Source organism: Ornithorhynchus anatinus, chromosome 6 (genome assembly GCF_004115215.2).
Source record: "Ornithorhynchus anatinus isolate Pmale09 chromosome 6, mOrnAna1.pri.v4, whole genome shotgun sequence".
NCBI lineage: Eukaryota > Metazoa > Chordata > Mammalia > Monotremata > Ornithorhynchidae > Ornithorhynchus > Ornithorhynchus anatinus.
The window spans coordinates 13,687,695-13,974,580 of record NC_041733.1 but is presented as its reverse complement, the minus strand read 5'-3'; the positions used below and the strand labels follow the sequence as shown (position 1 = coordinate 13,974,580).

General features: G+C 46.9%; 7 protein-coding genes, 6 non-coding genes and 1 pseudogene across 13 annotated transcripts; 9 read left to right on the top strand and 5 right to left on the bottom strand.

Annotated features, from left to right (window-relative positions):
- The first annotated feature begins 22,122 nt into the window (after nt 1–22,122).
- On the top strand, nt 22,123–55,868 carry TMLHE (trimethyllysine hydroxylase, epsilon). Its single transcript, XM_029067863.2, has 10 exons — nt 22,123–22,208; nt 24,007–24,134; nt 34,771–34,860; nt 36,531–36,712; nt 39,049–39,225; nt 43,048–43,327; nt 45,839–45,958; nt 50,217–50,453; nt 51,058–51,196; nt 54,243–55,868. The coding sequence occupies exons 4-10, from the start codon at nt 36,532–36,534 to the stop codon at nt 54,372–54,374; spliced, it is 1,266 nt and encodes a 421-aa protein (XP_028923696.1). The 5' UTR covers nt 22,123–22,208; nt 24,007–24,134; nt 34,771–34,860; nt 36,531; the 3' UTR covers nt 54,375–55,868.
- Nucleotides 55,869–71,754: 15,886 nt separating this feature from the next.
- On the bottom strand, nt 71,755–82,826 carry LOC114812897 (probable G-protein coupled receptor 34). Its single transcript, XM_029067754.2, has 3 exons — nt 82,621–82,826; nt 77,576–77,664; nt 71,755–73,421 (listed from the first exon to the last, which is right to left on the bottom strand). Exons 1-3 carry the CDS (start codon nt 82,768–82,770, stop codon nt 72,422–72,424), a joined length of 1,239 nt encoding a protein of 412 aa, XP_028923587.1. The 5' UTR covers nt 82,771–82,826; the 3' UTR covers nt 71,755–72,421.
- A 15,292-nt stretch (nt 82,827–98,118) lies between these two features.
- F8A1 (coagulation factor VIII associated 1) lies at nt 98,119–101,542 on the top strand. The gene has a single exon (XM_007658320.2). It carries the CDS (start codon nt 98,131–98,133, stop codon nt 99,181–99,183), a length of 1,053 nt encoding a protein of 350 aa, XP_007656510.2. The 5' UTR covers nt 98,119–98,130; the 3' UTR covers nt 99,184–101,542.
- Nucleotides 101,543–107,670: 6,128 nt separating this feature from the next.
- DKC1 (dyskerin pseudouridine synthase 1) lies at nt 107,671–121,605 on the top strand. The gene is made up of 15 exons (XM_029067714.2): nt 107,671–107,742; nt 111,551–111,615; nt 112,664–112,750; nt 113,052–113,143; nt 113,406–113,590; nt 113,950–114,014; nt 114,889–115,015; nt 115,266–115,396; nt 115,785–115,928; nt 116,420–116,540; nt 117,267–117,385; nt 118,606–118,709; nt 119,409–119,481; nt 120,106–120,261; nt 120,533–121,605. The coding sequence occupies exons 1-15, from the start codon at nt 107,727–107,729 to the stop codon at nt 120,596–120,598; spliced, it is 1,551 nt and encodes a 516-aa protein (XP_028923547.1). The 5' UTR covers nt 107,671–107,726; the 3' UTR covers nt 120,599–121,605.
- LOC114813072 lies at nt 114,391–114,634 on the top strand. Its single transcript, XR_003760684.1, has one exon. It is a non-coding gene; the product is annotated as a small nucleolar RNA SNORD17 (small nucleolar RNA).
- Nucleotides 115,100–115,176, top strand: LOC114812985. Its single transcript, XR_003760598.1, has one exon. It is a non-coding gene; the product is annotated as a small nucleolar RNA SNORD83 (small nucleolar RNA).
- On the top strand, nt 115,491–115,624 carry LOC114813041. Its single transcript, XR_003760652.1, has one exon. It is a non-coding gene; the product is annotated as a small nucleolar RNA SNORA36 family (small nucleolar RNA).
- Nucleotides 116,823–117,065, top strand: LOC114813073. The gene has a single exon (XR_003760685.1). It is a non-coding gene; the product is annotated as a small nucleolar RNA SNORD17 (small nucleolar RNA).
- LOC114813070 lies at nt 117,575–117,707 on the top strand. Its single transcript, XR_003760682.1, has one exon. It is a non-coding gene; the product is annotated as a small nucleolar RNA SNORA56 (small nucleolar RNA).
- On the top strand, nt 119,197–119,328 carry LOC114813071. Its single transcript, XR_003760683.1, has one exon. It is a non-coding gene; the product is annotated as a small nucleolar RNA SNORA56 (small nucleolar RNA).
- A 1,176-nt stretch (nt 121,606–122,781) lies between the features above and the next one.
- MPP1 (membrane palmitoylated protein 1) lies at nt 122,782–177,513 on the bottom strand. Its single transcript, XM_001513172.4, has 12 exons — nt 177,321–177,513; nt 153,334–153,477; nt 152,542–152,620; nt 151,160–151,245; nt 149,524–149,592; nt 140,579–140,781; nt 139,360–139,466; nt 131,829–131,909; nt 131,388–131,468; nt 129,063–129,265; nt 125,504–125,578; nt 122,782–123,848 (listed from the first exon to the last, which is right to left on the bottom strand). Exons 1-12 carry the CDS (start codon nt 177,420–177,422, stop codon nt 123,672–123,674), a joined length of 1,407 nt encoding a protein of 468 aa, XP_001513222.1. The 5' UTR covers nt 177,423–177,513; the 3' UTR covers nt 122,782–123,671.
- On the bottom strand, nt 149,254–149,410 carry LOC114812999 (annotated as a pseudogene).
- A 4,679-nt stretch (nt 177,514–182,192) lies between the features above and the next one.
- SMIM9 (small integral membrane protein 9) lies at nt 182,193–194,177 on the bottom strand. Its single transcript, XM_016228229.3, has 4 exons — nt 193,497–194,177; nt 189,259–189,574; nt 186,035–186,164; nt 182,193–182,419 (listed from the first exon to the last, which is right to left on the bottom strand). The coding sequence occupies exons 2-4, from the start codon at nt 189,488–189,490 to the stop codon at nt 182,392–182,394; spliced, it is 390 nt and encodes a 129-aa protein (XP_016083715.1). The 5' UTR covers nt 189,491–189,574; nt 193,497–194,177; the 3' UTR covers nt 182,193–182,391.
- Nucleotides 194,178–198,626: 4,449 nt separating this feature from the next.
- Nucleotides 198,627–254,261, bottom strand: F8 (coagulation factor VIII). The gene is made up of 26 exons (XM_007671570.4): nt 253,941–254,261; nt 248,578–248,699; nt 247,546–247,668; nt 245,017–245,229; nt 243,274–243,342; nt 241,520–241,636; nt 239,520–239,741; nt 238,727–238,991; nt 237,278–237,449; nt 236,483–236,576; nt 230,221–230,441; nt 226,849–226,999; nt 224,897–225,106; nt 220,297–223,294; nt 218,928–219,081; nt 216,948–217,160; nt 215,442–215,670; nt 214,174–214,356; nt 213,613–213,729; nt 212,463–212,534; nt 209,867–209,952; nt 205,235–205,390; nt 204,251–204,395; nt 203,528–203,676; nt 202,769–202,945; nt 198,627–199,129 (listed from the first exon to the last, which is right to left on the bottom strand). Exons 1-26 carry the CDS (start codon nt 254,096–254,098, stop codon nt 198,974–198,976), a joined length of 6,972 nt encoding a protein of 2,323 aa, XP_007669760.3. The 5' UTR covers nt 254,099–254,261; the 3' UTR covers nt 198,627–198,973.
- Nucleotides 254,262–286,886: the final 32,625 nt, after the last annotated feature.

The following is a 286,886-nucleotide window of genomic DNA, read 5'->3' as shown; positions in this document are numbered from 1 at the left end:
TATAGAAAATATGAGAAAGAAAGTTAGCTATTGTTTTTATTCTAGTATCTGCATGCATCCCATTCATTGGCTTTTAGGCCACACTGCAAATTAATTTACTATTCACTAGAGGAATTACAGGATTAAGGGACCAAAATGATGGCCTTTTCCCATGTGCCCCAGATCTCACACTGACCATTTGAAAAAAGATCTATTGCACGAATTTGTAAATATCCCAACCCAGGCATAAACAGAGTGGCCAATAAAAAGCAAAGACAAATAAACGAGAATCACCCCACTTGGTCTGCAATGCGCCCAGATGGCATTACATCATGATGTCATGATACCATATTATTCATTCAATCATATTTATTGGGCACTTACTGTGTGCCGAGCACTGTATTAAGTGCTTGGGAGAGTACGATATAACACTCAACAGATACATTCCCTGCCACACAATGAGTTCGGGTGCCTTAAGCTTTATAGCTGTTGGTGTAAAGAGACCCTGGGGAGTCCCCCCTTTTTTAGCAAGACCTGGACCCCGAACTCCACCTCTTGTGCAGAAAAAGGACCTAGAGATTCCACCAGTCAAGCAATCATAATTATTGGGCACTTACTGTGTGCAGAGCACTGTATTAAGCTCTTGGCAGAGTACGATATACATTCCCTGCCACACAGTGAGCTCAGGTGCCTTAGGCTTTATAGCTGTTGGTGTAAAGAGAGCCTTGGGAGTGCCCCCATTTTAGCAAGCCCTGGGCCCCCAACTCCATCTCTTGTGCTTTAAGGGGACCTAGAGATTCCACCAATCCATCAATCGTATTTATTAAGCACTTACTGTGTGCAGAGCACTGTACTAACACTTGACCACCACTCCCTAGCAGAGGGATTCGAGTTAAAAATACATACCGGACCTATGAAAGATAGATGACATCGTTATTGAGGCATATAAGAAATGGGTTGTCACTTAAGATCCAGAAGACCAAATCGAAACACTTACATGATGCGTGTTTCGACCTCGACAATTCCGATCCATGGGGAGGAGCTGAATAATGTAGGGTATTTTCTAAACCTAAGACGTCACGTCTCACAGAAAGCTGACAGCAGTAAAGACATTCAACCTAGCCTAAATGCGCAAAAGCCGCTATTGGATGCTTGAAAAAAAAAAAACAGATGTTTGAGACTGCGACACGATACCTGCTTCTTGCTTCTTTACGGTTTATCAGACAGCTGGGATCCACATGAGATAAAGACAACTCACAGAAGACATCTTAATGTGATGGTTAGATAGACAGTGTCAATGCTGCCTGTAGAAGATCCTTTGAGTCAAATGTTAGGATAAAACACTGACGAGCATTGACTTAAGCTCGTCGTGGGCAGGGAACGTGTCTTCCAACCCTGTTGTGATGTACACTCCCAAGGACTTAGTCGAACGCTCTGCACACAGTCAGCGGCCGATAAATACCATTAATAATGATGATGATGTTGACTGCATTCTCTCTTAGACAAAGAGCTGCATATGTCAAGTCCTTGATTATTAAAATCGAACTTCACAGCACTGGATGTGTGATGAGAATGTCCCAAGGCTCCCAAAGTAAATGAGCGCCTACTTCCTTCCTCCTTAGACTATGAGCCCCATGTGGGACAGGGACTCTGTCCATTCAGATATTCATTCAATCACATTTATTGAGCGCTTGGTGTGTGTTGAGCCTTGAATTAGCACTTGGGAGAGTACAACACAACCATAAACAGACAGATCCCCTGCCCACAATGAGCTTACAGTCTAGATGTGGGGAGACAGACATCAATAGAAATATATGAATTACAGATATGTCCATAAGTGCTGTGGGACTGGGAGGGGGGAAGAACAAAAGGAACAAGTCAGGGTGACACAGAAGGGAGTTGGAGAAGAGGAGAGGCGGGGGTTAATCAGGGAAGGCCTCTTGGAGGAGATGTGCCTTCAATAAGGCTATGAAAGGGGGAGACTAGTTGTCAGATTTGAGGGGGGAGGGCATGCCAGGCCAGCGACAGGACGTGGGCTTGGGGTCGGTGGCGAGATAGGCGAGATAGAGACACCACAGTGAGGAGGTTAGCACTAGAGGAGTGAAGTGTGTGAGCTGGGTCATCTTCTATCTACACCAGCATTTAATAAATAATAATAATTGAGCTAATCGCATTTAAATAAGTGAAGATCCCAAAGAGGACAGAGGACATATTTCAAAACAGTCCTTAGGTCTGACTTTAAAAATTGCAAAATTAATAGAGAAACTTGGGAGACACTGGCCAAAGATCACTCCTCCTAGAGGAGTAGTGTAACACAAAAAAAATCCCGCATTTTGAAGCCTCACCCTGACAGCTGGAAAGAGGGGAAGAAAAAGTGTTGCCTAATGGATAGAGCAACGGATCCGGAAGTCAGACTCAGTCAGTCATATTTACTGAACCTTTACTGAACCCTTATTGTGTGCAGAACACTGTACTAAGCGCTTGGGAGAGTACAACATAATATAACAATATGCTTCAAGTCAGAGAATCTGAGTTCTAATCCTGGATCTGCCACTAGTCTGCTCTGTGACCTTGGGCAAGTCGCTTACTTCTCTGTGCCTCAGTTACCTCTTATATAAAATGGGTATTAAGACTGTGAGCCCCATGTGGGACATGGACTGTGTCCAACCTGACTAGTTTGTATCTGCCCCAGAGCTTAGTACAGTGCCTGGTACATAGTAAGTGCTTAGCAAATACCATAACAACAAAAAAAATCCTCTTACTGTATTACCTCCCCTATTCATAATTTATTTTAATATATGTCTCCCCCTGTAGACTGTAAACTCCTTGTGGGCAGGGATTACATCTATCAACTCCGTTGGGTTGCACTTTCCCCAGAGCTTAGAAGAATGCACTGCACACACAAAGTGCTCAATAAATACCACTGATAGATTGAGTGAGATAGAAGTAGAAAATTGAGAGCCTTAAACCCTGCTCTTTCCTGGATCTGTTTCTAATCTTAGGTCGGTCTTATTTGTTTAATAAAAAGACATAAATAGTCCACAAATAACAAAAAAATAATTCCCACCCATAAGAGATTGGACACAATGTAGAAGGTCGAATTCTCCAACTAAGCAGTTCAAATAATAACAAAGGAAAAACAAAAAAAAGACCATCACCATTTCCTTGGAGTGTTACTGGAGATCTGGGAATTAGAAAGAGGATGCATCTGTAGGATATAGAATGGCATGTCTACAGACAGACAGAAGTGATCTCATAAATCTATAGGAAGAGCTGTCACGTAGTTTGTCCTGCAAGAGGCTAATTCTGTTTCCTAAAAGCTGATTGCCCTTTTGGAAATGAATGCTCAAGGTAAGTCAACCTGTAGGCAAATCCAGTGCTATCTGCATCCGGGCAGCTGCAATGAAATTAACCTGCTCCCAAAAGTACAAACTTCAATCTACCTACTGCCTCAGTTACTCACCTGTCTTGTTCTCAACCTTCAGGAAATGGGGTGGATTGGGAATGGAGATTAGGTCGAGGGGAGTAAAGAGTTGGATGTGTTCTCTTTGCTTTCACCTCCTGAGGAGAACCTGGAGCTGTAGAATCCAGGGGAACTCGGTGAGAAAAAGCCCAAATATCTGCTCAAACCTGATCTAAGTATTTAGAGGTCTTTGCCTTTGGAAAGCCGGTTGAAATGTCTGTCCCTCCTTCTGCTGGGAAAGTAAAGCAAACTTTTGGAGACCTGATGGATTTTTTCGAAACAAAGTGTAGGGATCAGCCTTGTCTTGCCTTGTCTTATGCTGTCGAGTCGTTACCGACCCATAGCGACTCCTTGGATGCATCTCTCCCAGAACTCCCCACCTTCATCTGCACTTATTCCAGTAGTGCATCCAAAGAGTTTTCTTGGTAAAAGTATGGAAGTGGGTTACCATTGCCTTCTTCTGCACAGAAAACTCAACTCTCTCCCGTGTCGCTACTGCCCAACACAGGTGAGTTTTGACTTGTAGCAGATTGCCTTCCACTCGCTAGCCACTGCCCAAGCTAGGAATGGAATGGTTAGGCCTCTGCTTGACTCTGTCTCTCCTGTAGCTGAGACAGGTAGAGTAATGGAAACGCCTCAGGTACCATCCTGAGAGGGAAGAAATAGGTCTTAGAAGACTCTAATACCTGTCTCTGCTCTATAACTTACGGTTTACAGCATTAAGCGGAACAACAGAGCAAGCCTATTGACTTGATAACAATAATGCCTTGTATTTAATAACTGAGGTATTTGTTAAGCGCTCACTATGTCTCAGGCACTGTTCTAAGCGCTGGAGTGGATACAAGCAAATCAGGTTAGACACAGTCCCTATCCCACTTGGGGCTCACAGTCTTAATCCTCACTTTACCGCTGAGGCAACTGAGGGCCAGAGAAGTGAAGTGCCTTGCCCAAGGTCACATACAGCAGACAAGTAGCGGAGACGAGATATGAACCCAGATTCTGACTCTGCTCTGTCCACAAACCCACGCTGCTTCTCGTGGATTGTCTCTATCTGTTGCTGAATCGTACTTTCCAAGTGCTTAGTACAGTCCTCTGCACACAGTAAGTGCTCAATAAATGTGATCGAATGAATTCACACGGTACCTGTTGTCCAGGAGCCGTAAACAACTAACATCATTCTTACAGCACATGGAGAAGATTTCACCTGAGGAAACTGAGATTCAGAAAAATAAATGACAGCCCCAAGCTCACCCAGAAAGTCAGGGCTGAGGCTGATAATAATCAACCAATCAATCAGTGGTATTTATAGAGCACTTACTGTGGGCGGAGCACTGTACTGACCACTTGGGAGATTACAGTACAACAGAGTGGGTAGACATGTTCCCTGCCCACAGCTAGCTTACAGTCTAGAGAATAGAGCTCAATCTCCTGACTCTCAGGGCAACGATCCAGTTACAATAAAAGCCACTTACTTTCTGTATGACCTCGGGAAAGTCACTTCATTCTTCATGCCTCAGTTCCTTTATCTGCAAAATGGGGATTCAATACCTATTCTCCCTCCTAGACTGTGAGTCCCAAATGGGGCTGATGATCTTATATCTACCCCAGAACTTAGCATAACACTTTACCCTATATCTAACCCAGGGATTGGAACAGTGATTGGCACATAGCGCTTAGCAAATTCCATCATCATTATTATTATTATGGCACATAGTAAGCACTTAATAAATGCTATAATTATTGTTGTTATTTAGGCCCCACCTGCCTCCCTCTAAGAGTAAAGGTTGAAACACCAAGTGGGATTCTCTTTCCTTCTTTCAGACCTGTTGGAATCAGCGAACATTGCAGTGGGTTGTTGCCATTAACTGACGTAAAGAGGACTAAGTGAAAATAGAAAATGATAGTGAGTACAGTGAAAGATACAGCAGAGGTTAATGAGTCTCCAGTTCCTCTCCTCCAGTTCTCTCCTTGAACCCTTTCAGTCCGGCTTCGTCCCCTTCACTCCACAAAAACCGCCTTCTCAAAGGTCGCAAGTGATCTCCTTCTTGCCAAATCCAATGGCTTCTATTCCATCCTAATCCTCCTCGACCTCTCAGCTTTCTTCGACACTGTCACCCATTCTCTTTTTCTAGAAGTATTATCCAAACTTGACTTCACTGGCACTCTCCTCTCCTGGTTCTCCTCCTATCTCTCTGGCTGCTTATTCTCAGTCTCTTTCACGGGCTCCTTCTCTGCTTCCCACTCCTTTATCGTGGGAGACCCTCAAGGTTAAGTTCTGGGTCCCCTTCTATTCTCCATCTACACCCACTCCTTCAGAGAAATTCACTCCCGTAGCTTCAACTGCCACCTTTAATAATAATAATGATGATGGTGATGGCATTTGTTAAGCGCTTACTATGTGCAACACACTGTTCTAAGCGCTGGGGAGGATCCAAGATGATCAGGTTGTCCCACGTGGGGCTCACAGTCTTAATCCCCATTTTACAGATGGGGTAACTGAGGCCCAGAGAAGTTAAGTGACTTGCCCAAAGCTGGGATTTGAACCCATGACCTCTGACTCCCAAGCCCGGGCTCTTTCCAATGAGCCACGCTGCTTCTCTATGCAGATGATTTCCAGATCCCAAATCCCCAATCTCTAGTCCTGATTCCTCACCCTCTCTGCAGTCTCACATTTCCTCCCGCCCAACAACATCTCCATTTGGATAATACCGCAGACTTAATATGTCCCGAGCAGAACTCCTTATCTTCCCACCCAAGCCTCGACTTCCCCCTGACATGCCCGTCACTGTAGATGGCACCATCATCCTTCCTGTCTCACAAGCCTGTAAACTTGGTGTTATCCTTGACTCATTGCTCTCATCCAACCCACATATTCAATCTGTCACCAAACCCTGCCTATTCAACCTTCATAACTGCATTAAAATCTGTCCATTCCTCTCACCCCAAATTACTACCACATTAATCTCCCCTCTCAGGGTCACACCTGGAGAGTTTCCGGTCCTCTACCAGTCTCGACTACCGGAGGGAGAGTCAAGCAGAGGCCTGTCCGTTCCTTTCTGAGCTTGGGCAGTGGCTAGCGAGTGGAAGGCAATCTGCTGCAAGTCAAAACTCCACTGTGCTTGGCAGCAGTGGCAAGGAAGAGAATCAAGGATGGAGACTCAAGTTTACTGTGCGGAAGGAGGAATGGTAAGCCACTTCCATATTTTTACCAAGAAAACACTACCGGAACAATTGCAAATGGAGGTGGGATGTTCTGGGAGAGATGTGTCCTTGATGTCGCTATGGGTCAGAGACGACTCAGCAGCATAAGATGACCGCGTTAATCAAAGCACTTATCGTCTTCTGCCTGGATTACTGAATCAGCCTCTTTCCTGACCTCCTCGCCTCCTGTCACTCCCCACTCCAATCCATACTTCACTATGCTGCCCAGATCCTTTTTCTACAAAAACATTCAGTCCATGTTTCTCCATTCCTCAAGAGTCTCCAGTGGTTGCCCATCCACCCCCACATGAAACAGAAACACCTCACCATTGGCTTTAAATAATAATAATAATGACGGCTTTTGTTAAGCGCTTACTATGTGCAAAGCACTCCAACACCTCGCCCCCTCCTACCTTACCTCCCTGCTCTCCTGCTTCAACCCAGTCTAATGCTAACTTTCTTACTGTACCTCAATCTCATTTGTCTATCTGCTGACCTCTCGCCCACTTTGGGCTTCTGGCCTGGAATGCCCTCCCTCTTTTTATCAGACAGACAATCACTCTCCTCTCAAAGCTTCATTGAAGGCACACCTCCTCCAAGAGGCCTTCCCTGACTAAGCCTTCCTTTCCTGTTTTCCCACTCCCTTCTGCATTGCCCTGATTTGCTTCCTTTTCTCACCCTTCCCTTAGCCCCTCTATACTTACGTATGTATCCGTATTTTTATTCACTTATATCTATGTCTTTCTCCTCCTCTAGACTATAAGCTCACTGTGGGCATGGAATGTGTCTATTACATTGTTGTGTTGTACGCTCCCAAGTGCTCACTACTGTGCTGTATAATAAGCCCTCAATAAATATGACTGATTGAATCAGACACAGAGTCATCCCATTGTCCTTAGCATAGATCAAATGGTATTGCACTGTGATATCTGGTATAAAAATCACGATCGATCGTATTTATTCAGCACCTACTGTGTTCAGAGCACTGAACTAAGCACTTGGGAGAGTACAATATGACAGAGTTGGTAGACGTGTTCCCTGGCCACAATGTGTTTACAATCTTTTTATAATCATTTCTGCTCATTTTTGCCGTTTAAGCGCTTACAGTTATGTTATTTTTATATTGCATACCATATAGGACCTTGTCTTATCATCGTCACATTGTCATGAGAGAAGCGGCGTGACCTGGGTGAAAAGAGGTTGGGTCGGGGAGTCAGGGGACGGTTCTAATCCTGACTCCACCACTTGCCTGCTGTGTGAATTTGAGCAAGTCACTTCATTTCACTGTGGATCAGTTTCTTCACCTGCAAAATGAAAAGGAAATATCTGTCCTCCCTCCCCCTTAGATTGTGATCCCCATGTGGGATGAGGATGGTCTGATCTGCTTATGTTACATCAACTCTAACATTTAGTTGCAATGTTTGGCACGTAATAACTACTTAAGTATCACAGTTGCTGTTATTAGACCACGGGGTTTCATCTTGACATTAAAGGTAGATTTGGGCCCTGGAGTCGTATGTGAAGCTGTTTGTCGAATTAAGATCATTGTCCAAAAGAGATTTAAACTGCCTCTTGGGATATATATGGTGGAAGAGACAGGAGCTATGGTGAGACACCAGTCTACTAAAATCAATTCATCGCTCCTGTTGAGTGCTTACTCTGTGCAGAGCACTCTGTTAAGTTCTTGGGAGTGTACAGTATAACAAAACTGGTAGCCGCGTTCCCTGCCCACAGAGAACTTACAGTCCAGTGGAGTTATCTTGAGCTAAGAAAAGGATTATCTGAAAATTGATGAAGTACGGTTCCTTTACAGATGTGAAAATAGTCGCCATGGAGACCCATTCTCATATACATTCCCATGTATACATGCACACACACAAGCACGCACACGCACACCCACACCCCTATACTCTGTGAAATCCCAGGAAAAGACTGCAACAGATTCTCATGGAGTCTGAAATACCTCGCCTCTGAGCTCACTGAGTGACTAACTTGTTTATCTCCGATGGGAACTGCTCTATTATAATCAAGCATTTGGGAAGCATTAGATCTCAGTTTGCTCTTTACACAGTTCCAATCATTCCCTTCCACCCCCCCTCCCCACCTCGAAGCTCTCCCCCCACTCTAAGAATACTCTCTAAAAATACAAGACCAAATGGCACATTGTGTTTCTAACCCATAAGTAACTTATTACTAATCTGTTGCTTTCCTGCAGTCTGCGGCACATGGAGCGCTTTTAGCAAATTACAGTCTTTGCAAAAATATTTACATTGCATTTGACATAAAATAATTTCTTACTAATTTTGTAGCTCTCGATTTTTTTCTTGCTGCTAATTACCGCTTCACTGTAAAATATTTTTTAAAATAGGTAGTAAATATCTCACAATAATAATTACGGTACTTGTTAAGAACCTACTATGTGCCAAGCGCTATTCTAAGTACTGGGGTAGAAACAAGGTGGTCAGGTTGGACACAGTCTCTGTCCCACTTAGGGCTCACACTCTTAATCCCCATTTTACAGATGAGGTAACTGAGGCACAGAAGTGAAGCGACTTGGCTAAAGTCACACAGCAGACATGTGACTCCCAGACCCGTGCTCTAACCACTAAACCACGCTGCTTCTTAGAAGTCGGTATAAATATCCAAAAGATGAAAAAAGAACTTGCCATCCTATTCTTCGTATCTTAAATAATTACTCTGAATAAAGGGACAAGGTAGGGGTCCTTCGATTTCCCACAGAAATGTGTCCGATATGCCTCCCGATTGGATGTTCGGCTTGTAATTCTGTGTTCTCCTCCCTGAAATATCTTCTCTCCAAGCTGTTCAGTAAATCATTCTCAGCAGACTGAGTTGTTCGTTCATGCAATTCATGTGACTCCAGTGTAACCGGGGGTTTTTCTCTGTGTCGTTCTACACTGCTACATTTCATGTGTTTTCATTCACCTATTAAAAAGTTATTCCTAAATGTGTCATTCCACGAGTGCGGTGAGATTGCTGGTGGCTGCCTATTTATACTGGTCCTCAAATCCAAAATTCAGCTTGTCGCTTTCAATCAGTCAATCAATCGATAGAAGCGGCGTGGCTTGGTGGAAAGAGCACGGGCTTGGGAGTCAGAGGTCGTGGGTTCTAATCCCGGCTCCGCCACTTGTCTGCTGTGTGACCTTGGGCAAGTCACTTAACTTCTCTGTGCCTCAGTTACCTCATCTGTAAAAATGGGGATTCAAAAATATGAGCCCCATGTGGGACAATCCGATTGCCCTGTATCTACCCCAGCGCTTAGAACAGTGCTCTGCACATAGTAAGCGCTTAACAGATACCATAATCATTATTATTATTAATCAATAGCATTTATTAAGTGCTTACTGTGTGCGGAGCACGGTACGAAAAGTTTAGGAGAGTACAGATGATTTAGAAAACGTACTCCCTGCCTTCAGGGAGTTTGCCATCTAGCCAGGAACGGTGTTGCTGTTGTCTTATGACGTCGAGTCGAGTCCGACCCGTAGCGACGCCATGGACATAGCTCTCCCGGAACGCCCCACCTCCATCTGCAATCGTTCCGGTAGTGGATCCATAGAGTTTTCTTGATAAAAATCCAAAAGTGGATTACCATGACCTCCTTCGCCGCAGTAAACTTGAGTGTTTACTCTCCCTCCACTCTCTCCCATGCCACTGCTGTCCAGCACAGGTGAATTTGGGCTTGTAATAGACTGCCTTCCACTCACTAGCCACTGCCCATGCTTGACTCTCCCTCCCATAGTCGAGCCTGGAATCTACTGCTCGAGAGGGGAACAAGGAATACGGACATTTAAATAAATTACAGGTAGAGATGGTTAGATAGGTATGGAAGATATCTATTAACAAACGTACCAGAGTTAGGTGGATCAGGAGGACTGAAGTAAGGGATGGGAGATAGAAAATGGATCGCTTGAGGGCCAGAGACTGTAACTAATTCATATTCATATGTCCACTCTCAGTACTTGGTACAGTGCTTTGCACTTAATAAGAAAATGGATCCCTTGAGGGCCAGGGACTGTAATTAATTCACATCCATATGTCCATTCTCAGTGCTTGGTACAGCATTTTGCACATAATAAGCCCATAATAAATCCTATTCTAATAAATGGGGAGATTATTCTATTAACAGTAATAATAATAGTATTTATTAAACGCTTACTACATGCCCTGGCACTGTACTAAACGCTGGGGTGGATACAAAGCAAATTGGGTTGGACACAGTGCCTGTCCTACATGAGGCTCACAGTCTCAATTCCCATTTTACAGATGAGGTAACTGAGGCCCAGAGAAGTGAAGTCACTCGCTCCAGGTCACCCAGCAGACAAGTGGCAGAGCGGGGATTAGAACCCATGACCTTCAGACTCAGGTTCGTGCTCTATCCTTTATGCCATGCATTTTGCCCCAAGAGCACCCAATATTGAAAGAAAAATATGTAGCATGAGTGCGATACTGTAATGATTTAATTCGGAAAAGTTGCTGATTGTTTAGCAGAAGTTTTCCACCCTGATGTTCTTGGGGAGAGAATCCATCTGCGGAAGCTTCAAGCAAGAGGAGAACCAGGGTGGGTTTGGAGGGGGATGGGGAGAAATCCAGCTGCACCCCCTGCCTCCCCTTTTCCTCTCCTTTTCTATGCTCCCCTGAAGTAACTCTCTATAGCCTTGGGCAAGCCACTGACCTAGGGCAAGTCACTTAACTTCTCTGTGCCTCAGTTCCCTCATCTATAAAATGGGGATGAAAGCGGTGAGCTCGTATGTGGGACGTGGACTGCGTCCAACCTGACTAGCTTGTATCTATCCCAGCGCTTAGGGATTGTCTCTATCTGTTCCCGAATTGTACTTTCCAAGTGCTTAGTACGGTGCTCTGCTCCCAGTAAGTGCTCAATAAATACGATTGAATGAATGAATCCATGAATCTATTGAGCGCTTACCACGTACACAGCACTGTACTACGCACTTGGGAGAGTGCCATACAACAGATTAGCGGATAAATTCCCAGCCCATAACGAGCTTACAGTTTAGAGGACATAGTAAGCGCTCAACAAATACCGTAAAAATAAATTCAGCCCACTACTTCCTCAGCGACTCTCAATACCATGGTTCCAGTTTCCTTCACCCCCACGGGGTCCTGTAGCAGTCTTCTAGACTGTAAACTCACTGTGGGCTGTTTATCGTTGTACTGTACCCTCCTAAGCGCTTAGTACAGCGCTCCGCACACAGTAAGCCCTCGAATGTGTCCGTTTATTGTTGTATTGCACTCTCCCAAGTGCTTAGTACACGGTAAGCGCTCCCTCGATAAGATTGACGGTCTGACGGATCGACGGGCTCCTTCAGGTAATAATAATAATAATTGCGGTATTTGTTAAGCGCCTACCGTGTGCCAGGCACTGTACTAAACGTGGGGGTGGACACGAGCTAATCAGTTGGACACAGTCCCTGTCCCACATGGGGCTCACAGTCTCAATCCCCATTTTACAGATGAGGTAACTGAGGTAATAACGTAAGGGAGACAACTCCGAGGAATCAAGACTGGAAAACCGGAGGATGTCGCAGGTCAGCGTTGAGGTTCCGTGGTTGAGTGATGCAGGGGAAGCGGGTCAAGACGAAACCCATTTGTGGAGCCATTGTCAGGCACTGCAGGATGGTTGTGGAAGGAAGCAGGATACCAGGCCTGGAATAGCACTTGACCCCCTGCTAAATGCAGTGAGTCACAGGAACCGAAAATGAGAATAAAGTCTCGAGACTGCTTTATTCATTCCCAGCTTCAGGCCATCTTCCAAGTGGGGACATTCTCAGATTTTTCTCTTTCCTTCATTCATAGGCTTCAGTTTTCAAGTGAAGGAAGGAGACCCTGGAAATGGAAGTTTCTGCTCAATTCTTTGGCAATGAGGCCCTCTAGAGTTCTCTTCTGGGCGAAGTTTGCACGTGGTGCCGGCAAATTTTTATTCATCCAAAGACCCAAATCTTTGCTAAACAGTGTGAATGAAACCGTGTTCATTGTGAAAAAAATATTATCGCAAAGGGAATCCTGACATGGCTTCGCCACAGAATCAAGCCGGGTTGAATGCTCGTGGTGAAATGATTAAAGATGCCGGGCAGCTGTGAATCTTTTTGCCTTCATTCGAAAGGTCGCGACCTGGTGAAACGGTCAGATGAAAAAATTTAAAAAAAAACCACACCGTGGGTTATTTGCGGATTTTGTTTTTGCAAAAATACATTGTTTTCTTCATTTGGTATTGTTGAATTCTGGCAATGAGCTGGTCTTGTGATTCAGAATCTCTCCTCAGTCCTGGGCATCCCAGTCAAGAAGGGTGAAGCCTGAAAATTTTCACTTTCCTTCGCCTCCCTCTCCCTCACCCCGAAAACCCACAAGAGGAGGAGGTGCATCGCCTGCACCTGAGGAAGAGCAATGAGGAGCTAGCCCTCAACTGTCTATATCTTCGTTACCCTATTTATTTTGTTAATGAGATGTACATCACCCTGATTCTATTTATTTGCTATTGTTTTAATGAGATGTTCTTCCCCTCGATTCTATTTATTGCCATTGTTCTTGTCTGTCTCCCAAGATTAGACTGTAAGCCCGTCAAAGGACAGGGACTCTCTCTATCCGTTACTGATTTGTACATTCCAAGCGCTTAGTACAGTGCTCTGCACATAGTAAGCGCTCAATAAATACTATTGAATAAATGAATGCATTTTATGTATGATTCAGTTCTCAGAATTATGGAGGTTTTCAGTAGTTCTGGAGACAAAGATCTGCTATATGTTTCTCCTCCTACTTTGGATTATGAGCTCTTTGAAAGAAGAAACTATGACTCCTAATTTTCATTTTATTTTTATTCATTCAAAAGTATTTACTGAGCACTTACTATGTGCAGAGCACTGTACTAAGCGCTTGGAATGTACAATTCGGCAACAGATAGAGACCATCCCTTTTTACTAGCAGTTACACCTGGGCTTCTAATAAGGAATTTACTTCTAGTAAAGAATTGTAATGGCGTTGATGAAATTAGTGGAAATGAGCAGCATGGCATAGTGGATAGCTCGTGGGCCCAGGCGTCAGAAGGGAGACATTTGGGAATCCCCAGTTACTCTGGCTCTGAGTTCAGGGAAGACAGCCTCTCTGCTTGGGAATAGACTGGGGGACCTCTTACTCGCTGCATGAGTTGTTGCAAAATGGTTCCCAGAAGGTACGGTTACTGGTTTGAAGTTCCTCTGTACCCTTTCCTCTATTGCTTTTGCACTGTCTCCTCCAAGCGCTCAGTACTGTGCTCCGCACATAGTAAACGCTCAATAAATACCCTTGATGATGATGAGAAGGCCGTGGATTCTCATCCCGACTCCACCACTTGTCTGCTATGTGACTTTGGGCAAATCACTTCACTTCTCTGTGCCTCAGTTACCTCATCTGTAAAATGGAGATTAAGACCCTGAGCGCCATGTAGGAAAGGGACTCCGTCCAATCCGATTTGCTTGTATCCACACCAGGGCTTAGTATAGTGCCCAAGTGCTTAACAAATAACACAATTATTATTATTATTAGTTCAGTGACTGGAATTACTAAACACGAAACCTCAATTCTGCCCTCACCCATGTCTTCATTAGGATTCACGAGGACAAAGAAGAATCTTTGAAGTCAAAGTGTGGCGAGTTTATTGGTTATATCAATGCTTTTTTTTTCCAGATAAAACTTTTAGGCCCAAATCTGGGCTGAGTCTTCTTTGACCACTTGGGTTTCTGGTATCAATCAGTGATCGTAACCCAGTCACGCAAATTGCAGATCAAAGAATGCAGGCAATTAAAAACCTCAGGAAAGCTCTATTAAGTCTTTCATTGTTTGAAATACTTCACATATCTCTCCAAGGCCCTCTCCATCTTCACCGTGAATTTGGAAACTACGTAATGAGCTCGGTGCCTCTCCGGAAGACAGAATTAAATACCGATTCCATCCCAGTGGTGGAAGAAAAACATCTGATTCCAATTGGGTTCATTTGGATCGGGGCTGGACTGAGACTGAGTAGGGAGCCCAAACTGGTCTTCAACTAGCAGGAAGGAAAACAGTTCAGTTTTCAGCAGAAATGGATTCTTCCAACACTGACCCTATTATGCATGCCCTTTCTCCCGCATTCAAGTCCGTCCTTGAAATCTGCTGAATCTCATCTCACCTTGGAAGTCCACCTGAAAACCCACCTCCAGAATGCACTCCCACCTAATCACCACCACCCTGATCAAGTCATCCCATTCCTCACTCTTAGACTTAGGTGTGTATGGATTTATTAAATGTACACATTAGCTTATCTGTTGTATCTATTTTTCCCTCTCGTTCCCACTGTACTGTATGTAAATGATCTGTGTCTTCCTGTCGCTCCCATTAAATTGGATCTTCCTCCAGGGCAGAATGATGACCTGCTTCGAATACCTCGTACAGTGTTTGGTTCACAGAAGATGTGCATTATATACTGATGATGGTTTGGGGGAATCCATATTCATTCATTCATGCATTCATTCATTCATTCTTATGTATTGAGCGCTTACTGTGTGCAGAGCACTGTCCTAAGTGCTTGGGAGAGTACAGCATAACAATAAACATACCCATATGTATAGTCAGTGAACTTTGGCAATCTGAAGAGGTCTAGAACGAAGGATCCCTGAGAACCTTTGGGGTATTTATCGAACACTTACTGGGTTCAGAAAACTGTACTAAGCGTACGGAAGAGTGCCACCCGGACCACTGCATCTGTCTCTTCGCTGACCTTCCTGCCTCCTGTCTCCACTCCAGCCCAAACCTCACTCTGCTGCTTGGATGATTTTTCTAAAAAAAACCCACTCAGCCCCCATCTCCCCACCCCTCAAGAACCTCCAGTAGTTGCCCATCCACCCCCACCTCATCCAGGAACTTCTTACCATCATCTTTAAAGTATTCAATCTGTTTTCCCCCTCCTACCTTACCTCACCGAACTCCTACTCCAGCCCAACCCACTCGCTTTGCTCCTCGAGCACCGACTTGCTCGTTACCTCTTCTACCTGGCTCCTGACGCCTTTCCCATGTCTCTCTCTGTCCTGAAACTCCCTCCCCCTTCACATATGCCAGATTATCTCTCTCCCCACTTTCAAAACCTTATTAAGGTCACAGCTCCCTCAAGAGACCTTCCCCCAACTAAGTCCTCTTTTCTCCGAGCGCCTTCCACACTGTCTGTGGATCCGCATCCCTGGGGCGTTTGGTCGTCGCCCCACCCACAGGCCCACAGTGCTTATGTTCACGTCCAGACATTATTTATCATATTAATGTCTATCTCCCCCTCTGGACTCTAAGCTCATCTCAGCCAGGGAACATGTCTCCCAACTCTGTTGTTTTGTACTCTCCCCCGCGCTTAGTCCGCTGCTCTGCACCTAGTAAGCGCTCAGTAAATACCACTGATTGACCAGTCAAGGAGCTTAGGGTCTAGTGGGAATTCTGAGTCATTGTGTTGTGAACCCGGGGATTCCCCGGCTGAGCCAGAACCCCGGGTCTGTAGAATGATAACATGGGTGCCCGGTTCCCCACTAAGATATAGAAAGATGGAACTGATAAATCCTCCTCTGGCACTCAGTTCCAGAGGTCTCCCAGGCCAGACCAGGACTCCAAGCTGCACTGCATGAAGCGGGGGAGTCCAGAGAGCAACCTCAACTTCGCCAGATCGGATCAGAACCCATAAAAACCACCCTGACTTGGAAATCACAGGGAGGGAAACTGGGCCATTGGCAAATTTTGCCCCTCCCCAGGTCCATCTTGATACAATCTATTGGGCTTATGGTAAGAATAATTAGTAATGATAATAATAATTTTGGTATTTGTTAAGCACTTCCTATGTGCCAGATATTGTGGTAAGCTCTGGGATGGATATAAGCAAATTGGGTTGGACACAGTCACTGTCCCACATGGAGCTTACAGTCTTAATCCCCATTTTACAGGGGAGATAACGGAGAAATGAAATGACTTGTCCAAGGTCACACAGCAGTCAGGTGGTAGAATCGGGATTAGAGCCCAGCTCCTTGTGACTCCCAGAATCCAGCTCTACTCCTCTTTCACGTCTTCTTTCTTATCACTATTTCTTCCTGGAAAGGACATCTAGTTCCACAGAAGATAATAGCCTCTGTCTTTCTAAGTGGATGTCATCTTCTTCTGGGGTTTTTTTATGGTATTTTGTTATGAGTTTACCATGTGCCAGGCTCTGTCCTGGGGTCTGGAGTTGAGATGAGCTAGTAATATTGGACCCAGTCCATGTCCCACGTGGGGCTCCCAGTCTCGATCCCCATTTTACAGACGAGGTAACGGAGCCACAGAGAAGTGAAGTGCCTTGCCCGAGGTCACACAGCAGACACGCTGTGGTGTCAGGATTAGAACCCAGATCCTTCCAACTCCCTGGCCCCTGTTCTATCCACTAGACCAGACTGCTCTCTTTAGAGCTTCCTTAAATTCAATCCTCTCTGTCGATGTGTGCACCTCCATTCTTCTCTTTATATTCTGCTTGTCCTAAATTAGGAGTTTAGCCTACCAGTGACAGGGATCTTATCCTTCCGTGTTTTTTTCAGGGCTCCACCCACCTGCACTGCTTTTTAACTACAAAGGATGCTAAACCATTTTAGGGAAGAGAGAAGCCCAAAAATTGGTTCAGGACACTCTTCCCCTTCTCCCCCTGGATGCTTGAGAAGAGCCACTGGCCTTGGGGCGCACAAAAGCCTATTAATTTCAAATCCACCCATTCTTTCTGTGCTTGAAAAAATAACTCAGTGGAAACCGGACATAACAATCAGATGCTAATAACACAAGAATAAGATTATCTTGGGAGATGATTTATTCTTATACCCATTTTCCATTACTCTGTCAAACACCCTCTGGGGTTTTTATTTTAAAATAGCAACTCGGTTTGCATATTTAGCTAAATAAAAAATACGATAAAGTGCTCTTTCCATTGAGGTCATTGGTCAATCCATCTGCTTTTTAACAAAGCGGGTCTTTAGGGAGGTTTGGGCCCATGAAAGAATCCCTTCCCTTATAAATTGTTTTCCTTTTTTTAAAAAAAAATGGTATTTGTTAAGCACTTACTCTGTGTTAAGCACTTTTCTAAGTGCTGGGTAGATACAAGTTAATTAGGTTGGACACAGTCCCTGTCCCGCATGGGGCTCACATCCATACATTCATTCAAATGTATTTATTGAGTCATTCATTCAATCGTGTTTACTGAGTGCTTACTGTGTGCAGAGCACTCTACTAAGCGCTTGGAAAGTACATTTCAGCCACAAAGAGAGACAATCCCTGCCCACAATGGACTCACAGTCTAGAAGGGGGAGACAGGCATCAGAACAAGTAAACAGGCATCAATACCATCAAGAAAAATAGAATTAGATATATATCTAGAGAGAGAGAGAGAGAGAGAGAGAAGCAGCGTGGCTCAGTGGAAAGAGCCCAGGCTTGGGACAAGTCAGAGGTCGTGGGTTCAAATGCTGCCTCTGCCACTAGTCAGCTGTGTGACTGTGGGCAAGTCACTTCACTTCTCTGTGCCTCAGTCACCTCATCTGTAAAATGGGGATTAACCGTGAGCCCCACGGGGGTCAACCCGATTACCCTGTATCTACCCCGGCGCTTAAAACAGTGCTCTGCACATAGTAAGCGCTTAACAAATACCAGCGTTAGTATTATTATTACATCAGAACCAGTAAAACCGGCGTTAATAGAAATAAATAGAATTATAGATATGTACATATATACAGAAGTGCTGTGGGGGAGGGGGTAGAGCAAAGGGAGCGAGTCGGGGAGTGGTGTGGGGGACGGAAAGCTGAGGGAAAGGGGGACTTAGTCTGGGAAGGCCTCCTGGAGGAGGTGAGCCTTCAATAGGGCTTTGAAGGGGGCAGGTGTGACTGTTAGATGGAGTCCTTATGGTGTGCAGGGCACTGTCTAAATAGAAGGGAGAATAGGAGTACTGAGGCACAGAGAAGTTAAGTGACTTGCCCCAGGTCACCCGGCAAGCAAGTCTAGAGAAGCAGCGTGGCTCAATGGAAAGAGCCCGGGCTTTGGAGTCAGAGGTCATGGGTTCGAACCCCAGCTCTGCCATTTGTCAGCTGTGTGACTTTGGGCAAGTCACTTAACTTCTCGGTACCTCAGTTACCTCATCTGTAAAATGGGGATTAAGACTGTGAGCCCCACGTGGGCAACCTGATTCCCCTGTGTCTACCCCAGATCTTAGAACAGTGCTCGGCACATAGTAAGCGCTTAACAAATACCAACATTATTATTATTATTTTTATTGCAGAGCTGCAGTGAGTCTGATGGGAGTGACTAAGACAGGCACCCCAGATACAACGCGCGCACTGTGTCACCCGAATCGACTGCACTTTTAACACTGAAGCAAAGGAAACGTCTTGACACTTGGCTTTATTCCCAAAGTCGGTGAAAAGTTAGTGTGTCAGGATTCACTAACACACTCATCAGGGCAGAAACCTTGGAAATCTTTCCCTCAGACCCCGCGAAAAGTCTTTTTGAGGGACTCAAAGCAGCCCGCCAACGAATCTAGGTAAGAAGCTGGGTCTCATTTCTTCATCCTCCCTCATCCTTTAACTGAGAGTGTGCCACAAACCACTGCTCTCATCTTCTACTCTTTCCCCGCCTTCATTGTGTGGTTTTGAATGATAATAATAATAGCATTTTTTAAGCGCTTACTAAGTGCCAGGCACCGTTCTAAGCGCTGGGGTGGATACAAGCAAATCGGGTTGGACACAGTCCCCGTCCCCCATGGGGCTCACAATTTTAATGCCCATTTTACAGCTGAGGTAACTGAGTGATAAACTAAGCAGCGTGGCTCTGCGCTCAATAAATACTATTTTTTTTTTTTTTAGTGCTCTTTCCCCTAAATCCCACTGCTTCCTGGTTTAAAACCAGGCCGGTAATTCCTCCATCTCTCCTTTGCGTGTTGGATGTTTGCGGTAGCTATCCTGCAAGTTGTGGAGGAGATGCCATCTTCAAGGTGGTTCTGGATCAGTACAGTTTCGGGGCTCGTTTTATATGCTCCCTTTTACGCTCCCTTTTTCATAACTCTGGGGTCATTTCTCCACAGTCACAACTGCCTCCTCTACTTAAGGTCACTCAATTATAATAATAATGTTGGTATTTTTTAAGTGCTTACTATGTGCAGAGCACTGTTCTAAGCGTTGGGGAAGATACAGGGTCATCAGGTTGTCCCACGTGAGGCTCACAGTTAATCCTCATTTTACAGATGAGGTGACTGAGGCCCAGAGAAATGAAGTGACTCGCCCACGGTCACACAGCTGACAAGTGGCAGAGCCGGGATTCGAACCCATAACCTCCGACTCCCAAGCCTGGGCTCTTTCCACTGAGCCACGCTGCTTCTCTGAATTATACTGAATCGAGCACCAGTTGTGGGAATCACGAGACTTTGGTTCTAGACCTGGATCTAGCTGGTGCTACAGTTGCCTGCTGTGTGACCTCGGGCAAGTCCCTTCACTTCCCCTGCCTCAGTTACCTCATCTGCAAAATGGGGAGTAAATCCTCCTCCCTTCAACTTATTCATTCATTCAGTAGTATTTATTGAGCACTTCCTGTGTGCAGAGCACTGGACTAAGCGCTTGGGAGGTACAATTCAGCAACAGATAGAGACAATCCCTGCCCAGCGACGGGCTCACAGTCTAATCTGGGGAGACACACGGCAGAGCAAAACAGAACAAAACAACATCATCAAGATAAATAGAATCAAGGAGATGCACGCCTCATTAACAAATTAATTAGCATTTATTAATCAGTTAGCAAATTAATTAACATTAATTAGGGAAGGTGACTACCAAATCCATCCTATCGTCCTCTCCCAAGAGCTTAGTGCGGCGAGAAGCGGCCCGGCCTAGCGGGTAAAGGGTAGGCCTGGGAGTCAGAAGGTCATGGGTTCTAATTTCGTCTCTGCCACTTGTTCATTTATTCAGTAGTATTTATTGAGCGCTTACTATGTGCAGAGCACTGTACTAAGTGCTTGGAATGGACAAATCAGCCACAGATAGAGATAATCCCTGCCCACTGACGGGCTCACAGTCTAATCGGGGGAGGTTGTCTGTTGTGTGACCTCGGGCAAGTCCCTTCATTTGTTCTCGTCTGTCCGTCTCCCCCGTTTAGACCGTAAGCCGTCATAGGGCAGGGACCGTCTCTATCTGTTGCCCACTTGTTCATTCCAAGCGCTTAGTACAGTGCTCTGCACATAGTAACCGCTCAATAAATACTATTGAATGAATGAATGAATTCACTTGAGAAGCAACGTGGCTCAGTGGCAAAAGCCCGGGCTTGGGAGTCACAGGTCCTGGGTTCTAATCCCGCCTCCGCCCCATGTCAGTTGTGTGACCGTGGGCAAGTCACTTCACTTCTCTGAGCCTCAGTTCCCTCATCTGTAAAATGGGGGTGAAGACTGCGAACCCCACGTGGGACAGCCTCTTTACCTAGCATCTCCCCCAGCGCTTAGAACAGTGCTTGGCGCCCAGGAAGCGCTTAAGAAATACCGACATTATTATTATTATTATTATTCCCCGGACCTCAGTGACCTCATCTGGAAAATGGGGATGAAGTCTGTGAGGGACAACCTGATGACCTTGCATCTCTCCCCAGCGCTTAGAACAGGGCTTGGCACCTAGTAAGCGCTTAAGAAATACGGACATTATTATTATTCCTCCCCGGACCTCAGTGATCTCATCTGAAAAATGGGGATGAAGTCTGTGAAGGACCACCTGATGACCTGGTATCTCCCCCCCAACGCTTAGAACAGGGCTTAGCACCTAATAAGCGCTTAAGAAATACCGACATTTTTATTATTCTTATTCTTCTTCCCCGGACCTCAGTGATCCCATCTGAAAAATGGGGAGGAAGTCTGCGAGGGACCACGTGATGACCTGGCATTTCCCCCCCCCACCAGCGCTTAGAACACCGCTTGGCACCTAGGAAGCGCCGGAGCAGTACCATCATTGTTTACGATTGTGATTATTTATTAATAAATGAATATTTCTCTCGCAGAAGAGGAAGGGACTGCAAACTGCGTCCAATAAACCATGACAGGGAGGAGGGGTTGCTGCCATTTGTACATTCCCAGCGCTTAGTACAGTGCTCTGCACATAGTAAGCGCTCAATAAATACGATTGAATGAATGAATGCCCGGCCCCTCCCCCTCCTCCCTCTTCGTGGGCCTCGACGCTCCGGCGTCTCCATAGTGACGGAGGGGGCGGGGGCGGAGGGGTGACGTCAGCGGGGGGCCGGGGTTTGGTGACGTCAGGGGGCGGGGAGGGTGACGTCGTGGGGGGCGGGGCGAGGGGCGACGTCGGCGGGGGGCGGGGGAGCGACGCCGGGGGGCGGGGGTGACGTCAGTGGGGGCGGGGCTGGAGGGTGACGTCAGGGGTGGGCGGGGCGGAGCGTCCGGCCTTGTTGCCGGAAGGAGCGGGGCGGGGCCGGGGTTGGGGTTGGGCTCGGGCTCGCTGGGCGCCTTCCCTCCCTCCTTGTCTCTCTCCCTCAGCACCCACCGCACCCACCGCAGGTTGGACCCCTTTCCCTTCCCTTCCCTCCCCTCCCCTCTCCCCGCCAGGACCGGCCCGGGCTGCTCGGGGGGCAGGGGGGCAGGGGGGCAGGGGCAGGATGCTCAGGGGCAGGAAGGAGGGGGGAGGGGGATGCTCAGGGGCAGGAAGAGAGTTGGGGGGGGGCGCCTGGGGGAGGAGGCTCAGGGGGCAGGGAGGGAGCTGGGGGGTCTGCGGGGAGCAGGGAGAGGGATGCCAGGGGGAGGGGAGGGGGGCCGGAGGGGGGCGGGGGAGGGGGGGAGGCTCAGAGGGCAAGGAGGGGGGTGGGGGGGCAGGGGGAGGGGTGTCCGGGAGAGGGGGATGCTCAGGGGGCAGGGAGGGAGGTGGAGGAGATACCCGGGGGGAGGGGGAAAGATGCTCAGGGAGCAGGAGGAGAGGTGGAGAGGGTGCCCGGGGGAGCAGGGAGAGGGATGCCCTGGGAGTTGGGGGGGGGCCGAGGGGGCAGGGAGGGAGGTGGGGGAGCCAGAGGGGTCCTGGGAGGGGGGGGTGCTCGGGGGGCAGGGAGGGAGTGGGGGGGATGCCAGGGGGCTGCTCAGGGGGCAGGGAGGGAGTGGGGGGACGCTCCAGGGGCAGGAAGAGAGGTGGAAAGGATGCCCGGGTGGGCAGGGAGAGGGGTGCCCTGGGGGGGAGGGGGGAGGCTCAGGGGGCAGGAAAGGAGGTGAGGGGGCCTGGGGTGGGCAGGGAGAGGGGTCCCCGGGAGGGGGAGTGGGGAGGATGCTCAGGGGGCAGGAAGGAAGTAGGTAGAGGGGGTGCCCGGGGTAGGGGGATGCTCAGGGAGCAAGGAGGAAGGGGGTGGTGGGGAGAGACCGAGGGGGGAAGGGGGGAGGGGGATGGGGAGGTGCCCGGGGGGGGGGGGGCAGGAAGGGAGGAGGGGGCATGCCCGGGCTCAGGGAAGCAGGGAAGCAGCGAGCCGTAGTGGCCGGAGCACAGGCTTGGGACTCGGAGCACCTGGGTTCTCATCCTGACTCCCCCTCTTGTCTGCTGCGTGCCCTTGGGCAAGTCGTTTCACTTCTCTGGGCCTCGGTTCCCTCATCTGTAAAACGGGGATTGAGACCGGGAGCCCTCCAGGGGACAGCTCTATTACTTTGTCTGTCTAGTCCGGCGCTTCGAACGGAGCTTGGCACGTAGGAGGCACCTAACGAATGCCATCGTTATTAATCATTTAAGAGGTGCGGGGTGGGGGAGGGGGGTGCCTGGGATGGGGGGATGCTTGGGGGGCAGGGAGGGAGGTGGGGGGCCCGGGGTGGGGCAGAGAGAGGGGTCCCTGGGGGTGGGAGGGCAGGACCAGCCCCAGGCCGGTGGTAGCCGGGACAGATGGAGACCGTGGGAGAAGGGAGAGTGCAGGACCCGGGTGGAACGTGGTATAGATTTGTCTTTAAAACCGACCGGTCGTATTTAAGGAGCACTTACTAGGTGCAGAGCACTGCCCTGAGCGCTTGGGAGAGTACAGTACAGCAGAGTTGGTGGACACGTGCCCTGCCCACTATATTACGGTATCGGTTAAGCATCTACTAGGTGAGTTCATTATGCGCGGGAGGACGTGTCTGCTAATTCTGTTGTACTCTCCCGAGCGCTTAGTTCGGTGCTCTGCACTTAATAAGCGCTCAGTAAATACCACCGACCGATCGATTATGTCGCCCACACTCTGCCACGCAATGGGGTATAGACACAGGACCCTAAGATCGGACCCGATCTCTGGTCCGCCTGGGACTCCCAGACTGAGGGGGAGGAATGACGGGTATTTTTATCTCCATTTTACAGACGAAGAAACTGAGGCCCGGAGAAGTCGGGCGACTCGCCCAGAGCCACGCGGCGGAACGGGGATTAGAACCCGGATCCCCCGACTCCCTGCCCCGAGCCCTTTCCGCAGGAGGCCGCTTCTATGAGAGGTAAGTCTGATGGGGATGGGAAAGGGATCCGGCGTGTTCACGGTGGCTTGGGCGAAGAAGAGGACTTCAGACCGGCGTTTGGTATTTGAGGAACGTAGCTCAGGACCGTCGGATCCGGTTTCTCCGGCCGAGAGTAAGAGAACGCCGTGGCTTTCTTTGGGCTGGGTGTGGATCGGGCTTCGACTTGAATCCAGAGTCTGTGGCGTTGCTTCCCGGAGCGGCTTATTGTCTGGCCGGGCTCATTGTCTTCGCTGGCGTTTGCTTTCGGTTGGTGTGGAGTCAAAGAAAGCTCTCTCTGTGTTGGAGGGGATTGGGAAAAGGGTAAAATGTTGTCCGTGGCCCTTGAACCCATCCCCTTGGGGAGCTGGAATGAGGAGCGTTTAGCTCCAGGTCGGGGTGGAATAATCCAGCCCTCTACGCGGCTCGGCTCGGCCACAGTTTGATGGCAGGTCATTTGAATGTGAAACAAGAGGACGAAGAAAGCTAGAAGATAACTTCCTGCGGTCAGTTATCCTCGGATGAGAAAATCTCCGCCTCTAGAAAGTGGAGCAGTGCTTCTTAATTTCTGTCTCGTTCAAAATTGATCATTTAAATATTTTGGGGAGTTGGTTGGGTTTTTTTTATTATCGTAATAATAGTAATGTTGGTATTTGTTAAGCGCTTACTATGTGCCAAGTAGTGTTCTAAGCACTGGGGTAGATACAAGGTAATCGGGTTGTCCCCACGTAGGGCTCACAGTCTTCATCCCCATTTTACAGATGAGGTCACCGTGGCCCAGAGAAGTTAAGACTTGCCCAAGGTCATACAGCCAAGTGGCAGAGTCGGGATTCGAACCCGTGACCTCTGCCTCCCAAGCCTATGCTCTTTCCACTAAGCCACGCTGCTTGTGTGTTGGGGAGCTGGGGGTGCCTCCTCAGAAAAGATTTGATGGGACGAGCCTGAATTTTAGCAGCCCGTGTTGCATATGCGGGTTTGCTTTATCTGTTGCCGAATTGCACATTCCAAGTGTTTAGTACAGTGCTGTGCACACAGTAAGTGCTCAATGAATTCAAATGAATGAATGAACGAATTTGCCCGATCGCAGAGCTTGTTTAATTGAAAAAAAAAACAACCACCCTAGCTCTTACTGAATATTTACTTGCGTTGTTGGCACAGAGATTATAATCTGTAAACTAGTAGTTGTATTTATCAAACCCCACTTGGTGCAGTGCAGCGTGGTGTAGTGGATAGGAGCACGGGCCTGGGAGGCAGAAGGTCATGAGTTCTAATTGCAGCTCCGCCACTTGTCTACTGTGTGACCTTGGGTAAGTCACTTCACTTCCCTGGGCCTCAGTGACCTCATCTGTAAAATGGGGATTGAGACTGGAAGCCCCATGTGGGAGAGGAACTAGGTCCAACCCAATTTGCTTGTATCCACCCTAGCGCTTAGTAAAGTGCCTGGCACATAGTAAGCGCTAAACAGATGCTCAATTATTATTATTACTGTCTAACAGGGAAAGTCATGAAACTTGTAAATAGCTTCCAGTGGGGAAATGAATGCATGTTGATTTGGTGCTCTGCACTCTGCCTGTAGATCCTAGTGGTAAAATAAGCTGCCCAAGAGAGAAAAGTTTATAGGTACAACCTTAGATACATTTTTACGTTTACCTTGATCCAGTTAAAATCGTTTTGTAGGCCAGTGACATGTTTCCCAACTCTTGTTAGCTTGTATTCTCCCAAGCACTTAGTACGATGCTCCGCACATAGTAAGCGCTCAATAAATTCAGTCGATGGCTGGATCATTTCCCTCCTAAAACAAACACTTCTGGGAAATAACCTATTAAAAATGGTTGTAAAAGTTCTTCCACTTGTTAAAACAGATCCAGCGATCAGACTGATTTCTTGAGATTCCTTAAAACCAGCTGGATTCTCTTCTGGGTCCTTTCTGGCCATTTGATTTCCCTTCCAGTAGCCACAGGTCTTACGGAGAGCCGTGTCTTCCCTCATGAGATAGAAATAACGGCTTGACAAATGAATATAGGTCCCCCAGTTAGGAGCCTAGAAGCACCCTGTGGAAAAATGAGAATTTTTCATTAAAAAAAAAAATGCAAAGTTGGACCATTGCTGGTTGAAATGTATTTCAGACCTCTGTTTGCTCATTGCTGTAAAGCTGGGAAATGAGGGAAAGGCCAGGAAAAATTTTGCGGGCTGATAAATCGTGACCTAGCTGGCGATAGATGTTGGTTTCCCTGTTCCATGAGTATTTAACTCGCATTTCCATTGTGGCGGTTGAATGAGTCACTTGCAGAGTTTAGATTCCTTAGCGAAACAGCAAAACAGTTTGGTTGCTAAGAACTTCAGATGAGCAGGAGGGAGTCCTTACATTTTGAGTGTCGTCAAGGATAAATTGCCCCTCTTTACTCTTTATTTTCTGGTGTCCGAATATTGTGATGTCCAAGTTTTATAATAATCGTAATGATATTTGTTAAGCGCTTACTATGTGCCAAGCACTGTTTTAAGCTCTGGGGTAGATACGAGGTAATGAGGTTGTCCCACGCGGGGTTCACGGTCTTAATCCCCATTTTACAGATGAGGTAACTGAGGCACAGAGAAGTGAAGTGACTTGCCCAAAGTCACCCAGCTGACCAGTGGCGGATCCGGGATTAGAACCCATGACCTCTGACTCCCAAGCCCGGGCTCTTTCCATTGAGCCACGCTGCTTCTCGAAGGGCTACCGCCCTGAGGAAAGTGAAGGAGGAAGGCAAAATAACACCACCCCATCTTTATTCAGAACTCTCTGGATTTTTTTAGAATCCTCTAAAAAGAAGCGTTTCCAATTAAGACCAGGTTAAATTTTTAAAGTACATGCTTCCTTGTTTTTTATAGTAGGTTTGCTTTCCTATGTTTTGGGCAGCCTGAGTCAGAATTCCTAGAGACTATATTTGTTGAAGCTCTGGGCTGCAGCTTTTCATCAAGTGCGGGAAAATTCTGGAACCTATTTTATCTCTACTGAATTATAACAAATACCGCAATTATTATTATAAATAAAAAATAAATAAATGGTGGTATTTGTTAAGCGCTTACTATGTGCAAAGCACTGTTCTAAGCGCAAGGGGATACAAGGTGATCAGGTTGTCCCACATGGGGCTCATAGTTTAAATCCCCATTTTACAGATGAGGTAACTGAGGCACAGAGAGGTTAAGTGTCACAAAGTCACAGAGCTGGCAAGCGGTGGAGCTGGGATTAGAACCCACGACCTCTGACTCCCAAGCCCGGACTCTTTCCACTGAGCCACCCTGCTTCTCTGGTTCTCAACCATTTCAGAGAACTTCTGAAAAACTTCTGAGAAGTCCAGCACCATTAAGTGCTTACTTGGTGCCAGACACTGTCCTAAGCGCTGGGATGGATACAAGCAAATTGGGTTGGGCAGGGTCCCTGTCCCACATGGAGCTCACGGTCTTAATCCGTATTTTACAGATGAGGGAACTGAGGCATAGAGAAATGAAGTGACTTGCCCAAGGTCACACAGCAGGCAAGGGGCGGTCTGGGCTCTATCCACTAGGCCCCGCTGCTTCTCTATCTTTATAGAATTCTCGATCTTTATAGATCTCTTGAGGGGAAAGAAACAGGTGTAAAGAGTCTAGACAGTCTGTTTTCTCTAAATGATTTTCTCACCGAGATTCCCAGAATATGGTGTGACAGAACTAGACGTGAGTCTCTTTTCCCCTTTATGATTTGGAAACGCAGCGATGGTTGAGAGAGGCCTGCTCCTATTTTGGTAATATGCGGAACGCTCCTTCCCTACTTTTAGAAGCAGCTGAGAGGGACGGGAGACTGTCAGCTCCTTCTGGGTTAGAGAACTCGCCGAACAACTCGGTCACCCTCTCCCAAGCGCTTAGTTCAGTCCTCGGCACACAGTAAACGCTCAATAAATACCACTGATTGATTGACCGATTGAAGTGACTGGTCCCCATTTTCTCCAGTGGCCCAATTTTATCCCTTCCTAGCTTCCTAGCTGGGAAGGCAAAGTGGAGTTCTGAATGCCGCATCCCTGTCCCCTTTTGAACATTCCCCATGAAACGGCATTAAATGTGGGTGTCGAGGTGAATCGAATGCCCCCGGAAGCCTTTTGTGATGTTTTGCAAATATTCTTAGAATCTCAGGTTTTGGGCAGTGAGGTTGTAATGTTTCTGCTTCATTTTTTCCCATTGAAATCCTACACTGATATAGCATGGGCCTCAAGAAATATAAAAATTGCCATTTTTATGGGAACGTTCTAGCCCACATTTGGCAAACTTAGCCTGACAATCACAACGTATGCCTATAGTGATCATGGATAAGGACTTTGATATTAATATTCTCAGAAAATTCATGTTTTTTTTACATTTAAAAAGCAAAGCATGTGATCACATTTTCCCTTTCAACAGCCTTTGTAAAATTTTAAAGGCATTGGATAGTTAAAGAATCCTGGATATTTGTAGAAGATTGGGATGCACTATATCCTAATGGAATATTATAATAATGATAATAATATTTGTAGTATTTGTTAAGCACTTATGTACCGACCACTGTATTAAGTGCTATGTTAAATAGAAGATAAATAGATCAGATACAGTTCCTGTTTCACATGAAGCTTGCAGTCTAAGAATGAACATGGAATTGGGAGTCAGGAGACCTGGGTTCTAATCCTGGCTCCATCCTTTGCCTACTGCGTGACCTCGGGCAAGTCACTTAACTTTGGGGGGAGTTTCCTCATATATAAAATGAGTGCAAAATAACCATTAGATAAAATATCTCTTAGACTGTGAGCTCCATGTGGGGCAGGGACTGTGTTTGAAATGATTATCTTTACCCCAGTGCTTAGGAAATATCATTGTTTCACTCCTGGACACTAGAAGTGATGAAAGGAATGAAATTAAGTCAAGATTTGGCAAAAGTTGATGTATTTACTGTAGTTTGAATGTTCTGACTACGAATCATTCTTCGTTGGAGAATAACCACCAAATGGGCCAGTGCCACATTGGAAGAGATAATTTTCGATTTCTTCTCTCCCAAATAGTAGAAGTACTTTTTTTTTTTTACGATTGCGCAATCAGCTGTGGGAACTAGTTTTTCCTGTTGACATGAATGTGCCCCAAGGATCAGAGTGTGGAGTCCGATTCTATTTAAGTAGCTAAGTCACTGCATGGACACCATGTGTGTGGAGAACACCTAGAAAGGAGAATTTCAGAAGGAATAAGGGTCATGACTTTTTTTTGTAAGGAAACAGAATGATTGCATCCTCTCCAGAGGAATCAAATGGCAAACTTTCGGGAAGCCAACTGAAAAACACGGGACCCGGTCGACATTGTTTTTGGAGACCTTCTGATGGGCCGGCCCAAAAAATTGAAAACTGTCATCTTCTAGCGTTTCCTTTGTTAGCTACTCGGTGATCTCAAACCAGCGCTTCCGATGAGTTACGGTTGACGGAAGAGGTGGGAATCGCAGGGGGTTTGTTTAGCTGAGATCGGTTCTGGAAAACTCCCAGTGGCAGTAAAGACGTAATGAAAAGGATTAGCTCTCTCCATAAAAGTAATCTATTTTCCTGTGAGAATTGTCTGTTGTAGTTCTTGTCTCTTTTATAGCTGGCACTGGAGCCCCGCTTCTGTGCACTCTTTAGACCTCTTTAACGTGCTGATTCATTGTATTATTAGTTGCATTTTGAGCAACCCTAGTACTACAGTGTCGGAGAATTATTCACTCGGCTCGTGACAACTTTTTTGTTATAACGGTGGCTTTATGGGCCAGTGCCACCTTCCAGTAGCATCACTATCCAATGCATTTATTCCAGTAAAATATCTGTTTGTCTTAAGTGCTGCCTTCCTTTAATGGTTACATCGCAGAAGTTCTTTTTGATCATTATGACTTATTAGCGATTATATATTCAGTGTCTGATATCCCGAATTAATCACTGGTATCCACAGGAGAAGGTGGATGTATATGTGTAATCTCTGTGTGAAGGAATGAGCTTTGTACAGGGCCGTGAACGCAGTAAGTACTGAATAAATACTACTGATTTATGGATTGAATAAAGATCTGCTGGGAGAATCATATTTTTCCCCAAACTTAAAGCCCATTTGCAGTCTTTTTCTGACCAAATGAATCATAGTCTTGGAGAAAAGTTCTCCTTGACAGAATAGTTGTCCCTCAAATTTTCTGAGGAAAAGGCTGCTCGTCAAATCAATCGATCAATGGTGTTCCATTCATTTCATTCATTCAGGTGTATTTATTGAGCACTGACTGTGTGCAGAGCACTGTACTAAGCACCTAAATACAGTGCAACAATAAACAGACATATTCCCTGCCCTCAGCGAGCTTACAGTCTAGGTGGAGGGGATACAGACACCTTCCTATGTGCAGAACACGGATATCACTAGGACAATTTTGAGATTTATTTTTTTCCACGTTTCAAAGTCATTTCCAAATGTGCTCCGTTAAACAAACGGGAAAAGATCACGTGCTCTCGAGAAACAGCAAAAAATGAAATGGGAGTTTAAAGGTGACATTTAGGAGAGGTTTGGGAAGCAGCATAGGTGGATGGAAAAGGAATGTTGCGGCTGGAACAACAGAGCCGATTCTGAGGAAAAAGGACGGTCGGCCGGGTCGGTAGAGCCAGGGGTTCCCCTACTCCCGGCCCCAGGAATGTCAGGGCTTGGAATGTTGCTTTTCTTGCTACCCTCGCTCAAAATGACGATTTTCTACCAGTGTTAGCAGCTCCAGTTGTTCATCTTGCCGCTCTCTCATTGCCCTTTGGTTTGGTTTTTATGGTATTGGTTAAGCGCTTGCTATGTGTCAAACATTGTTCTAAGCGCTGGGGGAGGTGCAGGTCAATTAGGTTGGACACAGTCCCTGTCCCTCATGAGGCCACTGTCTAAATAGGAGGGAACGCTTAATGTGTGCAGAGGACTATACCAAGCACTTGGGAGATTACACTATAACAGTTAGATGGTCACTTCTTGAGGGGAATATCAACAACTGTGGTATTTTAAGTGTTTATTATGTGCCGGGCACTGTACGAAGCGCTGGGGTGGAGACAGGCAAATCAGTTTGGACACAGTACCTTTCCCCGATGGGGCTCACGGTCTTAATCCCCATTTTACAGATGAGGTAACTTGAGACACAGAGAAGGGAAGTGACTTGCCTAAGATGACACAGCAAGCTGTTGGCAGGGCTGGGTTTAGAAACCAGGTCCTCTGACTTCCAGGCCCGTGCTCTTTCCACTAGGCCACCCTGCTTGTTCTGTTAATAGCGTCCTTCTGAGGACTTTAGTGCTCCCCCAACATGAGTACAGAGCTAGAAAAAGTTCTTTAGGCACCAAAATAGAGGGCAGTTGGAAGATACTATTCTAAAGCAATATTGCCCGTTATCATTATCAGTGCCCATTGAATACAATGGCCTTTTTTGTTTAAATGGTATTTATTAAGCACTTACTATGTGCCAGGCTATGTAGTAAGCACTGGGATAGACACAAACTAAGCAGGTTGGTCACATGGGCCTCACAGTTCCCATTTTACAAATGAGGGAACTGAGGCACAGAGAAGTGAAGTGACTTGCCCAAGGTCACACAGCAGACAAGTGGCTGAGCTGAGTTTAGAACCCAGGTCCTTCTAACTCCAGGTCCATGCTCTATACCCTAGGCAACACTGCTCCAGTACAGTGCTTTGCACACAGTAAGCGCTCAATAAATACAGTTGAATGAACGAATGCTCCAATTTTACACATATATGCAAACCTGCATGTGTGTACATTAGCAGTAGTAGTAATAATATTTATTAAGTGCTTACTGTGTGCAGAGCACTGCACTAAGCACTGGGAGAATGAGAGTATTTATTGACACATTTACTGGTCACGAGGACCTTACTCTGTATCGGGGGAGACACCGGGGCCCCTAAAATCAGAATCGGCCAGTCAGTAAGTATTTCAGCCCTTCGTATGCATGTCAGAATTGGTACAGACAGCATAGTTTAGTGGATAGAGCACGAGACTGAGAGTCAGAAGGTCATGAGTTCTAATCCTGACTCCGCCGTTTGTCCACTGTGTGGGCTTGGGCAAGTCGCTTAACTTCCCTGTGCCTCAGTCACCTCGTCTGTAAAATGGGGATTAAGACTGTGAGCCCCATCTGGGAAACTGATTTGCTCATCTCCACCCCAGTGGTTAGTACAGTGCCTGGTACACAGTAGGCACTTAACAAAATACCACAGTTGTTGTTATTCCCCTCAGGAATCGACCATCTGACTGTCCTATTGTACTCTCCCAAGGGTTAGCATAGTGTTCCGCACACATTAAGTGCTCAATAAATACCATTGATTGATTGACAGATGTTCAATCCACACTAGTATTTTCATTGGCACATCAATTAATTGATGGTATTAATAATAATAATGTTGGTATTTATTAAGCGCTTACTATGTGCAGAGCACTGTTCTAAGTGCTGGGGTAGATACAGGGTCATCGGGTTGTCCCACGTGAGGCTCACAGTTAATCCCCATTTTACAGATGAGGGAACTGAGGCCCAGAGAAGTTAAGCGACTTGCCCGCAGTCACACAGCTGACAAGTGGCAGCAGCGGGGAAGCAGCGTGGCTCAGCGGAAAGAGTCTGGGCTTCGGAGTGAGAGGTCATGAGTTCGACTCCCGGGCTCTGCCACTTGTCAGCTGTGTGACTGTGGACAAGTCACTTAACTTCTCTGGGCCTCAGTTCCCTCATCTGTAAAATGGGGATTAAAAGTGTGTGAGCCCCACGTGGGACAACCTGATTACCCTGTATCTCCCCCAGCGCTTAGAACAGTGCTCGGCCCTTGTAAGCGCTTAACAAATACCAACATTATTAAGTGGCAGAGCAGGGATTCGAACCCATGACCTCCGACTCCCAAGCCCAGGCTCCTTCCACTGAGCCACGCTGCTTCTCTATGTGCAGAGCACTGCACCAAGCACTTGGGAGAGCAGTACAATTGGGTGGGAGGCACGATCCCTGCCCACAAGGAGTGGGCGGTCTAGAGGGGGTTATAGTCTGGGCGTATAGTGATCCTAAGACTGAATCGAGGGAAACAAATTACAGATGGTGCTAGCGGGTTGGAGAATAGGTTGAGAAAATAGGATATACCTTCACCCAATAGCAGAGTAATTGGAGAGTAGGGTGGGATAATAGGATATAGAGCAGCAGTTTGGCCTAGGGGAAAGAGCACAAGCCTGGGAGTTGGAAGATGTGGGTTCTAATCCTGCCTCTGCCACATACCTGCTCTGTGACAGTGGGCAAGTCACTTAACTTCTCCGAGTCCCAGTTCCCTCATCTGCAAAAGAAGCAGCGTGGCCTAGAGGAAAGGGCACGGGCCTGGGAGTCAAAGAATGTGATTTCTAAACCTGGCTCTGCCACATATCTATGTTGTGACCATGCCCAAAATGAGCTTACAGTCTAGAGGGGGAAATAGACATTAGCAAGAGTAAATCATTTATAATATATAATTTATTGATATGGACCTAAGTGCTGTGGGGTGAATAGCAAATATCCCACTCCCCCGGTGGGATTCGCTAGTCTTTGGGGAAGCACCTGCTGAAATGCTTGTTGGTCTTTTCAGCTGTATTTCCCAGGGAATTAATTCTTCACCCCACAGGCACTCTGCCCTCTTTGGCATTTTGTCCTGCATCCAGACCTCTGGATCCTTGACTGCTTCTCAAGAGGTTGAGTGTCTCAGTGGGTGTTCTTCTAAAAGGAGACACATTGGACCACTTCAGCCCACTTCATAAAGTGCTTCCGTTTATTCCTCCGGGCACCTTGGGAGCCGTATTAACTCTTTCAAAATACCAGAGTGCTATTTAGTGCATCGCAGCAATGAGCGACGTGGCCCCTGCACGCCTGATGACTGATTTAACATCGAAGGATCAATTTGGGCTCTGGGACACTTGTATTCCGCTTGTTTTCTCAGAAATGTCTCTCTCCTTGCATCCAAATGTACCTCCGGGGGATTTGGGAAAACTTGGAATGCATCGGCTCACTTGCCTTTCCTTCAGATTATTCTTAGAAACCACAAAGCAGTGAGGCCTAGTGGATAGAGCTCGGGTCTAGGAGTCGGAAGGAACCGGGTTCTAATCCCAGCTCCGCCACTTGTCTGCTGTGTGACTTTGGGCAAGTCACTTCACTTCTCTGGGCCTCAGTTCCCTCATCTATAAAATGGGAATCGAGACTGTGAGCCCCACGTGGGACATGGACCGTGTCCAACCTGTTTAGCTTGTTATCCACCTCAGCGCTTAGAACAGTGCTTGATACATAGTAAGAGCTCAACGAATACCATCATCATCATTTCAAATATAAAAATGTAGAGGACTAATCCCAACTGGACAAGGTAGAAGGAGGTTAGCCATTAAAAAAAAAATGGCCAGTTTGGCTCCTCTTCTTCTTCTTGCTGGTTCTTGGAAACCAGAATCCAGAGTGTGCGCTTTCCCTGCTAAGTGAACTTGTGTTTTCAGATCCTCAACTATTCCCTAGACTTTAATATCCATAATTGAAACTAATCCGATTTATAGTGCAGTGTTTACTGCAGGGAGTGATTCCCACTAACAGAAACACGATGTAGTTCTAGTTAATTAGATTAACCTTTATCCATTTGAATATCTTTATTCTAGGGCAATCACTGCCAGAGGAAAGTGGTGGAAGAGGAAAAAGAAAGTGTATGAAACAGAAGCCCTGAGGACTTCAGACACTTGATTTGAAAGGTATGTAAGTGCCGATAGAAGCTTTATCAAGCTTCGTCTTTGTTTAATTATTGTACTAATCTCCAAGACTCCGAAAGATGAATGGAGTCTTTGGCGTTGTGCTTCTCATGCTGTCGAGAAGTAAAGGTTTTGTAAGATGGGTGGAATAAGAGAAGCAGTGTGGCTCAGTGGAAAGAGCATGGGCTTTGGAGTCAGAGGTCATGAGTTCGAATCCCAGCTCTGCCTCTTGTCAGCTGTGTGACTGTGGGCAAGTCACTTCACTTCTCTGTGCCTCAGTTCCCTCATCTGTAAAATGGGGATTAAGACTGTGAGCCCCACGTGGGACAACCCGATCACCCTGTATCTACCCCAGCGGTTAGAACAGTGCTTGGCACATAGTAAGTGCTTAACAAATACCAACATTATTATTATTATTATTATTGTTATTATTATTAATCTCCATGTTTCTCCCAACTGTTTGTGCCTCTGTCTTTCTCTTGTCTCTTTGTCTCTGTCGTTTCTGAACTAACTCTCTTGCTTTTCTCCTTTTCCATCAGTGGGTGGTGATATTTGTTTCTTTTCAAAAGACTGGTTAGCTGGTAGTCTTTTGTCAAGTTCATCTCTCTTGGATGTAGCTGATGTTTTCAGTCTCGGAGGCCTGTTTAAATAATTGTGCGTGTGAGTGTGTGTGTTCATTCATTCAATAGTATTTATTGAGTGCTTACTGTGTGCAGAGAACTGTACTAGGTGCTTGGAATGTACAATTTGGCAACAGATAGAGACAATCCCTGCCCAATGACGGGCTTACAGTCTAATCGGGGGAGACAGACAAAAACAAGACAACATAATCACGATAAATAAATGTATTTTTGTATGATTTATGCATGAAGAGCCATCTGTTGATCTCTCCCTCTAGACTGAAAGCTCCTTGTGGGCAGTGAACATATCTACCAGGTCTGTTACATTTTACTCTTCCAAGTGCTTAGTACAGTGCTCTGCCCACAGTAAAGTGCTTAATAAATAAGGTTGATCGACTGATGGAAAGACAGTAACTTGGATAGGAGTGGGTGAAGGGAGGACTCTGAACCTTTGAAAATCCCAGCCGTCCAGAAGTGTGATTTTAAAAAAAAAGAGTCCCAATGGTACAAGTGGAAGCCATTAACCATTTAACTAGACTCTCTTCCAGAATGCTTTTAATATTTGATGTAGAGTTCTCAGTTGTCAATCCTCAGTAGACTGGGTTGGCTCCTTATCAGTCAGGTGGTCTTTGCTAGTTACTGCTCGTGAGTCCAAAGATATTAATGCATCTGGTTCTCCCTCTGCTACAGGCTTGCAGTCTTCCAAGGAGAGATGCTTCTTTCCGGGGGATTAGGGTAGTCAATCAATTAATGGTATTTACTGAGCACTTACTATGTACTGGGAGAATGCAGAACAACAAAATTAGCAGACGGGTTCCCTTTGCATAATGAGCTTACATCTCAGGTTAGGTTCATGAGTCTTGTGAGTCTTGTGTGGAATTGGGACTGTGCCCAACCTGATTAACTTGCATCCACCCCAGCGCTTAGAATGGTGCCTGGCATGTAGAAAGCACTTAACAAATACCACAGTTATTATTATTGTTGTTGTCGAAGGCTGTACTGAGCCCAGATTGAATTGTTCCTGACTGTTTCCCACTGTTGTTTGGTTCCCAGGATGTGCTCCCACAGATTTCTCCGTTGGTTTCCTGGCATCCAATGGCTACTCAAGAGGGGCATCGGACCCCAGCTCCCCCAGCGTCCCCGCTTCAGAAAACTCCTCCCAACTGCCCCCCGCCAGCATCACACCGCTCCAGAATCTCTCAACTGCTCCTGGCATTTGCACGAAGACCATTTCGGTAAGAATTTTTATGGTATTTGTCAAGCACTTATTGTGTGCCAGGCACTATTCTAAGTGCCGGGGAAGATTCAAGGTCATCAGGTTGGACACAGTCCCTGTCCCACGGGGGGCTCAGAGTCTCAATCCCCATTTTACAGATGGCATAACTGAGGCACAGAGAAGTGAAGTGGCTTGCCCAAGGTCACACGGCAGACAAGTGGTGGAGCTGGGATTAGAACCCAGTTCCTTCTGACTCCTAGACCCGAGCTCAAGCCCGGGCTCCTTCCGCTAATACCACTCTGCTAACCATGATCTAGGCTCACCAGTGGACTAGGGTGGTAAGCTAGCTGCCTCATTAGCGTGAACAGTCTGTAAACTAGACTGTAAGCTCGTTTTGGGCAGGGAACGTATCTATTAACTCTATTGTATCATACTCTTCCACGTGCTTACTAAGTGCTCAGTACATATCAGTCAATCAATGGTATTTATGGAGCGCTTGCTATGTGCAGAGCACTGTACTAGACACTTGGGAGAGTACAATACAACAGAATTAGCAGACACATTCCACAGTGCTTAGAAAGGTGCTTGGCACATAGTAAGCACTTAACAAATACCATCATCATCATCATTCCCTGCTCATAATGAGCTTACAGTCTATAGATAGGAGAAGCAGCGTGGCTCAGTGGAAAGAGCACGGGCTTTGGAGTCAGAGGTCATGGGTTTGAATCCCGGCTCGGCCATTTGTCAGCTGCGTGACTTTGGGCAAGTCACTTAACTTCTCGGTGCCTCAGTTACCTCATCTGTAAAATGGGGATTAAGACTGTGAGCCCCACGTGGGACAACCTGATTCCCTTGTGTCTACCCCAGCGCTTAGAACGGTGCTCTGCACATAGTAAGCGCTTAACAAATACCAACAAGCAGAGGAGCCGGCATTAGAACCCAGATCCCTCTGACCCCGAGGCCTGTGCTCTATTCACTAGGCCACACTGCTTCTCTACTGTGTGTCTAAGTCATTAGGGTAGGAGGCTTGTGCCCAGTGGATTTAATTGGTCAAACAATGGAATTTGTTGAGCTCCTACTCTGTGCAGTGCACTGTACTAAGGACATGGGAGAGTACACTACACTGTACACTATGTAATACACTAAGGTAGAGTTGGTAGACAGGATCCCTGCTCACAGAGAGCTCACAATCTCCCAGGCACGGGCCTGGCAGGCAGAAGGACCTGGAATCTAATCCCAGCTCCTCTACTTGTCTGCTGCGTGACCTCGGGCAGGGCGTGGATCTTCTCTGTTCCTCAGTTTCCCTCACCTGTAAAATGTCCAACCTGATTAGCTGCCCCTTGTCTGCTGGGAGACCTGGGACATCCTGATTCCCCTGTGTCTACCCCAGCGCTTAGAACAGTGCTCGGCACATAGTAAGCGCCTAACAAATACAAGTCGCGTCCCTGTGCCTCGGTTACCTGGTCTGTAAAATGGGGATGAAGACTGTGAGCCCTCTGAGGGACAGGGTCCAACCTGATAACCTCATATCTTACCCCGATGCTTAGAACAGTGCTTGATACATAGTAAGCGCTTAGCAAATACTATCATCGTCATCATCAGAGGATCTCAAACACCGAGTATTTGATGACAGGAGAGGTCAAGGGTGCCTCGCAAACCCAATAATTATAGTCCATCTGCCTTTAAAGCAAATGCAAGGGGACCAAAGAAGGAAAGAGGTGAGTGCAGATGACTGGAGCTATCCTGGAGCAGTCCTCTTCCTCCCCGACAAATTTATAGGCCGCTGAAACGAGATGCAGTGTGGACCAGTGGATAGAGCACAGACCTGAGAGTCAGAAACACTTGGATTCGAATCTCAGGCTTACCCCTGTCCGCTTTGTGACCTCGGACAAGTCACTTCCCTTCTCTGTGTCCCAGTTATCTCATCTGTAAGATGGGGATTAAGACTGGGAGCCCCACCTGGGATGTAGACCGATCAGCTTGCATCTACTCCAGCGCTTAGTACAGTGTCTGGCACAAAGTAAGCGCGTAACAAATACCATTAAAAAAAAAGCACTCACTCCAAGCAGAAGATACACTTGATCCAGTAGCAAGCAGATGCTTGAGGCTTCAACGTGTCTGCTAATTCTGTTGTATTCTGCTAAATCTGCCAAGTGCTTAGTACAGTGCTGTGCTCATAGTAAGCGCTCAATAAATGCCATTGATTGATTTCCAGTGGTGTTCTCCAAGAGATTTTACAGAGCACCGTAGTCCTTAAAACCAGGGTGCTTGTGACTTCTTGAGCAAAATATTCAGCCCGATGGTTTTACGGTTATTTAGAGAAATCTTGTCCCTTACTGCAACTCTTTTTCCCAGAACTGCGGTACACAGGCACAGTGATGCGTTTCGATTACGTCTGGTTGCGTGATCACTGCCGTTCGGCTTCCTGCTACAACTCCAAGACGAACCAGCGCAGCCTCGACACCGCCAGCGTCAACCTGGCCATTAAGCCGAAGACCGTCCGTGTAGACGAGACCACGCTCTTTCTCACATGTAAGCGAACAGAGGCTCCGATCCTCCTCTGGCCCCTGCTCTGGGAAATTGAAATGTAAGCTCCCCGAAGGCAGGGATAGCGTCTTTTGCTTCTGGCTTACCCACTGAGAAGGAGCAGTGGGAAGAGCCGGGGCCTGGGAGTCAGCGGACCTGAGTTTTAATCTCAGCTCTGCCGCTTCCCTGGTGTCACCTTGGACAAGTCACTTAACTTCTCTGTGCCTCAGATTCCTCATCTGTGAAATGGGAATTTAATATGTGCTCTCCTTTCCAGTTAGACTGAGCCTCTTGCAGGATAGGGACGGTATCCAACTGATTGAATGAGTGAATGAACTGATTGAATGAGTGAAAGAACTTTTTGAAGTGATAATCTGAAATTTAGAGGGTTTTTTTATTTGGTTTTTTTTCCTCTTTTGAAAGGAAATCGATGCAGTATTTCCACCATTGTACCATTAGGAATAATTCCCTCAAAGTCAGAGAAGGGAAATTATTTTTTTCCTATAGGTTGACATGGTCTGACTTATCCAGTAATAAGTTGGCCTTGGGGGATAGATTTAAAATAAACCAAACCTTTCCAGAAATTAAAATAAGATCAAGTTCTTGGTTGTGAGCTTTTTGGTGCTGTTAAATGGGGAGTAGCATTATTTGTTAGACTTTATACCATTAAAATCTTTAACTTCCTTTAGCTTCTCTTCTGACCCCATTAGAAGGTCACCACTGTGGGAAAAGAATTGCAAAAGGAAGCCCTAGGCAGATCATCATTTTTGTAATGTTTATACTTGTTGAGGACAAACTAATCTTTTGAAATCAAGTGTTGTTTTGGGAAGAGAAAACCAAAAAACCCAAGTTTATAATGGAATGCTGTTTGTAGGGAGCAGATTCAGTAGAGGAATCGGATTCAAGGAGAAACCTTGAGAACTATCATACTTATTTCCAGCACCAGTCAGTGGCTCTTTCAGAAATAAACCTGCAGAAGTTTTGTTTGTATTTTTCATATTCTACAAACAAGAACCAAAATGAAGCAACTGAATTGTTTTTTTACTTGGATATTTCTGAATAAACCGAAAAGGAACATGGAAATTTATTCCATCGATTCGACCTTCCCAACATCACTAAAATCCACCCTTTCCTCTGCACCCAAGTGGGCCGGGATATGTTTTTTCGTGGTCTGAGGTGGGACCCAGGGTGGACTGTGAGACTCATCTATCTCCTCCTCCCATGCAACCCTGACTCAGGGCAGAAAGTAAGTTACCATTATCTCCCCTGTTTCTCTTCTGGGGGGTCAATCCCAGGAATTCTCAAAGTTCTCTGCCACCTAGACCAGGCAGGTTCTAGTCAGGAGGCACACTAAAAGAAATCTCCCAACCACTCCCCCCAGTTCAGTGGGCAAGGAATTGAGGGGAACTCACCCCAGATACCCAAGGTTCTCCTAACTCCTCTGTAACTCAGAGTCTGAGCAGGAGGCAGACTTTATTTTCTTACGTTCCGCACTGGAGCTTGAAAATTTCTGCTTTGAGCCTGGTGTGGGTAAGTGGGCATGTGTGTGGTCATTCTTAAAGAAACTCAGAGTGCTTTCCCAATATTTTCATTCATTAAGTCATTCAGTGGATGAATTCAGTCATTCATTCAATCATATTTATTGAGCACTTGCTGTATGCAGAGCACTGTCCTAAGCGCTTTGGAGACTACAGTAGAACAGTAAACAGACCCATTCCCTGCCCACAGCGAACTTGCATTCTAGAGCTTCTGCTTTAACTCTCATCCGCCTCATTTGGCTTCATTCGCTTAGTGTACATCAAATTCATCCTCCTCTATTATTCCCGTGATGTAGACAAGGAATAAGTGACACTGTGGTTATTTTAGAATCAGGAAAATTGAGGGGCTAGAAGTCTTTAGTCACTTGGTTAAAGGTGGTACAGTAGTAGATCTCGGTACTGAGCGCCTGAGAACTCTAGACTTTTTTGGGGGGGATTGCTTATTAAAATGGTGTAGGACTGCCTATGAATTTCAATATCAATCAACCAGTGATGTTCACTGAGTGCTTAGTTGGTGCAGCACATTTTCCCAAGTGTTTCCGCCAGCCTCAGCATCACTGGCACTCTCCTGGTTCTCCTACTGTCTCTCGGGCTGCTCCTTCTCAGTCACTTTCATGGGCTCTTCCTCGGCCTCCCACCCCCTAACAACGGGTGTCCCTCACCGATCAGTTCTGGGTCCCCTTCTCATCTCCAGTGGAGAACTCACTCACCCCCATGGCTTCAACAGCCACCTCTATGCAGATGATTCCCAAATCTCCATCTCCAGCCCTGATCTTTCTCCCTCTCTGCAGTCTCACATTTCTTCCTGTCTTCAAGACATCTATATTCAGGTGTCCTGCCATCACCTCAAACCTAACGTGTCGAAAAGAGAACGCCTTATCTTCCCACCTAAACCCTGTCCTTCCCTTCACTTTCCTATCACTGTAGGCGGCACCACCATCCGGTCTCATTAGCCAAGGTGATGACCTTGGCATTATCCTTGACTTCTGTCTCTCATTCAACCCAGGTATTCAATTCCTCACTAAATCCCATCAGTTCGACCTTCACAACATCGCTAAAATCCATCCTTTCCTCTCCATCCAAACGGCTACCACATTAATCCAAGCACTTACCCTCTCTCGCCTTCATTACTCTGTCAGCCTCCTTGCTGGCTTCCCTGCCTCCTGGCTCTCCCCACTTCACTCTGCATCCCGGATCATTTTGCTACATTCCCCCACCCAAGAACCTCCAATGGTTGCCCATCCACCATCAAATTAAGCAGAAACTCCTTACCACGCTTTAAAGCGGTCCATCCCCTTGCCCCCTCCTACCTCACCTCACTACTTTCCTATTCACCCTCACACTTCACTCCTGTAATGCTAACCTTCTCCCTGTACCTCAGTCTATCTCGCCACTGACCTCTCTCCCGCATCCCCCCTTGGGCACATCTCTTCCAAGAGGCCTTCCCTGACTAAACCCTCCTTTCCTCTTCTTCCACTCCCTTCTGCATTGCCCTAATTTTCTCCCCTTATTCATCCCTGCTCTCAGCCCCACAGCACCTATGTACATCTGTAATTTTATTTATATTAATGTCTGTCTCACAGTCTAATCTGTGAGCTCGTTATGGGCAGGGAATGTGTCAGTTTATTGTACTCTTCCAAGAACGTACTACAGTGCCCTGCACACGATGCGTGCTCAGTAAATATGATTGAAATATAATTGAATGAATGCCCGATGGGCAGGAGGTCAGGGAAATACCCACTGCTTTTGCCCTCTGCCATGCTTGGGTCAGGAAGGGGATGGAAATAGGAGCGGGAAAGACCAAGGTGAGAGAGAATCGATCAAAATGCCATTGACTGATGATGAAGAAGCATTGGATCATTTTTCTTGACCCACCCCAAGGCTACCACTCTCTGCAGCATATTGAGACCCCCGGGACCTGGGGGATCTCTCCCTCTCCATCTTATCTTTTAAACTGAGAGGTAAAAGGCAAAAAAAACTGGAAACTCTTTCTCCTCCATCCTGTGTTCATTCTGACCTTAAGGTAAAGGAGATAGAGTACTGTTTATTTGTTTTACAGTGACCAGGCCAGTTTGCAAAGATAAGAGGACTTTTATCTACAGGAACCTTTGGCCACAGGCTTCTATCTTTGGCAACATTGAGAGAGCGCTGGCTTAAACGCCCCCCCCCCCCCCGCATTAATTCCACTGCAGCTTGTGGCCATTCTCAGAAATCCTGGCTTTAATCAGCAAAACTGTCTGCTTTGCTTTAAAGTGCGGTTCCTTCTGCTCTCTCTCTCTTTCTCCGGAAGGGCCCGACGGCCACGTGACCCGGTATAATTTGGAGTGGTTGGTGAAGAACAGCTACGAAGGGCAGAAACAACAAGTCATCCAGCCTAGAATCCTTTGGAATGCCGAGATCTATCAGCGAGCCCAAGTGCCATCCATTGACTGCCAGAGCTTTTTAGAAACCAACGAGGGGCTGAAGGAATTCCTGCAGAACTTCCTACTCTACGGAATTGCCTTTGTCGAAAATGTCCCCGCGACCCAAGAGGACACGGAAAAGTTAGCCGAGAGGATCAGTCTGATCAGGTGATTTATAAGTACTCCACCCTGGCTGGGCTCAGGTTAACCCCTAGAGCTTGATGTTTATTCGTGAGGCAGACTGTGGTTAAAGCACAAGCTCTAGACTGTAAGCTCGTTGTGGGCAGGGAACGTGTCCGTTGATTGTTCTGTCGTACTCTCCCAAGCGCTCAGGACAGTGCTCTGCACCCACTAAGCGCTCAATGAATACAATTGAATGAACGGAAGAGGTTACGATTGGTAGCGGATCTCGTTGGAAGAGCTTAATTAGAGATCCGGGTTTGTACTGATCTTTGAATGAGCCTGAAAGCAGCTGCAGAATGGTTTGGGCTCACAGTGGGATTTGTTGAGCATTTACTGTGTGCAGAGCACTGTGCAAAGCCCTTGGGAGAGTTCCATAGAGTAGGGAAGCACAATCTTTGCTCTCAAGGAGCCTTTGCTCTAGCAGAGGAGACAGGCATTTAAATCAGTTTCAGTTAGGGGAAACACTTGGTGAGAGAGACAGACAGATCTGCTGAACAAGGAAGAGAGAGCCCTGGATTGGGATATGGACTCCTAAAAAAGAATTCTCCATTTTTGTGGGGAGGTTTGAAGGCCCTTCTCCTCCAAGAGGCCTTCCTCATATCCTCCTCTCCCTCTCCCTTGTGTGTGTGTCACCCTTATACTTAGATTTGCATCCTTTATTCACCCTGATACCAACATTATTACCCCTCCCTCAGCCTCCAGCACTTACGTCTGTAATTTATTTATATAAATGTCTGTCTTTCCCTCTAGACTGTAGGCAGGGGTCATGCCTACCGACTCAGGTCGTATTCTCCCAAGTGCTTAGTACAGTGCTCTGCATACAGTAAGCGCTCAATAAATACGATTGATTGATCGATTGACTGAGGGCAATAGCAGCTCTTGAAGCAGGAAAAATTAAAATGGTCTTTAGTTGGGTCCTGATGGGAGGGAAAGAAAACAACCTATAAGTAAAGCAGTGCCTTCTGGTTTTAAAAAATCCTAAGCTTAATGAGAGCTTGCTTAGCCGGTCCCTGTGTTTCATCAGACCAGGAGGAGAGCAGGAACAACATGACAAGGATCCAGGAACGCTTGCTTCAGTAAAATGTATGTCCTTCTGACCCCCTCCTCACCCTTCTAAATGATGGCCTCCAAAAAGATATCTCAGTCAAGCGGAGGGAACACTATAAAGGATCCTGAGTGGGGAACTTCTAAAAGAAGGCAACCAATTAAAAGAGTCCAAGCTCTGGAGGTGGGCAAGGAGAAAGCATTTGCATCTGTTAATCAATCATTGGTATTTATTGAGCACTTACTCTGTGCCGAACCCCATACTAAGCGCTCGGGAGAGAACAGTCTAGCAGAGTTGGTAATTGATCGATCTGTCATATTTAAAATGCTGAGCGAGTGCAGAGCACCAGGGATAGTAAGTATAACGGAGTTGATAATCCTCTATAATAATAAATAATAATGTTGGTATTTGTTAAGCGCTTACTATGTGCAGAGCACCGTTCTAAGCGCTGGGGTAGACACAGGGGAATCGGGTTGTCCCACGTGGGGCTCACAGTCTTAATCCCCATTTTACAGATAAGGTAACTGAGGCACAGAGAAGTTAAGTGACTTGCCCCCAGTCACACAGCTGACAAGTGGCAGAGCTGGGATTCGAACCCATGACCTCTGACTCCAAAGCCCGTGCTCTTTCCACTGAGCCACGCTGCTTCTCCTATCTATAGACTGTAAGCTCATTATGAGCAGGGAATGATGATGATGATGGTATTTGTTAAGTGCTTACTATGTGCCAAGCACCTTTCTAAGCACTGTGGAATGTGTCTGCTAATTCTGTTGTATTGTACTCTCCCAAGTGTCTAGTACAGTGCTCTGCACATAGCAAGCGCTCCATAAATACCATTGATTGACTGATATGTACTGAGCACTTAGTAAGCACGTGGAAGAGTATGATACAATAGAGTTAATAGATACGTTCCCTGCCCAAAACGAGCTTACAGTCTAGTTTACAGACTGTTCACGCTAATGAGGCAGCTAGCTTACCACCCTAGTCCACTGGTGAGCCTAGATCATGGTTAGCAGAGTGGTATTAGCGGAAGGAGCCCGGGCTTGAGAGTCAGAGGTCATGGATTCTGATCCCGGCTCTGCCACTTACTAGCTGTGTGACTTTGGATAGGTCACTTCACTTCTCTGTGCCTCATTTATCTCTTCTGTAAATTGGGGATTAAGACTGTGAGCCCCACGTGGGACAACCTGATTACCCTGTATCTACCCCAGCACTTAGAATGGTGCCTGGCAATAGTAAGTGCTTAACAAGTACCATAATTATTATTATTAGCACAGGGTGCTAATGTCCAGTGAAAATCCCCACCTTTTTCTAGCTGGGCAGCAGGTTACGTTCCGGTTTCCTTGTTCTGAAGGACGATTGAAACTGATAAGGAGGAGGGCAAAAGAGACGATAGAAGCAAGGAACGAACGTGCCTAGTGTCTGAAAACTCTCACCTTCTCGTGTTCCAGAGAGACCATCTACGGGAGAATGTGGTGTTTCACATCGGACTTCTCCAGGGGAGACACCGCGTACACGAAGCTTGCTCTGGATCGTCATACTGACACTACCTACTTCCAGGAACCCTGTGGGTATGTGGGTCGGAGCCCTGGGCTTGGCATCTTGGCTTAGGCGAGACTTGTGTCGTAGGGTGGGCGGGTGGTGGTTGTGTATGGCAGGGTGAGAGACAGAGACAAGAGTCCTATAATGGTCCGATTTTACTCCCGTCGGTTTGTGCGCATTTTCCTAAATCTCACTATGGGTTTATCCTTACCAGGGGCAGTCGGTTGGAGATTTAATTTCTTATAGTCCCACAGACCCAAACATTTAAAGATGAGGTGAAATCCTTCCAAGCTACAGACTTGGGCTTCCATTTTATTAAGTTGATTTTTTTTTTTCCGTAAGTCATCTTAGAATGATTACATCTGAAAAAACAAGTGCTGCATTGAAGAGAGAGTCCCTCACTGTCTTCCTAAAGAAATTTTATGAATTGCACTTACAGCTAACCTGGCTCTCCTGCTTATACTTGTATTCCTGGGCTATGATTCAAGAAACCCACAATCTTTTAGATTTTTTTTATTGTACCCTTTTTGAAAAATTCCTCTCAGAGCACAAGAATAACCCTCCTCATACATTTATTCATTCATTCATTCATTCAGTTGTGTTTATTGAGCACTTTCTATGTGCAGAGCACTGTACTAAGTGCTTGGGAAAGTACAATGCAACAGTAAATAGTGGTATTCTCTGACCACAATGAGCTTACAGTCTAGAGGGAGGTAGTCAGATATCAATACAAATAAATAAAATTACAGATGTGTACTTCCTCTTACTCTCGCCTCTTCACACCTTCAAGTCGTTAGACCACCTAAAATGGAGAGGCATCTTGATTTTTTAAACGGTTTTTAAAAAAAAAAAAAGCTGGCTCTAGCGTTCGAAGGGTCACCAGCCAGGGGGCAGTTCTATTAAAAACACTTGGGAAGCAGAATGGCATAGAGCACGGGCCTGGAAGTCAGAAGGTCATGGGTTCTAATCCTGGCTCTGCCACTTGTCTGCTGTATGTGGCCTTGGGCAAGTCACTTCACTTCTCTGTGCCTCAGTTACCTCATCTGGAAAATGGGGATGAAGACTGTGAGCCCCACATGGGACAACCTGATCACCTTGTACCCTCTCCAGCGCTTAGAACGGTGCTTTGCACAGAGTAAGCGCTTAACAATTGCCATCATCATCACTCCAACCCGATTTGCTTGAATCCGCCCTAGCGCTTAGTACGTAGTAAATGCTTAACAAATACCATAATAATTATTACTGTTATTCTCCCAATCCAGCAGGGTCAGTGAACTTTCCATTACTCAAAACCCTCTAGGAAGAAAGCCCCACCCGCCAGCTCTCCATCGATGAAATTTAGGAACTCCCAGTCAGTCACGCCTGTCTTACGTGCCCGATGGTTCAGAGGAGAGATGCAGTCTTAAGACATAATTGGCCAGGACAAACTGAAACAGATAGGCATCTAGAATAGAGTCCTGGTGTAATATTGAGAAGCAGCGTGACTCAGTGGAAAGAGCACGGGCTTGGGAGTCAGAGGTCATGGGTTCAAATCCTGACTCTGCCACTTGTCAGCTGTGTGACTTTGAGCAAGTCACTTAACTTCTCTGTACCTCAGTTACCTCATCTGTAAAATAGGGATTAAGACTGTGAGCCCCACGTGGGACAATCTGATCACTGCTTAGAGCAGTGCTTTGCACATTGTAAGCGCTTAACAAATGCCATCATTATTATATCATCCCTTTACTCTGCTCAGAGTTGGGGACTGCATTTCAGCACTCTGAAAAGGAACACAAGCCCAGGGTGTAAAGGAAATGGAGCAGCAGAAGTGAATGAGATCAAATAGAGATCAGCAGACAAGAGCACGGCCCTGGAAGTCAGAGGACCTAGGTTCTAATTCCAGTTGCACCACTTGTCTCCTGTGTGACCTTGAGCAGGTCACTTCACTTCTCTGAGCCTCAGTTTCCTCATCGGTAAAATGGGGGGGAAGTACCTGTTCTCCCTCCTTAGACTGTGAGCCCCATATAGGTCAAGTACTGTCTGACCCAATTATCTTGTTTCTACTCTATCATTTAGTACAGTGCTTGGCACATAGCATTTAACATATACCACTATTATTATTATTATTATTGACCAGTCGTGTATCACTTTATTGTGGAAGCAGACCAACTCCCACATCATTTCCTTTAGGAATGAGAATTAGATTATAAAGTCCTTGAGGACAGGGATGTGTCTACCAGATCTCTGGTACTGTACTCTTCCAAGCCCATAGTTTAGTGCTCCAACATAGTAAGCACTCAATAAGTACCATTAATTAACTCACAACCACTGGGTGTCCCGATTATCTTGTTATCTACCCCAGCGCTTAATACAGTGCCTGGTGCTTAACAGATACCACAGTCATCATCATCGACATGTGTTTCAGAATCCTTAGGCCCCTTTGCAGAGTTTTTCAGTCAGTCAATCAGGGCTATTTATGGAGTGCTTACTGTGTGCAGAGCACTGTACTAAACTCTTGGAGCTTGGAACAAAACGAGCTTTCAGTCTAGAGGGGGAGACGGACATTAAAATGAATGATGGATATGGACGTGCTTCTTTGCTTTTCAATGCTTCTTTGGTCCGTGTGTGCGTGAGAGAGCAGCTGGGATATCCGGTTTAGAAAAACAAGCCTCCCTCCCAGCTGCCGTAGTCGTAGTGATGTGGTTACACATGAGACCCCCAGGTTTGACTTCCTGTGTGGGAGATTTGAGTGTGATGCCTAAAATGGTCAGCTCCTTCACTGTGGAGCTGAGAAAGTAAAGAGATCTCAGAGTCAAACACCCAGGCTGCCCATCTCAGCAATCTGGGAACATTCATTCTTTGGCCCTCATTCAAAAGATTGATGTCTGATATAATAATTGTGGTTTTTTGTTAAGCACTTTCTATTTGCCGAGCACTATACAGAACACTGGGGTACATAAAAGAGAATCAGGTCCCACATGGCGATTTCACGGTCTAAGTAGGAGGGAGAACAGATATTGAATCCCCATTTTGTAGATGAGGGAATTGGGGCATAGGGAAGTTGTGATTTGCTGAAGTTCACACAGCAGACAAGTGGCGGGGCCAGGATTAGAACTCAGATCCTCTGATCCCCCCTGCAGTGCTCTTTCCACAAGTTTGTAGGAAGAAAAAAATGAATGATAACTCTTCAGTTTTCATCAGGTTTACTGATTACCCCTTTGTTTCCAGAGAAGTGGAATAAATTAGCATCGCCCCCTGAAGACAGGATTTGCTTCATTAGGAGCAGAAGAATGTGGTTGGAGGGGCAAGTTGTTGCACATATCCCTTTTTTTTCCTGGTATTTGGGTTTTGGGAGGAGGTTTTTAATGATTTTTGTTAAGCGCTTACTATGTGCCAGTCAGTGTACTAAGTGCTGAGGTGGATACGAGCTAATCAGGTTGGACCCAATGTGTCACAGAGAGCTCACATTCTTAATCCCCATTTTAAAAACAAGATCCCCGAGGCATAGAAAAGCAACACGACCTGCCCAAGGGCACACAGCAGACAAGTGGTGGAGCCGGAATTAGAACCCAGGTCCTTTTGATTCCCAGGCCTGTTCTCTATCCATGAGGCCACATTGCTTCCCAACCTCTTCATCTGTATTGCCAGATAATAATAAAAATAATAACTGTGGCATTTGTTAAGGACTTACTATGTGCCGAACACTGTACGTAGTTCCGGGGTAGATACAGTGCAAGCAGATCAGACGTGGTCCTCTCCCTATGTGGGACTCACAGTCTAACGGAAAAGATGAACAGATATATAATCTACAATCCCCATTTTGCAGATTAGGAAGAGTGAGGCCCCAGAGAAGTGAAGAAACAGCATGGCCTAATGGATAGAGCCCAGGCCTGGGAGTCAGAAGGACTTGGGCTCTAATTCCGGCTCCACCACATGTCTGCTGTGTAACCTTGGGCAAGCCACTTCATTCTCTGGGCCTCAGTCACCTCATCTGTAAAGTGGAGATTAAGAGCGTGAGCCCCATGTGGGACGGGGACCGTGTGCGACCCGATAAACCTGCGTCTACCCCGGTGCTTAGAGCAGAGCTTGCCGCCTAGCAAACACGTAGCAAATACTAAAATTATCATTAGTATTAAGTGAAGCGACATGCCCGAAGTCACTTAGCTGGCAAGTAGGCAGAGCTGGGTTTAGAACGCAGGTCCCCTGACCCCCAGGCCCGTGCTCTTTCCACGTGACCACACGGCTTTCCCGCATTTTTCCCACGGAAGCGCTCGACCCTTGGTGACGGTGGTTCTGTCATTTTTCTAGCATCCAAGTGTTTCACTGCCTGAAGCACGAAGGGACCGGGGGCCGGACATTGCTGGTGGATGGGTTCTACGCGGCGGAGCAGGTGCTTCAGAAGGCCCCCGCCGAATTCGAACTCCTCAGCAAGGTGCCCCTGAAGCACGAGTACATCGAGAACGCGGGGGAGTGTCACAACCACATGATCGGGGTGGGGCCGGTCTTGAACATCTACCCCTGGAACAAAGAGCTCTATTTGATCAGGTGAGCACCAGAGTCCCATCACCCTCGTCGCCATTATCAGCGGTAGTTCTCGACCTCTAACTGTGTGCAGAGCACTGTACTCAGCGCTTGGGAGAGTACAGGGTTGGGAGACCTGGTCCCTGCCCGTGACATTACTGAAAGATTACCAGATAAGTCAGGCCCTAACTAAAGGGGCCTCTGGAGCCGGTGTATTTGCATGCGTCTGAAAATTTCAGACTCCTCTCAGGGTGACACCTGAAGAGTTTCCAGTCCTCTACCAGTCTCCACTCAGGAGGGAGAGTCAGCCGGAGGCCTGTCTGTTCTATTCCTAGCTTGGGCAGTGGCTAGCGAGTGGAAGGCAATCTGCTACAGATCAAAACTCACGCAAAACTCAAAACCCACTAGACAGCATTGGCATGGGAGAGAGGCGAGGGCGGAGACTCGAGTATACTGCGCGGAAGGAGGCGATGGCAAACCACTTCCATATTTTCTACCAAGACAGCCCTAAGAATGCACTACCAGAACGTTAGCAGATGGTGGGGCGTTCTGGGAGGTGTCCATGGCTCGCTACGGGTCGGAGATGACAGCGTTAGACAAGAATTTCAGTCTTGGATGTCCATTTTAGGTACAACAACTATGACCGGGCCGTCATCAATACGGTGCCTTATGACGTGGTCCATCGCTGGTACGCCGCACACCGGACTCTCACTACAGAGCTGAGGAGACCGGAGAACGAACTCTGGGTCAAACTGAAGCCGGGCAAGGTAGGCCCCGAGTCGTGGGGACTCCGACAGGAGGTCATCGGGAGGTCGTGTGGCCTCCTGGAAAGAGCCCGGGCCTGGGAGACACTCCGCCACTTGTCTGCTGGGTGACCTTGAGCAAATCACTTCATTCTGTTGCACCTCTCGTTGCTCCTCTGCAAAATGGAGATTCAATATCCATTATTCCTCATCCTCAAACTCTGAGCCCCTTATGGGACAGCGACCTGGTCCCACCTGATTATCTTGGATCTATCCCAATCCTTGGTAGACTGCTTGGGTCATAATAAGTGCCTAACAAATGCTTTTTTTATTATGATTGTCATTTCCTTAGACCAAAGGTCAGCAAGCCGTGATGTGTCTCTTGGATCAGTCAACCAGTGGTATTTATTGAGTGCTTTACCATGTGCAGAGCACTGTCCTAAGCGCTTGGGAGAGAGTACAGTTCAGTAGAGCTGGTACACCCAATCCCCGCCCAGTAGGAGCTTACAGTTTATGGGGGAATGTCGCTGGGGTGGCCCGTCCCTCTGATACCATTTCTTGCCTTTGTCACTCATGACATCTCTGTTAGCACAGGAAATAAGGTCTTTTATAAAACAGTGAAATAATATCTCTCTCCATAGATTCATTCATTCAATTGAATTTTTTGAGCGCTTACTGGGTGCAGAGCACTATACTAAGCGCTGGGAAAATACAATTCAGCATCTTTGATGAAGGACTGAAACAGTGGATTCTTAAAGAATCAACAACATGATTCAGTTCATTCATTCGATTGTATATATTGAGCCCTTACTATGTGCAGAGCAATGTACTAAGCACTTGGGAAAGTACAATATGACAATAAACAGTGACATTCCTTGCCCACAACGAATTCACGGTCTATAATGCGGGAGACAGGCAATCAATCAGTGAATCAAAATTATTTTTTTTTAACGGTGTTTAAGTGCTTACCGTGTGCCAGGCACTGTTGTAAGCACTGGAGTAGATACAAACTAATCAGATTGGACACAGTCCCTGTCCCTCATGGGGCTCGCAGTCTTAATCCCCGTTTTACCGCTGAGGTAACTGAAGCACAGAAAAGCAAAGCGACTTGCCTAAGGTCACACAGCAGACACATGATGGAGCCAGGATTGGTCCTTCTGACACCCAGGCCAGTGCTGTATCCATCGGGCCACACTGCTCCTCATTGAGTGCTTACTCTGTGCGGAGCCCTGTACTAAGTCCTTGGGAGATTGCCACAGAGTTAGTGGACGTTATCCCTGCCCTGAAGGCTTTTCCAATCTAGCAGGGGAGTCGAACACTAAAATAAATTACAGGTAAGGGGAAGCAGTAGAATGTAAAGATGTACAAAAATCCCGGGGAGGGGAAAGGATGAGTCCTAAAGTGCTTAGCGGAGGAGAACTCAAATGCATAGGGGATGCACTTACTAGGGAAACAGCATGGGAAATGAGAGATTAGTCATAGAAGTTTCCTGGAAGATGTGATTTTGATCGATCAATTGTATTCATTGAACAATTACCGTATGCAGAGCATTGTACTGAGCGCCTGGGAGAGTACAGCAAAACAGAGTTGGTAGGTGCGTTCCCTTCTCCCAATGCCTAGTGGATAGCGCAGAGGCCTGGGAGTCAGAAGAACCTGGACTCTAATCCCGACTCTGCCACTTGTCTGCTGTGCGACCTTGGGCAAGTCACTTCACTTCTCTGTGCCTCAGTTACCTCGTCTGTAAACTGAGGCTTGAGGCTGTGAGCCCTTCATGGGACGGACTTGATGGACTTCATGGGTCCAACTTGATTTGCTTGAAGCCACCTCAGTGCTTATTCAGTGCCTGGCACATAGTAAGCACTTAACAAATACCATAAATAATAATGATACAATAAAATATAATGATAAATTATCATTATGTCCAGTACTTATTTTCATTTCTGTTTCCTCATCTATAAAATGGGGATTAAGACTGTGAGCCCTGTGTGGGCCATGGACTGTGTCCCCCCTGATTTGCTGGTACCTACCCCAACACTTAGAACACTGCCTGACACGTAGTGAGTGCTTAACAAATATCATCATCATCGCGCTTACAGTCTAGAGGGGGACTTAGTAAGGCTTTGAAGATGGAGAGGGTAACAGTTTGTCCTCAGGTCTCGATCCATCAATCAGTAAGATTTATTGGGAACTTGCCGTGTGCAGAGCACTGCACTGAGTGCTTGGGGGAGTACAATACACCAGAGTCGATAAGACACATTCCCTGCCCACAAAGAGTATACAGTGTAGTGGGGGAGATAGACATTAAAATAAATACTGGACATAATAATAATTTATTTTATTTTATTGTGTTATCATTATTATTTATGGTATTTAAGTGCTCACTATGTGCCAGGCACTGAATAAGCACTGAGGTGGTTTCAAGCCAATCAAGTTGGACCCAGTCCCTATCCCATGAGGGGCTCACAGACTCGATCCTCAGTTTACAGACAAGGTAGCTGAGGCACAAAGAAGTGAAACGACTTGCCCGAGGTCACACAGCAGAGCCTGGATTAGAACCCATGACTTTATGACTCGCAGGCCTGTGCTCTATCCACTATGCCGTGCTGCTTCTCCTGGTGTAGAAAAACCATGGATATGGTTTGCCGGGTAAGCAGAGGAAGGGAGGGAGTCGATTGGGTGAGCGGGGAGGAGCTAGGACTTGGGTCAGTGGAAAGAGCACGGGCTTGGGAGTCAGAGGTCATGGGTTCGTATCCCGGCTCTGCCACTTGGCAGCTGTGTGACTGTGGGCAAGTCCCTCAACTTCTCTATGCCTCAGTTACCTCATCTGTAAAATGGGCAATAAGATTGTGAGCCTCACGTGGGACAACCTGATGACCCTGTGTCTACCCCAGCGCTTAGAACAGTGCTCTGCACATAGTAAGCGCTTAACAAATACCAACATTGTTATTGTTATTGTTATTCAGGCTCTTCCAAGATCCGGGCCGTATAGGCTGTATCCTAAAGCGATGTCTGTTGATGTCTGATTCCGGTGTCCCTCCCCCGGCTCTAACCATCTTCTCTGCCTTCGCAGGCCCTGTTCATAGACAACTGGCGAGTGCTTCACGGCCGGGAATCATTCACTGGCTACCGTCAGCTCTGTGGCTGTTACTTAACAAGAGATGATGTCCTGAACACTGCCCGCTTCCTGGGGCTTCAGGCATGAAACTGTCAGTGATGGAAAAGGGACCGGACCACCCTGACCTTCCTGACCCCAGAATTGCACCCCAGCAGAATAAGGAAATATGTCAAATACCTCAGATCTCTCCACTTCCCTCCCTCCCGCCCCCCCGCCCACTTGGTGCGGGGGAAACAATCCAGAGAAAAGTCACCCCTTTCGTCGGCCTTCTCAGATCACTTCTTTTGCCTTCCTAGTTGTTGGGATAGAGTTCTCTTTCTCCTTCCTCCTCCTTCAGCGCGACATGGCTCAGATGTCTTTAAAAAGGAAACACCCAAACTAATGGGCTGGTGCTGTTGAAAACAGGTGGAAATGTGTTCCTCTGTGTGCCTTTTGGTTAAGTGGGCCTGAGTATGTCTGTCTAGGCTTCGCTGTGGTGCACAAAGCGATGTAGTCTGAGGAGTTCTGTTTGCTCTCATTATAAGCTTGGATTTACCTAGAAATATGGTGGGGGGGGATTTTTATTTCCTCTGTTTCCAAGCAACTTCTCCCCCTACAAAAAAAAAAACCAGTATGGATGCCAAGTTGCGAAGATTAGAGTGGGTCAAGTTGACGTGACCTAACTTTTTTTCTTTCTGTTTAGGTGCCAAAAAAAAAAGCAGGGAGAGGAATGTTTTCCAGCATTTGGTTGATAAACAAATTGATGAGTTTGCTGTGAAGAACAGGAGAGATTATTTTAGAATGGGCCACTGATAAAGCATAGGAGTAACAAAAAGATTGGAGTGATGGAAGGAGTGAGTCACCCAGGAAGTAGCATCTCGCCATATTAGTAGCCCGCAGGCATCCCTTCTTTCCTTCCGTCTTTCTGCTCCTAAACTCCTGTCAGAGGGACTGGTTCTTGGACAGGACTGTGGGAATCCAAGAGGACTGCCTTTCCTCGTGCTTGCGGCCTCACTAGGAATTCTCTGATGGAGCTACCCTAAATCCAGGGTAGAGATGTTATGCAATCCTCACAGATCAGTGGTGCGTGAGCTAGATACTTAACTGCCCCTTGAGAAAAGCTGGAGATTTTCCTTCTCTGTCCTCTTCGAGCTGACCCTAATCAGAAATTGAATTGTTAAGGAAACAACATTCGAAGCCAAAATCTTTGGGCCTCTTCAAAAGTGAAGCGATGATGAGCCCCTTTAATTTTCTTCCCTTCGATGTCTAAACAATATCACTTCTTCAGAACACCACCAGCATCCTCATGCTAGCCTGAAAAAAGGATGAGACATGGCCGAGTTTTCACTTCTCACTGTGGTTTTTGGGCCTTATTCTGGATGTTTTATACCTGCTGTAATGTTGTTCAGAGTCAAGCGGCTCCCAGGAAAATCCCAAAATGCCTTTATTGCTTTTCCGTTTAGCGATTTTCCTGGGAGGTTTTAAAAAAGGCTGCATGTGAGTTTTTCATTTTTTTCTTTCAGTTTAAGATACCTTTCATCCTCTGGCCATCCAAGTCAGTATTATCATCAAACTTCAATAATAAGTCACCCTAAAGAGCCAGCAGTTTTTACTGTTTGTTTTCTTCGGGGTTTCCTTTTGTGCGATGGTGGTGGTTTGTAAATCAGCCTGTTAGGCCACTGCCGCTTCGGCCAGGCCAAGAAGGAGAAAGGTTGGTTTTTCATTATAGTGTGTGTGGTTCTTGGCTGTGAAGCTTGCGTAGCTGGGGGGAAAATGTTTGGGGCTTTTTCTGTCTCTTGGCAAAACCGAGTTAAACAGAACCAATGAGCTTTCTTCACATAGTCAACCCTCAGCCTCTTGGTATGACCCTCTAGCAGGTGTGTTGGGGCTGTTGGTACAAAATGAAAAATTGTAGAGAATTTGGAAAAAAACAAGTATTAAAAAGAAAACAATAGTGGGACAACCTTCCAAGATGCAAGCAGCAGAGCAAGGCGGGGGAGGGGAGGTCAGGTATTTCTAAAATCAGTCAGTGGTTTTTATTGAATGCTTACTGTGTGCAGAGCACTGTACTAAGCGCTTAACGTAGAATCAAGTAGAACAGTTGCTACCAGGAAAATCAGGGCCCCAGCCAGACGGGGAGGTAGCGAGGCCTAATGGAAAGACCTGGAAATCAGGAGACCTGGGTTCTAGTTCCTGCTTTGCCACTCGTCTGCTGCGTGACCTTCACTTATCTTCTCTGTGCCTCAGCGGCCTCACTCGTAAAATGGGGGTGGAGTACTGGTTCTTCCTCCCCATTAGCCCGCGAGCACCATGTGGGACAGGACATGGGTACAAACTTATCGTAGCTACCCCGGTTCTTAGAAAGTACCATAATTATGGTACTACTAATACTAATTATGGTATTGTTATTAAGTGAAGTTGATTTCTAAAGATTTCAGGAAGCTGGAGAATGCACAATCAATCCGTGGTATTTATAACGTATTTATTGGGTGCAGAGCACTCAACTAAGTGCTTGGGAGAATACAGTGTAACAGAGTTGTTAGACAAGGCTCCTACTCCGAAGGAGTTGAAGTCTACCTGTCCCTTGCCTAACAACTTCCAACTTTACAATGTGAACCTAATTACCTTTTAGAGTTACCTGCTTTCCAAGGCCAGGCGTTCAAGTGAATGCATTGGTTACTGTTCAGATTTCCGGGGAAGCAGTGTGGCGTAGCGAGATAGAGCACGGACCAGGGAATCAGAAGGTCATGCGGTCTAATCCCAGCTCCGCTACTTGTCTGCTCTGTGGCCTGGGCAAGTCACCTCACTTTTCTGGGCCTCAGTTGCCTCATCTGCAAAACGTAAACCCCATGTGGGATAGAGACCGTGTCTGATTTGTTTTTATCCACCAGAGCTTAGTAGAGTGTTAATTATTATGATTTTCTTCTAACCTGCTGAATAGAAAAACAAAAAACAAAACGCTAAGAGGAGCCCTGAAACACAATGCCACCCTGATCCAAACCTGATTTGGTTAAAATGGGTGAAAGTAATAGTAATTATGGTGTTTGTTAAATGCTTACTGTGTGCCAAGCACTGTTCTAAGTCCTAGGTAGATACAAGCTAATCACGTTGGATACAGTCCCTGTCCCACGTGGGGCTCACTGTCTTAATCCCCATTTTACAGACGTGGCAACTGAGGCCCAGAGAAGTTAAGTGACTTGCCCAGGGTCACGCAGCCGACAAGAGGTGGAGCCGGCATTAGAAGTAGCAGAGCATTAAAGGAATGGAATACGTGGTATTTCTAAAATCAATCAATCGTATTTATTGAACGTTTACTGGGTGCAGAGCACTGTACTAAGCGCTTCACTTGGAATCAAGTAGAGCAGTTTTCACCATGAGCATCAGAGCTCCATGCCAGGCAAGGAAGCAGATTGACCAAGTGGAAAGAGCACAGGCCTGGGAGTCAGGAGACCTGAGTTCTAATCCCGACCCTCCTGGATCTCTGGAAAACTGATCGAGAGACTGATTTATGTGAGGGCCTGGTCAATTTTGCCCCGGAGACTTTCACAGAAACTAGATCATCTGGGATCCTGGCATCAAGTCCATGTTTTAAAGTTGTCCGATGAAATAAGAATTTGATTATATGTTTCAAAAATGAGGTGGTTTCTTGACACCCACTCTGGCAATGAAACTGACCTTTTGTGTGGAGGATCTTTATTCGGTTGAGTAAGGCTGACTAAGTATATTTGGGGTCGGGAAAGAGAATTCGCAGCTAAATTAGGTCTCACGTGCTTTGTAAAAATCGGGACCCTCCATTATTCCAGTACAGGTTGAAGTGCTTCCCGGAACAGTCTTTGGCAAGAGAATGTTTTAGAGAGGAACTAACTTGCCAATTAAACAAAACCAATCTTTGATTCCTAACCCTTACCTGGGCCTTCATGAGGTTTATCAGTGTTTGAGATTGGTTGTTTTTACTTTATATGTGTTTTTGTGTGTGTGTGTGTTTTTGAATCGATGATCGTAAGGTATGTCAACAATTGATCTTAGTTTAGATTCGTGCAGTTTTCTCATTTTGCCCACTGCATCTTGTAGTATTTAAGCCGTGCATTTCAGTAGGTCTTTTAGAGAAGTACATTGGTTATATGGAATCGTTGCTCCTCCTAAGTACCAGTCAAACCTCAACTGCCTTTTTCTCCAAGAGGACCAATGCAAAATCAGGGTAGTGTCTCTCGGCGTTTGATACTGGCACCGGCTCACTTCAGCTCTGCTGTATTCAGTGCAGAACGCGTGCGTATTAGATTAAAAAAATCATGTAATCAATAGTATCTGTGAATTCTACTTGTTTAAGAACAGAGGAAGGAGTGTTATTTGAACTCTAGGCACTACGAAGCCCTGTACAAATAGACCACATGACAGGTATTCTAGAGTCCCTCATAAGTCACCTGTGAGAGCCCAATACCACCTTTCCACCAAACAAGCTTGTGCCCAAGTCTATCTGAGGATGAAATCGGAACTCTTACTTTCTAGCCATCCCCTTTCTGGAGAGGGAGACCTCTCCCTACAATTGTACTTCTAGGCATTCTTACTGTGCTGCTTTAATAGAGAATAAAGCGTGGGAAAGCCAGCCGACCTTTTTCAGGAATATACACTCCTCCACATAAAATGGTATCTTTTCAATCTTTCTAATCTTCTCTCCTTTCAGGAGGGATATTTCCGTTGAGCCTTTATTCTTCGCGTAAATCCTCAGGATTTTTAATTCCCCGTAACACCTACAGCCAAAGCCCCATTTGAACCACACGATCGTTAAAGTCAGTGTAGCCTCAGCCAAAGAATCTGTGCCTCTGTCATATTACATTGTGCCAAATAGTTTGTGTTACGTCTTTAGTAAATTCGAACGCATCTTTGGACTTTTTGGGTAATTAAAAAACAAAACGTGGTTTTTAAATTATTTGTGTGTGGTATAAAGTGTCAATGTCATATTGTTCCAGGGTACACTACCTATGCACAATAGTAAAATTTGGGTTTCTTTTCATACCTTTCAGCTGAAGATTTTGGTAGGTACTGAATTCATTCAAGTTGTTAGAGATCAATCTCTTTCTATCTCTCTCTCACACATACACACACTCTCTCCATTTCTATCTCTCTGTATCTCTCTTTTTCAATTGAAGGAGATATGGATGAAGAGAGAGAGAAATTCATTCATTCAAGAGTATTTATTGAGCGCTTACTATGTGCAGAGCACTGTACTAAGTGCTTGGAATGTACAATTCTGCAACAGATAGAGACAATCCTTGCCCAGTGATGAGCTTAAAGTGTATCAGCAGCATGGCTCATCTGCTGACAACTTGCACTTTCTGCAGTGAAACCTTCTTTCCAGGAGATTCAGGAGACGCCTGGCCGTCTCCCAACACCCACCAGAAAGGTAATGTTGGATGATGATGATAACGATACTAATTTTGGTATTTCTTAAGCGCCTAGTATGTGCCGTACACACTACTAAGTGCTGAGGTGAATGCAAGCAAATCGGGTTAGACACAGTCCCTATCCCACTTGGGGCTCACAGTCTCAATCCCATTTTACAACTGAGGTAACTGAGGCCCAGAGAAGTGACAGTCCCAAGGTCACAGAGGAAACAAGTGGCGGAGCCAGGATTAGAATCCATGTCCTTCTGACTCCCAGGCCCGTGTCCTCTCCACTAGGCCACACTGCTTCTCCAGCAACTTGTTTGATCTAACAAGTAAACTCCATTAGGGCCTTCATCTGTAAAATGGGGATTAACTGTGAGCCTCACGTGGGACAACCTGATTACCCTGTATCTACCCCAGCGCTTAGAACAGTGCTCTGCACATAGTAAGCGCTTAACAAACACCAACATTATTATTAGTGAGAAAAAGAAAAACATTCCCTTCCCCTGCTAGCAAGCTGCAAACACATTTCCTATTCCTTTCCCTTCTCATAGCTCCTAAAAAAGTTCTGCACCTCAGATCCCCCAAAATGCTTCCTCGCCATCACCAAGTTGAAACCTGGCTAACCTTAAAACCATTTATTTGGGGGAAACCCCTGTCTTCCAATGAAAACCCAAGTAAACTGCAGCATGAAGCGGAGCTCATCACGGTTCTGCTCCATGTGTTTTCCTCACCATCATTTCAGAGCCCTGTGAGCCAGGGAGGCCACGGCACCGCGGCAGAACTGGAACTTGGAGGTCAGCCCATCGTATTTATTGAGCGCTTATTGGGTGCAGAGCTCTGTACTGAGCACTTGGGAGGGGAAGGCTGAAGGCCCAAGGGACTTACAGCTCCCACATCCGCTGTACAGGTCCATTCTCCACTGCTTCACACAGTGTGGCTGATGATAATGATGATGGTGGTATTTGCTAAGCGCTTACTACGTGCCAAGCACTGTTCTAAGCGCTGGCCATGGACTCCTGGATTCCGACAGCAAGTTCATTGTCCCAGACTGAGCCAAGCAAGGTATGGCTGAGAATCGGGCCCGTGCAAGGGTCTATTACTAGGAGGTGAGTCCTGTACTAAGCGCTTGGGAGAGTACAATGCAACAGTTGGTCGGCATATTCCCTTACCTACAAGGAGCTTACAGTCTAGAGTTTAAACGTCCCAACCTCAAGACTGAGAGATGAATAAGATGTGAAATGAACCCACCCTGTGCCATATCCTGTTGTATTTGAGAAACTGTGAGTCTCCTCCTAGAAAAGCACACTTTCTGCTGTGGTCTCTTCGCGCTCGAGAATGTGTCTCTTTGTTGTTACGTTGTATTCTCCCAAGTGCTTAGTACAGTACTTTGCACACGGTGAGCGCTCAATAAATACGATTGAATGAGAAGCAGCGTGGCTTAGTGGATTGAGCACGGGCCTGGGCTCCACCACATACCAGCTGCGTGACCTTGAGCAAGTCACATAACTTCTCTGGGCCTCAGTTCCCTCATCTGTAAAATGGGGAGCCCAATACCTGTTCTCTCTCCTATTTAGACTGTGAACCCCATGTGCCACCTGATTATCTTGTTCCTATCCCAGCACTTAGTGCTTGGCACAGAGTGCGTAAAAAATACCATTATTATTATTGCTATTTTTATCCACCAACAAAAATTCCCAGCAACATTCCTCAGCACCACCTTTGAGGAATTTATTTTTGGAAGCAAAACTTCCCAAAAAGGATGTATATTATGATAAATGCAATATTTTCAAGAGTCTGCAGTGGGGCCTACTGGATAGGACAGGCCTGGGAATCAGAGGGACCTGAGTTTGTTCATTTATTCATTCAATCGTATTTATTGAGCACTTACTGTGTGCAGAGCACTGTACTAAGCACTTGGAACATACGATTCGGCAACAGATAGAGACAATCCCTGCCCCCAAACGGGGAGACAGCAAAACAAGTAAGTTTTAATCCTAGTTCCACCACTTGCCTGCTCCATGACTTTGGGCAAATCATTTCACTTCTCTGTGCCTCAGTTACCTCATCTGTTAAATGGGGATTAAAAGTGTGAGCCCTATCTAGAACAGGGACTATGTGTCCAACCCAATTATCTTTTATCTACCCCAGCACTTAGTACAGTGCCTGGCCCATAATAAGCACTGTTTAGACTGTGAGCCCATTGTTGGGCAGGGATTGTCTCTGTTGCCAAATTGTCCATTCCAAGGGCTTAGTACAGTGCTCTGCACATAGTAAGCATTCAATAAATTTGATTGAATGAATGAAACACCACTAGTATCATTATTGTTGTGATTAATGCTATTTCATTATTCCCTCTAAAGATGAGAGCCACCTACACCTATGAAGCCTAATGACTTTTATTCCTACCACTATCATTATTATTGTTAACATTATTATCTTTATTATCTCTAAGGATGAGAACCACTGAAACTTTTGAGGCCTAATTTCTTCTAGAGAAGCAGCGTGGATCAGTGGAAAGAGCCCGGGCTTGGGAGTCAGAGGTCATGGGTTCAAATTCCAGTTCAGCCGCTTGTCAGCTGAGTGACTTTGGGCCAGTCACTTCACTTCTCTGGGCCTCAGTTAAGTGACTTTGGGCCAGTCACTTCACTTCTCTGGGCCTCAGATAGCTCATATGGAAAATGGGGATTAAGACTGTGAGCCCCACGTGGGACAACCTAATCACCTTGTAATAATAATAATGTTGGCATTTGTTAAGCGCTTAGAGAAGCAGCGTGGCTCAGCGGAAAGAGCCCGGGCTTGGGAGTCAGAGGTCATGGGTTCGAATTCCGGCTCTGCCACTTGTCAGCTGTGTGACTGTGGGCAAGTCACTTCACTTCTCTGGGCCTCAGTTATCTCATCTGTAAAATGGGGATCAGGACTGTGAGCCTCATGTGGGACAACCTGATGACCCTGTATCTCCCCCAGCGCTTAGAACAGTGCTTTGCACATAGCCCTTAAAAAATACCAACATTATTATTACTATGTGCAGAGCATTGTTGTAAGCGCTGGGGGAGATACAGGGTCATCAGGTTGACCCACATGAGGCTCACAGTCTTCATCCCCATTTTACAGATGAGGAAACTGAGGCCCAGAGAAGTGAAGTGACTTGCCCACAGTCACACAGCTGACAAGTGATTAGACTGTAAGCCCGTCAAACGGCAGGGACTGTATCTGTTGCCGACTTGTTCATTCCAAGCGCTTAGTACAGTGCTCTGCACATAGTAAGCGCTCAATAAATACTATTGAATGAATGAAAGTGGCAGAGTGGGCACTCGAACTCATGACCTCTGACTCCCAAGCCCGGGCTCTTTCCGCTGAGCCACGCTGCTTCTCTAGCCACCCCAGCGCTTAGAACGGTGCTTTGCACATAGTAAACGCTTAACAAATGCCATTATTATTATTGTTGTTATTATTATCATTATTCTCTTATTGGACTGGCAGATAGGTAAGAGCTTTGCGCCGGCAGCGCCACAATATGAACGCTAGGTGGCACTAGTAAGCGCTCAATAAATACGTTTGAATGAATGAACTGAAACACTAATAATAATAACGTCGGTTTTTCTTAACATTGTTGGTATTTGTTAAGCGCTTACTATGTGCCAAACACTGTTCTAAGCGCTGAGGTAGATACAGGGTCATCAGGTTGTCCCACGTGAGGCTCACAGTATTAATGCCCATTTCACAGATAAGGGAACTGAGGCCCAGAGAAGTGAAGTGACTTGCCCACAGTCACACAGCTGACAAGTGGCAGTGCCGGGATTTGAACCCATGACCTCTGACTCCCAAGCCTATCTTTCCACTGAGCCACGCTGCTTCTCTAGCGCTTACTATGTGCCAAGCACTGTTCCAAGCGCTGGGACAGATAGAGGATAATCTAATTCTGTTCATTTCCTGCAACCCCAAAATGACCTCATTTTCAAGTTTGTGGACTTTTCTTTCTGACCGGAAAGTACTCCCCGACACTCTGGCCCCACATATTATAGAACTGCCCATAAACCCCACACTCTTTCATTCATTCAATCGTATTTAGTAACTGCTTACTGTGTGCAGAGCGCCCAACTAAGCGCTGGGGAAAGTACAAGAAGAAACAGTGGCATTCCCTGTCCACAACGAGCTCACAGTCTAGAGGGGGGAGACAGACATCAGTACGGATTAAATAAAATGACAGATATATACGTAAATTCTGTGGGGCGGGGAGGAAGGGAGGGAAGGGCAAAGGGAGCAAGTCAGGGAGAGGCAGAAGGGCGTGGGAGATGAGGAAAAAAGTGGGGCTTAGTCTGGGAAGGCCTCTTGGAGGAGATGGGCCTTCAATAAGACTTTGAAGAGGGGGAGAGTAATTGTCGGATTTTGTTTAACCCTAGCTCTTAGTCTTTCCGTGTATATTTAGGGAAGCAGCGTGCCCAGGTGGAAAGAGCCAAGGCCTAAGAGTCAGAGGACCTGGGTTATAATCCTGGCTCCGCCGCATAACCTGCTTAGTGGCCTTGGGTAAGTCATTTAACTTCTCTGGGCCTCAGTTTCCTCATCTGCCACACCGGTTCTCCTTCCTCAGAAGTGAGCCCCAGGTGGGACCCGTTTATCTAGTATCTACCTGAGCACTTAGTACAGTGCTTGATGCATACCAAGCACTAAAAAACACACAATATTATGATTATATTTTCCACTCAATCCTACCCTCTAATCTCCTGTTTCACCCTCTCATTTTCCATCCTTTATTCCATATTCTCTCACCTCCCTGTCTCTTGGGGCCATTCCAGAGGCCAATTTATTCGATGTCTCCACCTCGGGTAAGGTGGCACTAAGCATTAGGGTGGGTACAGGATTCATTCATTCAGTAGTATTTATTGAGCGCTTACTATGTGCAGAGCACTGCACTTAGTACGGTGCTTGAAATATACAATTTGGCAACAGTTAGAGACAATCCCTCCCCAATGACGGGCTCACAGTCTAAACGGGATAATCAGGTTGGACACAGTCCGTGTCCAACATGGGGGTCACAGTCTTTCTTCCCATTTTATAGATGAGGTAACTGAGGCACAAAGAAGTTAGTGACTTGCCCAAGGTCACACAGCAGTCAAGTGGCAGAGCCGGGGTTAGAACCCAGTTTGGACCGATTTCCAAGCCCGTGCTCTTTCGTCTAGGCCACGTTGCTTCTCATTTTGAAATACAGACACATGATTTAGGACAGAGCCTTACTCTCCCCCCACATTCTGCTGGAAGGCTCCACCTCAAGTCTCCAGAAGGAAGGGAAGCTGATTCTCCAGGAATCCTGATTGGATCAGGAAGAGACCTGGAGCAGAGAGCCTGCCTTTCTAGAGGAGGAGCCTTCAGGGAGTGCTTACTGTAACTCGACAGGATATGAGATAGAAAAGGAACTGAGGGCGTTGTTTCTTAGAAATAGAGGTATTTTGCTCAGAGACTTATTTGAGTTTTAGAGAACTGGCGTCAGCAGCAAGTATGCATCTTCCCTTTTTTTCCAATATCCTGTAGCCCTGCCTCGCTCTGCCCTGTCCTATTCACAGAGGTAAAAAATCACAACCAGTGTAACTCTGGACTTTCCTCAGACTTGCCCAGGGTAATGTCTGTTGGCCCTGTGATGCAAGCAAGTGGTGACGCTCCACAGTCTATTTTAGGGCCCAGGCCTTGGCAAATCGGAAAATCTGTTTTACAAAGAGAGGTTTGGATTCCGCTGGGGATCTGACCCTGCCATCACAGTGAAGAAGAAAAAGCGGGTGAAGTGTTTCAAGATACAGGTGATTTACTTGAGGAGTGATTTGACTGTTTTAGGGCTTATGAACTACAGAGAAGTTAAGGGTTGTGGGACACTCACCCCACATGACCTTGGTCTGTGGGAATGATTCTCAGAATATCTTTGGTCATGAGTCTAAACTGAGGGAACTAGAAAAGCAGCAAGGGATTGAAGACTCGTTGTATTTGCCTGTGAACTAATTTATAACCATAAATTAGTATATAACTATAATAATTATGGCATTTGTTAAGCACTTACTATGTGCCAGGCACCGTACTAAGCGATGGGGTGGATACAAGCAAATCAGGTTGGACACAGTCCCTGTCCCACCTGGGCCTCAGTCTCATCTCCATTTGACAGATGAAGGAACTGAGACCCAGCGAAGTGAAGTGACTTGCCCGAGGTCACAGAAGACAAGTGGCGGAGCTGGGATTAGAACGCATGACCTTCTGACTCCCAGACCCATGCTCCATCCGCTACGCTATCCTGCTTCCAGGATAGCGTAGCTCAACTCAGCTCAGCATGGCTCGGTGGAAAGAGTACGGGCTGTGGAGTCAGAGGTCATGGGTTCGATTCCCGGTTCTGCTACTTGTCTGCTGGGTGACCCCGGGCAAGTCACTTAACTACTCCATGCCTCAGTTCCCTCATCTGTAAAATGGGGATTAAGACTGTGAGCCCCACGTGGGACAACCTGATTCCCCTGTGTCTACTCCAGCGCTTAGAACAGTGCTCTGCACATAGTAAGCGCTTAACAAATACCAACATTATTATTATTATTATTCCAACCATGAGTACATAACTATAAAAATCCAGTAAAACTCAGTGATCCAGAATGTAGAGAATGTGTCTGGACCCCTGGCTATTCCAGATAAGTGAATTGATTTTTATTCCTGAGGCGGGGCAGCAGATACTACATTTATCCCAACTAAGGCTAAGATAAAGGGCCTTGCAGGGACCTTGATTCCAAAACCTAATCCTTGGAGCCCTCCAAGAAGGTCCCAGATCAATCAATCGATCCTATTAATTGAACACTTACTGTGGCAAGCATTGTACTAAGCGCTTGGGAGAGTACAGTAGAGTTGGTAGGCATGTTCCCTGCCCCAGGAGTTGACAGTCTAGAGGGGGAGCGTTTTTAACCGTAAACTAGTCTGTGCTCAGATAAAGCCTCTCAGAGAAAGGGATGCATTCATCTCCTCCGGCACAAGTTGGCAACAGACTAGAGTATTTAATATTTCCATATTTTTACCAAGAAAACCCTATGAATGCACTACCAGAACGATGGCGGATGGAGAGCGGGGGAGTTCTGGGAGAGACGTGTGTCCATGGTGTCGCTATGGGTCGGAGATGATTCGACAGCATAAGACAAGGCAAGACAGGTTGGCAGACCCTGGTGAACACAGCAGCTCCAGGTGCTTAGTACAGTGCTCTGCACATAGTAAGCGCTCAATAAATACTACTGAATCATCCTAGGCTTTTTTTGATAGCACACCACTCTCGGGCCAGACCGGGGCCACCAAGGATCTCTTCCAAATCTATATTACTTCCTTTTTGATGGACAGTATTGAGGACCAACAGGGTCCCCGCTCCACTCTGCGATTGGCTCCAACGTCCCGTGACAACCGGCATCACGGTATAATTCGGCCACTGGTGACACTGAAGAATCCCAGACACCATTCTGTGATTACTCTGGTCATATATCTCATGTAACATAAATTACTTGACCTAAGAACATCACAGACACACACATGAAGAGGTACAGAAGTCTACAGAACCTATATAGTTGCTAAGCACCTCAGTGGGTGGAACTTGATTCTATTTATTTGCTATTGTTTTAATGAGATGTTCATCCCCTTGATTCTATTTATTGCTATTGTTCTTGTCTGTCCGTCTCCCCCGATTAGACCGTAAGCCCGCCAAAGGTCAGTGACTGTCTCTGTCACCGATTTGTACATTACAAGCGCTTAGTACAGTGCTCTACACATAGTAAGCGCTCAATAAATACTATTGAATGAATGAACCCTGACCCTCCTCTCCATTGAATTCCCAAGTCCCCATAAACACTGGAGCCATTTCCAAGCCGTGGGATTCCGAAACACAGTTGAGGTGGAGGAAGACTGAACGTTTAAAAGTAAAGAGACATAAGGATATCTAGGGTTGTCCCACGTGAGGCTCACAGTCTTAATCCCCATTTTACAGATGAGGTAACTGAGGCACAGAGAAGTTAAGTGACTCGCCCACAGTCACACAGCTAAGAGGCAGAGCGGGGATTAGAACCCAGATCCTTCTGACTCCCAGGCCCGGGCTCTATCCACTAGGCCGCGCTGCTTCCACAGCATGGATTATTTGAACCATCCCGGAAATCGAAGTTCTCTCATCCAGAATACACAACCCTAAGTGACAAAATTGAGAGCTGGAAACGCAGGGCTTTCCAGGCCATTGGCCAAGTTTCTGCAGCTGTAGTTTTTGTTTGCATTTTGTTTGTTTTTTTTGTAACATTGCTCTGTCCAGTATTATTTACAATGGGATGAACAAGTTTAAAAGAAGAGTCTGCTTGATTCATTCATTCACCCATTCATTCAATTGTATTTATTGAGCGCTTACTGTGTGTAAAGCACTGTACTAAGCACTTGGGAGAGTACAATAGAACAATAAATGGACACATTCCCTGCCCAGGGACGAGCTCAGAGGTTCAGCCACCTGTTATTCTCCTCTCATTTTTCACCAGTACCTTATCAGTTCATACTAGGTAAAGCCGCATGGCCTAGTGGAAATTACGGGCCTGGGAGTCAGAGGACCTGGGTTCTAATTTCAGCTCTACCACTTCCTTGTTGCATAACCTTAGGCAAATCACTTCACTTTCTCTGAGACTGTTTCCTCATCTGTAAAATGGGAAGTAAATCCTCCTACCTCCTACTTTGGGCTGTAAATCCTTTGTGAGACAGGAACTGTGTCCAACCTGATTATCTTGATTAACCCAGGACTTAGTTCGGTGCTTGAAACACGATCAATGCTTAGGGACACTAATCATAATCATAAAACATAATAACTAATAGTAAGGTAAGATGAAACACCTTACATACTGGTTATTAGCATTCTGAAAGTAAATGAGCAATACGGTGTACAGAGCGAATGCTGGGATCATAAGAATAATCGTTGTCTTTTACTTCTGAATGTGTTGAGCTTCTGAAGAGCATAACAGTGTTTTGTACTTAGAGTGGTTACAGGAATATTCTTCTTTTCTTTGCACTAGAAATATTACTTCACTGGAAATTAGACCTTTAGACCAGAAATTCCACCTTATGCATATTCCTACCCTGCACCCTACGTATATTCCAGTTTGGGAACGTACCCCTGGCAGACAGAAATGTGGGTGAAGTTTCAGAACGATCTTTTTTTGTATTAAATGTGGGGGTGCCTTAGTGGAAAGAGCAGCGTGGCTCAGTGGAAAGAGCACGGGCTTGGGAGTCAGAGGTCAGGGGTTCGAATCCCGGCTCCGCCACTTGGCTGTGTGACTGTGGCCAAATCACTTAACTTCTCTGGGCCTCAGTTACCTCCTCTGTAAAATGGGGATTAAGACTGTGAGCCTCACGTGGGACAACCTGATGGCCCTGTATCTACCCCAGCTCTTAGAACAGTGCTCTGCACATAGTAAGCGCTTAACAAATACCAACATTATTATTATGATTAAGAGCATGGGCCTGGGAGTCAGAAGACCTGGGCTCTAATCCCAGCTCCACCACTTGTCTGCTGTGGGACCTTGGGAAAGTCACAACTTCTCTGTGCCTCACTTTCCTCGTCTGTACAATGGGGATTCAAAACCTGTTCTCCCTCCTAGTTAGACTGTGAGCCCTATGTGGGGCAGGGGCTGTGTCATTGATTCATTCAATCGTATTGATTGAGCGCTTACCGTGTGCAGAGCACTGTACTAAGTGCTTGGAATGTGTCCAATCTGATTATCTTTTATCTACCCAAGTGCTGAGTGTAGTGCTTGGCACATAGTAAGCGCTTCACAAGTAGCATCATAAACCACTCTCCCTGTTTTCCCACTGCTTCTGATATGCCTAGAATACTTAGGTCTGTAAACCATTTCCACCCCAAGATATCTGACATTTTGAAATGTGACTCTTATTTAGATTTTTGCATGAAAGTGAATATGGTTGGCCTAGTGTTCATTGCAGTGAATATCTGACTTGAGTGGAAAGAGCCCGGGCTTGGGAGTCAGAGGTCATGGGTTCTAATCCCGGCTCTGCCATTTGTCTGCTGTGTGACTTTGGGCAAATCACTTTTCTGTGCCTCAGTTACCTCATCTTCAAAATGGGGATTAAGACCGTGAGCCCCACGTGGAACAACCTGATGACCTTGTACCACCCCAGTGCTAAGAAAGGTGCTTGGCACATAGTAAGCACTTTACAGACGGCATCATAACTTATCAAGCTCCTATTCAGGGCTAGGCATTCAGCGAGGGTACCTGTTAACTGTCTGTGTTAATTGGAAGTTCTGATGAGGGGAATTTTCTGCCTTTCCCTCTACTCGATCAATTGTATTCATTGAGCACAGTACAGTGCCTGGCACATAGTAAGCGCTTAACAAATGCCATAATTCTTAGTATTATTATACTAATCTCTTGGAAGAGTACAGTAGAGTTAGCAGGAATAAGATGCCTGCCCTCAAGAAGTTTATTCAATCATTCAATCCTATCCTTACTGTGTGCAGAGCACTGGACTAAGCGCTTGAGAGAGTACAATACAATGATAAACAGTCATATTCCCTGCCCACAAGGAGCTTACAGTCTGGGGGGCGGAGGGAGCTGTCGGAGACAGGCATCAATCCAAATAAATAAAATCACAGATATGTACATAAGTGCTTATGATCTGAACAGAGCCCTTGAGAAAATAAACCATGTCATTTCTGGATTGATCCTTGTATAATGATGATGGTATTTGTTAAGCGCTTACTGTGCCAGGCACTGTACTAAGCGCTGGGGTGGATACAAGCAAATCGGGCTGGATTCAGTCCCTGTCCCACACGGGGCTCACAATCTCAATCCCCATTTTACAGACGAGGTAACTGAGGCCCAGAGAAATGAAGCAACTTGCCCAAGGTCACACAGCAGACAAGTGTGAAGACAAGTGGCTTCAAAGCTGTCCATCACTTTGCCCCCTCCTACCTCACCTTCCTTTTTTTGTTCTAAAGCCCAGCCCACACACCCCGCTCCTCTGCCGCTAACCTCCACTGTGCCTCGTTCTCACCTATCCTGCCGTCGACCCCTGACCCACATCCTATCTCTGGCCTGGAACGACCTCCCGCCTCACATCCGCCCAACTAACTCTCTTCCCCTTTTCAAAGCCCTACTGAGAGCTCACCTCCTCCAGGCGGCCTTCCCAGACTGAGCCCTCCCTTTCCCTCTGCCCCTCCTCCCCTCCCCATTCCCCCTCCTTCCTCCCTCTGCTCTACCCCTTTCCCCTCCCCACAGCACTTGTGCATATTTGTATAAATTTCTTACTCTATTTTATTAATGATGTGTATAAATCTATGATTTTATTTATCTTTTTTAATGGTATTGATGTCTGTCTACCTGTTTGGTTTTGTTGTCCGTCTCCCCCTTCTAGACTGTGAGCCCGTTGTTGGGTAGGGATTGTCTCTATCTGTTACCGAATTATACTTTCCAGGCACTCAGTACAGTGCTCTGCACACAGTAATCGCTCAGTAAATGCAACTGAATGATTGAAAGTGCAGAGCGGAGATCAGTACCCATGACCTTCTTACTCCCAGGCCCGGGCTCAATCCACCAGGCCATGCTGCTTCTTGTATGTAAATGGAGCTTTTTCAAATGTAAAATCTAACATTCCACTCAAGTGTAAACTCCTTGAGGGCAGGGACCATGGCCATCAATTATATTGTACTCACCCGAGTGCTTAAGACAGTGCTCTGCCCACAGTAAGCTCCTTATAAATACCATTAACTGTTCTTTTTTCTTTTAATGGGATTTGTTAAGCTCTTTCTATGTGCCAAGTACTGTGCAAATGACTGCAGTAGATCCAGGATAAACAGGTTGGACACTGCCTCCGCCCCACATGGGACTCACAGCCTTAACCCCCATTTTAGAGATGAGGCAACTGAGTCAGAGAGAAATCAAGTGCCCGAGGTCATAGAACAAACGAGTGATGGAGCTGGGATTAGAATCCAAATCCTCCGATTCCCAGGCCCATGCTCTTTCTACTAGGCCTTGGTGCTCGGTTGATTCACGAGCGGTAATGAATCCATTAAATTACATTGCCCATCTGGTCTCTTTGATAAAAGCAGCCTGAGTCCAGTCAACTGTTTCAAGGCTCATCTTTATTTACAGATCGTAGATCTACGGGACTGTTGCAGCCTGTCACTAAATCGTTCTGGTCCGTAGAGACAGTCAGACTGAGGATGCCTGGAAAGCGCCCCTTTATCCCCGTGTCAGATCCTAGTCAGTGAAAAGGCACCTGGACGCCTCCGGATCAGAGAGGATCCCGAGGGCAAATGCCCAGGTCTCGGAATCTCCCACGTAGGGATCTTTGTTTCTCTACATTCTGAAGAGGTCCTTGAGATCCCGGGACAAACCATCAGTTCCAGAAAGACTAGCTCTTGGAAAGTCTCAGGCCTCGTTCTTCGTTTCGCCCCAAGTAGCCCATTGTCCTGCTCCGTCCAGCCGCTCCTCAGCAGGGGCCTTTTAGTGGGAGGATCGGAGAAAGCGGAAGAAGTTGCCCTCCCCAGCCCCATCCTCCAAAGAAATACAGCCAGGGAACTTCACCCCCGCCCCTCGGCTGAGAAGAGCCCAAGCTGGGGAGAGGCGCCACGGATGAATGCCGCCTTCCTCTCAGGATCGGCTCCGTTCCGGGCCCGCGACAACCTCCCTCGACGCCTCAGCTCCCCGGGCGGCTTTCCGGGCTCTCTCGGGCGGGGCACTCCGCATACGGGGGCCTGGGAACCCGGCCGAAGGTGGAGACGGCGGTCTAGAAGTCCATGAAGGATCTGCTGTTGTTACTGAAAGACATCTGGTGCCTCAGGAAGGCCTTCTTCATCTTGCCCTGGAAGGCGTTCCCCACCGCTCGGCGGAAACTGGCGCACAGAAAGAAGTAGATCACCGGGTCGAGGCAGCTGTTGAGGGCCGAGATGCAGAGCATGAGCTCGTTGGCCAGGTGCAGCTTCTGCTTCCAAGGTTGGCTGGAGATGACGTTCACCTGGGCCAGGATGTAGGGCACCCGGACCACGTGGTAAGGGGTGAAGCACAGGATGAAGATGATCAGCACCACCAGGGTCTTGGTGATGGCCGGCCCGTTGGTCCGCCCGCTCTGGGGCTGCACCTCCCCCCGGGAGACTTGCCGGAGCTTGTCGGAGATCCTGCTGGAGAAGAAGAGGAAGAAGAGGAGCAGGACGTAGAAGATGACCACCACCGCCATGTTCAGGGCGGCCCCGGTCACGTTTTTACTCCTGAAGTGGAAACACCTGGCCCCGCAGTCGCCGGTGACCTTTTCGAAAAAGAAGGGGACGGTGAAGAGGATCGTGGCGGCCCAGACGGAGCAGACGGCCAAGGTGCTCCACCGCACGGTGTGGATCCTGAACTGCTGGTAGGGCCGGGTGATCTTCAGGAACCGGTCCAGGCTGATCAGGGCCAGGAAGGCGATGCTGACGTACATGTTGAGGTAGAAGAAGATCCCGACCAGGAGGCAGAGGGTCCGGGGACCCTCCCGGTTCTGGTAGGCCACCCGGAAGGGCAGGCAGAGGGACAGCAGGAGGTCGGCCACGGCCAGGTTCTTCATGTACACCGCCATGGAGTTCTTCCGCGAGGCGGTGCAGCAGAAGGTCCAGAGGGCCAGGGCGTTGCTCAGCAGGCTGAGGACGAAGATGAACGAGTACGCCACCGGGAGAATCACTTGGAGAATACTGTCCTCGATGGTGCAGTTGGACCCGAGAGAAGGCACGGGGTAGGAGTCCGTTTCCGTTTCCGGCATCCTGTCGAGAAGCGAAGAAGGAACTTCAGAGGGTGACCGCGCTCTGGTAGTCATATAAATAATAATAACTGTGGTATTCGTTAAGCAGCGTGGCGCAGTGGAAAGAGCACGGGCTTTGGAGTCAGGGCTCATGAGTTCGAATCCCAGCTCTGCCACTTGTCGGCTGTGTGACTGGGGGCAAGTCACTTAACTTCTCTGTGCCTCAGTTCCCTCATCTGTAAAAATGGGGATTAAGACTGTGAGCCCCACGTGGGACAACCTGATTCCCCTGTGTTTACCCCAGCGCTTAGAACAGTGCTCCGCACATAGTAAGCGCTTAACAAATACCAACATTATTATTAAGCAGTTACTACGTGCCAGGAACTGGACTAAGTGCTGGGGAAGCAGCATGGCTCACTGGAAAGAGCCCGGGCTTGGGAGTCAGAGGTCTTGGGTTTGAATCCCGGCTCTGCCACTTGTCAGCTTTGTGACTGTGGGCAAGTCACTTCTCGGTGCCTCAGTTACCTCATCTGTAAAATGGGGATGAAGACTGTGAGCCTCCCGTGGGACAACCTGATTCCCCTGTATCTACCCCAGCGCTTAGAACAGTGCTCTGCACATAGTAAGCGCTTAACAAATACCAACATTATTATTATTATACAAGCAGATTGGGTTGGACACAGTCCCTGACCCTCATGGGGCTCCTAGTCTCAATCCCCCTTTGACAGATGAGGGAACTGAGGCCCAGAGAAGTGAAGTGATTTGCCCAAGGGCACAGAGGTGACAAGCGGAGGAGCCGGGATTAGGGCGCGGGTCCCTCGGACTGCCAGGCCCGGGCTCGATCCACTAGGCCACGCTGCTTCTCTGGGCTGCTTCTCTCTCTTCGCTGTGGCGCTTAGCTCCGTCTTGGGCTGGCTGCGGCAGCGGGCTTCTCAAGGGGAGGAAGGGTTGGAGTTAGGGAGGCTGAGGAAAGTCTCTCGGATGTCGGCCATCCTGGTCTTCCCCGGGGGGGAGGCCGTCTCGATCAATCCATCAAGACCCCTGACTTCCTCACGCTCACCCCGGCAACAGCCGCAGTGGGAAGCAGCCCCTCGTAGTGGATCGAGCTCGGGCCTGGGTGTCGGAAGGTCATGGGTTCTAATCCCTGCTCCGCCACTTGCCTGCTGTGTGACCTTGGGCAAGTCACTTCACTTCTCTGGGCCTCAGTGACCTCATCTGTCAAATGGGGATCGAGACTGTGAGCCCCATGTGGGACAGGGATTTTGTCGACCCGATTTGCTTGTATCCACCCCAGCGCTTAGAACAGTGAGTGCTTAACAAATACCACAGTTATTATTATCTAGCTTGTCTGCTGTGTGACCTTGGGCAAGTCAGTTTCATTCATTCATTCAATCATATTTATTGAGCGCTTACCGTGTGTAGAGCACTGTACTAAGCGCTTGGGAAAATACAACAATAAACAGACCTTCACTTCTCTGGACCTCAGTTACCTCATCTGTAAAATGGGGCTTGAGACTATGAGCTCCATGTCGGACAGGGACTGTGTCCAACAGGATTTGTCTGTATCCAACCCAGTCCTTAGTACAATGCCTGGCACATAGGAAGCACATAACAAATACCACGATTATTATTATTGTTATTATTATTATCTGTTTCTGGGGGTTTACCACTCCAGAAATAAATTGGTATGGTGGGGTCGGGGGGAAAGTCTAAACAGTGCTGCCTAGTGAGTAGAGCACAGACCCAGGAGTCAGAAGGACGTGGATTCTAATCCCAGTCTGCCACTTGTCTGCTGTGTGATCTTGGGCAGGTCATGGAACTTTTTTGAGCCTCAGTTACCTCATCTGTAAAATGGGGATTGAGACTGTGAGTTCCATGTGGGACATGGAGTATGTCCTACCTGATTAGCTTGTATCTACCCTGGCGCTTATTTAGTATAGTGTGTGGAATGTGGTAAGTGCTTAAAAATGCCATTAAAATAAAAAAAAATGAACAACTCATACTACGAAGTAGAGGTACATAACAACTGTACAGCTTGAAATGGAGAGACTTCTCTCAAAAATGAAGCACGAGATGATCATTTCCAGGAGAAGCATTCATTCGATTGCATTTTTTAAGTGCTTACTGTGTGCAGAGCACTGTAGTAACCATTTGAGCATTGAGCAGCGTTGCCTAGTGGATAGAGCACAGACCTGGGGGACAGATGGTCCTGGGTTCTAATCCTCACTCTGCCATTTGTCTGCTATGTGACCCTGGGCAAGTCCCTTTGCTTCTCTATGCCTCAGTTACCTCATCTGTAAAATGGGGGTTAAGACTGTGCGCTCTATGTGGCACAGGGACTCTGTCCAACCCGATTAACTGGTACCTACGTCAGCGCTTAGTATAGTGCCTGGCGCATAGTAAGCTCTGAAAAATGCCATGGGAAACATAGAGAGAGAGAGAGAGTCGATTCAACTTCCCGAGACACCACAAGTAGTAGTAATTACTGAGTGCCCAGTGGCTACCAAGAAGCAGAAGCAGAGAAGCAGCGTGGCTCAGTGGAAAGAGCATGGGCTTTGAAGTCAGAGGTCATGAGTTCAAATCCCAGCTCTGCCATTTGTCAACTGTGTGACTGTGGGCAAGTCACTTAACTTCTCTGTGCCTCAGTTACCTCATCTGTAAAATGGGGACTAAGACTGTGAGCCCCACGTGGGACAACCTGATTCCCCTGTGTCTACCCCAGCGCTTAGAACAGTGCTCTGCACATAGTAAGCGCTTAACAAATACCAACATTATTATTAGTATTACCAAGAAGCAAACTAAGCGCTGGGAAAGTACGACAGATCCGTGAATTATATTGTTTGTCTGACTTTGTTTGTTATAGCTGATGAACTACATGTGGTTCAAAATTCTGGGTCCCCGCTTCTTTTTTTAATGCACCAGTTCACGGACCACCACAGGAAGAGGTCTGGCCTCATTTGCTCTCTACAGGAATCAGCAATGTTTTTCAGGGCTTTGCCGCTGAAAACCTGCGTGCTCGCTATGCATGCAACAGGTTAGTTATAAAATGTTGGTATTTGTTAAGCGCTTACTATGTGCCAGGCACTGTTCTAAGCGCTGGGGGAAGATGCAAGGTAATCAGTTTGTCCCAAGTGGGGCTCACAGTCTTAATCCCCATTGTACAGATGAGGTAACTGAGGCACAGAGGAGTTAAGTGGTTTGCCTAAGGTCACACAGCTGGCAAATGGCGGAGCTGGGATTAGAACCCACGACCTCTGACTCTTTGCACGAATCACGTGAGGGACAACCTGATTACCCTGTATCTACCCCAGTGTTTAGAACAGTGCTCAGCACATAGTAAGCGCTTAACAAATACCAATAAAAAAAAACAAACGAGCTCACAGCTTAGTTCCCAAAACAACTGCTTTAGATTCCAACGTTATGTACTAGAGGTGTGAATAAAGCAACACTATTGACTTTGCCATGTCAAACTAATAGTAGATTAATAGTAGATTATTAGGAATCGCTCTATCTAATAATAATTATTATTATTATGGTATTTGTTAAGCACTTACTACGTGCCAAGCAGCGTTCAAAGTGCCGGTAGATACAAGGAAATCAGGTTGTCCCAGGTGGGACTCACAGTCTTAATCCCCATTTTATAGATGAGGGAACTGAGGCACAGAGAAGTGAAGCGAATTGCCCAGACTCCCTTCAGAAGATACACCATAGGACACCGTATAATCTTTCGTTACTCCACAGAGATAGAAAGAACCTTCTGCCAGACGCCCTCTCCCGCCACTTGATTCTATTTATCGCCATCGTCTGTCTCCCCCGATTAGACCGTGAGCCCGTCAAAGGGCAGGGACTGTCTCTATCAGTTACCGATTTGTACATTCCAAGCATTTAGTACAGTGCTCTGCACATAGTAAGCGCTCAATAAATGCTATTGAATAAATGAATTACCCTTAGGTCTGGATTTTCCAGTGGAGGGTAGTTAGGTAGTGGGGCACTTATCCCTAGCCTCAATGTGCATCATGGGTGGAAAAGAAAAAGGGAGGTTGAGAGAGGGTGACTTAATGGAAAGAGCAAGGGACACGGGGTCAGGAGCCCTAGCTTTCAATCCTGGCTCCGTTACTTGCCTCCTGCGTGACCTTGGGCAAGTCAGTTCATTTCTCTGTGCTTCGGTTTCCTCACCTGAAAATTGGGAGTGAAACAGCTGTGGTCCATTCCTCTTCGCCTGGGAGCTCCATGTCGGTCAGTGTCCAAACTGATGATCTTGTAACCTGAAATTGTGATATTGGTTAAGCACCTACTATGTGCCAGGCACCGTACTAAGCGCTGGGGTGGATACAAGCAAGTCGGGTTGGACACAGTCCCTGTCCCACGTGGGGCTCACAGTCTCAATCCCCATTTTACAGATGAGGGAACTGAAGCCCAGAGAAATGAAGTGACCTGTCCAAAGTCACACGGCAGGCAAGCGGCGGAGCCGGGATCGGAACCCACGACCTCGTGACTCCCAGGCCCGGGCCCTATCCATTACGCCATCCCTCTTAGACGGTGGGCTCCATGTGGGTCAGGGACTGGTCCGTATAGTGAGTGCTTAATAATAGTAACAATAATGATAATGATAATCATTATTGGCCCAAGGGCCCATAGGGGTCTCTTTCCCACTTCCAGGGAAACAACCACTATTATTTCTGACAGAAGCAGGGCCAGGATCATTTGAAGCACATCGTTCTTTTGTCATCTGAGGGGAGGTAATGCTCCTCCTCAAGCCCACCTCCTGCCAAGCCGCCTTTGCTGCATACAGTGTCAGCCAGGCTCACCGTTCATCCTTTCCCGAAAAAAAATCACTCTGCATTCACAGCAGAGCCAACTGAATGACTTGAGGAGCCAAGAAGGAGGATTCACTGCCATTCAGTTTATGGATTTGGAGGGTCTCTCTTGGCTGGGGAAAATCATTGAAAAATTTGAGCTTCTGTTCTGTGTTGGCAGGAATTCTGAGTCACAGATGCGTCATCATCATCATTCATGAAGCACAAATCTCTCCCCAGTTCCTATGAGAATCCTCCATCTCACCTCCTCTCAATCACTCCTGGTCTCACCCAGCAGTTTCTGGTTATTGGTCTCAGTCCTTCCCCTCCCTTGCACTGATCTACCAGAGAAGCAGCGTGGCTTGGGAGAGCACAATACAACAGAATTAGCAGACACGTTCTCTGCCCCCAATGAGCAAGATATAGTAGGAACTCCCCCATCACACTTTTTCAAGGTATTTAAGCACTTACTATGTGCCAGACACTGTACTAAGCACTAAGGTAGATTCAAGCTAATCAGATCGGACACAGTCCCTGTCCCACAGGGGGCTCACCCCCATTTTACAGCTCCTTGAGGGCAAGGATGGAGTCTATACTTCCAAACAGTTCTACAGTGCTCTACATACACATACAGTAAGTGCTCTGCAAATGCTACCGATTGATTGGAGGGCTAAGCCTAAGAAGTTTCCTTTAATAATAATTGTGGTATTTGGGAAGTGCTTGCTATGTACCTGGCAGCGTACTAAGGGCCGGGGTGGATATAAGCAAAGCGAGTTAGAAACACTCCCTGTCCCATGTGGGGCTCAGTCTCAATTCCCCATTTTACAGATGAGGTAACAGAGTCACAGAGAAGCGAAGTGACTTGCTCAAAGTCACACAGCAGACAAGTGGCAGAGTTGAGATTAGAACCCATGACCTTCTGACTTCCAGGCCCGGGCTGTGTCCACAACACCATGCTGCTTCTACTTTAAGCACCTGACGGTTTAACTGGGAGACAATCAACAGAAAATGTTGATTGTAACTGTATCTTCTTGGCAAGAAAATAACAAAAGAGTTAGACCTACAAGGCTTAGATTTGAGCCTTGTGCTATATCCTTTTTTAAAAAAATGGTACTTGTTAAGTGCTTACTATGTTCCAGGCACTGTTTTTAGAGCTGGGGTATATGCAAGCTAATCAGATTGGACACAGTCCCTGTCACACATGGGGCTCTGCATGGCGTCCAGTGGCTAGAGCACGGGCCTGGGAGTCAGAAGATCATGGGTTCTAATCCCGGTTCTGCCAGTTGTTTGCTGTGTGACTTTGGGCAAGTTACTTCACTTCTCTGGGTCTCAGTTCCCTCATCTGTAAAATAGGGATTAAGACTTTGAGTCCCACGTGGGATGGGGAATGTGTCCAACCCAATTTGCTTGCATCCACCCCAGTACTTAGCACAGTGCCTGGCACATAGTGAGCACTTAAATACAATTATTATTATTATTATTATTATTATTAATCCCCATTTGACAGAAGAGGTAACTGAGCCCATGAAGTGACTTGCTCCAGGTCACCCAGCAAACAGTGGCAGAGTCAGAATTAGAACCCGGGTCCTTCTGACTCCCAGGCCCGTGCTCTATCCACTACAACATGCTGTGTTATATTGTTATTTTGTACTCTCCCAAGCGATTAGTAGAGTGCTCTGCACACAGTAAGTGCTCAGTATTCATTCATTCATTCATTCAATAGTATTTATTGAGCGCTTACTATGTGCAGAGCACTGTACTAAGCGCTTGGGATGAACAAGTCGGCAACAGATAGAGACAGTCCCTGCCGTTTGACGGGCTTACAGTCTAATCGGGGGAGACGGACAGACGAGAACGATGGCACTAAACAGCGTCAAGGGGAAGAACATCTCGTAAAAACCGATGGCGACTAAATAGAATCAAGGCGATGTACAATTCGTTAACAAAATAAATAGGGTAACGAAAATATATACAGTTGAGCGGACGAGTACAGTGCTGTGGGGATGGGAAGGGAGAGGTGGAGGAGCAGAGGGAAAAGGGGAAAATGAGGCTTTAGCTGCGGAGAGGTGAAGGGGGGATGGCAGAGGGAGTAGAGGGGGAAGAGGAGCTCAGTCTGGGAAGGCCTCTTGGAGGAGGTGATTTTTAAGTAAGGTTTTGAAGAGGGAAAGAGAATCAGTTTGGCGGAGGTGAGGAGGGAGGGCGTGACCCAGGGGTCGACGGCGGGATAGGCGAGACCGAGGGACGGCGAGGAGGTGGGCGGCAGAGGAGCGGAGCGTGCGGGGTGGGCGGTAGAAAGAGAGAAGGGAGGAGAGGTAGGAAGGGGCAAGGTGATGGAGAGCCTCGAAGCCTAGAGTGAGGAGTTTTTGTTTGGAGCGGAGGTCGATAGGCAACCACTGGAGTTGTTTAAGAAGGGGAGTGACAGGCCCAGATCGTTTCTGCAGGAAGATGAGCCGGGCAGCGGAGTGAAGAATAGACCGGAGCGGGGCGAGAGAGGAGGAAGGGAGGTCAGAGAGAAGGCTGACACAGTAGTCTAGCCGGGATATAACGAGAGCCCGTAACAGTAAATATGACTAAGTGGCAGAGTCTGGATTAGAACCCAAGTCCTTCCGACTGCCGGGCCCAGGCTCTATCCACTAAGCAGCGCTGCTTCTCTTTTGCTTTTTCAGGAGTCTCGGGAGACTGCACTTTTTGCTCATATTATTGCCTTTCCACTGGACCCCATGCCTGCCCCAAACTTGCATTTTTTTCCTTCACTTTCTAGCTCCACTCATAGCATTCATTAGCAGCAGCAGTGTTTTTAAATACACGATAAGCAATTAAAACTCAGTTCCCGTCCCACGGAGGGACTCAGGGTCTAAGTGGGTGAGGATAGATCCAATCGACAACAACAATAAATTACAAGGAGTAACAAGAGCAAGTTGAAAAATTCGGCAATCCAAAATTAAGAACCCCAAAGCGGGTAAGTAAAATGTGCTTTGAATATGAAGTCGTCTATATGCACGACATCTGGAGTTAAAATTAACATTCATTAAACTTGCTAAATCTAGGGTTTCCAGGCAGTAGATTATCTCTAGGCAGGGCTACGCAAGAGAGAGAATATCATTAGAAAGCCAAATGCACTTAGAATCTCTAGAGAAGGGAGCCAAGCATGTAAAATACAGATTTTGGGTAATAACGCTGATAAAATTGCTTTTGACAGCCGGTAGAAGGAAGTTTCTATATGTCTTCCAAGCCAAATCAGTGATGGTTAAAAAGGGCTTTGGACGGGATTAACAGTTTTATAGCAATCATAGTTTTGCAGGGAAATCTAGTTTTATAGGGCAGCAGCTCGGGGCAGGGGATAGACCTCGGGCCTGAGGCCGGGTTCTAGCCCTGGCTCCTCCACTTATCTGCTGCGTGACCTTGGGCAAGTCACTCAACTTCTTTGTGCCTCAGTTACCTCATCTGTAAAATGGGGATTAATACCGTGAAGCCCCATATAGGAAATGGACTGTGTCCAGCCTGATTCGCTTGTCTCTACCGGAGAACTTAGTACAGTGCCTGGTACATAGTAAGTGTTTAACAAATACCATTTTAAAAAAAAATTATTTGAGTGTCACTGTGGATTTCAGCTTGTTAGGAGCCTGTAAGTACTAAGAGGATGTCAGCCGAGACTGTTTCAGCCTTTGTTGATAACTTTGCCAACAAATTGGTGGCAATTATTGGGGCAGGTTTTAAAAAAAAAATCTGGAAAGCGAGATCAATTTGATCTGCAAATATAATTTTATAGTAAAGCAATCAATCGATCATATTTATTGAGCACTTACTGTGTGCAGAGCACTGAACTAAAAGCTTGGGAGCATACCATATAAACAGTAATGTGATCAACAGGGAAGGACGGCCTTTGGCTGTTAGGTTTTCACCCTTAAGACCTCCAAAAATTGTCCCCTATTTACATAGGTAATCTGTAAATACAAGACGATGCTTGTAAGTATAAATCTGGTGTCTAAATTCATTCAATCGTATTTATTAAGCACTTACTGGGCGCAGAGCACCGTACTAAGCACTTGATAGTATCTCTTCCCCTAGATTCACAAAACATTCTGTTAACTTATATCTTAACCCATTTTGCAACATCTCTCTGGGTTCGGTTGCATTGTTTTCTCTTCTTTGGGGCAAAAATAGAGGGATAAAAGGGTAAGCTAACCCGGCCAGTGTCACAGAGCAAGATGAGGCAGAAGCAGAGTGAAACTTCTGGCACCCTGTCCTCTCTGCTAACCACCTAGGAAGCTTCGAAATGACCCCCTGAATGCCAGAAGCACACCAGAAAAACCTAAGGCCTCTCCAGAAGAGATGAGAGAAGAGTGAATTAAAATGCATCAATTCCAGGACTAGAATGCAAAGAAAAGTCTCAAAATCAGCCCCCACGAAAGGTGGTTTACTCACCTCAACAGCCCCAGTCTCAGATCCCGTGTTATGAGCAGCTGAGCAGCAGTTTCTTCCGGAGGAATTCGCCCAGACCTCCAGGTCTCTCTCCTCTTTTAAAACCTTCTTGTCAGGTTGGGATTTTCCCCCTTGAAAGAACCTGCTTGTCATGCAAAGTCTCCGCAGGCTTCCTCCATGAGGTCAGAGGATGCGGCCTCTGGTTTCTCTCCACTGCGCAGCTGCTGCACCAAACCTTTAATTCTATGAAAGCAAAGAAAGCTCTTAGGACTTAACGGGGGTGGAAAATGAGGCAAGGGAAGCCGCTGCAGCAGAGGGAAAAATCAGGATCATTCATTTGAAGACGAAATGGCTCTGCACCGATCCCATGGATTGACTGATTGATTCTAGAAGCTAGTTAGTTTCACCTTGCTCTGCCCTCATGGCTCTAGGCCTGGACCCCTTTCAGGACACCCCGATGCCCCTGAGAAGCATTAATAATGTTGGTATTTGTAGCCTCTCTCTGACACTTAGAGGGTCTCCTATTAGGGACATGCTTTGATGGGGCGGTGGACACTCTAAGGGCGGTGGACACTCTAACGCACTGAAAATCGGACTGAAAATCGGACTCGGGGTCTTTGAATCAGGAGGACAGCCGGGAAGTAGCGTGGTCTAGCGGAAAGAGTGTGGGCCTGGGAGTCAAAAGACCTGGTTTCTAATCCTTACTCCTTCAATGCCTTGCTGTGCGACCTTGGGGAAGTCGCTTATCTTCTCTGGGCCTCAGTTTCTTCAACTGTAAACTGGAGATTTTATCCTGCTCCCTCCTCTTTAGACCGTGAACTCCGTGTGGGACCGGTACAGTGCTCTGCACATAGTAAGCGCTCAATAAATACTATTGAATGAATGAATAAACCTGTATTTACCTCAAGGGCTTAGAACAGTGCTTATCCCATCGTAAGAGCTTAAAAGATACATAAAACAAAAAGACCTGGGAGGCAATTAGCATTCATTCAGTCGTATTTATGGAGCGCTTACTGTGTGCAGAGCACTGTGCTAAGCGCTTGGAAAGTACAATTAGCCCTGACTTGAAATCTAACATGGATCAAAAATGTCATGTGGACAATTAGAAATTCGTTGTGTTCCAAGAAGCGCACGTGGAAAAAAGCCTCGTGGAAAAAGCGCAGGGCTGGGATCAGCTTCTAATTCGGACGCCAAAACTTGCCTGCCAATGGGCGAGTCGCTTCTCTGGGCCTCAGTTTCTTCATCTGTAAAAAGAGGATTAAATAGCTGTTCTCCCTTACACTCCGGGCTCTGTGTGGGCAAGGTACCGGGGTCCGTCCTAATTATCTTGTATTTCTCGCAGTGCTTTGTATGGTGTTTGGAATATCGTAAACGCTTCCGAATACCATTATGATGAAGATGACGTTGATGCTGTCAGTCCCTTATTAAAATATCATTTCCAATTTTCATCAACACAATTGAAAAGGAAGGTAAAGAAACTGGAGAGGTTGCTGAGAAGTAGAGAAAAAATCATTCCAAGGACGGAAAATCAGTCCTACGAATAAAGGTGAAGGGAATTGGAGTAGTTTACTGTGGGTGAGGCTGTGTTGTGGTCACTCCTCGGTAGGAGCGGCTCAAAATATCCAGTGATCCTGCTGAAGATCGTTGGCCAGTGAATTGCAGGGAAAGAAAGGAAAAACCACATTTTCAGAAAGCAAAAGGGCTGGGCAAACTCATGACGCATGGCTCAGTGGAAAGAGCCGGGCTTGGGAGTCAGAGGTCATGGGTTCTGATCCCGGCTCCACCACTTGTCACCTGTGTGACTTTGGGCAAGTCACTTAACTTCTCTGTGCCTCAGTTACCTCATCTATAAAATAGAGATGAAGACCGTGAACCCCATGTGGGACAACCTGATCACCTTGTATCCCCCCAGCACTTAAAAGAGTGCTTTGTACACAGTAAGCGCTTAACAAATACCATCTTTACTATTATTATTATTATGATCTCTTTGCATCACAGTTGGTGGGTGGGAAAGGGGACCTTGGGGGGGGAGCCAAAGCCCTGAGTTTCTTTGGAGGAGAAAGTTCTGGAATTGTCTCTGCTGTCTTCCATCCGTGAGGAGTCATTTTTGGCTCTCTCTGCAAAGTGGGTTTCACATGGGTGAGCCCATATTTCCTAGTTAAAATGATGGCAAGAGAGGCCAGGGAAGTCAGGCCTGATGATCACGGTTCCTACTTTCAGACCAAAGCAGCATGGCCCAGTGGATGGAGCACGGGCCTGGGAATCGGAAGGGCCTGGGTTCTAATTCCAGCTCCGCCACTAGTCTGCTGTGTGACCTTAGGCAAGTCACTTTGCTTCTCTGGGCCTCACTTCCCTCCTCTGTAAAATGAGCATTAAGACTGTGAGTCACATGTGGGACAGGGCCTGTGTCCAACTTGATTAGCTTGTATCATACCCCCGCGCTAAGACTAGTGACTGGCACATAGTAAGGCTTAACAAATACTATCATCATCGTTATTATTATCTATTTTAGAGTTTTTTACAGGTGAATCTTAGTGTGAGGTTTTACATCTATATTTGCATTTACTTTCTTGCGTTCTTTTTCACTGGAGCTCCGAAGAAATGAGTATATCCTGGCAGATTTGAGTAATCTGAGTTTTCTATTTCTTCAGTGCACTCAGGCAGAGAGACCCCTTTCGGATTCTGGCCAGATTTCACATCTCCTACACATCTGGAACACCTGGTCTAAAGAGGGGTAGGTAAGTTTTTCACACGATGTATTTTAGGAAGGTGCCTGTTATCTAACATGTACCCTGTAGGATAGGAAGAAGGCTAAGGGGTGAGAATAACCGCGTCGAAGTGTGCGATGGGTTGTATGGGAAAGTCAGCCAGCCACCAGTATTTATTGAGCACCTACTGATGAGCACTAAAAGTGGAAGATACGATCCCTGTCCTTGCGCTGTTTACAGAGTAATGGGGAAGACAAGACAGACACAGATTTTATACATAAAATGGGGAGAAAAGGAAAAACATAGCCTCGGTCAGTTACAAAAGTAAGCAAACAATGACTAAAAGTGGAGTAATGAATCAATATCCCCATAGGTGACGAAGGCTGTCGATGGAATGAGATGATCGGGACACTGGGGATTTAGTTAGGGAAAGAGAGCTTTTTTTAAAGAGGGATTTGAGAGAAGAAGTACATCATTTGGGTAAGGGAAAGGCCATAAGCATCGGATTGGAGATGGGAGACTCAAAAACAAGGTAATAATAATATTGATGATGGCATTTGTTAAGCGCTTTCTATGTGCAAAGCACTGTTCTAAGCACTGGGGAGGATACAAGGTGATCAGGTTGTCCCATGTGGGGCTCAAAGTCCTCATCCCCATTTTACAGATGAGGTCCCTGAGGCCCAAAGAAGTTAAGTGACTTGCCCAAAGTCACACAGCTGACAAGTGGTGGAGCTGCGATTTGAACCCATGACCTCTGACTCCCAAGCCCGGGCTCTTTCCGCTGAGCCACGCTGCTTCTCAGGTACAGTTAAGAAGCTCAATTTAGGGGAGGGAAGAGTGCAAGCTGGAGTGTAGTGAGAGAAGAGAGTAGAAGAATAGAAAGGACAATGGCTGGAGAAGGTTGAATTCAGAGGTTGGGGATTTTGATTTGAGGAGGGAGGAAAGAGTGCAAGCTGGAATGTAGTGAGAGAAGAGAGAAGAAAAATAAGAAGGGTCAGCCGCTGGACAAATCCTGAATCCAACGGCTGGGGATTTGGATTTGATATGAGTAAAAAAAAAAAAAATGTTGGTATTTGTTAAGCGCTTACTATGTGCAGAGCACCGTTCTAAGCGCTAGGGTAGACACAGGGGAATCAGGTTGTCCCACGTGGGGCTCACATTCTTAATCCTCATTTTACAGATGAGGTAACTGAGGCACAGAGAAGTGAAGTGACTTGCCCACAGTCACACAGCTAACAAGTGGCAGAGACGGGATTCAAATCCATGACCTCTGACTCCAAAGCCCATGCTCATTCCACTGAGCCACGCTGCTTCTCTAAGTAAAGCCGTAGGTAGTCAGTGGAAGCTTTTAAGAAGGGGAGTGACAGATTCTGGACGGTTTGTTATTAAGAAGAGGATCTGGGCAGCAGAATGCAGGAGGAACTGAAGAGGGTAAAGTCAGGGAAACCAATGAAGAGGCTGAAGCATTAGTCCAGGTAGGAAGCGATGAGAATTTGGTCCAGAGAAGTAAGCCATAAGGGTGGGGAAGAAAAGGCAGAACTGGGAAATATTGTGGAAGTACGTGAGAAGTGAAAATCAAAGATGACGCCAAGGTTGTGCGCTTCTGGGAGGGCGGTAGTGCGGGGTTGACCGTGGTGGGAAAGTTGGGAAGAGGAGAAGGAAGAGGTTTAGAGAAGTAGGTGAGGAGTGTGACCTCGTTATGGGCACGGCACGTGTCCGCTCGTTCTGATGTACTGTACTCTCCTGAACGCTTAGTACAGTGCCTGGCACGTAAAAAGTGCTCAATAAATACCACTGATTGATTGATCGAGTCCATTTTTTGACATCCCAAAGAAGATTGGATGCAAGGAAGAACTGGTTTCCGAAGGTGAGAAAACACCAGAACTGACTAGCAAGGGAGGTTATGGTCTTCGTCGTCAAAGATTTTTAAGGGAAAAAATAAACATCGTGGCATCTTGTTGAGCACGTATTATGTGCCCAGCACTGTTTTAAACACTCGGGCAGATACACGTTAAGGTGGATTTGAGGGAAAGGTATGAGGAACGGGTTGGAGTTGGAGAGTCACAGTGAGTCCAACGAACCTGAAAGCAGAAGCTGGAGATCAGCTGAAAGTTGCTTTCCCAGCAAATCTTCCTCGCTGAATTTGGATGCGGTCTTTTTCTATCCATGAAAACTTGCAGAATTGGGCCTTAGAGTTTGTAAATAATATGGTTAGGAGCAGGAAGGAAGAGAATAAAAATGTATTCGTTGACTCGTTCGTAGAGTGAATGAAAACCCTTGAGTCTCCATTTAACACAGGGAAGAGGAAGAACAAACCGTTTCGACTTCCGCATTCCTCTGTCAGGAAACACACGAAACCAAAGATGATCTATTTTAGCTGGAGCTTTATGTGGTGAACAAAGAAAACCTAAGTGAATGTAAATCTGCCTTGCCAGGTGGCCTAAGAAGACAGTATAGGCTGTGCGGTAGCTGACGAGTTTTCTCGCTGCTAGAGATGTTAACAAGACATAATAATCGTGGAATCTGTTAAATGCTTACTGTGTGACAGATATAATACTAAGCTTGGGGTAGATACGAGATCATCAGAGGAGACACAGGCCCTATCCCAATTGAGGCTCACTAAGTACCCCAGCTCTTAGGACAGGGCCTGGCACAGAGTAAGTGCTTAAGAGATACAAGTTAAAAAGGTAGGAGGGAGAACGAGAACAGGGACTGAATCTCTGTTTTACAGTTGAGGAAACTGAGCCACAGAGAAGATGTTCTTCCCCTTGATTCTATTTATTGCCACTGTTCTTGTCTGTCTGTCTCCCCCGATTAGACTGTAAGCCCGTCGTTGGGCAGGAACTGTCTCTGTTACCGATTTGCACATTCCAAGCGCTTAGTACAGTGCTCTGCACATAGTAAGCGCTCAATACATACTATTGAATGAATGAAGGAAGGAAGGAATGAATAACTGATTTGCCCACGGTCACACAGTAGGCAAGTGGAAGAGAATTCAGATTAGAACCCTGCTTATTATTATACCGTACTCTCCCAAGCGCTTAGTACAGTGCTCTGTACTCAGTAAGTGCTCAATACATGGACTCTCAGGCCCATGTTCTTTCCACTAGGCCACACAGTTTCCCCAAACATGCTGCTTCAAGCGATGGTATTTATTGAGTGCCTATTAGCCGTTGCATTCGGGAGATCTTACCTTAGCGGGGTGAGGGGAAGAGCTGGAGGTAGGGGTGTCGGATTTGCCAAGGGCTAATTAGCAATGGAAAGTACAGAATCCTACTGGCATTGTAATCCCCCCCTTTCATTCATTCATTCAATCGTATTTATGGAGCGCTTACTATGTGCAGAGCACTGTATTAAGCGCTTGGAATGTACAATTTGGCAACAGATAGAGCCAATCCCTGCCCACTAATGGGCTCATGGTCTAAATGGGGGCAAAACAGAACAAAACAAAACAAGTAGACTGGCGCAGATATCATCAAGATCGATAGAATCAAAGATAATAATAATAATGTTGGTATTTGTTAAGCGCTTACCATGTGCAGAGCACTGTTCTAAGCGCTGGGGGAGATACTGGGTAATCAGGTTGTCCCACGTGAGGCTCACGGTTAATCCCCATTTTACAGATGAGGTAACTGAGGCACAGAGAAGTGAAGTGACTCGCCCACAGTCACACAGCTGACAAGTGGCAGAGGAGGGAGTCGAACTCATGACCTCTGACTCCGAAGCCCAGGCTCTTTCCACTGAGCCACGCGTTAACAAAATCAATAGAGTAATAAATAATATATACAAATATGCACGGTGCTGAGGGGAGGGGGAAGGGGGAAGAGCAGAGGGCGGGAGGGGAGAAGGGGAGGGGGAGCAGAGGGAAAGGGGGGGTCAGTCTGGGAAGGCCTCCTGGAGGAGGGGAGCTCTCAGTAGGGCTTTGAAGAGGGGAAGAGAGTCACCTTTGGAGTTTTCCCCTCTTCCCTTTTCAGTTAAATAAGACTGTAACCGAGGGTGCAGTTCGGTGGCCGAAGAGCCTTTGGACTTTAGTATAAAAGACGGAGTGTTGGGTCCCCAGCTTTTATAATAATAATAATGTTGGTATTTGTTAAGCGCTTACTATGTGCCAAGCACTGTTCTAAGCGCTGGGGTAGACACAGGGGAATCGGGTTGTCCCACGTGAGGCTCACAATTAATCCCCATTTTACAGATGAGGGAACTGAGGCCCAGAGAAGTTAAGTGACTTGCCCACAGTCACACAGCTGCCAAGTGGCAGAGCCGGGATTCGAACTTATGACCTCTGACTCCCAAGCCCGTGCTCTGTGTTCCAACTCCCTTTGCCCAGAGTGAAGTTCTAAACTCTTCAATCAATCAAAAGTATTTATTAATAATAATGATAATAATAACGTTGGTATTTGTTCAGCGCCGAGTATGTGCAAAGCACTGTTCTAAGCGCTGGGGGGGGATACAAGCTGATCAGGTTGTCCCGTGTGGGGCTCACCGTCTTCATCCCCATTTTACAGATGAGGTCACTGAGGCCCAGAGAAGGGAAGTGACTTGCCCAAAGTCACACAGCTGACAAGCGGCAGAGCCGGAATTAGAACCCAGGACCCTTGACTCCCAAGCCCGGGCTCTTTCCACTGAGCCACGCTATTTATCGAGCACCTACTGTGCGCTGAGCGCTGCACTAAGTGGTTGGGAAAGGACGGCAGTTTTAATCAGTTATTTTTTTGTGTGGTATCTGTTAAGCGCTTACTTTGAGCAGGCAGTGTACTAAGCGCTGGGGTGGAGACAAGCTAATCGAGTTGGACATGTCCCACATGGGGTTTACAGTCTTAATCCCCATTTTTCATAGGAGTAGTTGAGTCACGGAGAAGTTAAAAGACTTACCCAAGGTCACCCGGCAGATTGAGTGCTCACTGTGTCCAGAGCACTATACTAGCTGCTTGGGAGAGTACAGTGGGATAGAATTGTAGACAGATGCATTCATTCAATCTTATTTATTGAGCGCTGACCGCAGAGCACTGTAGTAAGCGCTTGGAATGTACAATTTGGCAACAGATAGAGACAATCCCCGCCCAACGACGGGCTCACAGTCTAAAAGACAGATCTATCCCCCAAAGGAGCTTCCAGTCTGGAGAAGGAGACAGACCTTCAAATCAAGTAGAGAGGGGAAAGGGCAGACCATAAGGATAAATTCATTCATTCAATAGTATTTATTGAGCGCTTACTATGTGCAGAGCGCTGTACTAAGCGCTTGGAATGTACAAATCGGTAACAGAGACAGTCCCTGCCCAGCGCGACGGGGCTGAGGGGAGAGGGAACATCAAGTGCTCAAGGGGTAATAATAATGTTGGTATTTGTTAAGCGCTTACTATGTGCAGAGCACCGTTCTAAGCGCTGGGGTAGATACAGGGTCATCAGGTTGTCCCACGTGAGGCTCACAGTTAATCCCCATTTTACAGATGAGGAAACTGAGACACAGAGAAGTGACTTGCCCACAGTCACACAGCTGACAAGTGGCAGAGCCGAGATTCGAACTCATGACCTCGGACTCCCAAGCCCGTGCTCTTTCCACTGGGCCACGCTGCTTCTCCGGAGCGTGGGTACGGCTCTGAGTGCAGAGGCGACACGGAAGGGAGACCAGGGAGGGGAAATAAGGGTTCAGTCAGGGAAGGCCTCTTGGAGGAGGTGTGATTTGAGGAGAGTTTTGAAGGGGGTGAGGATGGTGGTCTGTTCTGGAACAGAGTTCCGGGCAAAGGGAAGACACGGGCAAGGTACCCGTGTAGGTAGGGGTAGGCAGTGAGTAGGTTGGCATTAGAGAAGTGAAGTGTGGAGGTTGGGCTTGCGGGAGGAGGTCGGCGAGGTAAGGAAGGAGGGAGACGGCCGATCGAGTGCTTTAAAGCCGAGAGCCAGGACTCGGCCTTTCCCGACTGACCTCTCAGTTCTCTGTTTCCCTCCCTGCTGCGTCGTTACCCACCAAGTCCGCTCGGGCTTTTTAAGTGCTATAGTGTGAGACGGTGCGGGAGAGGGACCTGATTATCTCGTATCTACCCCGGCGTTCGGAAGAGTGCCTGGCACAGAGTAAGCGCTTAACGGGTAATCGACCAGTGGTATTTATTGAGCGCTTACTGTGTACAGAGCAGTGTCCCAAGCCCTTGGGTTAGTACAGTACGACAGAATACAGTCTGACGAGTTTACAGAAATACCCCTATCTCCGACCACAAATCTTTCAACTCTTTTGCTTCCGCCTACCTTAATTCACCGACCCTGACTAAACCCTCTTTTCCTTTTCTTCCTCTCCCTTCGTCATAGCACACGCCAAGCGCTCGATTAAATTCGACTGAATGAACTTGCTGTCTTGATTCATCCCCCCAGCCCAGTCCCACGGCACTTACGTACAAAACTGTAATTTCATTTATTTCTATTAATGTCTGTCTCCCCCGCTGGACTGTAAGCTTATTGTGGGCAGGGAATAGGTCTGTTATGTGGTTATCTCAGTGGATAGAGCACGGGCCTGGGAGTCAGAAGGACCTGGGTTCATTCAATAGTATTTATTGAGCGCTTACTATGTGCAGAGCACTGTACTAAGCGCTTTGATCCCGGCTCCGCCACTTGTTCGCTGTGTGACCTTGAGCAAATCACTTCACTTCTCTCTGCGGTTATCTCATCTGTAAAACGGGGATTAAGACTGTGAGCCTCTTGTGGGACAGGGACCGTGTCCAACCCGATCTGTTGTATCCATCCAAGCGATTAGTACGGCGCTCGCCACATAATAATACAGAAACGCTCTGGGCGTGTCCCTCCCTTCCTCAAAAACCTCCAGTGGTTGCCCGTCAGCCTCCGCACGAAATAAAAACTCCTCACTCTTGGCTTCAGTGCTCTCCATCACCTGGCCCCCTCCTACCTCACCTCCCTTCTCTCTTTCTACCGCCCACCCCGTGCGCTCCGCTCCTCTGCCGCTCACCCCCTCACCGTCCCCCGTTCACACCTATCCCGCCGTCGACCCCCGAGCCACGTCCTCCCGCTGTCCCGAAATGCCCTCCCTCCTCACCTCCGCCCAGCTAACTCTCTTCCCCTCTTCAGAGCCCTACTGAGAGCTCACCTCTTCCAGGAGGCCTTCCCAGACTGAGCCCCCCCCTTTCCCTCTGCCCCTCCTCCCCTCCCCATTCCCCCTTCTCCCGCCCTCTGCTCTACCTCCTGCCCCTCCTCACAGCACTTGTGTATATTTGTATATATTATTTATTACTCTGTTTTATCAATGATGTATCTATGATTCTATTGATCTATGTTGATGGTATTGATGCCTGGCTACTCGTTTTGTTTGGCTGTCTCTCTCCCCCTTTTGGACTGGGAGACTGTGGTTGGGCAGGGATTGTCTCTCTCTGTTGCCGAATTGGACATTCCAACGCTTAGTACAGTGCTCTGCACACAGTAAGCGCTCAATAAATACGACTGACTGAATGAATAGTAAGCCCTTAACAAACACTACAGATATTATTACTCCCCCAAGTGCTCAGTACAGTGTTCTGCACACAGTAAGTGCTCAGAAAATACAATTGACTGCCTGTCTCCCCTGCTAGATGGTAATGGATCGTGTCTAACCACTCAGTTGTCCTCTGCCGAGCGCTTAGTACAGTGCTCTGCACAGAGTCATCTCTCAGTTTACATCACCGGTCGGCTGGTTGATTGACGGCACCACCGCTTCTCTGCCGTGTGACCCTGGGCAAGTCACTTCACTTCTCTGTGCCTCAGTTCCCTCATCTGTAAAATGGAGGCTGAGACTGTGAGCCCCCCAGGGGACAGGGACTGCGTCCAATTCGATTTACTGGTATCCACCCCGGTGCGTGGTACGGTGCCTGGCACAAAGTAAGTGCTTAATAAGTACCATCATTATCATTATTTTCCACCACATAGGCGGTAAAGGAAACCGGCTGTACCATAGCGCTTCCAGGCAGGGCCGTGAGACCCGTGCAAGAACGTCTAGGGAGATTCCCCTAGAGAAGCATCATGACCTCGATCTCATCATCTCTTACCGCTGCACTCTCTCCACCCTCACCAGCTCTGAAATCCCTCTCTCTGACCGTAACCTTCTCACTTGCCTCCTCTCTCACACTCCTCCAACCTGTAAATCTGCATGACTCCCCCACAGAGACCTCCGCTCTCTCCACCTCCTCCGTCTCTCTCAAAGCATCTCGCCCCACCTTGCCTCCCTGTCCTCTCTTCCCACTCTCGATGATCGGATGACCGCTCTCAACTCCACACCCTCTCAACTCGGCTCGCTCGCCCCCCTTTCCCTCCGCCGCTCTCGCTCCACTAACCCGCGGCCCTGGGTCTCCGCCTCCGCCCGCCTCCTTCGCTCTTATGCTCGAGCTGCCGAGCGCTGCTGGCGAAAGTCTGAGCACCAAGCCAACCTTGTTCACTTAAACCTCCAGTGGTTGCCTATCAACTTATGCGTGAAACAAAAACTCCTCACGCTTGGCTTCGAGGCCGTCCACCACCTGGCCCCCCTCCTACCTCACCTCCCTTCTCTCCTTCTACCGCCCACCCCGCATGCTCCGCTCCTCTGCCGCCCGCCTCCTCACCGTCCCCCCTTCTCACCTATCCCGCCGTCGACCCCTGGGCCACGTCCTCCCATGGTCCTGGAACGCCCTCCCTCCTCACCTCTGCCAAACTACCTTTTCTTCCCTTCTTCAAAGCCCTACTGAGAGCTCACCTCCTCCAGGAGGCCTTCCCAGACGGAGCCTTCCCTTTCCCTCCACTCCTCCTCCCCTCCCCCTTCCCCCTACTCCCTCCCCCTGCTCTTTCCCCTTCCCCTCCTCACAGCACTTGTGCCTATTTGTATATATCATTTATTCCTCTATTTTATTAATGATGTGTATATATCTATGATTTTATTTATCTTGATGGTATTGATGCCTGTCTACTTGTTTTTTTGGCTGTCTGTTCTCCCTCTTTTAGACCGTGAGCCCGTTATTGGGCAGGGATTGTCTCTATCTGTTGCCGAATTGTATATTCCAAGCACTTAGTGCAGTGCTCTGCACACAGTAAGCGCTCAATAAATATGATCGAACGAATGAATGGAGCACGGGCCTGGGAGTCAGAAGGTCGTGGGGTTCGAACCCCGACTCCTCCACTTGTCTGCTGTGTGACCTTGGGCAAGTCACTTCACTTCTCTGGGCCTCAGTTCCCTCATCTGTCAAATGGAGATTGAGAGGATGAGCCCCACTTGGGAAAGGGACTGTGTCCAATCCAATTTGCTGTGCCCATCCTAGCGCTTAGTACAGTGCCTGCCATATACTAAGTGCTTAACAAGGACCATCATCATTATTATTATTATTGTTAAAACAGTGCTCAGAGCTTAGAACAGTGCTTGGCACATAGTAAGCGCTTAACAAATATCATTATTATTATTGTTCATCATGTGGGCAGTAAGGTCAACTATATATGTGTATAAATATATATATGTATATATCTATAATTCTACTGATCTATTTTGATGCTATTGATGCCTGATTGTTTTGTTTTGCTGTCCATCTCCCCCCTTCTATGAGAAGCAGTGTGGCTCAGTGGCAAGAGCATGGGCTTGGGAGTCAGAGGACCTGGGTTCTAATGCCGCCCCCGCCACTTGTCTGCTGTGTGACCTTGGGCAAGCCACTCCACTTCTCCGTGCCTCAGTTATCTCATCTGTAAAATGGAGATTAAACCTGTGAGCCCCCCGAGGGAAAATCTGATTACCTTGTATCTACCCCAGTGCTTAGAATAGTGCTCAACACATAGCAAGCGGCGTGGCTCAGTGGAAAGAGCCCGGGCTTGGGAGTCAGAGGTCGTGGGTTCGAATCCCGGCTCTGCCACTTGTCAGCTGTGTGACTGTGGGCAAGTCACTTCACTTCTCTGTGCCTCAGTGACCTCATCTGTCAAATGGGGATTAAGACCGTGAGCCCCACGTGGGACAACCTGATTCCCCTGTGCCTACCCCAGCGCTTCGAACAGTGCCCTGCACATAGTAAGCGCTTAACAAAAATACCAACATTATTATTAACAAATAATCATTATTATTATTATTATAATTATTATGTGAGCCCGTTGTTGGGTAGGGATTGTCGCTATCTGTTGGCGAAGTGTGCTTCCCAAGCGTTTAGTACCGTGTTCTGCACACAGTAAAATCGAACGAACGAACGAACGAACGAACGAACGAACGAACGAACGAACGAACGAACGAACGAACGAACGAACGAACTAACGGAGCTGCGCGCCTGCGCCCCCCAGGCCGAGCCGCCAGCCGGGCGCCAGCGCGCCTAAGGGATGGATTCCAATTGGGCGACGGGGCGTGTGACGTAAGAGGGCGATAACCAATAGCAGGCCGCCTCCCCTCTCTCCCCGGCCCCCCTCCCCCGCCTCGGCCCTTCGGCCTCGCGCATGCGCCTTGGCGGGCAGGGCCGCTGTCATCTGTGGCCCCGCTGTACTGTCCGAGCGCTTAGTACAGTGCTCTGCGCACAGTATGCGCTCAATAAATACGATTGGATGAATGAGTAAATACGAATGAATGAATACAAGGGAATGAATATAATCGAATGAATAAATACGGTGAATGAATGAATACGAATGAATAAATACGAATCCGTGAATGAATAATAATAATGTTGGTATTTGTTAAGCGCTTACTACGTGCAGACCACTGTTCTAAGCGCTGGGGTAGATACAGGGTCATCAGGTTGTCTCAGGTGGGGCTCACAGTCTTCATCCCCATTTTACAGATGAGGTGACTGAGGCGCAGAGAAGGGAAGTGACTTGCCCACAGTCACCCAGCTGACAGGTGGCAGAGCGGGGATTCGAACCCAAGACCTCTGACTCCCAAGCCTGGGCTCTTTCCACTGAGCCACGCTGCTTCTCATTGAATGAATGAATAAATACCATTGCTTGAACGAATGAATAAAGACAAAAGAGCGAAGGAATACGATTGAATGAATGAATGAATACGATTGATTGAATGAATAAAGACGAAAGCGTGAAGGAATATGAATGAATGAATGAATGAATTAATGAATATGATTGCTGGAACGAATGAATAAAGACAAAGGAGTGAAGGAATACGATTGTGTGAATGAAGACATAAATATGATCGATTGAACGAATGAATAAAGACGAGTGAGCGAAGGAATACGATTGAATGAATGAATAAAAACAGTTGATTGAAAGAATAAAGAAAGACTAAGGAGTGAAGGGGTACGGCTGAGTGAATGAATAAATACGATCGAATGAAATAAGAAATATGAATGAGTGAGTGCATATGATTGAATGAAGAAAGACTAAGGAGTGCAGGAATCCGATTGAATGAATGAATGAATGAATGAAGAAATAAATACAATGGATTGAATGAAATAAGAAATACGAATGAGTGAGTGCATACGATTGATTGAATGAATGAATGAATGAATGAAGAAGCAGTGTGGCTCAGTGGAAAGAGCCCGGGCTTGGGAGTCAGAGGTCATGGGTTTGAATCCCGGCTCTACCATCTGTCAGCTGTGTGACTGTGGGCAAGTCACTTTACTTCTCTGGGCTTGAGTGACCTCATCTGTAAAATGGGGATGAAGACTGTGAGCCCCACCTGGGACAACCTGATGACCCTGTATATCCCCCAGCGCTTAGAACAGAGCTTTGCACATAGTAAATGTTTAACAAATACCAAAAGAAGAAGAAGAAGAAGAAGAAGAAGAAGAAGAAGAAGAAGAAGAAGAAGAAGAAGAAGAAGAAAGATGATGGATTGAATGAAAGAATATAAATAACTGAGAGCGTATGAATGAATGAATGATTGATTGATTGATTGAATGAATGAATGAAGACGGAGGAGTGAAGGAATACGGCTGAGTGAATGAAGAAATAAATGCGATGGATTGAATGAATGAAAGGAGAAATACGAATGAGTGAGTGCGTACAATTGAATGAATGAATGAAGCAAGGCGATGGAATGAATGAATGAATGCATGCATAAATGAAGAGGAAGGAGTGAAGGAATATGGCTGAGTGAATGAAGAAATAAATACAATGGATTGAATGAAATAAGAAATATGAATGAGTGTGTATGAATGAATGAAGAAAGACGAATGAATGAATGAATAAATGAATGGAGATGAAGGCGTGAAGGAATATGGCTGAGTGAACGAAGAAATAAATACGATGGATTGAATGAAGGAAAGGAGAAATACGAACGAGTGAGTGCGTACGAATGAAGGAATGAAGAAATAATTACGATGGATCGCATGAAGGAAAGGAGAAATACGAATGAGTGAGGGCGAACGACCGAATGAATGGGATTGAATGATTGAATGAATGAAGAAAGGCGATGGATTGAATGAATAAATGAAGACGAAGGAGTGAAGGAAGACAGCTGAGCGAACGAAGAAATAAATACGATGGATCGAATGAAGGAAAGGAGAAATACGAACGACTAAGTGCGTACGAATGAATGAATGAAGAAATAATTACGATGGATCGAATGAAGGAAAGGAGAAATACGAATGACTGAGTGCGCACGAATGAAGGAATGAAGAAATAAATACGATGGATCGCATGAAGGAAAGGAGAAATACGAATGAGTGAGGGCGAACGACCGAATGAATGGGATTGAATGATTGATTGAATGAATGAATGAATGAATGAATGAAGCAAGCCGGGGGAGTGCGGGAAGCCGAGGGAACGAAGGAGGGCGGCGCGCGGAGCGGAGGAGGGGCGCGCGGAGCGGCGCGCGGCTCCCATCGGGCGTCGGCGGGGTCCGGCGCGCGTGCGCATGCGCGGGTCGGGCCGGGGGGTGGAGCGGGCCAAGATGGCGTCGGCGGGGTCCGGGTCGGGCCCCTTGGGCGGCGGGGCCCCGGCCGGCGGGGGTCCCGCGTCGGACGGCGGGGACTTCCTGTCCCGCTACCGCCTGGTGTCCAGCAAGCTGAAGAAGCGGTTCCTGCGGAAGCCCAACGTGTCGGAGGCCGGCGAGCAGTTCGGGCAGCTGGGCAAGGAGCTGCGGGCGCAGGACTGCCTGCCCTACGCGGCCTGGTGCCAGCTGGCGGTGGCGCGCTGCCAGCAGAGCCTGTTCCACGGCCCGGGCGAGGCGCTGGCGCTGAGCGAGGCGGGCCGCCTGTTCCTGCGGCAGGAGCGGGAGGCGCGGCTGCGGCTGGCCTGCCCCGCCGCCTGGGGCGAGGCGCTGCAGGCCGCCTGCGGCTGCTACGCGCTGGCCGCCCGCCTGCTGGGGCCCGAGCTGGGCCAGCCGGCCGCCGCCGCCGGGCTGTGCCTGGAGCTGGCCGCCGCCCTCAGGGAGCTGGGCCAGCCCGGGGCCGCCGCCGCCCACTTCCAGCGCGCCGCCGAGCTGCAGCTGCCCCTGCTGCCCCTCGACGCCCTGGGCTCGCTGGGCCAGGCCGCCTCCTGCCAGCTGCTGGCCCGCGACTACGACGGCGCCCTGGGCCTCTTCACCCGCATGCAGCGGCTGGCCGCCCGCCGGACCCCCGGCCCGGCCCCGGGGGCCTTCCTGGACGTGGCCGCCCGCTGCGAGGTGTCCCGCGTCCTGCTGCTGCTGCTGCTGCAGCCGCCGCCCCCCAAGCTGCTGCCCGAGCACGCCCGCACCCTGGAGCGCTACTGCTGGGAGGCCTGCGACGACGACGACGGGCCCGCCCGGGACGGAGGGGCGGCGGGCGCGGGGGGCGCCCCCGGACCCCTGCCCGAGGGGCTCTTCCTCCTGCTGCAGTCGCTGGTGCTGGCCGCCCACGAGAAGGACGTCGAGGCCGTCAAGGCGCTGCAGGCGGAGCTCTGGCCGCTGCTCAGCGCCGAGCAGAACCACCTGCTGCACCTGGTGCTGCAGGAGATGATCGCTCCCTCCGGACGGGGCCTCTGAGGCCCCCGGACCCCCGCCCGGGGGGCCCTTCCTCCGGCCGCGGTCCCCGGTCGCGGCCGCCCGCCAGGAGGACGTCGAGGCGCTGCAGGCGGAGCTCCGGACGCTGCTCAGCGCCGAGCAGAACCACCTTTGCCGCACCTGGTGCTGCAGGAGATGATCGCTCCCTCCGGACGGGGCCTCTGAGGCCCCCGGACCCCCGCCCGGGGGGCTCTTCCTCCGGCCGCGGTCCCCGGTCGCGGCCGCCCGCCAGGAGGACGTCGAGGCGCTGCAGGCGGAGCTCCGGACGCTGCTCAGACCCCAGCAGAACCACCTTTGCCGCACCTGGTGCTGCAGGAGATGATCGCTCCCTCCGGACGGGGCCTCTGAGGCCCCCGGACCCCCGCCCGGGGGGCCCTTCCTCCGGCCGCGGTCCCCGGTCGCGGCCGCCCGCCAGGAGGACGTCGAGGCGCTGCAGGCGGAGCTCCGGACGCTGCTCAGACCCGAGCAGAACCACCTGCCGCACCTCGTTCTGCAGGAGATGATCGCCCCTTCCGGACGGGGCGTTTGAGCGCCCCCCCGTACACCTACTTGACCCCCTCGGGGTCTCCGTTCACCACACCCCACCCTCTAAACCCACGGGTGAGACCCATCTTGGTCAAGAACCTTTCCCCCCTTCATCACCTCTAGGGCGAGGAGTCTCCTTCCCTGGAGGCTCTCCTCCGCCCTGCCACCTCAGAACCCGAGAGGGGTGGAAAGGGGCTTGACGGTGGTGCCCCGAGGACAAAGGGGACCGAGCACGGCCTCTTTCCCGTGGACTTTGAGGACCTCCCCTGAATCGACTCATCACATCCTCGCTTTCCCACCCACTCAGGTTCCTTATGAAAATACAGATGTTAAGGCAGCTGAGAAATCTCAAAATCAGGTCGGTTGCCGTTGGGCCCAGCCGTCGGTCTGGCCCAGGCAACGCCACGATAGGGCAGAGGAGCTCTGTGCCCTTCCCCAAAGTGACGGGCACATTTGGCCATTCTATTTGCGGTTCAGTTCTGCAGGTTTTGAATTTGGTTTGACTCCCCCCCCCCCAAGTGTACGTCCGGCTGAGAACCGTACTGTTCTGGCGTCGGTTCTTGGAGTCTCCATAACTGTGGAGCAGAGAAGCTTAGGGCCCTTACCAAAAGAACCTTCCTCCTCTGGACACCGACACGATTGCGTCGGGACCTCCTCTCCCTTGGAGTCGCGCCTCGGACCGCCGGGCCCCTCATTCCCGGCCGAATCTTCCTCCTCTGGACGCCACCCTGTGGGCCTGGGACCTCTTCTCCCTCGGAGCTGCGCCTCGGACCGCCGGTCCCCTTATTCCCGACCGAATCTCTCTCCTCAGGACGCCGACACGATCGCGCCGGGACCTCCTCTCCCGTGGATGGAGCCGCGCCTCGGACCGCCAGGCCCCTTACACCTGGCTGAATCTTCCTCCTCTGGACGCCGCCACGTGGGCCCGGGACCCCTTGGAGCCGCGCCCCGGACCTGCGGTCCCCTTATTCCTGCCTGAATCTCTCTCCTCAGGACGCCGGCGCGGATGCGCCGGGATCTCTCTTCCCGAGAAACCCGCGCTCTCAGACTTCAGTGACCTGCCTCCGGGCTCGCGATCGTCTCCCCACCCCGGACCTCTGCACCCCCACCCGAGGACTCCCGACACCGAGGACCCCCGCCACCGCATGCCCCGCAGCCTCCAGAACCACGTGTAGCTCCCAGACCTTCCCCCCTCTCTCCCTGACCCTCCTACCTCCAACCCCCCTGGTCTAGCACCCCCTCGAAGCCCGTCCAGGTAGCCAACCCGGACCGTGGGAGACTCTATTCCCCATCCTCACCCCCCGGCCAGAGTCGTGGGACGTCGTGCTCTCTCCTCCCCCCGGAGTCATGGTACATTGTGCTCCCCTGCTTCCCCCTTCCCCCCCGGGCCGTGGGACATTGTGGTTCCCAGCTCTCCACCTCCCCGCCCGGAAAGCCATCCTTTGGGGAGCCCTCACTCCCTCCTCTCCCGTGCTCTGACTAGAGGTGAATGATTACCCCCGCCCACCCCCGGACAACATCGCCCTTCTTCTCCCTGTTAACTTGTAGCACCCGCACCTCCTCACCCCGCCCACGTTGCCCGGTTATCTACTTACTCCTCTCCCCCTGAGTTTCCTCTCCTCTGACCCCCCATAACAGCTCCACCCTTCTCCAGATCGGCCATCCACAGGGCTCCCTCCGCCGCCTCCGAGACCACGAGCTGCAGGATTCGCCTTGCCGCCGGCCTTTTGATTTCGATCGGGTAGACCCACGGACAAGTCACCATTGGACCCTGGGCATCACCCACTTATTAATAACATTATATCTTATTACCTTATTGCTATCGCTGGTTAATTGTTCTCGGTGCCGTCACCTCACTGACTTCGTCATGACCTTCCACACCCCCCACTCCCCACCCAGTCTCCCCTCCCAATCCTCACTTTCCCCTTCCCCTCTCCCGCCCAGCTCTTTCCAGCATTTTCCTCTGCCTCCTCCCCTCCTCCCCACCCCCTTCCTAGAATCCCACTTTACCAGCACCATCCCTCATCCCCCCTCCCCTTGCGCGCTCTTCCCCACCAAACTCCCTCCTCCCACCCCCTTCCCCCTTCCCTGCTCATGCCCCATCCCAGTTCTCCTGTCCCACCGCCACCCCTCCAACCCCCTCTCCCCACCCTCTTCTCCGACCTGTAAATCTGCATGACTCCCCCACAGAGACCTCCGCTCTCTTGACCCCATCCGTCTCTCCCCAAGCATCTCACCCCACCTTGCCTCCCTGTCCTCTCTTCCCACACTTGTTGATCAGATGATTGCTCTCAACTCCACCCTCTCTACTCAACTGGCTCGCTCCCCTTTCCCTCCGCCGCTCTCGCTCCGCTAACCCGCAGCCCTGGATCTCCGCCTCCGTCCGCCCCCTTCGCTCTTGGGCGCGAGCTGCTGAGCGCCGCTGGTGAAAGTCCGAGCACCAAGCCATCCTTATTCACTTCAAATTTATCCTTTCCTGCCCCCTCCTCTGCCGGGCACAACTACTTTTCTTCCCTCATTGATGCCCATGATCCCCACCAATTGTTCCTGACTTTGAATTCTCTCCTCAGGCCCCCTGTTCCTCCCCCTCCCCCATCCTTCCCCCCCAACTATCCGGGTATGAAAATTAGCACTGTGAGGTCTGAGCCTCCCAAAGTCACCCCTCCCCCTTTTCCATCCCCTCCCCGGCTCCCAACCCTCTCCCCTACTTTCCCATCCTTCCCTGCAGTATCCTCTGAGATCTCCTCCCTCCTCGCAAGTGCCACCCCGTCCACCCGTGCTTCGCACCCCGTTCCCGCTCACCTTATTAAAACTATCACCCCCTTCCCTCCTCCCCTCCTTAACTTTTATCTTTAACCACTCACTCTCCAATGGCTTCTTCCCCTCTGCCCTCAAACATGCCCACGTCTCCCCCCGTCCTAAAAAAACCCTCTCTCGACCCCGCTTCTCCCTCCAGTTATCGTCCCGTCTCCCTCCTACCCTTCCTTTCCAAACTCCTAGAACGAGTCATCTCCGCTCACTGCCTTGAATTCCTCGACTCCAACTCCTGGGCCCCCTCCAATCTGGCTTCCGTCCCGTCCGCTCCACCGAAACCGCCCTCTCGAAGGTCACCCGTGACCTCTCTCTTGCCACATCCAATGGCTCCTACTCTATTCGAATCCTCCTCGACCTCTCAGCCGCCTTCGATACCGTCGACCGCCCCCTTCTCCTTCACACTTTATCTCACTTTGGCTTCGCGGACTCCGTCCTCTCCCGGTTCTCCTCTCAGCTCTCTGGCCGGTCATTCTCGGTCTCCTTCGCCGGCGCCTCCTCCCCCTCCCATCCTTTAACGGTCGGAGTTCCTCAAGGGTCAGTTCTTGGCCCTCTTCTGTTCTCCATTTACACTCCCTTGGTGAACTCATTCGCTCCCATGCCTTCGACTATCACCTCTACGCAGAGGACACCCAAATCTACATCTCCTCCCCTGTTCCCTCCCCTCCCTCCAGGCTCGTATCTCCTCCTGCCTCCAGGACGCGACCACCTAAAACTCAACGCCTCCCCACCCTCTGCGCTTCCCCCTTCCCCTCAGCGCTGTGCTCATTTGTATATATTATTACCCTATTTATTTTGTTAATGAAGGGTACATCTTGATTCCATTTATCTCGATGATGATATCTTGTTTTTGTTTTGTTCTGTTTGCTTTGCTGTCCGTCCCCCCCCCCCCCCCCCGTTTAGACTCTGAGCCCGTCGTTGGGCAGGGATTGTCTCTGCCTGTTCCCCAGTCGTACAGTCCAAGCGCTTAGTACAGTGCTCTGCACACAGTGCGCCATAAACACGAATGAATGAATGAATCCCCATTTTACAGATGAGGGAACCGAGGCACAGAGAAGTGAAGTGACCTGCCCAAAGTCACACAGCTGACGAGTGGCAGAGCCGGGATTAGAACCCGCGACTTCTGACTCCCAAGCCCGGGCTCTTGCCACCGAGCCACGCTAGACCGGGAGCCCCATGTGGGACCGTGATTGTGTCCAACCTGATTGATTAGCTTCTATCTACCCCGGCTCTTAAAACGGTGTTTGGTACATAGTAATTGCTTAACAAATACCATAATAATTATCATCACTACGGCGTTCTATATGCTATAAGTGCTCAATAAATACGATTGAATGAAGGCCTTAATAGTAATAATTGTGATATTTAAGAGCTTACTATGCACCAAGCACTGTACTAAGCACTGAGGTAGATACAGCATATTAGGTGGGACACAGACCCTGTCCCATGCGGAGCTCACAGACTCAATCACCATTTTACAGATGAGGTAATCGAGGCCCAGCGAAGGGACTTGGCCAAGGTCACACAGCGGACAAGTGGCTGAGGCAGGATTAGAACCCATGACCTGACTCCCAAGCCTGGGTTCTTTCCACTAAGCCACGCCGGCACACATGTTGCAGTGGCTGGAGCCCGGGCCTGGGACTCAGAAGGTCGTGGCTTCTAATCCCGGCTCTGCCTCTGGTCTGCTGTGTGACCTTGGGCAAGTCCCTTCACTTCTCTGGGCCTTAGTTTCCCTCATCTGGAAAATGGGGATAATAATGTCGGTATTTAAGCGCTTACTGTGTGCCGAGCACCGTTGTAAGCGCTGGGGGAGATACAGGGTCATCAGGTGGTCCCCCGAGGGGCTCACAGTTAATCCCCATTTTACAGATGAGGGAACTGAGGCACAGAGAAGTCAGGAATGAAGACCGGGAGCCCCATGTGGGACAACCTGATTACCTTGTATCTGCGCTAGTACCAATAATGTTCATTCAATAGTATTTATTGAGCGCTTATTATGTGCAGAGCACTGTACTAAGCGCTTGGGATGAACAAGTCGGCAACAGATAGAGACAGTCCCTGCCGTTTGACGGGCTTACGGTCTAATCGATTGGTATTTGTTAAGCACTTACTATGTGCCAAGCACCGTTCTAAGCGCTGGGGGAGATACTTAGTACTGTACTAGTGCTTAGTACAGCACTGGGCACACAGTAAAAGCTTAGCACATGCCATCTTTATTGTTATTAATTTAAAAATGCTGTTGGGCAACAACACAGTCCTTAGGGAGAGAAGCAGCGTGGCTCAGTGGAACGAGCCCAGGCTTAGGAGTCAGAGGTCGTGGGTTCTAATCCCGGCTCTGCCACTTGTCAGTGGTGTGGCTTTGGCTAAGTCCCTTCACTTTTCAGTGACCTCATCTGTAAAATGGGGATAATAATAATAATGTTGGTATTTGTTAAGCGCTTACCCTGTGCCAAGCACTGTTTGAAGCGCTGGGGTAGATACAAGGTGGTCCCATGTAGGGCTCACAGTCTTCAACCCCATTTTACAGATGAGCTGAGGCACAGAGAGCTTAAGTGACTTGCCCAAGGTTACACAGCTAAGTGGCAGAGCGGAATTAGAACCCATGACCTCTGGACTGTGAGCACCACGTGAGACAACCTGATTACCCGGTAGAGAAGCAGCGTGGCTTAGTGGAAAGAGCACAGGCTTGGGAGTCACAGGTCGTGGGTTCTAATCCCGGCTCCGCCACTTGTCTGCTGTGTGACCTTGGGCAAGTTACTTAACTTCTCTGTGCCTCAGTTACCTCATCAGTAAAAATGGGGATTTAAAAAAAAAAAATGTGAGCCCCACATGGGACAATCTGATTACCCTGTATCTATGCCAGCGCTTAGAGAGAATCAGCGTGGCTCAGTGGAAAGAGCCCAGGCTTGGGAGTCAGAAGTCATGGGTTCTAATCCCCACTCAGTCACTTGTCAGCTGTGTGACTTTGGGCAAGCCCACTTCACTTCTCTGGGCCTCAGTTCCCTCATCTGTAAAATGGGGATTCATTTATTCATTCAATAGTCTTTACTGAGCGCTTACTATGTGCAGGGCACTGTACTAAGCGCTTGGAATGTACTTCTCTGAGTCTGTTCCCTCATCTGTAAAATGGGGATTAAGACGGTGAGCCCCACGTGGGACAACCTGATCACTCTGTATTCATTCATTCAATAGTATTTATTGAACCCTTACTATGTGCAGAGCACTGTACTAAGCGTTTGGAATGTACAAATCAGTAACAGATACAGGCCCTGCCCTACCCCCCCCCGTATTTAGAACAGTGCTTACCATATAGTAAGCACTTAAATACAAATCCCAAACCGTGCTCAGCGCTCAGTAAGCGCTTAACAAACACCATCATTATCATCATTATCTCCCCCAGCGCTTAGAACAGTGCTCGGCACCTAAGCGCTGAACAAATACCATTATTATTATTACGGCGGGGGCCCGGCACTCCCGTGCCGAATTATCCACTCCCAGCGCTTAGAAGCAGCGTGGTTCAGTGGAAAGAGCCCGGGTTCGGGAGTCAGAGGTCATGGGTTCGAATTCCGGCTCTGCCACTTGTCAGCTATGTGACTTTGGGCAAGTCACAACTTCTCTGGGCCTCAGTGACCTCGTCTGTAAAATGGGGATGAAGACTGTGAGCCTCACGTGGGACAACCTGATGACCCCGTATCTCCCCTAGCGCTTAGAACAGTGCTCTGCACATAGTAAGCGCTTAACAAATACCAACATTATTACAGTGCTCAGCACCTAGTAAGTGCTTAAGAAATGCCATCATTGTCATTATTATCTCCCCCAGCGCTTAGAAGAGTGGTCGGCACATAGTAAGCGCTGAACAAATAGCAACATTTATTACTATTATTAGGGCGGGGCCCCAGAGCTCCTGTGCTGAATTGCAGCGTGGCTCAGTGGAAGGAGCCTGGGCTTGGGAGTCAGAGGTCATGAGTTCGAATCCCAGCTCTGCCACTTGTCAGCTGTGTGACTGTGGGCAAGTCACTTCACTTCTCTGGGCCTCAGTTCCCTCATCTGGAAAAGGCGGATTAACTGCGAGCCTCATGTGGGACCACCTGATTCCCCTGGATCTCCCCCAGCGCTTAGAACAGTGCTCGGCACATAGTAAGCGCTTAACAAATACCAACAATATTATTATTATTGAATTGTCCCCCTCCCAGCGCTTAGCCCAATGCTCAGCACATAGTAAGCGCTTAAGAAATGCCATCATTATCATTTATCTCCCCCAGCGCTTCGAAGAGTGGTCGGCACACAGTAATTGCTGAACAAATACCAACATTTATTATTATTATTATTAGGGCGGGGGCCCAGCGCTCCAGTGCTGAATTGTCCACTCCCAATGCTTAGCCCAATGCTCAGCACATAGTAAGCGTTTACGAAATACCATCACTATCATTGCCCCCAGCACTTTGAAGAGTGCTGGGCACATAGTGCTGAACAAATACCAACATTTATTATTATTATTATTAGGGTGGGGGCCCAGCGCTCCAGGGCTGAATTGTCCACTCCCAATGCTTAGCCCAATGCTCAGCACATAGTAAGCGCTTAAGAAAAACCATCATTATCATCTCCCCCAGCGCTTAGAAGAGTGCTCAGCACATAGTAAGCACTGAACAAATACCAACGTTTATTATTATTATTATTAGGGCGGGGGCCCAGTGCTCCAGGGCTGTGAATTGTCCACTCCCAGCGCTTAGCCCAATGCTCAGCACCTAGTAAGCGCTTAAGAAATGCCATCATTATCATTATCATCTCCCCCAGCGCTTGGAAGAGTGGTCGGCACGTAGTAAGCGCTGAACAAATACCAACATTTATTATTACTATTATTATTAGGGTGGGAGCCCAGCGCTCAGGGCAGGGCTCCGCACAGGGCAGGCGCCGCAGGCACCCGATGGAACGAAGGGGTCCAATGGGAAGCGGGCTCTCAGCGGCGAGAAGCGCGCGGGCAGCCAATGGGCGGCGGCGTCTCTCCGGGGGAGCCCCCGCCCCCCGACGTGTGACGTCACGGGGGGCGCGCGTCGTGCGTGGGGACGTCGGGGGGGGGGCGGGGCGGCTGACGTCGCCGGGCGCGGTGGCTGCCGGGAGGGGAGGGGGCCGGTCTTTGGGCGCGCGGCGGAGAGGCGAGGGGAGGCCCGCGCGCGCGCGCCGCAGCCGCCATGGCCGACGGACAAGGTAGGACCGGACCACCCTCCCACCGCCGCCCCTCCAACCCCAACGGAGGGAGGGAAAAAGGGGACCCCGACGGTGCCCCCGCCCGCCGCCTGGGCCTCGGGGACCCCCCCCCCCACCTTCCGCACCCCCATCCCCCACCCACGTGGTGGGGCCTGTAGGCCGTCCGTCTGCCCCCCCCCCCCCCCCAGGACCGGACAACCACCCCCTCATCGCCTCAGGAAATCACAGCCCCAATCCGTAAACTTCTCCTGGGGGCTGCTGGCCACCACCCGAGCAGTAAGAATCGCCTTAAGCGCTTTTGGGGACCCGGGGGAACCACCCTAGTAATTGTATTAAGCGCTTCTTGGGGGCTGCTTGGTGCCCAGGGGAATAGTGATAGTAATCGTACTTGGCCTTTATCGCCTAAGGAAATAGCACCAATAATTGTATCTGTTAAGCGCCTCTTGGGGGCTGCTTGGCGCCCAGGGGAACCACCCTAGTAATTGTATTAAGCGCCACTTGGGGGGCTGCTTGGTCCCCAGGGGAGCCACCCTAGTAACTGGATTAAGCGCTTCTTGGGGGCTGCTTGGTGCCCAGGGGAATATTGATAGTAATAGTATTTGTCCTTTATTGCCTCAGGAAATAGCACCAATAATATGTTAAGCGCCTCTTGGGGGCTGCTTGGTGCCCAGGGCAGCCACCATAGTAATTAAGCGCTTCTTGGGGGGCTGCCTGATGCCCAGGGGAATGTGGATAGTAATCGTAATCGTATTTGTCCTTTATTGCCTAGGGAAAAAGCACCAATAATTGTATCTGTGAAGCCCCTCTTGGGAGCTGCTTGGTGCCCAGGGGAACCACCCTAGTAATTGTATTAAGCGCTTCTTGGGGGGCTGCTTGGTGCCCAGGGGAACCACCATAGTAATCGTATTTGTCCCTTTGCCTAAGGAAATAGCACCAATAATTGTATCTGTTAAGCGCTTCTTGGGGGCTGCTTGGTGCCCAGGGCAATATTAATAATAATAATGGTGGTATTTGTTAAGCGCTTACTATGTGCAAAGCACTGTTCTAAGCGCTGGGGGGATACGGGGGTCATCAGATTGTCCCACGTGGAGCTCCCAGTTTTCATCCCCATTTTACAGATGAGGTATCTGAGGCCCAGAGAAGTGAAGTGACTTGCCCACAGTCACCCAGCTGACAAGGGGCAGAGCCGGGAGTCGAACCCATCACCCCTGACTCCGAAGCCCAGGCTCTTTCCACTGAGCCACGCTGCTGCCCGGGGCAATATTAATAGTAATAATAATCGTATTAAGCTCTTCTTGGGGGCTCCTTGGTGCCCAGGGGACTGTTGATAGTAATAATAATCGTATTTGTCTTTTATCGCCTAAGGAAATAGCACCAATAATTGTATGTTAAGCGCTTCTTGGGGGCTGCTTGGTGCCCAGGGGAATATTGATAGTAATAATGATCGTATTAAGCGCCTCTTGGGGGCTGCTTGGTGCCCAGGGAAATATTGATAGTAATAATAATCGTATTAAGCGCTTCTCGGGGGCTGCTTGGTGCCCAGAGGAACCACGATAGTTCAATCCTATTTGCCCTTTATTGCCTAAAGAAATAGCACCAATAATCCTATCTGTTAAGCGCTTCTTGCCGCCTGCTTGTTGCCCAGGGAATCACGATAGTGATAATCATGATTGTCCTTTATCGCCTAAGGAAATAGCACCAATAATCGTACGTGTTAAGCCCTTAGTGGGGGCCGCCTGTTGCCCAGGGGAATCGCGATAGTAGTAATAATCGCACGTGTTAAGCGCTTCTTGGGGCCTGCTTGTTGCCCAGGGGAATCACGATAGTAATAATGGTATTTGTCCTTTATTGCCTAAGAAAATAGCACCAATAATCGTACTTGTTAAGCGCTTATTGGGGCCTGCCTGTTGCCCAGGGGAATGGCGATAATAATAATTGTATTAAGCGCTTATTGGAGGTTGTTTGTTGCCCAGTGGAATAACGATAGTAATAATAATTGCATTCGTTAAGCGCCTTTTGCAGGTCTTTGCCTAAGGAAGCGAGAATAACGATTGTATTAAGCGCTTATTGGCGGTTGCTTGCTGCCCAGGGAAATGCTCGTGGTCACAGTAATTATATTGGGTCAGGGCTAGTTGCAGGCCCTTTGTCGCCTTAAGGAAATGATAATAACTATTTGGTAAGGGCTTCTTGGTTGCTTCTTGCCTAGGGAAAAAAGAGGAATGATTGTGTTTGCTAAGCGGTTACCGCGTGGCGGACACTACTAAGCACCGGGGTGTAGAGGGGAGGTAACTGAGGCCCAGGGAAGGGGCTCGCCCAAGGTCACAGAGCAGACAAGGGGCAGGGGCGGGATTAGAACCCACGCCCTTCGGACTCCCAGGCCCGGTCTTTTTCATTCATTCGATAGGATTTACTGAGCGCTTACTAGGTGCAGAGCACTGCGCCGTGCGCGCCGCAGGCGCGTGCTATTAAGTGCTTACTTGGTGCCAAGACAGTGTGCTAAGCGCCGGGATGGAGCGCTTCCGGGCCCCGGCCCACGTGGGGCTCACAGTCGCGACCCCCATTTTGCAGATGAGGGAACTGAGGCCCAGGCGCCCAAGGTCGCCGAGCAGACACGTGGTGGAGGCGGGATTCGAACCCAGGGCCCTCGCCCCACCCACGAGGCCATGCTGCCGCGCACGTGGCGCCGCGGCCTTGCAAATGGCCTTTTCCTCCCTTTCCCAGGCCGTTGCCCCCCCGCCTTAGCCGTTTTATGGGTTGCAAGAGGGAGCGAGCAAGGGTGGGGAGCGCGTTACGAGAAAATGCTTCGGCAATTCCCCCCCCACCCAAGCAGGCCCACCCGGATGGATTTTAAAACGGGGAGGGCATGGTGTGCCCTTGAATTGTGCCTGAAACTGACCTTAAGAAAAGGCCCGATGGCGGGAGGAGAAGGAATTGCACCTAAATGCACCTAAAACCCCGCCAAGAAATAGGGAGGGAACATCTTGCACTTGGCCACGTTTTGTGCCGGCTCCGCTCCCCTCGTGATTTGGTTGTAGGTGAAATAATAATAACGATGGTGTTTGTTAAGCGTTGACAATGTGCCAAGCACTCTTCTGAGCACCGGGGGAGATGCAGGGTAATCGGGTTGGCCCACGTGGGGCTCACAGACTTGACCCCCGTTTTGCAAATGAGGTAACTGAGGGGCAGAGAGGTGCAGTGGCTTGCCCAGGGTCACACAGCAGACACGTGGCTGAGCTGGGATTAGAACCCGCGTCCTCTGACTCCCAGGCCCGTGCTCTTGCCACCAAGCCACGCTGCTTCTACCTGTGCGGTTACTCCGGACTGGGAGCCGTAGCGACGATCAAACCACATAGCAGTCCACCGTGTCGGTTGATTGGTAACCGGACCGGATTTAAGGGTCACCCACGGCCCCCCCTTTCATTTTCAAATTCCCTAGGAGTTGAGGTCGGAAAGGGAGTAAGGAATCGTTGCCCAAGTTAAGCCCATTTGCAGAAACCTGCAAGCCAAAATAACGACCTGGAAAAAAGCCAGAGTGGGGAGACGATTTGGGCTTAAAAAAAAAAATCTCGGATGAATCGATACAATGATTATTTCATTTAATTCATGTTTATTTCATGTTTAAATCGATCCCCGTGCCACGTGGTGACTGAGAATGTGCCATGAAGCACGTGCTCAGTCCGGAGTGAGGGTAAACCCCTGCGATCCTTTATCCCTCTAGTGTATGTTTAAGGGAAAGCCGGTGCGTCTGTGGTTGTGTGGTGGTTCGGCTTTATGGAGAGTAATATTGAGATTTTTTTTTTCTAAATAGTTTCTCTAGCGAAGAAGCACAAGAAAAAAAAAGACCGGAAAGAATTAGCAGATGAAGATGTTGCTGTGAGTATTTGATTTCCAATTCCTTGAATCGTGTATCTGTTAAAAGTAAATTTATTGACTCACTTCCCCAGTAGTTGTGTTTTGTTCAAGTGTCAAGTCAGTTGTTTATTCCCACACTTGGCCCCGGACACATTTGTGCTTCTACCTTCGTGATCCATGCTCCTTTTTAATGATATTTGAGTGCTTGTTATGTTCCTGGCACTGTTCTAAGTGCTGGGTTAGGTACAAGGTATTGAGGTTGGACACAATCCGGATCTCATGGGGCTCACAGTCTTCCCGTTTTACAGAGGAAGTAACAGGCGGAGTTTGTAGTACTATTTTTGAAATAACCTTGTCTATCTGTGGACTCCTTGCGTCTAAGGATTGTTTTTGCTTCAGTTTTGAATCAAGTGCATAATAGTTGATTGGGATTCAAGTATTCAGTAAATACTACTATTGGTTGTTTAGTTTTCAAAATTAGAGGGGAGAGACTCCTTTATAAAAAAGACAAGAACTGGAAAAGGAAGCATGTTAAAAGTGCTTACTGTGTGAGGAACACTGTACTAAGCAGAAGGAAAGAATACATAGGTGACAGGCACGGTTACATTTTTTTCGTGGTATTTGTTCCGTGCTTGCTATGTGCCGGGAACTGTATTAAGCGCTGGGGTAGATACAAGCTAATTTTTACCACCTGTAAAAAACAGGGATTTTTTTTTTACAGGTTGAGGTAACTGAGACACAGAGAAGCGAAGTGACTTACCCAAGGTCACACAACAGACAAGTGGTGGAGCTGGGATTAGAATCTAGGGCCCTGCTCATTCCGCTAAACCATGCTGCTGCTCAATAGCTATCATTAGTATCATGTATCATTGATATTGATATCAGTTCTATCAGTATTAATCCCAGTTCCCCTTAGACCTCTTGCTTGACGCATAACCTCTATAAGGTCCTTTTTGTATTGGCCCTCCTACCCACTTAAGAAATGCTAGGCATAACCAGATAATGGAGTTTAGGATAAAATGAAAGTTCCATGCTTATTGACGTGGGCCTGTTTTTGTTCCCTTTTCAGGAAATACAGCACATGGGTGAATTCTTCATCAAGCCTGAATCCAAAGTGGCTCAGTTGGACACATCTCAGTGGCCCTTATTGCTAAAGGTAGAGAATTATGTGGAATTTGTGTTTGAGGTGCACAGATGGTCATTCGGCGGGGTGGGACGGGCGGTTTGTCATTCTTAGGTGTTGGGCCGTTACGCAGTCTAAACTAAGACAGGTGATTCGGGAACAAAAACTAGTATCAGTCTGTCTCGATTTTTTGCATCGTGTCTTGCTATGTAGTAAGTTTAATCGCCTGGCATTTTATATGTGGAATTTACAGTGGATGGGGAGAGTGCTACCGGAGAAAGAGAAAAACAGGCTTTTGTCAAATTTTAATTTATGCCTCTATCATGTTTTTTAGAATTTTGATAAGCTAAATGTACGAACAACGCATTACACTCCCCTTCCATCTGGATCCAATCCTCTCAAGAGAGAAATTGCTGAGTATGTCAGGTAAGAGAACTTCCTTTCCCCTCCCGTGTTACCTATTTACAGTCATAGGATCTTGCGCTCAGCATGACCAGTAACTGTAATCTTGCCTTAGCTAAAAGAAAAAAGTGAAACAGGATCAGGGCTCTTTATATTCGCTGACCCAGACCTGGCTTGAGGAGTAATTTCACAAGACTGATGTTCTAGTCGTCATCCTCGGACGATCTTTAGATCTTATGCCTGGAACAAGAAAAGGCTTACCGATCTCTTCCAAATATCACTGCAGGACCGGCTTCATTAACCTCGACAAGCCCTCCAACCCCTCTTCCCATGAAGTGGTCGCTTGGATCCGGCGAATCCTGCGGGTGGAGAAGACAGGACACAGTGGAACTCTAGATCCCAAAGTGACGGGCTGCTTGATTGTCTGCATAGAACGAGCTACCCGCTTGGTCAAATCCCAACAGAGTGCAGGTATGTCGACAGTCTGGTTGCAGAAGTGGCTTTCTGAATATGGCATCGTTACTGGAGGCTCTTAATCGCATTTCAGAGAAGCAAAGTTCCACTCCGGTTCTGTGGAACTCTCAAAAATCAACTTCTTATCCAGTAGAGCACAGGGTAAAGTATTTTAACAGTGGCCACTGTTGGAGTGGATTTGCGTGTTTAATACGAACGCTAGTTATTTAGAGTGATAGTTACCCAAATTGATGTTTTTAGTGTTCAGGTTAAGATCTTGGTCACGCTAAATCTCTTGAATGTTTGCTGCGTGGTGAGTAAACATTAAAACAAAAACTCGAGTGGCCACTCCTGACTACTCTTCTGTCGTTTTTCAGGCAAAGAGTATGTGGGAATTGTTCGGCTGCACAATGCCATTGAAGGCGAGATTCAGCTTTCCAGGGTAAGTCCCGATGAAATGGCGCTTAGGTTTTCCTCCGTTCCCGGGAAGTGTGAGAGCAGTGCAGGGTGGCCACCTGTCATTTTTGTAGGAAAATATCTCCTTTGTGTCCGTGTCCAATTAGCCTGGCTGTTAGCTAGCGGGCAGCTGAGCAGCAGTGAAAATCAATCAAGCTTAACTTTCCCAGGAGCCCCTTCCCCACCACAGACTGCCCTTTTTGCTGAGAAAGAAGTGCAGTGTTTTGCACACAGTAAGTCCTCGACAAAAACGATTGAATGCAAGAAGGGAGACCGCCGCTTAACCTAGGAGCGATTAGCACCAAGTTAGAAAGGTGCCATGGAGGACCGAGCGTCTTTATTCACATCCTTCCTCCCTGTACGTGACATGATGATGAAGTTTATCCATTCTCTGAGCTTGCAGACTCTGCCCTCCTTCAGCATCGAGGTTCCTGTTCTAGGGCCTCGGTGTTTCGCGGCCTTCCGTGCACTCCAGCCTTCCAGTGTTCTACTGGGGGTGCGACCGTGTCCGGTTGACTGCTTGAGGGTGTGGTGGAGTTAGCAGGGTGGGAACCCCTTCTGGGGGGATCCCATCTCGGCAAAGACGAATGATGGGAGTCTGATCACGTACTGTGGGTAGGCTGGATTTTTGCGAGGGATATGACTGCGATGGGGCATTATGGAAATGCGGCGGAATATATTTGGCCCGGATCAGGGTTGAACACAGAGCTGGTTCGGAGATCCACCTGAGCACTTTGTACTCTGCTTATTACCCTAGCAAACCCATCTTATGCTTCGCTTAGATTAGTCACCTCCTTACACATAGTTGTTTTCTCAGACAGATCTGGTTTTTGCAGAATGATGTTTCTCTTCTTCCTTAGGCACTGGAAACTCTCACAGGTGCGTTGTTCCAGAGGCCACCGCTCATTGCTGCTGTCAAGAGGCAACTACGGGTCCGAACCATCTATGAAAGCAAAATGATCGAGTATGATCCTGAAAGGAGATTAGGTAAAAAGGCCCGTTTTTTAGGAGAAATTAACTTAATGGCGCCACAAGATGCATCCCTTCGGTTTCTATTGCATGTAGTTCAGAGCCACATGATGAACCCTGAGACGTCACTAGCATACCGTGCAAAGATGACTCACATCTATCACCCAAGACTGATGGTTCAAGCTGGGAACGTTGGGCTCGTTTACGCTTGTGAACTGGGAGGAAATATTCAGCCTTAATTTTCTGTGTCTTGTCTACATCTGCCTAGGTATCTTCTGGGTGAGTTGTGAGGCGGGTACGTACATTAGAACCCTGTGCGTCCACCTTGGCTTGCTGCTGGGAGTTGGAGGTCAGATGCAAGAACTCCGAAGGGTCCGCTCCGGAGTTATGGGAGAAAAGGTATGTATCGAAGTCCCCTAAATTCCTTTTCAGAATCTTTAGGAAATTCACATCCTCTTGGTATGTCATTCCAAGTGGATAGTGATTCTGTAATCTCCAAAGTGTTGAGTTCAGGTCAGGGTCTCTCCCCTGTTCTGGTAATTTAACTTTGGAACATTGGTAATGGCTAGAGGAAATGAAAGGGTGGAGAGTGTTGCTCTACCCGTTTTTACCACCTAGCGTACAACCGTCACTTTTTCCTTATTTGAAATAACTGGGAACCGTTGGTTGAAATGGCAAAAGCTGCTACTCACTGAGGCTGGGAAGTTTTCTTCCTCCTAACTCTAGCACAGTTTTACATGTCCTCCCATTAGAAAGCCACCAAATTTCTCTTGGTTTCTGTTGGCAGGATCACATGGTCACCATGCATGATGTTCTAGATGCTCAATGGCAATATGACAATAACAAGGATGAGAGTTACCTGAGGCGGGTCATCTACCCTCTGGAGAAACTCCTGACCTCCCACAAGCGACTAGTCATGAAAGACAGTGCGGTATGTTCTCCAAGGCATGTTGATTTAGTCAGCTAACTCAAAAAAAAAAAATCCCATAAGGCCGTTGCGGTTGCTGATCAGCCCTCAGCTCCAGGTTTAAATCAGACTATTTTGATCATTCTTTTATTCCTGGGAGATGAAGGAATTTATGAGGGAGTGTTGGATGCTGCTAGTGTGCGTCCTTTTGAATTATAAACTGCTTATATTGATGCCTGTCTCCCCCTCTAGACTGTAAGCTCGTTACGGGCAGGGAATGCGACTGCTAATTCTGTAGTAAAGTAAGTGCTCAGCACAGCACTCTGCACATAGTAAGCGTTCGGTAAGCACCACTGATTGATAAAAGTAGCTGGGCTGTGTCTAGCCTCTGGAATTCCTTTGCACAGAGGGAAGCTCAGTTTTCTGGCAACCCAGTTTCTCCTCTCCCACCTACCAGTTCCAATAGTGTCTCGTGAGGTAAGGGGGATTTATGCTTTTCTCATTTTAATCCACAGGTCAATGCAATCTGCTATGGGGCCAAAATTATGCTTCCTGGAGTTCTGAGGTATGAGGATGGAATTGAAGTCAATCAGGAGATTGTGGTCATTACTACCAAAGGCGAGGCCATCTGTATGGGTAAGAGGACATATTTCTTGTGAACACCCAATTCTGCAGTACTCTGCAGTGTCAAATGAGCAGAGATGGTGTTAAGCATTTTTTACACAAGTTCAAAATGAAACTTAGAAGGCTCTTCTGGAGAACACTTGACAGTTCTGTAAACTGAAGCCCTGCTTAATGCCTAACTTGCCTGTGCATTTGGGTTAGCAACCCCCATTAGTGATCTTTGCTTTCCATTCCCCAGTAAACTCTTCTCTCCTGGGTGTCCGCTTTGGGATTTGAAATCATGTGGCTCTCTGTGTGGAATGACAGTTGAAGTTTATCCATTCTCGGAGTATGTCATGCTACTCTTCTGCAGCACCAGGTTCCTGTTCCAGAACCTCCGTGCCATGCAGTTTCCAAATGCCCCTTGTGTCTTGTGGTGTTCTGCTGGAGACGGCTGGTGTGTGTTTGGTGTCTGCCCGCGGGAGAGGGTGGTGACAGCAGGAGTGGATGCAAAGATCCTGTTCCATCTGCAAAGATGAACGGTGACAGTCGGATCAACCTCCTGCAGCCTTTAAGCTACTGTTGAATCTAGAGACCCCAGCCACAGCTTTTTAGGGCAGGTTTAGGGTTCTCAGGAGCCACCCCCACCCCTTTTTTTTGATACTGAATTATAGACAATGAAATTGTTTGGCTGCAGTTAGTATTCTGGCATCATTGGGGCGGCACCTCATCTCGAATATCTTTGTTTTTCTTGTATAGCCATCGCCTTGATGACCACAGCCGTTATCTCTACCTGTGACCATGGCATAGTGGCCAAGATTAAAAGAGTGATCATGGAGAGGGACACATATCCTCGCAAGTGGGGCCTGGGGCCAAAGGTGAGTGGATCAGATGAGTTCAGCTGAGTTCATTTGGTTCTTTACTGAAAACGATTTGGTCCGTGTTTTCCGTGGCCTCTTGTTGAGTGACAGCCGGACATGTGCATGTTGGTACACTGGATTTCTCTGCCAGTTGTGGCTTGAAGTGCTTTGGTGACTTGGCTCTTGAACTCTGGCTCTGTCTGGTGGAAGCAGGCGGTTATCCCTCTCTAGCCTGATCGGGTGGCTCTAGAGGGAGTCAGTCTGCAAAATCAAATGGAAGGCCCTGTTTCTGTCCAGCACCACAGTGCTTTGGTGGTGGTTGCAGACCTGCCATATATGGTCAAACACCATAGAGAAATTCTGCAAATTTTTCCCATCTAACAACGCCACGTCGTCATTTTGCATTTAAGCGCTTACCAGGTGTCAAGCCCTGTCTGCAGTACTGAGGACGATAGACGATAATCAGGTCAGGCAGAGGGCTCACTAAGGAGGGAGAGCGAGTACTGAGTCCCCATTGTGCAGATGAGGGAATAGAGGTCCAGAGAAGTTGAGTGAGTGGCTCAGGGTCACACAGCAGGCATGTGGTGGAACTAGGATTAGATCCTGACTCGCAGGCCTTCCTTTCCACTGGGCTACGCTGCTGTTTTAACCAGTATTGGTGGTTACTAGAGCTTTCAGGATTTCCCTGGTGGGATCTTCTGAGGGTGCCATTCCATTCTTCCCATAACTGACCCCAGGTTGGCTGTGGCTTAAAAAGACTTATATGGCTATTGTCATTATTCCCTAAGGCATTCGGGGGATCCAAGGGTTAGCTTACTCATTCTGAAGGCCGTTTAATCTACGAAGCCTTTGTCATGTTATTTCGGGTGTATGTGGCACCCTGCCCAGGCCCTTTTTTTTTAGCGTTTTTCTCCTGAGTACACAATCTCTGTTACTTTAAAGAAGAAACTTTTCCAGTGCTTGCATTTAACTGAAATGTCTTTGGGGTGACATGTATGGAGATGGATGTCACAAGTAGGAAATCCAAACAGGTTTTCATGCCAAGGTCTTCTAATGTTTTGGGGCTTTTCAAGTGAGAAACAGGCTGAGCGTTCAGTTAATACTAGTGAATATTGAATGAATGAAAGGAGCTTATGGCCTAGAAAGGGAGAGGCTCTCTATTTAATGCTCAGAAAATCGTTTTGAGTCCCTCAACTGTAAAGAATTAAAATGAGAACATGATGTTCTGTGTTTTTCAGGCAAGTCAGAAGAAACTGATGATCAAGCAAGGTCTTTTGGACAAGCACGGCAAGCCCAACGAGAGCACCCCAACAACTTGGAAGCAGGACTACGTGGACTATAGGTAACGGCCTGCCTTTGGCTTGGTGATATTGTCAATCAGAAATGTAAAGCTGAGGTGAAGTCTAGAATTCAGTGGGACATCAGGGCATTTCGATGAATTAAGCAGCCGTTGAAGTGATTGTGTTGAGTGCAGGGCATATTAGCGGTAGCTAAAGGCAGGAGGGTGTTCCCGTCGGCGTGGCTTAGTGGAAAGAGCACGGACTCGGGAGTCGCAGGCCGTGGGTTCTAATCCCGGCTCTGCCGCTTGTCTGCTGTGTGACCTTGGGCAGTCACTTAACTTCTCCATGCCTGTTACCTCATATGTAAAGTGAGGATTAAGACTGAGCCCCACATGGGACAACCTGATTACCTTGTATCTACCCCAGCACTTAAAACAGTGCTTGGTGCATAGTAAGTGCTTAACAAATATCACCACAGATACCACAGTTATTATTCTGAGGGTTTGGGGTGGGTGGGCAGTGTTCATGGGTGTGTATTGGGTGACAATAAGGCAGATGGTTATCCCTCTCTAGTCTGATCCAGTGTCTCTAGAGGGAGTCAGTCTGCAAAATCAACTGGGGGCCCTGTTTCCGTCCAGCATCATGGTTCTTTGATGATGGTTTCAGACCTGCCATACATTCCCAAATGAATTCTGGACTGTATAGGATTATCCAGTGATGGGATTTGGCTTCAAGAAAGTGTTGCATTTTTTTCCCCCCAGAGCAACTGTGAAGAAAGAACCAGTAACCCCAGTCACTCCAGTTGCTCCAGTTGAGGTGGCCAAGGTACAGAAGGTGAGTGTCTTTAAGTGACCTCTTAACCGAGCCATTGTCTTTCAAATGTGGGTGTAGGGCTAGAGCAGGGGTCAGCAATGATTTTTGACTCCTTGACTTGTTGGAGACATCTACTGGCTTACGGTCAGGGGAGAGACCTGGGTAGCTTGTGGCTACCTTGGAGACAGATAGATCTGTTCATCTCTAAACTAGGAGATAAAAGGGGCAGAAAGGTCACCTGATCAATCCTCCTTCATCTAAATACACTTGGGACTCTAGAATGGAGTCAGTCTTTAAAAGGAAGTTCCATCTCTTCATTGTAGTTACCTGACCAGGCTAATTTTTTTGATTCACGTCTTAGATGTAGATTTCTGTGGTGTAGATTTCTGGATGTGGTTGTATCCGTAAAAGTTTAGGGACTTGGCGTGAGTAAAGTTGAAATACATAAACACCTCTTGGGACAGAGTCCCTAGGTACTTTTAAATAAGCCTTCCTCAATCATCTTAATGTTGGGATATATTACAAGCAGTAGTGTTAGATGTTTTTTCAGAACCTGGCACTTTGGGGGTGTCAGCACATGCTATGGGTTGGGATTTTTTTTTTTTTTTTTTTGGTCTGACCGAATCTATTGATCTGTTAAAACAGAGAAAGAGGGAGAGCGGAAGTGAAAGTGATGAGGCAGCTCCATCCAGCCCAGTTACTCCAAAATCAGAAGAAATGAGTAAGAAGGAAAAGAAAAAGAAGAAAAAGGAAAAGAAGGCTAAAGAAGCAGTAGAGAGTGGAGGCGAGTCGATGGATGTGGTATGTATTATGATGAAGTGGTTAAGTAGTAAAGTAAACTGAAATTAGAGAGGAAACAGGGAGAATGAGGAGGGCCAAATGGTAAACCGTAACACATTCCATTTGTTATGTACAATTTTTTATATATGCATATATACGTGAACTTAAATGTGGCTGAAAGTGAAGCCAGTGGTTTAGAAACCTTGGCAAAGAGGGCCACAACGGTACTATTGTAAGCACTATCGATTGTCAATCGAGAAAAGTAAGTCTTTGTTGAATTTATTCCTTTCAGGGCAGCGATAGTACCAAAAAGAAGAAAAAAAAGAAGAGAGCAAAAGAAGCTGACAGTTCCGAGTGATGGGGAGAGATCATCCATCACTGGAACGTATTGTCTGTTTGGATGAAACGAATTTTGAGGCCTTAACCAAGGGTTCGTTCCCACAGGAATGGGGAAAGATGCACCACAGGAATGGACAAGGAGGTGGCATGTTTTTTGCTCTGCTACCTAGATTATATAGAGCATTTGGTGGTGTAGTGCAAAATGGTCATCCCCTCAACATCCTGTTTTAAGGATCTCTGAGGGGCGGGTGAGAAACGTCCCATGTGTTGGACATGTCCGTTCTCCAGTTTAGAGCAGCTGGAGAAATCTCACATTTTTTGAAATACCCTGAGTCATCCAACTGCTGCAGCCCGTTGTCACTTTTAAATTTACTGATATTTTATTGCATTTCCATTGAATGGGAGTATTAAAAAAAGATCTCACCTGCCTCTCTCTTCTATTTTAAAAGATTTGTGAGGTAGATCTGCAAAGGTTGTGTTTTTGTGTGAGTTCAGTTTAAATGAGCTGAGTCCCTCACGGAAGGGGAAGAGAAAAGGTGATGGGCAGCACCAACCATATTGTTTCAGGTCAACAAACTATTACTTTTACAGGTCTTTGCAAGAGTAACGAACCGGTCCGGACTCGTGTATCGAAAGTGACAAAGCAGTTGTCATTTTGGATGATGATGTTTCACTGTCACTGTCCTCATGCTTTGTTCAGATCGCACCTCCTGGTGGAAATTGAGGGTCTTTTTTTAAAGAGCCATTTTAATGCATCCTACAGAGCGAATAGGAATTTACATCAGCTTACTCGTAGTTCTGACCACGATCTCTCCCAAGTGTGTCGACAAGAATGCACTACTTTTGCATTTGGGTAAAATCCTTTATGTCTGGAACTGTCCAATGTAATCCCCTTAGTCTATTTTTGTTCCTGTCCAAGTCAAGAGGTGGGAAACGGCTAATAATGGTTGTCCCATATAGGGGGAAATTGGTTACAATTTTTGTTTACTTTTTTATAAAAAAAATAAAAAACCTAATTTGTAAAAATTAGCGTGTCCAGCTGTTGGGAAACAGTGTGTTACGGTTTTGCTCGATGAGCGGTGTGAAAATGAGGCTGTGGTTTTCAGTTTTATTCTTGGGTACTTGACACACTTGTGTTTTGTTTATAACCTACAAGCCTTCTATCCTTAATAGTTAAAGGAAACGTTTGCTTTTGTGGGATGCGGCCATATTCTTGCAGAGAGCACTCAGAAGGAACTGAATTTTTTCAGTCTTCATTCCTGGGATCTTATCACCTCGTATTGTCAAAGCAGTGAGTAGGACCCCTCCGTCGGGGCTTTGGGTAGCCGGTGGCAAAGACTTTACCGATACTGAAAGCGCTAAGGATGAGGGTCAGCCAGTTAGGGAGTGAGGTAAGATGGAACTGTGGTTTATCCTCTCCCGGAACAGCCTAGCCTCTGTTAGTTATGGGTGGTGGGAACTGGCAGCGGAAAGGGAGACTGGGTTCAGGACTCATTCTTCATTCAGTCGTATTTATTGAGCGCTTACTGCCTGCAGAGCACTGACAGGCGCGGGGGAGAGTATAATATATCGGACACGTTCCCTGCCCCTAACTAGCTTAAAGTCTTGGGGGTGGGGGGAGATGCATGTCCTTCCCTCAGTGGGAGGATGGGGGGGGGGGGGGGTGTCCTGCTCTCCCAATTCTGGTATTGTAGTCTCCCAAGTCTTAGTAGTACAGTGCTCTGCGCACAGTGAGCATTCAGATACCTACCGCCGATTATGTAGGTACAGTGATAGAACTGCTTGGTGATTCTAGACCATAGCGGTCCGATGGCTGTTTGCAGTTTCCTCTCTGCCTGTGGAAACGTGACTGCAGCTGTCGGGCCGGAGGGCCCGGGGCTCACCCGCTGCCAGGGGCCACTGGCTCTGGGGGAAGCAATCATCGGTAGAACAGTGTTTGACCCATAGTAAGCGCTTAACACATACCATCATTGCCACGAGAGGAGGTATTTTGATCATTCAATAGTATTTATTGAGCGCTTACTATGTGCAGAGCACTGTACTAAGCGCTTGGAATGTATGATTCAGCAACAGATAGACAATCCCTGCCCAATGACGGGCTCACAGTCTAATCACCAGCCATTCCTCATATGAACACATCCAGCCTTTTCTCCAACTAACCACCACCCACTTCTGGGGAAAAAAGGGGGTGCCACATCTCCATTAGCTTTTAGACAGCCACATTTTTATTGCTACTAAAGGTTTCCCTGCAGTGGACTACAACAATGTCCTATTGCACATCGTATGGTTTTTTGTTTTTTTTTTGGCATCCTTAAAAATTGCACAACACACATTTTGCAACATCTCACTGGAGCCACCACCCTTCCCGAAGCAAAAAGACACAAATGGAGTCAGGTGCCTTCGTTCCCAACGAATTGGAGTTTGAGCAAGATGAGCCATGGTCCACTGCAATTGCTTAACGGCATTTGAAAACACAAAGCAGAGCATGGATCATAGAGGATGTGTTAAGGGTACTGTTGGACTGTTGCATCGATGTGAATTCTCATGAAGGATGGGCAGCTGTCCTGCAGTTGGTAAATTGTGCGTGGATCATCTCTCCTAAACTCATTAGAACGTGCGTCTGAATCACGGATTTGTTAGCATTTAATCTTGGGAATTTATAGGGTAGACAATCTGAGTGTTACCCTGCCCCGAGGCAGGACGGAGAAAGGTCCCTTCCAGCCCCCAGGTTCTTAGCTGCTCCGCCCAGCTCGGTTCGGCTACTGGCGTACGGTTGTCCGGAAGGCTAGATGAGGTGGCTGTATCAAATCTCACAACCAGGCCTCCCGTCCGATAAGTCGGGAGGCCGGACCCTGCACTGTACTAATTGAGATTTGTACGAGGGGAGCCGATGGCTTCGGGCCAGCACAGCACCCTGGCCCTCGGACGCTCGTCTTGAAAAATACGCTACACTCTTACCCTGTTCGGATGATAAAACAATTGAAACTGGATTCAGGACATTTGAGGTTTGGGGCCTTATTGGACTGTATGGAGATGAGGAAGATCACAGTGGTTTTCCCCCATGCTGAAAGACGGGCAGAGAGGTGCCTCGATCAGTAGACCCAAGAGACGGGAACCCACTGTGGGGAGCTGCAGGCCTGTTCGAAGGCGTCCTGCAACATCTTGAGGGTTTCCTCGATGCCATTGTTCACCAGAGAGAGGTCAAAGTAATGAGCGTATCGGCTGCGGATCATCTCCGAGTCCTTCTGCAGCTGCTGCAGAGCTTCTGACTGCAAAGGAACAGTTAGGGTATGTGTTAAATGCTTTGTATGTGGCAAACACTAGGGCGGATACAAGAGAATCTGTACCCGACGGACCCTGTCCCTCGTGGCTCTCAATCTTAAGGAGGAGGGGGAATGGGAATTCAATTCCAGTTTTACAGGTGAGGAAACAGGCACGGAAGTTGAGCGACTTGACCGAGGTTGCCCGCAGGATGGTGGCAGAGGTAAGATTGGAACCCAGGTCCTTTGGCTTCCCAGGCCTGTGCTTCCATGAGGCAGGGAGGGAAAGGAGAGTAAATTCAATGGGGTCAGGGATTTTAGCTGGCAATGATGGGCCAGTGGGGAAAAGAAAAACCAAAAAAATCCTGTTTGTCAGCCTAGGGAAGGAGGTCTGGAGGAAGGTAAACTGTGGCTCTGGTTGGCTCTTTGAGAAATCTCAGTAGGGAATATTTTCTACCGCTGGCTTGGGCCCTGCTGAGCACTGGAGGGGAGTGCTGGGGCCCACCCCCGAATCCAGTCCGAGACCAGCTTTGCTCCCCTGGTCGCAGGACATCGCCGTCACAGCATCTCCAACCCTAATTTAAAGGGAAGCACGTACCCAGGCTTTCTCAGGATTAAGAAACCGTCCCTCAGGGCCGCTATTATAATCCCTAGCAACCTCCGTGTCCCGGGTCTGGGTGACTTATAACAGTCGTTTGCAGTGATGGGAAGCTTGGGAGGCAAACAGTTTGCTCACGGGGCTCTCCTTGTGATGCATCGTTTCCTGTTCTGTGTTTCTGATGGAGCTTGAAATTAACACAGGAGGCCTCCATTTCCTCTTTTTCGGTCTTAGATAAGAATCCCAACTCAAGCTGTGAGTTGCCGGCTACAGCATCAGGGAGAATATAAACCTCACTGTACTTCTATCAGAGGAAACAATGGAAAGGAGGGCAGCAGATTACGGAAAGGGACCTGGAAAATTTTCAAGTTAGCTAACCTTCGTGTCGCTTTAAGGCTCTGCGCTATCTGGATGTGTAATGAGGTCAAGACTTCCAGAAACCTCAATCCCACTCTGCCTCGAGTCCCGACTGCACGACGTCAGCTCCTGCTTTGCCGAAAGCAGGCGCGGTGCTCGCTGCTGGCGGTTCCGAAAAAGAGGCTTGGACAGATGAGCACAAATGGCTCAGCCGGACATTTGGTGTTTAAACCGCTATTTGCTCATTATCCAGTTCCTTACAGGGGCAAGATTTTAAGCCAATATATCTGGGTCGTGAAAGCCGCCTTCATTTTGGGAGCATTTCATCAACTTTCAACCTTACCTGCCTTTTCCTACAACAAGACTAGGGACAAAACCAGATTCCTGAATGCCAGCACAGGAAATTGAGCCTCCACTGCAAATCAATGGAGAGTTCCAAGCATACCTGCTCCCTTTCAATAAAGTTGGAAGGTCAGGGGGTGAGGTATGAATTCGAAGATCTGGACTTCCTAAGGGGAGAAAAATAGGTCCCACCCCCTTCCTCGATCTGAAAGAACCTGACAAGTTGCTAGTTTCCCTACTTCCTTCCCTAGCAGGAGGCAGGATTTCCCCAGGTACTGAGCCGAGTTGCTCCAGCGATGGTGGGGACCTTGTGAGAGGGGGACACAGGGTGAATACGATGGATTCTAAGCCCAAATTCCCTTCCCACCTTGTCAGCCTTGTCTGTCGGAGCAATGAACACGATGAAAGGAGAAAGCTCTGCTGTCCGAATAATCTTCAGGGTCTGGAAAGAGAGGAAGAAAGCCAAGAAGGTGGGATTTCTGGGGACTGACATACATAATTTGATCCTTTAGAACAGGGGTGACCAGCACAATGTGATGTGGGAGTTGCAGGTGGGCTTCTGCTGAGAAGTTGGGGCTGGCGTTAATAATTACGGCAGTTGTTAAGTGCTTACTATGTGCCAAGCACTGTTCTAAGCACTGGGGAGGAGCCAAGGTGATCAGGTTGTCCCACGTGGGGCTCACAGACTTCATCCCCATTTTGCAGATGAGGTACCTGAGGCAAAGAGAAGTTAAGTGACTTGCCCAAAGTCACTCAGCTGACAAGCGGCTGAACAGGGATTTGAACCTATGACCTCTGACTCCCAAGCCCGTGCTCTTTCCACTAAGCCACGCTGCTTTAGATTTGGGGTTGACCCCAGGGGGCCCCTCTTCAACTCTCTCACCTTTACCAGCAGTATCTATAGAGGAGCTCTCCTGCCTCCCCTCAAAAGCCTCCCCCTCCATCTGCACATAATAATAATGTTGGCATTTATGAAGTGCTAACTATGTGCTGACCACTGGAGTAGATACAAGTTAATCGGGTTGTCCCACATGAGACTCACAGTCTTAATCTCCATTTTCCAGGTGAGGTAACTGAGGCACCGAGAAGTTAAGTGACTTGGCCTATCACACAGCAGACGAGTGGCGGAGCCGGCATTAGAACCCGTGACCTCTGACTCCTAAGCCCGGGCTCTTTGCACTGAGCCACGCTGCTTCTCCATTCGGGGTCCACATCCGACCCCATTCCTTTGAACCTTATCAAAACTCAACCCCCTCCCTAACAGCCATCTTCAAACGTTTACTCTCCAACAGCTTCTTCCTCAGTCTTTCAAACCTGTCTCCCCTATACTAAAAAAAGCCTCCCTTGACCCTATGGCTCCCTCCGGTTATGGCCCCATCTCCCTCCTACCATTCCCCTCCAAACTCCTTGAGCGAGTTGCCTACACCCGCTGTTTTAAATTCCTCTCCTGCAATTCACTCACTCCTCGACCCCCTCCACAGAAAGCACCTTCTTAACGGTTGATGAACGCCTTGCCAAATCCGACGGCCTCTACTCCATCCTAATCCTCCTCGACCTCTCAGCTGCCTTTGACCCTGGACCGCCCCCTTCTCCTGGAAACGTTATCCGACCTTGGCTTCGCCGACTCTGTCCTGGGTCTCCTCTTCTCTCTCTGGCCACTCTTTCTCAGTCTTGTCAGTGCGGGCTCCTCCTCTGCCTCTCATCCCCGAACTGTGGGGGTCCTTCAAGGTTCAATTCTGGGTCCCCTTCTATTCTCCATCCGCACCCACTCTCTTGGAGAACTCATTCGCTACCACGGCTCCAACTGTCACCTCTATGCGGATGATTCCCACATTTACATCTCCAGCCCCGACGCCTCTCCCTCTCTCCAGTCTTCCATCTCCTCCTGCCTTCAAGACATCTCTACTTGGATGTCCTCCCGTCACCTCGACCTTAACGTGTCCAAAACGAGAGCTCCTCATCGTCCCACCCGAACCCTGGCGTCCCCCAGACGGCGCCACCATCCTTCCTAATAATGTTGGTATTTGTTAAGCGCTTACTCTGTGCAGAGCACCGTTCTAAGCGCTGGGGTAGATACAGGGTCATCGGGTCGTCCCACGTGAGGCCCCCCAGTTAATCCCCATTTTACAGATGAGGTGACTCAGGCACAGAGAAGTTAAGGACTTGCCCACAGTCACACAGCTAAGTGGCAGAGCCTTCCTGTCTCACAAGCCCATAACTTTGGTGTTCTCCTTGATTCCTCTCTCTCATCCGATCCACATATTCAATCCGTTACTAAATCCTGTCGGTCCCACCTTCACAGCATCTCTAAAATCCGCCCTTTCCGTCCAAACCGCTACCACGTTAATACGGTCATCCTCTCCCGCCCGGATGACTGCATCAGCCTCCTTGCTGACTTCCCAGCCTCCTGCCTCTCCCCACTCCACACTTCACTGCGCAGCCCGGATCATCTTTCTACAAAAACAGGACGTCACCCCCCTCCTTATTGCCATTGTTCTTATCTGTCTTGACTCTATTTATTGCCATTGTTCTCGTCTGTCCGTCTCCCCCGATTAGACCGTAAGCCCGTCAAACGGCAGGGACTGTCTCTATCTGTTGCCGACTTGTTCATCCCAAGCGCTTAGTACAGTGCTCTGCACATAGTAAGCGCTCAATAAATACTATTGAATGAATGAATGGATCCTCAAAAGACTGCAGTGGCTGCCCATCCACCTCCACATCAAACAAAAACTCCTCACCCTTGGCTTTAAAGCTCTTCACCACCTTGCTCCCTCCTACTCACCTCTCTTCTCTCCTTCAACCCAGCCCACACACTTCGCTCCTCTAGTGCTCTCCTTCTCATTGTGCCTCCATCTCGCCGCCGACCCCTAGCCCACATCCTGCCTCTGGCCTGGAATGCCCTCCCTCCTCAAATCCGCCCGACAATTACTCTCCCCCGCTTCAAAGCCTTATGGAAGGCCCATCTCATCCAAGAGGCCTTCCCAGATTAAACCCCATTTTTCCTCATCTCCCCCTCCCTTCTGCGTCACCCTGACTTGCTCCCTTTGCTCGTCCCCCCTCCGTCCCAGCCCCACCGTACTTAGGTACGTATCTGTAATTCTATTTATTCGTATCCATGTCTGTCTCCCCCACTCTAGACTGTTAGCTAGTTGTGGGCAGGGAATGTGATTGTTTTTTGCCGTACACTCCCAAGCGCTTAGTTCGGTGTGCTCAGCACATAGTAAGCACTCAATAAATACGATTGAATGAATCAACCGAATCCATCCCCGCCCCAGGGGAACTGGGATGCTCCTGGCTCCAGGCAGCTGGGGCAAGCACGGTCCCTTCGTTCATTCATTCTTTCAATTGTATGGGTTTGAAGGCCTGGAAATAACCCTCCCCCAGGAATCCAATGCCCCTGGGGCAGTGTTTCTGCCCCTTAAAGACCTTGCCCACTCTTTTCTGTGTGGTTCTATCTCTCCCTATCACTGCCAGTCATTCCTCCCATGTGACACCGTGTGCCACAGATTCACCCTAGACTTGCCCTCAAGTGAAGCTCTTTGGACCAACCCAGCAAATAGATGAGAGGCTCCCCTTTCCTTTCCTCCCTCCATCTCTTTTTTTAATGGTATTTGTTAATCGAATACTACGTGCCAAACACTGTTTTAAGTGCTGGTTTTAATTAGGTTGGACACAGTCCCTGTATCACAAAGGGCTCACAGTCTAAGTAGGCAAGACACAGGTATGTACTCCCCATTTTGTAGTAGAGGAAACTGGGACCCAGAGAAGTTAAGTGACTTGCCCAGGGTCACAAAGCAGGCGATTGGCAGAGGAAAGATTAGAACCCAGGTCCTCAGAATCCCAGGTCTGTGCTCTTTCTACTAAGCCACTATGAGAAGAGGCCTCCCTCCCACCGCCTCCCCAGCCCCCAGCAGCCCGGCACCAACCTGGGGCTCGATGTCCAAGATGGCGATCTTGTCGTGCTCGTGGATTTGATGCACCGTCTCAAACTTGGTGCCAAACATGTTGCCCTGGTAGCTGCCGAACTCCAAGAACTTGTTGGTGGAGATGTTCTTGGTCATCTCTTCGGTGGAGATGAAGTGGTATTCCTTCCCGTCCACCTCGTTCTTCTTTGGCGGTCGGGTGGTGTCTGGAGAGGGGGGACCAGGAGCAGGCTCAGTGACGCAAGGCCTAAACTGGGCTCAAGTGCTGAAGTGTGCGGGTGAGGAGGTTTGGGGGACAACACTCTTAATAATGAAAATAATGATAATCATAATGATAATTGTGGTATTTGTTAAGCACTTACTATGTGCCGGGCACTGTACTAAGAACTGCGATGGATACAAGCAAATCAGATTGGACACAGTCCCTGTCCCGCATGGAGCTCACAGTTTCAATCCCCATTTTACAGATGAGGTAACTGAGGCCCAGAGAAAGGAAGTGACTTGCCCAAGGTCACACAGCAGAGAAGTGGCAGAGCCGGGATTAGAACCCACGACCTTCCGACTCCCAGGGCCAGGCTCTATCCACTACGCCACGCTGTGTGCCTTGCCTAGAGGAGACGAGGATAAGGAGTTTAGTGTTAACTTTCGGGAAAGACACCATACCTAGACTGAAAAGGTCCTGGAAAAGGGAAAAGGTCCTGGAACTCCCACAGCTCACTGGGACTTGGGACGGTCACGGGAGACCAGCTCTTTGGATAAAAGCATCCTCAAAGGGGTTCACAATTCAGAGATCAGCACCCCCCTCTCCCTGCACCCTCCCAGCTGGTTTGAGGTTCCCATGAAACCAAAGCTCTCAATCCATGCCCCTAGGTAAACCGGGGAGGGGGACAAAAATATCAGCTACTCACCCTCTCAGAAGTAGTAAGTCAATTGAGATGTGAAAAAAATTGAGTGTGGCCTAGTGGAAAGAACATCAGAATGGCAGCAAGGAGCTCTGGGTTTTAAACCCAAGTCCGCCATTTGCATGCTACGTGACTCTGGGCAAGCTGCCTAATTTTTCTAGGCCTCAATTTCTTCATATGAAAAATGGGGATTAAATACCTCTTCTCCCTCTCCTTTACACTGAGTCCCATGTGCCACCGGAACTGTGTCCAACCTGTTCTCTTGAATCTACAGCTGCACTTAGTACGGTGTTTGGCATCTAGTAAGCACTGAGCTCTTTAAATAATAATGTTGGTATGTGTTAAGCGCTTACTATGTGCAGAGCGCTGTTCTAAACACAGGGGAATCAGGTTGTCCCACGTGGGGCTCACAGTCTTAATCCCCATTTTATAGATGAGGTAACTGAGGCACAGAGAAGTGAAATGACTTGCCCACAGTCACACAGCTGACAAGTGGCAGAGCGGCATTCGAACCCATGACCTCTGACTCCAAAGCCCGGGCTCTTTGCACTGAGTCACGCTGAGGCAAGGATCAGGTCTGTGATCTCACACTGTACTCTCCCAAGCACTCACTACATTATCCTGCCCACAGTAAGCACTCAATAATACCACTGATTATTAGGGCACTTTTTTAGGTATTTTTTTTCCTTCTTCCAGGTTTGCCTTTCTCTGCTTGTTGGGGAGAGTTGTTATGCTCTAATTAGTCCTTTTGTAAGGCATTTGGAAAACGATTTAGTGACACCATTTGTCCTGTTGTGTCAGACTCCGAAATATTCCACTGCCTTGAAGACACCTATGTGACCACCCCTGTCTTACAGATGGAGAACCTGAAACTCGAGAGGTCAAACGACTTGCTCGAAGTCACCTGGCACCCTAAACTAAGGGCAAAGCCTGCAAGCCTTGGAAGGCTTAGAGAAGCAGCGTGACCTAGTGGATAGAGCACAGGCCTGGGAGTCAGAAGGACCTGGGTTCTAATTCCAGCTCCACCGTTAGTCTGCTCTGTGACTTGGACAAGTCACTTCATTTCTCTGGGGCTCAGTTACCTCAATCTGTAAAATGGGGATTAAGACCGCGAGCCCCACGTGGGACATGGACTGTGTGCAACCTGATGAGCCTGTATTTACTCCCAGCATTATGTACCTGGCACAGAGTAGGTACTTCAATATCACCTGATTAAACTGTATCTACCCCAGCGCTTAGAACAATGCGTGGCACATAGTCAGTGCTTAACAAGTACCATAATTATTATTAGAGCATAAAAAAAAAGACTTGAAGTGGTTTTCTCTTCCATTTTAGGGGTCCAAATGGGAGTTGGGTGGGAGTCCTCTGACCCCTCCCCTATTTTCCCTTCCGGGGCCTGAAGGGGTCAGCCCAGATAGCTACTCACACGGTGTGGGGTACACAAACTTCTCCGGGTTGTTGCTGAGCAGAGCGTTCTTAATGTGGCTGCGACCCACTCCGTTGGCACCTGTGAGGGAGAGAGGAAAGGCGTGGTGGGTGGAGGTGCTGGGAGAGGGAGGTGGGCACCTCGCCATGGGGCAGAGGACACCGGCCTCCCCAGAGACTGGGGAGAACAAGGAGTGGGGAAGAAGGGCAAAGCCAACACATCATCGGGGCCGGGGATGTGTGGGGATTCAGCCAGGAGCACAGCTGGCATCCGGCAATGCGGGCACAGGGGGTATTTACCTTGGGACAGATGAGGTTGTGGACGACCCCGGTATCTAGTTCCCGACAACTCTCCCCATCGCAAGAGTCCTGGTCTATCTCGGGGTGACGCCAGCCCAGGCCTTTGGGGGTTAGAGGGTGAGGGGCGGGGGGCAGGCCGTACCGATCAGCACCAGGGTCTTCCTCTTGAAGGCAGGCAGCCGCACCACCTCTTCGTAGGAAACCACGTCCAGCTGGTCAAAAACTGGGGACGGATGGAAGGGAAAATACGCTCAGTCCTGGAATCAAGGGTAAGCATCCCCTCTCCATAGCCTTAAACTGAGGCCCCTTCCCGCCAAACTCCTCCTTGAATCCTTCTTGCTATCAGTGCAGGTATTTGTGCAGATTTTTATCGATTCATGTTTTCCTTCTTTCCACAGTAGAGTGTAAGTTTCTTGAGGCTGAGTATATATCTATGATTTTATTTATCTCGATGATATTTACCCCAGACTACTTGTTTTGTTTTGATGTCTGTCTCCCCCATTTAGACTGTGAGCACTGGGCAGGGATTGTCTCTATCTGTTGCTGAACTGTACATTCCAAGCGCTCAGTACAGTGCTCTGCATACAGTAAGCACTCAATAAATACGATTGAATGGATGAATGTTTAGGCAAGCAGTAGAGCCTAGTAGAAAAAGCACAGGACTAGGAGATCTGGGTTCTAAACCCGACTCTGCCACTTGCCTGCTGTGTGACCTCATACAAGTCACTAAACCAGTCTGTGCCAAGTTTTCTCATCTGTAAAATGGGGATAAAGCTAGCCATCCCCTATAGACTGAGAGCCCCACGTGGGCCAGAGGCTGTTTCTGATGGGATTATTTTGTATTTGCTCCTGTGCTTTGCACACAGTAAACACTTAAAATATCATTATCATTATATTTGTATTTTTAACTCGAACCCCAAGAGCCTAGTGCCATGCTCTGCCTGTGTGGTGATACAATGATCTTCGTTGACTGACTTTCCTTGCCCATAAGAATTAGAAATTCATTCGATCGCACTTACTGGGTGCAAAGCCTGTCCTTTGAGAGAGTATTTTGTACTTTGAACCTGTACAAAGCGCTTGGGAGAGTACAACATAACAATAAACTACATCGCTTCTTTCCGGGACAGTGATAAGGGAAGGCAAGGAAGCATCACGGGAGAGGCGGGAGTCCTCCAATCTCATCTCCCCTCTCCCCATCCTGGTCCTCTCCCAGAGGATTCAGACCGGAGGCTGTGACTCTCCTTGCAGAGGGAGCTCCCAGGAATTCACTGACCATCCGTCACCCAGTTCAGAAGAAAGACAGAGCCCTCCGACCTCCAGCGCCCTTCTGGGAGGAGGTCTTCAGGACACACTGCTGCTGGAATAGGCTACAGTCTGCTCCAATGTGGGGCCCGGCTGAGGAAATGACCCCTGAGTATACAAGATCTCCTGGGAGAAGAGGAAGAGATTCCAAATGGCCCGCACAGATGGCTGTTCAGTGCTTGGAAATCGGGTGGAAAAATCAAGTCCCATTTCACCGGGGTTTTTAATGGCCCACAGCCATATGTTTCGCTATTATCAGGGCACTTACTGATCATAATGAGCCCTTCCTCAGACTGGCGCTTCCAAGGAAGCGGGCAGCCTTCTTGATGATGATGGCATTTGTTAAGCGCTTACTGTGTGGAAAGCACCGTTCTAAGCGCTGGGGAGGATACAAGGTGATCGGGTTGTCCCACGTGGGGCTCACAGTCTTAATTCTCATTTTACAGATGAGGGAACTGAGGCCCAGAGAAGTTAAGTGACTTGCCCAAAGTCACAGAGCTGACAAGCGGCGGAGCCGAGATTTGAATCCATGACCTCTGACTCCCCAGCCTGTGCTCTTTCCACTGAGCCACGCTGCTTCTCCTTCAATAATAATAATATCGATATTTGTTAAGCGCTTACTATGTGCAGAGCACTGTTCTAAGCGCTGGGGTAGATACAGGGTAATCAGGTTGTCCCACGTGAGGCTCACACAGTCTTAATCCCCATTTTACAGAAGAAGGAACTGAGGCACAGAGAAGTTAAGTGACTTGCCCAGAGTCACACAGCCGACAAGTGGCAGAGCTGGGATTCGAACCCATGACCTCTGCCTCTCCAGCCCGTGCTCTTTCCACTGAGCCACGCTGCTTCTCTAACCCTTCTCTTCTCCTCGTGGAGTAGACATATGTCCACTTTGGAGAATGCTTACGTAGGTACCAGCTCTGCTCCCTCCAGGACTGCCCCTTCTCAACCACGCTGAGGAAACTTAGCAGGGGCCCAGGAAGCCAAGGCTGTCAGTCAGTCATATTTACTGAGCGCTGACCGTGTGCAGAGCACTGTACTAAGCGCTGGGGAGAGGACAACAATATACCAGATACAATTCCTACCCACAACAAGTTTACAAGTCGAGAGAAGCTGGGCCAGTGGGAGAAATCTAGAGAATCCACAGGCACTGCCCCGACCCTGAGCACGCCCCCAAATAGCACCACGTCTGCTGCGGAAGCAGGCCCCACACGGTAATGATTATAATAATGATGATCATCTTATTATTATTATTACTACTACTAATAATAGTAAGTGCTTAACGAATAGAACACAGGCTAGGGAGTCGGAAAGACCTGGGTTCTAATCCCGGTTCTGCCACTTGTCTGCTGTGTGACCTTAGGCAAGTCACTTAACTTCTCTGGGCCCGTTACCTCATCTGTAAAATGGGGATTAAGACTGTTGGGTCCCATGTGGGACATGGAGTGTGTCCAACCTGATTAGCTCATATCTACCCCAGCTCTTAGTACAGTGCCTGGCACATAGTAAGCACTCAACAAATAGCAAAAAAGAACCAAAACAAAAAAATTACTAAGGGGCAAGCACTGTGCTAAATATTGGGGTAGAAGCGCTTAGTACAGTGCTCTGCACACAATAAGTGCTCAATAAATATGACTGAATGAACATAGGATCATCAGATCAGACAGAATCCCTGTCCCAGAGGGGCTCACAGTCTAGTGGAGAGGGAGAAAGATATTAACTTCCCATTTTACAGATGAGGAAACCGAGGCCCAGAGAAGTCAAGTGATTTGCCTAAGGTCACACAGGCGGGAATAGAATTCTGGTCTCCTGACTTCCATGCTAGGGCTCTTTTCACTGGGCCACATTGCTTCACTGAACCAACATGCTACTGAACCATCAAGGGTGAAGGAAGTGGGAAACACTGGGAAAGATACGAGAAAATCAGGTTGGACCCAGTTCACGTCCCACATGGGGCTCACAGTCGTATTCCTCACTTTACAGCCAAAGTCACACGGCAAACAAGTGGAGCAGGGGCTAGAACCCGGGTGCTCTGACTCCCAAGCCCAAGCTCTATCCACTAGGCCACACGACTTCTCCGGCATGGTCCTGATCCCTACTCTGCCACCCACCTGCATGTGACTTTAACTTCTCTGTGCTCCAGTTTCCTCATTTGTAAAATGGATTTGGAACACTTGTTTTCACTCCCTTTAGACTGTGAACCCCATGTGGGTCAGGGACTACATCTGACCCAATTTTCTTGTATTTGCCCTAGCGACTAGTACAGCGACTGGCACATAGTAAGTGCTTGACAAATATCACAGTTATCATTCCTGGAAAGAGATGGGGATGCTACTGAACCATCAAGGGTGAAGGAAGTGGGAAAGGCAGAGATGGATCACACTGGGAAGACCAATTCTCCAGTCACTTCTAGCAGCTGAGGTAGAGAGTCCTTTCAACTAGACTGGCTTCTTGGGATTGTGCAAACAAGCTGAAAGGAAGCAATATGGCCATGCTGTGGGTCTGGGCCCGGGCCTGCCAGAGGATGCTTGTGAGGAGGGAGGGGAAATCGCTCCAGGCGGCTGGCATGGGCTCAGTTAGCTGGTGATGCCAACTGGTCACTTTCTTCCCCTGAAAACAGAAAGGATTTTTCTTACCGGGACAATAACTCTCTCCCTAGGGAGCCTAGTTCATCTTCAAGGCTGCTGGGAATCAGATGTTTAAGAATTTTTCTAAAAGGTAAATGTTAAAGGAGCCTCTCCCCTGCGAAATCCATAAGAATCAGTGTGGCCTAATGGAAAGAGCCCGGGCCTGGGAGTCAGAGGGCCTGGGTTCTAATTCCAGCTCCAACCACATACCTGCGGTGTGACCTTGGGCAACTCACTTAACTTCTCTGCGCCTCAGTTACCAACTCTGCAAATGGGGATTCAATACCTATTCTCCCCCCTACTTAGACTGTGAGCCCCCTCAGGGTCCTGCTTATCTTGTATCTAACCTAGTGGTTAGTACAGTGTTGGACACATAGTAAGCACCTAAATACCGCAATTATTATTCTTTAGTTATTAGGGCAGGATATCTCCTCTCTCCTCTCCTCTCCCTTAGCACCCCCCGCTCCACCTCCGCTCTTGGGCCTCCTAGCTCAGTCAGCTAGTCCATCACAATTATTGAGCACATACTGTGTGAAGAGTACAATAGAACAATAAACAGGCACATTCCCTCCCCCCGTCTAGTAGGGAAGACAGACACTGATACCAATAATGTCCTTCAGAAGGAACTACAATTCCTTCCCAAGGAGACCGGTGGGATCAGCCGCACAGCTGAGGAAATGAGGACTCCAGAATTCAGCTCTCTGGGCAGAAGAGGAAGAGGAGTGTTTGCAAACACACTTGTGCAAAGTTCGGTGGTTAAAGACCTTGGTTTCAAAGTCACTGTCGGAAGAGAAACAGCATGGCTCAGTGGAAAGAGCCCGGGCTTGGGAGTCAGAGATCATGGGTTCAAATCCCAGCTCTGCCACTTGTCAGCTGTGTGACTCTGGGCAAGTCACTTAACTTCTCTGGGCCTCAGTTCCCTCATCTGTAAAATGGGGATTAAGACTGTGAGCCCCACATGAGACAACCTGATTTCCCTGTATTTACCCAGCGCTTAGAACAGCGCTCTGCACAGAGGAAGCGCTTAACAAATACCAACAATATTATTACTATTACTATAAAGCTTCTCCCCTTCATCAGTGGGACCAGATTACACTGCAATACGCTTGGCTTTACCACCAACACCCATGAGATTCCGTTTCCTCTAAAAGACGCGGTCAGTGACCTGCGGGGTCTTGCTATTATTCATTTAAAGGGGCAGAAGGGGGCATGTTCTTTGGATGGAACCAGACATCTCTGAATTTCAAATCTCCTTCAGACGCTTCTTCCCTCACTGGTCTCAGGGAAGACCCCTAATCTCCCTCTGGATTCCCTTCAGACTGGTCAAGGGGATGACATCTTCCTGTCCCCACCTACCTCAGAGCCTCAGTTTCCAGATGGCAGAACTGATTAATATTGCATCTGGGAGCCTAGTGGGGCCAGAGCTGATCTGTTGTCCAAGTCCTCACACTGGCCTGGAACTCCCTCTCCATTCACAACCCACAGATTCTCCATTCTCCCCATCTTCAAAGCCCTCCTAAAATCACCTCCTCCGGGAGGCCTTCCCTGACTAACCTCTTTCCCCCACCCTATTTGCCCTTTCTTCTGCATCTCCTATGCACCTCTCAAAGTGGTTTGATACTCCTCCCACAACCCCACATCACTGATGTATATATCCCCATACTCTGGCGCTTCCCCTATCTGTAATTTCTTTTAATGTCTGTCTCCCCTACTAGACTGAAAAAACTCTTTGTGGGAAGGAACTGTGTCTACCAACTGTATTGTATTGTACTCTCCCAAGTGCTTAGCACAGTAAGTGCCCACAGAAAGCAGCATGTCCCAGTGGAACGAGCAGGGGCCTGGGAGTCAAAAGGACTTGGGTTCCGGTCCCGGCTTTGGCACTCGTCTGCTGTATATAAGTCACTTCACTTCTCTGTGCCTCAGTTATCTCATGTGTAAAATGGAGATTAAGACTGTGAGCCCGTGTGGGACATAGACTGTGTCCAACCTTGTATCTACCCCAGCACTTAAAACAGTGTCTGGCATATAGTAAGTGCTTAATAAATACTAAATAAATAAATGCCATTCAAGGAGGTTGAAAAGTGCTCTCCACAAGGCCAACGGGGCTGGAAAAGAAATGACCGAAGAAAAAATCCAGTGGTTCCAGAATCATTTAGGAGCATTTAGCAGCTCCCACAATTCATTAATGAGATCATTCGGATTTGTTGACCGAGATGCCCACACCAGCCCTTTGCACTGGGCCAGCTGGTTCCAGATGACAACACAACGGCACAAAGTGCTGCTGCTTGCAGGGGGGCACACAGCGACTTCTCTGTCACATCTCTGCTTCTGGGTGGCTTGCTGCCACTGGACACACAGGCGCCCACTGTTCTGTAGAACTGAGGCGATGGGAGGAGAAACAAGCCAGACCCCACCACAGCTCTAAGTGGTTAGAAAAAGGGACGGATATGCCTCAGGGGAAGGGAAAGAGTTTAGAGTAAGGAAGGGTGGAAAGCTAATGGAGAGAGCCTGGGCCTGAGAGTAAGAGGGTTTTTTTTGTTTTGTTTTTAATGATCTTCGTTAAGCACTTCCTAAGTACCAGGCACTGTACTTCACACTGGGATAGATACAGGAAAATCAGGTTGGACCCAGTTCACGTCCCACATGGGGCTCACAGTCTTATTCCTCACTTTACAGGTGAGGTAACTGAGGCACAGAGAAATGAAGCGACTTGCCCAAAGTCACACGGCAAACAAGTGGAGCAGGGACTAGAACCCGGGTGCTCTGACTCCCAAGCCCATGCTCTATCCACTAGGCCATACTACTTCTCCAGCATGGTCCTTAATCCCTACTCTGCCACCCACCTGCATCTGACTTTACCTTCTCTATGCTCCAGATTCCTCATTTGTAAAATGGAGTTGGAAAACCTGTTCTCACTCCCCTTTAGACTGTGAAGCCCGTGTGGGTCAGGGACTACGTCTCACCCAATTATCTTGTATTTGCCCTAGTGACTACTACAGTGAATGGCACATAGTATGTGCTTGACTAATACTACAGTTATCATTACTAGAAAGATGTGGGGGATTAGAAATGCAAAAGCAGGTCCAATCTCCCTCTAGTAATCCTCATGGCAATACTAATAATTGGCTCTAGTAGTCATCTCCTTATGGTATTCGTTAAGCTCTATGTGCCAAGCACTGTTCTAAGCACTAGAGTAGACGCAAGAACATCAGGCAGGATTCGGCCCCCGTCCCATATGGGAATCACCATCTCCACTGATCTCACTCGCCACATCCATATTCTCAGGAGATAGGAAGCACACGTCCTTTACATTGCAGAGAGGCACAGTGAGGGACAGGGCTGGGTTTCTGTGTGACAGCAATCCCCATCTACATATGTACCCCCTGTGAGAATCTCAGCGTTCCCTAAACGGCTCTCCCTTCCGCCCCAACCTCCCTCGGGCTGTGAGACGCTGCTGCTCTGTGAGCCTGGAGAGGGGACGAGGAATGGGATGGGGAAGTCGGGGAGGGAGGACACTTATGCCTATAACTGTAATTTATTGATTTATATTAACATCTGTCTCCCCTCTCTAGACCGTACGCTAGTTGTGGGCAGGGAATGTGTCCGTTTATTGTTGTAGTGTACCCTCTCAAGTACTTATTTCAGCGCTCTGCACACGGTAAGCACTCGGTAAATGCAACTGAATGAATGAATGAAAGAACGAGAGGGATCTCTGGGCCTGAAGGGGGGCCAAGGGTGGCTTACTTGAGCTGTGCTTGGCCAGGTACTTGTCCTTGTATTTCTTCTTCTTCCCAAAAGGGCTGCAGCTCGGAGCTTCGCTGGGAGCGGACTGGGCCATGCTCGCCACTCGCCTGGAAAAAGAGAAGACATCAGGGTTTGACTGTCCCCTCTAGACTGGAAGCTCATGTGGGCAGGGCATGTGTCTCGCATACTGTTCTACTGTACTCTCCGGAGTGCTTAGTACAGGGTTCTGCACACAGTAAGCGCTCAATAAATACAAATGATTGATTGATGAGGGAGAGAAATGGCATCCAAGGAGGGAGGGAGGTTTCATTCATTCATTCATATTTATTGAGTGCTTACTGGGTGCAAAGCACTGTACTAAACACTTGGGAGAGGACAATACAACAATACACAGACACGTTCCCTGCCCACAGTGAGCTCGATCCCCAATGCTCAAGTCCCAGGGAAGAACGAACTAGTGATCGCTCCCTTCTTTAGAGGGCAGGATACTGGTGAATGAGTCGCATCCTTCTGGCTTGCTCTGGAAACAACAGGTCTAGTCCAGAAACCACCACCAATAGTGTGATAAAGCACCTCAACCATCTTGGCAGGCTCCCGCCCAGGCCAGTGTGAACCGCCTCCTGTCTCCCAGCTACCCGTGGGGCTAGGCCCAACAGTGGGGCCCAGTTGTTATTGTCTTAAGACAAAAGACCAGGTGTCCCTGGATGGCAATTCCAGAAGGGTGACGAAAGTCTTTCCCCAAACCTCTTTGCCTACTCAATTATTATTATGTTATTTGTTCAGCGCTTATTATGTTTCCCACTGTCACAAAAGCAAGAGGGGTAACAGACAAGGAGTCATTGTTGTGCTGGGACAAACTCCCCTTTCCCTCTCTGATGCATGGGGGTGGATGGAAGGTTCAATACAAAGAGAAGATAATCCTCCACCCATTGCACCGGGTGGATGGTGAGTCTATGAAATTTGTTTCCAGAAACTGGACAGGGAGAAAATAGCAGGTTCCAGAGAGGTCTGGGTAAATCCTCTAATGGGGAACCTGAGCAGAAGTTAGGAATATGGTCTATTCCTAACCACTTGGGTGGCTCAAAGGAGGGGCACCAAAATATATGACGGAATCCCTTTATTGCTTTTTAAAGGTATTCTCTAAGGGCTTCCGACAGAGTCGTGGACTGAACAGACCACTGGTCCGACAGAGTTGAGGCGACGACAGAATACGGCCTACCACTCTTGCAGCTCAGGTGACGGGATCAGCCCCGCCGAGGCCGACTCCGCGTTGGGGCTTTCCACCTTGCCCTGCCACCAGTTGCTGTCATCCTTGTTGATGATCTGGATGACGTCCCCGGTGTTGAACTTCAGGCCGGCCTCCTTGCAGGGAATCAAGTGGTCCTTCTTGGGGTCGTAGTCAAACTGCGCCCGCATGAACATCTGAAAAAGAGGCCAGGAGTCATCCGGGTGGCAGCCGACCTCTTGGTTCCCAGAGAAACCGTGCGGGTGGAGGCGGCTGCCCGTCTTCCTCGGACGCACACCTGAGGCAATGGACGTGGCCGGGCCTGAGCTCTACCCGTCTCCTTCGGCCTCAGCGACAAACCAGACTCGATCTACGGGATCTCTCAGAGGGCAGAGAAGCAAAGGGGTTACCCCCGCCTGCTGCCCAGCTGGGAGACCCACCTGGTACAACAGCTACTTAGTAAATAACATGGATGGCAACGGCAGGCTCCATGGGTGGATCGGTTCATTTCTCTCTGCTCCGATCAGGGAATAAAGCCCTCGTCATCTCTCAGAAGGAGATGTTGGAAGCCCATTGTTAGGGAAGGATTGTCTCTATTAGTTGCCGAACTAAGCAGTAAGCGCTCAATAAATACGATTGAATGAACATTGGAAGCAGGGGGTGAAAGGGTGAGACAGAAAAAGCATTCTAAATTGATTCCTTTAAATAGGGCCGATTTTTTTCTAAATGGTATTTAAGTGCATACTATGCTCTAGGTGCTATACCAATGCTGGGGTAGATACAATCTAATCCGGTGGACACACTCCCTATTCCACATGGGGCTCACAGTCTTAATACCCGTTTTACCGATGAGGTAATCGAGGCCCAGAGGTCTCAACGTCAATGCGATGCAGACAAGTGGAAGAGGTTGGATTAGAACCCAGGTCCTCTGACTCCCAGGCCCGTGCTCTTTCCACTAGGCAAGGGGAACCATTTGGACAAATCCCAGCAAACTACTGCTCATCCCAAACACTCCCTACAAGACAAAGGGCACTTCCTCCCTCACTATCATCACCTCCTTCTGTGTACACACAGACCCCTGATCAGCTGACGGTCCTAAGAGCCAAGAGGAACCAGAGAAGAAAATGCTTCCTCAGATGCAGCGTTCTTTTCATCCACTTCTGGCCACGGTTCCTATCGGTGATTGAGGCGAGGAGGTTCTCTAGAAGGTTCCAACCCCTTCTCTGGATGGGGAGACCACATCAGGAAGCCACTAGGGAAACGGGTGTGACCCCTCAGCAGTTTTGGGTATTTGTTTCCTTTGCTCCCCATAAGAGCAGTTGCTTCCTCTAAACACTGAGCAATTAAAACCAAATCCCAAGACACCTCAAAGCTACAGTTTGAAGCTGAACTGGTGATGGTAATTATAGCCTAGGTGGGTGGATGTGGCTGAAAAGACTGACACAAGATTGACAGACCATCCCACCAGGCACCCAAAAAGTTCCTCCTTGGTTGTCCTTGGTTATTTTGCGTCTCCAGTTTGGTTTTCAATTCTCCCTTCCTATCCTGTTTGTCCCAAAGCTCCTGCTCCAAAAGACCCATTCCCTCACCCCACTCCGTTTCCCTGAATGCTCGGGGCCTATTCTCTGTCCCTGCTGCCTTCCTGCAGGCCACGGGATCTCCTCCCGCATGACTTCCTGGAAAAAGGCAGAGGTTGTAAAAGAAGGGAACGATGGGAAGCCGACCCTCCATCTCCTCAGTGCCAATGTGAACTCTGAGCCTTAAGGTCTCTAGGCAAGAGGAGAGAAATAACAGATTTAATAAAGTCATTGAGGAGGAGGAAGTGTGAAAAGGGTACTATTCACCAGCCTGAGTTGGGGGTACCTGCCGTTTCCTCACTTTATAATAATAATAAATGGCATTTGTTAAGCGCTTACTATGTGCTGAGCACTGTTCTAACCACTTTGCCAACTGGGAGTTTTAGGGTGCAGCAGCATGCCCCTTGGCCTTTCTATCTGACAATCAATCAACCAATGATATTCATGGAGTGCTTACTATGTGCAGAGCACTGTACTAAGACCTTGGGAGAGTACAAGACCAGAGAATTAGCAGACATGTTCCCTTGCCCATAACGAACTTACACTCTAGAAGGGGAGACAGACATTAATATAAATAGATAACATAATATAGAATTTAAAGATATATAAACAAGAGATGTGTGGTTGGGGGGGATATATCAAATGTCGAAAGGTCAAAGATCCAGGGGCATAGACGACACGGAAGGGAGAGGGAGTCGGGGTTGCTCAGTCAAGTCATAATCCCAGGAGCGCTGCTGCTTTCCTTCCCAACGTATAATAATAATTATAGTATTTGTTAAGTGTTTACTCTGTGCCAGGCACTGCACTAATCGCTGGATCGGATGGATACAAGCAAATCGAGTTGGACGCAGTGCCTGTCCCACGTGGGGCTCGCGGTCCTGATCCCCATTTTACTGATGAGGTAACTTGGACCAGACAAGTGAAGTGACTTGTCCACGGTCACACAGCAGACAAGTGGTGGAGCCGGGATTAGAACCCATGACCTTTTGACTCCCGGACCTGTTGTCTATCCACTATGCCATGCTGCTACAAGGCTGTATCTCCCAGGGCTGCGACTCCCAACATTTTTTGTGCACACCAGGCAGACAGGAAATTTGAGCCAGGCAGCATGTGAGCCTCTGCAAATTTTAGACAGTCCTTTCGACCAACGGACTTGGACTCTTGCACTTTATGTTGTCTTCTATTTATATTATTTCATCTTTCCTACCATATCAGTCACCAATCCCCTCTCCACCTTATTTCTTGATTGCGAGCCCTAAAGGGCAAGAGTCCATTGCTAATTCTCAACTTAACAACTTGTTGTTAAACCTCATCTGTAAAATGGGGATTAACTGTGAGCCTCACGTGGGACAACCTGATTACCCTGTATCTACCCAGCGCTTAGAACAGTGCTCTGCACATAGTAAGCACTTAGCAAATACCAAAAAAAAACCCAACAAAAAAACTTATTTTTTCCCCGTGTATACAGTACTCTACCCACAGTAAGCACTTAATAAGCACTACTAATACCACGACTACTATTACTAATAATGGAGGTATTTGCTAAGTTACTAAGTGCCAAACACTCTACAATATAAACAAATTATTCATTCACTCAATTATATTTGAGTGCTTACTATGTGCAAAACACTGTAGAGTGTAACAAGACACATTCCTACCCACACCGAGCTCACAGTCTAGAGGGGGAGAGAGACATTAATATAAAGAAAACATTACGGATATATACAGATTAGACACAGCTCCAGTCCCACATGGGGCTCACTGTTTAAGGGGGAGGGAGTAAAGATATTTAATCCCCATTTAGCACATGAGGAAAGTGAGGTACAGAAAATCAATCGTTGTTTACTGAGTATTTACAGTGTGCAGAGAAGTGTACCAAGCTGTTAGGCGAGTACAATACAATCCAGAAGTTAAGTCACTTGTCTACAGGCATACAGTGGGGAAGCGGTGGAGCCGAGATTAGAACCCAAGTCTCCAGATTCCCGGGCCTGACTTCTTTCTACTACCGTTATTACTTTCACCAGTCCTTTGACAATTCCTCCTCCTCAGCAAATTCCCAAGACGTCGAATCAATGCCTTGTTTAGACTTCTGTTCCTGATTCCTTGAGATCTGTTACAGGCCACATTGCCCACTCCCTTCGGTGGCGCCCTGACCTGCTCCCTTCATTTACCCCGCTTCCAGCCCCACAGTACTTATATACACATCTGTAATTTATTTGTTTATTTAATATCGGTCTCCCCATCCAGACTATAAGCTCACTGTGGGAGAGAATGTGTCCATTTATGGTTATATTGTATCATCCCAAGCGCTTAATACAGTGCTTTGCCCACAGTAAGCGCCCAATAAATACGATCGATTGATCAATTAAACGGTGATAGAGAAGGCATAGGACAAGACACTTTGTGATCACTGGTCACGGATCACGCTGACAGCCAAGCATCATTCTTCCCGGCTGGCCAAACCCCTTTTTTTGGATGTTGCTTTTTAACCCTCCGTCATTCATTCATTCAGTAGTATTTATTGAGCGCTTACTATGTGCAGAACACTCCTTGGAAACGGACAGGCTTAAACTGTGAACTGCTTCCATTAGCCATGCAGAGTCACATGAAGTTGAGATGAGTGTCTGAGACTCCTCCCAAAAGAAATCCAACCTAAACTTGTCGTAAAATTTGGCACCACTCTCTGTCTGGTACCCATCGAAACTTGGTCCAGGGCCACTGAGTGAAAAGACTCGTAATGGAAGTAACTTGACTCTCCTTGGCCACACATTCCAGCTGGAACTGCAAACACATGGTTGGAATTCCTTAATTGACAGCCCATTCAAATTGATTAAAAGCTGTGTGAACTTGGAGTGGACGGAAGACTAGAGACTAATGCAAAATGGAGACAGAAATCAGCGTTCAGGTTTCTATCATGGTGTCACTGGCTGGCTATGTGACTTTGGGCCATTCATTTCCACCTCCTCATATGCACTGGGAGGATTTATGAGATAATCACTATCTGGAGGTCTCTCTGAAAGCACTGTCCAGCTACTGTGGCAATCCAGATAGATCAAAGGCTTTGGAAAGATCATAATAATAATAATAATGATGGCATTTTTTAAGCGCTTACTATGTGCAAAGCACTACTCTAAGTGCTGGGGGGATACAAGGTGATCAGGTTGTCACACGTGGGGCTCATAGTCTTCACCCCCATTTTACAAATGAGGAAACTGAGGCTCAGAGAAGTTAAGTGACTTGCCCAAAGTCACACAGCTGACAAGTGGTGGAGCCGGATTAGAACCCATGACCATGACCGGGAAGAATCATGAAGCCAAGTGGCAGAATTGAATATAGTACCGGGGATTACAACAGCAATCAACTACAGAGCAAAGGTCGTTATTCATAAATGGCCACGTGGAAAGGGCATATAGGGGCACACGGGTCTTCTGAGTTACAACCACTCAAGCAATACAGTTCACAGTCAGGAATGTCATCTTTGAATTCAAGGGACAACTCTCTCTAAACATATAATCATGAGTCAGGGAACCTGGGTTCTAATCCTGGCTCCACTACTTACCTGCTCTATGACACTGGGCAAGTCACTTAACTTATAGAGTTTTTTTTGTTTGTTTGCTTTTTTAAATGGTATTTCTTAAGTGCTTACTATGTGCCAGACACTGTACGAGATACCGGGATAGTTACAAATCAATCAGGCTGGAGACAGTCCATGTCCTACATGGGACTCCCAGTCTTAACCCCCCATTTTACAGATAACTGAGGCACCAAAAAGTTAAGTGACTTGCCCAAGGTCACACGGCAGAGAAGTAGCAGGGCTGGGATTAGAACCCAGGTTCTTCTGACTCCCAGGCCCGGGCTCTATCCACTAGGCCATGCTGTTTCTCTGTGCCTCAGTTCCCTCATCTGCAAAGGTGTGGGGAGGGGGAGTCAATACCTGCTTTTTCTCCTACATAAGACCGTGAGCTCCACAGTCGACATGATGATCTTGTATCTATCCCAGAGTTTAGTACAGTCCTTGGCACATAATAAATGCTTAACAAAAAAACACAATCATTATAACTATATAGAATATCATAAGTAGTAGTACAGCATAGGTAACTGCAGCTAGCACCCCCAGCTTTTTAGCAGAGTGCTTGGCACATACTAGGTGCTTAAGAAATACCATCATTATTGATAGAGGCCCAGGCACCAATGCTCTAAATTAATCCCAATCCCAAGAGATCAGGGATCAGGCTGGAGGATCAGGCTAGACTCCAGGAGGTGGGCCCTTGTCCTGGTCTTATAAACTCTGTGAGCTGGCAAACTCGATCAAATCCTTCTCCACTGTACAATCTGACTTCCAAAAAAAGGAATTTCGTTCAGCAGGAGATGTATAGGATGCTCTCTGAAGAAACCCTCAAGCCACTTAACTTCTCAGGACCTCAACTTCCTGACTTCTACAATGGAACCTCAATGTCTGCTCTCTACCTTAGACGGACTGTGAGCCCTGTGTGTGATAGCAACTGTGCCCAACCTAATTATCTTGTATCTACCCTAGCGCTTACCACTGAACTAAGCGCTGGGGGAAGATACAAAGGAATCAGGGTGGATACAGTACATGTCCCACATGGGACGTTCAGTCTTAGCCTCTATTTTACAGCTGAGGAAGTGGAAGCACAGAGAAATGAAATGACTTGCTCAAGGACAGCAGAAAAGTGGCAGGACCAGGAAGAGAACCCAGGTAGTTCTGACTCCCAGGTCCATGTTCTATTGAGCTGCTTCTATACTGTTCTCTCCCAAGCACTTAGTACAATGCTTTGCACATAGTAAGCGTTCAATAAATACCACTGAACGATGACTATTAATCTGATGGAGCAAGTAAATTACCTCTGGATTCATTGCACTTTCCCTAATCTGACCTGCAAGGGGCAGAAGCAAGGCAATTTCAGAAGCTGCACAACTGCACGCTTAAGTCCGTTAGCCTGTTATCACTGGACAGAGGTTTTAGATGAAGGAAAATTAATCTTCAAATTAATGGGGCAGGATTTTCTCCTCCTTGAGGTACTGAGCCCATTAAAATACTTCAATCCGATCAAGCTGGAACCGGCCAAGGAAAGAAGGGAGCTATTGCAAATATTGCCCATGGAGGGAAAACAATGAAGTTTCAGTAAGAAACCATCAGTGACAGTTTTAATGGGCAAAGAGATTTCATTGAAAAGATGTGAATTTCTGGTACAGATTTGCCAACTAATCTCTAGGTGGGAAAGCCAATTTTCAGTAGGAGGGAAAATGCACTCAGACTTTAGAAAATACAGTTGTATCTGGCCCTCAAAAGAGCTCATCTCTGGCAGAGGAGACAGTCCATGAAGAGCCAGGAGATTTGATGAACCGTACTTTCTAACAAAGCAGAACCAAGTCCACCCAAAACAGACTGTAAACTCCTTGAGGGCAGGGATCAGGTCTCCTTTTCCTGCTGTACTCTCCTGAGCTCTTAATACTAGTACTCTGCACATAGAAGGCACTCAATAAATACAACAGATCCACTGAATGCAGTTAAGTGGCGGATTGGCAATCGGCAATCATAAAGACCTGGCAGTGGGGATGGCCGCTGTGAAAATTTCAGAGCAAAAATCCACTTCTGTTCCTCACTTTGGTGGGTTATCAGGCAGAAAAATAGGGGATCCCTTTTGGTTCGGATCATCTGGGTAATTGAGACTATATGGATTCACAGATGGAAACTAGAATACGTGATGGAAGAGAGCCGAAAGAATGATGGCATTTGTTAAGCGCTTACTATGTGCAAAGCACTGTTCTAGCGCTGGAGAGGATACAAGGTGATCAGGTTGTCCCACATAGGGCTCACAGTCTTAATCCCCATTTTACAGATGAGGGAACTGAGGCAAAGAAAAGTTAAGTCACGTGCCCAAAGTCACAGAGTTGACAAGCGGCTGAGCCGGGATTTGGACCCATGACTTCTGACTCCCAAGCCCGTGCTCTTTCCACTGAGCCACACTGCTTCTCGCATAGCCTAGTGGAAAGATCATGGGCCTGGGAGTCAGAGGGCCTGGGTTCTAATCCTAGCCCTGCCACATCTGCTGTGTGACCTAGGGTAAGTCACATAATTTCTGTGCCTCCTTTACCTCATCTGTAAAATGGGGAATAAAGCTGTAGTTGTCTTGTAGGTACCACAGTCCATAGTAAGCAGTTAAATACCATAAAAAATCCTCAAAGAATCCTATGAAACGAAGGGGAGGAAAAACCAAGAGGATCTCGTGAAAGAAGGACTGAAGGGAAAGAATCATTATGTCATTGCCTGGAGGAATGTTTGCTACCCTAATCCTTCAATGAACTGCTTTCTAGTGACTTCAAACAGGTAAAGAAAGTCTGATATGACTCTCTTCTCCCTCTTCCTCCTCGACCTAAACCCACCGTCTCACTCTTCTTCCAAAAGGACCTTTCAGGGTTAGATTTCCATGCCTGAGAAATTCTAGTTTGTGCCAGGGAGCCTGCTGTTTGATGGTGGTGATATTCTCCTCACAGCTAGACTAACAGGAGGATGGCCCTCAGGGCTGACAAGTGGAACTGATGTCTGTATTCAGGACCTTGCCTTGCTAACAGGGAAAAACACTGAAGAGGCAGGGTGGGGGGCAGGTGAATGCCTGTAAATAGGGGAGAAGCAGGGGTCTTTCTGGAGGGATTGCAATGGCCAGGCCCGGTACCAAACAAATACAAAAAAAGCATCCATCATGCAGTCTTGTCTTATCTTATGCTGTCCAGTTGTTTCCAATCCACAGAGACTCATTCATCCATTCGATCGTATTTATTGAGCACTTACCATGTGCAGAGGACTTTACTAGGCATTTGGAAAGTACAATTCGGCAACAAATAGAGACAATCCCTACCCAACAACAGGCTCACAATCTAGGAGGGAAACAGACAACAAAACATCTCTCCCAGAATGCCCCACCTCCATCTGCATTTGTTCTGGTAGTGTATTCATAGTTTTCTTGGTAAAAATACGGACATGGTTTACATTGTCTTCTTCCGCACAGTAAACTACCCTCGACTCTTTTCCATGCTGCTGCTGCTGCTGCCCAGCACAGGTGAGTTTTGACGGGTAGCAGATTGCCTTCCACTCACTAGCCACTGCCCAAGTCACTAGCCACTGCCCAAGCTAGGAATGGAAAGGCTATGCCTCTGCTTCACTCTCCCTCCCATAGCCGAGACTGGTAGAGTACTGGAAACTCTCCAGATGCGATCCTGAGAAGGGCCTGCCACTTAAGATACCAACAAATCACCATCTAGGATCAGGTCCCCGATGCTCCTCGACTCACACCACAATACAACGACTGACGGCACAACGGAGAACTCAGATCCACCTACCTGAAGCGCAGGGAGACGGCTCTGCTGGTTGGGGATTACTTTTAACGAAATTGTTCCCATGGTTTCTTTCTATTGGACAGAGGAAGGGGAAAGAGAATAGTTGGAGAACCAGGATCCAGATCAAACCAGTAAGCCCTCCCACCACCCAGTGAGTTCAGACCATCTTAATCTGGGGAACGGTAGGTTAGGTGGGACAGGAGTCCAAACCAGTGATTACAGAAACTCCGCAAATGGCCTCAGGTTGGCAACAGTGGAAGGAGAGAGGGCTGGGGAAGTACTGGAGCACCTGCCTAGGTAGGGCTCCGTTCACCCAGGGATTCTCTTCCCTCTAGGCTAAATGCTCCTTGTGGGTGGGGAACATATCTACCAATCCTTTGTACTGTACTCTCCTAAGCGCTTAGTACAGTGCTTTCTGCTCAAAATGCTCAATAAATACCAATGACTGACTCAGGGGATTTGGGGTTCAAGACTTCCTAGCAGGCATGTTTCTCCGTGAGGCTGTAAGCAGGGGATGGAGGCTAGTTTCTTCTAGAGACCAGCAGGACTAAAAAAGAGCCTCGTCATGTAGGGATCAAAAGCCAAGCACCCTGCTGGGACCAATCAATCATATTTATTGAGCACTTACTGTGTGCAGAGCACTGTACTAAGCACTCGAAAAGGTACGATACAGGACTTGGTAGACGTTTCCTGCCCAAAATGAGCTTGCTCAACAAAGGGGGAGAAGGACATTAATACAATGTAATGTAATATAATGTACATTCATATAATGTAATATAATGTACTCTTATGTAGTGTAATATAATGTACATTCATATAATGAAATGTGATATAATGCACATTAATATAATGTAATATAAAGCAATGTGATATAATGCACATCAATATAATGTATATAAGTCCCGTGGAGCTGAAGGTGGACCAGCCTGAAAACTGGAGGAGGGAGATTCGCCTGCTAGACTGTAAAGTCCTTGAGGACAGGTAGCATGTTCAATAACTCTATTAGACCCTCCCAAGCATTTAGTACAGTGCTCTGCACACAGCAGGTGCTCTGTCAATACTGTAAGCTCCTTGAGGTTAGGGAGCGTGTCTTCAAACACTGTTGTATTCGGCCATGCACTTAATACGGTGATCTGGATTAAGGCATTGTAAATGTCCCTCAACCTCTAGGCCCTCTCTGTTCCTCCTCTGTAGGAGCAAAAAAATCAGTGAAGGAGAAAATGGGGAAGCGGAACAAAAAAAATCTGGCCTCATTTTCAATGCTTTAAGAAGAGGGAAAAATAAGTGAGCATACAGATATACACCCACTCCTAGACAGAAAGTTGCAAATGTGTTCATGTTGGGGATGCTTCCACAAAATAGCAATTTCTAAATAAAGCCACGGACTTCGCTAGAGAATGAACAAAAAGAAAAAAAAAATCTATTCAATGGGGGCATCTGCCAGTCTTGTCAGCGGCATACCCTTCCTTCCGTTGGCTTCCCAGCTGTTTTGCCATTCGTTTCCGGAACACCTTTCTGGGATGGGATGGTTTAGATTTCCTCTAGGACCCTTTCAGCCCCCTGATCTCCTTGGTTTCTTATGAGAAGAATAAGTTCACAGCCCAGTGTTCCAGTCTCTGCCGCCCCACAAAATACCTACCATCACCTTCTGCAGCTGGTCGACTGAGTGGTTGGTCACACTGGTGCCATTTATCTCTAGGATCTCATCCCCCACGTGAAGGGAGCCTGCCGGGGGAGAAATGATCAGCACTCAGACAACGTCTATTAGTAAAACTCAAACAACTAGGCACCACCTAAAGGACTGGCTGGATCATTCAGTGAAACAGGCTCACAATAGATAATCCTGGGTTCATGGCAGTTAAAGCCCTCATTCATGGGAGGCAATTGCCTAGGAAAACACAACTGACCTTCAGCCCCACGACCTTCTCACTCTCTCACAACTCTACCAGAGGCCCATTCACAAAAAATGACCCCTTCTCTCTCCCATGGAAGCCATATTCAAAGCCTTCCTCCTCCCCTGCAAATGTAATGGCTTAATTTGTCCACAAAGAACCACGCATATGCTACCGGTAGAGACGGCAAGGAGGGGAGAGAAGCAGCAGCCGGAATCCAAGATCACAACCTGCTGGCTGTATTCTGGCCTTCTTTTTGGGCTGAACCCACGCGATGGACGGTCTGAGAGATGAGTCGGGGCTGCCTACTGACTCTTGTGAATTAACAGCTTTCTCTTTCAAAACCTTTGAAGGATGAACAACGAGGTTCTTCCCGGGACCACAGACATCTTTCTAAATGAAGGAATGTCTGTGCAAAGCGACTCGAATGGCTGCTTCTTTGGAAGAAGGAGGAAAGGTGACTCTTTAAGCTGGCAGAGCTATCGTGTTGTATCTTGAGTCACATCCCCTCTGTGGGGAGGAATCCATTCCTGTGACATGTCCCAGTTCCGGCAGGGGTGAGGATTCTGGCCTGAAGCTGGCTCCTGGTCTTTGCGGAGTGGGAAAGGGAGGTGAAAACAGAAGAAAGGATCCGTGGGAATATGTGAAATCTGTTCCATCCAGAGAGCAAGAGAAGGAAAAAGGGAGTGGAATCTCACCATCCGCCTGTCTGTCTGTCTGTCTGCTGGCTGATAGCTGATGGTAGGATGGCTTGTTCCTTCCATGAACCCAGATGTGGGAGCCTGGCAGCTTCTGCTTTTACAGTGCAGCTGAAGGCGACCCTGCCAGAGGTTCTAATAGTCACCACCTTTGGAGAACGGGGACTTGAGGGTGAGTAGGGAGATTTGTTCCAACTCCTTAAGACACCTACAGCTCATTTCTTATCATGAGCCACTTAACTGTCTGGGCCCCAAAGTGAAATACCCCCAGGTGTCATAAACCAGCCACTAAACAGGGGGTGCTGCCTGGGATTCTCAAGTTTGTGGGAGCCCAGCAGCCAAAGCCCCCTTCATGCATTTAGTACAGTACTTTGCACAGAGTAAATGCTTAATAAATACGATTGAATGAACAGAGCCCACCCGCAGGTTACCTTGTCTATGAATCATGCCTCCATGTAGAATCCTGGCCACCATGCACGACTGTTTCTCATTCAGCTTCAGAGTAATCCCCTGGAAGACATTAAAATCCATGACGTCCCGGACTTCCGTGGAAGAACTCTTTCCTAACTCGTCTCCAAGTTGACAGCCTCCTGCGAGCGTTTCTCCCACTGAGGAACGAGGAGGGCTTATGCCTTCCCTCCCGTTCTGGAATAGGTCCAGGATCTGGTTTAAGTGAGGTAGGGGCCACAATGTGGGGCTCTGTGCCCACCTCCCACACCCCCAGCTCGCAGCCTAGTGGGTAGAGCAGGGGCCTGAGAGTCAGAAGGACCTGGGTTCTAATCCCATCTCTGCCACTTGTCTGATTTGTGATCTTGGGCAAGTTACTTCGCTTCTTTGTACTTCAGTTACCTCATCTGTAAAATGAGGATTAAGACTGTGGGACAGGAACTGTGTTCAACCCTATTAACTTGTATCTACCCTGCACTTAGTACAGTGCCTGGCACAAAGTAAGCGTTTAACGTATACCACAATGACTGTTACTATTAACTCCTCATCTAGCCCTCGCCCCTCCTCTGGGGAATCAGACTGAACAACTGTTCCCCTTTCCCAGACACCCAGACTATAAGACACCCCTCTAAGACTGTAAGTTTGTTGTGAGCAGGGAATGTGCCTGTTATATTGTTATACTGTACTCTCCCAAGCGCTCAATACAGTGCTCTGCCCATAGTAAGCGCTTAATAAATACGACTGACTGACCCAGAGGGTGGGGCCTTAACGCTCACCATGGGCTCCTCCGTGACCTTCTCAAACTGGATGAGCCGCACTTTCCGCACTTCCCGTCCGTTGACGTGGGCCGGGCTGCCTGGCTCGGCCGACCCGTTGGTGTATATGTCCTCGCTCATGGCGCTGGATGGATACGAAATGGTCTGTCAAGTCAAAACAACACACCTTGTTTAACGGGAGGTGCGGACGCAAGGTGAGGAGAGCGTCGTCACAAACCGGTGGCTAAATGGACACAGAACCATTTCTGGGAAGGAGCAGATACCCCAACATGGCGCATGACCCCACAGTATCCACCTCCACCACGGAACCTGGTCTGAGGACCACATTTCTTCTTCCACTCCCGGAAGGCTGAGGGGTCTAGGAGTTGGGAGACTTGAGGACTCTCTTCTTCCCTTTCCTTGTGAGAAGGGATGGTGTGAACCCTTGAGGTGGTCTTTGATGGTCGGCCGCTGGGTTGGAGACCTCACCCAATGGCTGAGGCTGGGTCTCTAACCAAAACCTGGTTTGGCTTTGTCCTTTCCAGAGGAGGCCCAGGTTGGGTATCCAGGGGCAAGAAAGAAGGAGCACTCTGCTCAGGGAATTTCTCAGAAAAATCTCCTGGATCCTGGACCTTGTGAGGTCCCTGCTCGATGCAGAACTCTCCAGTCTCTGTTCAGGGAGGCAAGGAAGGAAAAATGGGAACGGGAGCCGATCTGAAGGCTGGGGTGCTCCCTGTAGAGGGGACAGGGCAGAGGAAAGGCAATGGCACGGGAAAGAATCCTCCAAGTGGCATTAAGCTCTTCCCTTATGTCTCTACTTCCAATGACCAGGTCATCTTCTCTGCTTCCCAACTTTAGGTCCCATCATACTGACTTCCGGGGGAAGGATTCTACCTCCTCCTTCTTGCCACGATGCAGCTTGTCTACTCCAAGATTCCACCCACACCAACAGCCAGAACCTGGAGCTTCAGAGGAAGGCTCTGCAACAGCCCACTCAGCTGGACAGTTGTCAAAGAGGAAACAGGAAAAGAAGTCTTCCCAACTCCCATTTGTCAGCTCTCTGATGATTAACATCCCTGACAGAGACCGACAACTTCTGGACCGCTATCCGAGCCATTTATAAACATTGATGGGATTCTCATTTGTGCAAGAAACGATCATGTTTCCTCATGGCCTGTGGATTCATTTTGCACTGAACTACAGGTTCACTGATAAAGAGAAGCCAAACAGTCATGCCATCCCTGACCATTTATTGAGCACCCGTAACACATCTGCCACTGTAAAAAGTATCAAATATCAATAAATGGCATTTTACTGTGTGCAGAGCACTGGACTAAGCACATGGGGGAGAGTTCAATACAACAGAGTTGGTAGACACATTCCCTGCCCACGAAGAACTTACAAATGTGGAGGGGGAATCTGATAAAAACGATTCCTGGGAATTCAGAGTAGAATAAAGAACTGAAACATCCAGAGAAGGGGGTAAGCATTTCAGAAGTTTTCCCAAAATAATATATCAGTACCAGTCAAGGCAATTTTAATGAACTGAGGTTATAAATAAAAGGTGAAATCCACACACGAAAAGAGACGATAAAAATAATTCGGCATCCTGAGGGGTTGTCCAGTACTTTAGAGCGAATATTCAGTTTACCACTATAATGTGCCGGTGTTTTGTTTTCTGGAAGGCCTGCAATGCATTACGAATGACACAGCAAAAATCCAACTCAGGTGCTCAGAGCCATTTTTGCATGTTTGCTAAACAGGCAGAGTGAGGCTGGGGTCCTTGGAATCTGGTGACATTTTGGGGGGTCAAGCCGACACCAACAGGTGTGGTCTGGAAGCAGGAGGGTCCTTAAGAGACCAGTGAGGCATGAAGACAGAGCTGTTCCCTTGATTCAAGAATGTCAAATGGCACTTAGGAGGAGGAGCTGAGGAAAAAGCCAAGTGTAGATTCTAGCTCCTAGCAAAGTCTAAAAGGGAAAGGTTTGCAGTTTGTGACTGGGTTTTGTTTTCTGCTCTTTGATCTTATACTTATTTGAAGAAAGCTTGTTAAATATTGATTGCTGTTGATGATTTTACTACTGGGATCTATCTTTAGCTCTAGTAAAATCATGTTGTTGTTTTTTAAATCTCTCTTCCTGTATAAAATGGAAAGCCTGTACACCTCATTTTCAGGGTACCTACATTTATAATGAAATCACCTGACTGAGGGAGGGGAGGCAGTGTGGCTTAGTGGAAAGAGTACTCGCCTAGGAGTCGGAAGCCCTGGGCTCTAATCCCAAGCCCCCTATTTGTCTGCTGTATGACTTTGGACAAGTCACAACTTCCTTATGCTTCAGTTTCCTCATCTGTAAAATGGGGATTCAATGCCACTTCTCCCTCCTAGACTGGGAGTCCCCTGTGGGACAGGGACTGTGGCCAACCTGATTAACTTGTATTTACCCCAAGGTTTAGAAGAGGGTTTGAAACTTGTCTCGTCTGATGCTGTCGAGTCATTTCCGACCCATAGCGACTCCATGGACACATCTCTCCCAGAAAGCCCCACCTCCATCTGCAATCGTTCTGGTAGTGTATTTATGAAACTTATTAAGTGCTTAACAAATACCATATTACTAATAACAGCTATCATGCCATCTATAGAACAAAGTTAAGTAGCAGATTCCCATACTGGCTAAGGGGGTTAAAATTAAGCCCTGGGCTGGTGGTTTAAATTACGGCAGGGACTGGTGGTGGCGATTTATCTGAGTGATCTTAGATTGCTTTGGCTGGGTTACAGTCTCAGACTCTCAGGAAAGGGCATGTGGGGCTGTCACAGTAACTATGGTATTTGTTAAGCGCTTACTATGTACCAGACACTGTACTAAGTGCTTGGGTCAACATGAGCTAATCAGGTTGGGCACAGTCCCTGTCCCACATGGGACTCACAGTCTTAAAGGGAGAGAAAACAGGGATTTGAATCCCTATTTTATAGATAAGGAAACTGAAACCCAGATCATTTATACAGTCCAGTGCTTAGTACACTGCTAGGTACATTATAATCTCTTAACAAATGCCATAATTATTACTAGGGAAGTTAAGTAACTTTCCCAGGGTCACACAGCAGGCAAATGGCAGAGCTTAAATTAGAACCCAAATCAAAGGCATTTGAGTGCTTACTGTATGCAGAGTACTATACTAAGTGGTTGGAAGAGTACAATAAGAGAGTTGGTTGACACCTTCCCTGCCCACAATGAGTTTACAGTCTAGAGGATGTCCTGACACTCAAGCCTGGGCAATCTCCCCAGACCATGCTGCTTCTCTTAAAGGGTAGATTGATTAGAAGAGATGATAGAAACTGTGAGAGTAACTGGACATATATAGAGATATGCTATTAAGACAATTTTAATCTTTACAGAAAAATACAAACAAAAAGCCATGGAGATCCAAAGTCCAAATTTGGGAGGCTCTTGGAATTCTTTAGAAGGTGGTCCCATAACAGAAGTGGATAGAGCACAGGTCTGGGAATCAGAAGAACCTGGGTTCTAATCCCAGCTCCGCCACTTGTCTGCTCTGCGACCTTAGGCAAGTCATTTAACTTTTCTGTGCCTCAGTTAGCTCACCGTGGAAAATGGGGATTGAAATTGTGAGCCCCATGTGGGACAGGGACAGGGTCCAACCCGATTATCTTGTATCTATCCCGGTGCTTAGTACAGCACATAGTAAGGGCTTAAATCCCATAAAAAAAAAAATCTTGCCCACACAGGCAGGTCCCCGGCCTATTGATGGCCTGCCTCATCTCACGGGTAACTGACTGGCAGAGCCCCTGGACATATCTCCCTGGATCCACAAGCTCCCCTGGGGTTTAGGGTCAGCGCTTCCACTGTCTGAAGTTTGCAAAGGCAAAGCAAACACATCCAGATGTTTCTGGTTAGCTATTAGCTCACTGGTTTTACTGCTTCATTAATACCTAATACATTGAAGACAGCAGCTCCAACTCATTAACCTCTTTCAAGGCTGAGGCTGCAGAATGCCCTGGGTATCACGTTACCCAAACCGCCATCTCCGGGGGACCAAATTCCTCTCCCCGTTCTCGCCCATCACCACAAACTCTTACTGAGTGTGTACAGAAGGCTTAGTCTAAGAGTTGGTGTCACTCTGATTTCAGTTCCTTTGGCACCTACTCCCATGTACACTTCCTTCCTGGGTGCCCTAAGCCTCAATCGATCCATCACTGGTATTTATCAATCCGTCAGCGGCGTGGGAGCGCTAGGAAGGTACAAATACAGCAATGGAGAGAGACAATCCCTACCCACAGCACAGTCTAGAAGGGTGGAGAGTACGATTCAAGCGCTTAATACGACGCTTTGCGCACATAAGCACTCAATAAATATGACCGAATGATACAAAGGATTAGGTTGAGATGTGATCCCTGCCGACAGGAGCTTACAGATTGGAAAGGGAAACAGATATTATAATGAATTGCAGTTGAATCGATCAATCAATGGTATTTATTGAGTGCTTACAGTGTGCAGAGGACTGTACTAAGTGCTTGGTAGAGTATAATACAACAGATTTGGTGGACATGTTTCCTGGACCACAACCGGCTTACAATCTAGAGGGAGATGACTATGTATATAACTGCTGTGGGGCTGGCGAGAATATCAAAGTGCTTGAGCACTTTCTCAGTACAGTGTGCTTGTGAGAGTAGAATACTGTTGGTAGATACAATCTCTGCCCTCAAAGTGTTTATAGTTTAACAGCAGAGAGAGGCATTAAAATAAATTACAGATAGAAGATGCAACAAAATATACATACAACAATCTCCTTTCCACCAAGCTTCCTCCCTCTCTGTACTCAAATCATGCCACCTTGGAGGAAATCTTCCACACCAGGTGAGTAGAATCAAATTTGAGCGCTTAGTGTGTACAGAGCACTGTACTAAGCGCTTGGGAGAGTACAGTTTAACAGACTTGGTAAACATGTTCCCTGCCCACGAGATAAATCAGTTCCTCTTCCATGACAGAATTCTGCAGATTCTTCTTCCAGTCCCTATAGTCCAGTTTTAACAAGAGGAAAGCAAAACGTAGTGCTTGTCAAAATGTATGAGCCATTTTTCTTTTAATCTGGCAGAGAACATGCTAATATTAAGAATAAATATCTACTGTGCTAGTGTAGAAACATTTCCTTGCTTTTGGTGTTTGCAAATAAACCTTCTTGGCCAATGAACAATAATGGGATCACAACTTTTCAAAATAAATCCCCAAAATAACAAGTTCTAGTTCCTGGGCACCACCCAGCAACAAAGTCATTTCTCTTAGGAAGGAATACATTTTCAGACTTTTCTGCCAACAAAGGAAGAGAGAGGTTATTTAAAGAATTTCTCTGTGAAGAAAATAGTCCCATTATTGCTTAATTCCATTTTTTGCTTTCCTGCCACATGGGTTTCTGAGTCTGAAATTTATTTCTCACAAGGCATTTGTTCACCTTATGCCGGTAGCCTGCAGCTCTTCCACTGAAGGGTTTTTTGCAACCATGGTTATTGTTCACAAGAACAGCTAAATCCTCCTCCATTTCCAATTCCAGTTTTGCAATGCCCTGAAAAATACTCAGGATCACGGTGTACCCAAATTCTTGGCTAGCTTCTGTAAACTTTGCCCCCGCCCTCACCTCACTTCTAACCCCACATACCTCCTCCTTGAGCCACCAGCACTAACCAGCATGGTATAGTGGCTAGAGAATGGGCCTGGGAGTCAGAAGGTCATGGGTTCTAATCCTGACTCTGCCACTTTGCTGCTGTGTGGCCTTCAGCAAGTCACTTCACTTCTCTGGGCCTCAGTCACATCTGTAAAATGGGGGCAGACTGTGAACCCCACGTGGGGCGAGGACTGTGCCCTACCCGATTTGCTTGAATCCTTCCCAGTGCTTAGTAAAGTGCCTGGCACATAGTAAGTGCTTAACAAATACCATCAACATAATTATTATTATTCAATCATATTTGCTGAATACTTACTAAAGCGCTTCAAAAGTACACTACATCAATAAAGAGAGACAACCCCTGCCCACAGTCACCAATCTGTGCTGCAAAACTTGTCTTGTTTCACTTCATACCCAGCTGCTCAAGGCCCACCAAGGGAGGTGGGAGGAAGGAGGGAAGGAAGGTGGGCAAGATGGGAGGGTAAATGTTACCCTAACTTGCCCACCCTTTTATGCCAAAGGATGGGCAGATGGGGTTAACACAGAAAAGCGGCAAGGCCTACTGGAAAGAACCCAGGCCTCAGAGTTAGAGTACCTGGGTTCTAATCCCTGCTCCACTTGTTTGCTGTGTGACCTTGGGCAATCACTTCATTTCTTCATGCCTCAGTTCCCTCATCTGCAAAATGGGGATTCAATACCAGTTCTATCTCCTATTTATTCATTCAATAGTATTTCATTCAATAGTATTTATTGAGCGCTTACTATGTGCAGAGCACTGTACTAAGCGCTTGGGATGAACAAGTCGGCAACAAATAGAGACAGTCCCTGCCGTTTGACGGGCTTACAGTCTAATCGGGGGAGACGGACAGACAAGAATGAGACCCATGTGAGACCTGATTATCTTGTATCTATCCCAGTGCTTAGTACAGTGCTTGGAACATAGCAAGCTTTTAATACCACAATATTTATCATCACTTAACAAATACCACAATCATTACTGTTGTGGTGAGAAGCAGCGAGGCCTAATGGATAGAGCATGAGCCTGGGAGTCGGAAGGACTTGGGTTCTAATCCCCCCTCTGCCACTTCTGCTGGGTGACCTTGGGCAAGTCACTTCACTGTGCCTCAGTTATCTCATGTATATAATGAGGATGCACACTTTGGGCCCAAAATGGGACAGAGACTGTGTCCAACCCAATTATCAGATCAGACTGTTCCTGTAAGCACAGGGCGGGGAGGGGCGCGGTGTCACAATCTAAGTGGTGATGAGAGGTTTTATCTCATTCATTCATTCACTCATTACATCGTATTTATTAAGCATTTACTTTGTGCAGAGCACTGTACTAAGAGCTTGGAAAGTACAATTCAGCAATAAAGAGAGACAATCCCTGCTCACACCGGGCTTACAATCTAGAAGTAAACAAGTCTACAAGTAAACAGGCATCAATATAAATAAAATTGTAGATATGTACATATATATACAAGTGCTCCACTTTGTAGAAAAAGAAATTGAGGTCCAGAGAGGTTAAACAACTTGCAGGATCCACTGCAGGTTAATGGCAGAGCTGAGATTAGAACACGGGTGTCCTGATTCCCAGTTCCTCATGGTTTTGAGAAACAGAGTAGCCTAGTGGAAAGAGCATGGACCTGGGTGGGAGTCAGAGACTTGGGTTCTAATCCTAGCTCTGTCACTTACCTGCTGTTTGACTTCGGGCAAGTCATTTAACTTCTCTGTGCCTCAGTTCCCTTATCTGGAAAATGGGATTCAATACCTGTTCTCCCTCCTACTAGACTGTAAGCCCCATGGGGGAATCTGATTATCATCTATCTACCCCAGAGTTTAGTTCGGTGATTGACATATAGTAAGTACCTAAATACCACAATTATTATTACTAGGCCAAACTGCCTCTCAGTGATGATGATAATATTACTAATTATAATAGCAACATTTATTAAGCACTTATAATAAGCTAAATGTGGGGATAAACATAAAGATATGAGACACAAGACCATGATTGTGTGCCCTGTCTTATATAGGGCTCTACTTTATATCCATTTTTCAGCTGGGGCAACTTTATAGTTAAGTAACTTGCCCAAGATCCCACAGGAGACCAGTTACACTCTTGTGTCTACAAACCAGGTCTCCTGACACATCCAGGTCTCTTTGGTTGCTGAATTGTACATTCCAAGCTCTTAATGCAGTGCTCTGCTCATAGTAAGCGCTCAATAAATATTGAATGAATGACACTCAATCCTGTGCTCGCTCCACTAGGCCACATTTCCCAGAAATCTGTGAAACGTTTTCAAATAGCAGGAGAGACTTGCAGTGATCATGTTCGCGTCTTTCGTTTCTCTCACTCTCCGACTGTGATTATCATCCTCAGCCTCCTGACCATGGAAAAGCAATAAAATATCAATCGATGAGGACTCCGTCCCCAAGACAGGTTGGCGGGGGCTGACCTCTGACTGATTACCAACCTGGAGGCCTCACTTCTGAATAATACATATCAATAGGAAGAGAGGAGGAGCAGGAGGAGAGGAGGAGCAGGAGGAGGGGGAAAAGGAGGAGGAGTCATGGTTTTTATTAAGGATTTTGTGCAGTAAGCTAAACTAAGTGCCCGAAAAGAATACCCAAGAGAGATGGATCTGGGCAGGACAGGAAGGAAGCAAGAGTCCACAATCACCATACAAAAAGGGACCACATGAAAGGAAAATGGGGAGGGGGGAGACACGTGGGGGATGGACAAGGTTAGGATAATAAGAGGTTCGAGCAGGGAGGCAGCAATTATGTTACTTGCCTGCCGGGTGACCTTGGATGGATCACTTGATGTCTCTGAGCCTCAGTTTCCTCATCTATAAAATGGGGATTCGATCACAGTCCTTCCTCAGACTGTGAGCCCTATGTCGGGCAGGGACCTTATATGATCTGATTGCACTCTATCTGTCCCATCATCATAAATGCCATCATCATCATCATCTGGCTCTGGCTACTTCTCCTCCTCTGTAGCTATTTAGGGGCAGGCTGACAGTAAGCCGGGGGCAGGGGAGGGGATGGGTGGGAAATTAAACTACAGATCGGCAGGAACATGCACCCACGGCGTCTCCAACCTGACTCCGTGCCAACCAGCGTTCCCGGACCCGCCATCGTGGAGCTTGGTGGGAGGAGCCTCGTTGGTCTGCCGGGGAAGGGGGAGCGAGGGCAGCAGCTGACTGAACCAGGCCCTCCAGACACAGCTAGCCCATCTCTGCTCCAGGGGCATGAAGGGACAGGAGGGAAGAGTAGTCCTCTTGTCTTTGTAGAGTGACGGAAGACTTCGAGGCTGAAGAGAGAGAGATTCCCCTGGTGTGGGAAGATTCAGAGGCCATTCCCCAATCTCTTGCGGCATGTTCCACAATGCTCAGAGAACTCCGTGCCCTGTGAGAAGCTGGAAGAAATCTGCCCACAGCCTCGACCTGGGTTCAAAGTTCTTCCACCACAAGAAGCGGAGTTGGCACTATTTCTCTGTCCTGTAATCACTTCTGATTCTTCTGCAGCTGAATCACCCAGCTTGATTCTGAACCATCAGCCTTCAAATGAGAGACTCAGCAAAGATTACCGGGAGCAGGGCGAATTCCAGTTAGAAAAGTTCAGGCCCAAAGGTTGTTCTGGCAACCGCCTTTATCTCCCAGTTCTTTTTGCTTCTCACTGGGTGATACTCACTATCATCCTGACCCAGTCTAGGGATGATGACTCAGAAGGTAGCCTTTTTGGACTAATACGGCCAACTCCAATGAGAAGCAGTGTGGCGTAGTGGTCAGAGCACCGGTCTGGCATCAAAAGGAGCTGGGTTCTAATCCCACTTGTCTGCTGTGTGACGTTGGGCTAGTTACTTAACTTCTCTGTGCCTCAGTTACCTCATCTGTAAAATGGGGATTGAGACCGTGAACCACATGTGGGACAGGGACTGTGTCCAACCGGGTTACCTTGTATCTATCCCAGTACTTAGAACAGTGTGTGGCACATAATAAGCACTTAATACATAGCATTAAAAGAGAGCGAGAGAGAAAGAGAGAGAGATGGCTACAGACGCTGAGAAGGCAGCTCTTATACCAGCAGGAGCTGGATTGGGTAAAAAAGGAGGTAGACAGTGCTCGGGGGATCAAGGAACCAAGCTGATGTTCAGCTGGTTTTCCTTAGATGTGAGCCATGGCAGAGAGGAAATTGGCTTTGGGCAGAGGTTCTACTTTCCTGCTGACCATCAGGCCCAGACCACAAAGAGACGTAGGGATAACAGAATAGATGGAAGGGGAAAGAAAGGATTGTCTGAGGAGTAGACGGGATTTAGCCACTCTCAGAGAATCAGTGCGGCCTAGAGGAGTGAGCAAAGGTCTGGGAGCCAGAGAGCCTGGTTCTAATCCTGGATCTGCCGCATGTCAGCTGTGACTTTGGACAAGCCACTTAACTTCTGTGCCTCAGTTTCCTCATTTGTAAAATGGGAATCAAATACTGTATGTAGAGCACTGAACTAGGTGCTTGGGCGAGTAGAGAAGCAGCGTGGCTAGAGAAGCAGCGTGGCTCAGTGGAAAGAGCACGGGCTTGGGAGTCAGAGGTCATGAGTTCGAATCCCAGCTCTGCCACTTGTCAGCTGTGTGACTGTGGGCAAGTCACTTAACTTCTCTGGGCCTCAGTTACCTCATCTGTAAAATGGGGATTAAGACTGTGAGCCCCATGTGGGACAACCTGATTCCCCTATGTCTACCCCAGCGCTTAGAACAGTGCTCTGCACATAGTAAGCGCTTAACAAATACCAACATTATTATTACAATGTAACAGAGTGGGTAGACACGTTCCTTGCCCAGAAAGAGCTTACAGTCCAGAAGAGGAGATAGACTTCAACATAAATTAATTACGGATATGCACACAGGAGCTGTGGGGCTAAGGGTGGGGCAAATGAAGGGTATAAATCCAAATGCAAGGATGAGTCAGAAGGGAGTAACAACAGGGAAGAAGGATGGCCTAGTGGAAAGAGCACAGGTCTGGGAGTCAGAGGACCTGGGTTCTAATCCTAGCTCCGCCACTCATCTGCTGTGTGATCTGGGGCAAGTCACTTCAATTCTCTGTGCCTCAGTTACCTCATCTGTAAAATGGGGTTTAAGACTGTGCGCCCCATATGGGACAGGGACTGGGTCCAACCTGATTCTCTTGAAACTACCCTAGTGCTTAGTACAGTGCCTGGCACATAGTAAGCCCTTAACAAACACCATAAAAATTAAAAGAAAAATATTCCTGTGAAAGGAGCTTTTGCTCCTTAGAGCCTCTTGGCCCTTTTAAACTCCGCACTGCTCATGTGGCATCACCCATGGTTGACAGGAGGACCCAGAGTCCTATTACCAGAGGAAACATCTGCAGCAGAGTTCAAAGTACAATGGCAGCTCCTCCGAGCACATTGAAATAAAAAAAAAAAAGACTCCAAGCAAGCTCAGCGGATCCTAGCATGAGATAATCGAGTTTGCTCCTGACCCAAGGAACAAAAGGGAAGGAGAAAGAAGGCAAGAAGGAGTGTGCCCGAGGTGAGGTCAAAGCCTAGGTTGATGCTCTGACTCATCTGGGGAGAGGCAGGCCGGAGGCTGCAGATTTAGGGTCTGGATTCTGACCAGAGAGCCGAGAAGAGCAGAGCCGCTCAACTTAATCCACCCCAACAGAGAGAGATCCCAGCCTACCTACCCGCTGTCAGACCGGCACGACTGCACATTGGGCCTTGGCAGCGTGGCAGTGGGAGAGGATATTATTATTATTATGATAATTGTGGTATTTGTTAAGCACTTACTATGTGCCAGGCACTGTACTAAGCGCCAGAGTAGATATAAGCTAATCTGGTTGGACCCAGCCTCTGTCCCACATGGGGCACACAGTCTTAATGCCCAATTTACAGATGAAGAAACTGAAGCATAGAGAATAATTATTATTATTACGGTACTTGTTAAGCACTTTCTGGGTGCCAAGCACCATTCTATGCACTGGGATAGATACAAGTTAATCTGGTTGGACACAGTCCCTTCTCCACATGGGGCTATTAGTCTTAATTCCCATTTTACAGATAAGAAACTGAGGCGCAGAGAAGCTAAGTGACTCACCCAAGGTCACACAGCAGACAAGTGGCAGAACCAGGGGTTAGAACCCAGGTCGACTGACTCCCAGGCCCCATATTCTTTCAACTAGGCCAAGCTGCTATGTAAGCATGTGGGTGGAAGGAGAGGTGAGATTAATCAAGGTAGGTTTCCTGGAGGCGGTGTGATTTCAGAAAGGCTTTGAAGATGGGGAGAGCGGTGGTTTCTCTGTGGAGAGACTGTGGCTGTGGAGGAGGAGGGTGGGTGTGACCAAAAGGTCAACGGTGAGAGATACCAGAGTGAGGCACAGTGAGCAGGACGGTGTTGGAGAAGCAAAGCTGGATTGTAGTGGGTTAAGGAGGAGGGTAGTTAGAGGTGAGAGACCTAGTGCTTTCAAGCCAAAGGTAAGGATTTTCTCCTCTGTGCAGAGATGAATAGACAACCAGGGGAAAACAACTATAAAGTGGAGCAAATCCCCTTGGCTAAAAGCTACAGCAGGGTTTACCAAGATAAAAGTCGTTTAGCCATTAAAACCACCAGAATGGGGCAGGAATGGGTGTGGGGAGAGATTAGTGGGTCCCTGTTAGTGATTCTTCTGGAATCAGGCAGGGCTTCACAGCAACTGTAATTCTGATGCTGCAGCAAAGGAGGCCCCAAAGTAAGAGCATCAAACATTAACAAGGAGCTTCAGTGGAAAGTAGGTATTAAATTATCTTACAAGCCCTTGCCTAGGTTCAAAGGTCAAGCCTGTTCACTTTGGCTTCTTGATGCACCATCTTTGGCCACTGAGGCCATCCCTCTTCCTCTCTCTGTCCTGCCAAGATGCCTGCCCAACAATGAGGTCTCTGCATCATGCCCTAAGAAAGCAGGAATAATAAAGTTTTTTTGGATTATTTGTTAAACACTTGCTGCATGCCAGGCACTGTACTAAACACTGGGATAGGTACAAGATAATTGGGTTGGACACAATCTATGTCCCACATAGGGCTCACAGTCTCAATCGCTATTTTACAGATGAGGAAATTGATGCACAGAGAAGTGAAGTGACTTGCCCAAGGTCACACAGCAGCCAGTTGGTGGAGCTGGGATTAGAACTCAGGTCCTTCTAACTTCCAGGCCTACTAGGTCAGGCTGCTTTCTAAAGTTAGCAGCTCACTCTAGTTGTCTTTTAACATCTGGATGTCAAGATGCAAAGGTCAAGTTAAAATGGTAAAGACAGCCATTACCAACCTCTCAACCCCGCTCCCCACTCCCAACCAAAATAAAACAAAAACCAAAGGTCAAGGAACTACAAAAGCAATGATGTCAGCTTTAATTCCCAGAGGCCAAGGAGAAACTACCCAGAAAGCTCACCTACTTGTCTTTCATTCAGTAATATAACCAATCAGTAATATAACCGGGAGTGGCAGATAGTACCTAGAAGGGTTACTGGGGGCATGAAGTGTCACAAATGGAAACTCCAGACCTTTGATCCTCAAACCCATTTTGTATCTAAAGAGGCCTTCCCTGACTAAGCCCTCCTTTCCTTTTCTTCAACTTCCTTTATCTTCAACTCCCTTTTGCAACTTCCTTTTGCAACTCCCTGACTTGCCCTTTATTCATCCCCACTCCCAGCCCTCCAACATTTATGTACATATTTGTAATTTATTTATTTATAATCATGTCTGCCTCCCCCACTAGACTGCAATGTGTCTGTAACACTGTTTTCTCCCAAGAGCTTAGGACAGTGCTCTGCTCACAGTAAGCACTCAATAAATACAAGCAACTGACTGATATTCCCTCAAAAATCTTTCCTCAGCAGAGATGTTCATACTGAGCATGTGAGATTAAGAAACCTCAGGCTGGGCTGGAGTTGGCTGTTCTGGAGTTGCCCGGCCTTCTGGCAAATAAAAAATTAAAAAAGCCCGCTGTTCCCTCATTCTCAAAACCTCATGTGGTTCCAGGAAAAATGGATTCTGAACCAATGAGGCAGTCGAAGTCATCTTGGTGAAAAGGAAAACGAGACAGTCCCTTAGTGGGCTGAAAGAAGAGAACTGGCAAGAAGAAAGGACAGAGAGAAGGTACAGGCAGGCTGGTTGAAACCAAAGCTTCACTAAGACTTGGGATTGAGACTGTGGGACAGGGACTTCTCTGTGTCTCACTTACCTCATCTGAAAATGGGGACTAAGACTGTGAACCCCATGTGGGACAGGAACTGTGTCCACCCTGATTATCCTGTATCTACTCCAAAGCTCGGTACAGTATGTCTGCTACATAGCAAATGCTTAACAAATAGCATTTAAAAAATAAGCCCGTTACGAAGGTCAAGAACTGCAGAGAGATTCATTTAAAAAGTGCGGTAACCTGAAAATCCAACTGTACGAACCCTCTCTCTGTTTAGAAGGTGATAGCCTTTTCCTCCAACTACAGCTGTGGCAGTTAAATCTACTGTATAAGGAGAGTTAAACTTGGAACTAGAATACACATTCTACCTCAGAGTGGCCCATTCCCTGGTGCCATGAGGCTAGGAAAGATCATTTGGGAGCACTGGGCTTGGTGTGTGTGCTGGGAGTTGTTGGCGGTGGGTGGGGGGGGGGGAGTGAGATAGTTTTTATGACTTGAAGAGATGTCACTATTGGCTTTACATTCCACTTGAATCTAGGGTCAGTTAGCTCTGCCTTTGGATTTCTGTGGCCTAGCTGCTCTGTTAGAGTTTCATTTTTCTACAAAAACGTTCTGTCCATGATTCCCCATTCCTCAAGAACCTCCAGCAGTTGCCCATCGACCTCCGGATCTAACTGACTCCTTACCATTGACTTTAAAGCACTCAATTACCTTGACCACTCCTTACCTCACTTCTCCTATTACAACCCAGCCCACACACTTAACTCCTCTAAGGCCAACTTACTCACTGTACCTCGATCTCCTCTATCTCACTACCGACCTGTCACCCATGACCTGCCTCTGGCCTGGAACGACCTCCCTCTTCACATCCAACGGGCAATTATTCCTCCCACCTTCAAGGCCCTGTTGAAGGCACATCTCCTCCAAGAGTCCCGCCCTGCCTAGGGCCTCCCTTTATTCACTCCTCAAACCCCACAGAACTTGTGTACATACCCGTAATTCATTTATTTATATTAATGTCTATCTCCCCCTCTAGACTGTTTGTTATGGGCAGGGAATTGGCCTGCTCATTTTGTTGTATTGTACTTTCCCAAACACTTGGTACAGTGCTCTGCACACAGTGAGCCCTTATACGACTGACTGAGAGATCCGCCTATCTGTGGATACCAGCACTGGAACTCTCCGGCTCCTGCTCTGTGCCATCCCACTGAAGCAAAAGGCGCTCCCAGAGGGGTAGGGACCCAGGTTAACATTTCCTGAAGAGCAGAAACCTTGGTGAGAGATACGGCAGCTTTTCATCAAGTCCTTCTGGCATGGAAGGTCAGGAATTTAACAGGCAAAAAAACCCACACCAACTTGCTCTTCCCCTGCTCGCGGATGGCGAAGAAAGGATACTTACTTATGATCGATAGGCTACAATCAATGGTATTTGAATCTTTACTATGTTAGAACATGACACTAAGTCCTTGGGAAAATACAATTTGAGAGAGATACAATCCCTGCCCACAAGAAGCTTTTATTCTAGAGGATCATGGTACTGGTGCTTTGAGATATTTTTACCTTTTACTATTCTACCATACCTGCAGCCTGATTTTCTTTAGATTTCTCCCAGTTTTTTTTTTTTTCACAAGAAGCATGGCCTAGTGGAAAGAGCACAGGCATGGGAGTCAGAGAACCGTGATTCTAACCCTGGCTCTGCCATTTGTCACTTCAGTTGCTTTGTTTGGTGCTCTGCAGGCAGTATTCAATAAAAACCACTGATTGATTGCCTGCAGTGTGAATTTTGGCAAGTTACTTAACTTTTCTGTGCCTCAGTTTTCTCATTTGTAAAATGAGGATTCAATTCGTATTCTCCGTCCTACTTAGGCTGTGATTCCCTTGAGGGACAGGGACTGTTCTGACCTTATTTATCTTGTATCTACCCCAGCCCTTAGTACAGTGCTCAGATATTTGTAAACTCTTAAGAAATATCATAACTATTAGTATTATTGTTGGCTCACGATCACTTGCGGGTACTCTCAACCTACTGTCCGATTATTCCAGAAGAGGACTCTTTTAGGGAGGAAAGAGGCCCTTCAGAAAAGCCAGTACTTGACAGGGAAATGCTCCAAAGCAGAGTTTCAATTGGGAATTTCCTGCCCCAAAAAGTGTCCTGGCCCAGAGGTAGTGACCCAAATCAGGTGCTTTCTAAACAACACGGAAAGATAGAAAGGCCCAGACTGATGTCTCTGTCTTAGCACAGGCAAACCAAGTCCAGCTGTCTCAGAAGTCAAATCAGTGACATTTACTGGTATTTACTGTGTTTCCTATGTGCTGTGCTGTGCTAAGCACCTGGGAAATTATGATAGAGTTGGAAACATCCCTTCCCATATACTCTACAGTGGGGAATAGACATTAAAATAAATTACAGATACGAAGGGAAGCAACAGACTATCAGTGCTGTGGGAGGGGGGTGAGTATCAATTTGCTCAGGAAGATGTAAGTGCCTGAGTGATGCAGAAGGGAGGGAGAATTGGGAGGGGAAAATAAGAGGATAGTCAGGGAAGGCCTCCTGGAGGAGATGTGATTTTAGTTGGGCTTTGAAGATGGGGACACTGACAGAGTGTCGGAGGTGAGGGGGCTCAACGGGCAGAAGGGAGGGCATGAGCAAGGGGTCGACAGTGAGAAAGATGAGATGGAGGCCTAATAAATAGGTTGGGGATTGAGGAGAGAAACGTGCAGGCTGGGGTGTAGTGGAAGAGGAACGAGGATATACATTTTCTAATAGCCAGAAGGATGAGTTCTGTCTCCAGACCTTATTCTCAGTCTGTATAAAGGAGGATGCAGTCTTGGGAAGGAAGTGAAATTATGAAGCATTACACCCACCAAAAGCCTTTACAAAAGTCATTCTTAAAATTTGAGGAGTACCAGCAGAAAATGGTTATGAAACCAATTCAATAACAAGAAGGGGGCACTTAGAATATAAGCTTCTCATGGGCAGGGAGTGTGTCTCGGAGTTGTTACATCTTCCAGAATGCTACTACAGTGAGTGCATTCCACACAGTGGACTCTAGTATAGGGGAGGCTAAAGGAGTGGGTCATCAGAATTGGTTGCAAAAGAAGGAATGGTGCTTTGAAAGAATAGCTTTGCACTTTTTCCCCCAAAGTGTTTCAAAATTATACGCTTGCTCTTTAAATACAAATTGATGCTTAGGTCAAATGCCACTGGGTTTCTCATTCAACCCAGTGAATGAGTTCTCCATCTGCTTATCAGCAGCACTGACATCGAACTGAAGGACAACTCTTTTGGTTGCAGGAAGGGAGGGAGAACTTATTTTTCTGTCAGCTCTATTTCCCAGAGAGATGGGAAGGGAAAAAAAATTAGACTCCACTTGGAATGACTGTCACATGGGGCAGGTTTTCGACTCACGTGTGATATTCTTCTCTTATTTAAGAGCAGAGTTTCAGTTTTTAAAGGAGTTCCTCTCAGATGCGGGGAGTTTCAGAATAGCTCCACACAACTAAAGTTAGCTGACTCTTACCACTGCCTGATCACAGTTTTGCCCTTTTATTCGGCTGAAATGAAAAATGCCTCAAAGCTCCATCAATCCCAGTCTCAGACGACAGTTTCAAAGCAAGGCAAGGAATACTTTCTGGGAAATCCGTCTTCCTTCCTCCGCCAATTAAGCTGTTTTTCTCATTTCCTACAGTGGCCGACACTCTCCCTCCCCTCCATTCAGCCCCTGAATCGGCAAAGAGTGAGATAAGCTGGTGTGCCAAGAGAGATGCCCGCCCCGGTTTTCTAGGATTCGAGGCCACAGCTGCTTCTCCTGAAGCCAGCCAGCCAGGCTCTGGGAGTGGGCCCTCCCCTCTGAGACTCAGGAGCTGAGTCAGCTCACGTGCCGAGCAGTCCCAATTCAGATCAACTGATTTAGCAATAAAAAGCAAGACGGAAAGTTTCTACTGGACGAGTGGCGGGTAGTTTCCAAGCCACGAGAGGGTCCTGCTCAGGAAAGAAAGTTACAACATAGGGGTCTTGGGGTGGGGGGGGGTGGGGGAGCTTCACCTACCTTCTTGGATCAATCGTATTTATTGAGCGCTTACTGTATGCAGGCCACTGTACTACGCACTTGGAGGAATACAGTCTAACAAAATTGGTAGATGCATTCTCTGCCCCAAACAAGCTTACAGACTGGAGGGGGAGCTGGATGTTAATATAAATTATGAATACGTACATAAAAAGTACTGTGGGGCTGAGGGAGGGGTGAATAAAGGGTGCAAATCCAAGTGACACTGAAGAGGGAATGAGGGCCCATTTGGGGAAGGCCTCTTGGAGGAGATGTGCCTTCAATACGGCTTTTGTGGATGGGGAGATAATCGTCTGTCCGATATGAGGAGGGAGGGCGGACCAGGTCAGAGGCAGGGTGGGGGCGAGAGGTCAGTGGCGAGATAAAGGAGACTGAGGTACAGTGAGTAGGCTGGTATTAGAGGAGAGAAGTATGTGGGCTGGGTTGTAGTAGGAAATCAAGGAGGTAAGGTAGAAGGGGATCTTGGGACAATTCTCCTACATTTGGAGCCCCTCCTAAGATTCACTGTACAACTTTCAGACCACACCCCTTAGTAATTTCTGCCTTATCCCATAAGTAACCCTGTGTAAATAGCGACTGTAGTCCTCTGTCCAGTTTCCCTCCTTCAATCTGCTGAACTGGCACCTGTGCCCATTAATTACTTTGTTATATTGAACTCTCCCAAGAGCTTAGTACGGTGCTCTGCACAAAGTAAGCACTCAATAAATACGATTGACTGACTTGATACGAGAAGCAGCGTGGCACAGTGGAAAAGAGCACGGGCTTTGGAGTCAGGGCTCATGAGTTCGAATCCCAGCTCTGCCACTTGTCGGCTGTGTGACTGTGGGCAAGTCACTTAACTTCTCTGTGCCTCAGTTCCCTCATCTGTAAAATGGGGATGAAGATGTGAGCCCCACGTGGGACAACCTGATTCCCCTGTGTTTACCCCAGCGCTTAGAACAGTGCTCTGCACATAGTAAGCGCTTAACAAATACCAACATTATTATTATTATTACTCACCCCACCCTCAGCTCCACAGCACTTATGTATAGATACCCAGATTTGTTTATTTATATTGATGTCTGTCTCCTCTTCTAGACAAAGCTCCTTGTGAGGAGGGACATGTGTACAACTCCATCGTATCGCACTCCCAAGCACATCGTACGCCACTCGGCACCCAGGAAGTGTACAAGGTTCTGCACACAATAAGTCCTCAGTATCACCGGTTTGTTCAATCCTCTCTATATCTCTTCACCAATTATATTTGTGGAGTGCTTATGTATGCAGGGCACTGTACTAAGCACTTAGGAGAGTACAATATAACACAGTTGGTAGACATGTTCCTGCCCACAGTTCTGCCCCAAGCATCCCATCTCTCTGGGAAATAGAGCTGACAGAAAAATAAGTTCTCCCTCCCTTCCTGCAACCAAAAGAGTTGTCCTTCAGTTCGATGTCAGTGCTGCTGATAAGCAGATGGAGATCCACTGGGGTGAGTGTCACTCTGCATACCGGGGAAACTTTTCTGGCCACCTTCTTACAACTAAGTCAAAATACTCTTCAAGCCAGAGGCTATAGACTACACTCCTACTTCTCTTCAAATCCACAGCACACAACCCCCACACACATTTCCCTCCTCATTTTCAGTTTCACCACCCTGTGAAACCAACTGCAGCCAGGTTGGCCAGCTCAAAAATCTGCTGGTCACTGAACAAGCACACAACAATTTACTCTAGAAGTTAGAGGGATAGCTTCTCTCTCCTGGTCTTTTATGGGAGCCCATTTTTTTTATGGTATTTGTTAAGTGCTTGCTGGTCTAAGTGCTGGGGTAGATACAGTTAGGTTGGATACAGTCGCTATTCCTCATGGGGCTCACAATCTAAGCAGGAGGGAGAACAGTAGAACTGAGGCACAGAGAAGTTAAGTGACTTGCCTAAGGGCACAGCAAGCAGTTGGCAGAGCGGGGGCTAGAACCCAGGGCCGCTGACTTTCAGGCCCATGCTCTTTCCACAAGGTCACTCTGCTTATCGTGGCCTATTGTGACAGCAACCTTATCATTCTCCCAGGGTCAGCTTTATAAGCAACATTCCCGGCCTTACTTTAATTTCATGAGAACGACACTCTGGCTTCTACAGAGGAAAATTATTTACGGGGCCCTGTGGATTTTTTCTTCTAACTGCTTTTGTCTAGATGTTTCAGGCTGATGGAACAGCTTTGACTCCTGAGTCTCCTTTGACTTGCCTTCCCAAGCGGAACCACCTATAAATAATACACAAACCTAGAACTGCAGGTGGGGAATAAGATCTTCATTAACATTTTGGGGAGCAGACCTTTCATTTTTAAAGATTGAATCCTAGATTACATGTAAACCTGCAGGCTTGGAAGGCAAGGAAAGGGACAAAAACAAGTGGTTAGAAAGCTGAAAGGACACTTGCTTGTTCTTTCATGTTTCAAGATTTTTTCCCCATTTTTGTTAAAATGGGCACTAATACCCCGAGGCTAATTGGGCTGGCCGGGTACTTCATGATTAAGCGTGTTCAGCCATATTTTCATGTGAACAGCTGTACTAGAGGAATATGGAGGGGTCAATAGTCATGAAGAAGAATGTTTACAAGCAAACCGAGTGAGTGACAGAATGGCACAAAGTCTGTTCAAAGGGGAAGACAACAGGCAAGCAGCATGACCTAGTGGAAAGAGAAGCAGCATGGCCTGGGGGGAGAGCACAGGCCTGAGAGTCAGTAGGACCTGGGTTCTAATCCCAGCTCTACCACATTTCTGCTGTGTGACCTTGGGCAAATCACTTCGCTTCTCTGTGCCTCAATTCCCTCATCTATAAAATGGAGATTAAGATTGGGAATTCCATGAGGGACATGGACTGTGTTCAACCTGATTAATGAAGCTAGCCCAGTACTTAGTACAGTGCCTGGCACAAAGTAAGCAGTTAAAGACCATTCCAAAAAAAAAAAAAGGCAGAGGATTAGATTTCAGGAGATCCAAGTTCTAATCCCACCTTCACCATTTACCTGCTGTGTAAATTTGGGCAAATCATTTGACTTCTCTGTGCCTCATATTCCTCATCTGTAAAATGGGGATTAAAATTCTGTTTTCCTTCCCCCTTAGACTGAGCCCCATGTGGGCAGTACTGTGTCTGATCTGACTATAACTATCCCAACATTTAGCACAATGCTTGGCACAAAGCACTTACTACCATAATATATTGCAAACAAAACTGATTTGTGAATCTGGCCAGATGTGATCATGGACCGACATCAAAACAGGAAACAAGACACAAATGATCAGAAAAGCAAGCCTAGGGGCTAATCTGGGACCCTCTCCAGTAGACTTTCAGAGAGCATATTTTCATGATATTTATTAAGTGCTTACTATGTGCCAGGTCCTGTTTTAAGTACTGAGGTAGATACAAGCTAATCAGATTGGAGATAGTCTCCATTTTACAGATGAGGTAACTGAGGTATAGAGAAGTTAAGACTTACTCAAGGACACACAGCAGAGAAGTGGCAGAGCTGAAACTTCAGGGAACCCATTAAAAAAGCCAGAGAGATAGGGTGGGGGTAGGTAGGGACTATTTTATAACGTTGTGGGGGGAGGGAGAGGGCAGAAGAAGAGCTGGAATTAGGCCGCACTGCTTTTCTACAGCCGTGTTTACCCGCTGTTCAAAAAGATCTTTTAGGACCATGTCTATTATACTGCACTCTCCCAAGTGCTTAGTACTGTGCTCTGCACACAGTAAGTGCTCAATAAAGATGATTGATTGATTAACCCTATCCAGAACTTTTACTGAGAGAACGAGTAATCATAACTTTCAAGTCACTTTAGCCACTTGATCCAAGCTGTTTGTTCCCAAGAAGGAAAACATAGCCTTAACCTACATTCAACTCTCCTTAATTCTGGCTCCTCTCCGGGGTTTGGCAACACAGTCCCTCTTATTTGCTTCACCCATTGGCCCATCTTGAAGGCTAAGAGTCATCAGCTGTGTTCTGATCACTCCCACCTGCCTTCCTCTTCCAATCATCAAAGACGCACAAATCTTTTAGGGCCTTTCAACACATTTCCCCAGGGCATGTGCACATAAAACTACAACACAAGTGCACCCCCAGGCCCCTCTTACACTAGCCAAGTACCTTCCCAAAGCGGTTTTACAAACAAGTTTGGCAACTTAGGGGGACGGTCACCCTCGTAAGTGCTGAGTTGCATATATGCAACTATCTGAGGGTACTGAGGCGGGCGCTTTTGGAAGCTCTGTCCTTCTGGGAGGTGGATTCTTGCTGAGGAAAGAATTTTGAAATGAAGTCCGAGAGAAAGGGCTTGAACCCAAAACACAACAAAAAAACCAAACGCTGGCTTGTTTCTTTAAAGTTTCTGGGACTTGAAGCTAAGTACCCAGACTCCCATCTGTTTTTTCAGTAGCAAAGAGTAGGCCAAAAAGCATAAAGGGTTTGGAAAGGCTTATCCAGCTGTAAATAAATCCCGGAGAGAGAGAAAGGCTGTGTTCCTGCTGGCCGACCGGCACGGTCTGCTTGGCCTTTGGCCTCCCAGGTGCCTTCTGGCCTGAAGAAACCCCCTCACAAGGTGGAGAAGGGGAAACTTGCTTATTCAGTCCTGAATGTTGGCTTTCCCTGGCCCCTGCTGCCAACCACAGATGGAGGACTCTCCAAGGCCAGGGTGGGTGGACGGACGGACGGTGACACCGCCACACCTACCCACCCCTTCCCCAACCCACAGAGCCGCTCCGAGACGGGATCCCGAGGCCTCCCACCATTCCGGTTCTCAAGTAGTCCCTGCTCACGGCCCCCCACCCATTCTCCCTTCTAGAATGTCGGCCCTCTGTGGGCAGGTATTGCCTCTCTTTATTGCTGTTCTCTACTTCCCAGGGCTTAGTATTCTGCACACAGTTAGAGCTCAAAATATATGATTGAGTGAATGAACGTATGAATCTCTCCCGTGATTTCAAGGGGGTCCTGGAAAGCATCATAGGCCTTGGTACCCAGACACCTCGGGAAAGGCTTGACTTTGCTGCTGTTTTTCCCCAGCCTCAGTTGCCCTGCAGGGAGTGGGAAGGGACCCCTCACCCCAGCCGTCCTGTCTTCAGTCAGCAGGTCAGGGACTAGGCAGGGTTGTGGGGGGGATTCCTCACCCACTCCCTCCGAATGATCCTTCTGCCCATATCCCCCCCACCCCACACCCCAAACAGCATGGCCTAGCACCAAGAGCCCAGGATTGGGAGTCAGAGATCGTGGGTTCTAATCCCCGCTCCATTTGCCTGCTGTGACCTTGGGCAAATCACTTCACTTCTCTGCGCCTCGGTGACCTCATCTGTCAAATGGGGATTGAGACTGTGAGCTCCATGTGGGATAAGTGACTGTGTCCAACCCTAATACCTTGTATCCACTCCAGAGCTTAGAACTGTGCTTGGCACATAGGAAGTGCTTACGAAATACATTATTATTATTATTATTATTATTAAAGAAAACAGATTCTTGCCAGTGCCCTGCAACCTCAAGGGAAATTGTCCGAGCTGGCTGCAGCCCCTCCTGCCCCGACTCCCTCAGGAACAGATGCTGGAGCCAGGGGTCCCGGGGTCCCCCTCCCCCAGCTCGACCCTCCCTAGGCCTCACGGCTGCGCTGAGCGCTCTGTTCCCCGTCTCCCCGACCGTCCTGGGTCCCCCTAGGTCTCCCCAGGCCCCAGTACTGCGCTGAACGCTCTGCTCCCCGTCTCCCCTGGATCCCTCCAGGCCCCGGGGCTGCGCTGCGCGCTGTGCTCCCCGGCCCCGCCGGGTTCCCCCCCCCCCCCGACCCCGGGGCTGCGCTGAGCGCTGTGCTCCTCAGCCCCACTGGGTTCCGCTGAGGACTGTGCTCCCCGTGTCCCCTCGGTCCCCCAGGCCCCGGGGCTGTGCTGAGCGCTCTGCTCTCCGGGCGCCCCAGGTCCCCGGATCGCGCTGAGCCCCCCTTATCCCCGGGCTGCGCTGAGCGCTGTGCTCCCAGGCCCCCCGTGTCCCCAGGCCCCCCGGACTGCTCTGAGCGCTGTGCTCCCAGGCCCCCCGGGGCCCCGGACTGCGCTGAGCGCTGTGCCCCCCGGTCTGACCTCGGGCTTGGCGCGGTTGTGCAGCAAGTGGTCCAGGTAGAGGTCGGACAGAGCGGTCCGCAGACTGCTGGCGCTCTCGCTCCGGCTGCACTTCAGCGTCATCCTGGGCAAGGACACCCCCCGGGGCCGGGGCAGGGGCACCGAGAGGGGCACCGGGACCGACCGACCGACCGACCGACCGCCCACCCGCCGGGAGCCCAGCAGAGGAAGGAACCGCCGCCTTCCAGCCGGGGAGATCCGGCTCCGACGGGGGGGAACACCCGGACCCGCCCCCTGCCCCTGCCTCCGCCCCTTCCTCCTCCTCCTTCTCCTCCTCCTCCTCCTCCTGCGGCGGGGCCAGATGGTTGGTCCTCCCCCGGACCCCTCGGCCCGTCCCCGCCCGCTCCCGGACACACACAAAGGGCTCCGGACCAACCTGCTCTCCCAAAGACCCCCCCCCCCCTTGTCCCCCCAGGCTCCAGGCCTGCGCTGACCGTTGCGCTCCCCGGCTCCCCAAGCCCCGGGGCTACACTGTGCTCCCCCAAAGAACCCAGGTTCCCCCAGGCTCCAGGCCTGCGCTGACTGCTCTGCTCCCCCAAAGCCCCCTCCGGATCCCCCCAAGACCTAGTTCTGAGCTGACCGCTGGACTCCCCGGCCCCCCAAGCCCCAGGCCTGCGCTGACTGCTCTGCTCCCCCCAAGCCCCCTCCGGACCCCCCAAGCCCCCTTCGGACCCCCCAAGCCCCAGGCCTGCGCTGACCGTTCTGGTCCCCGGCCTCCCAAGCTCCAGGCCTGCACTGACCCCTTTGTTCCGGCAAAGCCCCCCCCACCCCGGCCCCCCGGCCCCTCCAAGCCCCAGCGCCGCACTGAGCGCTGTGCTCCCCGGTCCCCCAAGTCCCAGAGCTGCACTGAGCTCCCCCAAAGCCACCATACCGTCCCCCCAAGCCTCAGGGCTGCGCTGAGCCCTCTGCTCCCCTAAAGCCCCCTCCATCCCCCCAGACCTGCGCTGACCCCTGTGCTTCCCCAAAGCTTCCCCGGTCCCCCCAAACCCCAGGCCTGTGCTGACCGCTACGCTCCCTGGCTCCCTCTTAGTCCCCTCAGTCCCCACCCCCAAAGCCCCCAGGCTGCCCGGGCCCCAGGGCTGCACTGAGCCTCCCTCCAACCTCCAGCCTCCCCTCTGCCACCCGACCCCCTCCTTCCTCCCATCCAAGGGGTGAGGGGCAACCCCTGTGCTGACCCTTTTGGCCTCGAAGACGGTTGTGGGCAGGGAATGGGCCTGCTTGTTACTGTAGTAAACTCTCCCAAGTGCTTAGTACAGTGATTTGCACAAAGTAAGCACTCAGTAAATACGATTGAATGAATCATTCCCTCCCTCCCCTCTCTTCATCCATCCTTCTGCCCCCAACTGCAGCCCACCCCCCACCCTCCCACGCTCCGTTCTACCCACTAGGATGGCTCATCTTCCACGGCAGGGTGGCTAGAGCCCAGGCCTGGAGGGCAGAAGTCATGGGTTCTAATCCCAGCTCTGCCACTTGTCCGCTGTGTGGCCTTGGACACGTTCATTCATTCAACCAATTGAGCGCTTAATGTGTGCAGAGCACTGTACTAAGCGCTTGGAAAGTATAATTGAGCAATAGGCAATCCCTACCCAACAACGGGCTTACAGTCTAGAAGGGGGGAGGCAGACATCAAAACATGTCAACAGGCATCAGTAGCATCAATACAAATAAATAGAATTGTAGATATATACTCATTAAAACAAGTAAACAGGCATGAATATAAATAAATAGAATTATAGTTGTGTACGTATATACACAAGTGCCGGGGGGAGGGGGGTGGGAGAGTAAAGTCGAGTGAGGCGGGGTGCTGGGGAGGGGAGGGGGATCTGAGGAAAAGGGGAGCTTAATCTGGGAAGGCCTCTTGGAGGAGGTGAGCCTTCATAGGGCTTTGAAGAGGGGAAATGTGATTGTTAGAGTTCGGGCCTCTTCACTTCTCTGGGCCTCAGTTCTCTCATCTGCTAAATGGGGATTGAGACTGTGAGCCCCATCTGAGACAGGGACTGTGTCCAACCGGATTTGCTGGTATCCACCCCAGCGCTTAGTACAAGACCTGCACTTAGTAAGCACTTAACAAATACCACAATTATCATCTCTCTTTTCCTCCCCTCCCACGCACTTCAAAGGGAGAGAAGCAGAAGGCATCAACAACACCAGGGGCCCCCCGGGGGAGGGATGTCTGGGAGGCCTCTTGCTGTTGATAGTGTTGTGTAACCTTCTCACAGACCCTTCTCACAGCAGAAATCAATCGTTCACCCCATGGTATGTACTGAGCTCCTGCTGTGTGCAGAGCACCATACCATCCAACGATCAAGAGTACTTATTGAGCGCTTATTGTGCGCTAAGAGCTTGGGAGAGTACAACATAACAGAGTTGGTTAGTGGTTGCAGTTCAGTTAGAGAGGAAGGGTGGGTTTTAGCGACTCTGCCCCTGTTTTCGTCCATGCCCTATCCCACACTGGCAATCAAGATGGCAGGAGGGGGAGGGGGAGGTGTGTGTGGAGGTGGGGGAGAGAAAGGAGCAGAGACGGGGTCATGGGAGGACGGGGGTGGCACCTCATGGCAGCTCAATCCATGAAGGTGCTGGTTCTATCTGTAATAAGAAAATATAATAATAAATAATACTTTATACATTAATATATAGATTGTATGTATTATATAATAATAATACTAAGAGCAAGTGAGTCTGAGTTCAACCGCCAAAGCACTCCAACATCTTGGAAGGTCACTGCTTCCTAGGGAGAGAGGCAATCTCTGCCAGTTCTGGTTTAATTGGAGTGAACGCCACTTTTCTTAGCTCGCAACCACAGCTTCGCACATATACCTTCTGACTTAGAGGAAAATGCAGGGGCGATGAAGATGAATGAAGGAGAAGAGGGAGAGGTATACTGCAGTTGAGAGCTTAGAAGGGTTTTGGTTTTTTTTCCCCCCAGATGAAATTCAGAATTGTCCTGCATTTGCTCAGCTCTTTTTGGGTTTTTAACAAAAATGGTTTGTTATTGCTTCAACATTGTGCCAAAGAATCGGATAGTTCAGGGAGCTGGGATCGACATCTCCTCCCCTACTACAACCCAGCTGACCGCTTAGTTAACCTTCTCACTATACCCGGATCTCATCTATCTCACTGCAGATCGCTCGATAAACAGACACACTGAGCACTTACTGTGTGCAGGGCACTGTACTAAGCACTTGGAGGAGTACAATATAATAGGATTGGTAGACATGTCTCCTGCCCACAACCAGCTTAGCACCCGTAGGAGTGACCTGGACAAGGGCTATAACCAAGCTGAGTGACAACTGGACCAGGGCAATGGGCGTGTGGGTTCACTAAGGAAACACACCTCCTGATCCAAGGCTACTACAGTCCAACTGCCCCTTCCAGTTTTGAAATTCCCTTCCTGACATCATCTGTGCTGACCCCCCAGGGTCCCTACTGTCCAAAAGGGAGAGAGGACCCGGGCAGCTAGGGCTTCTGCAATGTCCTGAAGAGTTAGGACTACTTCAGTCGGATAGCAGCAGCAGTAACAGTGGTGTCCACTAAGGAAGGAGCATTCATTCATGCACTCATATTTATTGAGTGCTTACTGGGTGCAGAGCACTGTACTAAGTGCTTGGAAAGTACAATTCAGCAACAGATAGAGACAATTCCTACCCAACAACGGGCTCACAGTCTAGAAGGGGGGGAGACAGACAATAAAACAAAACAAGTAGATAGGCAACAGTAGCATCAATATAAATAAATAGAATTATAACCACATCATTAATAAAATAGAGTAATAAATATGTACATATATACACAAGTGCTGTGGGGCAGGGAGGGAGGTAGAGCAAAGAGAAGGAGTAGGAGTGATGGGGAGGGGAGGAGGAGCCGAGGAAAAGGGGGCTCAGGAACCCTGCTTGCTTGGAGAAGCCCTGTGGCCTAGTGGAAAGAGTTCAGGTCTGGGGATGAGGGGAACCTGGGTTCTAATCCCAGCCTTGTCACTTGCCTGCGATGTGTGATGGTAAGTTGCTTACCTGATCTGTGCCTCGGTTTCCTCATCTGTGCAATGGAGATGAAATACCTATTCCCACAGACTGTGAGCCCCCAATTGGAGTAGGGACTGTGTCCAGCCTGATTATCCTGTATCTACACAAACACTTAATACAGTGCCTGGCACAGAGTAAGCACTTAGCAAGTACCATTATTATTATTATTGTTACAGTTTTCAGGAGCAAAATGTGGTGGTAGGACCAAGGCAGAAGGCTCGGTTACCTTTGGTTGCCAAATAGGTTGCCTGAGCTGGCTGCCCTCAAGAGAGGGGTGAGAGGGCAAAATAGGCTTGTCCCGGTCCTAGGACCCCTTGGTGAGATGGTAACCTCCATGGCAGCTCCTTTCATTAGCTATTCTAGTATTTAGTTCTCACTGTCAGGTTCTTTGTAACCTAAATCCTTCACGCTGCCATTTAAATTCATTTTCTCTTGCTCAGTCCTCACTGTAGGAGAGGAGCCATTCACCATTCTCTTTATAGACTTCAAAGCCATAATTAGGCCAGCTTCAGCTAAATCCCCTCCAGGAAAAATCCAGATTTGTAGGCAAAAACTCAATTGGTTTAGTTTTCCCTCAGAAGAGCTATTTTCCAAGTGCTGAAGTAATCTCTGTGACTCTCCCTGTGATCCTTCTCTGAGGTTAAAAGTTCTGCCTCTTAAATTCCAGGGTTATTATTACTCTTTAGTCCAGATGGAGAAACCAAGGCACAAAGAACAAATTTCATAGACAGTCTCCTATTTCCCTTCTCTAACGGGTCACTCACTGCATTTATTCACTGCAAACCGCATCTCAGGAAAACAAGACTGGCAAGAGTTTACTTTAAAATATTAAATTTAATTCTGCATGGCAAGGATATTATTCCTTGAAAACCAAAAGAAATTTAAGCATAAGTAGATTAGCCCACCGTAGTTTTCCTATTTTTAGGAATTCCCAATATAGATATCTGGCACCTGGAATCTCTGACTCCCCCTTAGGTTGGATTCAGGAATAGCTGGAGTCTTCTGGCAGTTTTTCACTGAGTTGGGTCATCCACAAGAACACTGGCAATGAGGAGAGAAAGAGAGGGATTCTGAGCTCATGCAGAGAGGAAAATGAGAAAACTAAAGGAAGGCTTAAGGAAATGGGAAAAAGGTAACTTCTCGGACACAAACACACACACCTAACTAACCTCCCCACACTCCCACCCCAACTCCACCCTCCCTACACCTCCCACCCCACACCGAGGAAAAATGGGAACATTTTCAAAGACCCAAATAGATGTAATTCATCATAGCTTTCCTAAAAGCTGAACAGTTATTGCCTCAGTTTGTGGTAGTTAGTAGCCAGAATAATTGCAGGCATGTGGGTGGAAAAGAGGAAGGTAATGGAGTAGAAGGAATGAGGTGAGGGTTTTTTTTTTCCTTGGATCAACCAAAGCTATAAAGCTCTTCTTGGGGTAGGATGCTGTTATTTCTTATCCACCAGAACGATCCCCTCCCCTGGTCTGTGTACCGAGATATGCGGCACCTCTCCTTCTCATGAAATTGGTCGAGAGCAGCCAGATGGCTGTGGGGTAGCTGAAATCAGGAGCAGCTGCTGATAGATGGCCAAATACTTCTCCCTCTCGATCTCCGACCTCAATTGTGTCCACACACAGTCCCTCTCTCACCACCCCGGTCTCTTGGGAATGGGGGCAGTGCTTAGACAGTGACTCCCCTACTATGCAGCTGACAGAAAAGCAAAGGGAGAAGAAAAAATAACCACCACACAAGTCCAATTTTGTAAAGGATAGGCCTTCCGAGGGTCTAATTTGGGTGGCGGCAAAGTCAAGGCCCCTCTGAGAGGCCGCAGAACGTTTGGGTCTGCAGTGTCCCTGCCGTGCTGATGTTTCCTTTTTCTCTGGCTCAGGCAGTATTTGGAACACATTTCTCAGGGCCAGCCAACTTTAGAGGCTGGGGAGGGTGTGAGCCAGCAAGATAAGAGTATGTTTGTCTCAGGCTGTGGGATTTTATTTTCCCAGAGGCCTGGGCCCCAGGAACTCAAGAGAATGACCCTGATTATTTTTCCCCAATTTAGTGGCAACTAAACTATCTGGGATAAGGATGGTCTAAATGGAGAAAGACAGGCTGGAAGAGGGCTCAACAGCTACACAGACTGATATTGGAGGATACCCAGAGTGGTCCCTAGTGAATTCAGAGACCAAGCTTCAGCCGTGAAGACAGTTCAACTAAGCGACTCTGCTCACCTGCAGTTCCCTGCTTAGAACTAAGTCTGTGTCTGATCTGATTATCTTGATCTACCTCAGTGCTTAGCATAGCATTTGCACTAAAATACTGCAGTAATGGAGAGGTTTTCTTAATGTAAGCTTGTTGTGGGCAGGGAATGTGTCTTTTACATTGTACTGTCTGCTTCGCTGTATTCTCCCAAGCACTTAGTACTTTTGCTCTGCACACAGTAATAATAATGTTGGTATTTTTTAACCACTTACTACATACAGAGCACTGTTCTAAGCACTGGGGTAGATACAGGGGAATGAGGTGGTCCCACGTGAGGCTCACAGTCTTCATCCCCATTTTACAGATGAGGGAACTGAGGCACAGAGAAGTGAAGTGACTTGCCCACAGTCACACAGCTGACAAGGGGCAAAGTTGGGATACACTCAATAAATAAGATTGACTGACCGACTGACTGGTTTACCTGTCAGTGAAGCACCCCGTCTTCACACCCCAAGAGATTTGCCTTGATTTCCCTGGGCCATCCCAAGACCTATTCCAGCCCAGATTTGTATTGACCTTGCTTGCTTCCTAGTTCACATCCAAGAACCTCAAAACAGTCGAGAAGCAATGGCCTAGTGAAAAGAGCACAGGACTGGGGGTCAGAGGTCTTGGGTTTTAATCCTGTTCCCCCCACTCGCCTGCTGTATTAGCTGGGGCACGTCACTAAATTTCTGAGTGCCTCGGTTTTCTCTCCTGTAAAATGGGGTTTCAATGTCCTTTCTCCCTCCTACTTAAACTGTGAGCCCCATTTGGGACGGGGACTGAGTCCAATATGATTAACTTGTGTCTTCCTCAGTGCTCACTTAGAACTGTTCTCGACACATACAAATACCATCATTAATTGAAAACTAATCATTAATTCCAACAACCCACTCTGGGAGGAAGATAAGCACGGCGACAACAACCGCCAAAATCACACAGAAAAATGGTGGGAGAGATGGAAACAGGAATCAAGTTTCCTTAACATGGTGTTTGAAGCAGGTTCTCACTAACAAATATTCCCTTTCAACCTCCCCTCATCATCATCCCACCAGAGCCAACCATTTTCCCTCGGAATTCCATGTGGAGCAAAAATGAGTTATTTCAATGGGTCTACCGACTCTCTAATATTGTACTCTTTCAAGTGCTTAGTACAGTGCTCTGCCCACAGTAAGTGCCCAATAAATAAGAGTGATTCATTGATTTTCTATACCACCCAGTCCAGTCCTCTTGTAGGGAAGGAGCGTTAACGTTGAGACGTGAGCACTTTCTAGAAGTGGCAGAATCATCAGTATAATAATAATTATGGTATTTGTTAAGCACTTACTGTGGGCCAGGCACTGAACTAAGTGCTGGGGTGGATACAATGAAATCGGGTTGGACACAGTCCCTGTCTTGCATGGGGCTCAGCGTCTTAATCCCCATTTTACAGATGAGGCAACTTGAGAAGTAAAATGGCTTGCCCAAGGCCACACAGCAGACAAGGGGTAGAGCTGGGATTAGAACCCGTGACCTTTTGATTCCCAGTTCAGTGCTCTATCCACTACACCATGCTGCTTCTATCCATAGCTACCATATTATATCCAAATCTACCATGGTGGACTGAAAATAGTCAAAAGGAAGAAAGGGCTATAAAGAGACATTGAAGGTCCAGAGACCCATTGTACTGATTTGATTTTTAAACAATTTGCCCCCTTTACTTCTCTAAATTCTAAATGTCAGTGAGAGGCAGGGAGATTCAACTAGGTCCAATCTTGAGGCAGTAGAGGAGCTGAGCTAAAAATGGACCCCTTTTAAGGGTTGGATGAGGAAAGCATTTAGAAGAGGTAGTGTGGTGAAGTAGAAGCTCATTCATCTGGAAATCCAAGGACCCAGATTCCAATCCAAGCTCTACCACGGCCTACTGTATGCCCTTGGGTAAGTCACTTAACCTCTCTCTCTCAGTTTCCTCAACTGCAAAATGGAAATAATAATACCCAGCTGTCTACCTACCTCAAACATGAGTACAACAATGAGATAATTAATCAATCAATGGTATTTAGCGAGTGCTTACTGTGTCCAGAGCACAATACTAAGCGCTTGGCAGAGCAAGACATAGCTAGGTCCTTGCCTGCAAGAGATAAGGAATAATCATATACAAAATCATCTACAAAAATCAGGTGTTATTTAGCACTTCTGGGTAGAATTAGCCTCAGATGGCTTCCATTAGGGCCTGGTACGGAGGCTGCATTTATTGATGGCCTACAATATTTGAGGACCTAGGGCTAGCAGATCCAGTGCCTGGACTTGGAGGATTCCTTATGATGGTACTTCTGGTAGGAAATAGAAGTAGTAAGTTTCACTGATAGCTCTCCACCTCCTCCTGAAACCAATCACCATGTAAATCCCTCCACACCTGCCCTTTGTTAGTAGGTAACTTACGTGAAGCAGCAGAGAAGGAACATTATGCCGGAAGTGACGGGAATGGCATACAGAGCTGACCGTGGGATGGAGTCCCTAATATGATCCCAGAGATCATCCAAGAAGTTTTCTACCAAGGATCGGCGAACTCCTGCAATGAGGAGAGATGCACTGTGGGAAAGGGACACATCAATCGCCATGACACCCTTCTGGTAGGAGGATAGAGGAATCTGGGAGAGGGAAGGGATGGGAAGGAAGGCAGCACGACTTACTGGACAGAGCATGGACCTGAGAGTCAGAGGACCTGAGTTCTAATTCTGACTCCTCTGCTTGTCTGCTATGTGACCTTAAGCAAATCACTTCACTTCTCCGTGCCTCAGTTCCCTAATGGATAGATTCAGTAGCTGTTTTCCCTCCGACTGAGACTGTGAGCCTTATGAGAGACCAGATTAGTTTGAATCTACCTACCCCAGTGCTTTGAGCAATGCCTACAAACATAAGTGCTGAACAAATACCACTATTATTATTATTTCTATCTAGTAAATCCAGTGTTTGGCATATAGTAAGTGCTTAACAAATACCATTATTATTATTATTGAGAAAAGGTAATAGATCAGAGAACATGGCTGCACAATTATGTCACTGGATTAGCAAGTCTCCTAATGTAAAAGATTTTCAGGGAAGGAGAGATGCCTATCTGAATGAGAGCATTAGAGGGGATGAACTTCAGATCCTTCCTGCCCTATTATATTTCCTATAATGAGCCCCCTTTACTCTCCTATAATTAATAGGAGTCCAGCATGCGAAAGTCGGAAAGTAATCCTTCCGCTCTATGCCGCGTTGGTCAAAACTTATTAGAGTCCTAAGATCTAATTTTGATTATCACACTTTTATGTGGAGAAACTGGAGAGGGTGTAAAGAAGTTGACAGAATAATTAAAGGAAAGGAAAATAGGTTCTAAGAGAAGAAGTTAAAAGGAACCAGGGTGGAAAGGCTCTGGGGAACCTCATAACTGCGGGACCATGTCTGACCTGATTATCTTGTATTCTCCCTTAGCATTTAGAAGAGTGCTTGACACAGAGGGAGCTCTTAATAACTACCCCTATTATTATTTAAACCCATGAAGAGGGGTTTTTTTTGTGTGTTGTTGTTGTGGGAATGCTGAGTAATTGTTCTCCATGTCCACTGAGGACTAAACAAGAATAAGGTTGATTTAATTTAAGGCAGAAAGGGTTTGGTTGGACATTAGAAGCAGCATGGCCTAGTAGATAGAGCACTGGCCTGAGAGTCAGAAGGACCTAGGTTCTAAACCTGTCCCTGTCACTTGTCTGTTGTGTGAGATTGGATAAGTCACAACTTTTCTGTGCCTCAGTTACCTCACCTGTAAAATGGGGATTAAAAGCGTGAGTCCTAAGTGGGACATGGACTGTGTCCCACCTGATTTGCTTGTATCTACCCCCAGAGCTTAGAACGGTGCTTGACACATAGTAAGCACTTAAATACCATAAAATAGGAAGAACTTTGGACCATCAGAGTGCTAAAATACCAAAAGAGATGTTATAGTTTATGCACTTCCCACTGTTGGAGATCTTTAAGATCTTCAAGGAAGGATACCTGGACTGTTTAGTAATTAATTTGCCCCGAAACTGGGGCTAGGAGTCTAAGATTCTATGAAAACAGCAGGGGAGAGGAAGAAATATGTTTGACCATCACGTACAGTTCTTTAATTGTGAAAAGGCATTTTTCTTCCACTTATCACTTTGGAATGAGGTAAGCCTGACAGGGTCATTATGGGTAGACTTTTTGCAGGGTTTTCAAATCTTGGAAACTGATGACTAGGAAACAATCTTTTCTAGGATTTTCCTCTGATTCCTGAGATTAAAAGTTACTTTCCTACCGGAATCCCTATTGATAAATCCCCTGGGGATGATTTCCCTGCATCAGTTTCTATTTTTGCTCAAGGACTGAGAAATGAATGCTAACCATTTTTGCATCAAAGGTCTTTTCTGATTGCTTCCACTCTTTTACTGCATCCTATTTTGAATATTGAACTAATCATGTGGAGTTCTCTGGGATACCAGTAGGCTCTCAGGCATCTGTGCAGGGCCGATTTTCTTTCTCTACCAAGCAGTTCAGCGTGAGCCTCTTCAAGTCTACCCCATAGGGTCTTCCCTAGATTCAGCTTAGGGGCAGTTGGGTTCAATGATCCAGGCTCCAAGGGCCAAGTGTTGGCAAGACAGGGTGCAGAAGATGTGGCCCAAGAGACCCAACTCAGAGTTTCCCCCAAAGAAGGACAAGGCTCAGGGCCTTTGCTCCTCCGGACCATTTTCAGCCCTCTCTCTCCTACCAGCTGAATGGTAGTGGAGACTGCGCTCACTCCTGAGGGACCTGAGGAAAGTAGATGCCTCAGAATTAAAGTGCTGGTAGCCAAGGCCAAACATAGGGTCTCTGAGATGGGGCGGAGCAGGAAATTGGCATTTCCTTCCTCTCTGCCACTCTTCTATGAGGCTTCCAGGTGCTCTTAACCACTTCAGAGCTCTGCAGTAGAAATGAAGGAACTGCTTTGCGCAGCTTCGTCTGATGCAACTCTCACAGTGACCCACTAGGACTTTCTCATCCTCAGGAGTCTGAGGAACGTGGGCCCCAGGAACCCAAAACACCAGCATTAACCCAGCTCAGGGACCCCTAGCCCACCCAGCACTTCCTGTATGTGCCTTCTCAGCCTCCAACGTAGCTCACTTGGACTGGGGGAGAAGCAGTGTAGCTCAGTAGGTAGAGCCCGGGCCTTGGAGTCAGAAGGACCTGAGTTCTAATCCCAGCTCTGCCACATGTGTGCTGTATGGCTTTGGGCAAGCCACTTCACTTCTCTAGGCCCAGTATTAAGATTAAGAGTGATCTTAAGAGTGTGATCCCCATGTGGGACAGGAGCTGTGTCCAAGCTGGTTAACTTGTATCGACCTCAACGGTTAGAACATAGTAAGTGCTTAACAAGTGACATCATTATCCTTATCCTCATTACTAACTGACTGTACCCTTAGAAAAGAGGTACTGAATCCCCATTTCACAGATGAGAAAACTGATGAGTTAACAGACTTGCCCAGTGTCATAAACCAGACAAACAGCAGAATCGGGATGGGTCTTGGGAGTTAGTTTTATGTCCACCAGTGGATCTTTCCAGTTTGGGACTCCATAGATCAGCACACCCCAGGAGTTTCTTTGACCGGTCATGACCTTGTACTACTTACTGCGGATTTGCTGCTCTGGGTTGTGGCTCTTCCCCTGGACAAAGGTCCGAAGAAGATCCGTTTTGATCTTGAGAGCCCGAAGCTGTCTCTGGAGTTGCCTTGGAGCGGTTTTCTCTCTAGCCCCAAGGCTAGTAGAAGGGGAGTGAAGAGCAGGGGTCAGGCTGGGAGAGCAGGAGGAGATCAGCAGGAGCTCAATTTTCAGCAGCAGCAGTAGCATCGATAGAAGCTTCATGACTCACTCTCTCCAATCTAACCCAATTTAGGGCCAGATCGCTTCTCAAGTCCTTTCTCTCTCTTTAGGTCCTTTGACAGTAAACTGATATGCAAAGGAAAAGCACAATAATTACTCCCGGTGGGAGAGGCCTCATCACCTATTCTGGGCAAAGCGTTCAAGGCTAGTGGCGGGATTTGGGGCCACAGTCTCCGTTAGGACACGAGGCAAGAAGGTCTTTAAACACGCAAGCAACAATCACTGGCATGAGAAACAAAAACTCTACCACGTGCTTGGAGATCAATCATTTGCATTCATTGAGCATGCACTGTGTGCAGAGCACTGTACTGAGTGCTTCAGAGAGTATAATATGAAAGAGTCGGTAGACACATTCCCTGCCCACTAGGAGCTTGCAGTGTACTGGGAGAGACAGGCATTAAAATAAATAAATTACAGATATTTTTATAAGTGCTGGGGGGGGGTCCCAGTTTAAGCGCACAGTGTGCCTGTTTATTGCTGTACTCTCCCAAGTGCTACAGTGCTCAGCGCTTAGAACAATACTTGGCACATGATAAGCGCTTCACAAATACCATCATTATTATTATTATTTTTACAGTGCTCTGCACACAGTAAGTGCTCAATAACTACACTGTGAGCCGGTTGTGGGCAGGGATTGTCTCTATTGGTTGCTGAATTGTACTTTCCAAGCGCTTAGTACAGTGCTCTGTACACAGTAAGCGCTCAATAAATATGATTGAATGAATAAATACGATCGAATGAGTGAAAATATAATTGACGTGCTGTAGGAATTGTGCTTCAGACACTGAATGGTTTTAATGAAATGAAGTCAGTTAATTTCCCTGTGCCTCTATTTCCTCATCTGAAAAATGGCGATTAAATACCGGGTTTCCCTCCCCAGTTTAGACCGTGAGCTTCATGTGGGACAGGAACTGTGTCTGATCTGATTATCTTGTATCTACCCCAGCACTTAGTTCAGCACTCAGTATAGTAAGAGCTTAACAAATACCACAATTAGTAGCTTGCCAGGCTCGAGCTTCGTGCAAGTACCAGCTGTATTTTAAAACTCATTTCAAATTGGAAAGGCCTTTTCGTATGGGCTTTCTTAAAACCATATTTCCACGTGGCAACATTTTCTGGTGCTTCCCGAAGAGAGAGCAATCCATGTTATCTGGCTTCTGTGGATTTCAGCGGCACACAACAGAACAAATCACCAGTTGGGAACCAAGTAAGTTCCCTGTACTGTAATCAGTCAGGAGGGCTCTGGGCTATTTCTGGGTGAGCTGTGCTATATAAAAATCCATTCTGTTTGTGTGGCTTGGCTGGCTGTTTGGCAAGCATAGTGTTCTAGCCCAGCACATTTCTGTTAGCCTACAGCTCTGAAGAATCCATCTTAGATTTAGCTTTAAAATAATTATTCCAAAGAAATATTGTAGTCTGCCCCTAATCCAGGGCAAAAGGAGAGCTTAATATGCTACATTATCCAACTGGACAACCAAAAGTATATGATAACCGATAAGTAGGGCTTTAAAATTAGCAAAATTGCAAGTGCTTTTTAAAGTTTCAAAAATTAGAAGAGAAAACATATCACACTTTCTATTTAACTCCAGTGACATATTAACTAAATGCGAACTTCCTCATCCCATGGAGGGTGGGCATTCCTTTTGAATGTTTATTTTTTATTCCCTTGGTGTTTTTTTTACTTATCTGCTCTAACTCTTCATTATAGCTTCATCCGTTTATAACAATGTGTTTTCTCCAGTAGATTGTAAACTCCTAGAGAACAAGGATCACAGTGTATACTACCGTATATTCTCAAAGTGCCTAATGAAATTCATTCCTTCTATCATATTTATCAAGCTAGAATAGATACTTGTTAATCAGGTTGGACACAGGTCCTGTTCCACATGGGGCTTACACTTTAAATGGGAGGGAATAAAATTTAATCCCGATTTTACAGTTGAGAAAATTGAGGCACAGAGAAGTGATTTGTCCAAGATCACACAGCAGACAAGTGGCAGAGCCGGGGTTAGAACCCAGGTCCTCCGATTCCCAGACCTGTGCTCTTTCCTCTAGCTACACTGCTTCACAAGGTGGACTCCTCAAAGGCTGAGAATCCGTGTGAAGGAATGAATTTTAGTGAAGTTGGTTTGCACAGATTATTTTGCACTCTTTCATCCCTCTCTGTCATGTTTCAGCTGTGGCATGGATGACACAAATAGATAGGTGGGCAGGGGAGCAACACATTGAAAAGTGATTGCATCATAGTGCCAGAGTGATTTGGCAGGCAGTTTCCTTGGTAGCCTCAGCGGTCTTTGCTATCCACATCATCGAGCTATTTTTCAGGATTCTTGCTGGACCTTTCAGAACCTTGCTGGACCCAGAATGTCCTGGGTAGTTCTTCAGTCAGCAACCTTCATTACGGATGGTTTGGCCCTGACAAGCATTCTCCTCATGCAGAACCAGGACTAGAACCCAAGTCTACCGATTCCCAGAAGTGGTTTGTTTTTTTTCCACTGGTCCAACAGCAGGGCTACCAGCGAGACCTCAACCGTAACTCTGGAGCTGAGGCTTATGATCATTTTCATTGCCTTAATTTGGTTCTCCCACCAGAAACCTGTTGCCAAAAGACACCTAAAACAACACTAAAAATAAAGCACCTTAAATTCAACTCCATTTTTTATGATCTGTTTATTATTCGTCCCCCTTTAGCGAAGGTCTGTGGTTAGGGAGGCAACTGGAATAATGCTTTTCTTTTATTCCTTTTGAAGTCAAAATCTGAACATATCTCTGAGCGGGTCCTTAACTCCAGCCCCGTTGCAGTCTTTGGATCATCTAAGAACTCCAATCCAACACAAGGCTTCTGTTTCATTCTCCCAGATTACATCTTGTTGACTTACTACAGAGTCCAAGTTAGTGTTTCGAGATCCTGATCGAGCCCTCCAATCTCCTTTCCCTCACCCCCTTTTTTCTCCCCAAACTTGGCCTGTCCTGTTGCCTCCCCCCGCCCACCAAAGCAAGATAATTTATGATCAATCAATCATTGGCATTTATTGAGCACTTACTTTGTACAGAGCGCTCCGCTAATTGTGTAGGAGAGTTCACTACAACAGAGTTAGCAGGAACATTTCCTGACCACAAGGAGATTTTGGTTAAGAGGAGGACAATAATATAAATAAATCAATTATGGGTATGTTCATGAGTGCTGTGGGGCTGAGGTTGAGGAGGGGGATGTCAAATGCTTAAAGGGAGCAGATCCATGAAGATAAAGAGCTCCATCTTGTTATCTGAGAAGGACTACCCTTACTCTTTCCTAGCCATGAAATAATTTTCTAATGAGTTTTCTGCTTTGACCTAAGAGCCTTCTCCCATTGCAGGCATTTTTTTTGTTACTCTTAAATAGTTAATTGTAGCCTGCCCTTTTGCAGTTCATGTTTAATTTTCTCTAGTCTGCCCTCCTCCATTTAAATTATGAGTCCTCCGTGGGGCGGAAACTGTGACTAAATTAATGTCCATGTAGTCTTCCCGGTGCTGTATACAGTGCTCTACATATTGAAAATGATCATTCTTATTGATTGGTTGATTCCACTTCCTTTTAAGGGATAAATCAATTCCCCAAATGGATCAAAAATAACGTTATGCATCAGCACACTCATGGAAAGCTTAAGGGGAGGAACCAGCTGCTGTTCCTTTATAAAATTTTATAATATCTAGGGCAGTCAGGGGTTATTACATACTGACTCGCCCCCGGGGACAAGTTGGACTCTGTTAGTTCAGAAAGGAGTTCTCTCTCCTCTGAGATTGAGTCAATAAGGGAGAAGGCGAAAGGAAATGACTGAAGTCTCTCTGATTACTTCTATCCCTTCCCTCCATCTCTGGGTTTACCGAGCTGAAAGCAGAGTCGTGAAGCAAGCATCATGGAGAGAAGGGAAGAAATTATTCTCTCTTTCCGTAGGCCCCTTTGTTCTACTGGATGAATGAATGAACATACTCAGGGCACAGGTATTACCTTCACAGTGAGAGACCAGGGAACAGTTTGATGCTTTAGTTGGGTAGATGAACAAGTGACCGATTCTCAATTAGCCGGGAAATCTTCTCAGAGGAGGAGACAGTGGCAGGCAAAGATCCTCCTTAAGCTCCCAGGAGTTCCACGTGAATTCTACCACCTTTTATTATGTCATAAACAGTGTTACTCTCTCCCACCACTTCAGCATCCAAACACATCCCAGCTAGATTAGGTTCCCCCATCCCAGAATCAGATGGGATTCTGGGATGGTTTAAGTGTCCTAGACTGGACCTCTTTAGCTGGGTGGCCACTTCACTCATCTATTACAGAATCGAAGAGCTGGAAGGGATTGAAGACGGCACCAGATCCTATCCCCTGTCTCTGGCTCAGATGGCTATTTATTCTCTTATGAAGGCTCCAGGGAAGAGAATGAAAAGGAGTGCAGACCAAGGCAGAGGGACAGATTCAGACTGTGCCACTTCAGCATCACTCACCAGTGATACTTGGACAGCCTCCCACCCCCACAGTGGCCTCCACCCTAACCAACAAACTGCCTGGCAGAATCAGGCCAGATTCCAGGAGAGCAAAGAGGGAAATGACCTGGGATGACCCCAAGTGCCATCGAGAAGCAGCATGGCTAAGTGAATAGAGCACAGGCCTGGGAGTCAGAAGGACCTGGGCTCTTCTACCGGCTCTGCCACGTGTCTGCTGTGCAATCTTGGGACAGTTACTTCACTTCTCTGGGCCTCAGTTCCCTCATCTGTAAAATGGGGATTAAGAGCGTGAGCCCCATGGGGGACAGGGCCTGTGTCCAACCTTTCATTCATTCAGTCGTATTTGTTGACCACTTACTGTGTACAGAGCACTGTACTAAGTGCTTGGAAAGTACAATTTGGCAACAGATAGAGACAATCCCTGCCCAACAGTGGACTCACGCTAACAAACTTGTATCTATCCCAGTGCTTAAAACAGTACTTGGCACATAGTAAACTCTTCATAAGAACTATTATTATTGTTATTCTGAGCCCATCTAGGCCTGGGGCAGAGATGGGGAGTCAGGTGAGAGGGCATGCAGTAGATAGTGTCTTATGAACTTTCTCATCGATTCCACTAATTTCTGGATATTGATCCTCTTGTTTTCTTGTTTTGTTTTTAATGGCATTTGTTAATTGCTTACTATGTGCCAGGAACTGTACTAAGCGCTAAGGCAGATACAGCTAATCAGGTTCAACATAGTCCATGTCCCACAAGAGATTTACAAGCTTAACCCCCATTTTACAGATGAGATAACTGAGGCACAGAGGAGTTCAGTGACTTCTCCACGGTCACAAAGCAGGCAAGAGGCAGAGCTGGGATTAGAATCCAGGTCCTTCTGATTCTGAGGCCTGTGCTCTATGTGCTAGGCCACGTTGCTTCTCTTCTGCCCTGAAAATCCTAGTGTTACCCCTTGGCTTCCTGTGACTTGGGAAAAGAGATTCTAAGCTTCTTGAAGTTAGGAATTGTGTCTACTTACTGTATTTCAGTCTCCCAATATGTTCAGTATGGTGCTCTGCACACAATAAGTATACAGTAAATACCGCTGATCGATTGACCTTCGATATGTAAGCTCCTTATGGGCAGGGAATTTGTCTGCTAATTCTGTTAAATGCTCTTCCATGCTCTTCGTACAGTGCTCTGCCCATATTAAGAGTTCAATAAATGCCATTCATTGATAGAAATGGAATCAGTGAGGGAAGTTATGGAAGAGGGAAAATCACATCCAGGACTACTTTACAGAAAGCCATTTGCAAGGGGATACAGCAAAATCAAGTTGAAACATCAAGCTAGAGGGATATCTGTCTTTCCTGAACCCTCCACCTATGCCCCGGATAGAAACATTGAGAGCTTAAGTGGAAAAAAAAACCCAGCAGCTGGAAAGTAGCTGAGCCATCTCAGATATGCTGTAGTTATTACCATCTGCCCTGCAGTCTTTGAAGAAATAAACAAAACAATTCTGAAAAGTCAAAGGGTTTGGGCTCCAAAAATACAGAGTGGATATCCATTGGTTTCAATCACTCAACTATCTTCCCCAATACTGATCTAGGAATCATTTAAGTTTTCCTTGGTTCTACAGCACTATCGGCAAAGTACAAAGGTTTATAGAGAAAAACTGGGGAAAGTGCAGGACTCCATCCTGGAGTAGGTAACTGGGGCTGACCGCTCAGATCCAGAATGATTGGGTGAAGATAAGGCTGGAGCGGATGGTTCTGGATGAGACACAAATGAGGCCAGAAAGCAACACAGGATGTTCAACAAGTGTGTGTAGGAAGTTCCACACATGTGTAGGAAGCTCCACACATCTAATCTCTGTTTAGAAGAGGCATACAGCCTATGTAGGTCAGGCATGGTACCAGAGGAGGGACAGTGTAGTATCAAGCCAAAGCCGGAGTTAAGTGTTGGTTATCCAGTCATTCATTCATTCAGTCATATTTATTGAGCACTCAGTGTATGCAGAGTACTGTACTAAGCACTCGGAATGTACAATCTGGCAACAATTGTTGACAAGAGGTGGGAGCGGGGCTGCTTCGTGCACAAAGAGGAGTTGACTGATATTTTGCGGCTCACCCAGTTCGCACTGATGCAATGGAACCAAATTCCCAGCACAGGTTGAAACCTTAGTCAGTGAAAAAAAACAGAACGGTGCTAACCTCTTGGGCTAACCTTCTAGTACTAGCCTCGATCTTGCTTGTCTCACCACCGAACCCTGGCCCACATCCTGTCTCTGGCCTGGAACGCCCTCCTTTCTCAAATCCAACAGACAATTACTCTCCCCCCTTCAAAGCCTTATCGAGTGCCCATCTCCTCCAAGAGGTCTTTCCCACACTAGGCCCCACTTTTCCTCATCTCCCACTCCCTTCCGCATCACCCTGACTCACTCCCTTTGCTCTTCCCCATCCCCGGCTCCCAGCCCCACGGCACTCTGTATATATCTGTCATTTTATTTCTTTGTATTGATGTCTGTTTCACCCCCAGACTCTGAGCTCTTTGTGGGCAGGGATTGTCACTATTTATTGTTGTATTATACTTTCCCAAGAACTTAGCATAGTGCTCTGCACACAATAGGCACTTAATAAATACAATCGAATGATTGAAGAAAAAAATAACAGGAATCTATTTTGAGGCTCCTTGTCACCTTTCACTCCACTCCTGACTTCAGCTCCAGCACCACTCCTACTCATGGGCCGGCAGCCAGATATAACCCCAACCCCCAGATCTAATTTTGTTCCCACTCTCAGGACTGGTTGATCTCCTGCCTGCCCTTATTCTGCCTGGTTGGGCTTCCCCCTCCTTATCAAACCTGCAGAATGCAGATTTCACGATTAAGGAGGGTGGAGGGTCGGTAGGTTGAGAGGGAGTGAAGGAAGCAGAGGATGAAAGTCTCCTTCAGAAGACCTTATCCTTGAGAAGCAGCATGGCGCAGCGGTTAGTGTCCCAGCCTGGGAGTCAGAACGTCAAGGGTCCCTAATCCTGGCTCTGCCACTTGTCTGCTCTGTGACCTTGGACAAATCACTTCATCTCTCTGGGCCTCAGTTCCCTTATCTGTAAAATGGGGATTGAAACTGTGAGCCCTGTGCGGGACAACCTGATTACCTTGAATCTACTCCAGGGCTTAGAACAGTGCCTGGAACATAGTATTTATCTACTATTTAGTAGTATATATAGTATCTATATATTAGTAGTATATATAGTATCTACTATTTACTCCACACCCTATTCAGTTGTCTTTGGTCTAACTACATCTCCCTGAAGGATATGGGTTCTGGAGGCAAGAAGCTCTTACTGTTGGCTCCTGATGCAACAATCCCTAGAAATCTTGCTTCTCCAGTGCTTTTGTGGAGATGGAAGGCGGTGATAGAGGGCTTGAAAAGGTCCTGCTGGGGCCCCTACAGCTGAATCAATCATTGTGATCACTTTTGTGGCATTCCCTTGGGTTGCTATAGGCAACAACCCTGTATATTCGTGACTGATTAGTTGTTCTCTTTTTCTCTGACATCCTAGATCCCATCTGCCTTCCCTTTTTATTTTCCTTTTTCGTCTTTCCTTACAATAGCCTCATTTTACAGATTGGAGACCTGAGGCGTAAAGAGGTTGTGTCTCGCCTTTTGACTAAGTCCTTTGCTCTAACCCCGTTCCCTTCGGGCCTCCCTCGTACATGACTGGAGAGCTAAAGAAGTGTGGTTTTTGAATAATTTATGAAGATTCATTTAAAATTTCTTCATTTTTCCCCTCTTGAGTTCCTAGATCCAATTCTTCCCCCACGGCCCTATCGTCCAACCTCTGAGAAAGCAGTCGTTCAACCAGGGACCAGGTCTTTAATGGGAAACAGGGGGAATAATGATTCCCAAAGCACGTTTCTCATTTTCTCCTGTTCTCTTTTCTGCCTGACAGTTGGCTACGGTTCGTCCCAAATGATCTGCTGGGGTGAAAGTTCAATTACAGAGAGTTCACCAAAAAGGCAGAGACTGGAGTTGGAGGCAGTCATGAGTGGGTAAGTCATTAGCTCTGATCAACATTGACTTGGAATTCCTCAAGGGCTTCTGGACTCAGGAGCACTTCATTCAATCGTATTTATTGAACGCTTACTGTGTGCAGAGCACTGTAGTAAGCACTTGGGAGAGTGCAGTCTAACAACAGACAGACACATTCCCCACCCACAACAGGCTTACAGTCTAGGGCACAGGTATCACAGTGGCCGGGGTTGGAGACGTCTAGTTGTCTGCTGAGGCGGCAGGATTTAAACAAACAGGGACATTCTCAGGTGATGTGGACATTCTCAGTCCTACTTAGACTGTGAGCCCCATGTGGGACAGGAACAGCATGGCCTGGTGGATAGAGCCCGGGCCTCAGAGTCAGAAGGACCCGGGTCCTTATCCCGGCTCCGTCACTTGTCCGCTGTGTGACCTTGGGCAAGTCATTTAACTTCTCCGTGCCTCAGTTACCTCATCTGTCAAATGGAAATTAAGACTGTGAGCCCCATGGGGGACAGGGACTGTGTCCCGCCAGATTAACTTGTATCTACTCCAGTGTTTAGAAGAGTGCTCATCACTTAGTAAGAGCTTAATAAATTCCATCATCAACAAATAACATAAAAAAGGTATACAAAGGAGAAGAGATGTTCCCTCCAGAGCCCAAGAGGAGGGCAAGTGATGATAAACTGGCTATCATTCCATGTTCAGAATGCTTTTCAATCCATCAGTCAGTGGAATTTATTGAGCACTTACTGTATGGAGAACACTGTTAGTGTTTGGGAGAGTACAATGCAAAAGAGTTGGTAGACATGTTCCCTGCCCACAGTGAGCTTACAGTCTACAGAGGGAGAGAGGCATTAATATAAATAAATGCTTGTAGTGGGAACTGCCTTCTCCAGGTGACAGAAGACTTGGTGACCCAAGTGAGAGGACATTCAGTCTCACTGAGGTGAGCCAGTCCCAGCTCTTCGCTCAGTACACCTGTTGGGTGTCACAGCCTAGGAACTCAGTCCTCAGGGCAATGTTCTTTTCCCAGCTGTGGGGATGAATCCTCAGATACCGCACAAACAGGGGAGGATCCACAGAGTTCACCACGGGTGTGTCATGATCTTGGTTTCCTTGGAAAATCTGAAAGGAGAAAGATGCTATTTACCCACCGTCCTTGGCGGCCGTCAAGGAAAAATGGTACCCCATCGATGATGCTTGGTCTTAGCCAAGTGGCAACCAAGGTAAGTTAGGGAGGGGAGGATTGCCAACTCCTCCCCAAGGTGAGAGAGAGGAAAGCCAAGTAGAGAAAACCAGCATAACTTAGAGCAACCAGCCTAGAAACAGGCAATGGAGCCTAGACTGTAGTAGACCCCCCAACTCCAGATCCGCTAAGCAGATTCGCCCACATCAAGTCTTCTCAGATGGCTTGGAGAAGTTCAAGGCTCCTTCCCTGCCACTGACATCCTCCAGAAATCTAGTCTCTTGGTTTTAGAGACAGGGACTCGTGTCCAAGGAGAACGGAGCTGTTTTCCATCCTTCCCAAGAGCCTTTCCTTTGTCTTGCTCTGTGAGTTCTTAATCATGCCCAATCAGGATGCTGGGAACAAGGGTCAGTTGAGCAGGCAACTCTAGTTGGGAATGATAATGCACGAGGGGCTTATTAACCTGTTTACTCATGAACCTCCTCTGATGCCAGCTACCTGCCATGTCCTCTGGGAAGCTTCATGAGGCATGAATTAGATTGGATTCTTGTTTCAAGGCCACGATGTTCATTGTGGGTCTATGTTCCAGTTGGAATTCTCATCCGGCACTTCTTCAAGCCACACCCCTCTGCTCATATTTCTCCAAGCTAATTCAATTATTCAGTGGTATTTATTGAGCACTTACTATGTGCAGAGCACTGTACACTGAATGGCCCCGCCTCGTGTCAGGAAAGAGCCTCAGAAAGTGTCTCGCTGATGCTGAATCAGAGAAGCAGCGTGTCCTAGCGGAAAGAACACTGGCCTGAGAGTCAGAGGATCTGGATTCCAATTCCAGCTCTGCCATTTGCCTGCTGTGTGACCTTAAGCAAGTTATGTAACTTCTCTGTAACTCAGCTTCCTCATCTGTAAAATGGGAATTCAGTATCTGTTCTCTCTCTTTCTTAGATCGTGAGCAAATGGGAAGTCAGTATCTTCTCTCTCTTCTGAGATGAATGTGGGACAGGGACTGTGTGGAACCTGATTATCTTGTACCTACTCCCAGCACATATTATGGTGCTTGGCACATAATAAGCATTTAAGTACCACAATTATTATACTGAATGAACCAAAGTAAATGGCCTTCAATTCAGAGATAGACCGAGAGGGTGTGCGTGGGGTGATCAGAAGAAGCAGTGTGTTCTAGTGGAAAGAGCATGGGCACGGGAGTCAGAGGATCTGGGTTGTAATCCTGGCTCTGCCATTTATCTGCTGTGTGACCTTGAGCAAATCATTTAATTTCTCTGTTCTTCAACTCCCTCATCTGCAAAATGGGGATTCAATGCCTGTTCTCCCTCCTACTTTGACTGTGAGCTTCATGTGGGACCTGATGATCTTCTATCTCTCTCTGCACTTAATAATAATAATAATAATGTTGGTATTTGTTAAGCGCTTACTATGTGCCGAGCACTGTTCTAAGCGCTGGGGTAGACATAGGGGAATCAGGTTGTCCCACGTGGGGCTCACAGTCTTAATCCCCATTTGACAGATGAGGGAACTGAGGCACAGAGAAGTGAAGTGACTTGCCCACAGTCACACAGCCGACAAGTGGCCGAGCTGGGATTCGAACTCATGAGCCCTGACTCCAAAGCCCGTGCTCTTTCCACTGAGCCACGCTGCTTCTCACCACTTAGTACAGTGCTTGTCATACAGTAATCACTTAACAAATATTATTCATTATTATTATTATTGTATCTTCTCCATCACTTTAAGTCTTAGGAGATATCCTGGGGACTCTTACCAGGAAGGAAAAGGAAGACCTCCCCCTACTGTCCTGCTGAATTAAATACAGGGATGGCTGTGGGCCAGAGAGCATCATGATAAACAGCAAAATGCAGTGGATTTCATCGAGGTGCTTAGGGAAGCCAGAGTGAAATGGAACAAACCTTTTCACCTCCATAAACATTAAGCCAAGAAAGGCAAGAAAGCAATTTAATAAGTGAGCAGTCAAAAATATCATATTCCTTTCTAAAAATATACCACTTTTCCGACACATTGCTCACACCCCCTCGTTCGATGTAAAAGATATGGAGCTTTCAAATAGCAATTCAATAATTTTAGAAATTATTGTGCTATCAGGAAGAAAGTGGCTTTACAAGGCTAAATGCCTTCATTGTTATTTGTCAGAGTTGTGTCGTTGCTCGATTATGGGCAAGTCATTTACCTTCTCTGTGCCTCAGTTTCTTCATTGGTAAAATGGGGATAAAATACCTGTTCTTTCTCCCTCTTAGACTCTGAGTCCCATGTGAGACAGGGACTGTGTCTGATCCGATTATTTTGTCATCCACTCCAGTACTTGGCACACAGTAGAGAAGCAGCGTGGCTCAGTGGCAAGAGACCGGGCTTGGGAGTCAGAGCTCATGGGTTCGAATCCCGGCTCTGCCACTTGTCAGCTGTGTGACTGTGGGCAAGTCATTTCACTTCTCTGTGCCTCAATTACCTTATCTGTAAAATGGGGATTAAGACTGTGAGCCCCACGTGGGACAACCTGATTCCCTTGTGTCTACTCCAGCGCTTAGAACAGTGCTCTGCACATAGTAAGCGCTTAACAAAATCAACATTATTATAGTAAACGCTTAACAAATACCACAATCACCACAATTATAATCGACATTTTAAATTGCTTTATTGGCAATAATGAACTCACCTGCCCAATACTAGAGACCGGTCCATATCATTAAGCCCCTTTTTATAAAAAACAAACCCTACATTCTAAAAAACTTTCATCCTTTTCTTCCCAGTGGGAAGAAAAGCTTGATTGGAGAACGAGGCTTCCCTGAGCAGGGTTCTTTTAGAAAGTGATGTAGCAAACTAAAAATAGAATGACCAGAATAGTGGATGCTGTGGGGAGTAGTTTTGTGGCTAGAAAGCTGAGAGAGAGATGGTAAACATCTAACTAGGTCTGTACTCATCACCCAGGTAAAGGGAGGAGAAAGAATGAAAACGATCAGTCAGTGGGATTTATTGAACGCTTACTGTGTACAAAATGTTAACAGTAGACTGTAAGCTTGTCTCTTGGCTCTGAGCTTTTCTTTAGACTGTAAACTCACTGTGAGCAGGAAGTGTGTCAATCAACTCTGTTATATCGTACTCGCCCAAGTGCTTAAGAAAGTAGTATACAGTAAGTACTCAATAAATATGCTTTAATGATTACAGAGCACTGTACTAAATGCTTAGGAGAGTATCATGTAAGAGTTGAGAGACATGTTCCCTGCCCACAAGGAGCTTAACAGTGAAGAGGGGACAATCCTTGAACTCAGCACCAGCCACAGATTCTTTAATCTGTGGAAACATCCAACTACTATAGAGTCAGGACAAAACATTGCATCATCAGTAATCAACAATGCTGCTTTCACAGTGCTGGCTCCAAAACAGCAGAGTCCCGTTGAGATGCTAGAAACGAGAGCTGTTTGGGAATTTCCTGATGTGTGAAAAGCACAGGTGAAAAGACAACCCACTCCCAAGTAAGGTTTTATTCAAGCCAATGGATGACAGAGCTAGGAGAGATCTCTGCCCTTCTCCTCCCAGGGAGCCCAGCTTACCTTCGCTCTGCCGTCATGAAGAAGCAGAGTCCAGTGTTTGCCATCTTGGCTGCTGGAAACGGTGAACTCCTTCACGTACATTTTGGTGAGCAAAACTTTCGCTCCCTGGGTGGCAATACCTGTCACACGCATGGTCTTCTTAAAGTCTACCTGCAGCCACTCCTTCTGGCTGTTCACCTGGAAGAATGACAGCATAGTCTCAGTCAGGTAGAGTTACCTCCAAGGAACTAGCCTGCAGCCTCCATTTTGGGATGTCCCAGAGGGCCCTCCTTCGGGGAAAGCCTCTCCCTCTTCCCCTCAGACCTCCATGAAACAAGGGACCTGGGGAGGGAGGCCGGGCCCGGGACCGAGGTAAATATCATCACGGCCTCCTAAGAAACCGGGCTGGACAAACTGTGGTGAATTGCCCACCTCATCCCACAATTCTGCCTTGGGGAAGCCAAGATTTCCAATTCTGTGATATCCCCGCCCCCAGGCCCTCTGAAGTATAATGAGCCTAGGTCAACCCAGGTGGCAACTCGACCGACTGGATTTGAAGTCATGGATGGGCAGCCTTCCATAGCTGACATTCCCATTCGTTGCTGCGGGAACAGCTGCTGGGAGAGAGTGTGGAGTAGCTGGTGGCACCGTATCCTCTCCCCAGAGGGATTTCTACAGACAGGGCCCGGGGGCCGGTAGTAGCCCCTGTTCTCCCCCTTCTTCAATCCTCCACGGGAACCTCTTCCCCTCCGAGAGGTACACGCTGCTTCTGCTGCTGACCTTGGGCCTCCAGGCATTGACCCTCCCCTGAAGATTCAATCTGGCATGCCAAGGAAGCCAGGTGGCAAACATATTGCTCATGTGGGAGGAGGCTGTGATCTGCATGTGGGAGATGGCTTCGCTCTCCATACCTAATGGCATGCTGCAGCCTGAAAGAAGCAGAGATGGGGATGGTAACTGCAATGACCTTCTCACCTTTCTCTTCATGTTGGCCCTCCTGTAGTGGGAATAGGTCTTACTTGGGACAACTATCCCACAGTCCCTAGCCAAGAAACAGTAGGGTCTAGTGGAGAAAGTCCGCAACTGGGGGTAAGAAACCCTGGCTTCTAATCCTAGCTTGCCTACTGTAATGACTTCACGCAAATCACTTTACTTCTCTGACTCGGTTTCCTCATCTGGAGTTGGGGATTAAATATTGGTCTTAGGATATGAACCCCATGTAGGAGAGGGACTATACTTGGTCTAACTGTATGGAATTTTCCCTACCATTGACCACAGTGCATGGCACCTAATAAATGCTTAACAAATGCCACTATCGTTTATTGTTACTATTATTTGAATCAGCGTGAAAGAGAAAACCTCTTAGCTGCTAATTTTAATCACATAATCTTTGGATCTCCCTGGTCGGTTCACTTCCGCTATAGGGGTTGGCTTTAGGGTGAGTGGTTGCCACTGCAGAATGCCACTAATGTTTCCAAAAGAGGGGGATCCTGAGTGACTTACTGTTGAGATCACAGCCAATCAGCTCCATGCGCAGAGTGCTGCGGGTGTTGAAATAGGTGGGGTGGAGACGGATGTACCGAGCTATAATTGGAGGATTGAATTTATTGTCTTTTATCCCTGATGCATCCACGTTGCCAAAGAAGACCTGGAAAAATTGGGGTTAGACTATTTGGACTTTGAGTAGAGGTAAAATAGAAAACATCCCAATCACTTCCCCTCTTCTGAAAGGACATCAGTTGTTTCTGTCTCAGAATCTATCTGCCCCAGATTACAGCCTGCAGTGCCTCCAAACTAGATCTTGGGGATGGGGGAATCTCTTCCCAGGCTCTCAAAAACTCCTTGATCCAGATATCGGAATGATAGAGTAGGCATCTTCCATTACGTCTCCCTTCGTCGAGTAAATGCAGGGTGATTTAAGAACGGGGCTCAGTATGAGAAGTTAGATAATCTAGAATCTCAAATCCACATCAGATACAAAATTGCTACCCTGGCAAAGGCGTTTCAGGGTCACATGGTCCCTTGGAAAACTCTTCACCGTTACCTTCCTCTGCCTCCTCACATGAATCCATCGAGTTGAGCAGCTGCAGCATGACTCAGGCATTAAGATAGAATTTTCTAAAAACCGGGGTTGCTAGGGCCTGGAATGGATTATGGGAGGGGGATTTTCAGATCTTTAAAAACAAACCTAGATGTGAGATGGTGCAGGTATTGTGCTTCCTGAAGTCAGATAGATGGATTGGATGAATTCTCTGTGTCCCTTCCACCCCTTTACTTTGATGATTCTTATCCACCCTTAATGACTTCAGTTTTTTCCCATTTGGCCCATCTCACCACCCATCTAGAGTAGAAATCCTATCCAGGGGGCTTAATTTCCTAAGTGTGATGGGATTTACCACCCACTAGAAAGTCTGGGGTTCCTTTTTGACAGCCTAGTCAAGCCTATTTCCATTTCCCGGAATCAAAAAATAAGTCTAGCTGGCTCACCATGAGGGTGCTGGTAGCATTTCCTCTGTAATTCTTCCAGATCTCTCCATCGAGGCTGTGGGTGACAGTGAACTGAGAGACGTAGAGGCTGGTGAACCTTTGCCGGGCCCCCTGGGTCTTGATACCATGAATAATCATCGGCTCCAACAGATCCACCTACCCACGAAGACAGGATTTGATTCCTCCTGGCCCTTGAGTTTCATTTCGGAATTTATTCTCTCAGCTGAAAGTTTGCTGTGGTCAGGGGAAAGTATCTGCCAAGTCCCTTATTTTGTACTCTCTCAAGTGCTTAGTACCGTGCTCTGCACCCAGTGAGCACTCAATCAATACCAATGATCGATTCTTCTCTTTTCCAGGCTCCTATAAAACCCAAACTCAAGAGGTCTCCTATAGTGTCTTGGAGTCAGTCATATTTACTGTGTGCAGAGCACTGTACTAATCACTTCGGAGAGTGCAACATAACAATAAACAGACATGTTCCCTGCCCACAACGAGTTTACAATTTAGAGGATGAATCAGTGGTATTTAATAAGCCATTAATGTATGCAGAGCCCTGAACTAAGCACTTGGGAGGGTACAATACACTTGATAAATACAGTCTCTGCCCTCGAGGAGCTTGCAGTTTGTTAAATACTGAAACATACTGCATAGTGATTCCAACTCATAGGTGCTAAGTTTTCATATATGGTTTGAGGAGGGAAATTGATTTCCTCGCCAAGGTTGACACGGCAAGATGATGTTTTTCCTCAAGCGCTGCATAAGCTGTTCTGTACATAGTAGGATCAGATTGACCAGGCCTACTAAGATCCAGTGCCAGAGTACTGGGAGAGAGAGGCTTATCCCCTAATGACTTCATCTGGTCACTGTTCACTGAGAGAACGTGAGGGCTTGGAAACTGGAACTGTGGCAAGCAACACATCCTGCCAAGATGGAAAATCACCCAGTATGAGGACTTTCCTGGGCCTGAGTGAATAGCTGCTCACCACAGTACTAATTAGAAAATGTGTCTGTTTACTGTTATATTGTTGTCTCCCAAGCGCTTAATACAGTGCTCGATAAATATGTTTGAATCAATGCATGAATCTGGGAGATATATATATACTTTTCTGTTAGCTACCTCTAGACTTAGATTCTTGTGTGCTCAATAAATAGACTGTGAGCTTGCTGTGGGCAAGAGTGTGTCTATTTGTAGTTATACTGAACTCTCCCAAGCTCTTAGTACAGTGCTTTGCACACAGTAAGTGCTTAATAAATACGATTGAATAAATGAGTGAATAAATGCAATTGATATATTGATATTACTTACCCTCATTTTTTGGTGGTGGTTAAATGCGTGAGCAAGCCTAACATTTAAACACCTTAGAGTTGATATAGTTTTTGTGCTCAATCTGACCAACTAAGGTGAAGGATTCTTCCTGGTCAAGCCACACCACATACAACATTCTAAGTCTTTGTAAATAACCAAGGATGATGACAGCGAACTCCAGGATTGTGCAAATGGAAAACAACGGAGCTGCTAGGAAACAGAATCCCTATTTCTAGACCACATCTTCTGCTTTGGAAAACCCCATGAGATGGGTGATCCTTTTGGGGCTCTTTTGAAATTGAAGCATGATGCTTAAAGCTCCTGGACAGACTTTTCCTCAAAGACCTCACTGTCTTAGTGACCCCTTTTCTCTTAAACTAGATCCACCCCATACACCTTATACAGATAAGGTGTGTATTAGCACCCCAAAAGCTGTGAGTTGTTAAGGAAGCAGGTTCTGGAAGGAAGAGGGTCTTGTAATTATAAGTTGCTTGAGGGTAAGGATTGTGTCTCTTAACTGTTGTTCTCACCCAAGCGCTTACAGTGCACAGAGTGGGCTCTCAGTAACCACTATTGATTGATTGAAAGATGACTGGGGGAGAGGGAGAGGTGGACAGTGCTCTTCCTCTTGCTTTTGCTATGTGTTTTCCAGAATCAGTGATTTTATCCACTCCTACCTTAGGAAACTTAGGATTCTCCCTACCAGAGAGAATCAGATATGTACCCCAGTCCCCAAAGCCATTTCACTAATTGTGGAGTAGTGATTATAATCTCTAGAGGAGTGTTCAGATCTGGACTGTTTCTCACCCAAGTAGCTGAAGTGCCATGGAGTCTCTTTCCGCTGAACCCTCTCCCAAAGTCAGACAGTACACAGAAAGTGAGATTGGATTCTCTCAGTGAGCAAGTCAGATCAGTGATGCTAATCTTGGGGTGAGATTTCTGAGGCTTTGGGGGGCAGGAGGACAGTCTGAAAACTCTGTGTGACATTACTGGAGTTAAGGGCAGGGCAGAGATTGAACTCAGAAGTCATGTCAGTACCCTTTCTCTCAGTCGAGAAAAGTAGAGGCTATCGTGAAGTTCAGTAGACAAATGCCCAAATTTCCTTTACGGTAGTCCGATCCTACCAATTTCATAGTTATATCAACTGGTTGCCTGGGAATGCTAGAAGGTGATTCTGATGATAAAATGGCGGATCTACCTTACTCTGGTATCTGCTAAGAAAGACTGTTTGTCTAAAATGCAGGCTCTCTTGTTACAGAGGAATCAAATTACCTAGCTGCACTGAAAATTGCTTCCAATAGGCCACTGCAGTCTGAAGAAGAAACCTTTGATGTTTCCCAAGACTGCCTGAACTGTGGTTAATATCCTAGCTTCATGGCTATAACACTGGGCAGGAGAAAACATGTACAGACTCTGTTTACGATACTGCCACTTGTTTCCTCCGTGAACTGGGGCTTGTCAGTACTGTAAAAACTGGCACCAGAGATGAATAGAAATCATCAGTAGACTGGGTCATTATCAAAAACGGGCAGGGAATGTGTCTGTTTATGGTTATATTGTACCCTCCCAAAAGCTCAGTAAAGAGCTCGGCACGCAGTAAAAGCTCAGTAAATACGATCGAATGAATGAATGAAAAAAGCACAGGATATTGGATCATAAGAATAGAAATTTAACATGCATTTGAGTCAGGAGGTAATTCTTTCACTGTTTCCTGCACTGGCCAGGATCTCATTCAAATACTGTGGCCAGTTATGGAGACGGTCCTTTCGATCATCCCTTTAAAAAATTTGCTTATTTATATCCATCCTGAACACTTGCGTATGTTTATTCAAACATTTTATTTGATTGTTATTGTAGATATTTTTCTTATGTCTTTCTCCCCCATTAGAGTGCAAGTTCTTTGTGTGTAGGTAATGTGACACTTTGTACTTCCCCTAGTACTTGCAACCGGGGTGGGGCGGGAGGGTGGGCGATGCTCAAGGAATGCCGTTACTACTTCATAGTTCAGATGACAGTGACAGAAATGTTTAAATGAATGGAAAAAAATCAGTCCATGATGAAAACTTAGAGGAATTGAAATTGCTCAACTTGGAGAAGAGAAGGCCAAGGAACGACTAGATAGATGCCTTCAGGCATATGAAGAGCTTTTTTAGGAGGAAGAGAAGCATCGCGGCTTGGTGGAAAGAATCCGGGCTTGGGAGTCAGAGGTTGTGGGTTCTGATCCCAGGTCCGCCACTCGTCTGCTGTGTGACCTTGGGTAAGTCACTTCACTTCTCTGTGCCTCAGTTACCTCATCTGTAAAAATAGGTATTAAAAAATGTGTGCCCCATGTGGCACAATCTGATTACCCTGTATCTACCCCAGTGCTTAGAACAGTGCCCAGAACATAGTAAGCGCTTAACAAATACCAGCATTATTATTATTAACCATTTCAAGCAGTCAGTAGTTTTTATTGAGCACTTACTGTGTGCAGAGCACACTTGGGAGCATACAGGACAATTCTCAGTGAATCTCTCTATGGAGAACCAAAGAGAAATGGGATTATAAGCAGTTAGGAAAAGTTTTAGTTGAATGTTGATAATTGGGATTGATCAAACATAGAACAGCCTATCAAGGGAGATTGTGGAATCTCTAACTGAAGAGATCTTTCAGAAAAGAATAAGCACTCATCTGTCTGGGATGACTTGAAGGCAGAGGGTTGGACTGAATGATTTCTAGAAGTCGCTTCCAGCTTCACTGTTCCGATTTCTGACATATCAGTTTTTCCATCTGATGATGGGGACTGATGGAAAGATGTGTTTTTTTTTTTATGGTGTTTGTTAAGTGCTTACTATGCGCCAGACACTATACTAAGCACTGGGTAAATACAAGATAATCGGGTTGGACACAGTTCCTGTCCCACATGGGGCTCACAGTCTTAATCCCCATTTTCCAGATGAGGTAACTGAGGCACAGATAAGTGAAGTGATCTGCCCAAGGTCACACAGCAGACAAGGGGTAGAGCTGAGATTAGAACCCACGTCCTTCCGACTCCCAGGTCCGTGCTCTATCCGCTAGGCCATGCTGGTCAAGGGATGAGTGAGATGTAAGATAAATCAATCAGTGGCATTTACTGAGTGCTTACTGTGGGCAGAGCACTGTACTAAATGCTTGGGAGAGTATAATGTAAGTTGGGAGACATATCCCCTGCCCACAGGGAACTTACGGTCTAGAAGGGAAAGTGCAGTGAGATGTGGATAAAATAAATTACCCTCCTCAGAGAGAGGTGTAATTTCAGTACAAGAGCAATTACTGTTCCCGCCACACAACTAATACATTAGACCTACCTGGATCCAGGAGGAGAGGTCCTTGATGCTCCAGGCATTGATAGATCCAGGGTAGTTAAGCCTCGCCAGCTTCGGGGCCCACTCTCCTTTTCAAGGCAAGAGGGAGAATGGCTAGGGTCAGCCTTGACAGTACAGTTGGTTGGATTTCTTTGCCAGCCCAGTCTCTTGATAGAAAAAAGTGGGCCTGAGGGGTTACTAGCATTATTATAATTATTATTTTGGTTTGAGGCACTTATTCTTTGTTAAGCATTCTGCTAAGGGGTGGAGAGGATACAACTATAATCAGGACAGATGTCGTATCTGCCCCACGTGGGGCTAATAATCCAGGAGGCAGAGAGAGCAGGGTCTAATTATTTATATTAATGTCTGTCTCCTGTCTCAGGCTCACTGTGGGCAGGGAATGTGTCTGTTTATTGTTCAGTCGTACTTTTCCAAGCACTTAGTACCATGTTTGGTACACAGTAAGTGCTCAATAAATATGACTGAATGAATGAATGAAAGAAAGTAGGAGGTTGGGCTTTCAGAGTCTTAGAAAGCGGAAGGATGGATGCAGGAAACAGTTCCTCAGGGGTCTCTGAAGAAGCAACATCTAGGGTGGGTTTTTAACTAGTGCAAAAAAAAGTGGTCAGACCATCCCCTCACTCGGGCTCCTGTCGGGGGGACAGTGAGGAAGGACTGGGGGGCATTGAAAGGCCTGACCAGCTTGGCCGGTTTTCCCTCCTCCTTAGACTGTGAGCCCCGTGGGGGACAGGGACTGCTTGCCATCTGACTGTACCGCGCCTACTCCAGTGCTTAGCACAGTGCTTGGCCCACAGTAAGAGCATGTAATCTTGGGCAAGTCACTTCATTTCCTTGTCCCTCAGTGACCTCACCTGTAAAATGGGGATTAAGATTGAGAGCTCCAGGTGGGACATGGACTGTGTCCATCCTGACTAGCTTGTATCTACTCCAGTGCTTAGTACAGTGCCTGGTACATCCTAAGTGCTTAACAAACCATAAAAAAGAAGCAGATCATTCATTTTATGGCTTATTCATTCCCTTTAGTACTTCCCTTCTCTCTCTCTCTCTCTCTCTCTCTCTCTCTGGTTGCCTGCCATTTGGCAGTTGTGTTGCTGATTTGTTCATTCACTAGGGGAGGTGAAATTCAAATCAGCTAATATAATTCATTATTATTCATTAGTGGCCCTGACAAAAGAAGTGCAGGGAAAGGCTGTAATTAATAACATGGGTGCAACTTTTCATTCCGAGTGTGGGTCAGAGAAGGGTCAGGGGTTTTAGGGAAGACGGGGAGTTGGAGGGGACAGACTTCAGAGGGCTAACAGTTCCGAAAACCACCATTTTGGGCCTTTTGCCCTGACTGGAAGCACTCAGTCTTGTCAGATACCTGGAGTGAAGGAGTCTGGGAGCTCGCTCGGCTGTGAGAACAATCACCCCCATGGAGTTAGTATTTATGACTAAATTGGGGATATGCAAAAACAGCATCTATGAATGTCATTCATCTGCACGCCTCTGTCCTTCCATAGCTTAGACGATTAACCGCTGGAGGCAGTGTGCTGTGTGACCTTGGGCAAGTCACTTCACTTCTCTGTGCCTCGCTTACCTCAACTGTGGGGATTGAGACCGTGAGCCCCACAGGGAACAGGGACTATCTCCAACCTGATAAATTAGTATCTACCCCTGCACTTAGTACAGTGCCTGGCACCTAATAAACTCTTTAATAATAATGGTGGTATTTGTTAAGCATTTACTATGGGCAAAGCACTGTTCTAAGCACTGGGGGATACAAGGTGATCAGGCTGTCCCACGTGGGGCTCACAGTTTTAATCCCCATTTTACAGATGAGGTAACTGAGGCACAGAGAAGTTAAGTGACTTGCCCAAAGTCACTCAGCTGGCAAGTCGCGGAGCCGGGATTAGAACCCATGACCTCTGACTCCCAAGCCTGGGCTCTTTCCACTGAGCCACACTGCTTTAGAAATACCACAGTTATTATAATTATTATTATTAACACCCACTTCTCCTATAACATGGGAACTGCTCTCTTCCAAAATGCTGTATTGAGGAAAACTCACATCAAAGGACTTCCAGTGTCCAATCCATGCAAACACACATGCTCACAAAGCGCTTCTCCCAACACCACACCCTATCTCCCCCTCTAGACCGTAAGGCTCGTTGTGGGCAGGGAATGTGTTTTTTTACTGTTTTATTGTGCCCTCTCATATGCTTAGTACAGTGCTCGGCAGACAGTAAGAGCTCAATAAACATGACTGACAGACTGGCTAAATCCAGACCAATGCACATTGCTGGACAAACGTTCCCTAATCCCAAGCACTGGCAGAGAGGACTGGAGAATCTCTTAGAGTTTCACAAGGAGCAGGGCAGGATCGTCTGAGCACTTCTAAATAAACCACTCAATATTCTGTTGGGAGTGTGAAAGGACAGGTCTCTCGCACCGAGGCCCTGGGGATTTGGGCTAGGTGATAAGTGATATGGGACATGACACGCCTGCTGAGAATCACAGTAGGAGAGCCCTGACCTTCTGGAGATGAAAACCAGACATGACCAATTCGCATCTTATGAGAAAGAACAAAATTTACCATATTGCCCAGAGGCGGTGATCTGGGAATCTGCAATTCGACCGGAGGCCATTCCCAGGGGATTCAGACACTCTGCAATCAAACCGAGAGAGAAACATTGTATTGAGTTTGAAGGGTGAGTGTCCTGACACCCTCTTGGTTTAACCAGGGGCACAACTGGAGGAGAAATACAGCAGGGAGGAGAAAGAAGGCAGGGAGGAGAGCATGGGGCCGGACTCAAAAGATGCCAAGGACTCAAAGGATGCCAAGGCAGGGAACGTAGACAGCGAGGGCCCAGATTGGATGGGGTTAGAAGTTGTGATTGTTGCTCCCCCTTAGCACTAGGCAGAACCACAGAGCTGAACTCCCCCTTCAATGAAGAAAGGATCACAGAATAAGAATTATGGGACTTAAGTGCTTATCATGTGCCAAGCACTGTTCTAAGAACTGGGATAGATACAGGTTACTTAGGTTGGACACAATTCCTGTCCCACTTGGGGCTCACACTCTTAATCTCCCTTTTACATATGAAGTAACTGGGGCCCAGAGAAGTTAAGTAACATCTTAACTTCTGTACCTCTGTGTGTTAAGGTCACACAGAAGCAGCGTGGCTCAGTGGAAAGAGCACGGGCTTTGGAGTCAGGGCTCAGGAGTTCGAATCCCAGCTCTGCCACTTGGCGGCTGTGTGACTGTGGGCAAGTCACTTAACTTCTCTGTGCCTCAGTTCCCTCATCTGTAAAATGGGGATTAAGACTGTGAGCCCCACGTGGGACAACCTGATTCCCCTTTGTCTACCCCAGCGCTTAGAACAGTGCTCGGCACATAGTAAGCGCTTAACAAATACCAACATTATTATTACAGAAAACATGTGGCATAGCTGAGATTAGAACTCAGGTCCTTCTGAAACCCAGGCTTGTGCTCTATCCACTAAGCCACACTGCTTCTTGATAGAAGCAGAGGCAAAGGAACAAATGTCTTATGTGGGAGATGTGTGAAATGGGGAAGAATGGGCATGTTTACAGAGGGTAGGTATGGGAGGAGTCCTGCTCAACCAGTTAATCGGGAAGGGCATCATGGAGGAGGAGGGCCTTTTAGGAAACAATCAATTCTAAGCAGGTCTGAAAGGGAGTAGGTGAAGTCAGCAGTTACCCTTATGATCAGAGCCCCTTACCCTTGCTGTACACCAAGAAGAGAGCTGTCATTCCAGCCTTCTGGTGCTCTCCGATCATGCATTCTACTCTCCAAATCCCCACTTTGGATGGCTCCATTTCCACTGTCTCAAAAATACCTAATTCAGGGACCAAAGGAAAAATTCATTCAATCATTTGTATTTATTGAGCGCTTACTGAGTGCAGAGCATTGTACTAAGCACTTGGGAAAGTTCAATACGGCAATAAAGAGTGGCAATCCCTGCCCACAACAAGCTCACGGTTTAGAGGAAAAAGACTGATTACCTCTCCTCATTGGAAAAAAGCACACACTTTTTTCCCCATCCTGTCATGAACATAAAGGCTGTTATCAGCAGTTGATTCTCCATTAGCATGGTCCATAGGGAGATCTGACCAGAGATGGCCTTCTCTACAAGAGTAGCGTCTTGGGTGACACTAATTGGGTTCATTATCAATCAGTAGGTATTTATTGAGTGCTTACTCATTCTGCCCTCATCCCTGGGTCAGAGGATTTCATTGGATGTGTGTGTGTGTGTGTGTGTTTCATTCAAATCAGCTCTCACCAGGGTAGAGGTTGTAGACTCCCATTTTGTACTCTTTGTTGGATCGCACGGTGAAAACCTGCCCGTGGAACTGAATGGAGTGGATGTTTTCATTGCTCCCCATGGTGAGGAGGTACCAGCGTATCCTCTGATGCTGAGCCATTACCAAGCCAGGCAGAGTGTCCATCACATAGCCATTGATTGCTGAGGGTGGGAAGAAAATGGCAGATCAATTCATGGTATTTACTGCACCCTTTACTGTGTGCAGAGCACTGTCCTAAGCGCTTGAGAGAGAACAGTACAATAGAGTTGGTAGAATGGCTATAGGAAAGAGGAGTAGCGAGCCTTATAAAATCATATAAAAATACTTGACTAGGCTGCACTGCATCGAAAGAAATGGCAAAACCACAGGTTTAAGCAAGGGGTATCTAGGGATGATTTTCAGAGCTGCAGTCCTAAAGGATTCATTCATTCATTCAATAGTATTTATTGAGCGCTTACTATGTGCAGAACACTGTACTAAGCGCTTGGAATGTACAAATCGGCAACAGATAGAGACAGTCTCTGCCCATTGACGGGCTTACAGTCTAATCGGGGGAGACGGACAGACAAAAACAATAGCAATAAATAGAATCAAGGGGATGAACATCTCATTAAAACAATAGCAATAAATAGAATTTATTTATAGAAGGATTTGCGTAAGAGTTGCAAATTTGCCTTCTATTTTTCACATTATTCACCTAGTGCCAAATACGCCAAATCCTTTAATTCTTGCCTCATTTCTACTTTGCCAAGTTGTTGGACTCACCCTTAAATCTACCCCCATCCCATCTGCAGGGTTATCTTGGTCATTTTTTTTAATGGTATTTGTTAAGCCTTTACTATGTGCCAGGCACTGTACTAGGCACTGGGGTAGATATACAAGATAATCAGGTTGGACCCAGTCCATGTCCCACATGGGGCTCACAGTGTTAATCTCCATTTTACAGATGAGGTGACTGAGGTCCCGAGGAGCTAAGTGACTTGCCCAAGGTCACACGGTAGCCAAGTGGTGGAGCCAGGATTAGAACCTAGATCCTCTGACTCCCAGGCTTGTCATGCTGCTTCTGATGATTGGTGGTTCTCCCCTGCTACTTAATCTGTGAACCCAAGTACGACAGGGACTGCTTCCAATCCTATTGCACTGTGCCTACCCCGGCGCTTAGCGCAGTGCTTGACACATAGTGAGCCCTTAACGAACACTCTATTAACTTCCCCAGGTGGAGGGGTGCAAGGCTGGAATATGTTACCGTGGAAGCGATGGTTCATTTTAAAGACAGGGTCTTCCATCTGGACGGCACAAGGTGGCCTACAGTTCCTCTTTATGTTGTCAGAGATGTACCAGCTCTTGGTTTCATCGAAGATGGTGAAGAAGAGAGTGAATTCCTGCACTGTCAGTTGCCTCCCATAGGAAGAGCTCAGTTTATTGGTATGGCAAATCAGCATGGGGCCAATCAAGCCTGAATGCAGATCTTTTTCCTGAGAAGAGAAGACACCATCCAGCCAATAAATGAACATCCAGTGCAATCATTATTATTATTAATTATTATGGTATTTTTTAAGCGCTTACTATGTGCCAGGCTCTGTATTAAGCACTGGGTGGATACAAGCAGATTGGGTTGGACACAGTACTAGACTTGGATTTTTTGTTTCCTTGAGAGAACTTCAGGGGATGCAGCATGTTTAGTGGAAAGAGCGCAGGTCTGGGAGTCAGGAGACCGGAGTTTGAGTCTCAGATGTGCCCCTCCTATATGACCTTGGGAAAGTCATACCTCTCTGGGTCTTGGCTTCCTCATCTATAAAATGGAAATTATACTGTGAGCCTTCTGGGGACAGAGACTGTGACTGATCTTATGACTCTGTAACTGCCCCAGAATTCATTACAAAAGAAGTGGCCGATCGATGTCATAATAAATATCATTATACTCAGTGGACACCAGTAGTCACAGAAGGAGAGCTAGAAAGAGACATGTAAAAGAGGGAACATTATTTAAAACACCACCCTGACCTGGTCCTTAAACAAATTCTACATCTACAATTTAGTTATTTATGTGTATTAATGTCTGTCTCCCCCTCTAGACTGTGAGCTCACTGTGAGCAGGGAATGTGTCTGTTGTTGGATTGTAATCTCCCAAGCACTTAGTATAGTGCTTTACACACAGTAAGCACTCAATAAATATGATTGAATTGAATGAATGACCACACTGCTTCTCTGGGTGCATGTGTGTACATACGTGCAAGGCCTAGAACATATCCTCTTTTCCTCACGCTCCTACCTGTAAATTATTTTAGTGACTTTCTTCCCCAGTAGACTGTAAGGTCTTTAAGGGCAGGGATCATGTCTACTGATTCTCTTTTACTCTCCAAAGCTCTTAGCAGAGTGGCTCAGTGGAAAGAGCACGGGCTTGGGCGTCATGGGTTCTAATCCCAGGCCGCGCTTGTCAGCTGTGTGACTTCGGGCAAGTCACTTAACTTCTCTATGCCTCAGTTACCTCATCTGTAAAATGGGCATTAAGACCGTGAGCCCCACATGGGACAATATGATCACCTCCCAGTGCTCAGAACAGTGTTTTGCACATAGCAAGCACTTAAATACCATCATCATTATTATTATTAGCAACCACACGTGCTTTTTCCTCGGTAGGTGTTCGACAAATGCCGTGGCTTGCGTTTGGCCTGGCCTCGGAGTACATTGTTCCTGAGAGAAGAGAAACGTAATATAGCCCAGCTAGTGTAATATAACTGTACCCGCTTACCAGGTCAACGTCCGAGAAATAAGCCCAGGCCTTGCAGTCAAACTCGTTCTCGGTGGGTGCCATCTGGTGATGAACCTTCCAGAAGTAGTGCCGGATTTCATTGGGCTTCACTTCCTTCCTCTTGGGCTTGGCTTCCTGGCCCCCATCCCCCTCGTAGGAGATGAGGCTAGAATAGAAGGAGTAAGGCCGAGATGCCCGATTCATGAAAGTCACCTGCAGGATGGGACAGACAACAGAAGAGCGACCTCTGATGGCACTAGATCAATCAATGGTATTTATTCAGCCCTTAAGCAGCATGGCCTAGTGGATAGAGCACAGGCGCGGGAGTCAGAAGGTCATGGGTTCATTCATTCAACAGTATTGAACGGGTTCTAATCCCCACTCCGCCACTTGTCTGCTGTATGACCTTGGACAAGTCCCTTAACCCCCATTTTCCAGATGAGGGAACTGAGGCTTAAAGAAGTTAAGACTGTGAGTCCTATGTGGGACAGGGATGGTGTCCATCCCAATTATCTTGTAACTACCCCAGGGCTTAGAACAGTGCCTGGCACATAGTAAGCGCTTAACAAATACCATTATTATGATTATTATTATTACCATGTGCAGAGCACTGTCCTGAGCGCTTGGGAGAGTTCAATACAACAGATTTGGTAGACGCATTCCCTGTCTATAATAAGCTTACAGTTTAGGGGACCTAGAATCACGGGCATCACTTTATCAGCCCGGAAGGAACAGACATAACATTTCGATATGCAAGATACACAACGTGATGTAATGGCATTCTGGGGACTCAGGACAAGCCTGTGAGCTTCTCTTATAGACTATAAGTGCCTTGTGAGCAGTGAAAGCCTATCAACTAACCCTGTTGTGTTGTAGTCTCCCGGGCATTTAGTACAGTGCTCTGCACACAGTAAACTATCAATAAATACCATTTATGGACTGATTGATTATGGGAATGAGCAGAATCTAAAATGCGTGTCTGGAGAACTCCTGGGCCTGACTTTTGGCTCCAGAATGATTTGACACTTCTGAGCCAGTGGACTGGGCAGCAGAAACCAAGGTGGAGGGAGACTGGATATTTAAAATAGAAATTCTGGGTACAAAGTAAGTTTATTATGGGCAGGGAATGTGTCTGGTACGTTGTACTCCCCCAATCGCTTAGTACAGCGCTCTGCACACAGTAAGCGCTCAATAAATATGAAAAACTGACTGTTATTTCCAAACAGGACTGACCAGCTGAAAACTGGAAATATGGTCATCCTGCTTCAGCAAGATGGCAGCAAGAGCCACTGGACCCTCCTCCAATTAAGCTATTCTGTTCCTTCTCCACAGACCCTCTGAACTGTGAGCTCCTTGAGGGCAGGGAATGTGACTGCCAACTCTGTTATTTTGTACTCTCCCAAGTTCTGCACATAGTAAGTACTCATTAAATATAATTGATTCATTCATTCCCACCCTGTTTTTAATCATAATAATGATGATTATGATTACGGTATTTTTTAAATGCTTACTATGTGCCAGGCACTGTACAAAGCACGGGGGTTGATACATGGCAAATCACTTTGAACGCAGTCCCTGTCCCACATGGAGCTTGCAGTCTCGATCCCCATTTTACGGATGAGGTAACCGAGGCACAGAGAAGTGAAGTGACTTGCCCAAGGTCACACAGCAGACAAGCGGCAGAGCTGGCATTATAACCCACGACCTTCTGACTCCCAGACCCATGCTCTATCCACTACGCCACGCTGCTTCTCCTGTTCATACGTTCTGCCTTTAAATGGATTCAGTGCCATCAAGTTATTCTCCTTTCTCCCAGAACTAGTTCTCGGGGTCTTTGTCCCAACCCACTCTAGAAGTGATATTAAGCCTTTCAGGGTTTTGGGGTATCAAGAAGCATTTTAGTGCCTCCCAATCTCTGAGGACTCCTGGATCAGGACCTGTTGAGATTCTCCTCCTTCCATTGGTGCAGCCGGAACATACCATGATGTTGTCATTAACCTCTGCCCTGATGTACGGCCCGAGAATCCCTAGGTGCTCCTCTAACTCTCCACGATGTAATGGTTGAGTGAAAGAGCTGTCTGCAAATTCCTGGAAGATCACTTTCTTATACTGCCAGCTTCCAGCATCCTGCTCCCTGGAAAAAGAAGAAAACGCCAGTAAATAGACCTCCACAATCTGATTTCTCTCTTGCTGAGGACCAAAATGGCATCTTGTCAAAGAACCTTCCACTCTGGAGCCTGGGGTCCACCGCTCTGGGATGGGAACTAATCAATTCCCAAAGCCCAAACAAGTACTCCCCCAAGGATCACATGACCAATTTGTAAGACTGGACCAGAGAGAGAATAGAGAGGGTTCATGGATCTTCTCTAAGCTTGGATCCAGAAGAAATACCAAAGGGATTTCCTTAGACAATTAGATGTTCCCTCCCCTTGGATTTGTGCGATAGCTGCCTTTCAGTTTGCCATTTCAGGAGCAGACTTGCAAATCATTTTCAAATGTAATTTGACTAAAAACATTTTTGAAGTCTCTCACATTTATTAAACTTGGCCTCCTTCTTTCCAACACTACCTATCCAACGCTACCTTTCCAACATTTCGTGAAATCATGAAGACAAGATACCCACTTCCCTCTCCCGAGGAAGATTCCCTTGAAAAAAAAACAAAAGCAGGCTGGTAAGGAGACAGTTTTATATTTTAAAACTGTGGCCTGATTTTCATTAGCTCCGACCTGATTTCTTTTAGGCCCTGGGAACCTGGACCGATACTTATTTCCATGACAGACCTAGGAAACGGGAAAAGTTAAATCTGAGACTCAATAATGTGATTCCTCCATTGTAGGCACCTCTGGTTTTGTTTCATTCATTCATCAGTAGTATTTATTGAGGGCTTACTATGTGCAGAGCACTGTACTTAGTACAGTGCCTGGAATGTACAGTTCAGCAACAGATAGAGACAATCCCAGCCCAATGACGGGCTCACAGTCTAAACGGGGGAGACAGACAGCAAAGCAAAACAGAAGCAAACAAAACAACGTCATCAAGATAAACAGAATCAAGGAGGTATACATCTCATTAACAAAATAAATAGGGTAATAATATATACAAAAGAGCACAGTGCTGAGGGGAGGGGAAGGGAGAAGAGCAGAGGGTCGGGGGGAGGAGAGAAGAGGGGGAGCAGATGGAAAAGGAAGGCTCAATCTGGGAAGACCTCCTTCAGGAGGTGAGCTCTCATAGGGTTTTGAAGAAGGGAAGTTTCAGAAATCTAGTCAAGCATCAGCAAGGTCAAAAGTCACAATTCGAGACCATGAGAAAAACCGAGGGGTCAGGAGAGTCACTGGTCGGAAAACATACCCGTCATTAAGAAAGTGGGGGGATTTCTGCTTCCCGTAGTTCCAGAGCACCTCAACCGCAGCCAAGAAGTAGTGTCGGGTTATCTGATTAAAGCCCCGGGGTCCTTGCTCCTCATTCTCCCCATAGATGTCGAAATCTTCCGGTATCGTTTCTATCTGGTAGTCGTCTTCAACCTTTTCCATCTTGGGCCAGGAGGAGGAGGTCAGTGCACTTTCCCCAGGGATGGGATTCAAGGTTAATGTCTCTGGAGGCTTCTCCAGGGAATCAAGTCCAGAGATAGAGTTTTGGGGCCTTCCTTTGCCACCTTGGGATTTAACTACTTGACGCCCATCTTTTTCCCCAGCTGTGGCCTCTGGCAGAATTCTATCTCCTTCCTTGGGGGTGAGAATGGGGAGGAAATTATTTTCTGGCTGACTGTCTTGTGACCTCCACTCCTCCATTCTGTTGGCCATAATATGGCCTGCCCTTTCCAGAGAGGGAATCTTTTCCGATTCATGGTTATCCCTTTTATTGGATGCAACCTCTACCTGGATTTTGGGATGGATGGACTCTTCTACGAGATTCCGGTGACCGGTGGGACTCAGGTGATCTTTGATCCTAATCTCATTGCTGATCTCTGCTTTGAGTGGGTAGATTTGATGAACGGTGCTACCAGGGAGTATTTCAGCCTCAACTGTTTTCAAGATGGTAGCGAAGACCAACTTTTCCCTCAGGCTTTGGGGTTCTGTGTGAATGGAAGGGAGAGTTTCCTCTTGAGAATCAGCCTCCTGACCTTCTGCTTCCTCCATGTTCAGAGAGGCCTCTCGGAAGAAATGACTTCCAACCTCCTCCAGGCTTCCTCTTTTTCTGAGCCTGCCGTTGTCTCCTGATTGTGGTTGGTCTGAAGTTGGGGAGCTAGAGAGGGTCCCGGTCCAATGGGAAAATGCTGAGGACTTTTCAGTAGGCACTGAGGTAATGTCTGTAGCAGAGACTCCGTGGCTTCTGCTAGCTGATTCGGGTGATGGGGAGTTGGCAGTGGAATTTTCCCCTCTTCCCTCATAGCCCATTTTGATGGTAGTGTCTTGGAGCCTAGATTTCATTTTTCCTATTTGCTGAAATGTGGTGGAATTTTCACTTAGCTTATGCCCCTTCTCAGTCTCCTTCAATGATGTTCCCGGGGATTTTAGGGGCTGCTTTGCCCATCGGGCCTTGCAGTTGTGATTGTTTGGGTCACATGGATTTTCCAGAGTCTGGGTCACCGTGTTCACTTTCTTTCCATCTTCTTGAAAGACTGGGTCCTTCTGAAGCCTTGAATTGTTTGCTTGCTCATCTAATTTCCTGCCCAGTAACCTGGTATCCTGAAGTTTGGGGCTGTGGGTCACTTCAACTAATCTTTCCACTGCTGTATTCTCTCTGAGAACATCCCCTTCTCTGCTTAGTAAGGAAGAGGGCTGCACAAGGTTGTCGGGGGTGGACATTGTTTGCAATGCAGGGGAACTAGTCTCCCCTTGGTCAGGTGATCCCTTGCTTTCAATCATTTTCTGAAATCTTCTATCTTGCCTCAGTTTGTCAACTTCGTGATTAGTCACCAAACCAGATAGAAGAGGGCTGTCCTTAAATGCCATTTCTTTGAGTTCTGTGCCATTAGTAAATTCACCCACTTCTGGTGTCATCTCATTCTTTAAAGGGAAAGTGTCATTACTGTCCAATAAGATAAGGCTTTGTGCAGGTCCTTCTGGTTCTTGTGGAGATATGGCAGCCCCTGGGTCTCTCAGTTGATAGTTTGCTAATGTTGATGGTGACCCAGTCCTAAAGAGAGGGGAGTCATCTAGAGAAGGTGCGGCCATCCCAAGATTCCTGGAACCAAGCGTTAAAGCTCTCACTTTCCTTTTAGGAGCCATTTTTTCTTTTTCTGTTGGAATATCTTCCCGCAACATCACATCACGTGACACATGGCTTAGAGCCGGAGCAGTGGTACTAATGTCTCCAAAAGTTTCACTGTCATCCAGAGTCTCCATTTCTTGAGACTCTGTATCATTTCCTATCATAGCATCTAGGCTGACCAATGTTACATTCTCATTCTGTAATGTTGGCAGGTCATTAACATGCTTATTTACATGACTTCCTGAATTTTTGTAATCGTCGTCTGCCTCTTTGGGTAGGACCGATGTAACTTCTTTGAGGAAAGCAGGACCCAGAGCCGTAGTTTCATTGGTTGGCCCATCCCTCTTCAGCGGTATCTCCTCCCTTTCCAAAGCAGTTTCATTATAATCCAATGATGTGGCATTTGAAGATTTGGTTCTGCTGTCGGTTTCTTGTAACTGCATCGATAGGGTAGGAGGCGATCCCATTTTGTTCAAGAAAATGCTGGCCAGTTTGCCAAGTGCCGGCTCCTTCAATTGTCCTAAGGGAGCTTTCTCTCTGCGGTCTGCTCCAGAATTGGGTGAAGTAGTGACAATTTCTGTCTTTGCACTAAATTCTCGAGCAGAAGGAGCATTGATTTCTGGTACAGTGCTCTCTCTCTGCAGGAGCTCTTTACTTAAATTTAGAGAGCTTGCTCCAGCCTTTTGCCAGGAACTGAACTCTTCGGATGTTCCTTCTTCCTTTTTCTTCACTGCTTCATTTGAAAAATCATCAGGAAAGAACTCATAAATTGTATCTTCCAGAGCAGGATGGTCTAGGTTGGAACTCCGTCCTACTGAGGTTGCAGTTCCACCAGAGAGACTTTCAAACGCTTGCACTCGGTTGGTTTCCCGGCACTGGTGGTTGCTCTTTTCCGGGTCACCCTCCCCACTTGGAGGTTCTTCGGGTGGTGACCCTCTGGGACACGGCTCGAGCTCCTTTTTCTTATTTTGGAAGCCTCTAGGCTGGATGAAGCCGCCCTCAGCCATTAAGGGAGGAATTTCTTCATAATCACCCTCGTAATACTCATCAGCCATTTTGCAACTGGAGACATTCAGTGAGGCCATCATGCCTCTGTTTCTCAAGTCAGGATTGTGGCAGCCCAGCATCCACACACCTAAGAGCGAGGAAGGAAAGAATGGTAACCGGTAAGTTGATCGACCAACACGTGTCTCAGGCAAACGTTGCTATTGCGTTCCTTTTGAGGCAAGATCTTACGAATGAGGCTTTTCCCTGACTAAGCCCTCATTTCCCCTACTTGCTCTCCCTTCTATGTCACCTGTGCCCTTGGATCTGTACCCTTTAAGCACTTGCTGAGCACTGTACTAGCGCTTTGGAGAGACCGATACAATAAAAATAGCAGACATTCCCTGACCATCATGAGCTGACAGTCTAGAGGCGTTAGTAGTAATAGCATTTGTGAAGTGCTTTCTGGTGCACATGGGGCTCACTATCTAAGAAGCATTAGTACAATGCTCTGCACACAGGAAATGCTCAATAAATATCATTTATTTTTGGGATGATTGATTGATGAGGGGGTGAGAAGAATCCTTTTCCTAGAACTATCGCGTAGAGCATAGACTGAATTCAAAAGATGCCTGTCTCTTATAGGAGGTGTGAAATTAATAATAATAATAATAATGTTGGTATTTGTTAAGCGCTTACTATGTGCTGAGCACTGTTCTAAGCGCTGGGGTAGACATAGGGGAATCAGGTTGTCCCACGTGGGGCTCACAGTCTTAATCCCCATTTTACAGATGAGGGAACTGAGGCACAGAGAAGTTAAGTGACTTGCCCACAGTCACACAGCCAAGTGGCAGAGCTGGGATTCGAACTCATGAGCCCTGACTCCAAAGCCCGTGCTCTTTCCACTGCGCCACGCTGCTTCTGTGTGACCTTAACAAATGCCATAATTATTATTATTACCGTACTAAATGAGTGGGAGAGTACAATATAACAGAGTTGGTAGACACAGTCCCTGCCCACAATGGGTTACTGTCTATAGGGGGAAACAGACACTAATATAAATATATATATATATATATAGAGAGAGAGAGAGATGTACATAATTATCAACTGTACGAAAGGGCTGTGGGGCTGTGTGAGGGGTGAATAAAGGGAGAAAATCCAAAGGCAGGGAAATTCATCAACTGCTCATTTACTCATTTTCCCTACCACATTTCAAAACAAGATATGATTACCCATATACAGACCAAAACCCTTTGAAATTGATGGTTTAAGAAAATAATGATTATTATTAGTGATAGTAATAATAATAAATAGGACAATTATTAAGCACTTACTATGTGCTAACCCCTGGAGAAAATGAAAGGTAATGAGGTCAGACATAGTCTACACCTCACAAGGGACCCTCAGTCCATCTCATCTCCATTTGACAGATGAGGAAACAGAGGCAGAGAGGTTAAGTGACTTACCCAGGGTTATATCGCAGGAAAGTAGTGGAGCTAGTTTTAGAATACAGGTCTCTCTTTGACAAGAAAGAAAATGTAGCTTTCAAACTTTTCTCCAATTAAAAAAAATGATAATCGTGTCAAGGGGAATCAAATCTAACAGTTCAGTTCCCTTCCAGCCACTTCTTTTTTCACTCGGGGTCACCAACCAGAATGATTGCCTTCAGTATTAATATCTTGCTGAGGTAGCATATTCATCTATCTCCTGAGACTTCTAAGGTGGCACAGTAGATTTATGGGAAACTGACCTGGGTTTTCCATCGACATGAAGACGGTTTCTCCAGAGAATGGGAAGAGAATAAGGCTGTCCTCAAAGACCGTTTGATGCTGGAAGGTATACCCAGAGAAGAAGATAGACAGGAAGTTTGTCTGGGCTCCAACGCTCAGGATATGCCAGTATGCCACTTCATGCAAACAGACGGGCAGGTACAAACTGTTGAAAGCGTAGCCGTTGATGCCTGCAGAAGCAAGGAAGGCCCATGATCCTTTATGCCGTTGATTCTGATACCTTAGTTGACAGTGATAGTTTTAACAGCAGACTAACCTTTCCCAAGTAGAAATAAAATTCTCCCCTTAAAGATTGTCTCTATTTTTTTTTTAAATGGTATCTATTAAGCGCTTGCTATGTACCAGGCACTGTTCTAAGCACTAGGGTAGATACGAGTTAATCAGGTTGGACACAGTCCATGTCCCACATGGGGCTCACAGTCTCAATCCCTATTTTACAGATGAGGCACAGAGAAGTGAAGTGACATGCCCAAGATCACATAGCAGAAGAATGGCAGAGTTGGAATTAGAACCCAGGTCCTCTGGCTCCCAGGCCCGTGCTTTATCCACTAGGCCATGCTGTTCGTATTTCAGTTTGTTTAACATCTACTGCCAGTTTACAAATATTTTCTGCCAGAAAAGATCCATTAATAATGTAAAGGCTCTGAAAATCTAAAAAAGAGTAAGCAAGCATTCTCTTGAGTAGCGAATAATTTCGGTACACAATGCAATGCTTTTCTTTTCTTTACTCCTTTCTTCTAGATGAAGTTCAATAAGGAAAAGAGAAAGTTACCACAGGGTTAGGGCCTGAAATCTCTAGGCTCCACCCTCATTACTGGTTGGGGAAAGATGGACTGGGCAGAAGGACAGCAGAAAAATACCTGATTGTCTTAGTGGATTACAAGCTAAATAAGAATTTAATGTAATTTATAAACCATAAAGAGAATGGGGAAATATAAACGGGAGTGTGACATGCAGTGATCAGGAAATATTCCTTCCATTATAGTCAGATTTTTATTTAACTAGTGTATCAAGTTTCCTTTTTTTCATTTTTAAAAAATATTTGTTAAGCACTGGGGTACATAAAGTACATCAAGCACTGCTCTAAGCACTGGGGTAGATAAGACAATCAGGTTGGACAGTCTCTGTCCCGCATAGGGCCCACAGTGTAAGTCAGAGGGAGGAGGATTTAATCTCCATTTTACAGATGGGGTAACTGAGGCACAGAGAAGTGAAGTGACTTGCCCAACCTCAAACAGCAGGCAAGCAGAACTGGTATCAGAACCCAGGTCCTCTGACTCCCAGGCCTGTGCTCTTTCCACTAGGCCACTTGTCGATCTCTACACTTTAAGAAGGACAAAGAAAATTAGAAAGGTTGTAGGGAAATACAACAAAAATGATTAAGGGGCTAATAAATGATGACAACGATAGATAGGAAAAGGAAAGGTTAAAGTAATTGAGATTATCTGGCCTGAAAAGGATAGATGATTTAATAATGGCCTTCAAGCCTACCCACTGGGACATTAAGAAGGACATGGGACGTACAGCTTTCTATTTGCACAAAGGACAGAGGAGCGGAAACAGGTTTAAATTTCAAGAGGAAATCTGATCAGGCATCTGGAAGAATACTTTCCTATAAGCGTGCTAACCAAGAGGAGTATAGACTCTCCGTCCGTGAAGATGTTTTAAAGGGTAATTGGGTAATTCACCTGCCTGATGAGCTTCTTATGGGCAGGGACTGGGTCTGTTGTTGCATTATATGCTCCCAAGTGCTTATTACAGTGCTTTGCACACAATAAGTCTCAATAAATATGAACAGAGTCAAGGAGTGAGCTCCTCTGACCTCCATCTTGCTTTTAGATTCAATTTTTTTTCAAAAAACAATTGCCTTATTCCCAGTTGGAGTCTGGGCTCTAGCAGGCAGTCTACTCACTGTTCATCACATTTGAGGTCTGAAATTCCGGATCCTGGACGTCGACGCTGTCCGGTTCTGTGCAGAAGCGCTGAACGTTCTCTGCTAGGTACCAGCTACGATTCTCGTCGAAGACGGAAAACAGAATGATATTCTTCTTGTCTGACATCATCTGGGAAGCAGAGGGAGCAAGAAGGTGTCTGTCACTGGGTTAATAATGATTTGTGGTGGAGGCTTTATGACTATATTTACTATATGAGAACGTTAGTTCAATAGCCCTTCCTTGATAAAATCCTTAAACCCCTATGTTACTCTCTGGGTCACTATATAAGACCATACAGCTTCTATGTTGACATTTATATTTACTAAGCCAATTCTCAGTTCCCACTACCCTCTAGTCAGATATTTATTGTTTTATTGTACTCTCCCAAGCTCTAGTACACAGTAAATGCTTAATAAATACAATTGACTGAATGAGAAATGCTTACCGATGGCACCAAAGAAGGTGAACTCCGTTTTGAAATCTTCTTATTGGTTATCCTAAAACGTCTTTCCAGACTAACCCGTTTTTGCAATTGCCCTTACTTGTGGTATTCATATCAAGTTTACCATATTAGATAAAAGGGGAAAACTAAAAATCGAAAATCAGGTCAACTAAAAGTTAAAGGTTGCCATAGCAAGTGATCACTGTGTTTTGGATGGTAAAATCAAAATGAGTCTGGATTTGAGACTTCCAGTACTCTCCTAAAATTTGATCATTCAGAATGAAAAGTTAGTTTTACATTGCAATACATTCCAGAAAATTCCAAGTACTTAATACATATTCAATCTTTAGATTGTGATTTTCATGGATGAATATGAATATTGCACAAAATCTTAAAAACTTACCCTGTCTATCCCTGTAAAAACACCTTCATCATTACCACTGAGAGGTGTGTGGGAAGACGCACATCAGGTTAAAACAGGATCCCACCTGCTTTATATATCTACCCACAATCTCAGAGACATTCATTCATTTCCCCATTACCTCCTCTTAGTGCTTAGAATAGTGCTTGGCACATAGTAAGGGGTTCACAAGTACCATTATTATTATTACTCACACCCATTAATAGAAATAACTCGCAGACTTGTGTTTTCCACTCAGAGGAAAAGGAAAATTCCAAATTCAGGATCTCAAATTACTTTTAGAACCACTCAGATACCTGCAAAAAATGACATTATTTCCAGAGGAGTTAAACTGGATTGGTTCTCCAACATGACCCCTATTTATTGAGTGCTTATTCTGAGCAGAGCACTGTACTAAGCCCTTGGAAGAGCACAATCCAACATTACATTTTGCTCACAGATCCTCCCCTCAAGAGAAGAAATGGATCCAGTTCAACTTTTGAGAAAATTCACCCCCACCCCACCCCCCCACCTCCAGCTTTTTGCAAGTGCCTCAGTGATTCTAAATCTACCTCATCAGATTCACGGCTGCTAGAGAAGCTTTTAAAAACTCAGAGAGGTAAGTGACTCCTTAGATTGCCAATTCCAACGACTCCCTTCCATTAACATGGATAATGGAATATTGGCTGAAATTGCTTTAGATTGTAGCTTAAGGTGATCTTTTCAAAAGCTAAAAATGGTGAAAAGAAAAATCTCCGTTTTAGTTTGGAGCAATAAGGCATTTGTAGGCATTTTATATAAATATGTGTGATGACGTGTTGAGTGGCCATTCACAAGCTGACGTCTCACTTTTCTTAAAGTGCCGTTAGGCTTGCTGCTGGGCTCCATAGTCCTTCATCAGAATGTCTCTTTGGGACCTTGCAGTAGGCATTTCAAAAGCTATTTCAAAAGCTACCTCACCAGACCATTTAAAATTTGTTTCAGGAGGTGAGGAGGGGGAATTAATTGAACATGGTCTTTCATCTTACACCCCCAAAGGCCAAAACTACATAAAATGTTGTATTTTACTATAAACTTTTTATAGGAATTTCTTTATAAGTGAAAAATGATAAATGCATTTATAACTGTCGTATTCAGTCAAAATTCAAATGTAACTTTAGGGTACCATATAGTTGTTTTTCTAAGAGGTGAGAAGTGGCTGGCTATTTGGTGAAACAGAAATATCTTGTTTTCCCTTATGGAATAGCATATATTATGAGGCCAGAAATATAAACCCTAGCCAGCTACTGCCAAAAGAATAATAATAATAATGGAATTTGTTAAGCACTTCTTATGTGCCAGGCACTGTTCTAAACACTGGAATGATGGTATTTGTTAAGCACTTACTATGTGCCAAGCACTATTCTAAGCACTGGGGTAGATACAAGGTAATCAGGTTGTCCCACGTGGGGCCTCACAGTCTTAATCTCCATTTTACAGATGAGGTCACTGAGGCACAGGAAAATTAAGTGACATGCCCAAAGTCACATAGCTGACAAGTGGCAGAGCAGAATTAGAACCCATGACTTCTGATTCCCAAGCCCGTGCTCTTTCCACTAAGCCACGCTGCTTCTTTATCCATTCAATCATATTTACTGAGTGCTTAGTGTGTGCAGAGCAATAAAGAGAGACAAACTCTACCCACAACAAGCTTGATGGAGTTGTATTTGTTAAGCGCTTTCTATGTGCCAGGCACTGTACTAAGCCCTGGGTTGGGTAAAGCAACTGGGGTTGGACACAGTCCCTGTCCCACGTGGAGTTCACACTCTTAATCCCCATTTTACGGATGAGGTAACTGAGGCCCAGAGAAGTGAAGTGACTGGCCCAAGATCACCCAGCAGATATATATATCTACCCACAATCTCAGAGACATTCATTCATTCCCCCATTACCTCCTCTTAGTGCTTAGAATAGTGCTTGGCGCATAGTAAGGGGTTCACAAGTACCATTATTATTATTACTCACACCCATTAATAGAAATAACTCGCAGACTTGTGTTTTCCACTCAGAGGAAAAGGAAAATTCCAAATTCAGGATCTCAAATTACTCTTAGAACCACTCAGATACCTTCTGACGCTCAGGCCCGTGCTCTACCCACTAGGCAACAGTGTTTCTCTGTGGCGAGGGATGAAGGTGCTAGAACATGACTCAAGGGGTTCCTATAGAAACACACACACACATAGGTGTCTACAGCCCATCATTCCTTAGCAGGATATCAATCAGTGGTATTTACTGAGCACTTTCTGTGTGGAAGAGTTTCACTGGCAGCACCCCAATCCGGCCCAATTTGGACACCATTCATTCAATAGCATTTATTGAGAGCTTACTATGTGCAGAGCACTGTCCTAAGCGCTTGGAATGTACAATTTGGCAACAGATAGAGACAATCCCTGCCCAATGATGGGCTCACAGTCTAATCTGATGGGCTCCCAGTCTTGGCAAGCAGAGGGGAGGGAGGGGGAGACTTACCTGGTTTCCCCTTTTATCCACTGATCCTTTAAAGCAGATGAGAAGTGGGCCGATGAGCCCGGAGGCCAGGTCTCGCTCCGGGTCGACGGAACTGGAGTAGAAACGAGTCAGGCAGCGGGGATCGGACTTGGTCGGCCCGTCCTCTGGAGTCACGGTCCATAGGTACTTGAACGTCTCACCAGGAGAAATCGGAAAATCCTTCAGCTCCTTAAAACTTGATCCTGGCCCAGAATCAGTCAGACCAACAGTCAGTGGAATTTACCGGTCGCTTACTGTGTATAGAGCATTGTATTAAGCATTTGGGAGAGTCTTCATTCATTCATTCATTCAATTGTATTTATTGATTGCTCACTGTGTGCTAAGCACTTGGAAAGTACAATGCGGCAATAGATGGAGACAATCCCTACCCAACAATGGGATCGCAGGCTAGAAGGGCGGAGACAGACAACAAAACAAAACAAGTAGACAGGCATCAACAGCATCAAAATAGATAGAATTATATACACCCATAATTCATAAAATGAATAAAATAATAAATATGTACAAATACGCCCAAGTGCTGTGGGGCGGGGAGGGGGTAGAGCAGGAGGAAGGGAGTAGGGGTGATGGGGAGGGGAAGAGGGGCGGAGGGAAGGGGGGGGTCAGTCTGGGAAGGTCTCCTGGAGGAGGTGAGCTCTCAGTAGGGCTCTGAAGAGGGGAAGAGAGTTAGTTTGGCGGATGTGAGGAGGGAGGGCATTCCAGGTCAGTGGTAGGACGTGGGCCAGGGGTCGCCAGTGGGACAGGCGAGGACGAGGCCCAGTGAGGAAGGAGGTGAGCCGCAGAGGAGTGGAGTGTGCGGGCTGGGCTGGAGAAGGAGAGAAGGGCGGTCAGGTAGGAGCGGGGCCACGTGATGGAGAGCCTCGAAGCCAAGAGTGAGGAGTTTTTGTTTTGTGTGGAGGTCGATAGGCAACCACTGAAGATTTTTGAGGAGGAGGTGACATGCTCAGAGAATTTCTGTAGAAAGATAATCTGGGCAGCAGAGTGAAGAATAGACTGAAGTGGGGAGACACAGGAGGTTGGGAGATCAGAAAGGATTCTGATGCAGCCATCCAGTTGGGATAGGTAATTGTAATAGAGTAAGCAGATCGGGGACCCCTCGGGAGTGGGGGGCGGGGAGGTCCCAAGAGAAGCAGCATGGCTCGGTGGAAAGAGCGTGGGCTTGGGAGTCAGAGGTCATGGGTTCGACTCCCAGCTCTTCCACTTGTCAGCTGTGTGACTGAGGGCAAGTCACTTCACTTCTCTGTGCCTCAGTTACCTCATCTGTAAAATGGGGATTAACTGTGAGCCTCACGTGGGACAACCTGATTACCCTGTATCTGCGGCAGCGCTTAGAACAGTGCTCTGCACATAGTAAGCGCTTAGCAAATACCAACATTATTAAGCAGCATGGATCAGTGGGAGGGGCCGGGGCTGGGGAGTTAGAGGTCATGGGTTCGGATCCCGGCTTCACCGCCTGTCAGCTGTGTGATTTGGGGCAGGTCACTTCGCGTCTCTGTGCCTCAGTGACCTCATCTGTGGGGTGGGGATGAAGACTGTGGGCCCCGCGTGGGACAGCCTCATCGCCTTGTGTCCTCCCCAACATTTGGAACAGTGCTTTGCACCCGCTAAGCGCTTAGCGAATGCCATCATTATTATTATTATTTGCCTAACTCTCTCTCTTCCCCTCTTCAAAGCCCTACTGAGGGCTCACCTCTTCCAGGAGGCCTTCCCAGACTGAACCCTCCCTTTCCCTCTGCCCCTCCCCATCGCCCCTCCTCCCTCCCTCTGCTCTACCCCCTTTCCCCTCCCCACAGCACTTGTGCGTATTGGTATATATTATTTCTTACTCTATTTTATTAATGACGTGTATATATCTATGATTCCATTTCTCCCGAGGATATCTACGCCAAGACTACTTGTTTTGTTTCGTTCTGTTTTGCTTTGCTGGTCTGTCACCCTCGTTTAGACTGCGAGCTCGTTGTGGGGCCGGGATTGTCGCTATCTGTTGCCGACTTGTACGTTCCAAACGTGCTCTGCACATAGTGAGGGCTCAATAAATACGATTGAATGAAGGCGAGAAGAGGAGTTCAGGTGGGAAATTTAAGCTATTTCTATCCCAGCGCTGCCACTCGTCAGCTGTGTGACTGTGGGCAAGTCACTGAACTGCTCCGTGCCTCAGTGACCTCATCTGGAAAATGGGGATGGAGACTGTGAGCCCCCCCCCGTGGGACAACCTGATTCCCCTGTGTCTACCCCAGCGCTTAGAACAGTGCTCTGCACATAGGAAGCGCTTAACAAATACCAACATTATTATTCTAAGTAAAGAATGTTTCAATAGATCCCGCCAGGTGGCAGCAACAGCCCTTTGAAGGTAACCCTTTATAACAGTATTGGTATTTGTTAAGCGCTTACTAGGTGCCGAGCACTGTTCTAAGCGCTGGGGGAGATACAGGGTCATCGGGTTGTCCCCCGGGAGACTCACAGGCTTCATCCCCATTTTACAGATAAGGTCACTGAGGCCCAGAGAAGTGAAGTGACTCGCCCACAATCACACAGCTCACCAGTGGCAGAGCTGGGAGTCGAACCCATGACCTCAGACTCCCAAGCCCGTCCTCTTTCCACTGAGCAACCCTTACCAGATTACCCAACAATTCCCAATTCCCAAACCCTGCCATCCGATCTCTTGGGTGTCCCATCTGCGTGCGAGCAGCGTGGCTCAGTGGAAAGAGCCGGGGCTTCGGAGTCAGAGGTCGTGGGTTCGACTCCCGGCTCTGCCACTTGTCAGCTGTGTGAGTTTGGGCAAGTCAGTTAACTTCTCTGTGCCTCAGTCACCTCATCTGTAAAATGGGGATTAAGACTGCGAGCCTCACGTGGGACAACCTGATTATCCTGTATCTCCCCCAGCGCTTAGAACAGTGCTCTGCACATAGTAAGCGCTTAATAAATACCAACATTATTGTTAGCAACTTTTGCTTCCCAAGCCTCCCTCCCCCCAAGCATCCCTAGTAACCTTCAGGGGAATCGCAGCGTAGCCTAATGGATAGAGCACAGACCTGACAGTCGGAAGGCCCTAGGCTCAAATCCCCGCTCTGCCACTGGTCTGCCGTGACCTTGGGCAAATCGCTTCACTTCTGGGTGCCTCAGTTACCTCATCTGCAAAATGGGGATTAAGACTTTGAGACCCATGTGGGATGTGGACTGGGTCCACCCTGATTAGCTTGTAGCTGCCCCAGTGCTCAGAACAGTGCTTGGCAGCATGGCTTAGTGGAAAGACCACAGGCTTGGGAGTCAGAGGATGTGGGTTCTAATCCCAGTTCTGCCGCTTGTCTGCTGTGTGATCTTGGGCAAGCCACTTAGCTTCTCTGTGCCTCAGTTACCTAATCTGTAAAATGGGGATTAAAACTCTAAGCTCCACCTGGGACAACCTGATTACCTTGTACCTACCCCAGGGCACATAGTAAGCGCTTAACAAATACCATTATTATTATTAACAAATACCATTACAAGAAAAAAAATCAGATAATCAGATAGTGTGGGAGAAAACACAGATAGATTTACCAGGGGCTCTACTCCTTACTCCTTAATTTCTTCACCTGAGTGGAAAAAACAAATACTTGCCCCTGGCCCTCTCAAATGAGAGGCTCTGTGAGAATTTCATATAAAATTTACTCTAAGTTCAAGGAATTCATTTTCCCAGTCTTTTCTTGAAGAGGAGGAAGAGAAAGAATTGTATCCCTTCTGATACCACATAGCTGGGATTCATTTCTTCATGCATGCTTTGCCCGTTTGATGATGATCATGGTATTTGTTAAGCGCTTACTATGTGCCAAGCACTGTTCTAAGCACAGAAGTACTAGTATAAAACAGAAATTTCTTTCACTGCTCACCTTCCATCCAGTCAGATCACATAGCAACAACAAGTAGCTGCTGGCAACTCCTCCTTGAACACGGACCACAATTTGCAACAGGACACAACACTAGCAACAGCACAGCTGCTGGGAACTCCTTCTTATAAGCAGATGATATTGCAGCCAAATGTAGCCACTGGGACCTCATCGTAATTAACGGTAACGATGTTAGCTGCCGGAAAGCTCATTATAAACAGGGAACGTGTCTCCGGCTCGGTTGCACTGTACTCTCCCAAGTGCTTAGCACAATGCTTCTGCACACAGTATATGCTCAATAAATATCATTGCTGAGGATGACGATAGGAACTCCCGCTTTTAAATAGAAGAAACAGTGTGGCTGCTGAAAACTCCTCCTTACACAGCGGAAATACAGACACTACACGGGAGCTGCCGGGAACTCCTGCTTATATATAGAAAATGGAGAGACTTCAGCAGCTGTGTTCTTTTCTCTGGGAACATACAGAGCACAGGCCTGGGAGTCAGAAGGCCCTGGGTTCTAATTCTGTCCGTCACTTGTCCGCTGCGTGATCTTGGGCAAGCCACTTAACTTCTCTACGTCTCACTTACCTCATCTGTAAAATGGGGATTAAGACTGAGAGGTCCTTCAGGGGTATAGATTACATTCAACCCGATCATCTTGCATCTGCCCCAGTGTCTAGTAGAGTGTCTGGCACATAGTAAGTGGTGAATAAATACTATAATAAGACTGTATATATACACATGCATATAAAAGACTGTGAAATCTACACGCTTTTCTCAAGGAATACATCCAGCAGCTTCACTGTCTCATTGTATCCCCATATCCAATAAATATGTAGTCTTAGGACCTGAAGTCTCCTTACGATTCATCCATCATTTTCAGCTGGAGACTCCATCATCATTAGAGTTGACCCAGTTGGGGTGTTAATGCCCTGACTGGTGATTGGCTGGCAAGAAGGGAGAGGGCTGCACTCTTCCATAACAGAAAAATCCCATTGACTGCTCCTTTTCTAGGGTGGGAACAGCCAGCCCTATCTTCTGTGCCCCTGTTGTGTGATTCCCTTTGAAAGGTAACTGCCGTTCACCCACTGGAATGTTGAGGTGGGAGAAGAGAAAAGGAAAGAAGGAAGGGAGGAAGGAAAGAAGGAGGGGAGGAAGAAAGGGAGGGAAGGAGGCAGGGAGGAAGAGAGGAAGGAAGGAGGGTGGAAGGAAGAAAGGTAGGCATATTAGTGTGTCTCTCCCCATTTGGACTGTAAACTAGCTGTGGGCAGGGAATATGTCTATTCATTCTTATACTGTATGTTCCCAAGCATTTAGTACAGTGCTCTGCACACAGTAAGTGCTCAATAAACATGATTGACTAAGAAGGAAGAAAAACACCTAATCCAGTATTCTATATGCAGTGCTTGATGACAGCAAGAGTTATAAGTACATATATGTGCAAATGGAGACAGAAGACCTCCTGGGGACTTAAGGATCATAATTATGGTACTCCCTAAGCACTTTGTGCCAAGCACATTGCTAAGCATTGGGTAGATACAAGTTAATCAGGTTGGACACAGTCCCTGTCCCACATGGGACTCACAGTCTTAATCCCCATTTTACAGATGAGGGAACTGAGGCACAGAGAAGTGAAGTGACTAGCCCAAGGTCACACAGAAGACACATGGCAGAGCTGGGATTAAAACCCACGTCCTCTGCCTCCCAGACCCATCTTCTTTCCTATAAGCTACACTGCTTTTCTACGGCTCATGAGGGTGAAAAGACAGAAAGGTATGGGAAGAAGAGAACAATAAGACAATCACAGAATGAAAGGAGAGGAAAATAGGGAGAGAAAAGGGGGGAAAAGAACAAAATTCCTCTACCCCAGATGGAATGGACAAGTCGGGAATAAAGGGAATGGCTGAAAGAGTTGCCAGCTTGCTTTTTTCTTTTTTCCTGGGGTCTCCAGAGGTTACCTCTGTTGATCACAAGCCCTTCTGAAGCACGGTTCTTCTACAGACAGGTCTGACTGTAATGTGTGTGTGTGTATGTGTATGTTGGTAGATTTTATATTTACTTACTCTTTCCTACCTCCTGCCTCACTATTTGCCCTGAAAAGATTGGCTACCTTGAGCTAGGATCTTGTGGATTCTCCCAGTTACAGCTGTGAGGGGAGATGAAGAGATTATGAAGAAGAAAAGCTATCACAGATACAAAATTGCCAGGCATGGAGCAGATAAATAATCCTCTAACTACTGACTAATGGAAAACTTCTAAGAAGGAACATGATAATAACCAACAGTTCCATCCAATCCCACAGATCACCTTGCTGACTTATCAAAATATTTGATTCACTATCTTTCATTAATTCATACCTGTATTCTTTCCCCGTGAATGCAAAGGACTGACACTTCTGAGGCCATAGGGATAGATGTTGTAGGGTCGGCTGGCTTGATTCTTGAACATTACCTGAAAGATAAAACAAAGCAACCACTTAAAAACAAAGGCAAGGGAGCAGAGGGGCTTGGATAAGAAAGCCCCGTGAAAAACAGCCTGCTTATAAGAAAACAGGGAAGCAATTTTCCCCATCTCTACCAGGAAGACCTCCTAAAAACATCCCAAAATTAATTTCTCTTTAACCAGAAAAGTTTAACAGAATTGTGCTTATCCACTTTCAACTCCTGCCCTCTTCCCACTAGTGTAAGTGGAGGGGATATTTGGATTTTTCTGCATAACCAGGAGAGAGGATACAGCCAGGCAATGTGTTTCTGTCAGCCTGAGTCCCTTAGCGTTTAAGACCAATGGAGTTCTAAAGAGTCTTTTAGCTCCTGGAGTGCTTAGTACAGTGCTTGACATGTAATAAGCCCTTAACAAATACCATTATTATTATTATTGTTATTATTATGGAGGTATAGGGAGGTGAGTGGCTTTTGCGACTGAATATTTCTGGCACTTGACGTGGGTGTCCATCCATCTTATAAACTAAAGAAATCTACTTTACCAAATTCAGAACAAAAGGAACCTATTACCTCAAACTGTGCTATGGCAGGAAGAGACAGTGGCAATAACCATTTGGTCTGAGCATGGGCCAGGAGCTAGAAAGGTAGCAAGTTCAGCAGAAGTTCACCTGACTTTCCAGACTCCTCTTACCAGCTTTCCATTTGCCTTACCAAAAGTTGATCCCCAACTTCTCCGTAGAGCAGAGGTCCCAGGATTCCCGATTCCCGTGGCAAAGACAGGCGGGTCTTAAAGGTTTGATCTGTATAAGCCACAAATCGAACTTTCTTGTACTTTTTGCCAATTCGTTGAGGACCAGACTTCAAGTACTGACTTTCATAATTTCTGCAGGGGAGAAAAAGAGAGGAGGGATTGAACTGTAGCTCCTTTGGCATTTTTTTTTTCTGTGAACCAGGGGTTGGTGCAGGAAATCCTCTATTGTTATCAGCACTTAATACAATGAAAGCTGTGCAGCCAGGAAGTTAGTTCTGAGGAAATGGAGAAGAGTGTAGAATCCCTGTCATCCTGGACTTACTTTCTGCTGAGACAAGCTGGAGACTTTCTGAACTGGATGTGTTGGTGACATCGGACAGATCCCTAGTCTCCCCATAATCAAAGCGCTATTAAAATCACATCTCCTCCGGGAAGCCTTCCCTGACTAATCAATCGATGGAATGTACTGAGTGGTTACTGTCAGTCACTCGTATTCCCTGAGCGCTTACTGTGTTCAGAGCACTGTACTAAACGCTTGGGAGAGTGCAATATAACAACATAACAGACATATTCCCGGCCCACAACGAGCTCACAATCTAGTGGAAAAAATATGTGTTCAGAGCACTGCGTACTAAGTATTTGGGAGGGTCTAATACAACAGAGTTCACTTCGCTTCTCTGTGCCTCAGTTACCTCGTCTGTAAAATGGGGATTAACTGGAAGCCTCAATGTGGGACAACCTGATGACCCTGTATCTACCCCAGCGCTTAGAACAGTGCTCGGCACGTAGTAAGCGCTTAACAATACCAACATTATTATTATTGGAAGTGATCCCTTCCCATCAGCAGCTTACAGTCTAGGGGGGAGACTGGCAAAATTAAATTACAGTTAGGGGAAATAGCAGAGTATAAGTGTTAGAGGTTAGGGTGATATCGAGGTGCTTAAGGGGTACAGAGTGATATGCGTAGGTGACACAGCTCACCCCACGTGGAACATCACTTCAGTTAACTTCCAGATGCAAGGCATGAAAGCGGGCATCCCACAGCAAAATGCCCCAACAAGATATGAACACTAATCTCTTTAAATTCGATTCTCTGCTTGCTCTCTCCTATTTATCCCCATTCTCTGCTTGCTCTCTCCTATTTATCCCTTAATCCCCATTTTAATAAAGAAAGAGTGCAGAAGTTGATGTCTTTGGAGGTGTGTTTTCTCAGTAATATTTATTCAATCGATCTTATGTATTGAATGCTTATTTTGTGCAGAGCACTGTACTAAGTGCTTAGAAGAGTAAACTTTAACAGAGTTGATAAAAACGTTCCCTATCCACCACAGCTAGCTCACAATCTAGAGGGCTGTAAGTTCCCCGTGTGCTTAGCACTGACCCGTGCATATGCTTGTAAACATTCTCACCTGTCCGAGAAGGTATTTTTAGTGGGTACATAGTCCCAGTCCTCTTCCTCGACCGCAATGAAGTGAAGCCATTTCTTAGGGTGATTCTTAGCAACAGATCGGACTTGGATGGAATTAGGAGAGTCGTCGTCATCGAATACGAACACCTCTGCCTCCGAATCGTACAGTTCCTCATTATCATAAAAGTCATCGTGCTCCAAACCTTTCATCTGCTTCTTGGGCTCCTCGGGGCAGATTTCAATGTTGACATACGCTTTCATGCCATCTAGAATCAAACAAACCAAGCGTCCGTCCTCCGTGAGAAGCCCTGGGAACCTGCATCAGGGATGAAAATTCCCTAACTGCGATAGTAATTCGTTCCTGCCCCAACTACTGTCTGCTCCACATCTTCCCTTCAAGCTCCCAACTGACCAAGCTCAGAGCTTCAACTTGCAGTCAGTCAGCAGTATTTTTTGAGTGTTTACTGCATGCAGAGCACTAAGCGCTTGGCAGTGAACAGCACGGAAGAGTTGGTAGAAACATTCCCTGCCCACCGGAAGCTTGGAGTCTAGAGGCGAAAACAGACATTAAAATAAATTTGCAGACATGTCCATAAGTGCAGTGGGGCTGAGGGTGAGGTAAATACCAATGCCTTAAAGGGTATGGGTCCAAGTGCATAAGAAAGGCAAGAACTGAATATGGATTTCTTGATGGAATTGATCCTCAATTACGCTCTCTTATCTCAGTCTTTCCCTCCACCCGCATGCTCCCAATCCCCACTCAGCCCACCCCCCGGGCCCGGCCCGGATATTACCATTCCGATGAGATGAGATCTGACAAGACATGAGGAACCTCCCCGTGTCCGTAGGCGCTGTCTGGGCAGTGAGGAAGGAAGCCGGGGAGATTTCCAAGGAGGTCTCGCGATGATTCCTCACTAGAAATGTGTGCCCTTCGAGGACAATAGAGTGCACTTCTGGGGCAGTGCCCATTCCGATCACATGCCAGTGGATCGGCTTTTGCTTGCACACGTTCAGATCTGCGGGTGAAGAATGACAATACTACTACTAATAATAATTGTGGTATTTGTTAAGTGCTTATTATGTACAGTACTAATCTCTGGGTTGGATACAAGCAAATCAGGTTGGACACAGACCCTCCATGTAGGGCTCACAGTCTTAATCCCCATTTTAATAATAATAATGTTGGTATTTGTTAAGCGCTTACTATGTGCAGAGCACTGTTCTAAGCGCTGGGGTAGATACAGGGTAATCAGGTTGTCTCTCGTGAGGCTCACAGTTAATCCCCATTTGACAGATGAGGTAAATGAGGCACAGAGAAGTTAAGTGATTTTACAGGCAAGGGAACTGAGGCCCAGAGAAGTGAAGCTACTTGCCCAAGGTCACACAGCAGACAAAGGGAGGAGCAAGGATTAGAACCCAGGTCCTTCTGAGGCAGCTGTGCCCGGGGCCAGAGAATTGAGAGGTGGCCAGACACCTGTTGTGCCATCAAGGCTTTCACTTCCTTCCCAACTTGGCCTGGCCCCTGTGGGGGCGGGGAAAAAAAGCAAGTTCACAACTCTTTTAGTTGTTTTCTTTATTGCTCCAGGACTTTACACCCAGTAAGAATTCAGTTATTTAGTTAGCAGGGAGTCTGTCTTCTAATTCTACTGTATTATACATTCCCAAACAGTACAGTGCTCTACACAATAAGCACTCAATAAATACCACTGATTGACTGATTAGAATTGCTTCACAGGAGGCTGGTTAGCAGGACCAGTGTCAGGCAGGAGAGTGAGTCTTCTGCTTGGCATATTTCAGTCCCCATGACTCTTGGAGGAGTACGACACAGTAATATGACAGACACGTTTCCTGTCCACAATGAGCTGACATATATTAAGCACCGCTGACCCTTCTCCACCTGAAAGCAGTGTGGCCTAGTGGAAAAAGCACGGGCCTGGAAGTCAGACTACGTGGGTTTTAATCCCAACTCCTCCACGTCTGCAGTGTGAACTGGGGCAAGTCACTTCACTTCTCTGTGCCCCAGTTACCTCATCTGTCACGTGGGTAAGGACAAGGACTTACATGGGGCAAGCACCGTGTCTGACCTGATTACCTCGTATCTACCCCAACGCTTAGATCAGTGCTGTGGTTGGAAGGCCCCCTATCCCCACCCCCAGCAGGCTAGTGCTCAATTCACAGCTCTGACTAAAAACTTTAACAGCCATCCACTCAGAAAAACTCAAACCTGAATGCTCCCCGTGAGTTAATAAAAATAGGTTGAGGAGGATAAGGGTAAAACCTGACTCTTATTGTGCGTGCTTTCTGTAACCATAACAGTGGGCAATTTTCATTTTAAAAGTACATAAATATCAACTTCAACATAGTCCTCAGGCCTTTTCTAATGAGCTAATAATTAGGAAATAACACCAGTGACACAACTAACAACCACATTGTCAGTGGTCACGGGTATCCCATGTTAATGAGTCAGATACCACAGCATACGCATGGTTGATTGAAAGAGGGCAGGGATCACGTCTACTACTCGGTTGTATTCTCCCAAACACTTAGTACGGTGATCAGCCCAGACTTAACGCTCAATAAAGACTATTGTTTGATTGGCTGGAGTCGGCCAGAAAGTCCCGGCCAGTGTGGATAAGAGTGCACTTGGTCATTCCTTTCCCTCTTCGGGTTAAAGTTCCTCTGGTGCTTCCCAGTTCAATTTCGCATGTCCCTATTTCCAACTCACATCTCTTCAAGAAGTCTGGCCTTTCCCTTCCACCGACACAGTGGGGTTTCTTGGAACAGCTGAACTTACCCGGCAGGGAGCCATTCGCAAAGCCATTGATGGTGTGCATGTTTGACCGGAAATTCCAGGAGCGTGAATCCCGGTCTGGAGTAGGTAAGCCATCTTTTTTTGAGTACCAACTTCTCCCTGAGGAGAGAGGAGGCAGAAAATGAACTGCTCAACGGGTGGAGAAGCAGGATGGCATAGCGTATAGAGCTCGGCCTGGGAGTCAGAAGGTCATGGTTTCTAATCCTGGCTCTGCCACTTGTCTGCTGTGCGACCTAGGCCTCTTCCCATCAGTTCTCTGGCCTCTGCCCTTCAGTTCTCTGCCCCTCAACTCTCTGTCCTCTGCCCCTCAGCTCTCTGCCCTCTGCCCCTTCTCTGTGCCCCAGCTCCCTCATCTGTAAAATGGGGATTAAGACTGTGAGCCCCACATGGGAGAACCCGATTGCCTTGTATCTACTCCAGTGCTTAGAACAGTGCTTGGCACATAGTAAGTGTGCCACTATTATTATTATTATTGTTTCTCTTCTCCCCTTGAGCCAATCAGCAGGAGAGGTCTTGCTTGGAAATGTCATTTGCAAATACAGTCTAGGGACCAAGCCCCCCGACATCCCACCCACACCTCACGGTGGAGGAATGAAGCAATCTGAAGTAGGGCAGGGTTTCTGCCAATAGTGGTGAAGATTTCTGACTGAAGAACCATCTAGGGCTTCGTGCATGTTGGAAAGGCTCAGCAGGAATCTGGAAAATAGCAGGCTAAAAGTAATAATGATCGTGTCAGTTGATTGTATTTATTAAGTGCTCACTCTATGCAGAGTACTGTACTAAGCACTTGGGAGAGTACAATTATAACAATATAACAGACACATCCCTTTCCCACAGTGAGCTTACAGTCTAGAGGGGCAGACAAACAATGATAAAGATAAATAAACAAACAAATAAATAAATAAATAAATAAATAAATAAATAAATAAATAAATTGGAAGCGGGGAGCGAGTCTGGGTGATGCAGAAGGGAATGGGAGAAGAGGAAAGGGGGGCTTAGTCAGGGAAGGCCTCTTGGAGGAGATGTGCCTTCAATAAGGCTTTGAAATCGGGGAGAGTAACTGTTATTTGTTAAGTCCTTGCTATGTTCCAAGCACTGTACTGAGTATTGGGTAAATACAACATAGGATGCAATCCGTGTTTTTCATGGGGCTCACAGTTTAAGGGCTAGGGGGAACAGTTGTTTAATACCAATTTTACTGATGAGAAAATTGAGGCACAGAAGTGTAGAGAATTGCCCATGATCACACAGCAGGAATGGGATAGAGCCAGGATTAGATCCAGGTTCCCCGACTCCCAGGTCCATGACCTTTCCACTAAGCCATGCTGCTTCTCCAGTATTCTCACAGAGTCTATACGCTACATTTGGATAGAGCACAGGCCTGGGAGTCAGGAGGATTTAGGTTCTAATCCCAGCTCTGCCACTTGTCTGCTGTGTGACCTTGGGCAAGTCACTTGACTTCTCTGTGCCTCAGTTACCTCATCTGTAAAACAGGGATTAAGACAGTGATCCCCACATGGGACAGACAATATGTTCAACCCGATTGGCTTAAATCCTTCCTACTGCTTAGTAAAGTGTTTTGCACACTGTAAGTGCTTAACAAATACCACCATTATTATTATTATATCCATGCATTATATAGCATATATATACATATACACATTAATACATTTGGTCATTCATATTCTGCCTCCCTCATATGGAGGAACAAGAAAATCAGATTTAAGTTTATTAACCTTCATCAAAGACAGCAAAGAGAAGCACAAATTCTTGCAAATCCCGGGTCCCATCTTCAGTCAGACTCCCTGGAAATGAGAGGAGAAAGCTTCCATCAGGAAAAATCAAGAAGAGTGAGGAGATGGCATTCCCCGAAATAAATTGCTCAAGTCTTATGAAAAAAGTGTTTCTAAATTGTAGACTCAAAGGTAAACACTTATTTGGACAAATAATTTGTATTTGTGCAGAGAAGCAGCCTAGCCTAATGGAAAGAGCCTAGGTCTGGGAGTCAGAGGATCTGGGTTTTAAACCTGTCTCTGCTACTTGCCTGCTGTGTGACCTTGGGCACACTTCTCTGGACCTCAGTTTCCCCATCCGTAAAATGGGGATTAAGTCCTACTCCCTCCTACTTCGACTATGAGCTCCATATGGGACAAGTCTGTTCTGATTATCTCGTATCTACCCCAGCTCTCAGAACAGAGCTGGCCACGTAAATAAGCCCTTAACAAATGCCACCATTTTAAGCACTTACTATGTATCAAACACTGTTCTAAATGCTCCGGTAGAAACAAGTGAACTAGGTTGGACAATGGGGCTCGCAGTCTAAATAGGGGAGAGAACAGGGTAACTCAGGCAGAGAGGTGAAGTGATTTGCCCAACCAATTGGCAGAGTCGGATTAGAACCCAAGGCCTCTGACTCCCAGGCCCATGCTCTTTCCACTAGGCCAGGCTGCTTCTCTCATTATTATTATTATTATCATTGCTTTAGGAATTAATAAATCCCCCTCCTTCTACACTGTGAGCCTGTTATTTAGTAGGGATTGTCTCTATTTGTTGCTGAACTGTGCTTTCCAAGCACTTAGCATGGTGCTCTGCACACATTAACGCTCAATAAATATGAATGAATGAATGAATGAATGAATGAATGAATGAGGCAGCAGACAGGCCATCCTGGAACACCTCTTTCATCCCTTTTGCCCAGGTTAGCATTTCCCAAGACGGAGTCCAGGATATCAGGGTAAGAACAACGAGCCCAAAGGGACTCAGAGGCACTGTGGGGGTTTGCAATCTCTTACGGAAAGGACCAGGGAAGCAGAGGTTTCTTTCCATATGGCTCTTGGCCAAACCATTCCTCGGTCTACTTAGCAGGGACCGATCCCTGCCACCTACTTCCTATTAAGGACTTCCATGTCCCCTTGGCAGAGGAGATGACCCAAGTCTGAAAGGACATTGGCTAAGGCTCTTGTGAGATGTGCTTTGCAGATGGATGACTGGAAAAAAGAGTCCATTTCCTGTTTTCTTCTATTTCTGGTACTGTCCTAGGTCACAGATGCCTGAGTGTTGTGGGCAAGGGGATGTGTCTCCCTACTCTATTATATTGGACTCTCCCCGGCGCTTAGTACAGTGCTCAATAAACACGACTGACTGATTGAGTGAAAAGGTGGATTGAGTGAAAAGGTACCAGCTATGCGCTGCTGAGAGGAAACAGTATTAAGAAGGAGGTGATTTTTTAAGTGGGTAACTACTAAAAGGTTTATTTTACGATCCTTTTTCATTCACTCTGAACTAAGCGAACAGTAGTCCCTCTAAACTGTAAGCTCACTGTGGTCAGGGAATGTGTCTTTTTGGTGTTGCACTGTCCTCTCCCAAGTGCTTAGTACAGTGCTCTGCACTCAGTATGCACTCAGTAAATACAATTGAATGAATGGTCCGGATGCACTCTTCTTCCTACCACGTCCCTCGGTTCCCTTTGCTCAGTTTACCTTCTCTGCAGACCAGGAGGGCCCCGATCAATCCCGAGTTAATGTCCTTCACAGGATCAACGTTGGAGAAATAAGAGTAGGTGAGGCACGGTGGGTCATAGTCCATCGGCCTGTTCTCCGGCAGGACCTGCCAGACGTAAGTGCCGGTTCCACCGGGAGGCACTTGGTCATCTTCTTTCTCCCGCTGGCTCGTCTGGTCATTATACGCAGTCCCTAAGATCAGAACAGCTGAAATGGTCAGACGTGTCCCAGGCCCCAGCGACCTGTCGGAACTTCCCTAAAGTTAGTCGGTCAGTCAATCATACGAGAAGTAGCGTGGCTTAGTGGATAGGACAGGCCTCGAAGTCAAAAGGACTTGGGTTCTATTTCCGGCTCAGCCACATGTCTGCCGTGTGACCTTGGGCAAATCACTTCACTTCTCTGGGCCTCAGTTACCTCATCTGTAAAATGGAGACTAAGAATGTGAGCCACATGTGGGACAGAGACCGTGTCCAACCTGATTAACTTGCATCTACCCCAGCACTTAGAATAGTGTCTGGCACATAGTAAGCTCTTAACAAATACCATAATTATTATTATTATTTATTGAGAGCTCACTGTGTGCAGAGCATTGTACTAAGTGCTTGGGAGAGTACTATATAGCAAAATAGCAGACACATTTCCTGCCCTCAATGAGCTTAGAGTCTAGAGGGGGATACAGACATTGATATAAATAAATGAAATTACAGATATGTATGTAAGTGCTGTGGGGCTTGGAGGGGGGGATGAATAAAGGGAAGCAGCATGGCTCAGTGGAATAAGCCCGGGCTTGGGAGTCAGAGGTCATGGGTTCGAATCCCTCCTCTGCCACTTGTCAGTTGTGTGACCGTGGGCAAGTCACTTAACTTCTCTGGGCCTCAGTGACCTCATCTGTAAGATGGGGTTTAACTGTGAGCCTCACGAGGGACAACCTGATGACCCTGTATCTCCCCCAGAGCTTAGAACAGTGCTCTGCACATAGTAAGCGCTTAACAAATACCAACGTTATTAAAGGGAGCAAGTCAGGGTGATGCAGAAGGGATTGGGAGAAGAGGAGAGGAGGGTATAGTCAGGGAAGGCCTCTTGAAGGAGATGTAAGGCTTTGAAGACAATTGTGGAATGCTTCATGATGTGGCCCGAAGACCTGGGACCTTTCCAAGATAGCTCTAGCAACCTGGCTGCCTGGGGGAAAGCATTCACAGTGGAAAGGTTTGAGAGCAGCAAAAGAACTTGCCTATTCATTGGAAAAGTGATTAGTTGTAATGGATCGCTTGGTACGGTGCTGGAGAAAGAGGAGGAGAAAAACAGTCTATCTGATACCTATGCTCTTACCAGGGCAAACCTTAAACACTTCGATACTCTATCCCCAGAACTTATGTACATATCCCTATACTCTGCCACTTCTGGTGTCTGTATTTTATTTTAATGTCTCTCTCCCCAGCTAGACGTTAAGCATCTTAAGGGCAGTGATCATGTCCGCCAACCCTACTGTATTGTAACGAATTAATCAATCAATGGTATTTACCGAGTGCTTACTGTGTGCAGACCCCTGTAATAAGTGCTAGGGAAAGCACAATGTAATAGAGTAATAGACTCAATCCTTGCCCACAAGGAGCTTACAGGACCGAGGAGGAGGCAGACGTTAAAATAAATTACAGCTAAAGGAAATGACAGAGTGTAAGGATATGTACATGAATGTTGTGGGGTTGGGGTGAATAGCAAGTGCTAAAGGGGTAATAATAATAATAATAATGGTGGTTTTGGTTAAGCGCTTACTACTGTTCTAAGCGCTGGGGTAGATACAAGGTAATCAGATTGTCCCACGTGGGGCTCACAGTCTTAAACCCCATTTTACAGATGAGGTAACTGAGGGCACAGAGAAGTTAAGTGACTTGCCCAAAGTCACACATCTGAGAAGTGGCAGAACTGGGATTAGAATTCACAAACTGGGATTAGAACCCGCAACCTCTGACTCCCAAGCCCTTGCTCTTTCCACTAAGCCACGCTGCTTCTCTACAGATCCAAGTTTAAAGGCAATGTAGAAGGGAGGGTGGGAACTCTCCTAAGAGCTTAGTACACTGTTCTGTATACAATCGGCACCCAATGAATACCAGAATGGGGTCTACCAACTCTGTTATTCTGTACTCTCCCAAAAACTTAGTACACAGTAATAACAATTACTGTGGTATTTGTTAAGCGCTTACTACATGCCAGGCATTATACTAAGCACTGGGGTAGATACCAGCTAATCAGACCGGACAAAGTCCCTGACCCACGTCTCAATCCCCATGCTACAGATGAGGGAACCAAAGCACAGAGAAGTGAGATGATTTGCCCAAGGTCACACAGCAGACAAGTGGAGGATCTGGGATTAGAATCCAGATCCTTCTGACTGCTAAGCTCGTGCTCTATCCACACACTGCTTTAATTTTGATTGATTGATTCTAGTTTATGATCAAGTAGAACCGGAGAGGAGCTGATCTTCATCCAGGAAAAAGGAAACAGACTTACCTTCTGAGGCCTTCCAGTAAGACACTCCAATAGCATGTAGGCTGACGGGTTGGGAGGCCATGTTCTTCAGTGTGATGACCACTGTATCGTAGACCTCTGCCCGGATTGTGGGCCCCAAAAGACCTGAAAACCAAGAGCTTTTTAAATCAGGGCCTGGAAATGAAGGCCAAGGACACAAAGCTAAACCCTAACACCAACCAACGAAGAAAAACGATAATAGTATTGCTCCCACCAGTGGGTTAGGTCTGCTCTGTTCTCTCCCAAGCACTTAGTACAGTGCCCAGCACTCAATAAATACCACTGACTGATAATACCATGAGGTCATAGGTACAAATCTCAGCTCTACCACTTGTCTTCTAGGTTACCTTGGGCAAGTCACATTGCAGGAAGGGAATATGTTCTACTGTTATATCATACTCTCTCAAGCCTTTAGTACAGTTCTCTAAACTCAGTAAGTGCTCAATAAATACTACTGATGGACTGATGCAGAGATGGTGTAGAAGGGAGGATGAATAGAAGAAATGAGGGCTTAGTCAGGGAAAGACTCTTTGGAGGAGATGTGATTTTAATAAAAGATAGTGAAAGGAGGCTCATAAGGCTTTGTGGCTAAGCGATCTCTCATTTGAACTGAACGGGGGCCAGCTGGAGCTTAGAATAGAGGTCTTAGTTTATGAATTATTTCCTATGTATTTGTGTATATAAACATTAATATACTGATAAGGTTTATTTATATAGTTTCTTTCTCCAGTAAACTCACCCACAGAGTAGACAAGGCATAATTATTACCAGTGAGCAGATGGGAAATCCAAGGAGAGAGAGATCAAATCACATGGCCAAAATCACACAGAACTGAAAAAAGGACCTGGAGCTGCTGAGTTCTATATACTTGAGATCATCCTGACTGCACACATTTCCCCAGGGCAGGCAAAGAATTTGGATGTGATTCTCAAACTTTCCCCCATTTTATAAAGCACCCTTCAAGAAGAAGGGTGACAACAAGTTATTATCATTATTAGTATTTAATATCTTTACCCATCCAAGGTGGGCTGGGCTTGGCTTGTGTGAAGAAATGGTCCGTGAACTCAACAAACACCGCTTTCTTATACAGGACAGACTTGTTGGAGGTGTGTGGCTTTGGAACACCAGGAGGAAATCTGCAAGCAGAAATGCAAACAAATTAATTTTGAGAATTCTCTTTTTCACTCATCAAGACATCATTTTATTTAGAAATGTCCCTGCCTTCCTCTTTTCTCTTCTACTGTAAATATGGGATGGTGTCCATCCCTGCAAGTAGGCTCCTGAGTTAAATTCCTTAGCACAGTCATCCTTTAATCAATTAATCCTATTTATTGAGTGCATACTGTGTGCAGAGCACTGTACTAAGCACTTGGGAAAGTACAGAATAACAGAATTAGTAAACATGTTCCTGCCTATGACAAACCTACAGTCTAGAGGGGATCTTCTAAGGCTTTAATTCTGCAGATTAACACACGTGTGGAGAAAGAGTAGAAAAGAAGATATAATAATAATAATAATAGTGGTTTTAGTTAAGCACTTTCTATGTTCCAAGCACTGTACTAAGTGCTGGGGTAGATACAAGATAATCAAGTCCCGCATGGGGCTCAGAGTACAAGTAGGAAGGAGAACAGGTATTGAATCCCCATCTTGCAGATGAAGAAACTTGCAAATAAGAGTTAGGTGACTTGCCCTAGGTCACCTAACAGACAAGAGGTAGAGCTGAGATTAGAACTCAGGTTCTCTGATTCCAGGCAGAGGAAGACAGGCCCAGAACTTCCTCAGGGAGTCCTGACACTGAAAGTCAGAGTTAGGGAGAGAGCAGTGCTGCAGAATGAAGGCATGAGGTCAATGCAGGATGCTTGGATTCCCACTCTGCCTGCAGGAAGATGCTGAGATTTCTTTTTTTTTCTGATTTGTTCTACTTTAACAGGCCAGATTGTTTTAATTCCAAGAACCAGGGAGGATTGACTTTGGGGCAAACTGGGCTTTTTGTTTTTGTTTTATGGTATCTGCTAAGCTCTTACTATGTGCCAGGCACTGTATTAAGCCCCGGGGTAGATGCAGACTAATCGGGTTGGACGTGGTTCGAGTCCCACATGGGGATCACAGTATTTATCCTCGTTTTACAGCTGAGGTAACTTAGGCACAGAGAAGATAAGTGACTTGCCCAAGCTCATCAGGTCGGGTTCAAAGTTTTGTAAATCAGAGTATCTGGAAAAAATCAGCTAGGCACTACCTACGTCTGGCAATTGAATGAAAGGTCACAAGTCAGCTACTTCACGCGGTTATGATTGATAGCAGGGAAGGGCGAGGGGATTTAATGAGAATTCCAATTCATTTTGGATAGGATATGAAATGAAAGCTTGAATCAAAGCCATTGGATCCAAATCTTTTTGGCAGGACATTTGCGTATCAGATGACAATGGAAGTTCCCACACAAAGAACAGAAATAAGGTAGATAGATAACACTTTGAGTGCCTGGAACAATTTGTCATTTGGTATGCTTCCTTGTCCAAGCATTGCTCCACTGCTCCAAGACAGCCAAAGTAAATACCGCATTCTCTGGTCATTCTCTGGTCTAGTAGTAACGTTTTTTTCTGAACTCCTGAGGCCTGGTTTCTAATCCCGGATCACCTCTTGACTGCAAGGTCCTTGTAGGCAGGGAACATGTCTACCAACTCTGTTATATTGTACCCTCCCTGCACAGGGTAAACCCTCAGCCGTGGTCTTTGCTGATCTCCCTGCCTCCTGTCTCTCCCTATTTCAGTATGTTATTCTGTCTGGATCATTTTTCTACAAACCATTCAGTCCACATCTCCCCGCTCCTCACGAACCTCCAGTGGTTGACCATCCACCTCGCCATCAAACAGAAACTCCTTACTGTCGGAGAGCCCGGGCTTGGGAGTCAGAGGTCATGGGTTCGAATCCCGGCTCTGCCATTTGTCAGCTGGGTGACTGTGGGCAAGTCATTTAACTTCTCTGTGCCTCAGTTACCTCATCTGTAAAATGGGGATTAACTGGGAGCCTCACGTGGGACAACCTGATGACCCTGTATCTACCCCAGCGTTTAGAACAGTGCTCTGCGCAAAGTAAGTGCTTAACAAATACCAACATTATTATTATTTAAGGTGCTCAGTCAGATCCGCCTCTCCTTCCTTACCTCACTGATATCTTACTATATCCCAACTTGCATACTTTGTTCTTCTAATGCCAACTTACTCTCTGTTCCTCGATCTCATCTATCTTGCTGCCGATCCTTTGTCCGCTTCTTCCTTCTTGCCTGGAACTCCCTCCCGCTTCATATCCGACAGACCATCACTCTTCCCAACTTCAGAGCCCTTCTAAAATCACATCTCCACCAAGAAGCCTTCCCTAAGTCCTCACTTCCCTCCTTTGCCCCCTCTTCTGCATCATCTGTGCACTTGAGTCTATACCCCTTAAGCACTTTGATATTCAACCCAACCCCTCAGCACCTATGTACATATCCAGAAACTCTGCCATTATCTAATTTATTTTAATGTCTATCTCCCCTTCTAGACTGTAAGATCCTTTTTCACAGGGATCGAGTCTAGTAACTCAATTGTATTGCTCTCTCTTAGAAGAATGCTCTAGAGTAAGTACTAAATAAATTCTATTTATTGATTGATCTCTAAGTTGGGAATAAGATACCTGTTGTTTCTCCCCCTTAAACTGTGAGCCCCTCATGGCAGAGGGGCTGTACCTGATCTGCTTAAATTGTATCTACCCCAGTCCTTAGAACACAGTAAGTGCTTAAATACAATTATTATTATCAGACAAATACTAGAGATAGAAGCAGTGGGGTCCAATCCGAAGTGGGGCTTGAAGTCCAAGTCCTTCTGCTGTCACATTGTTTCCCAATTTTTCGGTTTCCCTTTTTGAAAATGGGATGACTCCCTGGGTGCCATGAGGTCAGAGAACATTAAATCAATACTTTGAGATAATTGGAAGAGAGGGGCTGGTTGGGGGCATTTCTAGACTGTAAGCCTGGTATGGGCAGGCATTGTCTCTTTACTGCTGAACTGTACTTTCTAAGTGCTTATTACGGTGCTCTGCACACAGTAAGCACTCAATAAATATCATTGAATGAATGAACCTGGAATTGGGCAGTTAGCTCTCTTGCAGCTCTCTTTCCTTCCACGTAGACTAAAGGTGACCAAAGGAATGCATTCTGCCGAAGTTAAAAAACGTTGGAATGATCCGCTTATTCCTTATGCATATTTAACCCCCCTGGAAGGCAGAATAAACATGTTTATAAAAGAACACAAGCTTTTGGGAGTTTAGCCCAGTGAAAAGCATCATGGTCTAGTAGGTGGAGCATGGGCCTGGGGGGTCCGAAGGACCTGGATTCTAATCCCACTTCCGTCCCTTGTCAGCTGTGTTATCTTAGGCAAGTCACTTAACTTCTCTGGGCCTTGGTTACCTCATCTTTAAAAGGGGGATTAAGACTACAAGCCTCATGAGGGACATGGGTCGTACCTAACTTGATTAGCTTGTATATACCCCAGTGCTTAGTACAGTCCCTAGTAAGTGCTTAACACATACCATATACAAATAACATACCATATACGAATAACAAATACAAAGCACACAGTAAGTGCTTAACAAATACCATTATAAAAAGTGAAAAATTTAATATTCTGGAATTCAAGATGGCTTCAAAATAGCCGGAGGGTACTCTTTGGCTCTCTCAGCAGTTGGTCAATTAAGACGGAGCCCCTGACCCTCATATGGAAAAGACCTGTAGTTTTATAAATGACAGATACAGTCTAAATATGTAATCCCTGAGAACATACAATGACATGCCTAAATCGTACATTCAATCTGACACCATCCAGGCTGTTCAGAGTATTGCAGTATTTATTCTTTAATTACCATGTCTGGACATATGAAAATGGACAAGAATGCCTGTTTGGGGAATTAAAATACAAGTTAGACTGACAAAGCCAAACGTGCAGGTAGAAAAGCAATGGTCAGAAAATGGAGTGAAACTCGGGGAATTTCCCTTGGAGAAGATAGGGGACAGATTGCAGTAATTAATGGCGCTCGAGCACGTATCAGTTTATAGTCTATTATTAGGCAACGTTGGTCTGATAACCTTGTATCTCCTCCAGCCCTTAGCACATGCCATAATTATTATGATTATTAATATCAGAAAGAGTATCCATTGTGGAACTAGAAAAGCTTAATAAAAAACAAGGAATAAGGAGGCTTTTGGAGGTAGATAGCAAGAAATTTTCAAGCACAGACTATAAGGGCTAGAAGGTACTGAGCGGAGATTGGGAGGGGTGGAAGAAGACAGAAGTTGTAGTCTATTGTGGAACTAGAAAGGCTTCATGAAAAACAAGGAATAAGGAGGCCTTTGGAGGCAGATAGCAAGAAATTTTCAAGCACAGACTATAGGGGCTAGAAGGTACCTAGCAGAGATTGGGAGGGGTTGAAGAAGACAGAAGTTGTAGTTGAACAGGACAAGCTAAAGAGCAGAGAGAAATGTTCTACTCAGAGACAGGGTAGTGGGTGCTATTGAAAGTTAAAAGAAAGGAATTCAAGAATGATGTGGAAATTCAGAAATTTCCAAAGGAGGTCATGTGCTCCTGATGATAGAGGAGAATTATTTCATTGTAGGAGTAGGGACAAATTGAGAAGGATAAGTAACGGGAAGAAGAAAACCATTCTAATACAAACATCATCAATATAGGTCTTCCCACCCCCATACAGTCAGCTGTTGTATCTATGAAACGGATTCAAATTGAAGAGCACCATGTAAATGCCAATTGAAATTTTAGGCAAGTGTGATTTCCAGGTATTGAATTGTAGACAATGCAGAATGAGCTGCAATCCCAGATTTTGTCAGATTATCTACCAGATTTTAGATCTTCCTTAGAAAGATGAAACCCACCTGCTACTGCCTACAACAGAAAAATCATAGAGGTGTCAGAAATGTGGTTGAAATGGACCTAGTGAAGAATGACTTATTGGGAGAGAAAGCTCTTGGGTAGCAAAACCCAGGGAGATGATGAGTCTTGACGATCACCCACATTTTCAAAAAACCTTCCACCTACCTCAGTTTTCCAGCCCAGATATAATCAATCGATGCTATTTACTGAGGGCTTACTTCATGCAGAGCACTGTACTAAGCGGCTGATAGAGTACAGTATAATAGAGTTGCCCACAACATAACCCGCCCGGTGGAAGAACTTCAACTGAGCTTGGGTTTTTTCTTGGGGCAAGTGGAAGGTGGAGTACCACCCATGACACCGAGGGCTGACACCTTCTCAACCCTCAACTCATGCCGCCAGAGCCCTGGACTGCCTCGACCTGACCACTAAGCAGACAAAATACCCCTCGGATAACTTTACCCCATCTCTGGAAGTGGCACTTTGGGCAGATCACTGTCCACGTAATCCCAGTATTTCTCCACGGCACCGATGTAGTATCTTCTGGTGATACCAAGGCTCACTTTCAGAAAACAGAAGAGAAAGCAGCAGAGAACTTGTCCCTGCCCATGCTTCTTCATGCTGAGGTTATTGCAACTGATGTTATTCTCCTGCCAGGCAGCTTTCTTTCACAGGAGGCAAAGGAACTCTGCTGGTTCCTGGGAGATTTCTGAGCTTTCCCAGAGAATTCAGGAAGCAGAACTCTCACCCTGGAGAAGGAATCAGGATCTGGGCAGAGGGAAGAACAGTCAGGATTGCTTTTTCCAGGCACAGAGCAGCAGTCACAGAAAGGAAAGGAAAAGGGGGGTGGGTGTAGGGGCGGTAAGCACAGGCTTAACCCTTGAAGATCAACATGAGTTTTCATCTTCGAAAAAGGGAAAGCTACTTTGCATCGGTACTGTCTAAGCCTCAGACGGAGGTCAGGAAGTGGGGAAAAAATAATAGGAAATGAGAACTGCTATATTTAGCCTCTTTTTTAATGGTATGTGTTAAAGCACTCTCTTCATGCCAGGCACTGTACCAAGCACTGGTGTACTTCCAAGCTAATCAGGTTAGACACCATCCATCTCCCACTTGGGGCTCACATTCTTAAGCCCCCACTTTACAGGCGAGGAAACTGAGGTCCAGAGAAAGTGAAAGACTTAGCCAAGGTCACACAGCAGAAAAGCAGCAAATCCAGGATGAGAAGCCATTACTCAAACTCCCAGACCCTTGCTCTTTCCATTAGGTCACTCTACTTCTTGCCACCTTCTTGCTGTTAGGGAGCACTAAGGCTAAGTGTTCCAGATTCTAGCCAGCTCTCTTTTATCCTCTGTCCAAGGCAGGGATACCTACCTGTCTCGCTGCTTGTCTGCATTAACTTCTTATATTGCTTTTACTCTACCCATTCAGGCCGGGCCTGGTGGTTCAGGTTATTAATTACTCAACTCTGAGGCTCAACACAGACCACCTTGTACCCTTATTTTAGTGGGCAAACCAATTCTCTTCTGAAACGTGGGTCGCTAGGCAATCCAGGCTCTGCATGACCAAAGGCTTTCCACCTGAAAAGCATCTGGATAAGAGGCTGGAGCACTGAAGGACTCAGGCCCTGTTTGGCTGACTTTTGGCTAATGCTGTAGCGGGGATCAATCAGGCAATCGATGGATCATACGTGTCCAGCTTCCACAGGAGGCCGTGGAGAGATCTCTACCTCTGGACTGGAAGATCATTGTGGGCAGGGATCATGTCTCCCAACTCCACTGTAGTCTACTCTCCCAATCGATCCATCATATTTCCTGAGTGTTTGCTGTATGCAGAACACCATACTAAGTGCTTGGGAAAGTAATAATAATAATAATGATGGTATTTGTTAAGCACTTACTAGGTGCCAGGCACTCTACTAAGCGCTGGGGTGGTTACAAGTTAATCGGGTTGGTCACGGTCCCTGTCCCATGTGGGGCTCATAGTCTCAATCTCCATTTTACAGATGAGGTAACTGAGGCACAGAGAAGTAAAGTAACTTGCCCAAGGGCATGCAGCAGACAAGTGACAGAGCCGGGATTAGAACCTGGGAGTAGAGAGTACAACATAATGAAGTTGGTAGACAGATTCCCTGCCCACATGGAGCTAGTCTAGAGGGGGAAATAGACATTAACGTAAATAAATTACAAATATATATATAAGTGCTGTGGAGCTGAAGGATGGGTGAATAAAGGAAGCAGATCGAAATGCATAGGTGATGCAGAAAGGAATGGGAGAAGAGGAAATGAGGGCTCAGTGGAGGAAGGTCCAGCAGACCTTCTGAATGAGCCAATGTTAAAAGACACAGGAGTCTTTATTCTAATCTGGAATGTCTAAAACCTTGTTTGGTATTCAGCGGGACCGAACTCCTAGCTGTGTGACTTTGGGCAAGTCACTTAACTTCTCTGTGCCTCAGTTACCTCATCTGTAAAATGGGGATTAAGACTGTGAGCCCCACGTGGGACAACCTGATTCCCCTGTGTCTACCCCAGCGCTTAGAACAGTGCTCGGCACATAGTAAGCGCTTAACAAATACCAACATTAATTAACTAGACTGTAAGATCACTGTGGGCAGGGAATGTGTCTGTTTACTGTTCTATTGTACTCTACCAAATGCTTAGTACAGTGCTTTGCACACAGTAAGCACTCAATAAATACGAACGAATGAATGAATATATCCTTAGGTCATTCATTCATTCATATTTATCGAGCACTTACTATATGCTTACTACGCTGTACTAAGTGCTTGGAATATACAATTCAGCAACAGATAGAGACAATCCCTGCCCAATGACGGACTTACAGTCTAATCGGGGGAGACAGATGGACAAAAACAAGACAACCTAATCACGATAAATAAAATCAAGGGGATGTACACCTCATCAACAAAATAAATAGGCTAATAAAAATATATACAACTGAGCCCAGTGCCGAGGGGAGGGGAAGGGAGAGGGGGAGGAGCGGAGAGAGAGAGGGCTTAGCTGAGGGGATGTGAAGGGGGGAAGGGGGAGGGAGCAGAGGGGGAGCAGAGAGGGAGCAGAGGGAGCAGAGGGAAAAGGGGAAGCTCAGTCTGGGAAGGCCTCTTGGAGGAGGTGAGCTCTCAGTAGGGTTGGGTTGCTTGGATGGCGGAACCCCACCCAGAGAGTACCCAACGTGGAAAGGAGGGCAGACTTAGGCCGGGAGGGAGGCTCCTGGGGTTCAGGGCCGGGTAGGATGGTTAGGGTGGTAGCCGCTGAGGATTCTAGAGAAGGTGACCAAGGGTCAGCCTCACCCCATATGTGACTGTCCCATAGTCTTGTTACTCTAACCCTTTCTTCTTTATCTGCAATCTGAGTCCCAGAAAAGCAGCAAAGATTTCATTCCCCTCAGCCCCAAAGCTTCTGCAAGGAGGGAAGGGAGCAGCTGGGGGAATTTGGCCTCGCTCTTGTCCGCAAAGGCCACCGGGAGGAGGTTAGACGAGGTTGGAGGCTCAAGGACGGCAGTGCACGAAGACGATAAAACAACATTTCCTGGAAGTTAGGGTGGAGCTGAAGCATGAGAGTTTATAATGGAATAAGCTGGCTTGGTTCCTGGACTTCCTCAGAGCGTGTTTAGATACCCACAGGATCGGAAAAACTAAGGGATGAGATGGATGAAGAAATAGAGGTTTGCGTGCAGTAGGGGATGAAGAAGACACCTAGAGGGATGAAGAAGCCACTGAGTAAGAAGAGGGAGGTGTATTCTGGGGTGGTTGGGTAAGGTTGAGTGGTTAGATCTTCCTCTGTGGAAAGATCAACCTATCCTGGATCTCCCACTTGCAGATGTAGACCTGATACGATTGAGGTCTGTGACTCTTATTTCCCTATTTTACTCTCCTTTCTCAGCCATCCACCTTTGTATACTTCCCTCAGAAAGCCTCACCAATCTCTCTGTCCTCAGGGTCAAGTTCCCTCATCATGCTCTCCTGCTACTCTTCGATCGCCTCGTCTTGTAAGCTCGTTGCGGGCAGGGATTGTCTGTCTCTAGTGCTGAATTATACTTTCCAAGCCCTTAGTACAGTGCTGTGAACACAGTAAGCGCTCAATAAATATGACTGAATGAATGTTGTGCTCTCCCAAGTGCTTAGTACGGTGCTGTGCATCCAGTAAATGCTCAATAAATACGATCGATAGATTATAGTCCAAAAGTCCTTCCTCTAAGTCTGAATGTCTCCTCCGCAACCTTTGGCTCTCACCCTAAACCTCTCAAGTCAATGACCACCCTACGTCATCTTGTCCCCTTCAATCACTGAACAGCGCCCCAGCCCCACTCATCAACTTGTCCAACTCCTTTTCACCTGTTCTGGGTGACCCCTGCTAGTTTCTTCACCCGTCACCCCCCTCTTCCACCTGATACAGAGGATGCTGTTGACAAGACACTGTAAGCTCCTCGTGGGCAGGCAGTGTCACTGCTTATTGTTGGGTTGTACTTTACCCAGCGTTTAGTACAGTGCTCTGCACACAGTAAGCACTCAATAAATAAAATTGAACGAGTGAATGATTTTGCAGATGCTTTTCAAAACCCTCCTCCCAATATTCCACTCTGCTTTCTGTAATCCTAATCTATGACTTCACCATCCACCATGGTGATCTTTTGGATAACTTGGCATCGTGATTCATTTTTCTCCTGAACTCTGTTGACCGCCTACTCCATTCTTCACCTGTTTCTCATTAATTGAAACATTTGGAACCTCATCACAGTATAATAATCCCCTTCTGCAATTACCATCAAGGTACTCTCCTCTTCTGTCTCTAAATTCCCCCTCTTAGATCATTCATAATTTCTTGTCACCTATTCCACAACTCTCTGGCAATGACCTCATTTTGTTTGATGATGACATAGAGAGTATTTTGGGAGCTTAAAGGAAGTAGTGTGGCCTGCCGGGAAGAGGCCGGGGCCTGCGAGACAGAGGATCTGGGTTTTAATCCTGGCTCTGCCATTTGTCTGCTGTGTGACCTTGGGCAAGTCACTTGATTTCTCTGTACCTCAGTTACCTCATCTGTCAAATGAAGTACATCCTCCTCCAGCCTACTTAGACTGTAAGCCCTAATTGGGACAGGGAGCTGTGTCTAACCTGATTAACTTGTATCTACTCCAGTGTCTAGAACAGTGCTTGGCATGCAGGGCTTAACAAGTACTATAATTAATAAATTAAATAAGTGTGAGTCCGGTGAAATATTCAAAAAAGAAGAGTGGACCAGATTGTTACCAAAAATGATATAGATTCCTCTAGACTGCAAACTCCTTATAGGCAGGGAACGTGTCTACCAACTCTACTGTACTATACTCTCCCAAGCATTTAGTTCGGTGCTCTGCACACAGTAAGCACTCAATAAATAGAATTGATTGAGTGATTAATTTAGGCTCAGAGAGTTTAATAATAATAATAATAATAATAATGCTGGTATTTGTTAAGCGCTTACTATGTGCAAAGCACTGTTTTAAGTGCTGGGGGGATACAAGGTGATCAGGTTGTCCCATGGGGGGCTCGCAGTCTTAATCCCCATTTTGCAGATGAGGGAACTGAGGCACAGAGAAGTGAAGTGACTTGCCCAAAGTCTCACACTTGACAAGTGGAGGAGCAGGTATTAGAACCCATGACCTCTGACTCCCAAGCCCAAGCTCTTTCCACTGAGCCATGCTGCTTCTTTAAGTAACTTGTCCAAGGTCATAAGGCAGGCAAGTGGCAGAGCTGAGATTAGAACTCAGTTCTCTTGATGCCTGTCACATGCTCTTTCCACTCCCTCCTGCTCTTAACTATTGACCCAACAGGGGACCAGTGAGGAGCACTGCTGGTTTTTGACATCCCCTTCCCACCATTATGTGATTTCATAGCAGCGGGTTAGGGAAGCGGTGTCAACAAGCCTCGGAGTCAGTAGATCTGGGCTCTGCCCCTTGCCTGCTGTGTGAATCTAAGCAGAGAAGGTATCAGTCATCTCTGTATTGTGTTCTTCCAAGCATTTAGCACAATGCTCTGCACACAGTAAGCACTCAATAAATACCATTGACTGAATGAATGAATGAATTTCTCTGAGCCTCAGTTCCCTCAACTGTAAAATGGAGATTAAATACCAATCCTCTTTCCTACTTAGATTGTGAGCACCATGTGGGACCGGGACTGTGTCCGACCTGATCAACTTGTATCTAACCCCACGCTTAGAACATCGCTTGACACATAGTAAGCGTCTAATAACAAATATCATTTTTTTAAAAAAGGCAGAACAAAACAAAACCAAAAAACCCTCAACCCAAGCATCAGTCTTCTAAATTGGAAAGAAACCTTCACAGACTTCATTATATGAATCCCCAAGGCCTTCCTGGGAGGTCAGAAGCAGATGATATGTACAACAATGATGGTATCTGTTAAGCGCTTACTTGGGGCCAAGCACTGTTCTAAGTGCTGGGTTAGATACAGGGTAAGCAGGTTGTCCCACGTGGGGCTCACACTTTTAATCCCCATTTTACAGATGAGGTAACTGAGGTACCGAGAAGTTAAGTGATTTGCCCAAGGTCACACAGCAAACAAGTGGCAGAGGCGGGATTAGAACCCACATCCTCTGACTCCTCAGTTCTATACCCATTTTACTTCTAAAAGCTAAAGACTGTAAGCTGGTTGTGAGCAGGGAATGTGTCTGTTTATTGTTGTATTGTTCTCTCCATAAGGCTTAGTACAGTACTCTGCACACAGTATGCACTCAATAAATATGATTTAATGAATAAACTGAGAATTTAACCAGAGAAGAGGGGAGATTGAATAATGGTCTTTTGAGATATGCCACTGTTCCCCTTCTGCCCCGTGGCCTGAACAAACAGAGCTGCAGCAAGAACAATTTAGGTTAGTTTTAAAGAAGAACTTCATGGCAACAACTAAACTGTAAATTCCTTGAGGGCAGAGTGCGTGTCAACCAACTCATGTATTGTACTCTCCCAAACTCTTGGTACAGGGCTTGGCACAGAGTGAGCCCTTAATAAATACTATTGATTGATTTTCAGATATAGGCTCTCAACAAACGTAAAAGATTTTTTTTCTGTATGAGATGGGAGTCAGAAGGACATGGGTTCTAATCCCAGATCCACCACTTGTCTGCTGTGTGGCCTTGGGTAAGTCACTTCACTTCTCAGTGCCTCGGTTCCCTCATCTATAAAATGGGGATTGAGATTGTGAGCCCCCACGTGGGACAGGGACTGTGTCCAACCTGATTAGCTTGTAACTTCCTTGATTAGCTTAACCAATGCTATCGTTATTATTTTTTAAGGGCACTGAGGCAGGAGGAGGATGGGGATGGAATGTCTCCCTCTCTAGGTTGTAAACTCGTTACAGGTGAGGAACGTCACTGCTAATTTTCTCGTATGGTACTCTCCCAGTTGCTTAGTACAGCATTCGGTACATAGTAAGCACTCAATAAATACCATCGATTGATTGACCAATTCTTGAAAGGTCACTTTTAAGTCTCTCCCTTTAAACTTCAATCTCCCTGTGGGCAAGGAATGTGTCTGTTTATTGTTACATTGCACTTTCCCAAGTGCTCAGTACAGTGCTTTGCACACAGAAAAAGCTCATAAATACGGTGGAATGAATGAATGAAGCCCATCAATGACTCTCCAGTTCTCTGAGCGGGAATTACCCTTTCCTTCCACGCTGGGCCCTCCCCCTCGTGGTGTGTTCCAGAGAGAAACGAAAAAGAAAAGAGGCACGTCTGCTGAAATCTCTCTTCTTTCATATTCTCCCACTGGTTTTGCCCTCCCCGCCTCCCCCCCATCCCGTAGACAACCTAATTCTAGCCTAGGCCACTTCCCATAAAGCGAATCGGCCTCAAGAAAGCCACTGTGAATGTGACATTCGAGACTGGGGTCAGGCCTGGTGGAATGACAACGGAATAGGAAAAGCAGGGGAGGAAATGTCCCCGTTTCTGGACACTTCCTGCGAGGTCAGCACAATGCCAGCAGAAGCGATGTGCTAGGGAGAGAGTTCCAAAATGATTCACCGAATGCACCGAAGACAAATGATCTGCAGAGAACTACGCTGCTCCTCCCCTTTTGCTTGCCTTCTCCCACACGTTCAGGCATAATTGAAAACGATTCTAAAAATCCCCTTTACCACCCACTGGTGTCCGCCTAGACTGAGGGGAAGCCCTCACTGCCTTGCAAATGAGGGGAGGTGTGTAAAATTTCCCGTGAGTCACTCCGATTGAGGCTTTTCTCTGAACCAAACCCACGTGGGTTGCAGAGAAGTCGGATGGGAGGTTCAAAAGGGAAAACCCCCAAATGATCAACTCTAAAATAGGCACATATTTTCTCCTTGAAAGCAAAAATAAAAAGATTAATTTTTTATGTGTGTGGTTTTTTCCCTGCTGTTGTTATTGTCGTTTGTTTGATGAAAAGTCCAGATCAAAGGGATTGAATTTTCCCGGGGGGATGTGTCGGGCAATAAGTAGTAGGCAGGAAGCATTCCTACAGATCCTCATTTCAATCTCCTAGGACTGGAAGCCTCTGCGGGGGTAGCTCCACGGAATACAGAGGCGCAACCCCATGGAATAGAGAGAAGCAGTGGGAGTTACTGTTGAATGAATGAATGAATGAATTAGCGGCTAGAGCTTCGAAATCAGAAAGCTCTGGGTTTTAGTTCCAGCTCTGCCATTTGTCTGTTGTGTGACCTTGGGCAGGTCATTTAACTTTTCTGGGGCTCAGTTATCTCATCTATAAAATGGGGATTAAGACTATGAGCCCCATGTGGGGCTTATCACAGTGCTCTGCACATAGTAAGTGCTCAATAAATACTATTGAATGAATGAATGTGGGACAGGTACTGTGTTCAAACTGACTAGTCTGTATCTAATCCCAGCGCTGAGAAGAGTGCCTGGCACATAGTAAGTGCTTAACAAACGCCACATTGTTATAATTAATAGATAGGTTCCCTGGGCACGTTTTCTAATAATAATAATAATAACAATAATGATGGTATTTAGTAAGTGCTTACAATGTGACAAGCATGAACTACGCACTGGGATAGATACAAGGTAATCAGGTTGTCCAAAGTGGGGCTCGCGGTCTTAATCCCCATTTTCCAGATGAGGTAACTGAGGCACAGAGAAGTTAAGTGACTCACCCAAAGTCACACAGCTGATAAGTGGCGGAGCTGGGATTAGAACCCACAACCTCTGACTCCCGAGCCCGGGTTCTTTCCACTAAGCCACGCTGCTTCTCCATCCAGAGACACCTTGGCCCTTCTTGGCCTCCCTGGCCATCAGAATCCCGATGTCCAGTTCCTGTGCACTCGGGAGAGAGGAGGGTTTTATTTATTTATTTTTATCATCTTCATTATGCACTTACTATGTGCCAGGCACTGTACTAAGTGCTGGGGTAGATACATGTTAATCAGGTTGGACTTAGTCCCTGTCCCACATGGGGCTCACGGTCTTAATCCCCATTTTACAGATGAGTTAACTGAGGCACAGAGAAGTGAAAATGTCATACAGCAAACAAGTGGTGGAGCTGAGATTAGAACCCAGGTCCTTCTGACTCCCAGGCCCGTGCTCGATCCACTAGGCAACATTGCTTCCCGGGAGTTGTGGCCTGGACTGTATTACCACCCTAGGGGTAGGACGCTCCACGGCTTTATACACTGATTTTTTTCAATCAATCAATTGTATTTATTGAGTGCCTATTGTATGTAGAGCACTGTACTAAGCAATTGAGAAAGTACAGTTTAATAGAGTTGGGAGACAGGTTCCCTGCCCTCAACATGGCATGGTGGAAAGAACACAGGTTTGGGAGTCAGAGGAGCTAGGTTCTAATCCCAGCTGTGCCACTTGTCTTCTGTGTGAGCTTGGCGAGTCTCTTCACTTCTCTGTGCCTCAGTTACTTCATCTGTAAAATAGGGATTAAGACAGGGAGTCCTATATGGATTAGGGACTGTGTCCAACCTGATTATGTTGTATCTACCCTAGTGTTTAATGCAGTGCCAGGCACGTAAGCAGCGTGGTACAGTGGAAAGAGCCCAGGATTGGGAGTCAGAGTTCATGGGTTCAAATCCTGGCTTTTGCCAGCTGTGTGACTTTGGGCAAGTCACTTAACTTCTCTGTGCCTCAGTGACCTCATCTGTAAAATGGGGATTAAAACTGTGAGCCCCACGTGGGCAACCTAATCACCTTGTATCCCCCAGCGCTTAGAACAGTGCTTTGCACATAGTAAGCGCTTAATAAATACTACCATTTTTATTTTTATAATGAGCACTTAACAAATACCCCAATTATTACCATTATTATTACAGTCTAGAGGTCGACCTTACAGTGTAGACGTGACGTACAGACGGTTCCCTCTCAGTCGCCACGGAGTTTAGAGCACAGCTACAGTGGACAAGCCACTCTCCAACAGCTCTGCCAATCTGGAAGGGAAAAATCAAATTCACAGGGAACTGTCAGGGCCAGACCTGGGAATCTTTGTTTGCCATGTCACTTTTGGAGCCAGAAACTTGTTATTAGGCATGAACGGAGAAGCAGCGTGGCTCAGTGGAAACTGTATGAGCCTGAGAGTCAGACGACCTGGGTTCTAATCCCCGATCCCATCACTTGTCTGCTGCGTGATCTTGGACAAGTCACTTAACTTCTCCGTGCCCCAGTTTTCTCATCTGCTTCCTCCTAGTTATACTGTCCGCCTCAAGTGAGACTCCTGTTGTCTCTAAATCTTGCCCCTGATTCTGGGCTTTGTATAGAGAGAAAGGTGGACTGCAACACTGATGTACTAAATGGTACCCGAGTGCCCCCAGAGAGTTTATATAGTTTATTAAAAATGGTAAATTCCCTAGAAGCATCTAGTTGAATAAGTACCTAATAATACTAATAACAATAATAACTGGTATTTTTTCAAGTGCTTTCCATGTGTGGAGCACCGTACTTCACACTGGGTTAGATACAATACAATCAGGTCAGACCCAGCTCCTGTGCCACGTGGGGCTTAGGGTTTCAAGGGGAGGGAGAACAGAAAATACCCATTTTATAGATGAGGAAATTGTGGTGCAGAGAAGTTAAGTAACTCAGCCTTACCTCAGAGGCCTGAGTGGCTGGCTGAGCGTTATGAACTTGATCTTACGGATGAGGAAACGGAGGCACAAGGAGATGAAATGACTACCCGAATTACACAGGGACGGTGGGGGATCAAAACCAGTTTAGACCACCAACGCCTTTGGAAGCTGTTTCTTTGGAGTCCGGGGATTTTTTTTTTTTTTTGCAGACATCCAGTCATCTCGCAGAGGGTTACACGAGTCAGTGCGCTATTGTGGAGGGTCGGAGGGCGGCACAAGCCATTTCGTCATTCCCATGGGTCAGGATTCGTAAAAGTTGATCAATCAACCGATGGTATCTCCCGAGTACTTACTGAGTGCAGACCACTGTACTAAGCACTTCTCCCCGTCCAGACCGTAAGCTTGTTGTGGGCAGGGAACATGTCTACCACCTCTGTTAGACTGTACTCTCCCAAGCTCTCTGTACAGTGCTCCGCACACAGTAAGCGCTCAATAAATTCGACTGATTGATTGGGAGTGTACAATATAAGAGACTTGATCCTTCCTCCCTTGAACCCTATCCCCATTCCCCCTCATCGCTCACAGATGTGCTCTGCAGATATGAGAAGCAGCGTGGCATAGTGGATAGAGCATAGACTCTAACAAGTACCACGGTTATTATTATTATTATTGTTACTAATGTTATGGGCCTGGTAGTCAGAAGGTCATGTGTTCTAATCCTGGCTCCACCACTTGCCTGCTGTGTGACCTTGGGCTAGTCACTTCACTTCTCTGTGCCTCAGTTACCTCATCTGTAAAGTGGGGATTGAGACCGTGAGTCCCACGTGGGACAGGGACTGTGTCCAACCCGATCTGCTTGTATCCGCCCCAGCGCTTAGTACAGTGCCTGGCACATAGTTAGTGCTTAACAAATACTGCGATAATAATTATTAGTATTATTATTATGCGGGCCTGGGTTTTCCCGAGCCTAAGGCTGACCTACTTCTTGGCCCTTTCCTACTCCTACCTCCCTCTTTCCTACTCCCTTACTTTAAAAGCCTCCACCCCGGATCCAGGCCATCCTGGATAACCAGTCATCCCTCTTCAAGCTCATCACGATGGGCTTCCTCCCTCAGGAATATAGCCAGCAAGCCGCTGATGAACATCTTCTTAATCTGAGGATGATGTCATTCGCATTATGAGGATTGAGGAGAAGATCTTTCCGTTGATGCCACTGAGGCGCTCCCACCACAGATGCAAAACCTGCAGGGGGCAATCCCTGAAACAAAAATTCAAACTGGCCAATTCACTTCTTCTTTTTTAGTTGGAGGAGGGTAAAAACCTCATCTCGGCCATCATGCTGGGCAAAAGAAACACAAACTTTGATCGTCTCCTGGGTTCACCAAAAAGCCTGAGCCCACCTTACCTTCATCTGGAGCTTTCCCTACACAGAGTGTTTGGAAGTGTTTGCTCAGGGTTGGGTCTGGAAGCTTAGTGTACACAGCTTCCTTTTGGGTTCATTAATTAATCCATTCACTCGGTCGTATTTATTGAGCACTTACTCTGTGCAGAGCATTGTACTGAGCACGTGGGAGAGTACAACACAACAATAAACAGACACATTCCCTGCCTATATTGAGTTTACAGTCTAGAGTTCAAAGCTGTCATCAATTAAACTGCAAAAAATGCTGATTTTCAGGCAACTCTCGTGAGCTGAACTGTAAAGCAGAAGATCGTCCAACAAGGATGAAATTTCAGTGAGGGAAGAATTCAAGGGTTAGTATCAATAAGTGGTATTTATTGAGTGCTTACTGTGTGCACTGTCTTAGTCGGTCTTAGTGCCAGGCTGGGGGTATGGGTCTGGACTATGGAAACTTTGAAGGAATTCATTCAGCCTCAGAGTAAGTCAGGGGTGGTGATAATAATAATAATAATGAAATAAGGGTTATGGTATTTGTTAAGCCCTTATTCCGTGCCGAGCACTGTACTAAGTGATGGGGTGGACAAAAGCAAATCAGGTTGGACAGACTCCCTGTCCCACATGGGGCTCACAGTCTTAATCCCCATTTTACAGATGAGGGAACCGAGGCACAGAGAAGTGAAGTGACTTTCCCGAGGTCACACAGCAGACGAGTGGTGGAGTTGGGATTAGAACCCAAGACCTTCTGACTCCCTGGCCTGCGCTCGATCCACTAAACCATGCTAGCGTGATGTGGGATCATTACCAGAAAACCCCTGGCTGAGTGTCAGTGAAGGGGCTGATCTGCTCCAGGCTAGCCTTGGAGTCTGGGGCTGTATCCGAGATTAGTCCCATTTTACATTGCGGTAATTGATGATGATGTTGGTATTTGTTAAGCGCTTACTATGTGGCGAGCACTGTTCTAAACGCTGGGGTAGACACAGGGGAATCAGGTTGTCCCACGTGGGGCTCACAGTCTTCATCCCCATTTTACAGATGAGGTAACTGAGGCACAGAGAAGTTAAGTGACTTGCCTACAGTCACACAGCTGACAAGTGGCAGACCTGGGATTCGAACTCATGACCTCTGACTCCAAAGCCCGTGCTCTTTCCACCGAGCCACGTAATTTAATAACTAATATTTATTGAACACCTATAACATGCAAAGCACTGAGTGCAATAGATCTAGGAGGCAGAGGACCTGAGTTCTAATCCCAGCTCCACCATTTGCCTACTGTATGACCTTGGGGAAGTCACTTATCTTCTCTTTGCCTCACTTTCCTCAACTGAAAATGAGTATTCAATACCTGTTCTCCCCCCCACTTTGACTGTGAACCCTGTAGGGGACAGGGACTGAATCCGACCTAATTAACTCGTACCTACCCCAGTGCTTAGAACAGTATTTGACACATTTAAGTATTTGATGCTTAATGAATACCACAAAAAAATAGAGGTATAATCACTGCTCTTAAAGCATTTGCAATCTAACAGGGAAGACAGAACACAAAATGAATTGCCAGTAGGAGGAGTAAAGAAAGGAAAGTTGGATAGGAAAACAAATAAGTACTTGAGTAGCAGAGAATATGAACGGATATGTACAGAAGTGCTAAGCATGGCTGTGAGTTTATAAGTGATGAGGTGATGTCTTATGCCGTCGAGTTGTCTCCACCTCATAATGACGCCATGGACGCATCTCTCCCAAAACGCCCCACCTCCACCTGCAATCATTCCGGTAGTGGATCCATAGCAATTCCTTGGTAAAAATCTGGAAGTGTTTTACCATCGCCTCCTTCCGCGCAGTCAACCTGAGTCTCCGCCCTCAAGTCTCTCTGGTGGGGAATAAATTGGGGAAGTCCTCCTGATGCATGTGGGTTTTCATTAGGACTTTGAAGTTGCGGAGAGCTGTGGTCTTGCAGATTTGATTCGGGGGGGGTGGGGAGAGCTCCGGACAGAAGAAGGGTGTGGGCAAGGGGTTGGAGGTGGGACAGTCAAGAACCAAGTGCAAAGAGAAGGTTAGCTTGGGACGAGTGAAAAGTGTGATCTGGGGTGTAGTGGAAGAAGAGAATGGATACGTGAAAGGGGAAAAGCTGAGAGAGTGTCTTCAAATCTGTCATCAGGAGTTTCTGCCTGATGTGGAGAAGAATGGGTAACCAAGGAAGCTTTATAAGGTGTGGGGAGCCGAGTATAGAGTGAGATATGGACCAGAGAGGGAAGAAGCTGGAGTCAGAAAGACCACTGAGGAGGCTGAGTTGTGAAAAAGCTACATAATACAAGGCCTGGCACCTAATAAGCACTTGAAAAATACCATTAAAAAAAAGAAAGGAACTGATCTGGGAAAGATGGCAGAGAAAAAAACTGGCAGGATATAGCACCAGACTAAATGTGAGATTTGAAAGGGAGTGGAGATAATAACCAAGGTTGCGGGGACTTTTGGGGTAGAGAGAAGGGTAACATTGTCAGCTAGCTGTGAGGTGGAAGTCAGGTGGAGGAAAGGATTTGTGGGGAAAGATGTGTTCAGTGTAAAACATATTGAAATTGAGGTGCCCACTTTATTGAGACAGTAAGGCATCTGGGAAGATAGGGATGAAAAGAGTTAGGGCTGAAGTTCAACAGAGGACAGAACTAGAAGCAGAAAAAATTAAGCGAAGCAGCATGGCCTAGTGGAAAGAGCCTGGACCTGGGAGTCAGAAGACTTGGGTCCTAATTAAGCTCACTTTTCTCTGACTCGCTCTCCCTTTGGCATCATTTATGTTCGAGGATCTGTATCATTCATTCAATCGTATTTATTGAGCACTTACTGTGTACAGAGCACTGTACTAAGTACACTTCAGCAACAAACCTTTGGATGTTTGATAATTGCTCCACCCCAACCCCACATCACTTATGTACATATCTTTAAATTATTTATTATAAATTACTTATTCATATTATAGTTTATCTTCCCCTCTAGATTGTAAGTTCATTATGTTCAGAGAATGTGTCTGCTAATTCTATTGCGTTGTACTCTCCCAAATGCTTAGAACAGGGCTCCGCACGTAGTGAATGCTTAACAAATATATAAAAAGTGCTTTAGATCTATAAAGGCCAGCTCTCCCTCACTTTACACTACCTTCTTCTGTGTGGATTTACACTTACGCTTTGAAGGGGTGGAGGAGAGGGGAATGCAGGAGCGTTACCCTAAAAATTCACAGTGAAAAGGACTGGCACAAATACGTGTCTCTATATATGTCGGTGTATATGTAGATATATTTATTCTGGAGCTGAATTGTACATTCCAAGTGCTTAGTACAGTGCTCTGCACTCAGTAAGCGCTCAATAAATACGATTGACATATTTCTATGTATCTTTGTTTCTCAGCCACCTCATAATATATCTATTCCCTGCTTTATAAACAATATACTGCTTCTCCCTTAGTAGTGCGAGTTTGTGTTTGAGCTCTGCTTGGGTATTTGTTAAGCGCTTACTATGTCAAGCACTGTTCTGAGCGCTGGGGTAGGTACAAGTTAATCAGGCCACATATAGGCCTGTCCCTCATGGAACTCACAGTCTAAGTAGGAGGGAGAACAGGTACTGAATCCCCCTTTTACAGTCAAGGAAACTGAGGTACAGAGAAGTGAAGTGAATTTCCAAGGTCACCCAGCCGGCAAATGGTGGAGTCTGGATTAAAACCCCGGTCCTCTGGCTCCTAGATCCATGCTTTAATCACCAGGCCTTGCTGTTCCTCAAATAGAGAAGCAGCGTGGCTCGGTGGGAAGAGCTCGGGCTTGGGAGTCAGAGTCATGGGTTGGAATCCCGGCTCTGCCACTTGTCAGCTGTGTGACTGTAGGCAAGTCACTTCACTTCTCTGTGCCTTAGTTACCTCATCTGTAAAATGGGGATTAACTGTGAGCCTCACGTGGAACAACCTGATTACCTGTATCTCCCCCCGTGCTTAGAACAGTGCTCTGCACGTAGTAAGCACTTCACAAATACCAACATTATTATTATTATGTCACGCTGAGAAGCAGCATGGCTCAGTGGAAAGAGCCCGGGCTTGGGGGTCAGAGGTCATGGGTTCGAATTCCGACGCTACCACTCGTCAGCTGTGTGACTGTGGGCAAGTCACTTCACTTCTCTGTGCCTCAGTGACCTCATCTATAAAATGGGGATGAAGACTGTGAGCCTCACGTGGGACAACCTGATTACGCTGTATCTACCCCAGTGTTTAGAACAGTGCTCCGCACGTAGTAAGTGCTTAACAAATATCAACATTATCATATCAGATATTTTATCCGATACTCATCCCTCTCTATTTTACTGAGGTAGAGAAAAGGAGAAGTCACCTCTGCATGAGCTCTGTTGTCTTTCAGCATATTGTCTTCCAGTCTGCCATATTGTGTCCTCTGAGCTATTTCTCTTGTCCCTACTTGGGAGGAATTTCCCCTGCTCCATCCACCAGGGGCAAGCACAGAAGAAGGCTTATGTCAGTGTGGGAGTTTAAAGGGAACTGAGTTTTTCATTGAAACAGTCGTTGTTTCAGTGATTTGAAGGAGTCTGGAAACCAATCCCATCATCCCCCGCCCCCCCCCCCCCCAACCCACCGCCTCCATCACTCCCCTTTTTGGTGTAAACCTCGCTTAGCTTTTCTTGAATTTGTTGTTCGCTGTCTTTTCTTAGAATGCAACTTCAGTTTAATCAAGGAAGACCTTTAAGTTGAATGGGCAAAGAGAGAGAAAAGTGGGGACCTGTAAGTTCAACAGGCAAAGAGAGAGAAAAGTGGGGCAAGAACAAGAGTCAGTCCAGAAGGAGAGAGTATCTGTGGAACACAGATTTAGATCTGAACATCAAATGGACACCAAAGAGGGAGCATAGCCTAGTGGGAAGATGACAGGCCCGAGAGTCAGAGGACTTGTTTGCTCTGTGGCCTTGGGCAAGTCCCTTAATTTATCTGTGCCTCAGTTTCCCCATGTGTAAAATGAAGAGTCAATATCTGTTCTGCCTCCCGCTCAGACTGTGAGCCCCATATGACTTTCCAATTGGACTATAAGTTCCCTGAAGGAAGGAATCATGTTTACTAACTCTATTGTAGTATACTCTCCTGAGAGTTTAGGACAATGCTCTGCACAGAGGAAGCGCTCAATAAATATCATTGATTGACATGGAGAGAGTAGATTGGAAAAGAGGGGAGACCAATGTAGAGAATAATGTTAACAGGTAGGAGAAAGAATCAAGGGGCCTAACAACCCCTATTGCAGAGCAACAAGGAGATAAAGCAGCGAAGAAGCAGTGCGGCTCAGTGGAAAGAACCCTGGGCTTGGGAGTCAGAGGTCATGGGTTCTAATCCTGGCTCCGCCACTTGTCAGCTGTGTGACTTTGGGCAAGTCACAACTTCTCTGGGCCTCAGTTACCTCATCTGTAAAATGGGAATGAAGACTGTGAGCCCCATGAGGGACAACCTGAACACTTTGTATCCCCCCACTGCTTAGAACAGTGCTTTGCACATAGTAAGCGCTTAACAAATCCCAACATTATTATCAATGAGGAAAACAAAAAAACAGAGAAGTTAACCAACTTACTCAAGACCCCTCAGCAAATTATCGATTCCCAACCCTCCTAATTTCCAAAACTACGCTTGTTTTATTGACCACATTATCTCTAAAATAAAATGAGAAACTTCCCTGGACCCAGTTAACAAATGTCCAGTTATCAGAATCCTTTCTCTGCCTCTAGGAAGAGCAGACATGGCTAATTAAGCAATGTAGAACATGTGCATGACAGAAGGAGTTTTTCCAAAGAGAGAAGTGGTGGGAAGAAGTAAGAAAATGAAAACCTGTATGGAAGAAATTGGGAGTGAAATATTTCTGCTCATAATATCAGTCAGCAAAATGTGCAGTGGATATGATTAGTTCTTTTGCAGAAACATAATTAATGAGAGTAATGATAGCTGACATTTATACAGTATCTCTCAAACCAGCGTCCTCTCCGCTAATTCACCCCCTCAGACAGATTTATAGACTGTGTTCCATGTTCTGGTCACATTTGTTCATCAACAAGTATAATGGACTTCAAGAGGATTCATTTCGCTGTGAGCTGACAGAGCCAGGAAATGAATATCCAAAAAAGACAAGTCCAAATCAGAACTCCTCTTCTTCCCACCCAAACCCAGTCCTCCCCCTGACTTTCCCGTCACTGTAGACAGCACCACCAACCTCCCAGTCTCACAAGCCCATAAGCTTGGCATTATCCTTGACTCATATAGCTCATTCATTCATTCAGTCATATTTATTGAATGCTTAATGTGTGCAGAGCTCTGTGCTAAGCGCTCGGAATGTACATTCAACCCATATATCCAATGTTACCAAATCCTGTCAGTTCTACCATGACAACGTCACTAAAATCTGCCCTGTCCTCTCCATCCAAACCGCTACCATGTTAATCCACACAGTTATCCTAAGCGACCTTGATTACTGAATCAGCCTCCTTGCTGACCTCCCTGCCTCCTGTCTCTTCCCCACTCCAGTCCGTACTCCACTCTGCTGCCCGGATCATTTTTTTACAAAAACTTTCAGTCCACATTTTCCCATTCCTCAAGAACCTCCGGTGGCTGCCCATCCTCCTCTGCATCAAAGAGAAACTCCTTACCAAAGCTTTGAAGCACTCATTCACCTTGCCCCCTCCTATCTTACCTCCCTGATTTCCTACTGCAACCCAGCCCACATACTTCGATCCTCTAAAGTCGACGCGCTCACTCTACCTTAATCTCATCTATCTTGCCGCCGACCTCTCGCCCACGTCCTGCCTCCGGCTTTGAACGCCCTCCCTCTTGATATCTGGCAGACGATCGTTCTCTTCATCTTCAGAGCCTTATTGAAAGCACAACTCCTCCATGAGGCCTTCCATGACTACACCCTCATTTCTTCTTCTCCCGCTCCTTACTGGGTCATCACTGTACTTGGATTCACGCCCTTTATTCCCCTCTCCCTCAGCCGCACAACACTTACCTACATATCTGTAATTAATTCATGAATATTAATTTCGGTCTCCCCCTCTAGACTATAAGCTCATCAGGGGCAGGGAATGAGTCTACCAACTCTGTTATATCGTACTCTCCTAAGTGCTTAGTACAGCTCTGGATGCACGTTTAGTGCTCAGGAAATACAATCGATTGATTGAATGTCTTAAGCTTCAGTGTCCCCATTTGAAAACTTGGGATAGTTCAACCTGCTCTACAGATGAGTTTTCCCTTTCCCTCTCCTCCCTTTCCCTTAGACTGTAAGCCCTATTGAGGGTAGAAACAACATCTGACCCGATTATCTTGCATATATCCCAGCACTTAGTACAATACTTGGTATATAGTAAGTGCTTCACAAATGCCACTATTCTTAATTATTATCAGGTTTGTTCCTGTGGAATAGTAAAGATAAATAGGACTCCTGCCCTTAGCTGAGAGACTCAATGTAGCTCTCTAGCCCTCTAAGGTAGCGTGGTATCTCTGCACATTTCAGAAGAGAATATTAGAATTACTGTGACCTGAGGGTCAGTAGCTAAGCTGAGTTAAGCAAATCTTTTTTACAGGTGCCAGAAAGACCAGGTGCCGCAAATGAGTTTTGCTGGCAGTTCCGTGGCAGAATGAATTTCTGACATTCTAAGGAAAGCAGACCCACTCATTCCTGCCCTTGACAGGCCTTGAAGCAAATCAAAGAGACCTGGTGCAATGTACGGAAGCCTGTTGGGTTGCTTTTGTTTTTTTCTGAGTCAGCAGACCTCTACCACGGATCGGTTAACCAGATCGAAAGATGGGCCTCCACAAACTTGGGAGAAGCGTCAGGAATCTTGGAAGGGGATGAGGGGCTTAGCCCAAAGCCCCAGACCTTGTTAGTTAGAGGAGTTCTTAAAGGAGAGCAAGTTTGGTAGCAGAAAAGCAAGCGGGTAATCCTGCGGGGAAACCTGCCTTCCAGGCACAGGAACAGGGGCCACACCTACGCATACTCAGACTGGCATTTGCTGCGAACACACATGCTACCCAGTGTCATTTGTGGAAAAAACCCTCTGGTTCCAGGGCAGTCATTGTTCACAGTTTGGCTGAGGGATTTTTTTTTTGAGGTAGGGGGGAGATAGATTTCAAAAGAAAAAAATGACTAAGAATGAAATTTGCCTATGTTCTCCTGGGACTTTCTAGGTAGGTCAATGACTCAGTACATCTTTGGGATACAAAGAATTACTGGATGCTGCTCTTCCACGAAAGTCTTCATTTCCCAGCGCTGATGAGCATTGTTTTCAGGTGCCTTCCCCAAGTCGAATTGGCTTTTACTTTTGCCGAAGACCTACCCAGAAGAAGATTTCCCCTTTTCTCTAGGTCATCGTTTGGGGGAAAATATCCATGGGAACAGTTCTTTTTCTCATTGATGTCCCCCAGAATCGTAGCATCTTGGTCCTTCCCCAACTTTTGCGGGGATCTTACCCCAGGTTCTTCCAGGAAATTTTAATCCTCTGTGTTTTTAATGGTATCTGTTAAGCCATTACTATGTGCCGGAGACTGCACTAAGAGTTGAGGTAGATAATTAGACGATCAGGTTGGACACAATCCCTGTCCCACATGGGGATCATGGTTTGTCAGAGGGAGGAGGATTCATTTCCCATTTAAAAGATAAGGTAATGGAAGACCAGAGAAGTTAAGTAATTTAACCAAAGCCCCACAGCAGACAAATGGTGAAGCCTGGATTAGAATCCAGCCTCTGATGCCCAGTGTCTTGCTCTTCCCTCTAGGCCATGCTGCTTTCCGTACCATTCCCTGACCCAGTATTCCATTCCCTGATCCAGTCCTGTGTGAGAAGCTCCATTAAGCCTTCTTCGTACACTTGATTTGCACCCTTTATTCATCCCTCCCTCAACCCCACAGCACTTATGTCCATATCGGGAATTTATTCATTTATTCATTTATATTAATGTCTGTCTTCCCCTCTAGGCTGTAAGCTCGTTGTGGGCAGGGAATGTGTCTAGGCACTCTGATGCAGTGTACTCTCCCAAGAGCTTAGTAGAGTTATCTGTGTACAGTAAGTATGCAATAAATATGATTGATTGATTGAAGGATTGATTCATGTTGTTTTATGTGTCTCTAAGCAATGTAGAAGGGGATTTTGAAAAAGTCAAGCAGTCACTCATCGATAGTATGTATTGAACGCATTTAACGCGCATTTAATGATCTTTGCCTACAAAGGCTTTGCCATCTACAGAGGCATTGAAATAATTTACAGATAGGAGGAGGAAAGAAAAGTGGATGTGAGTAGGAGTTAGTGCTCAAGTAACAGGTCATGGAAAACAGTTCTAGAAGTGCTCTGGATGATTGATGGTCCTTTGTCAAACCTGGGTAATGAGGCAGAGGGAATTTGTTCAAGCAATTTCCATCTGGCACATTGAAAAAGTGTCCAATTAAAATCAATTAGGGATCTCACCATAGAGTTTTCAGCTCAAAAGACTAAAAATGAACTTTGGGTGGTGGGGGAGAGGACAAAAAAACAAAATATTGTATCCTCAAGAGGATAAGAACTAGTAGGCTTTCTCCTTTTATGTCGTTTACCAAAATCACATTTTTGTTATTATCATGAAAAATATTTAATTTTTTTTCTTTTCTGCACTTCATAAAGGAAGAGAACTGTATTTGTATTTTGTAATATTAGTATTCATAGAACTAATACTAATTGTAGTGGTGGTAATAGTAATAATATTGTGCCCTGTTGGATTGTAACAAAACCTCCCCTGCATTTTATCATTTTCTAGTCTTGGTGCTTGCTTTCTGGCTCAAGGAGCAGGAGATGAAAATCCAATAATAAATGAATAAAATAAATCACCCAATAGAAGCTTCAGAAAAGAAGTCTTCCCTCAAATTCCCCTGTTCTGTAGTTACAGCTCATAAAATCCAACACATCAAACACAGCACTATGTTCCTGGATCTTTTGTTTTGGAGGAACTCAGAAAGGGCATTTTTGGCATCTCTGTCAATGGGGGAAATTTAGGGAGGAAGGGAGAGAGGGAAGATTAAGCTCATAAGACTGTGAGCCCATCATTGGGCAGGGATTGTCTCTGTTGCCAAATTATACATTCCAAGCACTTAGTACAGTTCTCTGCACATAGTAAGCGCTCAATAAAAGTTATTGAATGAATGAATAACTGTGCACTTAACATTTTCAGGAGGGAGAGAGAGAGGATTAAGCTCATAATAAATGTTCAATTAAGATTTTCAGGAGAGCAAACAGGTTAGAAAAAGAGAAGTGGAGGGATCTTGAAGAGTTTTCTAGCTATCCTTGCATTTCAGCCTTTCTCTAAACTCCGGGATCAACATTACTGAGGAATCTTATCTAATCTCCTCCTCTGCCCTGGGCCCCCACTCCATCCTTCCAAGCCAGCCATAGACCCCAGAAGTGTAGAAAAGAAAAATTGCTTGTATCAGGCATCTGCTTTGCCACTCAAGATTGGTGGGTCGCGTTTGGGGTACGTCATGGGGTCCAAATAGCGTGAGCACGTCCACGTTTATTTCTCTTAAATAGCTACTCTCCACGTTTATTTCTCTTAAATAGCTACTCTCACAGGTCTGTCATTGTGGATGCAAGGAAGTCAATCAACCAATCAGCATATTTATTGAGCTCCAGCTGTGTGCCGGAAGTAATATTTTTCACACCATCCTTTATACTTCCATAGAGAAACTCACCTAAATCGTTCCCGTTGGGTACCGTTCAAACCTGAAAGCCAAGGTATATCAGTCTTTTCTCTATTTTTATTATTTTCTACTTTTATTTTCTTTTCCTGGTCCCTTGAGAACAAGAGAAGCTAATCTATCTGAGTAGCACTTGCTACCTGGAATGTTCAGAACGTTTTCAATTAGGTTGATGACTCTTTGTCCACTTCTGAGAGAAATTCATGAGATCCCAATTATCGGTAGCCCCTTACTGGAGGCGGAAAAGGAGTGGTCTTCTGGAAACCTCAGAATTTCCAGCGCCTCTATCACAGGGAAGAAAAGAGATCTCATTTATGAATGGGGAATCCAGAGGGTTACTAATGCTTGTGATGTCTTTTTACTTATCTACCACCTGTTCACACAGGATAATCATTTCCTCAGATCTCAGAGCACCTGACAAGGATCTCACAGTATCTATACGTAATGCTTTTTCTCCCTAAAAAAAAAAAATCGACTTTGGTGCTGAGCTTAGAGAGGAGAGTAGTATCATCTATTCCAGAGCTTGAAGTTTTACAGGTCTGAACAGCTGTTGGATCATAACAGGAACTCAACCTCCTCCCCACACATTATCTTTTTTGTGACCTCTGTGCTTACTTTTGTGATCTGCTACCCTTTATCGGATATTCGCTTTGAGTTTTTCATCTTCCACATTAACAGAGACACGTTCCCTTGTGTTTCCACAGAAAAAAAAATAAAGGCCAAATTGGAGGTCAGTGGCATTGGAGGACAGACCTATTGAAGAGATGAAGAAACTGAGATTATCTAGAATTTGAAGGCGTATTACAGGGCAGTGGCCTTAACCAGAGCTGAAACGTAAGGTTCTGGGTTCAGAAACCTTTCCGCACCCCATCATGTTTCCTCAGAGTTGGGGAGTATCCATAGGCTATTACTTTGTGATGACTGGATTACTAGCAACCTATGTGAGCTGGATGCTATTTAACTGCATCCAGTTTTTAGTGGAATTTGGGTCTACTCTGAAGCACCTCTTCGTGACTGGCATTCATTGCTGTGCCGCGCTGGAAAGCGAGCATTTTTACTGTAGCTCTTGGGACTGCGTCCTCTAGACCTTAAGCTCATTATGGGGAGGGAACGTGTCTGCTAACTCTGTTGAATTGTATTCTCCCAAGCACTTAGTACAGTGCTCAACACATAGTTACTGTTGCTGACTTGTTCATTCCAAGCGCTTAGTACAGTGCTCTGCACATAGTAAGCGCTCAATAAATACTTTTGAATGAATGAATGAATAGTAAACACTCAATAAATATCATTGATTGATTGGCTGACTGATTCCTTGAAAAGTGATGGGCAAAGTTGAAGAGCGAGCGTCTTAGATTAATACCCAACAATGAACGGAGCTGTTTGGATGAATTCCTTCTTTGTCGAAAAGGAGAGCCCATAGGTGGAAGCATTAGGACCCCAATTTCTTCACTGAAGGTGGTGGGTGAGGGTGGTGTGGAAGGAGTAAGGAGTGGCTCAGTCTCATTCTGAGCTGGAAAATGAGATGGCAGAACAGCCGGCATTGGGAACGAGCTAGGCAGACAATGACTCTCCCCCCACTCCAAGTCTTGGAGGCACATCTCTTCCAAGAAGCCTTCCCTGACTAAGCCCTCCTTTCCTCTTATCCCACTCCCCTCTGAGTTGCCCTGACTCTCTCCCTTTATTCAGCCCTCCCACCCAGCCCCATAGCACCTGTATACCTATCTGTAATGTATTTATTTATATTAATATTTGCCCGCTCCCCCCTCTTCCCCCAACTGTAAGCTTGTTGTGGACAGGCAATATTATGTCTATTTATTGATATAGCGTACTCTCCCACGCTCTTTGTGCAGAGCACTGTAAGTGCTCAATAAGTACAATTGAATGAATGAACGAATTAGTGAGTGAGAATTCCCTGGACAGAATTAGAAACAAATAGGGGTGGCCCCCCCACCCTATTTCTTTTCTTGTAATTGGCTTCAGTGCTGAAAAATCTGTTTCTAGAATTCTGGTGGAGGAGGATTATTTCCATTTCTGGGACCTCACTCGTCTCTGACAAGAAAACAGCTGGGCAGCTTTCACTAAAGCAAATCGACAGGGCTCAGCTGTCACCCTATGGGAAGAGGAAAATCCCCTCATAAATCGGGGTGGAGAAGAGGGCCTCAAGAAACAGAGACGTGGAGTGGGTAGTTCAGTGTCTGCTGATGGAGAATGAGAAAGAAAAGCCCTTAAGTCGAGGTCTCATTTGCAGAAAAAGGGGAAGGTGAGAGAGAGGTTTAATCTGAAAATTTTCATTTTCAAATGACTGAGAAAAAGTGCTGGCTGAAGCCCCACATGCAATGGGGCTGCCCCAAGGCGAGGTGACTAAGTAGAAAGAATGCCCCAGCTAGAGAGAAGGGGAATTCAGAGCCGAGTTTACCAATACTAATAGCAACAGCCTCAGCACCTCTGCCTCACTTGCCGTTCAGCTAGGCAGCTCTAAAGATGGAAAAGACTCCAGAGGAAACGAGAAACTCCTAAAGGGGGACTGAACTTCAGAAGGTTAAGTTATGGGGCTAAGGTGCCTTTCTTCTCGCAGCTCTTGTTCTAACCATCTCTCGCTGGATTGATTCTTGAGTAACCAGGGAGAGGACCGATTCAAACTCTAAATCCAGAGCAAGGAAAGATCTGAAGTCAGTTTCACTTTCCTTCTTCTTTTGGCCCAGCTATTTAGTTTTAATTGCACCTCTTTAAGACCGGTGGCTTCCCCGGGTGAGCTAGCAATGAAGGACCCCCAGGTAAGTTTCTTGACATGAAAAGCCCTAAGAGCCAGGATTGAGAGCTGCCAGGGAATTAGTGCCGACTGCTTCGGGAAGCCGACTTGGGGGTTGGTTTTACTCGGACAGCCTCAGAAAGCTGACTTGGTGGTTGGGTTTTACTCTTGTAAAAATGCCAGTTTATTGTTGCTGTCCTTTAGCTGGCAGAAATCACAAGGTAGGGCGGGATGGTTCAGCTTTCTGTGAGGATCCGGGGCAGTTTGTAATGTAAAGTACGGAAAGGCTATTTTCGTAATAGCAACAAACTGCACGAGTTGGGGAGTGGGGAAAAGAGAAAAAGGGTAAATACAAAATCATTTCTAGGGATATGCCTCCTTGACTAGCAGGTGAAGGGATCTGGTTGGCCCCGGGATGGTTGGCATTAAAATTTTGCTTATTTCTCTCTTTTTCTTCACCCTGAAATTTGAACATTTTAACCATGTTACCACCATGTGGTCTTTAAGAACCTTCAAGTTTCATTCCCTATTTCCCCTCCCTCACTCCTCTCCCTCCCAACCCCGCCCCCCTCTCCTTATCCCCTTCACCGTAAAGGAAATTGCACATTTGCTCTGTCTGCATCTCAGAAGACACATTTGTCTTGTGGCCTTTTTCTTTTTGGGGCAGCAGGAAGACTGGTTTAACCACAGCATGCTGGAGGATATGCAGTTGAAACGTCTTTTGTACAGGTGCAGTATGAGCCTACTTGCGCTTTGTGAATTTGAAACTTTGTGAGGAGAGATGTAGAGATGAGTATATTCAGCTCAATCAATGGATGGTATTTATTGAATGCTTCCTGTGTGCAGAAAAGCCCTATATTAAGCCCTTGGGTGGGCTTAATAGAGTTGGTTGCCCCCAAGGAGTTTACTCTCTAATGGACTGTAAGCTATATGAATCTAGGATGTCTGTATACAAATGCAGTATTCAAACTCATACAATGATACTGCTTACCAATTTACCCCAGAACCTGACTGTAAGCAACTTTACCTGAGTCCAAAACATGCCACTCTTGTGGGTTTTATCTGTCATGCCATTCTCAGGTGATTCTATCGTGCTCTTAGTCTTGTCAAGAATGTGACTCTGGAAATTAGAAAGCAAAGAATAGGGGGTGGCTGGTAGGTTCAGTGGTTGGAATGGAGGGCCACAGCAGATATCTGTAAGAAGCCCAGAAGAATAAGAACCAAACAAGGAGGAATGATGAATGGGAGAGGAAGTAGAACTTTTCTCCAGGCCCAGAATTCTGAGCTGGGAAGATATAGCATCCCCGAGGACCTCGGACAGGCTGTGAGGATTTTTTTTTTCTTTAAGAGTGATTACTTTCTGAAAAAGTAATTCTAAATTCAGTAAACATTTTACAAAGGGCTGTGATCTCGGCTCTCTCCTCTTGGAACTAAAATCTGACCACTTGGGGTGACCAGGAGCCTGTAACACGGACATAATTCTCTTCTTTCTAGCTTTCCTAGGTGGTGGTGAAATATAAGTTTGTGGTAGGAGTTCCATGGAAAAGCTTCTCTCCCTCTCTCTCTCTCTTTCTCTTTTTTAAAGTAACCTGTATTCACTTAACACTATAAAAATGGGATTTCTGGGGTGAGGTTTGGTTTATAAAAGAATTATTCCATAAAGTCATAGGAAAGTGCATAATGTAAGACCGTATTCATATGCTTATTTGGGTTTACCATTTAAACGATCTGTTTAAATTATTTGGGCGTATGTAAAAAATGGGGGAAAACCCAGCTGGTTTGGATTGATGATCCCAACCATTTAGGAGGGGTCCATTCTTGATGTTGGTACTGGACGTCCACCACTGAAGCAAAGCTTAGGGATGCCAGAAGCTAGGGAGACCGAATTTAGGGTTGTTACATCTGAATGGGGGACGAGGGGAGGAAGGTTGTTTGACTGTTTTGAGAGTTCACAGCGTGCTTCATCTGTTCCGAAGATGGAGAACGCACGTCCTCAGGGACTTATTCATCAGCAAGGAATTCACTCAATGAAGGAAAACGCTCTAAATGCCAAAGTCTTAACCGGAGCTTTACTAAGCACCATGGTGGCCGTCGGATGCAATACGTGAGGGAAAGAGGAGGAAAAGAGATTTCTCAGTGTAGCTCAGCCCCATACACATAAGACCATTTGAGGATGATAATAATGAGATTGAGTTGATTCTGAAAATGAAGTAAACTCCCTTCAGAATCTATCTGAACATCACTTCTGATTTAAACCCACGCAAGACAGACCATTCGAAAATTGGAATTTGATTTCCGGCTCACCCTGCCCTGCCCACTACAACAGAAGCTTTCCTTCAGCCTGACAGAGTCAGCCGCTTGACCAGAAGAGAGATTGCGCCGAAAACTTCCTCCTTGAAATGCCTTTCTCTGTTCAACAGCAATGCCTGTAAGCCGATCCAGAGATCGGTTGTTGGACAGAAAAGAATCCAGAGTGACTAGCAGGAAAGCCCTGTGTTGGGAAGGGGCGCGATTGGTGGTATGTAAAAGGTGCTGGGTGAGGCCGAGGAAAGTTTTAGAGTTGACAAGCATTTCTAGAATGGGGGCAGGGGTGTTTCCCCTTCTTTGGAGGGGAAACATCACCTTGGCCATCTGTGAAGCTACTTCCTACTGTCAGATTTCTTGACTTGTAGGCTTCTCTCCCCAATCTAAATAAAATGACAGCATTTTCTTCTGAGGATCTCCCTCACAGTCAAATGGCAGATGCTTTTTGGATTATTCACTTCTCTTATGGAAGCACTTCTGTGTGCTCTGCATTCAGTGGGTGTTCGATACTGGCCAGCTGGCATTCTGGGCTGTGAAATCCAGTGTTCGGTGACACAACACAGGAATTTTCCCATAGAGTTCCAAAGAATGAGGCTCAGACCACGAAATTACACTCCTCATTTTACAGCGCAGAGGGCTGAGGGAAAGGAGTGGAGCAGCATGAAAATGAACCAATAGCCTTTCTGTTTTGATGCCCTACTAGTTACCGCTACATCAAATTCATTTACAGGGATTGCGGGGCTGATGGATAATTGATTGGTTTTTGGCACTCAAGGTTCTGTTTTTCCAGGGACACCCTGAAGCAGTCTGATGTGGGAGCTCTTTTTTTTTTTTCTGCTTTTCTCCACAAAGAAGGAAGAAGCCAAAGAGAGTGGATGCTAATTGGCTGCTCAGTAGTTGGTGTAGGATCTGTCTGACATGATTAAGAACAGCTACATCTGATTACTGGGTCACCGATAGCATCAACAAACTTCTGCCGATTGGAACTCTCCAAAGAAGAACTTGAGAAGGGAAAAAGAATGCGGGCATGAGAGGGGGAAACCCTAATGGAAATCATTATATTTATATGGGGACTCACTACAAAGAATTAACCATGCATTTTTAATGGTATTTATTAAGTGCTCACTATGTGCCAGGCACTGTTCTGAGCACACGGGGTAGATACAAGTTAATCGCTTTGGATACAGGCCCTGTCCCACATGGGGCTCACAGTCTTAATTCCCATTTGACAGATGAGGTAACTGAGGCATGGAGAAGTGAAGTGACTTGTCCAAGGTCACATAGCAGACAAGTGGAAGAGCCAGGATTAGAACCCTGGTCCTTCTCATTCCCAAACCCATGCTCCATCCACTAGGCCACGCTGCTTCTCTACTGCATGGATACTAGCCAGAGTGCATCGAAACATATTAATCTATATGGACTGAGGCCTTAAAATCTGGGATTAGGTTCTCAATACAGCTACACTGGGGGACCAAAATCTCTGTTAATCAGCTAATGGTATTTACAAAGCAATTGCTGTGTGCAGAGTTAGATACTAAGTACTTGGGAAAGTATAATAGATTAGTGCTGGTAGATGCTATCCAAGGAACTTGCTGTCTACAGACAGAAATTAAAATAATTACAGAAAGAGAAAATAGTAGAGTATAAAGATATATACAAAAGCGCTGCAGCGATGGGGTGAGAATCAAAGTGCTTCTGACTTGGCTATCTCCTGACATTCCTTCAGTAGTGGAGGAACAGAGGCTATGGTAGAGGACAGAGCAGGAAATACATTTGGGAAAATTGCCCTTAGAAATAACTTCTCTTAATGCTGAACACAGGAGTATTTGTAACATCTAAAAATTACCTTCAAATATTCCTGTAAAATAGAAACACAGAGCTACCACCCCAAAAAATCAATTGGTTTAAGACCCTGCCTCCCTTTAGGCACATGAATTCCTAAATCATTCAGGACAAGTGATTGTCTATTCTTTCTGTTCACTGAGATTTAAAAAAAAAATTCCACAATCTCCCTCTGTAGCTTGTTCCTAATAAGGTGTTATCACAATCCTCATCAATGGCATTTATTGAGCGCTTACTGTGTGCAGAACATTATACTAAGTGCCTGGGGAGAGGCCTGACAGAGTTGATAGACACATTCCCTGCCCACAGTGAGCTCACAGTCTAACACATAAATAACATATCATATATAATAATAATGATGGTGTTTGTTAAGCGCTTACTACGCGCCAAGCCCTGTTCTAAGAGCTGGGGGAGGAACAAGGTAATCAGGTTGGTAGATACACACACTGGGACTGAGAGTGGGGTGAATGCCAAATTCTCAGAGATCACAGATTGAAGTGCAGATCCAAGTCTTAGGCGGCTTAGCTTCATAGAGGCCAGAGAGACTGTGACTAGAAGGTCTCCATCCGTGCCCCTTTCCAGGGAAGGAAAATGTTGGAGGACTTCAGCCACTTCCTCTCTCCGTATCCTGCTGGAGTCCAGAACCTGTAGGACCCCGGCAGATTTATTATATGGGTTTGGAGGTACCCAATAACTGTGATATGAAGTGCTTACTATGTGCCAGGCACTGTACTAAGCGCTGGGGTGGATACAAGCAAATCGGGTTGGACAAAGTCCCTGTCCCCTGTGGGGATCACAGTCTCCATCCCCATTTTACAGATGAGGTAACTGAGGACAGAGAAGTGAAGTGACCTGCCCAAGGTCACACAGCAGACAAGTGGTGGAGCTGGAATTAGAACCCATGACCTTCTGACTCCCAGGCCCATGCTCTAACCGTTATGCCATACTACACCTAGAGCTAGATTTGGCTCTCTACAACTCTGTAGCTCCCTGGAGTAGTGGAATGAAACTGGGAGCCCCTCCAAAACCTGCCCCCATCCCCTGAAAACAATAATAATAATAATAATAATGATGGTATTTGTTAAGTGTTTACTATGGGCCAAGTACTGTTCTAAGCACTGGCATAAATACAAGGTAATCAGGTTGTCCCATGTGGGGCTCATAGTCTTAATCCCCATTTTACAGATGAGGTAACTGAGGTACAGAGAAGTTAAGTGACTTGCCCAAAGGCACACAGCTGAAAAGTGGCAGAGTGGGATTAGAACCCACAACCTCTGACTCCAAAGCCCATACTCTTTCCACTAAGCCACGCTGCTTCTCTGCTTCCTTCCCCAGATAGAGGTGGGTGATGGTGTGGCAAGGACACATTGGTCCCTAAAGTGAAGGTTCGTTGATGAGGCCACAGGTCACCAGGTAACACAACCATGTCCCCGAGGTTGAAATAGCTCAAGCGAATTGCTTTTAAAAAACTCCAAAAAACCCTTCTCCAGTAGGAGCAAAACCTTTCCTTATAAAGGAGAAAGAAAATAAAATGATAAAACGGGGCTGATAAAAGAGATCCTACCAGACAAAAACCAGTCTATCCAAGCACTTATCCTATCCTGCCTTGATTACTATATCACATCCTCGCTGACCTCTCGGCCTCCTGTCTCTCCCCACTCCGGTCCATACTTCACTCTCCTGCCCGGATCATTTTTCCACAGAAACGTTCAGTCCACGTTTCCCCACTCCTCAAGAACCTATAGTCGTTGCCCATCTACCTCCGCATCCAACAGAAACTCCTTACCGTAGGCTTCAAAGCACTCAATCACCTTGCCTCCTCCTACCTCACCTCCCGGATTTACACGCTTTGCCCCTCTAATGCCAAATTCCTCACTGTACCTCGATGTTATCTCACCACCGACCTCTCACCCACCACCTACCTTTGGGCTGCAATGTCTTCCCTCTTCGTATCCTGTAGATGATCATCTCCCCACTTTCAGATCCTTATTATAAAAGCACATCTCCTCCGAGAAGCCTTCTCTGACTAAGCCCTCCTGTCCTCTTCTCCCATTCCTGTCAGTGTCACTCTTGTGCTTGGATTTGCGCCCTTTATTCACCCCTCCTTCAGCCCCGCAGGACTTATCTACATATCCCAGCTGTGTGACTTTGGGCAAGTCACTTAACTGCTCTGTGCCTCAGTTACCTCATCTGTTAAATGGGGATTAAAACTGTGAGCCCCCTATGGGACAACCTGATCACCTTGTATCCCCCAGCACTTAGAACAGTGCTTTGCACATAGTGAGTGCTTAACAAATGCTGCTTAACAAATGCCACCATTATTATATCCCAGCTCTGCACATAATAAATGCTTAACAAATACCAACATTATTATTATTATCCATAATTTATTTTTATTAATGTCTGTCACCCCCTCTAGACTGTAAGCTCATTGTGGGCAGGGAACATGTCTACCATCTATTATATTGTCCTCTACCAAGCGCTCAGTACAGTGTTCTTCACACAGTAAACACTCAATAAATACAATTGAATGATTTATATACATATCTGTAATTTATTTATATTAATGTCTGTCTCCCCCCTCTAGACTGTAAGATCATCATGGGCAGGGAATGTGTCTGTGTATGATTGTATTGTACTCTTCCACACAGTAAGCGCTCAATAAATATGAGAGAATGAATGAATGAATGAATTGATTATATTCAATGCTAAAATGACCTGACTCATCTACATAAGCTCACTTTTTTTATAAATGGTATTTGTTAAGCACTTACGGTGTGCCAGGCACTGTACTAAACCCTGGAGTAGAGACAAGATAAACAGCTTGGACACAGACCGTGTCTTACGTGGGGCTCAGAGTCTTTATCCCCATTTTACAGATGAGGTAACTGAGGCCCAGAGAAGTTAAGTGACCTGCCAAAGGTCACCCAGCAGACAAGTAGCAGAGCCAAGATTAGAACCCAGGTCTTCTGACTCCCACGCCCCTGGTCTTTCCACTAGGCCTCACTGCTTCACGGTTCCTGGAGACCTCTGGTTCACCTAGGCTTCTTTGGCCCCTTGCCCATCTTCCTGTGTTATAAATCCCTGGGGAAGTATCACAATTCTCTGTGTGATGTAGGCGAAGATGAAGTTTGTTAAAAAGAGGCAGAAGCATTAACTAATTCTCTTCCCCTCTTCAAAACCCTACTTAAAGCTCACCTCCTCCAAGAGACCTTCCCACACTGAGCTCCCCTTTTCCCTCTTCTCCCTCTACCCCTCCTTCGCCTCTCCGCAGCTAAACTCTCTTCTCCCCCCTCTCCCTCTGCTCCT

Bases quoted from the DNA above. Each gene is read 5' to 3' on its own strand.
- TMLHE (XM_029067863.2), top strand. From the start codon at position 36,532: ATGTGCTCCCACAGATTTCTCCGTTGGTTTCCTGGCATCCAATGGCTA. The intron at 36,713-39,048 runs GTAAGAATTTTT...TCTTTTTCCCAG, and splicing joins TTTGCACGAAGACCATTTCG to AACTGCGGTACACAGGCACA. The intron at 51,197-54,242 runs GTAGGCCCCGAG...CTGCCTTCGCAG, and splicing joins TCAAACTGAAGCCGGGCAAG to GCCCTGTTCATAGACAACTG.
- LOC114812897 (XM_029067754.2), bottom strand. From the start codon at position 82,770: ATGACAAGCAGGTTCTTTCAAGGGGGAAAATCCCAACCTGACAAGAAG. The intron at 77,665-82,620 runs GTGAGTAAACCA...TCACAATTTCAG, and splicing joins CTGAGACTGGGGCTGTTGAG to GTTACAAGATCATCAGTTTG. The intron at 73,422-77,575 runs GTGAGGAAACCG...GCTTCTCGACAG, and splicing joins GTTTCACTCCCAATTTTCAG to GATGCCGGAAACGGAAACGG.
- F8A1 (XM_007658320.2), top strand. From the start codon at position 98,131: ATGGCGTCGGCGGGGTCCGGGTCGGGCCCCTTGGGCGGCGGGGCCCCG.
- DKC1 (XM_029067714.2), top strand. The intron at 113,591-113,949 runs GTATGTCGACAG...GTCGTTTTTCAG, and splicing joins CAAATCCCAACAGAGTGCAG to GCAAAGAGTATGTGGGAATT. The intron at 115,016-115,265 runs GTAAAAAGGCCC...ACATCTGCCTAG, and splicing joins TGATCCTGAAAGGAGATTAG to GTATCTTCTGGGTGAGTTGT.
- MPP1 (XM_001513172.4), bottom strand. From the start codon at position 177,422: ATGACGCTGAAGTGCAGCCGGAGCGAGAGCGCCAGCAGTCTGCGGACC. The intron at 140,782-149,523 runs GTAGGTGGATCT...CCTCTTTTTCAG, and splicing joins GCCGTCTCCCTGCGCTTCAG to ATGTTCATGCGGGCGCAGTT. The intron at 129,266-131,387 runs GTGAGTAGCTAT...CCCCCTCTCCAG, and splicing joins GTTTGTGTACCCCACACCGT to ACACCACCCGACCGCCAAAG.
- SMIM9 (XM_016228229.3), bottom strand. From the start codon at position 189,490: ATGAAGCTTCTATCGATGCTACTGCTGCTGCTGAAAATTGAGCTCCTG. The intron at 186,165-189,258 runs GTAAGTAGTACA...TCCTCATTGCAG, and splicing joins CCCAGAGCAGCAAATCCGCA to GAGTTCGCCGATCCTTGGTA. The intron at 182,420-186,034 runs GTAAGTTACCTA...CCTCATTGCCAG, and splicing joins TTCCTTCTCTGCTGCTTCAC to TGTTCTTGTGGATGACCCAA.
- F8 (XM_007671570.4), bottom strand. From the start codon at position 254,098: ATGAAGAAGCATGGGCAGGGACAAGTTCTCTGCTGCTTTCTCTTCTGT. The intron at 225,107-226,848 runs GTGAGTAGACTG...TTGCTTCTGCAG, and splicing joins GACCTCAAATGTGATGAACA to GCATCAACGGCTACGCTTTC. The intron at 223,295-224,896 runs GTCAGTTTCCCA...CCTCGCTCTTAG, and splicing joins CATGTCGATGGAAAACCCAG to GTGTGTGGATGCTGGGCTGC.